Source organism: Hyperolius riggenbachi, chromosome 2, assembly GCF_040937935.1.
Source record: "Hyperolius riggenbachi isolate aHypRig1 chromosome 2, aHypRig1.pri, whole genome shotgun sequence".
Classification (NCBI taxonomy): domain Eukaryota; kingdom Metazoa; phylum Chordata; class Amphibia; order Anura; family Hyperoliidae; genus Hyperolius; species Hyperolius riggenbachi.
The window spans coordinates 347516901-347805258 of record NC_090647.1 but is presented as its reverse complement, the minus strand read 5'-3'; the positions used below and the strand labels follow the sequence as shown (position 1 = coordinate 347805258).

General features: G+C 45.5%; 2 protein-coding genes and 1 long non-coding RNA gene across 6 annotated transcripts; 1 reads left to right on the top strand and 2 right to left on the bottom strand.

Moving 5' to 3' along the window:
• Window positions 1–11746: 11746 nt before the first annotated feature.
• Window positions 11747–15138, bottom strand: RBM15 (RNA binding motif protein 15). The gene has a single exon (XM_068265540.1). It carries the CDS (start codon window positions 15090–15092, stop codon window positions 12585–12587), a length of 2508 nt encoding a protein of 835 aa, XP_068121641.1. The 5' UTR covers window positions 15093–15138; the 3' UTR covers window positions 11747–12584.
• Window positions 15139–55971: 40833 nt separating this feature from the next.
• On the top strand, window positions 55972–230853 carry LOC137546754 (uncharacterized). 4 transcript variants are annotated; one of them, XR_011026348.1, is made up of 4 exons: window positions 55972–56059; window positions 215716–215813; window positions 223330–223425; window positions 230708–230853. It is a non-coding gene; the product is annotated as an uncharacterized lncRNA (long non-coding RNA). The 4 variants fall into 4 exon arrangements; XR_011026347.1 differs by having other exon boundaries at window positions 215716–215845; XR_011026349.1 differs by lacking the exon at window positions 55972–56059 and adding an exon at window positions 64326–64528 and having other exon boundaries at window positions 215716–215845.
• KCNC4 (potassium voltage-gated channel subfamily C member 4) lies at window positions 195676–271562 on the bottom strand. Its single transcript, XM_068269544.1, has 3 exons — window positions 269884–271562; window positions 253123–254053; window positions 195676–195941 (listed from the first exon to the last, which is right to left on the bottom strand). Exons 1-3 carry the CDS (start codon window positions 270490–270492, stop codon window positions 195691–195693), a joined length of 1791 nt encoding a protein of 596 aa, XP_068125645.1. The 5' UTR covers window positions 270493–271562; the 3' UTR covers window positions 195676–195690.
• Window positions 271563–288358: the final 16796 nt, after the last annotated feature.

Sequence of the window (288358 nt, the reverse complement as noted above, 5' to 3'; positions counted from 1 at the left end):
TTAGCACTAAACCTGCAACAGAGTTAACATATTTTGTGAAGTTTAAACAGACTTTACAATATAAAAAGCAGATTTATTTAGGGTGACTGGGGTTTGGGTATAGAGGCCCTGGATTTGTGAGGAAATAAAAAATCCTGGTTACTTTAACTCCTCCTCCAGGCTCCTAGAGTGCCATATTTGGAAACATTCAGTAGGGCATGTCAGACTATCAAATATCATGTTGTACATAGTTTCTTAGAGACAGTCACAGTTAATTCCTCATTCACAACATAAAATGGCACTGTACACAAACAGATATTAGAAAGGCTGAATTCTCTCTGTTATCAATCATATATAGCTGGGTTGTAATGCTTTCAACACAGTGAAGCAAGGAATGTGTATAAAATACATCTCTTCATTTCAAATCTCCAAGGGGATTAGAAAGGATTTTTGCAAATCCATTATATAACCTGTGTTTTCTATTGTATGCACACAATATTTCAGATTTTTTTTTTAAACATTTAACCACTCACTATTACAAACCTGGACTCTATTATTATGGGATACAGTCAAAGTTGAAATAATTACAGGACAGCTGCAGCATCTACAATGGCATTCATGCTATTCACTGCCAACTCCACTAAAAACTGATATTTTAACATGAAAATAGGTCGACACCATCTAGTTTGACCTCTACAATTCCAGAGAAATAATAATTCCCATCACAAAGCTATATCTTCTCAGTTTTTTGGAAGACCTCAGAAAAGTCATCAATCTTTTACTCCCCAGTTACAAAGCTTTCTTTGTAGGATATTACAGCAACCATGTCAGAGGATAGTGACACCTGTCACTTTGCTCTGCAACAGCTGAGGAAATAAGTGATCTGACCCTGGGATGTCTAACATAGGTCCCTTGTAAGTGTCCCCAAATGACTTGAGCTCAAGCTATAGATGCAACTTTTCAGTAACCTGGCAAAGCTGATGAACCAGTTTTGTGTAGAGTTGGCAAGTGAACACTAACAAGGCAATAAATACATTACAATTCTTAAGTAGGTGCGAGTTAAAATGAGAGGTAGGAGATAGCCATTGTACAAGCAACGTGATTAACATATTCTTCTTGCAATAGAGAGAGAGGAAAAAAAACACTTATAAGCACTGGCTATAACTGGACTCTTGCAACAAACAAATTTCATTTTAAATGTGAAATGCTTTTCAAGTTACAAAAATAAAAGTCATACATTACTTTCAGAAAGTGACTTGGAGGTGGTATATTACTTTCCATTTTGTAAAGTATTGGACATTTATTAAAAAAAAAAAAAAAAAAAATCACCACCAGGTATGCCCCATATAATTGTGTAGTAGGTAAAAGTGAAAGATCATTTGTGCCATCAGAGGATTCTAGCCCAACCTAGAGAACACTGGACAGCAGTTGACATAACTCACCAAAAACAGTATAGTAAAGCCAGCCCCCAGTCTTGTTAGAAATTCAGCAAAACTACCATTACATGCAAAAAAAAGCCAACATTTTGGGGCCACTAAGGGCTCGTTTCCACTATAGCAAATGCGCATGCAGGCACTGAATGCGGATTCGCATAGGCAATACAAGTGAATGGGATTGTTTCCACTTGTGCGTCGTGCAGGTGCGTTTTGGTGTGCAGGGAAAATCTGCACGGCAAAGCCGTCCGATTTCGCGTGCGGCAGGAATGCGGGCGGATCGCCCGCATTGCTTTTAATAGGGAAATCGCATGCGGCTTTGTCATGCGGTTTTCCCTGCGATTTCGCATGTAAGGCTATGGAACTTTACACAGGCAGTGACATGGTTACATTTGCCTGCTTCCTAGCCATGCGAAATCACGGGGAAAACAGCATGCGTAAACGCATCCGCATGCGATTTCGTCCGCGGTGGAATCCAGGCGATTCCGCAACGCAACAGTGGAAACGAGCCCTTAGACCGCTTTGTCAAGGTATGCAGCAGTGGACAATCTAGTCTGCAATGTTGGACTTTTTTCTTCTATGGAATTATGTTTTTGCTGAATTGTAAAAAAAAAAAAAAAAAAGCCTGTGTTACCATACTTGCAGTTAAAGGTACAACAACCTAACCCAGGGTGTCCTCTACCATAAATCTAGGTTGAAATGGATTTATGAAAGGTCTCCCTGCAACTGCTTACCCAATTACTGGAGGCTAGATTCACTTTTCATCAACCCTCAATGCAGTGAAGCCTGTAAACTATTGCCAAAATATATAATTATATTTTTTAAACAGATCAGGATCAATTATTTTCTTCAATAATCAGGACCCAGCATCTCTGCCAGGAACTCAAGAGTTGGGTACAAGCTGTAATGATGAAAGGACAACTGGAGTAAGAGTGATATGGAGGTTGCCATATTTATTTCCTTTTAAACAATACCAGTTGCCTGGCTGCCCTGCTGATCTATCTGGCTGCAGTACAGTCTGAATTACAACCCAGAACCAAGCATGTAACTAATCTCGTCAGATCTGACAATGTCAGAAACACCTGATCTGCATATGCTTGTTCAGGGTCTATGGCTAAAAGTATTATGCTAGGTACACAGATTTTCTGGCAGATTTACGGTCAGATCGATTATTTTCAACATGTCCGATCTGATTTCGAACGATTTCTGATCAATTTCCGACTGTTTTCCGTTCTGATTTCCGATCAATTTTTGATGGAATTGATCGGACATGTTGGAAATCCATCTGACAGTAAATCTGCCAGAAAATCTCAGTGTGTACCTAGCATTAGAGTGAGGATCCACAGAACAACCAGGCAAGGAAATAAATATGTCAGCCTCTGTAGCGCTCTCCCTTCAGTTGTCCTTTAAAGACCCTCCTGGAAGCTTGGCCAGCCTTGGTATACAGATATGTGTTAGGGTACACAGCAAAGACAATCAGGTAACAAATCGCACATTCATACTAACATTTTACAACTAAGCTACAAATGTACAATTGTGATTATACAATCACAAACTGAACCTCATTAGAATTTGGTCTATAAAGGAATGTACAATCTGATCAGGTCATGCACAGTAAGGTCTGACTGTTGTATTTCGTCTGCCCAGCATCCCTGTAATAATTTCGAGTTGGTGCATTATGCAAATTTTGTATGCAGCTTGAACATAAACCAATCAAATCCTGCTGAGGTAAAATTTGATTGGCCCATTTTCAATCTGCATCAACTTAAAATTATTTGCATCTCGACCATCCCTAGTGTACACCTAACTCTGCCAAATACTATGTGCTGTTCTATGGGTGTGAGGAGAAGAGTTCTCCTAAAACCTATGGGCAACAAGTGTGATGTCTGCAAAATGCTTAAAGGACACCCGAGGTGACATGATGAGATAGCCATGTGTATGTACAGTGCATAGCACAAAAATAACTATGCTGTGTTCCTTTTTTTCCTTTCTCTGAGAGAGTTTAAGAGAGCCTGAGGTGGGCTAAAGGGCAAAAAAATAAAATAAAAAAAAAAGTAGGCTACCTGATCCGCAGGGCTGAGCGAATCAGGTAGTCGCAGTAGCCCCCTTTCACTTTTGTGAGCTATAGGTCAGGATGCTGCAACGAGAAACAGTGTGTCTCTTGCAGCGAGCAGGGAGGTGGGGGCGCTCTGGCATACTTCAATGACTGTGTCATGGAGCAAAAACATAAAAAAAAAAAAAAAAAAAGAGTAAAAACTTGAAAAGTAGATTTAAATATAAAACAGGAATATCTTGAAGTCCTTTTTAGCTTTTAGGCGCTCCAAGCTCTGCACCTCGGCTACCCAGACACTGCTTTATTTGATCTGGGGAAGCAGACTGTGCTCTGTGAAACGCGTTATCGTTTTTGTGTCCGATTATTAAAATGTCTTATATTGGCGTTGCCCCTTCTTAGAGGTAAGCCATTTTATGTTAATTACATCTATGATTATTTTTTGGGGCACCTTCTCTCTCCCAGTAATAGCTTAAAAAAGTCATTTTAGGCGAAGGAAGATAGATGCAATTATTTCATTAGCTTATTTTCACCTCGGGTGACCTTTAAGATCACAGAAACTGTTCTTAGAGTGCTGTCAACATTACGCAGATAGGAGCTTAAAGGATATAGCCGAGCTCTAAAAAGGAAAACAAAAGAACTAATGTGCCTGTGCAGAAAACGCCACACCACGTGAATACAATGGCGAGCAGCGCTCACACGGGCGCAGTAGATACCAACCTGGCGAGGTCAGCCTCTGCATCGGAGAGGATCCCCAGACACCGGAGCTGCGGCGAAGGACAGATAGGCTGCCAGGGGCTGGAGGAAGTCCCAGGTAAGCAGATTTTATTTTAGAGCTTGGTTGTATCATTTAAGTAATGCTGCAACTATATAAACCAACTAGTCAAATATGCCAACAGAAGAACATGGAAGAACACGTGTCCCCCAGTGTTTCCGAAGAATGGCGGCTTCAACTGCTCATACGTGAGCGACCCTTCTTCAGCAGCACTCGGAGGGACATGAGTGCTTCCGAGGAATCCCAAAAGGTGTATTCCACCAGTTGGTTGAACTGTGCAAAGGGGCGAAAGCGCTGAAACAAGGACACACAGAGGACTGGGAAGGCTCAATAGGATACGGAAGCCTTCCCTCTTCATAGAGGAGTATGACTTTTTTGCTTCAGTTTTACTTTAAAGCTTTGGCCTTACACAAAAGAATAACTGCTCAGCTTGCCCACGCACATCATGAAGCAGATTTACAAAATATAGTGCAACTCAGTTTTTCTTACTGCAAATCAGGTACATTTAGGAACACACTGCAAGTGGGACAATCGCCTGATTTTTTTTCTTTATCACATTTACTATTTTATATTAGCATATTCAAAATCATTCTGCGTTAGGGAGTAGAGTCCCAAGCTTGCCCAGTACAAAGCAGTGGTAAATACGGCTGAGAGGTAATGTGAATATACCAAAGTCCTGCCTTCATTAGTGAAACCAATATGGTCTTTTCATGTTCAACAGGGGTCAAAGAGATGCAAATAATTCCAAGTTGATGTGGGATATTGCTCATTTCATATGTAAATTTATACATCTTAAAAATGCAGTATTCAACTAATTTTTTTTTTTTAAGATGAACAAATTTGCATAATCCTGCATCAACCCGGAATTACTTGCACCTCACTGGCCATCCATATTGATTAAGAGACAATTTTAGATTAAAGATACTGTAACCTATAGTAGCTGAAAATGTGAACTTGCATGTAAGGGTGCATTAACTACAGTGATACAAACAGTTCATAAAACAAGCCCCACCAGGTACCTATAAATCACAGGACTTTGAAGTATGGATTATTCCCCAGATTAGCACATCCTTTGCACAGGTCAGATCATCATGCGAGACAACTGTGCCAAACAGTAAAGTAAACTACTCTGGGACTTGCTCAAGCCATGTTTTTAAAAACTAAAGCTACATGCACACTAACCTATACTGTCACCGAGCGGGATCAGTTATTGATCCCTTGTACAACAGTACAGGGCCCAATGCTGTACAGACATCGCTAGCCCTGGTACATGACATGCTCCATCTTCATCTGACCTTTAGCTTCTGCCGACATTTATAATTACAGGTGGGGTCACATGCCAGGATCATACACTGCATGCACATGGGAAGCCCTGCCGGGAATTACAAATGCTGGCAGAGGCAAACAGTCGGGTCAAGGTGACGGTGCATGTCATACGGCGCGGGGCCAGTGGAGCAGTACCCTGTAAATAAGTAATGCACCCCCCCAACACAAAATTATGAACCTACCTTAAGGGGGTTCTCTTGCACTTTTAAAAAACAAAATCTGCCACTTACCTGGGGCTTCTATAGGCCCCCTGCAGCTGGAATGTCCCACGCTAACCTCCTCCAATCACCCGTTCCCCGCCGCCGATGTAATTATTTGTCTAACTAGACGAATAGAAGTGCGGCTGCGCGCGTCAGCGTGGGCTTACTGCACAGGCGCAGTACAGGAAAGCTCTGTACTGCACCTGTGCAGTAAGCTCCGCTGATGCGTGAGGCCACTGCAGCGCAGCCAACTTCTATTTGTCTAGTTAGACAATTACACCGGTGCTGGGGAACGGGTGATCGGAGGACGACATCATGGGACATTCCAGCTGCAGGTGGCCGATAGAAGCCCCAGGTAAGTGGCAGATTTTGTTTTTTTTAAAAGTGCAAGAGAACCTCTTTATTGTGGCCACTAAGGATACAATTTTACAAGTGATTGTTTACAAACGATTCTTGTTATGAACAATCTGAAAAGATCGTTTGAACAAAAAATTTCCTAACCAATCTGATCAGATTGACTGGATCGATACAAAAAGTGGATCAATTTCAGTAATCTGATTGGATTGGTTAAGAGAGATTTTTCCCATTAGTGGCCACAAACGATAATTGCCGATAGTTTATACAAAGAATCATTCAGGGCTGTGGAGTCGGTCCAAAAATCCACCGACTCCGGCTCATCAGTTTAGGATTCCACCGACTCCGACTCCACAACTCCGACTCCTCTAATTTGCATATTACAATTTTGTTGATTAAAAGTATGTAACATGAAATTCGTCTCTTAACTGCCAACGCTTAGGAATTTTACAAGACAACTGAAGTGAGAAGGATATGTAGACTACTATATTTATTCCCTTTAGACTAAAACTAGTCCTTGGTAAGAGTACTTATAAAAGGTACAAACCGGAACAAAGAACATCTATCAGGCCCTAGGCAATGTAACTGTGGGTACATGTAAGAATGATGTGCAGGTACTCTGCAGGGGAATGAGGAGATTGTAAACAGACAACACCTCTGTGTTCAATGTGCACAGCATTCTCGGTGGATTCCCTGTAGCTCTGTGGGGAGTGCATATGTACAGTACTACTGTGTAACAAAGTAAACCTGAGACAGATGAAATTAAAGTTTTATACACACCTGGGGCTTCCTCCAGCCGCCTTCAGGATAATCAGTCCCTCGTTGTCCTCCTCCACCACCTGGATCTTCTGCTATGAGTCCAGGTACTTGAGCCAGTCAGGCGTAGTGCGCATGCACACACTCCGCCGCCAGGAGCATACTACACCTGTGCAGCACTATTGCGCAGGTGCAGAATGTTCCTGGCTGTGGGAGCGGCATGCGGCCGGACAGCGCTGACTGGCTGAATTACCAGGACTCATAGCAGAAGATCCGGGTGGTGGAGGACAGCGAGGGACTGATTAGCCTGAAGGGGGCTGGAGGAAGCCCCAGGTATGTATAAAACTTTACTTTTCATCCGTCTCAGTTACCTTTTCATTTGTAGTCACCAAACCAAATTTTAATAACATATCAAATTATTTGATTTCATCAGCAAAGGGAGTGCATACATTTGCATAAATCAGCATCAATGCAGAATTATTTCCATCTTGTTGACCATCTCTATTAGTGACATAGCTACACATCAGGCTTTATTCTTACAGCATAGATGTTATTTAGTATATATAAGAGATTCCTGTGTACACATCATATATACAGTCACAATCAGATATGTATATCTGACCTTAAAAATACGTGGACTGCTTTATTTAAGCAGCACAAGTAACTAATTTTGATTGGTTTATTTCATTTTTGTATACTAAGCACAGCTATTACTGTATATATACTGTATATATACATTATTTTTAATGACTATTATCTGAGAAATAGAACATTTTATCATATTTTCTATTTTAATTACAGTTACAAATTCATTAGGAGTCGGAGTCGGTGCATTTTTTCCCGACTCCGACTCCAGGCACCCAAAATTGCCCGACTCCACGACTCCGACTCCACAGCCCTAGAATCATTTGTAAATGATTGTTAAGCAAATTGTATCATTAATGCAGGGCTGTGGAGTCGGAGTCGTGGAGTCGGAGTTGGGCAATTTTGGGTGCCTGGAGTCGGAGTCGGTAAAAAATGCACCGACTCTGACTCCTAATGAATTTGTAACTGTAATTAAAATAGAAAATATGATAAAATGTTCTATTTCTCAGATAATAGTCATTAAAAATAATATATATATATACAGTATATATACAGTAATAGCTGTGCTTAGTATACAAAAATGAAATAAACCAATCAAAATTAGTTACTTGTGCTGCTTCAATAAAGCAGTCCACGTATTTTTAAGGTCAGATATACATATCTGATTGTGACTGTATATATGATGTGTACACAGGAATCTCATATATACTAAATAACATCTATGCTATAAGAATAAAGCCTGATGTGTAGCTATGTCACTAATAGAGATGGTCAACAAGATGGAAATAATTCTGCATTGATGCTGATTTATGCAAATGTATGCACTCCCTTTACTGATGAAATAAAATAATTTGATAGGTTATTAAAATTTGGTTTGGTGACTACAAATTAAAGGGTAACTGAGACGGATGAAAAGTAAAGTTTTATACATACCTGGGGCTTCCTCCAGCCCCCTTCAGGCTAATCAGTCCCTCACTGTCCTCCACCACCCGGATCTTCTGCTATGAGTCCCGGTAATTCAGTCAGTCAGCGCTGTCCGGCCGCATGCCGCTCCCACAGCCAGGAACATTCTGCACCTGCGCAATAGTGCTGCACAGGTGTAGTATGCTCCTGGCGGCGGAGTGTGTGCATGCGCACTACGCCTGACTGGCTCAAGTACCTGGACTCATAGCAGAAGATCCAGGTGGTGGATGAGGACAACGAGGGACTGATTAGCCTGAAGGGGGCTGGAGGTTACCCCAGGTATGTATAAAACTTTAATTTCATCTGTCTCAGGTTTACTTTGTTACACAGTAGTACTATACTCTACATATGCACTCCCCACAGAGCTGCAGGGAATCCACTGAGAATGCTGTGCACATTGAACACAGAGGTGTTGTCTGTCACCCATAAACCTTGTTCAGATTGTGCATGAAGAATGTGTAATAGAGGAAGAATCTCCTCATTCCCCTGCAGAGTACCTGCACATCATTCTTACATGTACCCACACTTACATTGCCTAGGGCCTGATAGATGTTCTTTGTTCCGGTTTGTACCTTTTACAAGTACTCTTACCAAGGACTAGTTTTAGTCTAAAGGGAATAAATATAGTAGTCTACATATCCTTCTCACTTCAGTTGTCTTGTAAAATTCCTAAGCGTTGGCAGTTATGAGACGAATTTCATGTTACATACTTTTAATCAACAAAATTGTAATATGCAAATTAGAGGAGTCGGAGTCGTGGAGTCGGTGGAATCCTAAACTGAGGAGTCGGAGTCGGTGGATTTTTGGACCGACTCCACAGCCCTGCATTAATGGCCACCTATAGTGACTTATTTTTCAAAGGGGGGTGGGTATAGAGGACACCACACTGCTCAGGTCATGTAAATGATCTCCAATGATTGCTTTGGGTGACAGTAAATAAAAGTATATGTATAGCTTTAGGCTGCAAAATACATTAGCTTACACTTTGTTCTGCGAACAGAGCTCCCAAGCTTTAGTGGAAACACAAAGATAAGAGACTGCACAATCTGAGAAATGTTTGACACACAAGCCTTATACAGCCACATTGTACTCTGCTTTGGTGCCAAAGCTTAAGTATGATGTAGGTGGGGGAAACATGCTTACATTTCCTACACCAAAAAGCATTTTCAGGGATGCACCAGGACTCAGTGGAGGCCTGTACAAATGCTAGATTAAAGTCACCTAAGGTTGCCAATAACCTCCACTCACAATAATCTGGCGTGTGTACAGCAGACCCCGACCGCTGCCTGACCAGCAATCCCAGCCATGCAACGGCCAATAACCTTGAACCCGCTGCTCGACATCATGTCTGCGCCGTATTGTTGGTCCTTCATCCCCAAGCATTGCAACAGAACAGTGTCAGCCTGTAGGCTGACTACACATCCGTGAAACCTCGGCCAAGCTCCTGATACCCGCCAGGTGACATTAATCCAGTGTGTGAATGGGCCTTTATCTTTTACACCAACCTGGTTTAACGTTTACCTAAACTGATGAAGAAAAAGTTTGACTTACCTGGGGCTTCTACCGGCCCCCTGCAGTTGCCCTGTGCCCACAGTAATCTTCCGGTCCCCCACCACGGCTGAGTTTCAATTCTGCCAGTCGATGGCCACTGCGCCTGCGGGGCACTGGTTGAGTGCGTTCTCATTCCAGTCACTGGGAGCATCCTGTAGAGATTTTCTCGTATTGTGCGTTTTCAGGAAGCTCCCAGTGACGGGAGGGCGAATGAGAACGCACGTGGCCAAGGCAACGCAGTGGTCACCGACTGTTCAGTCGGCAGAATCGAAACAGCCACAGCGGGGGACCGGCGGATTGTTGAATACCGGAGCGGACACAGGGCGACTACAGGGGGCCGGTAGAATCCCCAGGCAAGTCAAACTTTTTTTTCATCAGTTTAGGTACACTTAAAACCAGGCTTGTAACAACAGAAATAAATGTACTGTGACAATACTTAAAGGAAACCTTAACAGAGGGATATGGATGTTCCCTTTTAAACAATACCAGTTGCTTGTCAGTCCTGCTGATCTCTCTGGCTGCAGTAGTAGCTGAATCACACACCTGAAACAAGCATGCAGCTAATCCAGTCTGACTTCAGAGCACCTGATCTGCATGCTTGTTGAGGGGCTGAGGTCAAAAGTGGTTCAGACAAAAGATCAGCAGGAGAGTCAAGCAACTGGTATTTTAAAAGGAAAAATACATAACCTCAGTTTAGGTTCCCTTTACAGGGAATGCAAAGCAAGATACATATGGAGGCTGCCATATTTGTTTTTTTTCTTCTTTTTTCAATACCAGCTGCCTGGCAGATCTGCTGATCCTTAACACACCAGAAACAAGCATGCAGTTAATTGTCAAACATTTGACCAGCATGCTTCTTCAAGGTCTATGGCTTAAAGTATTAGAAGCAGTTGATGCGCAGAACAGCCAGGCAATGTGCATTGTTGAAATATGACAGCCTCCATAAAGCTCTCACTTCAGGTTCCTTATAAAGGGAACCTAAAACAAGAGGTATATGGAGGCTGCCATATTTATTTCCTTTTAAGAAATGCCGGTTCCCTGGCTATGCTGCTGATCCTCTACCTCTAATACTTTTAGCCATAGACCCCAAACAAGCATGCAGCACATCAGGTGTTCCACACAACTGTCAGATCTGACAAGATAAGCTGCATGCTTGTTTCTGGTGTAATTCTGGTTCTATCAAACTACTGCTTCTTAATTGACTTTACACTAGTATGCATTACACTCCAGTGAGTTTTGCATGTTTTAGAGCAGAGGTTAGTTCCATTGTAAAGCTATATATTAGGTACTTCTGTCATTACTCGTTGACTTTAAAAGAACCAAAGCAGATTTTGTGGAGAGAAAGAAAAAAAAAAAAAAAAAAACATACATACACACACATATATATATATATATATTATTACCACTTCCAATGTGTATTTTTTGTAAGACGGCAATGGATTACCTTCCCATCTTATTTTAAACAAGGACCAGTCACCACTGTTTGTACAAGGCTAGCCAGACACTTTATACTTTGACAGTATGATCATCTAGCTAAAAAGCAATTTAAATTACTTTTAAGCTGATGCCATTCACGCTTGACAGCCAGTAAAGCCCAATCTACACGATACGATTGCGATTCTATTTACGATCTGATTAAATCCAACATGTCCGATCGGGATTTGATTCAATTTGTTTTGCCATTGCAAAACAATGGCAAATCGAATTGAATCCCGATCGGACATGTTGGATTTAATCGGATCGTAAATAGAATCGTAATAGAATCGTATCGTGTAGATTGGTCTTAAGACTGAAAACTCATATTACTAGCTGTATGGTCAGCTTATGCTTGCCACATATTGGCAGACCTGATCTGAGAGATATCTGCCAGATAAAGAGTATTTTACCACAACAGTGCAGGTTACTGAAGGAACTGTGCAGAGAAGACATGCGATATGTCACTGCGGCAGGTGTAAACATGCAGTCATGGGCAGCAAACGCCCTATTTTTTTTTTGTCTCAGCATCTGATTGGTTGTTTGAAATCACAGTGAAGCTTCATTACATTGTTCCTTCAATAAACCTCCGACACATCTCAGATATAATCTCCCATGTGTGACCAGCATTAACACGGACATCTTCCTTAGGGTACAGAAAACAATCTTATAATACCTGGTAATTTAGCTGTAAATTAAGCCAGAAGAGATAGTCACATACAGCGACAATTAGTGTGCTACCTTTTACTGTATGGACTACTTGGGAGAGCATAAAGCATCCACACCTAAAGCAGGCTTTTATGCTGACTTTGACTCAAGGTGGTATGTAAATGCATTACAAATATCTACACCAAATTCACAAATCTGCATAATAACTGTAGATCCCATTAGTTGGCATGTAGAGCCCAGTTTAAGCAGTTGGTTAGAAACTATTTTGATATGGCAAAGAGAAATAAAGAAAAAATTTTTTACACAAATGTAGCATGTGCTCTATTAGGGATAGCATATCTATTCAAACTATGGTTAGGAATGGCACAATAGCACTTTACATAGACTGGATAAGCAATAACATAACTAAATGCTGTACTGTATCCTATAATATAATAATGAGGACAGTATATGTGAATACAAACACTAATTTAGGATGCCCCGCGTACTATTATCATGACAAGGTAGTCATCTTCTGATTTGGCAAGGGCTTTAGCTGCAGAATCTAGGAACTGCTGAGAAAATTCACAGGGAGGAAAAGCATGAAGGACACCTGCGTTTTCCTTATCCTTAGTGCCTCCTACAGGAAGGCTAATAACCCCTGCAGCTTGTTTTTGCTTTAAATAGGAAACAAGGTTTCTCAAAGGACGCTGAGTGGAACTTGATTGATCTCCAGTAAAATTCCCCTCAGCTGTACCAGGGACTGCAAGAAGAATGGCATATCCATTGGGACCAGCTACTTTGATGCGACGTGTCACTTCATCCAACTTGGGCTGATCCAAGCGTAGTCTCTGTGTAATTTTCAGCTGTGCAACCTTTCCTCCTGTAGATCCTTCAATCAATAAACCAGTTGCTACTGCAATGTCACCTTGCAGCAAATGCATATTGGATGGAAAATTACTGTTTTTCAGCAGTAACATTCCTTGCCAAGCCAGACAGAGGTTTTGATTTGCTTCTAGTTTTTGCGGTGATTTAACTTTACTGATAGAGTCTGACCGCTCATCTTTTCTTACTGGACTTTTATTTTCATTAATGCGATGTTTTCTCTCTCTTTCAACAGAGTTAGAATTCTTCCTATCACGTTTATTTTCAAGTCCTCTTTCAAGGCTTCCCCGCCAATCCCTGGAAGGTGAAGACTGCTCCAGTCTGCTGTTTGTGCGATCAGGATCATTGTAACGGCTCTCACGGCCACCACTACCCTCAGGGCTTCTGTCAGGACTAGTACAAAGTCTTTTTCTGGAACGGTCACTTTCAGGTGATCTATCCACATGACGACTTTCATCCATTATTCTCCTTTTTCGTGGCTGCTCTTTATTTACTCCATCTCTTTCTCGATCTCTGTCCAGGGGCCAGCTATCCATACGGCGGTCTAAATTGTCCAAGGAATCATAGGCAATTCTGTTTCTCTCTCGCATAGAAAGTGGTACCCAGTCTGACTCTCCGTACAAATCTCTTGGTCGTTCCCTGTACAGCAATGGTGGTGTACGATCTCTGGCTCTAAGAGAATCTGGAGCTCTGTGAGTAAAGGCATCTCCTACCAAGTCATAATGGGGCAAAGGTAAGGGCTGAAGATAAGGGGCCTGATAAATGTGATCTGTGTCAGCAAAGTCCACTCTCAGCTTTCTATGCTCACCCCCTAATGGAAATCCTCTCATTTGTGCACAGGCTGCTTGGGCCGCATCTAAACTCTCATACTGTATGTAAGCCCAGCTGTCCCCTTTATGGTAATCAATAGATCTGATGGTGCCAAATCTATCAAACTCCTGTGCTAGAGATGCCACTGGCACCCAAGGTCCGAGTCCACCCACCCACAGCCGGTTGGTAGGTGTAACTTTGCCATAGCCAATTTTGATGCAGTTGCCCAGTATAGGTTTCCCAGACATTGCCATCTTTGCTCTGTTCGCCATGTCCAAATTTTCGAACTTAATAAATCCATAGGTAGAGGTCTGCCCACGACCAGCTCGTTTGATATCAACTTCAGTAATTGTCCCAAAGCGCTCAAAGGCTCTGCGCAGCTCACTCTCAGTCACATTAACATCCAGGTTACCCAGGAAGAGCGTCCTGTTAGCCCGTATATCATTCTCGGGGGGATGGTCGTCCTCTCGGATACTCAGTCGTGGATCCAGAGGATAGCTAGGCCGCACACGGCTCTCGTAGAAGTTGTAGTCTCTGTCTCTGTCCAGATCCCGAGGGAGCGGGGGAGGAGGCGGTGGAGGTAAGCGGCCTAGAGCCAGCTGCTGCAGCCGATAGTCCCTGTAGCCCAGGCCGCCTGGAGAGAGGCCGCGCTGGCCGTGTGGATGGCGGTGCGAGGCTAATGGGGTTACGCCAGTAGCCAGGCTGCTGTAAGGCTCCTTGTCCCCGGGGGAGCGGCTCCGCCGTCGGTTGTTGCCCGTCGCATACACAGCCTCGATCTTCAGAGGCCGGTCATACAGCACAAGGCGGCCCCGGGCATGCTTAGCAGCGCGGGCGTCCTCCGGGCGCCTGAAATTCACCAGCGCCACACGCTCGTCTCCGGAGCGGGAGATCTTCACGCTGACGTCCCCGAACTTCTTGAACTCGTGGAAGAGGCCATCTTCTACCGCCTCATCGCTGAGAGACGAGCCCAGCTCACTGATCCGCAGCGACTTGTACTCCGCTTCACCGCGGGCCTCTGTGCCCCGGGCTGCAGCTCCGCCCCGGCTGTCCGCCCCTTTGCCGCTCCCAGCCCCCGGGGAGCCGTAACTGTGCAGCCCCGGGGCCCGACCGGACGGCTCATACTCCCGAGTGCTGGATAGTCCCTTATCGAGGTGCAGGCCGCGCCGCCCGCTCTCCGAGCTCTTCCCTGCTGAGCCATTACTGCCGCTTGTGGAGCTCAGCTTCTTGCTGCACCGTTCCCGGGAGGTTTCCTCCGCCCCGCGAGACCGCTTGGTCTTTACCGGGGATCGTTCTTTTCCTTTCATTGCAAATGTGGGATAAATCGCTCTCTCACACACGGCTTTGCGGCGCCATCTTGCAACTTTTGCTCTACGGGATCCGCCCTGCCCACTGATACGTGAAGAGAAACATTCCCAGCATGGTCATTGGTCAGCTCGGCTGCCCATCTTGCACAGTGCCGCGGCATACGCCCTACATGTCCATACGTCACGTCCGTTATACTTTTGCTTGGCGCTCGTAGGGAATCGGTGTTTTTATGTGCTGCTCAGCGTGGTTTGACGTGGGAAGGTTTTCGTTGTATCTCCGGCGTAAGGGCTGGTTCACACTTGCTTTAACCACTTGAGGACCCACCCTTTACCCCCCCCTTAAGGGCCAGCGCTGTTTGTTTGGATCTGTGCTGGGTGGGCTCTGCAGCCCCCAGCACAGATCCGCGGCCACACAGAGCGATCAGATCGCCCCCCTTTTTTACCCCCTATGGGGATGATGTGCAGGGGGGGTCTGATCGCTCCTACCTGCAGGCATGTTGCGGGGGGGGCACCTCAAAGCCCCCCTCCGCGGCGACATTCTCCCCCCTCCCTCTCCTACCTGCTCCCCCGGGAGATCTGGGCTGCACAGGACGCTATCCGTCCTGTGCAGCCAGTGACAGGTCGTCCCCTGTCACATGGCGGCGATCCCCGGCCGCTGATTGGCCGGGGATCGCCGATCTGCCTTACGGCGCTGCTGCGCAGCAGCGCCGTACAAATGTAAACAAAGCGGATTATTTCCGCTTGTGTTTACATTTAGCCTGCGAGCCGCCATTGGCGGCCCGCAGGCTATTCACGGAGCCCCCCGCCGTGAATTGACAGGAAGCAGCCGCTCGCACGAGCGGCTGCTTCCTGATTAATCAGCCTGCAGCTGGCGACGCAGTACTGCGTCGCTGGTCCTGCAGCTGCCACTTTGCCGACGCACGGTATAAGCGTGCGGTCGGCAAGTGGTTAAAAACGTATCTGTAGCTACGTTTTTTGTCCCGGACGAAAAACTGAGCCACGGATACCAATGTTAAAGAGAGTCTGAAGCGAGAATAAATCTCGCTTCAGACCTCATAAATAGCAGGGGCACGTGTGCCCCTGCTAAAACGCCGCTATAGCGCGGCTTAACGGGGTCCCTTCACCCCCAAATCCCCCTCGATACAGCCGGGGAGCGCTTCCTGGTTGGGGCAGGGCTAGCCGCCGCAGCCCTGCCCCACGCGCGTCTGTCAGTGCGTATCTCCGCCTCTCCCCCGCCCCTCTCAGTCTTCCTTTACTGAGAGGGGCGGGGGAGAGGCGGCGATGCGCCGCTGACAGACGCGACTGGAGGCAGGGCTGCAGCCGTTAGCCCTGCCTCCAGGAAGCAATAAATCACGACCAAATCTGCGACCAAGTGTTGCAGTGGTCGTTTTGGGGGTGAAGGGACCCCCATTAAGCCGCGCTATAGCGGCGGTTTAGCAGGGGCACCCCTGCTATTTATGAGCTCTGAAGCGAGATTTATTCTCGCTTCAGAGTCTCTTTAAAAATAGGAACAGTACACACTCAAGTTAAAAACTAATCCGCGGAATACGTTTTTAAACCCGGAATGCAGAGTCCGGACTTGCAGCATTTTTCACGGACCCGTATACACGTACGGGTAGTGAAAATCAATGGGGAAACGGGCCTCCCTCTTCACTGACATTTTGGGACACTGGAAACGGATCAGTTTCCAGTGTCCCTTGGTGAAGGATGGGGCCGGGCAAAGTGGCGGCCAGGGGGGTCACCTCCCCCCTCTGGCTCACCTGGGTGTCCCCGCTCCCCCTCCAGCTCACACATAATGTAATAAATTGTACCTAAGAAAGTTTGGCGAGCCAGACTCTTCCGCCCACACCGCTCAAGTCACTTCCTGCGATGACGCCCACTGAAATACAGAGGGCGGCATTGCAGGAAGTGATGGCGAGTGGTGTGGGCGTAAAAGCCTAGCTCGCTGAACTTAGGTACAATTTATTACATTATGTGCGAGCTGGAGGGGGACCAGGAGCACCCAGGTGAGCCAGAGGGGGGAGGCGACCCCCCTGGCCGCCACTTTGCCCGCAGCCCCCCATTGTGGCTACTACCCCCTCTAGCAAACCCCCCCCCCCCCAAAAAAAAAAACCCCGCAAACGGATCCAGAACGTGTGCTGCAAAAAAGGCAGCACAGATCCGTTTGCGTTCTGGTTTTTGAAAATCGGAGCCCGGACCGCGGATGCGTCCCGCACCCGGACCTAGTGTGGCCCTAGCCTAAGATGTGAGAGGTGTAAACTGGTTAGGTAAATCTGAAGGAGACGGATGTTTCATGGTCGCATTTAAAAGACAGTCGCTGCAAACTGGTAGGGTTGGTCAATGAGATGCAGATAAATTCGAGTTGATGCAGGTCCAGGATTATGCACATTTTGCACGTAGATTCATGCAGTTGTAAAATGGACCAGACGAATGTTTCATATGGTGTAAATAAAGACAGCACAAATGACTACTGTGCAGGAGCCATGTTATTAGAAGAAGGAACGGTAACATAAATAACAGTAATTACTGGAAACTGGAAGTAAACCCCACAGTCATATATCATAGAGTTGTACTTGCACAAACATAATATCCATACCAACGAATTTTACCTCAGCACATTTTGATTAGCTCATTTTCAAGCTGCATAAATTTGGATGCAAAATTTGCATCTCATTGACCATCCCTACTAACCAAACCAGTATGTGTGAGGTACAATTTTATTGGATTTATATGAAAACCTTATTGCACTGTAGAATACACAGTTTACAAATGAGGCGTTTGCGTTCAAGATTCCATTATTTCAATTATTCATTAATGTTAATGCACCAGTTTACATAAGATCACTTACAGAGAGCCTGAGGTGGGCTCCTAGATTTAAAGGGACTCCGAGCACATCACATGGGCATGCCTTTAAAGAGACTCTGTAACAAAAATTTCATCCTGTTTTCTACTATCCTACAAGTTCCTAAACCAATTCTAATGTGCTCTGGCTTACTGCAGCACTTTCTACTATCACAGTCTCTGTAATAAATCAATGTATCTTTCCCCTGTCGGACTTGTCACCCAGTGTCTGGAAGGCTGCCAACTCTTCCGTGCTGATCTGTTATGCACACCCCTCTCCAGTCCCCTCTATGCACACTCCAGTGTGTGTGTTATTTACATAAGCCAGCAGTGTCTCTGCTTTCTTATCAGTGAGAGAGAGTTGGATAAAAATTCTCCTCTGTTGGCTGTGAAAGGAGCTGGCTGACACATACTGAGGAATTACAGACAGGGCAGAGCTGTCTGCAGGAAGAAACGATCAGCCTGTCACTAGTATTCAGTGGATGAAAGCTGCCGGGGGACAGAAGGTAAACACACAAATGATCTCTTGAGATTCAAAAGGAAGGCTGTATACAGCCTGCATGTGTATGGATGTATTTTCTATGTGTGGACATACTGTACATCAACCTACTTCCTGTTTTGGTGGCCATTTTGTTTGTTTATAAACAAACTTTTTAAAACTGTTTTTGACTACTTTTAATGCGGCGGGGAGCAGCGAAATTGCGACAGAGGGGAATAGGAGATGTACCCTAACGCACTGGTATGTTTACTTTTGTTCGATTTTAACAATACAGATTCTCTTTAAGCCAGACTACTTCCAACAAAGTCGTGCTATGACCCTTCTAGAGGAGCCTCTTGCAATGTCCATGTGTGTCACTTCCTCTTCCTGCTTCATTCAGTGATGCACTTCTCTAACAGAGAAGACAAGGGTTACCCGGAAGTTATAATATAGAAAAGATGGCAGCCACGATATTTAAATCGAACTAAAACTATTTGGTGTAGAATGGTGATTCAGGCATCAAATGAAAGAGGAGAGCTCAAGCTACAGAAAGGTATGCATCTTTAGAGACTCCGTAACAAAAATTGCATCCTGTTTTTTATCATCCTACAAGTTCCAAAAGCTATTCTAATGTGTTCTGGCTTACTGCAGCACTTTGTACTATCACAGTCTCTGTAATAAATCAACTTATCTCTCTCTTGTCAGACTTGTCAGCCTGTGTCTGGAAGGCTGCCAAGTTCTTCAGTGTTGTGGTTCTGCTATGAACTCCCCCTTCCAGGCCCCTCTATGCACACTGCCTGTGTGTTATTTAGATTAGAGCAGCTTCTCTCTTCTCTCTTATCTTTTACAAGCTGGATAAATCGTCCTCTGAGCTGGCTTGGCTTTCACATACTGAAGAATTACAGACAAGGGCAAAGCTGTTTGCAGGAAGAAAAGAGCAGCCTGAAACTTCAGTGCATGAGAGATGCAGGGGGAAAGAAACACACAATGATCTCTTGAGATTCAAAAGGAAAGCTGTATACAGCCTGCTTGTGTATGGATGTATTTTCTATGTGTGGACATACTGTACATCAACCTACTTCCTGTTTTGGTGGCCATTTTGTTTTGTTTATAAACAAACTTTTTAAAACTGTTTTTAATCACTTTTAATGTGGCGGGGAGCGGCGAAATTGTGACAGAGGGGAATAGGAGATGTCCCCTAACGCACTGGTATGTTTACTTTTGTGCGATTTTAACAATACAGATTCTCTTTAAGTACTTTGAAGTACTGGTCGGAGTCTTAAAGGCATGCCCATGAAAGGTGCTCAGAGTCCCTTAAAAAAAAATGTAGGCTACCTGATCTAGGGGGCTGAACAGATCAAGTGGCCGCAAAAAACGCCGCTCGTGTCGGCCCTCTTTCTGGACTTTTTTCTGGACTTTAGGACCACCAAAAAGACCACTCACCTACCGCTAATGATCAATGCAGAGGCTGTGGAGAGAGTTTCCAGCTTCAAATTTTTGGGAGTCACCATCGCAGAGAACCTGTCCTGGGCTGACAATGCTTTAGCTCTAACTGGCAAAGCACAACAACGCCTCTACTTTCTGAGAAAACTAAGGAGCGCTAACCTCCCACAGAAGCTGCTGGTTAATTTCTACAGATGCACTATAGAAAGCGTTCTGACCATTTGCATGACGACCTGGTACAACAGCTGCACGAAGGCTACTAGAGAAGCCCTGCAGTGAGTTGTTAAAACAGCAGAAGCCATTATTGGCACTGAACTACCATCACTGGAACTTTTGTATAATACTCGCAGCGTGAGAAGGGCCAAAAACATTATTAAGGACAACACTCACCCTGGAAATGCCTTGTTTGAGCTCCTTCCATCAGGTAAACGTTTTAGATCAATCCGCACACACACAAACAGACTGAAAGACAGCTTTTTCCCATCCGCCATAAACTTGATGAACTCTGAATCCTCTCTGAAATAATTAACTGTGTACAAATTGTTTAAACATCTGTAATACCTGGCATACTTGTATAATTTCTTCTCTTCCTTGTTACTATCACTATGTTCCCTATATGCACCATGGGGTTGTCATGAAAAGTAATTTTGTTGTGTTACACAATGACAATGAATTGAATTGAATTGAATTTCACTTTTGTGACTTCTGGGTCATGATGCTGGAATGACAGATTCATTCTCTCATTCACAGAATGCATGGAGGTGGGGGTGTGGCCAGCCCTAGAAACCCTGCAGGAACGCCCCTGGTGGGCGTTTTAAAAAGGGAATCCCTCTCCCCATGTTTACCTCTAAGATGGGGGATATAGTGGGGGGGGGGAGACACTGAGGCATGTCATGAGGTAGAGAACATGCCTCTGTGACCCATCTGCCCCCCCCCCCCCCCCCACGAACCTCCTCAAGTTCTCTTTAATGTGCTGAATTGGGTACTATTTTGGCAAAAGATGCAAAGTATTAAGTGCAAAAGGGTCCTTATAGGTTTTAAATGTTTAACTGTCAAAGGTAAATAAACCCTTCAGTCGGTAATGAATGCAGCAGCCAGACTGATCAACTCCTCCCATAGTAGCGCCTTTCTTTTACTTACTTTTATTCAACCGGCAAGTAATTTTTTGATGGGAAATGCATAGATGTCTCCCAAAAGATATTGAGTCGATGTACAAGAGGCATTTTTATGGAGAAAAAAAAAACATTTCTTAGCTTTTATTTACATTTGAGCAAAAAGTGTCCAGTCCAAAATTATTCATACCCTTCTCAATAATCAATAGAAAAGCCTTTATTGGCTATTACAGCAATCAAATGCTTCCTATAATTGCAGACCAGCTTTTTGCATTTCTCCACAGGTATTTTTGCCCATTCATCTTTAGCAATGAGCTCCAAATCTTTCAGGTTGGAGTGTCTTCTTGCCATCACCCTGATCTTTAGCTCCCTCCACAGATTCTCAATTGGATTCAAGTCAGGACTCTGGCTGGGCCACTCCAAAATGTTAATATTGTCTGATAACCATTTCCTCACCACTTTTGCTGTGTATTTGGGGTCATTGTCATGCTGAAATGTCTCTTTTTTTCATGGTGCCATTTACTATGATTAGGTTTCCTGGTCCATTGGCTAAAAAAAACCCGCTAAGGGTCCATTCACACTTGCAAAATGCTAGCGCTTTTGCTAGTGCTTTGCTCTGGCGATTTTTGGTGACTAACGCAAAAAAAAAAAATCGCCATTCACACTTGGTGAGTTTTTCGTGATCGCGTTTAGCGCTTCTATAGCACTAAACTCGATTGCCGGGAAATCGCCTCAAATGGTGCAGGATACAAATTTGCATTTGGCGATTTGCGTTAATTGCCCGCGATTAATGCAAATCACCCAAGTGAGAATGGGCCCATAGGGTATTATGGCACTAGCGCTTTAAAAGGCCTCTTTTCCACGGACTGTTGATAGGCAGTGAAATGCCTCTCAAACTCTCACAACTGCTCACTGCTGCCTCGTAACTGCTGCCTGACAACTGCTTGCTGAGCACACAGCTCAACAGTCCGTGGAAAAGAGGCCTAAAGAATTAGGTTCCCACTACCATGTTTGACAGTGGGGATGGTGTTCTTTGGGCTGAACGATTCTCTTTTTTTATGTCAAATGAAGGAAAGATTATTGAGACCAAATAATTCCATTTCTGTTTCATCTGACCATAACACAAGACCGGAAAAGACAGAGCCCAAATTACAACAAAAACTATGCAATGTGGCTGCCAGCAAAAATTGGTAGCCAAATTGCATCTTTCCCGAGTCCATGGTGGCTTCGAGGGGGAATAGTAATTAAGGACTTTTTCAGGAGCAGGGTGAGACTTTTTTTTTTAAGCTTCACCCTGCGCCCAAATTTCCCGGTGCCATTTTTGCATCTATGCTAAAGCCTGGTGTGTAGTTGTGTCACTGGTAGGGATGGTCAATAAGATACGGATAATTCTACATTGAAGCAGGCTTATGTGCATTTTGTATGCAAATGTATAAGTTGCTTAGTAAATCGGTGAATTTGATATCGTGTTAAATTACTACATATGCACTTCCCGCAGAGCTGTAGTGAATCCGCTGAGAATGTTGTGCACATTGAACACAGAGGTGTTGTCTATCACCCATAATCCTGGTTCAAATTGTGTATGTAGAATGTGTAATAGAGGAAGAATGCCCTCATTCTCCTGCGGAATACCTGCACATCACTCTTGTGTCCCAGGCCTAACCAGTCTGGGACATACTAGAAATCGTAAAACGCTATGGCAATCGTTAGCGCTTTGTGTAAGTGCTTTGCAGGCGATTACAGCTGCATTTTCCAGCGATTAAGCCATCTCATATATTTTGTATACAAGTACATAAGCTCACAAAATGCGGCATGTCCTGTGATTGAGATTTCTAAAATCGCAATCGCTCTAGTGGGTTCAACAACATAGCCTTGCATTAGCAAAGTTTTTTAACAAGTGCCTGTGATTCTCAAAAGTCCAAAATCGCTCCAAAAAGCAATCTAGTGTGCCCCAGGCCTTAGATTGCCTAGGGCCCAATTGATGTTCCTTGTTCCTGTCTGTACCTTCTACAAGTACACTTACCAAGGGCTATTCTGATTTCTATTTAACAGCTGCTCCACAGTTATATCCTAGGTTTAGTTAAAATGCATCTCTGGTGAACATAACACAGAGGTACACTGATGCTTAAATGTTAGAATGTCTCAACACATTGTTTAATAAGATTCACTGGAACCCCGTATCAGCTGGGTTTCAGTGCATAGATCTGCCCCTTGCAGAAAATGGCCCTGGCCTTTTCTATATCAGATAAAGAAAAAAGCAGATGCCTACATACTGGAACCTGGCTGACATGGGGCTCCGGTGAATCTTATCCAGACAACATGTTGGGGCATTCACGTTGGCAATGATAGGCCTAGATGGCTCACGGGGTAGTGTCAGCTTCCTGGCCAGGTGCTTTTTGTTCCCAAAAGCAGATGCCATCTTAATATAGCTTTATTCCTAAGCTTTTGCAGTGATGAAATGTGTTTTATGTTGCATACTTTCAATCAATAAGATTGTTATATGCAAATTAGAGGAGAGTTTGAGTCGGTGGACTCATAAACTGGGGTGTTGGAGTCCTCAACTCTGCAGTGTTTGCGTATCAATAATAATGATAAGGCATCCATCACACAGGCAGCTACAGATGGGCGCTAGCCGCTTGCTGCCATTAGGCACAGGCATTGGAGAGGTATCTGCTGCATTGAGGCAAATCTGAGCGTGGCCGCCTCCACACTCATATGCATAAGTCCAAAGTAGTTTAGCACACCAGGTTGCATAGGCTTGCTTTTATTCCTTCAGTTTGCCAATACTGTAAAAACTGACAATTGCTCCGGGGCTGCACTTGGTCCCCTTTATCAAAGCACAGTAAAAGATAGATCTCCACACTCAGCCATGACATAAGACAGGAATCTCAATGGAAAAAGATAATAGGTTGAGCACTATCTTCCACTTCCAAGCTTTTCAGTAGGATCAGCAGCAGTAAACTGGATTTTAATATTCTCTATAATAATATTCAAGTGTCTCTGCGTCCTTGTGCCTAATTTCTTGTGTGTGTGTGTGTCCGTGCAGGCAGGGACGCAGAGACTGTGTAGAGCGGAGGGAGGACGGGGCCAGAAGGGGCGGGCATGTGCGTGCATGAGCGGCGGGGGTGTGCACGACCCGCGCGCGCATGCGCACCTGGAGGAGTGCAGGCAGACCTCCAGGTCTGCCTGCACTAAGGTTACTAGTGTTTGAATAAAGAGCTATGTTTTAGGCTGAGCTCCTCTGTGTACTCTATCTTCCTCAAATGACAAAGGTTTGCTATTTGCTGTCTGGTAACTGCACCACATGTCAAGCACTGGTATCTGTGGGGCTGCAAATACTACAGTAAATTGCAGCCAGTAGGGTCTCGGTAGCTGGCAGATCTGGGGCTAAACTGCCCACCAAGCACGTAGTTTGACCTCTCTTATGAGAGAGGCCTTAAAGGACAACTGAAGTGAGAAGAATATGGGGGCTGCCATTTATTTTTAAATAATACCAGTTGCCTGGCTAGCCTGCCGATGTATTTGGCTTCAGTAGTGTCTGAATAACACCAAAAACAAGCATGCTGCTAATTTTATCAGATCTGGTAATATTGTCAGAAACGCCTGATCTGCTGCATGCTTGTTCCGGGTCTCTGGCTCAAAGTATTCGAGGCAGTGCCGAATCTCTGGCAAGGCCACATAGGCCATGGCCTAGGGTGCCAGAAATCCAGCATTGTTTGGGGCGGCTGAGGGTAGTAAGTGTGTGCAGCAGGGCAGAAAGTAATTACAATGACGTCCCTCCGTCTCATTCATTCATACCGGCCGTGGCCACCAGCTGCAGCCTGCACTCTCCCCCTAAGTGAATCCTCTCTGCTTGCTTCTCCTCCTCCCTTTAACCACTTTGCCACCCCCATACAGTACAGGGAGTCCTCGGTTAACGAACGAGATAGGGACTGTAGGTTTGTTCTCAACCTGAATCTTTTCTTAAGTCGGAACAATGTGCTATTTATGTCTCCTGTACCTCCTCTGTGTCCCCCTGTGCCTCCAGTGTCCCCCTCTGTGTCACCTCTGCCCTCTGTGCCTGCTTATACAAGTTTAAAAGCCATTTTTTCTTTGAATTTTTTAAAATCGATTTTCTCAAAAACTACAAGTCCAATTTGAAAAAAAAATGTTTTGGCTTGTTCCCATGGACACACTGAATCTGTGCCGTTCGTATCAGCGGGTCGTTCGTAAGTTGGGGACTACCTGTATATCTACGCCTCTTTACACTTTCCTTCCGAGCCTGAGGAGTAGATATACGTGCCACCGCCGCTGTCTGTGCTCTCGCTTGCTCGTGCCCGCGCTCGTTTACGTCGCCGACCACTCGCCTGGAGATCAATGAACATCGTTCCCATTCATTGATCTAAGTCCCCGTAGCAATGATCGGTGGCTTCTATGAGAAGCTGAGCGATCATTCTGAGAAAAAAAAAAGTTTCCCATCCACAGTACACTTCCTGTAAGCGTACATAGTAAAAATACATAAATAATTACTTTAGGGACAGAACTTTTTTAATATGTATGTCAAGAGGGTATACTACTGTTATTTTTTAAATGATGGGCTTGTAAATAGTGATGGACGCAAAACTGATAAAATGCACCTTTATCTCCAAATAAAATATTGGCGCCAGACGTTGTGATAGGGACATAATTTAAATGGTGTAATAACCGGTACAAATGAACAAATAAATAATGTGGATTTTAATTACGGTAGCATGCATTATTTAAAAACTATCAGGGCCGGTTTTATACTTTTTCCCACCTAAGGCAAAGTAAGTAGCCTGGAGGAGATAGCATCCAGGAATGGGGAGTAGCGGGCAAAGAGGTGGGGAGGGGGGTTGGACCTCACCTGGGGCTCCCACTTTCTTGCCCCCCCCCCCCCCCTCCAGCCAGTTTTGCTATATTTAAATTAATCAGCAGCGAGCGAGGAAGCAATGACCTACTTCCTTACTTGCGTTCCACCACTACTCGCCGTATCACTTCCTGCAATGCAGCCCTTTGTACTTCAGTGGGCAGCATTGCAGAAAGTGACGTGGCGAGCAGTGGAGCGCAAGGAAGTAGGTAATTGCTTCCCCGCTCGCTCGGGATTAATTTAAATATAGCTAAACTAGCTGGAGGGGGAGCACGGACAGGAGAGCCCCAGGTGTGCCCGCTGCTCCCCCTTCCTGGCTGCTACCCCCTCCAGCTCGGTGGCCCCCGCCTCGGCCAGGTGCCCCCCCACTTCCGCTGCCTGAGGAACCTGCCTCACCCTGCCTCATGGGCGGCCTGGGGCTTACTATAATGGCTGAAAACTGAAAAATGTGGTTTTTTTTTTCTTATATTCCTGTTAAAAAACATTTCGAATAAAATAATTCTTGGCATAATGTACCACCCTGTAACGATCGGTGTCAGCACACAGAGAGAATCTGATTATTGGTGATATGCAGTATCACCAAGAATACAGATATATACCCGATTATTGATGATCTGCAGAATCACCAATAATACAAGTATAACTAACCTCTGATCACCTAAATAGTGTGAGTGTTTGGTGCAACAGTAATGACTTTGAGTGGGACCACCCGAGGAGCAGGTGGTCCTTGGCAGTATGGGAAATACCTCCCCCTGGGAAGTGCAAAGACCTTTCAGCAGCCTGAGACATCCAAAGGGGTGGAGCCCCAGGCTGAATAGCAGGAAGGCCCTGTGGCTGAGTGACACCTGGAAGGTGGGAATCACAAGCAGGTCTGGAGACTAATCTCTCAATGGAGAGGGATAGCTCTCAAGGTCGGGCAGGCCAGGTCGGCAACACACAGGCAGATAAGGTACAAAGACAGAAGGCTGATTCGGTAACCAGGGGCAGGCAGGGTTGGCAACAGGTAATCAGATATGCGTAGGTACCGAATCAGAAAACAGAGGGATAGTCAGGAATGCAATAGGTCATAACAGGTATCAAACAATGCCTAGTCTTGGGTGTGAGGTTAATGTTCTCAACACCCTGGAACTAGTCTGAAGTATAATACGATGGTACACAGTATCCCTAGTCTTGGGTGTGAGGTCCGTGGTCTCAACACCCTGGAACTAGTCTGAAGTATAACACAATAATAACACAGTTTCTCTAGTCTTGGGTGTGAGGTCCGTGGTCTCAACACCCTGGAACTAGTCTGAAGTATAACACAATAGTAATACAGAAGTAATCTGGCTCAGTGTGAATTCCCAGGTCCTCCTGGTTCTAACACACTGTGGGATCTGACTATGGTCTGAGTGCTTTCACGTAAGTGTTCGCAACGGCAGACAACCTGAGACTGACCAGCAATAACTATATATAGAGCGGCGCAGCCCGGCGCCACCCATCGCTGAACAACCAATGGCCACTAGCTCTGAGATCAGCTGACCAACCTGGTCATAAAGGTTCTGCCTCTCAGCGCGCGCGCACGTATTCCTCAATCTGTGTGCACTAACAGGCCCAGCCACATCAGACGCACGCTGCTGCGTGCAAACCGCCGAGCTGGACGCGGAACCAGCCGCCTCGCCGTCAGTCCGCGCGGCAGCTTTTCCGCAATCCCAAAGAAAGCCTAATTGGTGGTGAAAAAACAAGATATAGTTAATTTTATTGTGATAAGTAGTGATAAAGTTATTGGCGAACGAAGGGAAGGAGCGCTGAAAGGTAAAAATTACTCTAACTGCAGCTGGAGTCCGTTCTGTCCGTGCATTAAAGGGAACCTAAACTGAGAAGGAAATGGATTTTTCATTTCAAAATAATACCAGTTGCCTGACTCTCCTGCTGATCCTGTGTCTCTAATATGTTTTGCCACAGCCCCTCAACAAGCATGCAGATCAGGTGCTCTGACTGAAGTCAGACTGGATTAGCTGAATGCTTGTTTCAGGTGTGTGATTCAGCTACTACTGCAACCAAAGAGATCAGCAGGACTGACAATCAACTGGTATTGTTTGAAATGAAACATCCATATACCTCTGTTATGCTGGGCATACACGGGAGTTGTGCAGCCTTATCAATCGAGCCTGATGGCTCGATTGACAATATCCGACAGGTCCGATGACCTGCCGGATAGATTTCCTGCTCGATCCCTGCCGCGGGGGTCGATCCGGCGGCTTATCGACCCGTGTATGCCCAGCATTAGGGCTTGTTCACACTAAAAGCGATTTCGCTCCTTTTTTTTAGCGCTGGCGATTTTAAATATTGTCTTAAAAGCGCTAGTGCAGTGGTCGCTTATGTGGGTGTTCTCACCTAAGCGATGAGCTTTCTATCCAATCGCAAATGTGGCTCCTGCATCAGTTTCTGAGCATTTTAAATAGAAAGTATAGGGAAATCGCAAAGCGGTTGAAAAAGCACCACCACGCACTTCCTCCTTCCGGCTTGAAGAAGGAAGTGCGCGTAGTGAGTCCAATAGGACGCGTGCAAGACGTTTGGAATGCATAGAGGTCCGCAGACTTATAGGTAAGTAACCCCCTCTCTCACAGCCGCACAGCTGAGGCAGTTAAGCCTCATTTTAATCATGAATTAGAGTAGTTCACTACTCGTGAGCTCATCCCTGATCGCCGGCGATCAGCAAAGCGTTGCTGCTAATGTATCCCTATACATTCACACTTCAGCGTTTGCGATTTAGATCAAACGCGCTGCATGCAGCGTTTTAGGGGCGATCGCAGGGTGAATTGCGTTCTATTGAAAGGGAATCGCAAGCGCAAATCGCAAGATTTTGGCCGCAAAAATTGCGATCGTGGAGCCTAACGCAATCGTGGGCTAGCATCGCTCCAAGTACCGAGTGTGAACTAGCCCTGTAAACCGCTCAGTGCTTGCGATAGCGGTGGCGATTTAGAATGTGAAAAAGGCCTGAAGGTTCCCTTTAAAAGTTAGCATAGGTATTATGGCTAGCAGCCGGTGGCCGTGGGCAGGCTGGATGTGCTCTCACACACCTGGAGGAACTAGTTGGTGTTATAGATCTGACACCCCCCCCCCCCCCCCCCCCCCCCCATTGCTCCACTGCGCGCTATGATTTAGTGCAAATCTCCTTTGCAAGCGCTTTTGCAAGCTCTTTTGCAGAGCGATTCTGTTTTGTCACTTCCTGACGTCAGACCCGGAAAATATTAAATACAATGTATTTATTCTTAAAACCGCAAACGCCACATAAACCGATTTTGTTAGCGTTTAGCGCTCTTCCTATATCTTCCATTAGAGCAAAATCGCCTCAAAAATGGTACAGGCAACGCTTTGCGGAGCACAAAGCGGACGAAACGCACTGATATGAACCTTCTCATAGAGAATCATAGCACAAGCGTTTCGTGGGCGATTTTGAAAATCGCCTGCGCTTGAAAAAAGGCCAAAAATGCCCCTAGTGTGAACGGGCCCTCACAGCTGCTCAGCTCTCCTCTCTCCAGCCAAGTGTTACAAGTGCTCTCTGCCCCCTCCCCTTTATGTTTGCAGGCAGTGGCAGTGAGGCATGGGCTGCTCAAGGAGAAGAGACAGCCAGCCAGCTGACACGGAACCTGAGTGGTAATCCTCTGATGCCAGCCCTGAAGAGAGGTAGTAGCTCTGAATATGCGCCCAGTATGAGAGCACCCTCTGCTGGATAGTCAGCCATAGTGGGAATCTGCCTAGCTCTGCCCGGCAAGCTGAGTTCGAAGCACTTCGAATTCAGCTTGCGGGCAGAGCTAGGCAGATTCCCACTATGGCTGACTACCTCAGCCAAGACCACCAACACAGGCTGACAAAAGCCCAAATAAAAGGGACGATAGAAAGCTGCAAGGACCAATACCTGGAGGAATGGAGAAGTGACATAAAGAAATCCCAGAAACTCACCGTCTACCAATCACTGCAGAGAGAGTATACAATGGCCCCGTATCTGGAGAGGCTACATCACCTCAAAGACAGACAGACCTTGAGCCTGTATCGTCTGAGCGCCCACAACCTGGAGACAGGGCGACACAGACAGACATGGAAGCCCCTGGAGGAGAGACTGTGCAGGCAATGTGTCCAAGGGGTCCTGGAAGATGAGGCCTACTTCCTGCTACACTATAGCAAATATACATATATATGTTGAGGACTGCCCACTTCCAGAGACTCCGCCCACAACTTAGATTTCACCTCCACAGATGAGGAGAGGAAACTACATCCTACTGGGGGAAGAGGAAAAAACTGCAAATAGCAGCCCGATATATCACTGCCTGCAGGGCCGGTTTAAGCAACAATGCGATTTGGTATCTGGTCTGCTGGAATGTGGTGACACTCACAGGCTGCCTGGCTGAATGATCCTCGGCCTCTCCCTCCATGTACAGACTGCAATCTGAGCTGACGTCCATTCCCTCATCAAAGAACACAAGGGGTGAGAAGGGAGACGCAGTGCATGGTGTCTGCTTTTCTTAATTGTGTAGTTAGTGTGTGGCAGAATTATAATAATGGCCAGCTTAAAGGGAAGGTTCAGGGAAACCTGTAAAAAAATAAAAATCCCTATCCACTTACCTGGGGCTTCCTCCAGCCCGTGGCAGGCAGGAGGTGCCCTCGCCGCCGCTCCAGAGGCTTCCGGTCGTCTTCGGTGGCCGACCCGACCTGGCCAGGCCGGCTGCCAGGTCGGGCTCTTCTGCGCTCCAAGGACGGGCTCTTCTGCGTCCCACGCGGGCGCGCTGACGTCATCGGACGTCCTCCGGGCTGTACTGCGCATGCGCAGAACTCCCTTTAATAGTGTATTTGCACTGTTTAACAGTATATATGCATATAAAACCATCTCTTGCTCTGTCTCCATGCTCTTTTTCTAACTTTCTCTGCACCCCCTGCCCTCTTTCTGTTTATCCTCTCTATCTTAATTGCTCTGTGTCCACCCTTATCTTTGACCCGCTGCCCACTCTTGTACTCTGTACTCTCTTTCTTCTCACTGTCTCTCTCTTTCTGCCCAGTTTCAGGCCTGGAACCTACTAGAAAGTGCCAAACGCAATCGCTAGCGATTTGTGATAGCGTATTTGCAAGCGATTTTGGGAGCGATTTCCCTGCTCCTATACAATTCATTAGAATGGAAATGCTCCCAAAATGCTGCATGTCCTGCGATTGCGATTTGCTTAATCGCAATCGCTGTAGTGGAATCTGTCCCATCCATTTATATTGGCATAGCTTTTAGGGAAATCTATCCCTAAACACTCAAAAAACGCTGTAGTGGGTTCCAGGCCTCACTCTTTGTGCCAACCTTCTCTCTCTGCACACAATGCCATCCTCCCTCTTGCTCTCACAGCCCTCTTGCCTACTGTGATCCTCTACCTCTCAAAGGGTCAACATAGTTGAAGAGGAGCTCACTTGCAGGGGAGCACTACAAGGAAAATATTATTGCTGGTGACACTATAAGGAGGGCTACATCTGGGGGAACTACAGTATAAGGGTAGAAATGCAAATGTGGACCCTACAGGGGTACTATTATTATTACTGTAATTACCGTATGTATTTATACTGTGTATAGCACTATTTTCAGTTTACCGAGTACATAGTCATGTCACTGACTGTCGTCATAGGAGCTCACAATCTAGTCCCTACCATAGTCCTAGTCTAATGTCCTACCATATTATTATTATGTACAGTGGGTTGCAAAAGTATTCAGCCCCCTTGAAGTTTTCCACATTTTGTCACATTACTGCCACAAACGTGAAACAATTTTATTGGAATTCCATGTGAAAGACCAATACAAAGTGGTGTACATGTGAGAAGTGGATCGAAAATCACACATCATTCTAAACATTTTTTACAAATAAATAACTGCAAAGTGGTGTGTGCGTAATTATTTGGCCCCCTGAGTCAATACTTTGTAGAACCACCTTTTGCTGCAATTACAGCTGCCGGTCTTTTAGGGTATGTCTCTACACTCTTTGCACATCTAGAGACTGAAATCATTGCCCATTCTTCTTTGCAAAACAGCTCCAGCTCAGTCAGATTAGATGGGCAGCGTTTGTGAACAGTAGTTTTCAGATCTTGCCACAGATTCTTGATTGGATTTAGATCTGGACTTTGACTGGGCCATTCTAACACATAGATATGTTTTGTTTTAAACCATTCCATTGTTGCCCTGGCTTTATGTTTAGGGTCATTGTCCTGCTGGAAGGTGAACCTCTGCCCCAGTCTCAAGTCTTTTGCAGTCTCCAAGAGGTTTTCTTCCAAGTTTGCCCTGTATCCATCCATCTTCCCATCAACTCTGACCAGCTTCCCTGTCCCTGCTGAAGAGATGCACCCCCGAGCATGATGCTGCCACCACTATATTTGACAGTGGGGATGGTGTATTCAGAGTGATGTGCAGTGTTAGTTTTCCGTCACACATAGCATTTTGCATTTTGGCCAAAAAGTTCCATTTTGGTCTCATCTGACCAGAGCACCTTCCTCTACATGGTTGCAGTGTCCCCCACATGGCTTGTGGCAAACTGCAAACGGGACTTCTTATGGCCCATACTCACGGGCAACTTTTTGTGCCTGTCGCCAGCACACGTGAGCGTGTGGGCGACAGGCCGGCGACAGCTCCTCGCCAGGTCCCTCCGCGTACACACGCGGAAGAGGGACCAGCGGCGCGACGGAAGCTGTCGCCGACGTTCCTCCTCTCCCCCGCCGGAAGCTCCGTATACCTCAATGGAGGTTGCTGTCGCTAGTCCGCGTACTCACGCGGACTAGCGACAGTTGCGGCGGAGTTGCGGCAGCGACTGTCGCCAGGCCATTGACCGCGCCAATCGCCTGTCGACATCAGCGACGGGCGACAGTTCGGGGTGCGCGCCCGTGCGACGGCGCATACTCACGGGTGACCTGTCCCTGCAACACGCGCGCGTCGCGTGTTGCGGTGACAATTGTAGCCCGTGAGTATGGGCCATTATGCTTTCTGTTAACAATGCCTTTCTTCTTGCCACTCTTCCATAAAGGCCAACTTTGTACAGTGCATGACTAATAGTTGTCCTATGGACAGAGTCTCCCACCTGAGCTGTAGATCTCTGCAGATCGTCCAGAGTCACCATGGGACTCTTGACTGCATTTCTGATCAACACTCTACTTGTTCGGCCTGTGAGTTTAGATGGATGGCCTTGTCTTGGTAGGTTTACAGTTGTGCCATACTCCTTCCATCTCTGAATGATCGCTTGAACAGTGCTCCGTGGGATGGTCAAGGCTTTGGAAATCTTTTTGTAGCCTAAGCCTGCTTTAAATTTCTCAATACCTTGATCCCTGACATGTCTTGTGTGTTCTTTGGACTTCACGGTGTTGTTGCTCCCAATATTCTCTTAGACAACCTCTGAGGCCCTCACAGAGCAGCTGTATTTGTACTGACATTAGATTACACACAGGTGCACTCTATTTAGTCATTAGCACTCATCAGGCAATGTCTATAGGCAACTGACTGCACTTAGATCAAAGGGGGCCGAATAATTATGCACACACCACTTTGCAGTTATTTATTTGTAAAAAATGTTTGGAATCATGTATGATTTTCGTTCCACTTCTCATGTGTACACCACTTTGTGTTGGTCTTTCATGTGGAATTCCAATAAAATTGATTCATGTTTGTGGCAGTAATATGACAAAATGTGGAAAACTTCAAGGGGACCGAATACTTTTGCAACCCACTGTATTTATATAGCACTGACATCATCTGTAGCACTTTACAGAGTACATAGTTATGACACTGACTGTCCTCAGAGGAGCTCATAATCTAATCCCTACCATATCTAGATGAAAATAGAGTGCTCCATAGTGCACTCTACGCAGGGACACGGCTACGCAGGCGCAGTGGTTTTCAGACTTTAAAGTCTGAAATTCCAGAAGTGAACCGGAGGCGGGGCCGGAGCATTGGGGAGTGGCTGCGCGGGCACAGCATGTCTGTGGGGGACCATTAGAAGCCCCGGGTAAGTGTAACTCATTTTCCCCTGACCCCCCTACAGTGTCCCTTTAAGGAGAGTCCCCAGGGTGCATGCCAGGAGGTGGGTGGTATACGGACACCAGCATGGCAGAGGACGGTGTCCTCGATTGATTTCACTGGCTCTGCCAGCTTCTTCAGGAGTCGTGTTCTACTAGCCTACATCGCCTCCCATATGTCCTCCTCCACCAATCACAATACCCCATCCAGCCACACCCGCCCCACCTGCGGGGTGTCTGCCAAACCCCGCCCCCCCGCACACCGGCTCGTGGGAGGGGGCGGGAAAGGCCAGAGGATACAGAGAGCACCCGATTTTAATAAAAAGACATACAATTACATCTATAAATTAACTGTTTACCTCCCACACTCTCCACAAAATACCCAAATAAAATTATTAATAAAAAAAAGCAATTACAATTAAAAAAAAAGGGTCTGAACGTTTTTAACATGCATGTCAAGAGGGTATATTTAAATGTATATTTTAAATTGTAAGCTTGTACATAGTGATGGACGCAAAACGGAAAAACTGCATCTTTATTTCCAAATAAAATATTGGCGCCATACATTGTGATAGGGACATCATTTATATGGTGTAATAACCGGGACACATGGGCAAATAAATACATGGGTTTCAATTATGGTAGCATGTATTATTTTAAAGGTATACTGGCCGAAAACTGAGAAATAATGATTTTTTTTCAATTGTCTCTTAACCACTTGAGGACCGTGGGCTTTACCCACCTTAAGGACCAGGCACTTTTTTTCCATTCAGACCACTGCAGCTTTCACGGTTTATTGCTCGCTCATACAACCTACCACCTAAATGAATTTTGGCTCCTTTTCTTGTCACTAATAAAGCTTTCTTTTGGTGCTATTTGATTGCTGCTGCGATTTTTACTTTTTTATTATATTCATCAAAAAAGACATGAATTTTGTCAAAAAATGTTTTTTTTAACTCTCTGTGCTGACATTTTTCAAATAAAGTAAAATTTCTGTATACATGCAGCGCGAAAAATGTGGACAAACATGTTTTTGATTAAAAAAACCCCATTCAGCCTATATTTATTGGTTTGGGTAAAAGTTATAGCGTTTACAAACTATGGTGCAAAAAGTGAATTTTCCCATTGTCCAGCATCTCTGCCTTTTCTGACCATCTGACATGTTTCATGAGGGGCTAGAATTCCAGGATAGTATAAATACCCCCCAAATGACCCCATTTTGGAAAGAAGACATCCCAAAGTATTCACTGAGAGGCATGGTGAGTTCATAGAAGATTTTATTTTTTGTCACAAGTTAGCGGAAAATGACACTTTGTGACAAAAAAGAAGAAAAAAAAGTTTCCATTTCTGCTAACTTGCGACAAAAAAAAATGAAATCTGCCACGGACTCACTATGCTCCTCTCTGAATACCTTGAAGTGTCTACTTTCCAAAATGGGGTAGTTTGTGGGGTGTGTTTACTGTCCTGGCATTTTGGGGGTGCCTAATTGTAAGCACCCCTGTAAAGCCTAAAGGTGCTCATTGGACTTTGGGCCCCTTAGCGCAGTTAGGCTGCAAAAAAGTGTCACACATGTGGTATTGCCGTACTCAGGAGAAGTAGTATAATGTGTTTTGGGGTGTATTTTTACACATACCCATGCTGGGTGGGAGAAATATCTCTGTAAATGACAATTGTTTGATTTTTTTTTACACACAATTGTCCATTTACAGAGATATTTCTCCCACTCAGCATGGGTATGTGTAAAAATACACCCCAAAACACATTATACTACCTCTCCTGAGTACGGCGATACCACATGTGTGGCATGTTTTTGAAGCCTAACTGCGCTAAGAGGCCCAAAGTCCAATGAGTACCTTTAGGATTTCACAGGTCATTTTTGTTTCAAGACTACTCACGGTTTAGGGCCCCTAAAATGCCAGGGCAGTATAGGAACCCCACTAATGACCCCATTTTAGAAAGAAGACACCCCAAGGTATTCCGTTACGAGTATGGTGAGTTCATAGAAGATTTTATTTTCTGTCACAAGTTAGCGGAAATTGATTTTAATTGTTTTTTTTTTCACAAAGTGTCATTTTCCGCTAACTTGTGACAAAAAATAAAATCTTCTATGAACTCACCATACTCCTAACGGAATACCTTTGGGTGTTTTCTTTCTAGAATGGGGTCATTTGTGGGGTTCCTATACTGCCCTGGCATTTTAGGGGCCCTAAACCGTGAGGAGTAGTCTTGAAACCAAATGTCGCAAAATGACCTGTGAAATCCTAAAGGTACTCATTGGACTTTGGGCCCCTTAGCGCACTTAGGGTGTAAAAAAGTGCCACACATGTGGTACCACCATACTCAGGAGAAGTAGTATAATGTGTTTTGGGGTGTATTTTTACACATACCCATGCTGGGTGGGAGAAACAGGAAAATTGAATACTTACCTTCCGGTAATTTTCCTTTCCTGGAACAGAAGATGGCGGCATACTGATGGGTTAGCCCTGCCCCTGACCCCAATTGGACAGTTCATATTATAAATTAAAAGAGCCCGCCCCCCCGCCATTCTCATGAATAATCAGTCCTCGAATGGACGAGAGGGTGGGTTCGTATGCCGCCATCTTCTGTTCCAGGAAAGGAAAATTACCGGAAGGTAAGTATTCAATTTTCCTGTTTCCTGGAAAGAGATGGCGGCATACTGATGGGATATACAAAATCAGACAGAGAGGGAGGGAAAATGCATAAACAAACACTTTATTTCTTAACTGTAGACAAAACTGCTTCACCAAATTTTAATGAGGTTAGAGATGCGGGATTAACATGATAGTGTCTCAAAAAAGTATGCTGTGAAGACCAGCTTGCTGCCTTACAAATGGTGTCCATAGAGACTTTAGCAAAGGATGCCCAGGAAGCTGCCATGCCCCTTGTAGAGTGAGCATGGATCTCTGAAGGAACCTGTAAACCTTTCAATTTATACGAGAGTTGAATAACTTTCACTAGCCAGTTGGCCAAAGTCCTAGATGTAACAGGTTTGCCCTTATTAGGGCCCAGAATGTTCACAAACAGACGGTCTGATGACCTGAAGGAACTTGTAGCGTCTAAATAAGCTTTAATACTTCTGCCGACGTCTAAAGGATGATATTCCTGTTCTGACAAGAATGTTGGCAAAGTTAGCTCCTGATTTATATGAAATGCAGATGACACCTTTGGAATGTGTTGGAGTACCGGTCTGATCACCACTCTATCAGGAAAGAATTGCAGGAAGTTTTCCGCACAACTTAGAGCCTGCAGATCAGATACCCTTTTTGCAGAGGCAATTGCGATCAAGAAGACAGTCTTCAATGTCATATCTAAGAGGGAAGCACTTTCTATTGGATGAAATGGTTCTTTCGATAACACCTCCAGAACCACACACAGATCCCACTGGGGGGAGAATGGTTTTCTAGGCGGCCTCAATTTCTGTACAGCCTGCACAAACTGGATAACCAGAGGGTTTTCCGCCCACTTGTGATTGGTTAATGCTGACAGAGCTGAAACCTGAACTTTTATGGCCGAAAGGCTTAAATGCAAATCTACGCCTGTTTGAAGAAATGCCAGAATATTCTGAACTCTTGGTTTCATAAAGTCAAAATTATTAATCTTTGCAAAGTTTTCAAACTTCTCCCAAATTCTATGATAGGTTGAATTTGTAGAGATTTTCCTGGCTTTCAGTAATGTCGACGTCACTTTATCCGAACATACCAACGCTAAGAACTTTTGCCTTTCAACTTCCAGGCCGTTAAATTGAGACTTTTGACATTCGGGTATAGTAGAGGACCCTGGCAGAGAAGATCCGGAATTTGAGTCTCTGTAGTAGCTTCAGGATTAGCGGAAACGGAGGGAACGCATAACCCAGTCTGAAGTTCCATTGTGTTGTCAGACAGTCCGTCCCCTCTGCTGTCGGATGGAAATAACGGGAGAAGAATCTCGGCAACTTCGTATTCCCTGCTGAAGCACATAGGTCTATCTGGGGAACACCCCATTTTTGCACGATCATGCTGAATACCTCGTTGCTCAGTGTCCATTCGTGGGGATTGGCAAATTGTCTGCTCAGCTGATCTGCTAACTGATTCTGAGGACCCGGAAGATGAATAGCCGTGAGATGATCCAGGTATCTTTGAGCCCACAACATTATATGAGAGGATTCCTGGAGTAGAGATTGACTCCTTGTCCCCCCCTGCCTCCTTATGTAAGCGACTGCTGAAACATTGTCTATTTGAAGCAATACTGATTTCCCCACTATCAGGTGCTGAAAAGCTTTTAACGCCAAAAAGGCTGCCCTGAGTTCCAAGATATTGGAGGGCTCCTGGACACACGGTAGTTTCCATCTCTGCTGTACATGAGAGTCTTGACAATGAGCTCCCCACCCTGCTAGACTTGTGTCTGTCGTAATCACCACCGGAAGAGGAGACTGAATCTGATGACAGGATCTTAGGTTCTTCTCCTGCCTCCACCACTGAAGAGAAGCTTTTACCTTGAAAGGAATCCAGAACCTCTGTGATAGATTCCTTTTGTTCCAGTGTCTGAGGAAAAATATTTGCAGGGTTCGCAAATTCCAGTGTGCCCATTTGACCATTGGGATTGTTGAGGAGAAGGTTCCCAGCAGACTCAGACATGTTCTTGCCGATATGTGACTGTTGCGAATCACTACTGACACTCTCTGTTGTATTGACATAATTTTCTGATCCGGAAGACAAACTTTGTTTTGATTCGTTATAAATCTGGCCCCGAGGAAGATCATGTCCTGTGATGGTACTAACTGACTCTTTGGAAAGTTTATTAGCCACCCTAGTCTCTGAAGTTCCGACAGTAACAGTCTTTGATGAGTCAATAGGACTGATCGATCTTGATTGACTAACAGTATGTCGTCCAAATAGTGGAAGACTCTTAGGCCTTTCCTCCTCAGAGAGGCAACTATCGGAAGAAGAACCTTCGTGAAAGTTCTGGGAGCGGTTGAGAGGCCAAATGGTAGACTCTGAAACTGCCAATGAATCCCGTTGACCGAGAACCTGAGATATTTCTGGAAGCTCTGTCTGATTGGAATATGTAGATAGGCGTCCGAGAGGTCCAGTGTTGTCATTCAATCGTTTTGCCTGACCACCTTTATTATCGTCTGTAAAGATTCCATCCTGAAATGACGAAGCTTTATGTGGCTGTTCAGAAACTTTAGGTCTAAGACCGGGCGCCATCCTCCTGACGACTTCTTGACCAAGAATAAGGGAGAATAAATTCCTGTAAATTCTTTTTCATGAGGCACTGGAATTACCGCATTGCTTTCGGCTAGAGACTTCACATATTCCAACAGGAACTGCCTCTTGCGTCTGCCTTGGGGTAGATTTGTCTGTATAAATCTTGTCTTGGGCATAGGCCTGCTGAACTTCCATGAATGTCCCTTGTGAATGGTTCTGTGTGTGGACCCAAGAATCTTCGATTGATTCCACCCAGACGGTCCAGAAGGAGCGCAATCTTGCCCCTACCTGAGCCGTCTGAGTGGGCGCACCTTCAGAACGACCTTGTGTTTTGAGACGTCCCGGTAGTTGATTTAGGCTTTCCGGACCTAAGAAAGGACGCCTGAGTACCTTTCCAGTTCTTGTTAAACTGTCTGCCTGGCTTATAGGAACGGGCCTGCTGAAATCTGGAGGAAGATTGCCTTCTATTTGACTGCTGTCGAGACGGCTTTGACTTCCTATCTTGTGGTAAAAGACCCGATCTTCCTCCTGTCACCTTGGCAATTGCACTATCCATTTCTGGACCAAAGAGATGTTTTCCATCAAACGGAATTCTGCACCAGTTGTTCCTGGAGGCCTGGTCGGCTGACCAAGGCTTTAGCCAAAGAGCTCTTTTTGCTGTCACATTACATAGCATGGCTCTGGAAGCAGATCTTATTGTATCTATTGCCGCCTCTCCCACAAAATCGCTTGCCAGCTTAAGTTCATCCAGAGCTTTAATTATCTCATTTCTATCAGTACCCGAACTGAGGGCGGTCTCAATGTTATCTACCCAAACCTTTATGGCCTTTGCAAGGGAGGTGAGGGCTACAGCCGGCCTACATGATGCCCCTGAATGTAAGAAAGCCTTCTTGATATCAGTATCTATTTTTCTATCAAGCGGATTACTAAAGGAGACTGCGTCATCCATTGGCAGAGTCACGTGACGGGCCAATCTCATGATTGAAGCATCTATTATTGGTGCAGTTTCCATAATATCATGATGTAGGAGTGCAAGAAATACCTTTGCTCCACCAAAGAAGACCTCCGCACGGCTCCGCTGCACACAGTTGGCTGACCGGAGAGAAGCAGAGCGATACCGCAGCTTGCTAAGCTGCACCCGCTCTGAATGGACTCGATTGTCCGCCTCCCTAGCTGACTTCCGCGTCCTCCTTTTAACCAATGCGGAGCGGCCCCGAAATCTCGCGAGACCTCGCTACACTGTAGGACCGGAATCAGGAAGCCGGAAATACATCAGAAGAGCGGCGGCTAGCGAACTCCGTACTAGCCGCCGCTACCAGCACAGAGACAGCCACCAGGGAGGGATTACTGGCGCATTTGTAAGCCACATTTAGAGGCCGCAATGTCCGCTGTCTGTACGGGTGAGTGTGAACCCATCATATGCCCAGAAAAAGGTTAGTACACAAATAAAAAACGGGCAACTGCAAAAAAATAATGACAAAAGAAAAAAAAAAAAAGATGGCGGCATACGAACCCACCCTCTCGTCCATTCGAGGACTGATTATTCATGAGAATGGCGGGGGGGCGGGCTCTTTTAATTTATAATATGAACTGTCCAATTGGGGTCAGGGGCGGGGCTAACCCATCAGTATGCCGCCATCTCTTTCCAGGAAATATCTCTGTAAATGACAATTGTTTGATTTTTTTTACACACAATTGTCCATTTACAGAGAGATTTCTCCCACTCAGCATGGGTATGTGTAAAAATACACCACAAAACACATTATACTAATTCTCCTGAGTACGGCGATACCACATGTGTGACACTTTTTTGCAGCCTAGGTGCGCTAAGAGGCCCAACATCCTATTCACAGGTCATTTTAGGCATTTGTTTTCTAGACTACTCCTCACGGTTTAGGGCCCCTAAAATGCCAGGGCAGTATAGGAACCCCACAAGTGACCCCATTTTAGAAAGAAGACACCCCAAGGTATTCCGTTAGGTGCATGACGAGTTCATATAAGATTTTATTTTTTGTCACAAGTTAGTGAAAAATGACACTTTGTGAAAAAAAAAATCAATTTTCGCTAACTTTTGACAAAAAATAAAATCTTCTATGAACTCGTCATACACCTAACAGAATACCTTGGGGTGTCTTTTTTCTAAAATGGGGTCACTTGTGTGGTTCCTATACCGCCCTGGCATTTTACGGGCCCAAAACCGTGAGTAGTCTGGAAACCAAATGTATCAAAATGACTGTTCAGGGGTATAAGCATCTGCAAATTTTTATGACCGGTGGTCTATGAGGGGGCGAATTTTGTGGAACCGGTCATAAGCAGGGTGGTCTTTTAGATGACAGGTTGTATTGGGCCTGATCTGATGGATAGGAGTGCTAGGGGGGTGACAGGAGGTGATTGATGGGTGTCTCAGGGGGTGGTTAGAGGGGAAAATAGATGCAATCAATGCACTGGGGAGGTGATCGGAAGGGGGTCTGAGGGGGATCTGAGGGTTTGGCCCAGTGATCAGGAGCCCACACGGGGCAAATTAGGGCCTGATCTGATGGGTAGGTGTGCTAAGGGGTGACAGGAGGTGATTGATGGGTGTCTCAAGGTGTGATTAGAGGGGGGAATAGATGCAAGCAATGCACTGGAGAGGTGATTAGGGCTGGGGTCTGAGGGCGTTCTGAGGGTGTGGGCGGGTGATTGAGTGCCCTAGGGGCAGATAGGGGTCTAATCTGATGGGTAGCAGTGACAGGGGGTGATTGATGGGTAATTAGTTGGTGTTTAGGGTAGAGAACAGATGTAAACAATGCACTTGGGAGGTGATCTGCGGGCGATCTATTGGTGTGGGTGGGTGATCAGATTGCCCGCAAGGGGCAGGTTAGGGGCTGATTGATGGGTGGCAGTGACAGGGGGTGATTGATGGGTGGCAGTGACAGGGGGTGATTGATGGGTGATTGACAGGTGATCAGTGGGTTATTACAGGGAAGAACAAATGTAAATAATGCACTGGCGAATTGATAAGGGGGGGTCTGAGGGCAATCTGAGCGTGTAGGCGGGTGATTGGGTGCGGGCAAGGGGCAGATTGGGGTCTGATCTGATGGATAACAGTGACAGGTGGTGATAGGGGGTGATTGATGGGTAATTAGTGGGTGTTTAGGGTAGAGAACAGATGTAAACACTGCACTTGGGAGGTGATCTGACGTCTGATCTTCGGGCGATCTATTGGTGTGGGTGGGTGATCAGATTGCCCGCAAGGGGCAGGTTAGGGGCTGATTGATGGGTGGCAGTGACAGGGGGTGATTGATGGGTGGCAGTGACAGGGGGTGATTGATGGGTGATTGACAGGTGATCAGTGGGTTATTACAGGGAAGAACAGATGTAAATAATGCACTGGCGAATTGATAAGGGGGGGGGGTCTGAGGGCAATCTGAGCGTGTAGGCGGGTGATTGGGTGCGGGCAAGGGGCAGATTAGAGTCTGATCTGATGGGTAACAGTGACAGGTGGTGATAGGGGGTGATTGATGGGTGATTGATGGGTAATTAGTGGGTGTTTAGGGTAGAGAACAGATGTAAACAATGCACTTGGGAGGTGATCTGACGTCGGCTCTGCGGGCGATCTATTGGTGTGGGTGGGTGATCAGATTGCCCGCAAGGGGCAGGTTAGGGGCTGATTGATGGGTGGCAGTGACAGGGGGTGATTGATGGGTGATTGAAAGGTGATTGACAGGTGATCAGTGGGTTATTACAGGGGGGATAGAGGAATACAGTACACGGGGGGGGGGGGTCTGGGGAGAATCTGAGGGGTGGGGGGTGATCAGGAGGGAGCGGGGGGCAGTTTAGGGAATTAAAAAAATATATATAGTGTAGACAGATAGTGACAGGGAGTGATTGATGGGTGATTAGGGGGGTGATTGGGTGCAAACATGGGTCTGGGGGGTGGGCAGGGGGGTCTGAGGGGTGCTGTGGGCGATCAGGGGGCAGGGGGAGGGGAAATCAGTGTGCTTGGGTGCAGACTAGGGTGGCTGCAGCCTGCCCTGGTGGTCCCTCGGACACTGGGACCACCAGGGCAGGAGGCAGCCTGTATAATAGGCTTTGTATACATTACAAAGCCTATTATACTCAAGGATCGGCGGAGATTTCTATTCCTCCGCCCGCCGGCGCTGCTAAGTGGCCGGCGAGCTGGAGGCTAAATCCCCGGCCATCGATCCACGGCGGAGGATCGCGTCACGGATGACGCGATCGCTCCACCCATGCCCATACAAGGACCGCCGCCTCTGTGCATGCGGTGGTCCTTGCGGGATCCACTTTCCGGCCGCCCCTGTGCAGTGGGCGGTCGGCAAGTGGTTAATCAGGCAGTATTTGATGTTTCTGGACATTGCAGGGAGAGGAGAGCGTCTCTGCACTGTAGTAGCTGGGGGAGATCGGGTGACTCACCAAAAGGAGAGCAATAGAGCCGCACATTCTATTCTGTGCCTGGACTGCAGCTGAAAGCTCCCGCGGTCTGACTGGCTCATCTCTTCTCTGTACTAGGAGCTTTCCCCCGCCCCTCCACGCTGCTGATAGGAAGGAGCTGAGGAGGGCGGTGATGTCTCTGCATTTCTGAGCTGCCTAGTGATTCAAAACTCTGCACAGAGTTTTGAATCATTCCTCTGCACAGAGTTTTGAATCATTCCTCTGCACAGAGTTTTGAATCATTCCTCTGCACAGAGGAATGATTCAAAACCCCGTGCAGAGGAATGATTCACAACTTCGTGCAGAGGAATGAGTCTCTGCTGTAGATGGAGCCTAATCACAGCAGCCGGGTGGGAACAGAGACCCAGGTGGGCGCTCCGCCCGGCTAATAGGCTCTGGGGAGAACACTGTATAGGTATCCTGGAATAGTTGCCCGCAGTATAGGCAGCCTGGAATACTTGCCCTCAGTAAAGTGATTTGCAAAAGTATTCAGCCTCCTTGGAAGTTTTCCACATTTTGTCACATTACTGCCACAAACATGAATCAATGTTATTGGAATTCCACGTGAAAGACCAATACAAAGTGTTGTACACGTGAGAAGTGGAACGAAAATCATACATGACTCCAAACATTTAAAAAAAAAAATAACTGCAAAGTGGGGTGTGTGTAATTATTCAGCCCCTTTGGTCTGAGTGCAGTCAGTTGCCCATAGACATTGCCTGATGAATGCTAATGACTAAATAGAGTGCACCTGTGTGTAATCTAATGTCAGTACAAATACAGCTGCTCTGTGACGGCCTCAGAGGATGTCTAAAAGAATATTGGGAGCAACAACACCATGAAGTCCAAAGAACACACCAGGCAGGTCAGGGATAAAGTTATTGAGAAATTTAAAGCAGGCTTACGCTACAAAAAGAATTCCAAAGCCTTGAACATCCCAGGGAGCACTGTTCAAACGATTATTCAGAAATGGAAGGAGTATGGCACAACTGTAAACCTACCAAGACGAGGCCGTCCACCTAAACTCACAGGCCGAACAAGGAGAGCGCTGATTAGAAATGCAGTCAAGAGGCCCATGGTGACTCTAGACGAGCTGTAGAGATCTACAGCTCATTTGGGGAATCTGTCCATAGGACAACTATTAGTCATGCACTGCACAAAGTTGGCCTTTATGGAAGAAAAGAATGGCAAGAAGAAAGCCATTGTTAAAGAGTACCTGTCAGGCTGCAGAAGCTAATTTAAACCTCTATTCTCCTGTGTTAAACAGTTTAGAAGGAAGCCAGAAAGCCATTAGTGAAGATAAAAATCTCTCTTACCTTTGATGTGTGCTTATCAGAAAAGCTAATTAGACCCAAGAGGACGCTAGCCGCATACTATACTGCAAAGCATTCTGGGGCCCTCCCCTCGGCTGCTAATGAGACGTTACAGCAGCTTGTAATCAGTCCAGCGCGTAGCACTGATAAATCTCCGGGCAGAGTACACTGCAGGAGTCAGCTATTGTTCCTAGCCACATGGCTCATTAATATTCACTGCACACTGTGTTATTCAGTAGGAGCTTTTCTGTGATCAGGAAGCAGGCAGGACATGACGACACATTTGACAGAAAAACATGGAGCCTGCCATGAGCTGTCAGGAGCATCTATCTCTGCATATACTATATACAAATTCTGTGAAATCCAAACGTGGACAGTGAAATGCATATGTAATGTAAGTACAGCCAATATTTAGCTACTGATATATGTGTTTATTTTCTCTGAGACCTTATACCTAACAGCTCCTCTTTAACAGAAAAGCATAAGAAGTCCTGTTTGGATTTAACCACAAGCCATGTGGGGGACACAGCAAACATGTGGAAGAAGGTGCTCTGGTCAGCTGAGACCAAAATGGAACTTTTTGGCCAAAATGCACAACGCTATATATTTAACCTCCCTGGCGGTTTATTTATTTTGCCAGGGAGGCTGCAATGTGGGTTTTTTTAAATTAAAAAAAAAATATTTCATGCAGCCAACTGAAAGTTGGCTGCATGAAAGCCCACTAGAGGGCGCTCCGGAAGCGTACTTTCGATCGCCTCCGGCAATCGAAAGTAACAAGATAGGCCGCAATGAGCGGCCTATCTTGTTTCGCTTTCCTCGTCGCCATGGCGACGAGCGGAGTGACGTCATGGACGTCAGGCGACGTCCTGACGTCAGAGCCGCCCGATCCAGCCCCTAGTGCCGGCCGGAACTGTTTGTTCCGGCTGCGCTGGGCTCGGGCGGCTGGGGGGACCCTCTTTCGCCGCTGCACGCGGCGGATCGCCGCGGAGCGGCGGCGATCGGGCAGCACACGCGGCTGGCAAAGTGCCGGCTGCGTGTGCTGCTTTTTTCAGAATGGAAATCGGCCCAGCAGGGCCTGAGCGGTGACCTCCGGCGGCATACCCTGAGCTCAGCTCGGGATTACCGCCAAGGAGGTTAAAACAAAACATATCTATGTGTTAGAATGGCCCAGTCAAAGTCCAGATCTAAATCCAATCGAGAATCTGTGTCAAGATCTGAAAACTGCTGTTCACAAACGCTGTCCATCTAATCTGACTAAGCTGGAGCTGTTTTGCAAAGAGGAATGGGCAAGTATTTCAGTCTCTAGATGTGCAAAGCTGGTAGAGACATACCCTAAAAGACTGGCAGCTGTAATTGCAGCAAAAGGTGGTTCTACAAAGTATTGACTCAGGGGGCTGAATAATTACGCACACCCCACTTTGCGGTTATTTAAAAAAAAATGTTTGGAATTGTGTATGATTTTCGTTCCACTTCTCACATGTACACCACTTTGTATTGGTCTTTCACATGGAATTCCAATAATTGTTTGTGGCAGTAATATAACAAAATGTGGAAAACTTCAATGGGGCCGAATACTTTTGCAAACTACTGTATAGGTAGCCTGGAATAGCTGCCCGCAGTTTGGGTAGCGTGGGAATGGTTGCTCACATTATAGGAATCCTGGAATAGTTGCCCGCAGTGAAGGAATCCTGGAATAGTTGCCCGCAGTAAAGGAAGCCTGGAATAGTTGCGCACAGTATGCAGAGTATAGTGCATCTGGAAGACGCGCTGTTCTTACCTGCTTCCTGGAGTCCACCATTAGACTTCCTGTAATTGCTCAGCTCTCCCCCCCGGCCTGGCACCACTTCCTGCATCACGTTATAACAGGAAGCGATGCCAGCATTAGGGGGTAAGCTTAGCGATGACAGGAAGTCGGACTCCAGGATTCAAGTGAGTTCGCGGCAAGGGGGTAGCATGAGGGTGCAAGGCGGCCGCCTGCCAGGACACAGACTGCAGGGGGGCCAGTTCTCACCCCCTGTACGTTAAGACCCTGGGCCGGCCGCTCCTTGCGCTTCCACCTTTGGACGCTACTGCTTGTTTGCTTTTCATCCTATATCAGACGTGTCCAATCGTGGGTACGCTCATTGGCCTCAATTCACTAAGCTTTATCAAACACTTTATCAAACATTTGATAATTTACCTCATGGGTAAAATCTAATTTTGAATTCACTCAGGTGTTATAGATTTACTGAATGTGTTATCGATAAAACATTCGATAAATATATAACACCTTAGTAATTTCAAAATTAGATTTTACCCATGAGGTAAAAAGCTTAGTGAATTGAGGCCATTGTATATGTAAGATGCAAATACATCCGCCGTTAGCGCAGCGACCCCTCTAGGAGATTGGTCTTAATGCCGGCAGAGGAGCTTAACCCACATGCCGGTTTGTGGCACCAACAATCTCATTTATTTTGGGATGTTGTGTTAGCCGCTGGTGATCTGGGAGTTTTGAGCCCAGGTCCCTTTGAAATTTAACTTTTCAGCACCTAAAAAGAAAAAAAGTTGGTAAAAAACTATCATCAACCTTAATTTTTTTAAACAAAATTAATAAACAAACAGCGCTCTCTTAAGTGTGTCTGGAATAAATGATGCTCCCGCCCGAATCTATAAGTCCCCTTTGTAAATTTGTTGCAATTATTGAAAATCTGCGGAGATGTAATCTAACCGCCTCATACTCTAATATAACGTGCACCTTAACACACGTAAACAATAAAGGCTTAACAGCCATTGCCAACCCAAATTATAAGGTTGCAGCAATCGTTCTGTGTGTGGATCAATCCTCTCCAGGAAGGCTCCAGAAACCAAATGAGTACAGCATCAATGGGGTGCGCTTCAATAGCTCTCTCTAGGTATCTCTGTGTGAACTAACAAATTCATAGGAAAGCATCCATCTCATAAGTGAACTATAGGATGTTTGGATGATTTTATTATAGCTGCATTAAAATCATCCAAACTTCCAATAAAATCAGTAAATGAAAACCCGTCTCTGGCCAGTTTAAAAGGATTAGAAGAAATTGTACACAGTCTACGGACTTTGAGGAACAATCAGAGATTTTAAAGAAAAGATTCCTTCACAAAAGGTACCCGAACAAAATAATCAACGACGCTTGGTTAAAAGCAATGAGCCTTACACAAGAGGATTGTTTATTACCTAAACAAAAATGTGATGAAAGTAACCCTAACAGTAACAATAAAAATCTCAACATCATAATTAACTTTTCGAGCCAACACAAGGAATGCAGATACATACTGGAGAAACATTGGAATCTTTTACTCAATGACTCAATTTTAAAAACTATTTTACCATCCAAACCCAAGATCACTTTTAGAAGAGGAAAGACAATTCGTAACATTTTAGCACCCAGCAGACTCAAAAATATGCAAGTACCACACCTCACCAAAAACACTTCCCAAAGTCTACTCGGAAACTTTCCATGCAACCAAAGGAAATGCTTATGTTGCAAAAGCATACAAAAAGACCAAAAAAGTTTTAACTGCAGAGTGAATAACAAAACTTGGTCCATTTACCAATACCTTACATGTAAAAGCGACTATGTAGTTTACCTGTTAGAGTGTCCGTGCGGCGTACAATATATAGGCCGCACCAAAAAAACCATTTCACAAGCGCATAAATAAGCATAGAGAGAACATTAAAAAAGGATACGCAAAACATAGTGTCTCAAAGCATTTCGACCAAGTACACAACAGAGACTTTGGACAAATAAGGATTTTACAAATGGAAACTTTTAGTCCTAATGGTCTAAATATAGCCTTGGAAACCATGGCGAACTAAAACAGAAAGAACTATGATTAAAATTGCACCTTAGAGCATTGTTTATTGAACTGCACAATGTATTTTTTACATATATATAATAATATATTCATCTGTCCTCTTGAAATATACATACAATATTAATTTTTTAATGGTTATTAATATCTGTATATTTATGTCACGGTATTATTACCTTTTATACATATTATATGTTATAGCCAATTGATATGGCATTATCCCCATATTTATAGTTGTTGATTTTTATTAATACAATGGAAACTGCATTTGTTTTTATAGGAAGGGGAACATTTTTTTTTGCATATTTTATGCTTTTGGCTTTCAGGGTCATTAATTCCTAGTATAAAACATAATAGAGGTTTGATCCAATCGGAAAAAAATCTCCAAATTCAAACAGCTTAATAAGATCTAGAGATTATTAAATTATGAAAAATAAAAATAAAAATTTCTCACCATAAGTTGAAATCCAGATACTCTAAGTATACCCCTTTGAATAGCTAGCTAACAAATCTTTTGTGCGCCTTTTGGCGTGCAATGCCATATAATTGAAGCAAACTCAAATTGCTCTTTATTTTAACATCCTCAATTGATAATTTACAATAGAGATGCGAAGTTCGGATCTTTTCAATGATCCGGATGATTCGAATCGGATCATTGAAAAGATCCGGATCTTTGATCCGAATCTCGGATCATTTTACTACGGAAGCATTCGGGGGTGAAATGACTAGCAGGACAGGAGAAGGGGAGGGGGGTGGACACACAGAGAAGGGGAGAAGATGGACAGAGGGCAGGGAGTGGACAGAGAAGGGAGGAGGGACGAGCAGAGAGCAGAAATGTTTGTTTGCACACAATACCCACATGCTGCAATCATTTCACCTATATGTGCATCTGTATACTCTGAATGCAAACGTCGCACAGTGAAAGAAAGCATTCCCCAAAGCATTCCCAGAAGTAAAGTGCAGCTGTTTAGAGCAGTGCATGAGGATCATATTGCACAGCAATTACAGTGCCTGCCCTGTCCTAGCCCAGCATGCTGCCTGTAACGTTAAGCCAAAAGTTTCCAATGTGTTCACTGTGCACAACTACGGAACAGACAGCCTATAATGAGCAGCACATTGCGGCCAGTATGTGTGCTCTACACATATCTGGCAGTGGTACCAATGTCCCCTCTCTCTCATCTACCTGTGGCTGTGCAAGGCTGCCTCCCCTTCAACAGAGCGATCCATCTCTGCTCTGCTTCCAGGACCTCGCTGCCCGCTGAGACGGGGGGGGGGGGGGGGGGGGGCGTGTTGCTCCTGGCCCCGCCCCTTTTGCGATCCGAATCACTCATTTTGATGATTCGGATGATTCGACTCACAAAAGAGATTCGGATCAAAGATCCGAATCGTTCATGATCCGGACAACACTAATTTACAATGTTAGTCTTGTGTCCTAAATATTTATATCAAACAGCCTCAAATTCAATCAAAAACAACAAAAAAACAACAAAAAAAAATCCTTAATGAGCTTTTTAAATAAATGTATCAAATTTGCATATGATTATGGAAACTATTAACCATGCAATCATCACTCCCCCAATAGAGGAGTGTGCTATAGTACCCTCTATTGTTCGGAAATTAATTTACAATGTAAAATAACCTGTTGAGCTGAAATGATATTACACCTACAGATAGAAAATAGTGTGGTGCCACCTGTTGGTTTGAGGTGGTACTGCAGCCTCCTGATCTGAATATCAGCACAGAGGCTGCCCCCTAGTGGCAGTCTTATATTATGTTTGCTTTCAATCCTTTTATAGCCTAATACTAACTTTCTTAACCCACTTAGGGAGAGAAAACCATGACCTACAGCAGAGGCTCATGGTCTCTGGTTACATTTACATACACACACTGATTGGGTCGCCTTTAACTAATTGATTTTTGAATTTCAATTAAATTGGATCATCACAATGTAGCAACTGTTTGCCTGAAGAAAGGAGGAATGGCCCCCTGAAACTAGTTGTATTTGTTACATTAATTAAACAATCAGTTACTTCCAGCACCGGTCTCCTGTGCTTTCTTTCAGCCACTTCCGTGCTACTGCTCACCACCCAGCCACTGCTGTGGTGTGTATGAACAGAGCAGTGTGTGGATTGCTAACTTTTCAGGAAGGAGACTCTCCCTGCTAAGGGATTGAGTCTCATACAGCCCACAGTTGCCTGCAGCTCTGGTGTTATAGCCAGTGCTGGGACACCAACGGCTACAAACCAGACAGCTGCTCCTGATATCCTGCTTCAAGCCACAGGATCCCTTTGGACAAAGAGCCCGCTTCTGACCTGGTCCCTGGTCTGAGAGGGACAAAAGCCTGCAAGCTGATAATACCCATAAGGGCATATCAGCCATCACATCAGGTGAGATCTGTCTACGACCGGCTGGTCTCCCCTTTATCATCAGTTTTCTGAGTGCGCTCTTTTTGTGTTTTTTCCCCTACCCCATGTCCTTTATAGATGAATCTGAGAGCGACTCTCCAACAGCTGCCAGTTCCACGAGCAAATTAGCCCTCCTAGTATTGCTAGCACCTCGAAAGGGGATTTTTAACAAATGGATATCTCCTAGTCCCCCTTAAGTTTGGGACGTAATGGCTCATACACACGGGGCACAACTGTCGCCACAAACACGTGGCACGCGCATGTTGCGGCGACAGGTCCTCCGTGTGTATGAGGCGTGCGCCACGAACCGTCGCCAGTCAGAGCTGTCGCCAGGCGATTGTCGTGTCCAATCGCCGGCAACAGCTGTCGCCGCAACTTCGCCGCAACTGTCGCTAGTCCACCACGCATACTGCGTGTGTATGCGGACTAGCGACAGCAACCCACACACTATGCACGGAGCTTCCGGGCGGAGGAGGAACCTTCAGCGACAGCTTCCGCCGCATCTCTGTCCCTCTGTGCAACGTGTGTACAGCTGTCTCTTGTCTGCTGGCAACTGCAGACATTTGTGCCTCGTGTGTATGAGGCTTTAAGGAGGAACTCACCCATCTGTTTCGTCTGGATAAGCTTGATGCAATTAGCCATAAGGATAAAGGAACTAAGACTTTTTTTGTTTAATCAAACTTTTAAGGGCCCGTTTCCACTAGACCGAATCTGCATGCGTTTCCTGCATGCAGATTCGCATAGACAATACAAGTGGATGGGCCTGTTTCCACTTGTCAGGATTTCTGAGCGTTTTTCTGTGCAGAAAAAATCACCACGGTAGACCCCGCAGAATTTGCATACCGCACACCGCTATGCGAATCGCCGCTAATGTATTTAATAAGGAAATCGCATACGGTTTTGGCATGCATATTTTACCGCGATTTCGCATAGAAAGTAATGTTAAATCACACAGACAGTGACATGGTTAAAATTGCATTAATACTAACCTATGCGAAATCGCGGTGAAATACGCATGCGGAATCGCACCTGCATACGATTTCGTCAGCAGGGAATCAGCGACGATTCCGCACCGCACAAGTGAAAACGGGCCCTTATACTTGCAACTCACTCTCAGCAAGAGATCAAAAGTTTGATGGAACACTTTAAAGGACCTCCGTCGCGAAAATCGTACAATTTTAAATACATGTAAGCATATACAAACAAGAAGTACGTTTCTTCCAGAGTAAAATGAGCCATAAATTACTTTTCTCCTATGTTGCTGTCACTTACAGTAAGTAGTAGAAAGCGGACATTACCGACAGATTTTGGACTAGCCCATCTTCAAATGGGGAGGTTCTCAGGGTTTTCTTTATTTTTAAAAGCACTTAGTGGATCGCAGTTGCTACGTCCAACTGCCAAAATAGTGTGCAGCGAGCTGCATCTTTGCATAAATCTTTTTCAGGGAGTGTCTTTATAAAGAATAAAGGCCATGCTGAGAATCCCCTATGGGGTGATGGACTACCCCAAAATCCGTCGGTAATGTCAGATTTCTAATACTTACTGTAATTGACAACAACATAGGAGAAAGGTAATTTATGGCTCATTTTACTCTGGAAGAAATGAACTACTTATTTGTATGTGTTTTAAATTTTAAGATTTTCACGACAGTTTCTCTTTAAGTATACTAAGTGGAATATCATGGAACATCTTCAAGGTACACTGGGGAATCTTGATATATCATAAGCTTCATCATTATTCTAGGGGCCAGGGATGGGAAAGGGGGGGGAGGGGGGAGTTTATGGGTAGGGTTTTTTCAAGGTTTACTTTTTGGCTGGTTTCACAGTGGGACGTTAAAGTCCCACGTTACAGCAGCCAGTAACGCAGCCTAACTCACAGCAAGGATAAATCAATGGGCTGTTCACAGTGCCCACGTTGCGTTACATAGTAACGCAGCACGTTTAAACAAAGTGCTGCATGCTGTACGTTATACTGGGCTAAGCCACGTTAGACTGTTTGCACATGCTTAGTAATGTTGGAGGAGGAGGTCTCCCCTCCTCCTCCAAGGCCAGCCACATGGCTAATTAATATTCACTGCACTGTGGTGACTCGTAGCAGGACTGTAGTGTTGTCCGGATCATGAACGAATCGTTCATTTGATCCGGATCTTTTTTGTGAGTCGAATCATACGGATCATCACAATGAAAGATTCGGGTTACAGTGGATGTCTGTCTGGAACAGCCTTTCTCAACCTTTTTTGGCCCGAGGAACCCTTCTGAAAATTTTCAAATCTCGGGGAACCCCTGTGTTTGCGAGCGAGATATAATATATATATATAATCTATATACCCTGTATTAAAATGCGATCCATGTCCTGTGCCCCCCTATTTTGTGCTCAGAGCCGGCCTTTGACCTAAGCGACCGGTGCGATCGCTCAGGGCGCCGGCTTCCAGGGGGTGCTCCTGTCCCCTGGCCGCATGTTTTGATATGGAGGCTGCGGCTGCGGGCCCCGGCTGGTCCTCTCGCTCCGCCCCCTGGTGCCGCTGCTGGGGGTGATGGGGGCAAACATGTCCGTGATGGAGGGGGAGCCGCAGCGCGGGGAGGGCAGTCCGACCTCTCCCTCCCTTCCTCTCCGGGCCACCCTCCGTGCTCCCCCCTCCGATCCGATGCAGACTGCAGCAGAGATAACAACTCACCTCCCTGGTTCCGATCGCCGGCGCCTCTCACTTGCCGCTGGTCTCTTCTACATACATAGTCACTGATACACACTAAACTTCCTGCTTAACAGGAAGTTTAGTGTGTATCAGTAACTATGTAGAAGAGAGTAGACCAGCGGCAAATGAGAGGCGCCGGCGATCGGAACCAGGGGGGTGAGTTCAGTGTTCTCCCTAGGATCAAATAGGTGGGCGGGCCGCCCGGGTAAGATACGCCCCCGCCCGGCTGCGTCACACGCTGGGCTCTCTCCTCTGTGTAGATCTGCTTTCCTGCGGGCTCGTACAGTCATTGGCTCGGCAGTAGGCGGGACCATTTCTACTACTGACTGCAGAGTGTTCTTCAGGAACGAGGCATATTACATGCAGTCTGTGACAGAGAAAGGATTCTGGTGCCTGTGTGGCAAAGGCAGGGCTGGGCAAACTATAATCGTTTGGTTTTGTAATTCGGAGCCTCCTTTCCTCCTCACAGTTGCGTCACTAGGTCAATTGTCTCTCTTTCTCTCACCCTCCCCACTAAATACCTTGCGTACTAACTTGCCCGTCTCTGTAAAATACTGCACTTGTGTTTAGAGGAGTGTAGAGAGGAGTTTGGAAGTGCCGGTGTGGTGAAATTTTTTGCAACTTTATCAGATTTTGCAACCGGTTGCACTTATTTATACGTATAGCTATCAGAAAGTGCAACCTAGCCATTGACTTTAACCTATCTGTATCAGAAAATGCAACCCAACCAAACCCTATTCTCACACAGAACCCTCCCCTCTTGCTCAACTAATAACCCCCCCTGGAGGGAACAATCCCCCCTCTTGCTCAACTAATAACCCCCCCCTGGAGGGAACAATCCCCCCTCTTGCTCAACTAATAACCCCCCCCAGGGATCAATCCCCCCTCTTGCTCAACTAATAACCCCCCCTGGAGGGAACAATACCCCCTGTTGCTCAACTAATAACCCCCCCTGGAGGGAACAATCCCCCCTCTTCCTCAACTAATAACCCCCCCCCCCCCCCCCGAGGAAACAATCCCCCCTCTTGCTCAACTAATAACCCCCCCTGGAGGGAACAATCCCCCTTCTAACTCAATGGGATCTGTGGTTGCAAAAAATTACAGGCGTGTTAACAGAGAGGAGCCACGCCTACACAGTCATACACTGTCCTCTATGGCAAGTTGCAAAATATGATAGGTAGCAAAAATTTTCACTACACCGGCAATCACTCGCCTCCTCCCCCGGCTGTCACAAGACGCACGGAGCAGCTCCGGGGCTAGTTGCAGAGAGCGAGATGTTTTAAGTGCCTGGAGAACGGAGTTCACGGACAGCAGCACTGAAGGGGAAAAAAAACCTTCTGATCTGAAAAGTACAGGCAAAAGGCATGTAGCTGGCAGCCCAGCAGTGACCTCAGTGAGTAAGGTTAGTTTGCACTCATAAAGCTCTGTCCTGACGTTTATTCTCCCCTCCCCCCACCTATTTTAACCCTTACACTAATAAACCTCTGAAATCACAAGGGCTAGCATGTCCTTTCAGACCATGCTGTGCTTTGCATTTTCACAAAAAAACAAAAACGGTTCAGATCTGTGTGGGAATTTGCAGCTTCTCAGTGTAATCTGATCTGTAGGACACACTGAACCTTGTAGTTCCACAATGATTCTTGATCTAATTAATGCATTCAGCCGGAAACAATGGGGTCCACAAACAGCAAGGAAAACTTTACCATCAGATAATTGGTAGCGGAGTTGACCCCAAAAACATTAACTGAATGATTGTGGTCAATCAGTACCATTAACAATGCCCAATACATATAACTCTGGACATGTGTTGACTACATGAGGTCTTTCACCTGCACTGTCAGCGGGATTTATGTAGCTGCAAATAAAATAAAAAGCACTGTAATACCACTCTGAAAACAACCACAAAACCGTTTTTATTCTATAATGTCCAAATACCAAGTTGTCCGAAAGGATTATTCACATTTCACTAAGTTCAACACACGACGCAACTTACAAATTCAACATACAGCACAGTCCCCGTTATCTGGAATTCAGGCAACCAAAAGTCTCATCTAACCGGCCTGCCTGAGTGATAACAGGGACCTCTGTTGGGGGGCTTTTTGTGAGTGCAGGCAGGCTTTGAAAGACTTACCAAGGCCCCAGTGATGTCTGGCAGTCTCCCTTTATCTCCCTGCTGGCTCTAATCAGCTTCCAACATTGTGTAGGGAAGCCAGCCTGTCACATGACCTGATGCAGGTCAGCTGACACTCCAGCTTCCGTGCACAGAGAAAGCCACGGAAACCGGAAGCTGCTCTGAGCCTGCGGGGAGATAGAGGGAGATCGCCAGAGATCGCTGGAGGCTTGGTAAGTACTTGCAGGGGGAGGTTTGTGCCATTTCGACCGGTTGCTCAAGCAACCAGCAAGCACATGTAACCAGCATCAGGTGATCCCCGCCGGTTACTAGGGACTTTGCTGTACAATCTCCCCACCCTGTTTTGTACACAGGGAACCACCAGTAATCTGTTGAGGATCATGCCTCGTCAGTGGACTACTTCAGTTTTTATAATGATGGAAAGTGCCATGCTCCTCTGTTTAGATCTAACGCCAATTTTTTAACAGTCTTATGCCAGATCTAGCATTTGTTGTACACAGCAATGGATTGAGTGGAGGTTTGCCACCTCAAAGTGAAGTACATTTTCCAGGTTTTGATTTGTCACGTTTCCTCCTCATTCTCCTCCTATGCTGTAAGCAGAGTTGGCCCTGCATTCCCTCGGTTATGCCCCACCCGGCTACTTTTTCATGCCACCCGGCTGGAAAAAATTTCTGGGGAGAACACTGGAGTTGTTATCTCTGCTGCAGTCTGCATCGGATCGGAGGGGGGAGCACGGAGGGTGGCCCGGAGAGGAAGGGAGGGAGAGGTCGGGCTGCCCTCCCCGCGGCTCCCCCTCCACTATGAGGGGAGAGGGGGAGGGCACCTACCTACCTACCTACCTACTCTATACTGGGGGCAGCTACCTATCTAGCCAATACTGGGGGCACCTACCTACTGTATCTAACCTATACTGGGGGGCAGCTACCTATCTAACCTATACTGGGGGCGGCTACCTATCTAGCCAATACTAGGGGCACCTACCTATACTGGGGGGCAGCTACCTATCTAACCTATACTGGGGGCACCTATCTAAGTATACTGGGGGTAGCTATCTATCTAATCTATACTGGGGGCAGCTATCCATCAAATCTATACTGGGCCACCTACCTATCTAATCTATACTGGGGGCACCTACCTACCTACTCTATACTGGGGGCAGCTACCTATCTAGCCAATACTGGGGGCACCTACCTATCTAACCTATACTGGGGGGCAGCTACCTATCTAACCTATACTGGGGGGGCAACCTATCTAGCCAATACTGGGGGCACCTACCTATGCTGGGGGCAGCTACCTATCTAATCTATACTGGGGGCAGCTACCTATCTAACCTATACTGGGGGCACCTACCTATCTAACGTATACTGGGGACAGCTACCTATCTAGCCTATACTGGGGGCAGCTACCTATCTAACCTATACTGGGGGGGCAGCTACCTATTTAACCTATACTGGGGGGCAGCTACCTATCTAATCTACACTGGGGGCAGCTACCTATCTAATCTATACTGGGGGCAGCTACCTATCTAATCTATAATGGGGGCACCTACCTACCTAACCTATACTGGGGGCACCTACCTATCTAATCTATACTGGGGCAGCTACCTATCTACCCTATACTGGGGCAGCTACCTATCTAACGTATACTGGGGGCAGCTACCTATCTAACCTATACTGGGGGCAGCTACCTATCTAATCTATACTGGGGGCACTTACCTATCTATTCTATACTGGGGGCACCTACCTATCTAATCTATACTGGGGGGCACCTACCTATCTAATCTATACTGGGTGGCACCTACCTATCTAACCTATACTGGGGGCACCTACCTATCTAACCTGTACTGGGGGCACCTACCTATCTAACCTATAGCTGGGACAAATGCCTACCTAACCTATACTGGGGCAAGTATACTGGCTACCTATACTGGGGGCACCTACCTGGCTAACCTATACTGGGGGGTGGGGATCTATAGCTGGCTACCTTTACTGGGTCACCTATGCCTGGCTACCTATACTGGGGGGACTTATAGCTATATGTCAGGAATCAGGATGGACGGAGGCACGCTGAGCCTCAGGCTGCTGCAGAGAAGCGCGCAGCACGTGTGCCACTCAGCCCTGTGACAATATCCTGAGTGACGACGAGTCCATCTCTCCTGATCCCAGAATCCTGGCACCTACACTGGCACTAAGCCCCCCCCCCCCCTCCCATTTGTGTATATGTGTGGTGCCCTCACACGCGAAGAGGATGAATGGGGGGGGGGGCACCAAAATCTGGTTACGCTCAGGGCGCTGTGAAACCTAAGGCCGGCCCTGTCTGTGCTGCTATGTCCCATTTGTGTGGCTGCTTTGTCCCCCATTTCTGTGCTGCTATGTCCCATTTGTGTGGCTGCAATGTCTACCCTTTTCTGTGCTGCTTTGTCCCATTAGTGTGGCTGCTTTGTCTCCCCATTTCTGTGCTGCTATGTCTCGTTTGTTTGGCTGCTTTTTCCCCCACTTCTGTGGCTGCATGTCTCATAATTTCTGTGCTGTCATGTTTGTGCAGCGGCTGCTGCTATGTTCTCCTGTTTGTGTGGCTGAAATGTCCCCCTTTTGCTCGTTTGTCTGGCCATATGTGCAGTAAATTCATTGGTGTCTGTGTGGAAAAAAAACAAAAACAAACCCATACTTACCCAACAGATGTTCTTCTTTGAAGCTGGGATTCTGCTTGAACTCCCGCGCGTGCCGGGACCTGGCTTCGGGTGATGTGGCTGTTTCTCAAATCCATCCGCCTCTCGCTCACAGCAGCATGAAGGAATTCCTTCGCCGCTGCTGTAGATGGATGCAGAAGCGGGACTATATTGTCCCCACGGAAGTGTCAAATTGACATGGAACCCCTGGAGGGTTCTCGCGGAACCTCAGGGTTCCGCGGAACCCTGGTTGAAAATAGCTGGTCTGGAAGAAACAGAAACATACAGAATGTACAGTGCAGGGAATGTCCTGTCCTGCTAATCATTTCACCCAGTCTGCGTCCCTAGTAAAATGATTCAAATGATTCGGTTCAAAGATCCGGATCTTTTCAATGATCCAATTCAAATGATCCGAATCCTTAAAAATATCCGGACTTCCTATCACTAACCTGGAGCGGCTGCTTTGAGAGCTGCATAACGTGGCTCAATCTGACGTCCAACTTCAACACCACCATGCGTTACGTTAGGGGAACGTTAATAGACCAAAACGTCCCATAAAACGCAACATCTTGGTGGGAAAGTAGCCTTTAAGTATGTACAGTTCCCGATGTTGAATTTGGTCAACTCAAGGTTCTAGTACTGTACTTAAAGGACCTTTGATGGTATAATCCTTGCTGTAGAAAAATGTTTGCTTTTTTTCTTTTTCACTGGAAACTGAAAAATACCAATAACGTTTGTTCTAAAAAAAAAAAAAAAATCAGTAAAAGGTTGAATGTAAGTTGTACTTTACAATGTAAAGTAGTCAGTGTACAGCTTGTCAAAACACAGCCATTAATGTCTAAACTGCTGGCAACAAAAGTGAGTACACCCCTAAGTGAAGGAGGGGTGGCACAACACGGAGGTCTGGGGCGGGGGTTGTATTTTTAATTAAATATTTGTATTAAATGGTTTGCAAATCATTACATTATGTTTTAGTCAGTTTATACACAGCGTCCTAGCTTTTTTTTTAAAGCAGGTTTGTACATATACAGTACCTACCAAATTTGTGAGATGAGGAAGAAGGACTTTTCAGCATGAACATATGTGGGCAAAAGACTCTCTATTCCACCTTCATTACGCATCTAGTGAGGAGCACCAAAAACAATTCATGAACAAAGACAGGTTTTATTTTTTAATACATACTAGTCTTTTTTTGTTTTCACTAATATTCATTCATATCAGCAGTTGGAGGTAGCCAATATTATAGTTTAGCTATTGCACATATATTTATATATTTAATTTAGTATAATGAAACTACTTTTGTAGCACCTTAATGCTATGTGCACATACGGTGGTTTGCAAAAGTATTCAGCCCCCTTGAAGTTTCCACATTTTGTCACATTACTGCCACAAACATGAATCAATTCTATTGGAATTCCACGTGAAAGACCAATAGAAAGTGGTGTACACGTGAGAAGTGGAGCGAAAATCATACATGATTCCAAACATTAAAAAAAAAAAAATAACTGCAAAGTGGGGTGTGCGTAATTATTCAGCCCCCTTAGTCAAGACTTTGTAGAACCACCTTTTGCTGCAATTACAGCTGCTAGTCTTTTAGGGTATTTCTCTACCCGCTTTGCACATCTAGAGACTGAAATCCTTGCCCATTCTTCTTTGCAAAACCGCTCCAGCTCACTCAGATTAGATGGACAGCGTTTGTTAACATGGCACATGGCAAACTGCAAACGGGACTTCTTATGCTTTTCTGTTAACAATGGCTTTCTTCTTGTCACTCTTCCATAAGAGCCAACTTTGTGCAGTGCACGACTAAAAGTTGTCCTATGGACAGATTCCCCCACCTGAGCTGTAGATCTCTGCAGCTCGTCCAGAGTCACCATGGGCCTCTTGACTGCATTTCTGATCAGCGCTCTCCTTGTTCGGCCTGTGAATTTAGGTACACGGCCTTGTCTTGGTAGGTTTACAGTTGTGCCATACTCCTTCCATTTCTGAATGATCGCTTGAACAGTGCTCCGTGGGATGTTCAAGGCTTTGAAAATCTTTTTGTAGCTTAAACCTGCTTTAAATTTCTCAATAACTTTATCCCTGACCTGTCTGGTGTGTTCTTTGGACTTCATGGTGTTGTTGCTCCCAAGATTCTCTTAGACAACCTAAGGCCGTCACAGAGCAGCTGTATTTGTACTGACATTAGATTACACACAGGTGCACTCTATTTAGTCATTAGCACTTATTAGGCAATGTCTATGGGAAACTGACTGCACTCAGACCAAAGAGGGCTGAATAATTACGCACACCCCACTTTGCAGTTATTGATTTGTAAAACATGTTTGGAATCATGTATGATTTTCGTTCCACTTCTCACGTGTACACCACTTTGTATTGGTCTTTCACGTGGAATTCCAATAAAATTGATTCATGTTTGTGGCAGTAATGTGACAAAATGTGGAAAACTTCAAGGGGGCCGAATACTTTTGCAAGCCACTGTATTACAATAGTCTAAGTGAGATATAGTAAGAACAGGTACTAACATTTTAGTTATGTCCTAAGTAAGAAAAGGTTGGATGCGTGCTATGTTTTTGAGTTGGAGATGACAGGAGCTGGTAAGGGAGTTAATGTGAGGAATAAATGAGAGAGAAGAATGAAATATTACCCCTAAGCGCCGTGCTTTAGGAACTGAAGTTATAGGGATGTTATTAACAATTTTTGTAATATCAGGCGGAGAGGTGGACAGAGATGGTGGAAAGACGATTAGTTCTGTTTTATTCAGGGCTGTGGAGTCAGTACAAAAATCTTCCGACTCCGAGTTTATGAAAACTCCAACTCCGGGTACCCAAAATAGCTCCGACTCCTCGACTCCGACTCCCTAGTCTAATACTTACCAGGGCTGTGGATTTTGTACAAAATCATCCAACGCCGACTCCTCAGTTTATGAAATCTCCGACTCCGGGTACCCAAAATTACTCCGACTCCACAGCCCTGGTTTTATTCATATTAAGTTTTAATAAGCGAGAGGGCATGAAAAAGGATATAGCGAACAGACAGACGGGAACCCGTGTGAGGAGGGGGTTAGGTATGGGGCCAAGAGGTACAGTTGTGTATCATCTGCATATAGGTGGTATTGAAAGCCAAATGAGTTGATTAAGTTACCAAGGCTGTGCATGTAGATGGAAAAGAGGCGGGGACCGAGGACAGAGCCTTCAGGTACCCTCACAGACAAAGGATGTGGAGAGGAGGTCTGATCTGAGTAAGAAATGGTGAAAGACCTTCCAGGGAGAAAGGAAGATATCCAGGAGAGAGAGAGGCCCTTTATGCCTATAGATTAAAGGATCTGTAGGAGTAAAGTGTGGTCGACATTATCAAATGCTGGCAAGTGCAGTGGGATCTAGAGATGTTTTTTTTAAGTAGTGGTGTTACAACAGCCTTCTTGAGTGAGGATGGAAAAATACCAGTGGAGGGGGGATAGATTAAACAGCAATGTTAGGGCAGGGATCAGGGATGTGGATAGCTGCAGAATGAGATGGGAGGGGATAGGTTCCAAAAAACAGGTGGTTAGATGAGATTTGGAGAATAGAGAGGAGAGATAATGTTCGGAAAGTGGTGAGAAGGCAGAAAGAGAGCAATCTACAGGAGGGGTGGAGATGGAGTCTGGATGGAATAACCACTTTGGATTTTGGCAATTTTATCAGTGAAATATGTTGCAAATTCTTCAGCTGATAAGCACGAAGAAGAAGGAGGAGGGGTGGACGGAGAAGGGAGTTGAAAGTGCTGGATTATGCGCTTTGGATTATGCGAGTTGGAGGATATGAGGGAGGAAAATATGACTGTTTTGCATAGAGAGTATTTCTAAAATTGTTCAAGGCTTTTTTTATATGAAATGAAGTCCTCATTAGTATTGTTTTTTCTGCAATGCCAGTCAGCTACCCTAGAGCACCCTTTTAGCTGTTTAGTAGCTTTGGTCAGCAACTCAAATGGTGTTGGCAGACATTGGTAAGAGGTGCAACTGCATCCATGACTTGCGTGATTGAGCTGTGGTAGTGTGTAGCTGCGTCAGTAAATGATTGTGTGAGGAGAGGTGCCAGGGCATCAGAGACAGAATGCATGTCTATATTGCAGTAGTTTCTGCATATGTGTGAGCGTGCATGTGGAAGTGTAGTAGGAAGGGAGGGGGAGAGAGAGAAGTTTAGTAAGTTATGATCAGAGAGCGGGAGTGGAGCATTAGTGAAACCAGTGATAGAACAGAGATGAGTGAATATGATGTCGATTGTATGACCATTAGAGTGAGTTACAGCTGTGGACCACAGAGGCAGGCCATAGGAGGGAGTAAGTGAAAGAAGTTTGCTGGCGACAGAATTCTTGGTGTCGACATGAATGTTAAAGTCACGCATAATGATGGTAGTGATTTCAGAGGACAGGAACTGGAGGAGCCATACAGAGAAGTGATCGAGGAAGACATAAGCAGGACCAGGAGGGTGATAGACAATTGCGATCTGGAGGTTAGAGGGAGAGGGATAGATATAGACCCTTACAAAATAACTATGTAACTATGCATCATAATGAGATAAACGTGTACATATGTAACCCAACCTACTTACACCATGACTGGGTTCAGCTTATTTATTTATTTTATTTATTAAGCGCCAAAATATTACGCAGCGCTGTACCTTAGTTAAGGTTACAGACAATATTTAGGGGTGACATACAGCAATAAGACAATACAGGAATACATGCAAACCAGATCATGCAGCACAGTATGAGTACAAGGTAATGCTTAGTCAGTCACTGGATGGGAGCATGGACATTAGGCAAGATGGTTTCACAGTAATGGAGGTGCATGATCAGGTAGGAGACACAAGGAGGAGGACTCTGCCCGAGGACTTACAATCTAGAGTTCTACTTTTTTTCCATTGTAAGCCTAAGGTTTTTTAAAAATATTACAGATATAGACCCTTACTCAGTTTAAACTAAGGAGAAAAAGTGAATTGAACAAGGGCCATAGATCCACAATCTTTCTATCTTTTTGCAGTGGCATGGTTCTACGAGCCAGCAAATTCTACTGATAACTAGACATATGCCCAGCCTTGACCATTTGTGTATGGTTTACATACTGATCTAATGGTTGGTAGAGTAGTTTATACCTACTAGCATTTAGATTTTCATGATCTCACAGAAGATTGTCAGTATAGATCAGGCATGTCCAAAGTCCAGCCCAGGGGCCTAATGTGGTCCTCTGAGCCTTTTCTGGTGACCCCCAAAGCTCTCTATAGTTGTTAATTCCATGCAGCCCGCAGGCTGTAGCTGCGGTGCAGCATGCAGGGGCCACCTTGCGTAACCACTCTGCCTCCCCCTTTGCTTGCTTGTAGGTTATCAGACACCACTGTAGCAGTAGCAGCCACTGATTAGCAGCCTGCACTATGCCAGCAGCAGTAACAGCCACTGATTAGCTTGGCTGCAGCAGTGGCTGGATCACACACCTGAAACAAGCATGCATAGTAATCCATGCTTGCAATGATTCATTGCAAGCAGGCAGAGAACCGGCAACGATTCATATGAATCATTGCAAGCAGGCAGAGAACCCGCGATTCAATGGACGGGGAGTGTGGCTCCAGCTTGTCATTACGCAGCAGTGTCCGTGCTGCGTTGAGAGCTGCCTCCCCGGATGCCTGCAGGGCACAGGGAGAGTGCGGGGACCTTTCTCTAGTATTGTCGCCATAGGAATAGCGGTTAGGCGGCGTGAGCTTTCTCTGGGATATGGCAGTTGGGGGACACGTTAAAAAAAGACTATACCATCTGTTGTTTACAACACCTGACCAGGCTATAAGTAAAAAGCAGAAAATTACTGCTCTCTGTACAATGGAGAGACAGTGCTGGAACACAGGCGGCCAAGCCCGACTGGAAATGTACAGAAGAGGAGGATGATCCACACAGATGCAGGGGCGTTTCTAGGGTCCTTGGAGATCGGGGGCACCAGGTGGGGAGGTATATGCGCGCCGCGACAAAAAATGGGCATGGCCATGAGGTGAGTGGGCGTGACCATGGGTGGGGCCAAATGTACATGAACTTAGCAGCCGTGTAAGCTAAAGATAACGGGCCTGCCCATCGAAATATTGGATGGAGCCCCCTGTCCTTTATTTAGATAATTTACAATCAGTATAGGCATAGATCAAAGATGTATACGCACATACAATTTTGATTGGTCAATCACTGACCCCCAATTTTACCACCCCCGTGCAGTAAGTGGGCCAACAGACAATGAATTTTATGAACAGAGCTAAAATTAACTAATCAAAATTGTATGTGTGTACCAGGCTTTACAGCTAATACTGTAAATACTGAAAGTAGCAGGGATCAGCATACAATATAGCTGGTTTACAATCAGTAAAGGCACAGAGTAACACCTTACATTGTACACACTGGAGGTAAATCAGCACACAGTGCAGGCACTAGAGAACAGCGTATACTGTACATACTGTAGGCAGCAGAATTCAGCACACTGCAGCTAGCGTGCCAAAAATATGAGGATCACGTTGTGCGGCGTGCTTATCGCGCCGCACCGAAAAATGGGTGGGCCATGGACCAGAATATAGGTGTGGTAACGGGTGGAGATAATTTACATGAACCTAGAAATGGTGGGACATTAGATTATGCTAATTACAACAGAGAGAAAATGTGTGCATCAACCAAGTGAACCTGACAAATCTGGCTTTGCAAATTTGGCCTATTGGCTAATCACGAGACATTGCTCATGCAAATATGCATTTGCTTTCGCATGCCTAAATATGCAGGGTCAAAAACCAAAAACCGCAAAACAATCGCCCTGCGGGAATTAGTTCATGCTACATAGCACTATCCAGGGGCGCCACGAGGAGGCTTCCCATTGCCCCCGTTAAGGTAAGTGCCTGTTTTTAATCTTGGGAGGTGTGTGCGGGCGGCTCTTCCCGGCGCTGGCCACGCTGGGGAGATCGCCTGCACCCCCCAGCCTCCACCTCCGGGGTGCCGCTGTGTGGGTTCCAGGCGGTGAGAGAGCCTGGGACCCCCGCGGCCCCCCGGTTGTATGGGGGCAATGGGAAGCCTCCTCGTGGCGCCCCTGGATAGTGCTATGTAGCATGAACTAATTCCCGCAGGGCGATTGTTTTGCGGTTTTTGACCCTGCATATTTAGGCATGCGAAAGCAAATGCATATTTGCATGAGCAATGTCTCGTGATTAGCCAATAGGCCAAATTTGCAAAGCCAGACTTGTCAGGTTCACTTGGTTGATGCACACATTTTCTCTCTGTTGTAATTAGTAATGGACATTAGATTATGACAGTGGTGGCGAACCTTTTGGAGGCCGAGTGCCCAAACTGCAACCCAAAAGTCACTTATCTAAGTGGCAACAGCAATTTAAACTAAATACTGTACAAACGTTTTAACTCATACATGAACATTATGGAAAATCCAAGTTGAAAATAAACTGTGAAGATAAACAATTTCATCCATCCTACTCCTAAAAAATGTATTCAATTTTTTAGAACCTCCCAGTTTTATTTTCTGTTTTAAAAAGCTAAAAAAGTAGGTTTAATGCTCTTGTCTCATATGATAAGGATTCAGCTTTTCCTATAGTCTCGCAGTTAGCAATCATGTGACCCCCAACAAGACAAATTCAGCAATCATGAGGCCCCCAACAAATCATGAGGCCCCCAACAAGACAAATTCAGCAATCATGAGGCCTCCAACAAATCATGAGGCCCCCAACAAGACAAATTCAGCAATCATGAGGCCTCCAACAAATCATGAGGCCCCCAACAAGACAAATTCAGCACTCTTGAGGCCCCCAACAAATCATAAGGCTCCCAACAAGACAAATTCAGCAGTCATGAGGCACATAAATAGACAGCATTTCACATAAATAGGCAGAATGCCCCCTTAATATGGTAGCCCCCCAAGTTAGGTAGTGAGTGACAGGGACCCCCAGGTTAGCTAGTGAGTGACAGGCGCCTCCAGTTAGGTAGTGAGTGACAGGGACCCCGATAGTGAGTGACAGGGAGCACCTTTAGGTAGTGAGTGAGTGCCAGGGAGCCCCTTTAGGTAGTGAGTGAGTGCCAGGGAGCCCCTTCAGGCAGTGAGTGAGTGCCAGGGAGCCCCTTCAGGCAGTGAGTGAGTGCCAGGGAGCCCCTTTAGGCAGTGAGTGAGTGACAGGGAGGCCCTTTAGGTAGTGTGAGTGCCAGGGAGCCCCTTTAGGTAGTGAGTGAGTGCCAGGGAGCCCCTTTAGGCAGTGAATGAGTGCCAGGGAGCCCCTTTAGGCAGTGAGTGAGTGACAGGGAGGCCCTTTAGGTAGTGAGTGAGTGACAGGGAGGCCCTTTAGGTAGTGAGTGAGTGACAGGGAGGCCCTTTAGGCAGTGAGTGAGTGACAGGGAGCCCCTTTAGGCAGTGAGTGAGTGCCAGGGAGCCCCTTTAGGCAGTGAGTGAGTGCCAGGGAGCCCCTTTAGGTAGTGAGTGAGTGCCAGGGAGCCCCTTTAGGCAGTGAGTGAGTGACAGGGAGCCCCTTTAGGCAGTGAGTGAGTGACAGGGAGCACCTTTAGGTAGTGAGTGAGTGCCAGGGAGCCCCTTTAGGAAGTGAGTGGGTGAGTGACAGGGAGCCCATTAGGTAGTGAGTGAGTGATAGGGAGCCGCCGCCGCTCCCCCCCTTACCTCGCAGTCACCAGACCTCAGGATCAGCGGCGACCCGACCAGTAGTACGAGCGGGCGCCAGGCGCACCCGCTCTATATGCGGAAGTGATGTCACTTCCGCATATCAGTGCGGGCGCTGGGTCCTAGCGCCCGCACGATTGGTCGCCGCCTGATCGAGGTCTGAGTGACGCGGCGGCTGGAGGGAGCCGCTGACAGAGGGGGTGGGCGGCGGCCGGGCGGAGATCCGTGGCACCCCAGGACAGATTGGGGGCACGTGCCCCCCCAAAATAGGGCTAGCGACGCCCCTGCACAGATGTCTCCAAAAATTCAACATTAACCTGACCAGGCTACCCCTATAAAGGCATTACAGTTACAGAAGTCCGTCAGCGCAAGTGTGGGCACTGACGTATAAAGCATACAGTGACATTTGAATGTTTAAAGGACCATACTAGAAATTAAAATAAATGACACAGGGGGTGTTCTTTATGCTTGATGTAACTACTGTGGGGGTGTTGAAAATTAAATGTTTCACAATAGTGGTCCTTTAACCACTTAAGTCTATCTGGACGGATATATCCGTCCAGATAGACTGTGCAGCCCCTGCTGCCTGAGGCGCGCGCTCCCGCTAGCCCCCCAATCAGTGAATGGGAATATACAGTAGTTCCCATTCACCGGTCTAAGTCCCCCGCAAAAAAACGACGGTCTCTTATCAGAGACCGCGGTCTTTCTGCAAAAAAAAAGTTTCCCGTCCTTTTTATAGTTCCTGGAAGCGTGATTGTACACTTCCAGGACTTTTTTGACTGTGGCCAAATAGTAAACTGCACCCACATACATTTTTTTAATTCAATAATTGCATTACTTTACATTTAAAATTAGCTGTTTAGCTCTCACACCAAAAATTAAAAATAATTAAAAAAAATTGCAATTTAAAAAAAAAACAAATAGTTACCTAAGGGTCTGAACTTTTTAAATATGCATGTCAAGAGAGTATATTATTATATTTTTTTAAACACTTGCCGACCGCCCACTACCTACGGGCGTAGGCAAAGTGGCACCCCCAGGATCGCGTAATGCCGATCGGTGGCAGTACCTGGGGAACTGAACAGCCGGGGATGGCGCGCATCCGCCGGCATTATGCTCCGCCCACCCGTGACGTCAACCTGCCAGCCATTTAGAAGCGCCGGCGGGTTGTTAACCCCCGATCTGCCGCATAGTAAGTGTATAAAACACTTTGTAATGTATACAAAGTGTATTATACAGGCTGCCTCCTGCCCTGGTGGTCCCAGAGATCGAGGAACCACCAGGGCAGGAGGCAGTCCCCCTAGTAAACGCACACACACACTGATCCTCCCCCCCTGATCGCCCACAGCACCCCTCAGACCCCCCTTGATCACCCCCTCAGACCACTGTTTGCACCCAATCACCCCCCTAATCACCCATCAATCACCCCCTGTCACTATCTGTCCACGCAGTATTTTAAATTAGGTCCTAAACTGATCCCTGGGGGCTCCTGATCACCCCCTCCACACCCTCAGATCCTCCCCAGACCCCCCCCCCCCCCGTGCACTGTATACATCTATTCTCCCCTGTAATCACCCACTGATCACCTGCCAATCACTCATCAATCAACCCCTGTCACCACCTGGCACTGCCACCCATCAGATCAGACCCTAACCTGCCCCTTGCGGGCACCTGATCACCCGCCTACACCCTCAGATCGCCCCTGCAGACCCGCCCTCAGATCACCTTCCAAGTGCATTGTTTACATCTGTTTTCCCCTCTAATCACCCACCAATCACCCCCTGTCACCACCTGTCACTGCTACCCATCAGATCAGAACCTCATCTGCCCCTTGCAGGCACCCAATTACCCTCCCACACCCTCAGATCGCCCTCAGACCCCGCCCTGATCACCTCGCCAGTGCATTGCTTGCATCTATTCTCCCCTCTAATCACACCCTGAGATACCCATCAATCACTTCCTGTCACCACCTGTCACCCCCTAACACCTAGGTTCTCAACGTGTGGTACGCGTACCCCAGGGGGTACTTCTGATGGTTTCAGGGGGTACTCGGGCTTTATATACTTAACCAAGAATAACAAATTTAGAGTTTTAGAAAATTATAAATCTTATTTAAACAACACCAAACTAGTGTTTTAGCTAATTAAGAGCAATAAGAAATGCTTGGAAATTGTTTAGAACCAATTATAATGTACTACAATTAAATATATATTTGTCAAGGGGTACTTGTGATAATGTTTACTATGCTAGGGGGTACTTGGTGAGTACAGGGTTTTAAAAGGGGTACATACCAATAAAATGTTGAGAAACACTATCAGGCCCTAATTTGCCCCGTGTGGGCTCCTGATCACTCGGCCAAACCCTCAGTTCCCCCTAAAACCTCCTTCCGACCACCTCCCCAGTGCATTGATTGCATTTATTCTCCCCTCTAATCACCCCCTGAGACACCCATCAATCTCCTTCTGTCACCACCTGTCACCGCCTAGCACTCTTATCCATCAGATCAGGCCCTAATCTGCCCCCTGCAGGCTTCTGATCACCCAGCCAAACCCTCACCAGCCCCACCGCAGTGACAGAATTTTTTTCCTGATCACTGCTGGTCTCTACGACTTAATTGTGGCTGAGACCAACCGTTATGCCACACAATACGCAACCGCCAATCCAAGAGGCCCAGCCTTTTCAGTGGAAACCACTCCAAGTTTCTGAACGTAACATTTTTTTGGGGCCTTCTCCTTAACATGGGTCTAGTCAAAAAGAATGTAATGCGGTCTTATTGGTCTACGCACCCATTACATCACATGCCCATGTTCTCTGCTGCCATGTCCAGCTCACGATTTGAGAACATCCTGCGCTTCCTGCACTTCAGTGCCAATACAACCTGTCATCTAAGAGGCCACCCTGCTTATGACCAGTTCCACAAAATTCAGCCCCTCATAGACCACCTGTCATCAAAATTTGCTTTCAAGACTACGCCTCACGGTTTAGGGCCCCTAAAATGCCAGGGCAGTATAGAAACCCCACAAATGACCCCATTTTAGAAAGAAGACACTCCAAGGTATTCTGTTAGTAGTATGGTGAGTTCATCGAAGATTTTATTTTTTGTCACAAGGAAGCCGAATTTGATTTTTATTGTTTTTTTTACAAAGTGTCATCTTCCACTAACTTGTGACAAAAAAATAAAATCTTTTATGAACTCACCATACTACTAACGGAATATCTTGGGGTGTCTTCTTTCTAAAATGGGGTCACTTGTGGGGTTCCTATACTGCCCTGGCATTTTAGGGGCCCTAAACCGTGAGGAGTAGTCTAGAAACCAAATGCCTCAAAATGACCTGTGAAATCCTAAAGGTACTCATAGGACTTTGGGCCCAAGGGGCCCAAAGTCCTATGAGCGCCCTATGAGCACCTTTAGGCTTTACAGGGGTGCTTACAATTTAGCACCCCCGAAAATGCCAGGACAGTAAACACACCCCACAAATGACACCATTTTGGAAAGTAGACACCCCAAAGTATTCAGAGAGGGGCATGGTGAGTCCATGGCAGATTTCATTTTTTTTTTGGTCACAAGTTAGCAGAAATGGAAACTTTTTTTATTTTATTTTTTTGTCACAAAGTGTCATTTTCCGCTAACTTGTGACAAAAAATAAAATCTTCTATGAACTCACCATGCCTCTTAGTGAATACTTTGGGATGTGTTCTTTCCAAATTGGGGTCATTTGGGGGGTATTTATACTATCCTGGAATTCTAGCACCTCATGAAACAGGACAGGTGCTCAGAAAAGTCAGAGATGCTTCAAAATGGGAAAATTCACTTTTTGCACCATAGTTTGTAAACACTATAACTTTTACCCAAACCAATAAATATACACTTATTGGATTTTTATCAAAGACATGTAGCACAATAACTTTGGACAAAAATGTATATAGAAATTTTACTTTATTTGAAAAATGTCAGCACAGAAAGTTAAAAAAATATTTTTTTTGACAAAATTCATGTATTTTTTGATGAATATAATAAAAACTAAAAATCACAGCAGCAATCAAATAGCACCAAAAGAAAGCTGTATTAATGAGAAGAAAAGGAGGTAAAATTCATTTAGGTTGTAGGTTGTATGACCGAGCAATAAACCACTAAAGCTGCAGTGGTCTGAATGGAAAAAAAGTGTCTGGTCCTTAAAGAGACACTGAAGCGAAAAAAAAATATATGATATAATGAATTGGTTGTGTACTATGAATAATTACTAGAAGATTAGCAGCAAAGAAAATATTCTCATATTTTTATTTTCAGGTATATAGTGTTTTTTCTAACATTGCATCACTCTATAATATGTGCAGATTACACAACACTCAGCATTCAAAATGAGTCTTTCAGACCAGTCTGTGAACTAATGAACTCTCCTCTAGCAGAGGAAAAGTAAACAGTTCAATTACAGTTGAGATAATAAAAGTCAGATAACAGCCCTCTCCACGACTAAGTTAGTCGGAGAGCTTAAAGAGAACCCGAGGTGGGTTTGAAGAATATTATCTGCATACAGAGGCTGCATCTGCCTATACAGCCCAGCCTCTGTTGCTATCCCAAACCCCCCTAAGGTCCCCCTGCACTCTGTAATCCCTCATAAATCACAGCCACGCTGCTGACAAACAGCTTGTCAGAGCTGGCTGTGTTTATCTCTATAGTGTCAGTCTGCTGCTCTCCCCGCCTCCTGCAGAACTCCAGTCCCCGCCTGCATCCCTTCCCTCCCTGCTGATTGGAGGGAAGGGACGGGGGCATGGACCGGAGCTATGCAGGAGGAGGGGGAGCAGCTGAGACTGACACTACAGATGTAAACACAGCCTCACAGCATGGCTGTGATTTATGAGCGATTGCAGAGTGCAGGGGGACCTTAGTGGGGTTTGGGATACCAACAGAGGCTGGGCTGTATAGGCAGATCCAGCCTCTGTATGCAGATAACATTCTTTAAACACACCTCGGGTTCTCTTTAATAGCTTTTTTGCATAGAGATAACAACTGGAGTTTCTCAACTCTTCCTGTACTGGAAACTATTAGACTGATGTATCTGATCTTAATGTTTTTTTTCTTAGCTGTACTACACATACAAATCATAATATCATCATTTTTTTTTCGCTTCAGTGTCTCTTTAAGGGGTTTTAAGACTGCAGTCCTTAAGTGGTTAAAAACTTTAAAAGTAGATTTAAATATAAAATAAAACTGTGGGATACCTACAAAAGGCATTTCTAGGAGTAGGAGGATAGATACAATTGTTTATCTCATCCGTTTTTTGTTTTTTTCCACCTGGTGTCCTTTAAATGGTTGCTTTATATGCTGGTGTGGTGTTTCACAGATTGGTGTACCTACATTATAAATTACAATTTGCTTTGAACCTAATAAGTTGCCAAGATATATAAAATCACCCATGATAAAGTGTGATTTTCTCACCCCCAGGGTCTGTATTCCACATATAATCTTGTATAATCTTGAAATCCTGCCCCCAGTGTGAAATTAGGCCTGAGGCAGTTTTTTTCTTTCCAAACTATAGGTGCAAGGGATGCTGGGAGATTGATGTCATAACTCCACCCCTCATGTCCATGTGATCTAATCTAGGCAGACAGACAGACATCCGAAATAATAATTATAGCAAACAGACATGATAAGTTAGGCTCCTGCAGTTTCCCTGTCTTTTCTCTCTGCTACAGTTTGTGAAAAGAGAAGTAGTTTGATCCAGGCAGGCATAGAGCAGGGGAGGGAGGGGCAGGGGAATTAACCAGGCTGAAGAGGTGGGCACAATGCTTTTAGCTTCAGGAGGAATGAGGAAGTGCTACATACAGATATAAATGTGAGTCTGTTCTATCAAATATGGCTAATTGAATTGTGGCTAGAGGTGTAGCGAACGGTTCACCAGCGAACGGTTCCAGGCGAACATTGGGGGTTCGCGTTCGCCTGCACCAGGCGAACTTTTGTGGAAGTTCGATTCGCCCCATAATGCACTATGAGGGTCAACTTTGACCCTCTGCATCACAGTCAGCAGGCACATTGTAGCCATTCAGGCTACACTAAGCCCTGGAGCCCCACCCCCCCCTTATATAAGGCAGCCTCCGGCGGCCATTACAGTCACTTGTCTGCCTGCTATTAGACAGACTAGGGAGAGCTGCTGCAGACTTGTTCTTCTAGGGACAGATTAGTTAGGTTCTTGGCTGCTTAGCTTGCTCCTGGCTGATTGTTATTGCTTTTATAGCACCCAGCAACAGCTCTTGTCAGAGCTCATCCTGTACTTTTTTTCTTCTTCTGTGTGTCAAACTGACACTTTTGTTGCATTCACAGCATTGCTAATTGATAGTGTGTGTGCCACTGCCAGCAGCCCAGTACATTCAGTGACTACCTGTGTGTGTGACAGGGAGCTGCACATTGTACTACCCAGTACTGCATATACCCCAGTACCTGTTGTGTATACTTAACCCACCTCATCACTGCATATACCTAGCTTTGTGTTGAGTGAACCCAGCTCACTGTGAAGTACCTTCACTGTTCAGTGAACCCAGCTCACTGCATCTAACTACCCAGTACCTGTTGTGTATACTTAACCCACCTCATCACTGCATATACCTAGCTTTGTGTTGAGTGAACCCAGCTCACTGCATCTAAATACCTGTTGTGTTGGGTGAGAACCCACCTGGCCACCTCACTGCATCTAACTACCGGTTGTGTTGAGTAAGAACCCACCTCACTGCATCTTAAGTACCTTCACTGTTCAGTGAACCCAGCTCACTGCATCTAACTACCCAGTACCTGTTGTGTATACTTAACCCACCTCATCACTGCATATACCTAGCGTTGTGTTGAGTGAACCCAGCTCACTGCATCTAAATACCTGTTGTGTTGAGTGAGAACCCACCTGGCCACCTCACTGCATCTAACTACCGGTTGTGTTGAGTGAGAACCCACCTCACTGCATCTTAAGTACCTTCACTGTTCAGTGAACCCAGCTCACTGCATCTAACTACCCAGTACCTGTTGTGTATACTTAACCCACCTCATCACTGCATATACCTAGCGTTGTGTTGAGTGAACCCAGCTCACTGCATCTAAATACCTGTTGTGTTGAGTGAGAACCCACCTGGCCACCTCACTGCATCTAACTACCGGTTGTGTTGAGTGAGAACCCACCTCACTGCATCTTAAGTACCTTTACTGTTCAGTGGACCCAGCTCACTGCATCTAACTACCCAGTACCTGTTGTGTATACTTAACCCACCTCATCACTGCATATACCTAGCATTGTGTTGAGTGAACCCAGCTCACTGCATCTAAATACCTATTGTGTTGAGTGAGAACCCACCTGGCCACCTCACTGCATCTAACTACCGGTTGTGTTGAGTGAGAACCCACCTCACTGCATCTTAAGTACCTTCACTGTTCAGTGAACCCAGCTCACTGCATCTAACTACCCAGTACCTGTTGTGTATACTTAACCCACCTCATTACTGCATATACTTAGCGTTGTGTTGAGTGAACCCAGCTCACTGCATCTAAATACCTGTTGTGTTGGGTGAGAACCCACCTTGCCACCTCACTGCATCTAACTACCGGTTGTGTTGAGTGAGAACCCACCTCACTGCATATAGCTAGCATCCCCCCGAGATGGAAAAAATGGACAAACCAGGTAGAGGAAGAGGTAGAGGCAGGCCCAGAGGAAGACCACCAGGCACCGGCAGGTCTGTGCGAGGTGGTGTTTCTCTGATTTCGTGCGGACCTGCCCCAAAATACAGTGCTCAGAAGAAGGCACGTGCCATCACTTCCCAAAATCGTGAGGAGGTGATTGAGTTTTTAACACAGAACACCTCATCTCCCGCAGCCACCAGCACTACAACAAGCACCACATCCGCTGCCACTTCGCAGGAGTTATTTGGTGGTGGTGGTGAAATCACTGATTCCCAGCCACTACTGCCACAACAACAAGAAGGCGCAGGTACACCACCTCATACGTCTGAGTTAGGTGGCGATAATATGGACGTAACGTGTGTGGATGGGGATGATGGTGGACCGCCTGAAGTTGGTGCACTTGAGGAGGTGTCTGAAGAAAGCACAGCTGGCCAGGAGGATTATGATGACGATTATACGGATACCACATATGTTCCCGGTAGAGGAGATGACCAGGGGGACAGTTCAGAGGAGGAGTCAGAGAGGAGTAGGAGGAGACGGCTCCATGATAGAAGCAGAGGGAGCTCGTCCTCAGAAACAGCTGGGTGCAGTGTCCGGCGCCATGTATCGCCAGCTATGGCCAGCCAGCACACATGCCCTTCAACGTCAGCTGCTGATGCCACCGTAGCGCCATCAGCCCAGGGGGGCTCAGCGGTTTGGAAATTTTTTCACGTGTGTGTCTCAGATCGGAGCAAAGCCATCTGTTGTCTCTGCCAGCAAGTGGAAAGGCCAACTCTCACGTAGGGACAAGTGCCTTACGAAGGCACCTGGAGAGAAGGCACAAACAGCTATGGCAAGAACACCTGAGGAAAAGCAGCACCCCTCAAAAGACATGCCACCCTCCCTCTCCTCTTCCTCCTTCAGGTGCATCGTCTTCATTCACTTTCTCCCTTGCACCTTCACAGCCACCCTCCTCCACACCGCCTCTTCCCTTGAGCGGTTCCTTCTCCTCTGCCCACAGCAGTACCCAGCTGTCCGTGAAGGAAGTATTTGAGCGGAAGAAGCAAATGTCTGCCAGTCACCCTCTTGCCCGGCGTCTGACAGCTGGCGTGGCGGAACTATTAGCTCGCCAGCTATTACCATACAAGCTGGTGGAGTCGGAGGCTTTCCGTAAGTTTGTGGCCATTGGTACACCGCAGTGGAAGATACCAGGCCGCAATTATTTTTCACAAAAGGCCATACCCAAACTCTACCGTGCAGTTGAGAGGCAAGTGGTGTCATCTCTGGCACACAGCGTTGGGTCAAGGGTCCGCCTGACCACGGATGCCTGGTCTGCCAAGCATGGGCAGGGCCACTGCATTACATACACAGCCCATTGGGTCAACCTGGTGACCGATGGCAGCAAGCAGGGAGTACATGGCTGCGCAGCAGACCGACTTGTCACACCTCCACGGCTTGCAGGCAGGCCTCCAGCCACCTCCTCTCCACCTGCTACCACCGCTTCGTTGTCGTCATCCTCCTCCTCCTCCTTGGCTGGTGCTACGATCTCCTCTCCAGCTACACAGCCCCAGCACCCCAGGGCCTATGCTGCATGCCAGGTACGACGGTGTCACGCAGTGTTAGACATGTCTTGCCTGAAAGCGGAGAGTCACACTGGAGCAGCTCTCCTGGCTGCTCTTAACAAACAGGTGGAGCAATGGCTGACCACGCACAAGCTTGAGATCGGCAACGTGGTGTGTGACAACGGCAGCAATCTGATTGCTGTGTTGAATTTGGGAAAGCTGACACACATACCCTGCATGGCACATGTGCTGAATCTGGTCGTGCAAAGATTTGTGTCCAAGTACCCAGGCTTAGAGGACGTCCTGAAGCAGGCCAGGAAGTTGTGTGGGCATTTCAGGCGCTCTTACAAGGCCATGGCACGCTTTGCGGAGATTCAGCGTAGAAACAACTTGCCGGTGAGACGCCTGATTTGCGATAGCCCGACTCGCTGGAATTCCACCCTGCTGATGTTCTCTCCCCTGCTAGACCAGGAGAAAGCCGTCACCCACTACCTGTATCATTACAGTACAAGGACACAATCTGGGAGGATGGGGATGTTGTGGCCCAACAACTGGACACTGATGCGAAATGCATGCAGGGTCATGGAGCCCTTTGAGGAGGTGACCAAACTGGTGAGTCGCGATGAGGGCACCATCAGCGACTTGATCCCCTACGCCTACTTCCTGGAGCGTGCTGTGCGTAGAGTGGTGGATACAGCTGTGGAGGAGCGTGAACGAGAAGAGTTACGGCAGCAGGGGTCGTGGGAGCCATTTACACACGAACCCGATGTTCCCACAACACCTGCGGCAGCACAGAGGGGGGAGGAGGAGGAGGAGGAGGAAGAAGAGGAGTCGTGTGGGGAAGGAGAGGAGTCAGACTCTGATGATGGTGATGATGAGGAAGGTGTTTCTGTGGAGGAGGAAGAGGCGGCGGAAGAAGAACAACCGTGGCAGCTGTCACAGGGGGCTTCTGCTGCTCCACGTTCCCGTGGTATTGTTCGTGGCTGGGGGGAGGAAGAGGAGTTGCGTCCCGTCACTGAGGAAGAGCAAGAGGAGATGGAGAGTACGTCTGCATCCAGCTTTGTGCAGATGTCCTCTTTCATGTTGTCCAGCCTGTTGAGGGACCCCCGTATCAAAAAACTCAAGATGAATGACCTGTACTGGGTGGCCACACTACTAGACCCTCGGTACAGGCACAAAGTGGCGGACCTCTTAGCAACTCAACAAAAGGCGGAAAGGATGCAGCACTTGCAGAACAAGCTGTCGCGGATGCTTTACAATGCATTTAAGGGTGATGTGGCTGCAAAACGCAATCAAGGTACCACTGGCAGTAAACCTCCTCCTCCCAAGTCCACGCAGGCAAGGACAGGACGTTCCAACGATCTCAGGGTGATGTCGGACATGCGGACGTTCTTTAGTCCAACTCCTCGCCATAATCCTTCTGGATCCACCCTCCAACAACGCCTGGAGCGGCAGGTAGCCGACTACCTGGCCTTGAGTGTGGATGTAGACTCTGCGAAAAGCGACGATGAACCCTTGGACTACTGGTTGCGCGGGCTTGACCTGTGGCCAGAGCTGTCCCAATTTGCCATACAACTTCTCTCTTGCCCTGCCGCAAGCGTCCTGTCAGAAAGGACCTTCAGTGCAGCTGGAGGCATAGTTACTGAGAAGAGAAGTCGCCTAAGTCACGACAGTGTTCAGTACCTGACCTTTATCAAGATGAATGAGGAATGGATCCCGGAGGGCTACTGCACGACCGAAGACTAAGTCAGTCCCCACACACAGCATCTCTGCCTGCAGGACGCTTGACTGCCTTCTCCGCCACCACCAACAGGGTCCAGGACTCTAGGCGGATTCCTGAATTTTTAAGGCCACTGCTAGCCGCGGCCGCTACACTAATTTTTCTGGTGCGTGTACATGCCTGCCTAATTTTTCTGGCTGCACTGCGGGCGGCTGCAACAACAAAACAAAAGGCATGTACATGTGCCCTTCCCCCTTCATGATCATTACCTTGCCGCGGTGAAGGGGCTTGCACATCACAATGAAGCAATGAACGCCAGCTATATGAGTGTCTCGGGGGGGGGGGGCACACCAAAGATAATGAGGTCGTTGCTTCATTGTGGACAGACCAAATTTGATCAGCTGGACAGTCACTGTTGTTCTATCATTGAGCTACCACAGCCCGGCGACCATATGGGCTTGAAAACCGCGACGGCCTACACTTTGGCCATGGTGAGCACCAGTCCAGCACGCCCGTCACTATGCAAACAGATGTTTGCGGTGCGTTACACAGTGAGTTTGGTGTGTCAGTGTGAAGCAGTACTCTAATTACACTCCCTGATTGATGTATACACATGCAAGATGTTTTAAAGCACTTTAGGCCTGCAATTTAGCATTCAATGTGATTTCTGCCCTTAAAATGCTGCTTTGCGTCAAATCCAGATTTTTCCCCGGGACTTTGGGCATGTATCCCACTCTGCTATGCCCCCCTCCAGGTGTTAGACCCCTTGAAACATCTTTTCCATCACTTTTGTGGCCAGCATAATTTTTTCTATTTTTGAAAGTTCGCATCCCCATTGAAGTCTATTGCGGTTCGCGAACATTTCCACGAACCGAACCTTCCGCGGAAGTTCGCGAACCCGGTTCGCGAACCGAAAATCGGAGGTTCGCGACATCTCTAATTGTGGCTAGACACGTATGCCTCACAACCAATGACCACTTTCACCCATAAATTGCACTATCAAATATGATGTACCAGATGTAAATTTTATAGGTTCATCTAACTGTACACAGTGCCAAGACTACATACCATATATATTCGAGTATATGCTGACCCGAGTATAAGCCGACCCCCCAACTTTTACATAAAAAAACCACCTTTTTTTTTTAGGAAAAAATGATTGACCCGAGTATAAGCTGAGGGTAGGAAATGCAGAACTTGCTGAGGACCCCCTAGGGCTCTCTAATCCCTAATCCAGGACTCTAACCCAAGTACTTTTAGTTGAAAATATGCTGTATGTGACCAGGTGATTCCAAAGGCAGCTATGATAAACTATATTGTAAGAAGGACAATGGAAACATGCCTCTTACGCCAGACTGTTCCCCTTCCTTTTCACCCATCATTTAGAAGCACATTGGGAGTTGTCACACTATTAGGTGGTGGTTTTAATGTTTTGGCCGACAAGTGAAACCACTGAATATCTGCAGTGTTATATTGTATGATCTGTCTGGTCTGCTCTTGCTTGCACTTTGTAGAGTAGGGACCCTTCACAGACTACTTTACAGTACAATGTGCTGATTGTTTCCACCAGTTTAGTTGTGCCCAGCCCCCCCCATGCCAGAGTGTGCTCTGTATTTATGCATGCCGTCCCCCTCCAGGTGTTATTGTATTTGTAGTGCAATGCAGGCCGTTTAGTAGTCAGTTGGAGCAGTATCTGCAGATTGTTCCCCTGTTCAGTTATGCCATTTCCCCCTCTCCCCGCCGGAGTGGTATTCTGTATTTTGCCGTCTCCCTTTGGGTGTTTCCATGCATATACAGTGAAGTGTGCTCCCCTCCGCAGCAGTGTTCTGTCCCCCTTTCAAGTGATTCCCCCGGTAAATGCAGAGTGGATGGGAGCTCAGTGGAGCATTTACTTTACCGGTTCCCGCTGCCAGGATTCGGATTCTCCGGCTTGTCTGACGCTCTCTAGCGGCGCCTCACATTGTATGTTTACCACTGCAGGAGGTCATAGAGACAGGACTGAGATAAACGAGCTGGAGAATCCGAATTCTGGCGGGAGAAACCGGTAAAGTAAACTCTTCACTGTGCTCCCATCCACTCTGCATTTACCGGGGGAAACACTTAAAAATGGGACAGAACACTGCTGCGGAGGGGAGCACACTCCACTGCATATGCGTGCAAACACCCTAAGGGAGACGGCTAAGTACAGAACACCGCTTCAGCAGGGAGACGGCATAACTAAATGTGCGGAGGGGAGCACACTCAGAACACACTACACTGAATTTGCAAACACCCAGAAGGAGAGGGCAAAATACAGAACACCGCTTCAGCGGGGGGATGGCATAACTAAACAGGGGAACAGTCTGCACATACCGCTCTGCATACTGGCACATACCAGGCTGACATACCGGGGGGGAGGGAGGAAACTGCATACCGCAGACAGCACGTCAGGTGGACATAATCCAGGCACTCTGGCAGACAGCACAAGCTGGGGGAGATGCACACTCAGTAAAAATACATGGCACATACCTATTTGGTGGAGGGGCATAAGTAACTGACTCGAGTATAAGCCGGGAGCCCCATTTTTGGGCCACTTTTTTTGGCTCAAAAACTCGGCTTATTCTCGAGTATATACGGTATATGTATTGCCATTCAGATCTTTTTTGGCTGCAGGTAGTCTTTAAGTGGTTAAATTATAAGCTTGTAAATAGTGATGGACGCCATATATTGTGATAGGGACATAATTTAAATGGTGTAAAAACTGGGACAAATCGGCAAATAAAATACATGGGTTTTAATTACGGTAGCATGTATTAATTTCAAACTATAATGGCCAAAATCTGAAAAGTGAATTTTTTCCATTCCTTTCTTAATCTTCCCATGAAAATGGATTTAGAAAAAAATAATTCTTAGCAGAATGTACCACCCAAAGAGAGCCTAATTAGTGGCAGAAAAAACAAGATATAGATCAAGTAATTGTGATAATTAGTGATAAAGTTATTGGCGAATGAATGGGAGGTGAAAGTTGCTCGGATGCATAAGGTGAACAACACTGTAGGCTGAAGTGGTTAAGGGAACCTAAACTGAGAAGGCTATGGATTTTTCCTTTTAAAATAATTCCAGTTTCCTGACTCTCCTGCTGATAACTGTGTCTCTAATAATTTTAGCCACAGTCCCTCAACAAGCATGCAGATCAGGTGCTCTGACTGAAGTCAGACTGCATTAGCTGCATGCTTGTTTCAAGTGTGTGATTCAGCTACTACTGCAGCCAAGCTAATCAGTAGAGATGGCCCGAACCTCCGATTTTAGGTTCGCAAACCTCCTGCGAAAGTTCGGTTCGCGCAAACTTTCGCGAACCGAAATAGACTTCAATGGGGAGGCGAACTTTGAAAACTAGAAAAATGTATGCTAGCCACAAAAGTGATGAAAAAGATGTTTCAAGGGGTCTAACACCTGGAGGGGGGCATGACGGAGTGGGATACACGCCAAAAGTCCCGGGGAAAAATCTGGATTGGACGCAAAGCATCGTTTTAAGGGCAGAAATCACATTGAATGTTAAATTGCAGGCCTAAAGTGCTTTAAAACATCTTGCATGTGTATACATCAATCAGGGAGTGTAATTAGAGTACTGCTTCACACTGACACACCAAACTCACTGTGTAACGCACCGCAAACAGCTGTTTGCATAGTGACGGGCGTGCTGGACTGGTGCTCACCATGGCCAAAGTGTAGGCCGTCGCGGTTTTCAAGCCCATATGGTCGCCGGGCTGTGGTAGCTCAATGATAGAACAACAGTGACTGTCCAGCTGATCAAATTTGGTCTGTCCACAATGAAGCAACGACCTCATTATCTTTGGTGTGCCCCCCCCCCCCCCCCGAGACACTCATATAGCTGGCGGTCATTGCTTCATTGTGATACGCAAGCCCCTTCACCGTGGCAAGGTAATGATCACGAAGGGGAATGGGCACATGTACATGCCTTTTGTTTTGTTGTTGCAGTCACGGTGCAGCCAGAAAGATTAGGCAGGCATTTACACGCACCAGAAAAATTATTATAGCGGCCGCTGCTAGCAGCGGCCTAAAAAATTCAGGAATCCGCCTAGAGTCCTGGACCCTGTTGGTGGTGGCGGAGAAGGCAGTCAAGTGGCCTGCAGGCAGAGGTGCTGTGTGAGGAGCAACTTGGTCTTGGGGCAGGCAGCCAGTCAAACGGCGTGCAGGCAGAAATGCTGTGTGTCGGTACTGACTTAGTCTTCGGCGGGCAGTAGCCCTCCCAGATCCATGTCTCATTCATTTTGATAAAGGTGAGGTACTGAACACTTTTGTGACTTAGGCGACTTCTCTTCTCAGTGACAATGCCTCCAGCTGTGCTGAAGGTCCTTTCTGACAGGACGCTTGAGGCAGGGCAAGACAGAAGTTGGATGGCAAATTGGGACAGCTCTGGCCACAGGTCAAGCCTGAGCCCCCAGTAGTCCAAGGGTTCATCGCTGCTCACAGTGTCTACATCCACACTTAAGGCCAGGTAGTCGGCTACCTGCCAGTCCAGGCGTTGGTGGAGGGTGGATCCGGAAGCGCTAAGGACTAAAGAATGTCCGCATGTCCAACATCACCATGAGATCGCTGGAGCGTCCTGTCCTTGCCTGCGTGGACACGGGAGGAGGATTACTGGCAGTGGTACCTTTATTGCATTGTGCTGTGACATCACCCTTAATCACATTGTAAAGCATAGTTGCCAGCTTGTTCTGCTTGTGCTGCATCCTTTCTGCCTTCTGGTGAGTTGGTAACATGTCCACCACTTTGTGTCTATACCGAGGGTCTAGTAGCGTGGCCACCCAGTACAGCTCATTTACCTTGAGTTTTTTTATACGGGGGTCCCTCAACAGGCTGGGCAGCATGAAAGACGCCATCTGCACAAAGTTGGATCCAGACATACTATCCATCTCCTCTTGCTCTTCCTCAGTGACGTCAGGTAAGTTCTCCTCCCCCCCAGCCACGAACAATACCACGGGAACATCGAGCAGCCTGTCCCCTGAGACGCCTGCTGCGGTTGTTCTTCTGCCGCCACCTCCTCCTCCTCCAAAGAAACACCTTCCTCATTATCCGAGTCTGACTCCTCTTCCTCACACGACTCTTCCTCCTCCTTCCCCCTCTGTGCTGCCGCAGGTGTTGAGGAAACATCTGATTTTGATGAAAATTGCTCCCACAACTGTTCCTGCCGTAACTGTTCCTGTTCACGCTACTCCACAGCTTTATCCACCACTCTACGCAGTCACTGATGGTGCCTTTACTGCGACTCACCAGGTTGGTCACCTCCTCAAACGGCCGCATGAGCCTGCATGCATTTCGCATCAGTGTCCAGTTCGGGGGCCAGAACATCCCCATCTCCCCAGATTGTGTCCTTCTACTGAAATTGTAGAGGTACTGGGTGACGGCTTTCTCCTGTTTTAGCAGGCGAGAGAACATGACCAGGGTCGAATTCCAGCGAGTTGGGCTATCACATATCAAGCGTCTCACCGGCAAGTTGTTTCTCCGCTGAATGTCCGCAAAGCGTGCCATGGCCGTGTAAGACCGCCTGAAATGCCCACACAACTTCCTGGCCTGCTTCAGGATTTCCTTTAACCTCCTTGCTTGCCTGCGCAGGAGGATTTCTCAGGCCCCGCTGGGCCGATTTGCATAATTTTTTTTCCCTACATGCAGCTAGCACTTTGCTAGCTGCGTGTAGTACGCGGTCGCCGCCGATTTGCCGCTACCCGCCGCGCCGAACCGCCCCCCCCCCGCCCCAGACCCCTGCGCAGCCTGGCCAATCAGTGCCAGGCAGCGCTGAGGGGCGGATCGGAATTCCCTGTGACGTCCCGACATCCATCACGTCGGTGACGTCATCCCGCCCCGTCGCCATGCCGACCGGGGAAGCCCTGCAGGAAATCCCGTTCTCAACGGCATTTCCTGCATACTCTGATCGCCGAAGGCGATCGGAGTGGGTGGGGGGATGCCGCCGCTCAGCGGCTATCATGTAGCAAGCCCTGGGCTCGCTACATGATTTAAAAAAAAAAAAAAGTGCGGCGCTGCCTCATTGCCGGATTTTTTAGACCGGCAAGGAGGTTAAAGCAGTAGGATCAGCCATACTCTTCCAGGGAAAAAAACACATATATCAGTAGATAAATACTTGATCTACTTACATAACACATGTATTGTACTGTCCACGTTTTGATTTCAGTGAATGTTATATAGTAAATGATGAGAATTCTGTTCCTGGTGGGGGCCAGTGTGACTCTCCGCTTTGAGGCAAGACATGTCTAAGATGGCGTGACACTGTCGTACCTGGCATGCAGCATAGGCCCTGGGGAGCTGGGGCTGTGTAGCTGGAGAGGAGATCGCAGCACCAGTAGAGTTGAACTGCCACTCAGCCAAGGAGAAGGAGGAGGACGACAGCAAAGAGGATGTAGCAGGAGGAGAGGAGGTGGCAGGAGGCCTACCTGCAAGCTGTGGAGGTGTCACAAGTTGGTCCGCTGCACAGCCATGTACTCCCTGCTTGCCATCGGTCACCAGGTTGACCCAATGGGCTGTGTAAGTAATGTACCTGCCCTGACCGTGCTTGGCAGACCAGGCATCCGTGGACAGGTGGACCCTTGACAAAACGCTGTGTGCCAGAGATGACACCACTTGCCTCTCAACTTCACGGTACAGTTTGGGTATCGCCTTTTTAGAGAAATAATTGCGGCCTGGTATCTTCCACTGCGGTGTCCCAATGGCCACAAATTTATAGAAGGCCTCAGTCTACCAGCTTGTATGGTAACAGCTGGCGAGCTAACAGTTCCGCCATGCCAGCTGTCAGACGCCGGGCAAGGGGGTGACTGGCAGAAATTGGCTTCTTCCGCTCAGATTTCCTTCACAAACACCTGGCTGCTGTGGGCAGAGGAGCAGGAACCGCTCAACAGCAGAGGCGGAGTGGAGGAGGGTGGGTGTGAAGGGAGAAAGCGGCTGAAGATGCTGCACCTGAAGGAGGAAGAGGAGAAAGAGGGTGGCTTTTCTTTTGTGTGCTGCTTTTGCTCAGGTGCTCTTCCCATTGCAATTTGTGCCTTTTCTCCATGTGCCTTCGTAAGTGCACTTGTCCCTACGTGAGTGTGGGCCTTTCCACAGCTCAATTTTTGGAGGCAGACACATTAAAACATTTCCAAACCGCTTAGCCCCCCTGGGGTGATGGCACCATGGTGGCATCAGCAGCTGACATGTTGGCTGGCTGTACATAGGTGGCGATACATGCCGCTGGACACTGCCACCAGCTGTTTCTGACGACGAGCTCCCCCTGCTTCTTTCAGCAACTCGTCTCCTCCTACTCCTCTCTGACCCCCCCCCCCCTCTGAACTGTCCCCCTGTTCATCTCCTCTATTGGGAACATACGTGGGATCCGTATCATCGTCATCATCCTAATCAACCTGCCCTGCTTCGCTTGCCTCAGACACCTCATAAACTGCACCAACAGCCGGTACTTAATCATCTTCACACATTACGTCCATAGTGTTGCCGCCTAACTCAGACATATAAGGTGGTGTAACTTGCTTAGAGCCTTCATCTGGTTGTAACAATAATGGCTGTGAATCAGTTAATTCCCCACCAATTAACTCCTGCGAAGTGTCAAATGCAACGGATATGGTGCTTGTAGTAGCGCTGGTGGCTGCGGAAGATGAGGTGTTCTGTGTTAGTCAACCACGTCCTGACAATCTTGGGAGTTGATGGCACGTGCCTTCTTCTGAGCACTGTACTTTGGTCGAGGGCCACACGAAATCACATCAACACGACCTCGCACAGACCTGCCGCGTGGCCTTCCTGTTGGTCTGCCTCTACCTCTGCCTGTTTTGTCCGTTGTGTCTATATCGGGGGAATGAAGTGAAAGGTATGCATTGACTTGACTAATACAATGTACAGTCACACAGGTGCAGTTAACAGGTATGCACGGAGTGGTATATCACACTGCGTGTACTCACGTAGGTAAGTGAGACACTGTGAACAACAGGTAGGTAGGTATATGCAGTAATGGGTATTACAATGTGCACCTGTCACACACAGACAGGTAGCGGACAGGCACAGTGACACTGTGTGCGCTCATGTAGGTAGGTGGGTGCACTGTAAACAACAAGTAGGTAGGTATTTGCAGTACTGGGTATTACAATGTGCACCTGTCACACACAGACAGGTAGCGGACAGGCACAGTGACACTGCGTGCGCTCAACTCACGTAGGTAGGTGGGTGCACTGTGAACAACAGGTAGGTAGGTATATGCAGTACTGGGTATTACAATGTGCAGCTGCCTATCACACACAGTATGAATGATCAAGGCTGTCTATGCAACACAAGTGTCAGTGGGACACACGGAAAAAAAAATAGATCACAAGAACAAGATAAGCTCTCAAAAGAGCTGTTGTGGGGTGCTATTTTAGCAATAAGAATCAGCAAGGAGCAAGCTAACAAGCCTACAAGAGCCTAACTAATCTTTCCCTATGAGAGAGTCTGCAGCAGCTGTCCCTTCTCTATTTACTGCAGGCACACGAGTGAGTCAAATGGCCGGCGGTGCCTGCCTTTTATAAGGGGGGAGTTGCTCCAGGAAGGAGTGTAGCCTGATTGGCTACAATGTGTCTGCTGACTGTGATGTAGAGGGTCAAAGTTGACCCTAATGGTGCATTATGGGGGTGAACCGAACTTCCGGAAAAGCTTGCGGTTCTCCGCGATCGCGAACGCCGGAAGTTCGCCGGGAACTGTTCGCCGCCGAACCATTCGGGCCATCTCTACTAATCAGTGGCTGTTACTGCTGCTGGCATAGTGCAGGCTGCTAATCAGTGGCTGCTACTGCTACAGTGGTGTCTGATAACCTACAAGCAAGCAAAGGGGGAGGCAGAGTGGTTACGCAAGGTGGCCCCTGCATGCTGCACCGCTGCTACAGCCTGCGGGCTGCATGAAATTAACAACTATAGAGCGCTTTGGGGGCCACCAGAAAGGGCTCAGAGGACCACATTAGGCCCCTGGGCTGGACTTTGGACATGCCTGATCTATACCGACAATCTTCTGTGAGATAATGAAAATCTAATTGCTAGTAGGTATAAACTACTCTACCAACCATTAGATCAGTATGTAAACCATACACAAATGGTCAAGGCTGGGCATATGTTATCAGTAGAATTTGCTGGCTCGTAGAACCATGCCACTGCAAAAAGATAGAAAGATTGTGGATCTGTGGCCCTTGTTCAATTCACTTTTTCTCCTTAGTTTAAACTGAGTAAGGGTCTATATCTATAATTTTTTTTATTTTAGGAAAATGTTTATTTAGAAATATACAGTGGCTTGCAAAAGTATTCGGCCCCCTTGAAGTTTTCCACATTTTGTCTCATTACTGCCACAAACATGAATCAATTTTATTGGAATTCCACGTGAAAGACCAATACAAAGTGGTGTACACGTGAGAAGTGAAATGAAAATCATACATGATTCCAAACATTTTTTACAAATTAATAACTGCAAAGTGGGGTGTGCGTAATTATTCAGCCCCCTGAGTCAATACTTTGTAGAACCACCTTTTGCTGCAATTACAGCTGCCAGTCTTTTAGGGTATGTATCTACCAGCTTTGCACATCTAGAGACTGAAACCCTTGCCCATTTTTCTGTGCAAAACAGCTCCAGCTCAGTCAGATTAGATGGACAGCGTTTGTGAACAGCAGTTTTCAGATCTTGCCACAGATTCTCGATTGGATTTAGATCTGGACTTTGGCTGGGCCATTCTAACACATGGATATGTTTTGTTTTAAACCACTCCATTGTTGCCCTGGCTTTATGTTTAAAGTGAACCTTAAGCCTGTTAAAAAAATGAGATTAACTCACCTGGGGCTTCCCTCAGCCCCCTGCAGCCGATCGGTGCCCTCGCAGCTCCGTTCCGATGCCTCATGTTTGTGGCAGTAATGTGACAAAATGTGGAAAACTTTAAGGGGGCCGAATACTTTTGCAAGCCACTGTATTTATAGATGCATTCGCTGATCATTTGATGACTAGTTTTGGATAGTACAGTGTAAAGAAAATTGCTGTATTTGGACTGTATTGCATGTGGAGTGGTCTCATGTGACTGGCAGCTTCAGTACTGCAACTACAGAACTGAAACTAACAGCTTAGCTTAAACATTCTAAACTAGGCTACATTTTTTTCAGCTTTAAATTTCTTTTTTTGCTGTTATTCCAAAGAAGCACACTTGTAAGCGGTTTTCATTGCTGCCACTAGAGAGAGCTGGAGATCTAAAACAGGGATTATGGAGAAAGGAAATAACAGTTCCTGCTCTTCCCTCATGCTTCCACTATCTGGTTTTCTGCAAGGCATTTCTTGTAGGCTTACATTTGTCCTTATCCAAGGTCACATCTTTTTCTATCTTTTGACTCATGTTCTCTCTACAATTGTAGACAGTTTATTCTCTATTTTTGAGACTCAGACAATACAGTAATAGATGCTGGATTACTGTTGTCTGGAACAATGGAATCATTGCTGGTAATTGTTCTGGATAACTGCTTTTGGAATTATTGCTGTACAGATGTGCTGCCTGGCTACAGATGAGCATCCTACCTAGGGCAGCAAGAACATTGCGAGATGATAGCATTTTAGTGTCCATCCTGATGGATAGCTGCACAATGTCATTGCACAGCTGTACTGACCCTAGATTTTCACACAAGTGTGTACATTACAAATGTGGGCTTGATGCACTGAGCAACGGTAAGGGGGAGCACTGCCCATTAACCATTAGTGTCACACGCGTTATTGGGTTAACACGCGCAGATTGCTATTGCAATGTGCAACGCTTATTACCATAGCAACACACACGTTACTGCGGCTTATCTGGTGTGGCCCTAATTGGTTAACAAGTGGTGTTCCCTTTGCATTAGTAACAGTAAAATTGGCGTGCACTGCAGGCATATGGCAACTTTACCTTTTTATAATGCACCAGGCCCAACAATAGACTTGAGTATGCTAGGTTGCACATGCTCATTGAAACTAGTTTGCTCATTTCAGCATTTTTGTTATTCTTTAGTCCAATTCATTTGTTGAGGAAATACATTTTTGTACAGTGTGGAATATGCACAGAAATTAGTCATTTCAACTAATATACAAATTCATGAATTTTTGATGAACTGCAACTGGCGTGTACTTTTAAAAAAGCGAGAACATTTGCCAATAGTAAACTATTGGTAATGATACCAATATTCTTTCGCCTTCCCTTTTACTACCTATACCTAAAAGTGGCCACAAACGATACAATAAAATGATCCAATTTTACAGCAATTCGATAAAAGTGATTGTTTCTACAGAAAAATCGAAAGCTTTGTATTTTAATGGAGTGAAAATTCCAGTCGTATTTCCTTTGATTTTTAACCTCGATTGGGAGTGGCAGAAGTTTCTTTTTTGCAAGATTGTATGGTGTGTGTGGTAGATTTTTTTGTAATGTAGAGATGCAAGCAATTATTTCAAAGTTTTCAATATTTTTTTTCGTTTATTTTTTAAATGTTACGTTCAATCAGAAAAATTGGTTGTAAATCTTGAATTGAAAAGAAATGTAAACAATTGTGTGGTGTGTGGCCACCTTAACACTAACCTCTCCCCTGCTTACCCCTAACAAGAACCTACCCCCCACCTACTCCTAACATGAACCTTCCCCTACCTACGCCTAACTTTTACCTACCTGTTACTTATGGCTAACACTAATGGAGCTAGTAGCCACACCACATATGATCCAAGCTCTAGTCTCTGATTCTCCACCCCCGCAGGCTGTGTTTACCTTTTTATAGTAGCAAAACCCCATGTGCTGCTTACACATCCTGCCGCTGCCTCCATCAGTATCTGGGGTTTGGCTACATATTAGCAGCCGAATCCTGATCGCCTACCTGAAATTTCAGCTATAGTATAGCTGACCTACAGGTGCTTCCTGCCACTGTCTTTGCTGATCCAGGCGGCGCTGCTATCTGTTCCGCTAGCCAGAGTTTGGCTATACTGTGCCCATCTCCTCTATATACGTCATCAGATTACACTCTGTCCTACACTACTACATGTTTTGCAGCCTGTTCAGAGTGTTCGGGGAGGCAGTGAGCTATTGAGCACAGGCAGGGAACCTTGTGTCATCAATATGCAAACATTAGACTGCTTTGGATGGAAACCTGTCAATGTACTGCTCTGCACATGGAGATGACAGAAAAGAGTGTAAATTAATATAGAAAAAATGGTATTTGACAGAGTAATGAGTGGCTTAGAATTTATTTTACATTTTTTTATTAACCAAGTTGTGAGTTTTTTGGGAACATGTTTTATGCATAACAACATTTTGTACAAAACATATTTTTTGCAAAAATAAAACAACGATGTTTCTCCTCAGTTGTAAGATCCTCTGTGACCTATGCTGCCCGCTCTCACCTAGTCAAATGTATTTTTTCTACTTTGTTGACTTTTTTTCCTTTGTACTGTACCAATGACAAAAATATTTTTAGTTCCCTTTTAGTGCCCCCTATTATAGTTTCCCCATTTAAAATCCCCTTAAAGTGCCCCCCTTCCCATGATAGCAGCCCCCTATGGTGAGCCTCTCATTGTACCTTTATTTTGTGCTTCCATATAGTGCCTTTAATTTATAGTGCTCCCCATTTTAGCACCTTTACTTTAATGCCTAATACACACGGTACGATTTTCAGTGCGATAGATGGATCCGATAGATAAAATCCGTCATGTCCGATACTGCTCCAGATCGTTTCTGCGCTCGCTTTCTCATAGCGGTGAATGGAAAAAGATAAGAAAAATGAATGAAAATAAGAGAATCGAGCGCAGAATCAAGTGCGGAATCATGTGGGAAAAACCATCGGGTCGCAAAATTGCACGGAAAATCTTACCGTGTGTACCCAGCATAATTCAATGTAGTTTAACTTGTACCTGTCAGGTTAACCTCTTCTCTGCCTCCACTGCTTGTCATATAACTGCAGAATGCCAGTAACTGCTTGTTCAACAGCAATAACCTGCTCCTCAATTCCTCTAACCCATAGGTGAGGAGTGTGATGCTACTACGACAAAAGGATTGGATACCTTGTAAAAAGATATGATTAGTGCTTAAAGAGACTCTGTAACAAAAATGTCATCCTTATTTCTTCTATCCTATAAGTTCCTATACCTGTTCTAATGTGGTCTGGCTTACTGCAGCCTTTTCTAGTTTCGCAGTGACTGTATTATATCTGTTATGATCTAATCTTCTCTCCTCTGTCGGGTCTGTCGGGCTGAGGCAGTCAAGCTGGAATGTGCTGTGCTGCTTGTGATTGGATAGAAGCTATACACACCCTTTCCAAGCCCCCTGCACACTCTGTATGACTCACACTCTGAGCTACTCTCAGCGTATCACTTGCTATGTCTTTTGTTTGTAAACACTGCATAAAAATGGCAATTACAAGCCAGGATTGCAGCAGGGAGTGGTAGAAACAGCACAGAGGGGCCCAGGAGAACATAATGAATAGAATGGTATGCTTTTTATTGTAAGAATTTTAGAGTACAGATTCTCTTTAAAGGGGTTCTGTGGGGGTTTCGTAAGGATAAAAACCGCCACTTACCTGGGGCTTCTATCAGCCCCCTGTAGCAGTAATGTCCCACGCTGTCCTTCGATCCGCCTTCTCCGCTGCCGCCGTCTCTTCACAGCACGCCGTCCAACTGTGACTACGCAGCCATGCTCGCTCCCGCCCACATCATCAGAAGCTTACTGAGCAGGCGCAGTACAAGAAAACTTCTTACTGCGCCTGCGCAGTAAGCTTCTGATGATGCGAACGGCAGCTCGCATTATTCGGCGATGCCAGACAAATAATGCCCGGTGCCAGCAGCGGAGAATGGCAGATCGGAGGACAACGGCGTGGGACATTTCTGCTACAGGGGGCTGATAGAAGCCCCAGGTAAGTGGTGGTTTTTATCCTTAGCAAACCCCCACAGAACCCCTTTAAAGGAATTGTCAGGGGAAAAAAATGAGTTTTACTTACCTGGGGCTTCTCCCAGCCCCATGCAGCCATCCTGTGCCCTCATAGTCACTTACTGCTGCTCCAATCCCCCGCTGCCAGCTAGTTTCGTTTTTGCCGACCTTGAGGTCGACGGGCCGCATTGCGTACATTTTTACGCAGGACCCCGAGGCCGGCAAAAATAAAACTAGCTGGCAGCAGGGGACGGGAGCAGCAGTAAGTGACTATGAGGGCACAGGATGGCTGCATGTAGCTGGTAGAAGCCCCAGGTAAGTGAAACTTTTTTTTGCCTGACAATTCCTTTAAAGAGAACCTGAGGCGGTGCGGCAGGGGGCAGATGGAACACAGATGCATGTTCCTTGCCTCATGTCATGCCTCTGTGTCCCCCCCCCCCCCCCCACGCAGTTCTCTTCCCACCCCACCGCCGCACTATAGCCCCCAAAATTAGCGACAATGATTGTTGCTATCCGAAGGGTAAGGGAAGAGAGAGGTATTGCTTGCTCAAAACGCCCACTGGGGGCGTTATTGCAGGCTTTCCCAGGCTGTCTCTCCCTGGCTGCGCCCCCTGCCTCTCCCCGCCTCTCTGCATGCTGGGAGAGATTCTATCTCTCCTTCCAGCATCATGACCCCAGAGCTCACGAAAGTGAAAGAAAGGACATGTGGGCCAATGGAGCGGAGGGGATGGCAGCTACTTAATCCGCCCAGCCCCCCGGATCACGTAGCCTAATTTTGCTTTTCATTCTATAACCCCTCGGGCTCTCTATAAATAAAGGAGTGGGTTGTGTAGAGAAATAATCAGAAGATACAATGAGCCCGATCCAATTCACTTTTTCTCTTGAGGTTTCTCCTAGGTGACATTTTCACATCTTATCAATAAAATGCCCTTTAAACCATCAGCAAGCCGGAAGATACTCAGAATAATAATTGATAGTAGAAGGGCCTCGGTGTGGGCGCAACCTCTGCATCCCGTATTGCTACACTGCTGCTCCTAGTTATAGTGCTTCCAAAATACAGTGCATATGTAGCCCCCACTGTGTAGATAAGTAATCTTCTTAAAGAAATAGCATTAGAAATAGCTTCTAAAAAAACTTCTTGCTAACATCTTAACAAAACCTAATGCTGAAAAATTAATAAAGTAAATCACCAGAATATTAAGCATATTACCCCTTCTCTGTCATCTCTTCAGCATCTAGAACCATGTGTGGGAAGGTAGCTTCTGCCTCATGTGTCTTCTCAGGAGATTGTTCGGCTTCTGTAAACTCTGAGCTTTCAGCTCCTACTTTTATAGGGATAGGAAGCAATATGGCTGCCTAATCTGGAATTTCCCTGAATCCCAGGTTCTGATTGGCTAAAGCTTCCATGCGTAGCTCGCTATCTTTGACATTTAAAATACCCATAACACTTTTTTGTTTTGAATACCTTAATTATCTTAACTACATATCTGCAGGGGAAGAATCACCTTCGGCAGGAGCTAATGATCGGGCAGTTAAACCCAAGATCTTCCGGCACATCAGAAAAGTATGAATACTGCGCCGGGGGTGGGGTTAATAATTGAGATGCGGGGCAAAAACGAGCAGCTGCAGAAAGGCATTTGCATTTAGTACCAGGGGGATGCAGACAGGGGAAATCTCCCCCGAGCTCCCCCTGAGCCAGTCCGCCAAACTTGTTCAGGCTCCAGCATCCCTGCTCTCTCTTTTTATTGACAAGAGAGAAGTTCCATCTTATCATAGATCTACTACTACTACTTATTTGAGGGCAGGAGGGAGAATCGGAGTAGGAGTCCCGCCCCTTACAACCGGCCCAGCCAATCCCTGTCTCGCCAGAACGCTTGAGGTGACAGGCAGAGGAGTGCTCCTGTAGTGTATAGCGTCAGCCTTTGCTATTGTGCGAGGCTGGCACTGATTGAAAGCAGGCAATGGAGCGCTCCTATGTGAAGTTTAATAAGGTTTACAGGGCTGGATTTTAGAAGCCCCAGGCGAGCACGTGACAACAGGCGGGCAGGGTTTCAAATCAGCCGGGCGGCCCGCCCACCTAATTAGCCCTGGGGAGAACACTGCACTCTTAAGAACAGAGGTTCATTCAAGTGTTTTCCAGGGTATTGAAAACACCTGTGGATGTTAACGAGCAGCAATCAAGCATAATAAGCACCAATTAGGCAGATTTAAAATGACTGTGATACTCAGCTCCTTCTAGACATTTACTGGTGTGTTTACAAACATGGTGAAGTCAAGAGAATGGTCCAGGAAGACAAGAGAAGAGATGATTTCTCTTCACAGGAAGGGCAATGGCTATAAGAAGATTGCAAAAATGTTAAACATACCAAGAGACACCATATGAAGCATCATTCACAAATTCAAGGCAAAGGGCACTGTTGAAACGCTACCTGGTTGTGGCAGAAAGAAGATGCTGACTTCGACTGCTGAGCGCTACCTGAAGTGCAAAGTGATGAAAAGTCCCCGTGTGACTGCTGAGGAACTGAAAAAAGATTTGTCAGATGCGGGTACTGAAGTTTCAGCTCAGACAATAAGGCGCACACTGTGCAATGAAGGCATCCATTCCAGAACTCCCAGGCACACCCCCTTGCTGTCTCCAAAGAATTAGAAGAGTTGACTGCAGTGTGCCAAAAGTCATGTGGACAAACCACAAAAGTTTTGGGATAGTGTTCTGTGGACTGTTGAAACAAAATTAGAACTGTTTGGGCCCATGGATCAACGCTCTATTTGGAGGAGGAAGAACAAGGCCTATGAAGAAAAGAACTCCTTGCCTTCTGTGAAGCATGGCGGGGAGGGGGGGGGGGGTCAATCATGCTTTGGTTCTGTTTTGCTTCTGCAGGTACAGGGATGCTTCAACTTGTGCAAGGTACCATGAATGCTGTTCAGTACCAGGAGATATTGGATGAAAATGTGACAAAATGTGATGCAGCCCATCACAAACCTGAGGCTTGGGAGACATTGGACCTTTCAACAGGACTTCTAACTCACATGGATGTTATTCCTGCAGGGGGAGGGGGCCTGTCGCAGGGTATTGACGCAGGGTCTGACAACACAACCTAAAGAACTCTAATTAGAGAGTGAGCAGTTTCTGTGATGTAGAAAATGTTTCATCACTGGATTCGTAATGCTTTCAGCTTGCACTTACAGAAATCTATCGTAACGGAAACCAGCATTTTTCCACTTAGATCCGACACAACCTCATCAACCACTGACGTGGCTTATGATCCATATGTGTGTTTTTAATAATATTAATTAAAGTGTAACAATTGCAAGCAAAGCAACAATGCATGCACTTGTTTTCCAATTAGGGTTTGAGAAATGCTATATGCTGTCTAATCTTTGTTATAAACACTTTTTCTTTCATGAATCACAGAAATTAATTCTGAGTATTCTTTTTTCTTTATCTTTTAGCCACTGTGCTCTCTTAATAAGTAATGAGGGTAGTTATGAGCCCATTAGTACGTTTTATGCCAGCAGATAATGGAAAATGGAAAACAAAGGAACAAGTTACCAAGGGAATGCAATCTACCCCTCCATTATTGAATCAATGCTAGGTTATGTAGGATGTGAACTGCTACAAAGCTCAGATTATTTCCTCCTGCACTCTCCCTTTATTGAGCGTAGTGTCTGTAGAGCAGTGATAATACTTCCAGAGATTCCATCAAATCTTGAGTAGTAAGAAAAGCTTTTATTAATTAGATCACCTCTAAGCTGTTCTTTCTTCTAAACCACATAAATCCAATATATCTAACCTTCAGTGTAAGTGACATGGCCTGTCCCTTATATTAATGTAATTACCCACCTTTGTACCCATTCAAAATGTCATGTTTGCTCTGAGATAAACACATCCCCTTACTTACTATGTGTCCTTACAAGCTATTATACAAGGGCAGTAATGTACTTTTACAGACTTTTGCAGCTGCTGCTTGGCATTTATTGCTGCTGCTTAAGGTGGCCATACACTACTTGATTTTATTTGAATAGATTAAACATCAAATCTAAAGAAATCTATTGATACTATGGCATTTATTTTTGATCAGTATATACTGATATTATGATCAAAGTATTGTGTATAGATTGGAAATGTCAGGTCTTTGCAGGATTGTTCCCTCTGGGAAGCTTTGTACTACGTTGGGGAGAACAAAGCTTGCAGCTTCCATGATGCGATTGACTGATGCGAGGTCCTGCAATAATGGCCTAATGTATGGGCTAATGTGTTGCATGAACTGTGACTTCACTATTTGTGCACCTTTAGGACGTTTATATAAGTCCACGTGCACATGCATTTGTTCCCTACAGCCCAAGGCATGAAGTGAGTAATGCACATATAATGCCTTCTGTTTTATTCGTGTACCTAAGGTTATCTTTTTACCCCTTGCGTACCAGCAGTCTCTGGTCCTTCAAGGAAGCAGTCTGGTCCCTCGAGGACCAAAGACTGCTGGTACAGCAAAACGGTACCTCCCGACGAATTGCCGCACATACCCGCCGGCCACGCCGCTCCTCCATCCCCGCATGCCCCTCTTTTTGCCATTGCTATGACAGCAGAGCTCTGTGCCCCAGGCAGGAGCTGCTTTCATTGACTCCTGACCCTGTCAATCAATGTAAGCCAACGCAATTTGATCGCAGTGATCACATAGTCAGGAGCCAATTAAGTTGCTCCTGACCGCCTTGCAGAGCTGGCCTGGAAGCAGTTAATTATACTTCTGTTGTCTTACAAAACCAAGGAGTAGCTATAAGTCATCTTTAAATTATGCAATCACATTAGGTGCCCAAAGTGTCACCATTAGCATCCAGACTCTGTTTTGGCAAACTACTGCATGACAGTAGAGTATCCGTGGGTTTTGCTTTGCATTATCTTTCATTTTCTTCTCATTGGTTTTCTGCAGTCTAAATGTATTACAAATTTGAGTCTTTTTTTCCTCGTCCTGGTGGTTCAGTTCCAAACTCACGTCACCATGCCATTGAACGCCACACACATTTTCAGAATTACAGTACCACTTCAAAATGATCTTGCACTGCTGGAAAGTCAAGCGTAACATTTTCTTTTGTTTCCTCCTCACACCTGTCACATGATAACATAACCAGTGCAGTTGCCACTTCCCTCTTTAGAGGAAGCATTATACTAAATATATTTTCCATAATTTAATTTGGATGTTTTGTTAATTGTGAGCATGCGGTTTTTGGCCCACTCTATGTGTAAATATATATACAAAGAGTGTGTGTATATATGTGTGTGTGTGTATACACACACACACACACACACACACACACACACACACACACACACACACACACACACACACACACACACACACACACACACACACACACACACACACACACACACACACACAATACAGACCAAAAGTTTGGAAACACCTTCTCATTCAGAGTTTTCTACTTTATTTTCATGACTATGAACATTGTAGATTCACACTGAAAGCATCCAAACTATTAATTAATAGTACATAACCAAAAAGTGTGAAACAACTGAAAATATGTCATATTCTAGGTTTTTCAAAGTAGCCACCTTTTGCTTTGATTACTGCTTTGCACACTCTTGGCATTCTGTTGTTGAGCTTCAAGAGGTAGTCACCTGAAATGGTCTTCCAACAGTGTTGAAGGAGTTCCTAGAGATGCTTAGCACTTGTTGGCCCCTCTGCCTTCACTCTGTGGTCCGGCTCACCCCAAACCATCTCGATTGGGTTCAGGTCTGGTGACCGTGGAGGCCAGGTCATCTGGCGCAGCACCCCATTACTCTCCTTCCTGGTCAAATAGCCCTTACAAAGCCTGGAAGTGTGTTTGGGGTCATTGTCCTGTTTAAAAATAAATGATGGTCCAACTAAACGCAAATCGGATGGAATAGCATGCCGCTCCAAGATGCTGTGGTAGCCATGCTGGTTCAGTATGCCTTCAATTTGGAATAAATCTCCAACAGTGTCACCAGCAAAGCACCCCTACACCATCACACCTTCTCTCCATGCTTCACGGTGGGAACCAGGCATGTAGAGACCATACGTTCACCTTTTCTGCGTCGCACAAAGACATGGTAGGTGGAACCAAAAATCTCAAATTTGGACTCGTCAGACCAAAGCACAGATTTCCACTGGTCTAATGTCCATTCCTTGTGCTCTTTAGGCCAAACAAGTCTCTTCTGCTTGTTGCCTGTACTTAGCAGTTTTTTCCTAGCAGATATTCTACCATGAAGGCCTGATTCACACAGTCTCCTCTTAACAGTTGTTCTAGAGATGTGTCTGCTGCTAGAAGTCTGTGTGGCATTGACCTGGTCTCTAATCTGAGCTGCTGTTAACCTGCGATTTCTGAGGCTGGTGACTCGGATGAACTTTTCCTCTGCAGCAGAGGTGACTCTTGGTCTTCCTTTCCTGAGGCGGTCCGCATGTGAGCCAGTTTCTTTGTAGCGTTTGATGGTTTTTGAGACTGCACTTGGGGACTAGGGATGCTCATCGGATTCTGCGGAATGGATGGAGATTTCCGCGATTCCGGTCGGAAATTGGCAATTCCGTTCCGTTGAGCCGGAACGGAAAAGCTATAGCGGTAAACGGCAATAGCGGAATTTCTATGCGGAATTCCGTCGGAATTTAAACAGAAGCGTGTAAAAGCTGCATTAGCCAATCAGAAGGAATAGACCCATCACAGAAGCTTAAAACTTGATGATTTCTGCATTAAAAACGGAATTTCTGCACCAATTAGAGTCTTAACGAAAACCAAACAATCCTACTTTAGCAACCAGCTCCTAGCTACCTATCATCAGCTATCCCACCCATTTTGTATATTAGAGAGGTGTGACAGTCACGAAGCTTGTGGGTTTCAGTCTGGTGTTGGAGAGAGGAGAGACAGATCCATATTAGTTTTTTCAACATAAAACAATAGTCTTTTTAAAGACTGTATATAAACCAAAATTCTTTTTAAAGACTGTCAGAGAATTAGATTGAGTGTGAGCTATATTAGTAGTAGCTAGCTAGGTGCATTTGTGAGAGAGTGACAGTAGATTGTTAGTTTGAGTGATAGATTGTAGTGTAGTGTACTAGTAGTTGCTGTGTGGAGAGGGTTAGACAGAGCCAGCCAGGCCGCAGGCTTAGTGTTTGACAGAGGGAGAGAGGTGATTGATTAGTTGAGTGTAGTGCAAGTTTTTTTTTTTTTTCTAAGTTCATTTTTTTGTTTTGTTTTGTTTATTTTGTTTTTGATTTATTTTCTTTATTTATTTTACTTAGTTCTGTCGCTAATACCCCTTCCCCAATAAAGTTTTTGGCTCCAAAGCAATGGAGCGAGAGCAGCAGCAATTTCCTGCCACTCCTAAAAGAAAATGGAGTGATGGTGGTGTTGGTGGATCACGTGAAGTACGTGATCAGGTTGAGGGTGGCAGCAGCAGCTGGAAACGTTCCCCCTGGTCAGAGATGTCTTCCCTCTGTTCGGACACAGGAAAATTTTGACAGAGCAGCATGCGAACAGAGTTGTTGATTATTTAGATCAGGAACCCTCTACCCAGTTTGAGGAACTTGAAGCTAGTTGCAGCAGCACCAGTAGTGGCCAGGTTCCACATGACCAGAACCCGACTGCAGCTGCTTCTCTTGACGAGGTTGCTTCCTCCCAGTACTCTCCTCCAGAAGTAAAGCACACCTACGTCAATGAGAGAGATGTGGAGAAGGATTGGGAGGAGGCATTGGAGGAGACCATGGGACCAAGGTCCCAAGAAATGGTGGGTTCTGTGGTGACAGAAATGGCCCCTATGTTTTCTTCATCTAGTAGTAATCCATCTCAACTGGGAGCTTGTGTCACCACTAATCTACATTACCACCAGTCAAATACAGAGGTGTTTCGTGGCCAGGTGAAGGGTCCAGAAGAGTCACTTATGGGTTCCAGTGATTTGGTTGAACTGGATGATGTTTTGGATGATGAGGCGGCTGATCCAACATGGTCGCTATCTGGTGGGTTAGGCACTAGCAGGCGCGAGCAGCATGGAGAAACAGAGCAGATGGTTGGCCAGCAGCCTGCAAGTGCTTCCCGTCTGTTAGTACCCACCAGTCTAATGCTGAGCATGGACGTGCTACAACAGGTCCCACCACTCACACCACTGCTCCACGTGCATGCACTTCCCCTGCATGGAATTATTTTACTGTTCTGGAAGAGGATGAATCCAGGGCAGTCTGTTCTGTGTGCCGTAAATCGGTGAGCAGAGGCAAATATTGCACCGGGTTCGGCACTTCAGGGCTGATAAGCCATCTGCGCAACCACCACAGACAGGAGTTCGAATATGTAAACAATTACAATAAGATGGGTGGAGGAAAAGCAGCAGCAACAGGCCCCTCCTCTTCTTTTTCTACTCGTCCTGCCCCTATCCAACCTGCTTAGTCCCATTCTAGTTCAAATCCCTCTGCATGCCAGGCTGGAAGAGGACTCCAGACCTCGGCAAGCACCTCATCATCACCCTTGTTGGTTTCCTCTGAATCACCAGTGTTCCAGCGTCAGGCCTCTGTGCCAGAAATGTTACAGAGGAAGCGGATGCTCCCTGCAACTGATCCATTTGTTGTGAAAAATAATGCACTCCTGGCAAGGCGGTTGGGCCAACAGCTGCTGCCCTACTAGTTTGTGGACTGTGCCCCCTTCCACAGACTGATGAACAAGGTTGCTCCACAATGGCGGATCCCCAGCCGCCTTTATTTTGCCAGGAATGCTATCCCTGCCCTTCACCAGCACATTGTGGAGTGTGTCGGGCGGTCTATGGATCACGGTGTCGGTGGCAAGGTGCACTTCACTTTGGATGGCGGGAGCAGCAGGCATGGGCAGGGAAAGTATCCAACTTTTACCGCCCATTGGGTCACCCTCCATGGTGCTGCTGAGGAGGGTGCAAGATCTGGGGCATCTCAGCTGGTGGTGCCGCCATGTGGGTTGAAGGGGAGGCCTGTTCTACTTCCCTTTGCTACCTGTTCTGTCCAAGGTCAGTCCGCCGTTGCTGAGACTCCCAGCAAGTGGTCCCACTCCTACACTGGTCTGCAGCACCATCGATGCCAAGCAGTGCTGAAACTCGAATCCATGGACGAGAACATGCAAACCGGATCTGTAATCCTTGCAGCCTTACAGGATCAGATTCGGCAGTGGCTTTTCCCCCCGAAAACTGGACACAGGTGTAGTGGTGTCTGATAATGGTGCCAACATGCTGGTCGCCATTTCGGAAGGTGGCTACACTCACTTACCTTGCTTGGCCCACGTCTTCAACCTTGTAGTCCAGAAATTTCTACGCACTTTTGATGGGTTGAAGGACGCTGTGGCCTTAGCATGAAAAGTGTCAGCCCACATCCGTCACTCCGCAACCGCCACCGTGACCTTGAAACTGCTGCAGTGCCGCCGATTGTCCGACGTGGTGGAACTCCACCCTCCACATGCTGGAGAGGTTGTGGGCGATCAGGCTATACCTGTCTCAGACATCTTCCTCCAGAACAGGGCCACTAGACTACATTAAAAGTGTTGGAGCCATTTGAGCAGGCAACAAAATTGGTCAGTGAGGAGCAATGCAGCATACCAGAAGTGCTCCCTATTATCTTCATGCTGGACAAGGCTCTTGACAATGTGCTCGGACAGGGGGAGGAAGCACTACTGAACAGTGGTCAGTCAAGTGGGGGAGTGAGTGAGCATGCTTAAGTCCTGGATGAGAAGTCAGAGCTTGTGGAAACGGAAGAGCCCATTGCCCACGGGTGGGAAGAAGATTCTGATGATGTGGAGCTGGAGCATGATGACAGTTCTGACAGCCAGGAAGAGGTAATTAATGGCAGACATCTCTCCCCTATGGCTGCGCATATGAACCAGTGCCTCCATAAGGACCCCCGGATTAAAACTTTAAAATCAAGGCTCGACATGTGGGTGGCCACCATCTTAGATCCCCGGTGCAAAGGGAAAATGCGGCAGTTTATACCCCCCTCCCAAGCAGATGCCAGGATGAGCCAAATCCGGGATGCCCTTCTTCGTTGGGTAGAAGATGCGTTTCCTGAACCTGTATCCCGGGCCCAAGCTACCAAGCCTCATCATACTCAGCAAAGGTCTGGTGGTCCCACTCCCAGCAGCAGCACTAATAGCCAATCTGTGAACCTGCTGACTATGTTGAAGGAATTTTATCAGCCAATGCCAGATACTCCTTCTAGCAGCAGCACCTCCAGCTAGCAAAGTAGTCACCGCCATCGGCTGGCCTGTATGGTGAATGATTACTTGGGGTCGGCCAGTGCTCCAGACAATATGGAGAGTAATGATGACCCCATGGAGTATTGGACAAAACAACTGGATACTTGGCCTGAACTCGCTCAGTATGCACTGGAGGTTCTTGCATGCCCCGCCGCCAGTGTACTTTCTGAGCGAGTATTTAGTGCTGCAGGTGGGATGGTCACCGACCAACGGACCCCTCTGTCCACAGACAATGTGGACATGCTGACCTGCTCAGCTTCTGCTTGATTAATCACTGCAGACTAGGTGTAACGTGTGTGTGCACTTCTTATTGGCTTATAAGCAGCCTGCAGGCTTTATAAAGCAGCAGAGGACTGTTTGGGAGTGAGTATTTCCCTCTTTGTGTGTTTGGTAAGTTTCAGAGCAGTTGGGGACAGGCTCTTGGGGGTGGCAGCTCCAGGGCTTGACTGCGCTCACATATGGTGTTACGTGCTGGTTCTGGGGCCCTGGGCAGTGAGAGTTCCCGGGGCCCCAGGCAGGCTTGTGCACCATTGTTTTTAATTTTATTGTAGATTCCCATGCAGTTTAGTTAGGAGGGGGGCAGATTAGAGGGAATATCCTGCACGCTGGTGCCCCCTGCTGGTCATATAGCCATTGTCTATATGCAACTAAAGCCCTCTCCAACGATTGGCTGACCTGCTCAGCTTCTGCTTGATTAATCACTGGAGACTAGGTGTAACGTGTGTGTGCACTTCTTATTGGCTTATAAGCAGCCTGCAGGCTTTATAAAGCAGCAGAGGACTGTTTGGGAGTGAGTATTTCCCTCTTTGTGTGTTTGGTAAGTTTCAGAGCAGTTGGGGACAGGCTCTTGGGGGTGGCAGCTCCAGGGCTTGACTGCGCTCACATATGGTGTTACGTGCTGGTTCTGGGGCCCCGGGCAGTGATAGTTCCCGGGGCCCCAGGCTGGCTTGTGCACCATTGTTTTTAATTTTTCAAAAAAATGATTGAGTCATGGATCAGTGATAATTACAAGGCCCCTCTCACTGATTCACGATGAAGATTGGACAGACTACATTAAAATTTTGCTGTAATGACTGCCATGGAACCACCTCTAGGTCCCCTGGCCTACGACAACTCCTGCTGCTCCCCCCAAAAAATTATAATGACTGCTGTGAAACTGCCTCTAGGTCCCATGGCCTACGACAACTCCTGCTGCTCCCCCCAAAAAATTATGACTGCTGTGGAGCCACCTCTAGGTCCCATGGCCTACGACAACTCCTGCTGCTCCAAATAAAAATTGTGATGACCGCAGTGGAACCACCTCTAGGTCCCATGGCCTACGACAACTCCTGCTGCTCCAAACAAAAATTATAATGACTGTTGTGAAACCACCTCTAGGTCCCATGGCCTACGACAACTCCTGCTGCTCCAAACAAAAATTATAATGACTGTTGTGAAACCACCTCTAGGTCCCATGGCCTATGACAACTCCTGCTGTTCCCCCCAAAAAAATATAATGACTGCTGTGAACCTACCTCTAGGTCCCATGGCCTACGACAACTCCTGCTGCTCCCCCAAAAAAATTATAATGACTGCCGTTGAACCACCTCTAGGTCCCATGGCCTACGACAACTCCTGCTGCTCCCAAACAAAAATTGTGATGTCCGCCGTGGAACCACCTCTAGGTCCCATGGCCTACGACAAAACTCCTGCTGCTCCAAACAAAAATTGTAATGACCGCCATGGAACCACATCTAGGTCCTATGGCCTACAACACTCCTGCTGCTCCCCAAAAAAAATTGTGATGACCGCCGTGAAACCACCTCTAGGTCCCATGGCCTACGACAACTCCTGCTGCTCCAAAAAAGAAATTGTAATCAGGATTGTGATTCAGCCACCACTAAAGCCAAAGTTATCAGCAGGACTGCCAGGGAACTGGTATTTGTTTAAAAGGAAACATCCATTATGTTCCCTTTAACATTGTGGTAATGGTTCCGCCGGAATGCGGAATACCGCGGGGATCCGCCGGAATGTAGCGGTTACGGAACTTCGTTACCGCGGAATCTGGAATTTCCGATATCGGAAATCGCCTGTACCGATCATCCCTATTGGGGACACTTTCAAAGTTTTCCCAATTTTTCGGACTGACTGACCTTCATTTCTTAAAGTAATGATGGCCACTTATTTTTCTTTACTTAGCTGCTTTTTTCTTGCCATAATACACATTCTAACAGTCTATTCAGTAGGACTATCAGCTGTGTATCCACCTGACTTCTCCACAACGCAACTGATGGTCCCAACCCCATTTATAAGGCAAGAAATCCCACTTATTAAACCTGACAGGGCACATCTGTGAAGTGAAAACCATTTCAGGTGACTACCTCTTGAAGCTCATCAAGAGAATGCCAAGAGTGTGCAAAGCAGTAATCAAAGCAAAAGGTGGCTACTTTGAAGAACCTAGAATATGACATATTTTCAGTTGTTTCACACTTTTTGGTTATGTACTATACTTCCACATATGTTAATTCATAGTTTGGAAGCCTTCAGTGTGAATCTACAATGTTCATAGTGATGAAAATAAAGAAAACTCTTTGAATGAGAAGGTGTGTCCAAACTTTTGGTCTGTGCTGTATATACAGTGGGTTGCAAAAGTATTCGCCCCCTTGAAGTTTTCCACATTTTGTCACATTACTGCCACAAACATGCATCAATTTTATTGGAATTCCACATGAAAGACCAATACAAAGTGGTGTACATGTGAGAAGTGGATCAAAAATCGTACATCATTCCAAACATTTTTTACGAATAAATAACTGCAAAGTGGGGTGTGCGTAATTATATTTGGCCCCCTGAGCCAATACTTTGTAGAACCACCTTTTGCTGCAATTACAGCTGCCTGTCTTTTAGGGTATGTCTCTACCAGCTTTGCACATCTAGAGACTGAAATCCTTGCCCATTCTTCTTTGCAAAACAGCTCCAGCTCAGTCAGATCAGATGGACAGCGTTTGTGAACAGCAGTTTTCAGATCTTGCCACAGATTCTCGATTGGATTTAGATCTGGACTTTGGATGGGCCATTCTAACACATGGATATGTTTTGTTTTAAGCCATTCCATGGTTGCCATGGCTTTATGTTTAGGGTCGTTGTCCTGCTGGAAGGTGAACCTCCACCCCAGTCTCAAGTCTTTTGTAGACTCCAAGAGGTTTTCTTCCAAGATTGCCCTGTATTTGGCTCCATCCATCTTCCCATCAACTCTGACCAGCTTCCCTGTCCCTGCTGAAGAGAAGCACCCCCAGAGCATGATGTTGCCACCACCATATTTGACAGTGGGGATCGTGTGTTCAGAGTGATGTGCAGTGTTAGTTTTCCGCCACACATAGCTTTTGCATTTTAGCCAAAAAGTTCTATTTTGGTCTCATCTGACCAGAGAGCCTTCTTCCACATGTTTGCTGTGTCCCCCACATGGCTTGTGGCAAACTGCAAACGGGACTCTCTTATGCTTTTCTGTTATCAATGGCTTTCTTCTTGCCACTCTTCCATAAAGGCCAACTTTGTGCAGTGCACGACTAATACTTGTCCTATGGACAGATTCCCACACCTGAGCTGTAGATCTCTGCAGCTCGTCCAGAGTCCCCATGGGCCTCTTGATAGTATTTCTGATCAGCGCTCTCCTTGTTTGGCCTGTGAGTTTAGGTGGATGGCCTTGTCTTGGTAGATTTACAGTTGTGCCATACTCCTTCCATTTCTGAATGATCGCTTGAACAGTGCTCCTTGGGATGTTCAAGGCTTTGGAAATCTTTTTGTAGCCCAAGCCTGCTTTAAATTTCTCAATAACTTGACCTGTCTTGGACCTGTCTTGTGTGTTCTTTGGACTTCACGGTGTTGTTGCTCCCAATATTCTCTTAGACAACCTCTGAGGCCCTCACAGAGCAGCTGTATTTGTACTGACATTAGATTACACACAGGTGCACTCTGTTTAGTCATTAGCACTCATCAGGCAATGTCTATGGGCAACTGACTGCACTCAGATCAAAGGGGGCCGAATAATTACGCACACCCCACTTTGCAGTTATTTAATTGTAAACAATGTTTGGAATCATGTATGATTTTCGTTCCACTTCTCATGTGTACAACACTTTGTGTGTGTGTGTGTGTGTATATATATATATATATATACACACATATATATATATATATATATATACATATATATATATATATATATATATATATAGTACAGGCAGGAGAGCCAGGGGCAGGACAATCGCACCTCACCATTTCCCCACGCATATTACCCTGCAGCATAGTGCACTGACAGGGTAATATGCATAGCTCCACCCCCTGCTTAGTGACATACTCCCTGGTTGACTATACCCCATGCTATATACATACCATAAACTCTGGGTTCATTGTTAAAATACAGCAACTGAAAATATATTAACCTGCGGGAACCATGGAACCCGGTCTTTAACCACTTAAGGACCTTAATGATTGAAATCTACGCCCTGTTTTGATGGCTACCTGGCTGCCAGGGCGTAGATTTGAATCCACCAGTGCCGCACGTTCTCACCACTTTTGTCGCTCCCGACGATCTCACTGCTGTCTCCCCAAAGCAGCTCACTCGCTCTGAGGACTCTATAATAGCAGAGCCCTGTGAGCGGGTCAGGAGCCAATTTCATTGGCTCCTGGCCCTGTCTATCAACGTAAGCGGCTCCTATTAGCTTACATTGGTAGGCAGGGTCAGGAGCCAATGAAAGTGGCTCACAGGAACTCTGCCATCATAGAGATGGCAGAGTAGGTGGCCCAAGTTCCCGACATGTGGCGGTGATGGTGATTGCGGCCGGTATGTGTGGCGATTCGTCGTTATTCTGCCGTTTCTTGTACCAGTGGTCTCTGGTCCTTAAGAGGGCAGAGACCGCTGGTACTTAAGTGGTTAACCTGCTGGGCGGTCTGGACGAGCTCAGCTCGTCCAGTACCGCCGGAGCCTGCCGCTCAGGCCCTGCTGGGCCGATTTGGCTCAAATAAAAAGCAGCACACGCAGCCGGCACTTTGCCAGCCGCGTGTGCTGCCTGATCGCCGCCGCTCTGCGGCGATCCGCCACGAGCAGCGGCGAAAGAGGGTCCCCCCAGCCGCCTGAGCCCAGCGTAGCCGGAACAAAAAGTTCCGGCCAGCGCTAAGGGCTGGATCGGAGGCGGCTGACGTCAGGACGTCGCCTGACGTCGATGACGTCACTCCGCTCGTCGCTATGGCGACGATGTAAGCAAAACAAGGAAGGCTGCTCATTGCGGCCTTCCTTGTTTATTCTGGGCGCCGGAGGCGATCGGAAGAACGCCTCCGGAGCGCCCTCTAGTGGGCTTTCATGCAGCCAACTTTCAGTTGGCTGCATGAAATAGTTTTTTTTTTATTAAAAAAAAACCCTCCCGCAGCCTCCCTGGCGATCTTAATAGAACGCCAGGCAGGTTAAGCACTGCCCACACAAACAGAATTTGGCATTTACCACTGTGAGTAATGCTGGCAATTTGTGGTGGTTTACACACACACACACACACACACACACACACACACACACACACACACACAATTGTAGTAAATTGGTTACAGTAATCCCTTTTAGGATCCGTTTAATCATAGTTTATAGTTTAATAGTGTTAAAATTATTTTATTAAACTAAAGCGTCTATAGATGAACTTAACGCAAACCTGAACTGAAAATTAAAAGTCAAAATAAACATACACACGTCATACTTACCTCCCATATAGTCTACTCATCAATCTTCTTTTCCTCTCCTGTATCCTGGTTGTCCACTGTGATCAATGGAATTCTCCATCCTCCATTTTGAAAATATAAGTGGCTAGATGGCACAGTGATAGGAAAGAAAAAGGAGGTAAAGGGAGAGATATGAAACGAGAAAGAGAGGACAGGAAAGTAACCCCTAATCCTAAGAGACAGAACAGCAAAACATTGTTATTTATGATGCATTGCATCGAGAACATAACCCAAATAGTATAGAACAACATGCAAAATGCTCGCAGAGTAGAGTTGAACATAACAACAAGGGTAATAGAATCCCTTGTTTGAATACGCCCCACTGCGCATCCTTGAGGGGGAGACATACTGGCACCTCTTGGCCAGATAACCTGAGACTCACACCAGACAGGCTGTGTCATGTTAAACCAAACCTGTGCCCAATGAAGACACAGGCAACATCAAATTCTTAACCTGAGCATGCAGTAAAATAAACAAGAACAGTGTCCTCCTTTTTAAGATAAGGGAGCCACTGGGGAGAGGCAAGGAGGTGGGGTGCTTTGATAGCGGTGTTTAGGTGAGGAACGGGTGGATTTGGGAGTTCCCCAGCATGTGGAGTCCAAGTCCCTTAACCCCTTTCGGACCAGAGCAATGTTCTCATATCAGCAGCGCACTGCTGATATTCGCCAATAACTTTATTACTCCTTATCACTGCTAAATGATCTATATACTGTTTTTTTTTCAGGACAAATAAGGCTTTTGGTGTGTGAAAATTTTGTTTGGTAAATACCTTATTTTCTATGCATTTTAAAGCGAAATTAAGGTAAAAAAAATAGGAAAAAACAGACTATTTCTCCATGTACATCTATTATAGCTTTACAATAAACAGTGTTAAGTATATGTTAAACCCACAAATTTCATTTGCTTATCCATCCTGTTATTACAACATTTAGATTATGTTCCTAGCACAATGTATGATGACAATATTGTATTTGGAAATAAAGGTGTCTTTTTCTGTCTTTTGGTTTCTCATTGTACACTATCAATGATTACGAGACCTTATTTGCAAAAATAACAGTAATATATCCTCATGGTATACTTATACTGGTTGAACTCGATGGACGTATGTCTTTTTTCAACCAAAATAACTATGTAACTATATATTTAAAAGCTAAGTTCCTAAGGTAACAATACATGTTTTTTCTCTTATATTCTGTCACTTTGTTTTCATTTTACAAGTCTTTTATTTTGGTACAGAATATGCAACAATTTAATTGTGTACGCACCCGTAGAGGGAAGTTCCTGTCGGCAGATGGCGCTGGGGAGTGCAGAGGAACCAATCCTCTGTACCTCCACAAATGCCAGACAGGAATTGTACGAAGCGCAGAACGCAATCGCAAGAGAAGCGATTGCGAGTGAGAACGAGCAAAGGGACAGATTGTATGTGTGTGCGCCAATCTAGTCGCCACTCCGCGACCGCACACACAACAGCAGATACGAAACAGAAATGCAACCGCGAGAAAGGCAATTGCCAGAAGTGACACAAAGCAGATCAGAACAGAATACGAGGATAGCAAAGGCACAGCAAATCATACAATGAGGAGATGCGGAAAATAACAAACGCTAGCTAACCGCGAACACCGCACTCATTCGCAACAGTGCACGCGGTTATGCGCGGTCTCCACGTGATAAGCACAATAGAGACAAGCACGCCTAACTAACCATCGACAGACAAACATGAAACAGAGGACGCGAACGCCTGCTCAACGGCTACCTCACCGAGCCTCCAGCAAGCGGTCGTAGCAGACAAGACAGACATACGAAAACAGGGACAAGCGAGAGATAGGATCCACAGCACTAGCGAAAGTGGCTAGCGCGATCCAGGAAGACAGAACAGAAGGATCCACAGCACTAGCGCGAAGCGAGTGCGATCCAGGTACAGAGGAGCAGAACAGAAGGATCCACAGCACTAGCGGAAAGTGGCTAGCACGATCCAAGGAGACAGAACAGAAGGATCCACAGCACTAGCGCGAAGCGAGTGCGATCCAGGTACAGAGTAGCAGAACAGAAGGATCCACAGCACTAGCGGAAAGTGGCTAGCGCGATCCAAGGAGACAGAACAGAAGGATCCACAGCGCTAGCGCAAGATGCTAGTGCGATACCAGTGAGACCGATCAGAAGAGATAGCTGGTAGCAACCGCTGCACCAGCTATACTCCAAGAACAGAGATCAGAACGATTTCCTGTCGACCACCATTGGGACAGGACAATCGCAACAGACAAACAAAACAGATAAACAATCCTAACTGCACTAGGGAACCTGCCTAGCACAGTTTCCAGGAATACTCTAAGCTGATCTTCAAACAAAGAGCATGGCTGACACTCTCCAGAGTGTTTCACAGGAAGACTCCTTATGAACAGCGAAGCATTGTGGGAAACCCATAGTACTTATAGTACACGTCTCCTATGAATGTGGCCAGGCAATTTGCATGACAACGTATGCAAATTCCTCAGCAATCACAAGCTGCAAAACTGACAGAAGCTCTTCTTTCCAGAGTCCTGCAGCATGCAAACCTACACATGGGTCAAAAAGCTGCCTGCCTGCACAGGCAGCTGAGCAAATCATCACAGTACCCCCCCCCCCCCCCCCTCCAGGGTCGAATTCCAGACGACCCTCAACAGTGCTATTAGCAAAAGACTCCGACCGAAGACTCATGAAGGTCGGGACAGCCCGACAAGGTCCAATTCCAGAGTCAGTCCACCCGAAACCGACCTCATCGGAAACAGAAGCCACCGAAACATGCCCATCAGCACTACAAGTCTCAGCGTAACACCCATGAGGACTGTGGATACCAGAGAAGAAGCCATCGACACCCTCCAGACAATACCCACCATCTTCCAAGGAGCGTCCGAAAATACCGAATCTGCCACAAAACCTGTTTTCGAAGTGTCCCTTACAACACAAAAGCCACCGTTGATCTTATCCAGGGTACCAAGCAAAATTTCTCCCGGAATCTCCCAGAACCTTTTGAAGCTCCACAGAGATTCCAAGAGGGCAGAACAATCACCAGGCTCACATGGAGAACTATCAAGAACCCCTATGGAACCAATGACAATTCCAGACTCAGAATTACGAGGACACCCATCAAGATCAAGACTTTCAGGGACCACTTCTGGGCATGCAAGCAGGCAGGCTAAATCAGAACATGTCTCCACCGAGGAAGCATCTGAGTACGCTGGTAACCGAGGCACACTTGGGCTTTCTGGGTCACAGAGCACACTGGGGTACACCAGCACAGGAGAAACCTCAGGACATGTCGGGGAACTGCCAACCTCAGAGTCCGGCACGACCAGACCAAAACCAGGACCGGGCAGAAAATCATCACGAGTAGAGGTCACAGGTACTGGTATTTCAAAAGAAAACTCGGTCTCAGGCTTAGAGATGACTGTAATGGTATCTGACAGAAATTCATCATTGACTACCCATGACTGAAGCTCCACCAGAGCTGAAAAGGTAGCCAGCAAGGCAGCAATGCCCACGGAAGAGGGTAACACCTCAGAAGGACTTGGGGGGCAGGAGACATCTCCAACAAGTTCTGCACCCTTTGGGAGGAACTCGGAGACGTCCAGAACATCAAACAAGACCTCAGGAACATCATTTTCCAGGTTTTCTAAGAAGGATTCTGAACTATCCATGTTACAGGGCAAAACTGGAACTTTATTTTGTGGACAGGGCAGATGTCCCAGGGAAGGTTCCACCTCAAACTGAGACTGGATCTCATCATCATGAGGGGAATGTACAGGTTTATTTACTGGAACACACACTGACTCCCTAACTTCATTCTCACTGTACCCAGAATTCTGCGTAGCAGTCAAACTAGCTTGCAACTCCAAAACTGCAGAAAAACAGGTGAGTATAGTGGCAATACCCAGACGAGCCTCTAGGGACACTGCAGGGGATTCTAAGCAAGGCCACATTGACTCATCCAGAGTACAGGGTGCAGAATCAGCACTTCCCTCAGAGCAAGAAAGGGACTCACAAATGTCAGTGTGATTGGACATCATATTGTTATTCATGGTACAGGGCAGGCTCAGAGAAAGCGTCTCTGAATAAGGCAAAGAGGGTTCAGCATCAGATTTGCAAAACCGAAGCGCTGTCTCACTCTTAGATTCGGCTAACAATGTCGAATCCGAGGAATCAGAACGCAAAACCTGTGAATCAAAATTCACTTTAGGTTGTGAAACTGACGCTTCTATAGCGCAAACCTCCGCGATCTGCGGAGCAGACTGCAAGGCATCTAGGACCGAAACGCTGGAGCAACTGTCCCCAGGCAACGGGCCCTTACAGGTGTGAACAGGGTGAGACAGAGACTCATTTGCAGAAGAAATAGTGACATCAACAGGATAAACTTTATTAGGCATATTAATTTTACTTTTGACGCTGCATAGTCGAGAAATTTTCCCCATAGCAGGGTCACAGACGGAAGATCTCAAAGATCTGTTTCTAAATGAAAAAGGATCCCACACATCCTTGAGGAAACCGGCAAACTCATGCCGATCACAATCTGCAGGAACATCCGAGAAACAGGCATCAGATAGCACAGATTCAAACTGCACACTGTCAGGAGTGAATCCCCCAGGATTCGCACAGGAATCAACCACAGCGACACACTCATTCATTTCAGATTGCACAAAGTCAAGACTCTCATGCTTTACCCCAGAAAGGCAGGAACAATCATCCGACAACGATGTCTCTTTATTGGAATCAATTGGTTGGTGTGTGTGCAACTCATCCAAAATCGTTTGCCATACATAGATCACCAGATCCACATCATCCTTGTCACATTCATCGGAATCAATCAGAAGGTACATAAAATCGAGACAAGCATTCAAGACATCTTCGCTTTTTGAGATGTAAAAATCACAAAAGGCTTTCCAATCAAAATCGAATTCCTCCAATAAGGCCCTGACATCCCATGAGGCAAATGGAGGTTCAAACAAGCCAGTATCTAGATACCCTCCATATGGGTGGAGTTCAGGAACAAGAACAGATTTTTTTAACTGCTTTAATATAGTGTGCGATCCTACCTATAGCAGGATCCACATAAGCTTTGGATTGGGGCAAAAAACCTGGAGATTGAGCAACATCATCATACACATCATTAGGCAGTGTTTTATTCAGATGCTTGCGCTTTTTAATTTTTCCCTTTTTTGCAACTTTGCATGTCTGCTGTTTAAAACCTGAAGTGGCAACAGACACATTGAACTGATTGTCATACTGATAGGTTTTGCATGGAAGGGAAAGATTAGCTGACCTATCAGCAGCTACACACTCAATCAGAGCAGGTGGCAAGCCAGGCAGTTTAAACCAGTGAGAGAATATCACTGCAAGAAACTGATACAGATTATCATTCCAGGAATTGATTTTTAACAGATCATACGCCCAGGTGAACAAATCGTCTTTTAAGAGCACATAGGCAAACAGAAGAGCCAACGTGGACGGATCAGAAATCTGAAAGGTGGGATTCAGACAAAACCTCACACATTCAGAAAGAAATTCCGCCTTGGTCTCTGAATTTAGCCTTTTAAAGCTCTTAAAGACACAGGACCCAAACTCGACAAGATCGTACAAATCAGAAATTCCGTCTACACTGGGGTTTTGGGTTGGGCTGGTCATACTGTAGCGATTGTGGAACTTTCTCTGTGAGCAGCGCACAACGCGTGCGCTGATACGGCTGAAATCCTCCACAAGCGTATAATTGCAGGCACCCAGCAAAAGGTGCTACGCACCCGTAGAGGGAAATTCCTGTCGGCAGATGGCGCTGGGGAGTGCAGAGGAATCAATCCTCTGTACCTCCACAAATGCCAGACAGGAATTGTACGAAGCGCAGAACGCAATCGCAAGAGAAGCGATTGCGAGTGAGAACGAGCAAAGGGACAGATTGTATGTGTGTGCGCCAATCTAGTCGCCACCCCGCGACCACGCACACACAACAGCAGATACGAAACAGAAACGCAACCGCAAGAAAGGCGATTGCCAGAAGTGACACAAAGCAGATCAGAACAGAATACGAGGATAGCAAAGGCACAGCAAATCATACAATGAGGAGATGCGGAAAATAACAAACGCTAGCTAACCGCGAACACCGCACTCATTCGCAACAGTGCACGCGGTTATGCACGGTCTCCACGTGATAAGCACAATAGAGACAAGCACGCCTAACTAACCATCGACAGACAAACATGAAACAGAGGACGCGAACGCCTACTCAACAGCTACCTCACCGAGCCTCCAGCAAGCGGTCATAGCAGACAAGACAGACATACGAAAACAGGGACAAGCGAGAGATAGGATCCACAGCACTAGCGAAAGTGGCTAGCGCGATCCAGGAAGACAGAACAGAAGGATCCACAGCACTAGCGCGAAGCGAGTGCGATCCAGGTACAGAGTAGCAGAACAGAAGGATCCACAGCACTAGCGGAAAGTGGCTAGCACGATCCAAGGAGACAGAACAGAAGGATCCACAGCACTAGCGCGAAGCGAGTGCGATCCAGGTACAGAGTAGCAGAACAGAAGGATCCACAGCTCTAGCGGATAGTGGCTAGCGCGATCCAAGGAGACAGAACAGAAGGATCCACAGCGCTAGCGCAAGATGCTAGTGCAATCTCAGTGAGACCGATCAGAAGAGATAGCTGGTAGCAACCGCTGCACCAGCTATACTCCAAGAACAGAGATCAGAACGATTTCCTGTCGACCACCATTGGGACAGGACAATCGCAACAGACAAACAAAACAGATAAACAATCCTAACTGCACTAGGGAACCTGCCTAGCACAGTTTCCAGGAATACTCTAAGCTGATCTTCAAACAAAGAGCATGGCTAACACTCTCCAGAGTGTTTCACAGGAAGACTCCTTATGAACAGCGAAGCATTGTGGGAAACACATAGTACTTTTAGTACACGCCTCCAATGAATGTGGCCAGGCAATTTGCATGACAACGTATGCAAATTCCTCAGCAAGCACAAGCTGCAAAACTGACAGAAGCTCTTCTTTCCCGAGTCCTGCAGCATGCAAACCTACACAATGGTCAAAAAGCTGCCTGCCTGCACAGGCAGCTGAGCAAATCATCACAGTACCCCCCCCCCCCCCCTCCAGGGTCGAATTCCAGACGACCCTCAACAGTGCTATTAGCAAAAGACTCCAACCGAAGACTCATGAAGGTCGGGACAGCCCGACAAGGTCCAATTCCAGAGTCAGTCCACCCGAAACCGACCTCATCGGAAACAGAAGCCACCAAAACATGCCCATCAGCACTACAAGTCTCAGCGTAACACCCATCAGGACTGTGGATACCAGAGAAGAAGCCATCGACACCCTCCAGACAATACCCACCACCTTCCAAGGAGCGTCCGAAAATACCGAATCTGCCACAAAACCTGTTCGAAGTGTCCCTTACAACACAAAAGCCACCGTTGATCTTATCCAGGGTACCAAGCAAAATTTCTCCCGGAATCTCCCAGAACCTTTTGAAGCTCCACAGAGATTCCAAGAGGGCAGAACAATCACCAGGCTCACATGGAGAACTATCAAGAACCCCCATGGAACCAATGACAATTCCAGACTCAGAATTACGAGGACACCCATCAAGATCAAGACTTTCAGGAAACACTTCTGGGCATGCAAGCAGGCAGGCTAAATCAGAACATGTCTCCACCGAGGAAGCATCTGAGTACACTGGTAACCGAGGCACACTTGGGCTTTCTGGGTCACAGAGCACACTGGGGTACACCAGCACAGGAGAAACCTCAGGACATGTCGGGGAACTGCCAACCTCAGAGTCCGGCACGACCAGACCAAAACCAAGACCGGGCAGAAAATCATCACGAGTAGAGGTCACAGGTACTGGTATTTCAAAAGAAAACTCGGTCTCAGGCTTAGAGATGACTGTAATGGTATCTGACAGAAATTCATCATTGACTACCCATGACTGAAGCTCCACCAGAGCTGAAAAGGTAGCCAGCAAGGCAGCAATGCCCACGGAAGAGGGTAACACCTCAGAAGGACTTGGGGGGCAGGAGACATCTCCCACAAGTTCTGCACCCTTTGGGAGGAACTCGGAGACCTTCAGAACATCAAACAAGACCTCAGGAACATCATTTTCCAGGTTTTCTAAGAAGGATTCTGAACTATCCATGTTACAGGGCAAAACTGGAACTTTATTTTTGTGGACAGGGCAGATGTCCCAGGGAAGGTTCCACCTCAAACTGAGACTGGATCTCATCATCATGAGGGGAATGTACAGGTATATTTACTGGAACACACACTGACTCCCTAACTTCATTCTCACTGTACCCAGAATTCTGCGTAGCAGTCAAACTAGCTTGCAACTCCAAAACTGCAGAAAAACAGGTGAGTATAGTGGCAATACCCAGACGAGCCTCTAGGGACACTGCAGGGGATTCTAAGCAAGGCCACATTGACTCATCCAGAGTACAGGGTGCAGAATCAGCACTTCCCTCAGAGCAAGAAAGGGACTCACAAATGTCAGTGTGATTGGACATCATATTGTTATTCATGGTACAGGGCAGGCTCAGAGAAAGCGTCTCTGAATAAGGCAAAGAGGGTTCAGCATCAGATTCGCAAAACCGAAGCGCTGTCTCACTCTTAGATTCGGCTAACAATGTCGAATCCGAGGAATCAGAACGCAAAACCTGTGAATCAAAATTCACTTTAGGTTGTGAAACTGACGCTTCTATAGCGCAAACCTCCGCGATCTGCGGAGCAGACTGCAAGGCATCTAGGACCGAAACGCTGGAGCAACTGTCCCCAGGCAATGGGCCCTTACAGGTGTGAACAGGGTGAGACAGAGACTCATTTGCAGAAGAAATAGTGACATCAACAGGATAAACTTTATTAGGCATATTAATTTTACTTTTGATGCTGCATAGTCGAGAAATTTTCCCCATAGCAGGGTCACAGACGGAAGATCTCAAAGATCTGTTTCTAAATGAAAAAGGATCCCACACATCCTTGAGGAAACCGGCAAACTCATGCCGATCACAATCTGCAGGAACATCCGAGAAACAGGCATCAGATCGCACAGATTCAAACTGCACACTGTCAGGAGAGAATCCCCCAGGATTCGCACAGGAATCAACCACAGCGGCACACTCATTAATTTCAGATTGCACAAAGTCAAGACTCTCATGCTTTACCCCAGAAAGGCAGGTACAATCATCCGACAACGATGTCTCTTTATTGGAATCAATTGGTTGGTGTGTGTGCAACTCATCCAAAATCGTTTGCCATACATAGATCACCAGATCCACATCATCCTTGTCACATTCATCAGAATCAATCAGAAGGTACATAGAATCGAGACAAGCATTCAAGACATCTTCGCTTTTTGAGATGTAAAAATCGCAAAAGGCTTTCCAATCAAAATCGAATTCCTCCAATAAGGCCCTGACATCCCATGAGGCAAATGGAGGTTCAAACAAGCCAGTATCTAGATAATCTCCATATGGGTGGAGTTCAGGAACAAGAACAGATTTTTTTAACTGCTTTAATATAGTGTGCGATCCTACCTATAGCAGGATCCACATAAGCTTTGGATTGGGGCAAAAAACCTGGAGATTGAGCAACATCATCATACACATCATTAGGGAGTGTTTTATTCAGATGCTTGCGCTTTTTAATATTTCCCTTTTTTGCAGCTTTGCATGTCTGCTGTTTAAAACCTGAAGTGGCAACAGACACATTGAACTGATTGTCATACTGAAAGGTTTTGCATGGAAGGGAAAGATCAGCTGGCCTATCAGCAGCTACACACTCAATCAGAGCAGGTGGCAAGCCAGGCAGTTTAAACCAGTGAGAGAATATCACTGCAAGAAACTGATACAGATTATCATTCCAGGAATTGATTTTTAACAGATCATACGCCCAGGTGAACAAATCGTCTTTTGAGAGCACATAGGCAAACAGAAGAGCCGACGTGGACGGATCAGAAATCTGAAAGGTGGGATTCAGACAAAACCTCACACATTCAGAAAGAAATTCCGCCTTGGTCTCTGAATTTAGCCCTTTAAAGCTCTTAAAGACACAGGACCCAAACTCGACAAAATCGTACAAATCAGAAATTCCGTCTACACTGGGGTTTTGGGTTGGGCTGGTCATACTGTAACGATTGTGGAACTTTCTCTGTGAGCAGCGCACAACGCGTGCGCTGATACGGCTGAAATCCTCCACAAGCGTATAATTGCAGGCACCCAGCAAAAGGTGCTACGCACCCGTAGAGGGAAATTCCTGTCGGCAGATGGCGCTGGGGAGTGCAGAGGAACCAATCCTCTGTACCTCCACAAATGCCAGACAGGAATTGTACGAAGCGCAGAACGCAATCGCAAGAGAAGCGATTGCGAGTGAGAACGAGCAAAGGGACAGATTGTATGTGTGTGCGCCAATCTAGTCGCCACCCCGCGACCACGCACACACAACAGCAGATACGAAACAGAAACGCAACCGCAAGAAAGGCGATTGCCAGAAGTGACACAAAGCAGATCAGAACAGAATACGAGGATAGCAAAGGCACAGCAAATCATACAATGAGGAGATGCGGAAAATAACAAACGCTAGCTAACCGCGAACACCGCACTCATTCGCAACAGTGCACGCGGTTATGCGCGGTCTCCACGTGATAAGCACAATAGAGACAAGCACGCCTAACTAACCATCGACAGACAAACATGAAACAGAGGACGCGAATGCCTGCTCAACGGCTACCTCACCGAGCCTCCAGCAAGCGGTCGTAGCAGACAAGACAGACATACGAAAACAGGGACAAGCGAGAGATAGGATCCACAGCACTAGCGAAAGTGGCTAGCGCGATCCAGGAAGACAGAACAGAAGGATCCACAGCACTAGCGCGAAGCGAGTGCGATCCAGGTACAGAGGAGCAGAACAGAAGGATCCACAGCACTAGCGGAAAGTGGCTAGCACGATCCAAGGAGACAGAACAGAAGGATCCACAGCACTAGCGCGAAGCGAGTGCGATCCAGGTACAGAGTAGCAGAACAGAAGGATCCACAGCACTAGCGGAAAGTGGCTAGCGCGATCCAAGGAGACAGAACAGAAGGATCCACAGCGCTAGCGCAAGATGCTAGTGCAATCCCAGTGAGACCGATCAGAAGAGATAGCTGGTAGCAACCGCTGCACCAGCTATACTCCAAGAACAGAGATCAGAACGATTTCCTGTCGACCACCATTGGGACAGGACAATCGCAACAGACAAACAAAACAGATAAACAATCCTAACTGCACTAGGGAACCTGCCTAGCACAGTTTCCAGGAATACTCTAAGCTGATCTTCAAACAAAGAGCATGGCTAACACTCTCCAGAGTATTTCACAGGAAGACTCCTTATGAACAGCGAAGCATTGTGGGAAACACATAGTACTTATAGTACACGCCTCCAATGAATGTGGCCAGGCAATTTGCATGACAACGTATGCAAATTCCTCAGCAATCACAAGCTGCAAAACTGACAGAAGCTCTTCTTTCCCGAGTCCTGCAGCATGCAAACCTACACAATGGTCAAAAAGCTGCCTGCCTGCACAGGCAGCTGAGCAAATCATCACAGTACCCCCCCCCCTCCAGGGTTGAATTCCAGACGACCCTCAATAGTGCTATTAGCAAAAGACTCCAACCGAAGACTCATGAAGGTCGGGACAGCCCGACAAGGTCCAATTCCAGAGTCAGTCCACCCGAAACCGACCTCATCGGAAACAGAAGCCACTGAAACATGCCCATCAGCACTACAAGTCTCAGCGTAACACCCATCAGGACTGTGGATACCAGAGAAGAAGCCATCGACACCCTCCAGACAATACCCACCACCTTCCAAGGAGCGTCCGAAAATACCGAATCTGCCACAAAACCTGTTCGAAGTGTCCCTTACAACACAAAAGCCACCGTTGATCTTATCCAGGGTACCAAGCAAAATTTCTCCCGGAATCTCCCAGAACCTTTTGAAGCTCCACAGAGATTCCAAGAGGGCAGAACAATCACCAGGCTCACATGGAGAACTATCAAGAACCCCCATAGAACCAATGACAATTCCAGACTCAGAATTACGAGGACACCCATCAAGATCAAGACTTTCAGGTACCACTTCTGGGCATGCAAGCAGGCAGGCTAAATCAGAACATGTCTCCACCGAGGAAGCATCTGAGTACGCGGGTAACCGAGGCACACTTGGGCTTTCTGGGTCACAGAGCACACTGGGGTACACCAGCACAGGAGAAACCTCAGGACATGACGGGGAACTGCCAACCTCAGAGTCCGGCACGACCAGACCAAAACCAAGACCGGGCAGAAAATCATCACGAGTAGAGGTCACAGGTACTGGTATTTCAAAAGAAAACTCGGTCTCAGGCTTAGAGATGACTGTAATGGTATCTGACAGAAATTCATCATTGACTACCCATGACTGAAGCTCCACCAGAGCTGAAAAGGTAGCCAGCAAGGCAGCAATGCCCACGGAAGAGGGTAACACCTCAGAAGGACTTGGGGGGCAGGAGACCTCTCCCACAAGTTCTGCACCCTTTGGGAGGAACTCGGAGACCTCCAGAACATCAAACAAGACCTCAGGAACATCATTTTCCAGGTTTTCTAAGAAGGATTCTGAACTATCCATGTTACAGGGCAAAACTGGAACTTTATTTTTGTGGACAGGGCAGATGTCCCAGGGAAGGTTCCACCTCAAACTGAGACTGGATCTCATCATCATGAGGGGAATGTACAGGTATATTTACTGGAACACACACTGACTCCCTAACTTCATTCTCACTGTACCCAGAATTCTGCGTAGCAGTCAAACTAGCTTGCAACTCCAAAACTGCAGAAAAACAGGTGAGTATAGTGGCAATACCCAGACGAGCCTCTAGGGACACTGCAGGGGATTCTAAGCAAGGCCACATTGACTCATCCAGAGTACAGGGTGCAGAATCAGCACTTCCCTCAGAGCAAGAAAGGGACTCACAAATGTCAGTGTGATTGGACATCATATTGTTATTCAGCTTACAGGGCAGGCTCAGAGAAAGCGTCTCTGAATAAGGCAAAGAGGGTTCAGCATCAGATTCGCAAAACCGAAGCGCTGTCTCACTCTTAGATTCGGCTAACAATGTCGAATCCGAGGAATCAGAACGCAAAACCTGCGAATCAAAATTCACTTTAGGTTGTGAAACTGACGCTTCTATAGCGCAAAACTCCACGATCTGCGGAGCAGACTGCAAGGCATCTAGGACCGAAACGCTGGAGCAACTGTCCCCAGGCAACGGGCCCTTACAGGTGTGAACAGGGTGAGACAGAGACTCATTTGCAGAAGAAATAGTGACATCAACAGGATAAACTTTATTAGGCATATTAATTTTACTTTTGACGCTGCATAGTCGAGAAATTTTCCCCATAGCAGGGTCACAGACGGAAGATCTCAAAGATCTGTTTCTAAATGAAAAAGGATCCCACACATCCTTGAGGAAACCGGCAAACTCATGCCGATCACAATCTGCAGGAACATCCGAGAAACAGGCATCAGATCGCACAGATTCAAACTGCACACTGTCAGGAGAGAATCCCCCAGGATCCGCACAGGAATCAACCACAGCGGCACACTCATTTATTTCAGATTGCACAAAGTCAAGACTCTCATGCTTTACCCCAGAAAGGCAGGAACAATCATCCGACAACGATGTCTCTTTATTGGAATCAATTGGTTGGTGTGCGTGCAACTCATCCAAAATCGTTTGCCATACATAGATCACCAGATCCACATCATCCTTGTCACATTCATCGGAATCAATCAGAAGGTACATAGAATCGAGACAAGCATTCAAGACATCTTCGCTTTTTGAGATGTAAAAATCGCAAAAGGCTTTCCAATCAAAATCGAATTCCTCCAATAAGGCCCTGACATCCCATGAGGCAAATGGAGGTTCAAACAAGCCAGTATCTAGATAATCTCCATATGGGTGGAGTTCAGGAACAAGAACAGATTTTTTTAACTGCTTTAATATAGTGTGCGATCCTACCTATAGCAGGATCCACATAAGCTTTGGATTGGGGCAAAAAACCTGGAGATTGAGCAACATCATCATACACATCATTAGGGAGTGTTTTATTCAGATGCTTGCGCTTTTTAATTTTTCCCTTTTTTGCAACTTTGCATGTCTGCTGTTTAAAACCTGAAGTGGCAACAGACACATTGAACTGATTGTCATACTGAAAGGTTTTGCATGGAAGGGAAAGATCAGCTGACCTATCAGCAGCTACACACTCAATCAGAGCAGGTGGCAAGCCAGGCAGTTTAAACCAGTGAGAGAATATCACTGCAAGAAACTGATACAGATTATCATTCCAGGAATTGATTTTTAACAGATCATACGCCCAGGTGAACAAATCGTCTTTTAAGAGCACATAGGCAAACAGAAGAGCCGACGTGGACGGATCAGAAATCTGAAAGGTGGGATTCAGACAAAACCTCACACATTCAGAAAGAAATTGCGCCTTGGTCTCTGAATTTAGCCTTTTAAAGCTCTTAAAGACACAGGACCCAAACTCGACAAAATCGTACAAATCAGAAATTCCGTCTACACTGGGGTTTTGGGTTGGGCTGGTCATACTGTAACGATTGTGGAACTTTCTCTGTGAGCAGCGCACAACGCGTGCGCTGATACGGCTGAAATCCTCCACAAGCGTATAATTGCAGGCACCCAGCAAAAGGTGCTACGCACCCGTAGAGGGAAATTCCTGTCGGCAGATGGCGCTGGGGAGTACAGAGGAACCAATCCTCTGTACCTCCACAAATGCCAGACAGGCATTGTACGAAGCGCAGAACGCAATCGCAAGAGAAGCGATTGCGAGTGAGAACGAGCAAAGGGACAGATTGTATGTGTGTGCGCCAATCTAGTCGCCACCCCGCGACCACGCACACACAACAGCAGATACGAAACAGAAATGCAACCGCAAGAAAGGCGATTGCCAGAAGTGACACAAAGCAGATCAGAACAGAATACGAGGATAGCAAAGGCACAGCAAATCATACAATGAGGAGATGCGGAAAATAACAAACGCTAGCTAACCGCGAACACCGCACTCATTCGCAACAGTGCACGCGGTTATGCGCGGTCTCCACGTGATAAGCACAATAGAGACAAGCACGCCTAACTAACCATCGACAGACAAACATGAAACAGAGGATGCGAACGCCTGCTCAACGGCTACCTCACCGAGCCTCCAGCAAGCGGTCGTAGCAGACAAGACAGACATACGAAAACAGGGACAAGCGAGAGATAGGATCCACAGCACTAGCGAAAGTGGCTAGCGCGATCCAGGAAGACAGAACAGAAGGATCGACAGCACTAGCGCGAAGCGAGTGCGATCCAGGTACAGAGGAGCAGAACAGAAGGATCCACAGCACTAGCGGAAAGTGGCTAGCGCGATCCAAGGAGACAGAACAGAAGGATCCACAGCACTAGCGCGAAGCGAGTGCGATCCAGGTACAGAGTAGCAGAACAGAAGGATCCACAGCACTAGCGGAAAGTAGCTAGCGCGATCTAAGGAGACAGAACAGAAGGATCCACAGCGCTAGCGCAAGATGCTAGTGCGATCCCAGTGAGACAGATCAGAAGAGATAGCTGGTAGCAACCGCTGCACCAGCTATACTCCAAGAACAGAGATCAGAACGATTTCCTGTCGACCACCATTGGGACAGGACAATCGCAACAGACAAACAAAACAGATAAACAATCCTAACTGCACTAGGGAACCTGCCTAGCACAGTTTCCAGGAATACTCTAAGCTGATCTTCAAACAAAGAGCATGGCTGACACTCTCCAGAGTGTTTCACAGGAAGACTCCTTATGAACAGCGAAGCATTGTGGGAAACACATAGTACTTATAGTACACGCCTCCAATGAATGTGGCCAGGCAATTTGCATGACAACGTATGCAAATTCCTCAGCAATCACAAGCTGCAAAACTGACAGAAGCTCTTCTTTCCAGAGTCCTGCAGCATGCAAACCTACACAATGGTCAAAAAGCTGCCTGCCTGCACAGGCAGCTGAGCAAATCATCACAAATTGCTTTTGATTCAGTTTGTGACTAAAAAGAATACACGAGACATGGGCCTCAACCCTAAAACTTTCTAAACTCCATTCTACAACTTATCAGGGTTAAAATGTTACCACATATGTCTCTTGTAGTTTTTCTAAGACTTTCCCAAGTTTGATCATAATTTTGAAAATTACTTTATGTTGGATTGAGTTTGTCCCTACCCGTTTTTTATTTGACGTGTGTCCAAGCTTTAAGACACACCAAAATGTATTCTACAACTTGTCACAATTAAAATGATATCACATGTGCCTCATTTAGTAACAAACCGGTGGTGCAGTCTCCACAACTACACTGGACATACTGTATATATCCATCCAGATAGGCTTAAAGTGGAACTCCAGTGAAAATAATGTATTCAAAAAGCGCTTCATTTTTACAATAATTATGTATAAATGATTTAGTCAGTGTTTTCCCATTGTAAAATCTTTTAAATCCCTGATTTGCATTCTGACATTTATTACATGGTGACATTTTACTGTTGGCAGGTGATGTAGCTGCTGCATGCTTTCTTTGGCAGTTGGAAACCGCTGTAAACAGCTATTTCCCACAATGCAACAAGGTTCACAGACAGGAAACTGCCAGGAGTACCATGGTCCTCAGAGTTTCTTGTGGGAGGGGTTTTACCACAATATCAGTCATACAGTGCCCCCCTGATGGTTGGTTTGTGAAAAGGAATAGATTTCTCATGTAAAAGGGGGTATCAGCTACTGAGTAGGATAAAGTTCAATTCTTGATCGGAGTTTCTCTTTAAGTGGTTAAAGTGGATCCGAAATAAACTTTTACTCATTGCATAATTGTGTTCCTTTCATATAGTTTATAGGGCATTCCTCAAGCCAAATACTTTTTTTGTTTTGTTTTCATACTCTAATTCTCTATAAACTAAACAAGCCTCGCCCACAGCTCCTTTTGTGCCTTGGCACTGAAGCAAGGGCTTATGGGAGCTCAGTCTGTGCAGGAGGAGGAGGAGGTTACTAGCCATTGATTTCAAAGGCAGAGGTGAGGAGGGAGGAGGAGAGGGGACTGAATTTACACACAGGCAAGCTGATAGCATCTCCAGCCCTCAGCCTGTGACAATGTGACAAACAGAACATGGCTGCCCTCATTGTATCACAGGAATAAATAATCATAAACTTTTGAAGCTTTTTGCAGCTAGATATGCTGTGTAAACTATCTAAACTTTAGATAAGATATATAGACAAGTTACTTGTTATAGTTAGTTTTTCATCTCGGACCTGCTTTAAGCAATTCTGGAGCAACATCTGGACCTGAGATAGCATGATAGGCCCCATCTTTTACTGCAATAAGTTTGAAAGGGTATCCCCATCTGTATTGAATGCCATGTTCACTGAGTAAAGCAGTAATAGGCTGAAGCTTTAGCCAGTGTGACAGGAGAGATATCATTAAAGATTTGCACTTCATGATCCTGAAACTTGTGAAAAGTAATGTTCCGAACTGCGGTGGCCAACTCTTCTACTGCCTCGTAATAGTGGATACCGACAATAATGTCACGTAGCAAAGGAGCTCCCACAGGGCGCGGCCCTATTGCTCGGTGGGCCCGATCAAAGTGCCACATATATTGCGGGGTATTAGGGGAGATGTCGGCAAATAGATCAGTCAAATATTGCTTTATATCAGGGGACCTAACCGTGTCCGGCACCCCCCTTACCCTTATGTTTAATTGTCGGTCACAATTCTCGTGGTCTTACATGGAGCGAAGGAGCTCAGCACCAGTGTCTGACAGCCTGTTATTCTCCTCCTCCAGGTGTGCACAACACTGCTCTAGAGTTTCCACCGATTGCTCAATCGCTGTGGTGAGGGAGAGTGTTGCCTCTATGTCAGCTTGTAAACCTAACAGAGGAGACCGCCTCCTTCACAGAGCTGGAGATCTTCTTATGGAGGTCGGAGAGACAAGACTCCAGAAGCTGCCTGGTAACGAAGTCTGATGTTCCCGCTTGCTCTCCACCACGCTGTGGCTTAGGTGTCGACATCTTGGGAGTTGGTGGAGATTGAGTAGGCCTGGAAAAGTAAGCCTCAAAGTTGCATCTAGCTGCAGATTTTTCTCTCCTCTTCAGTCCCATAAAGATCAGCAAGCATTTCGGGGACACGTTCATGCAAATAGTGCTCAGGTTAGCCGGTCAGAAGCTGTATACATTGCCATAGTAGCCAGCCGAGTGACGGAGTTCCCAGGCTAAGCGGCCACCTTGCTCAGTGCCGCGCATGCACCCCTAAATATTTGGAGTTTTATTTCTACTCTTCTTTTCTATTACAGTCTGAATAGGAATTCCACTAAAACAGCAATAGAAATTCCAATAAATACTGCAAAATGCATACAAATTGACTTTGCCTCCAAGCACAGGCAGGTCACTGATTGGTAAAATATGTAGTAGCATGCCCCCTAATTTCCATAAGATTAGCTATTTTCTGTAAAATTAATGCAAATTACCTCACAAATTATCTAATTATTTACCTCATGAGGTAAAACATGACTAAAACCTACCAGAATTGCTAAATGTCATTACCTCATAAATTACCGTACATGAGGTCATTTGTTTGAAAACTCTTATCAGAACTGAGGCCATTGTATTTATTTTAAATAATTTTATTCAGTTCAGGTTCACTTTAAATATAGATTACAATGTACTGTAGTTAAAGATATAGGAAAACACTTTTCTTTTTTTAAATTCAATCATAACGTCTGAGTTGTTTTCCATAATAACGGATGAAAACTGAACACTTTCAGTCCATTCAGGGTGTAACAAAGCTACACACATCCCAGATCAGCGCCTGTATGGAGCAGATAACCGCACACAAAGGACAGAATCATCAATGGTCATGCTAATCAGTGCTAAGCATGCTAAGCAGTTCACTCCTGAAAGGTAAAAATGAAATTAAAATAAAAGCTGGTCAAACATTCTATGACTAATGCAGATCCCTTTCAGACCTGTATTATAATTCATTGACAAGATGCAGGAACCTATAGTGTGGAAATGTAGAAGCTGTCGTTACTATTCTATTTAGAAAAATGCTACTTCCCTGACTGTCACCTTGATTTTCCGACTTCAATACTCTCCGTGTCATTGATCTCGAGCAAGTCAAAGAGGTTGATTTCTCAATCTTCCCACACACAAGGCAGGGGCACTGCAGGGTACATGTGTGTTTGGTGTCAGTAAAGCATCTGGTGCGCTCCCAGTACATCCAGTCACCCATTTTCAATTTTGGGTTCTTTCATTAATTTTTTTGTCCATTCACTGATGAGGTGGTCATGTGGATAGACTGGGCCCTCATTATTCCTTATCCCCTTGTCTCCGAGCTAAGTATATATTTCTGGTGTGGCTTAAAGAAGATCTATTCCACAAAGAACAACCATACTCCATATCACAGCCTCTGATAAAGCAGTCCCGTGAATTACATAACATAGGCAGTGTTAGACAGTGTTGGCATTATTTTTATACTCTTTCTTTGTCATGTACATTTTGATGACTGTATACATTACTGGTATGTGGTGATATGCGTGAATCAAAAAGGCAATTTAAAGTACTGTATAGTAAATTGGACAGACACTCTTTCTACACAAGTACCTTTATATTCTTTTAACATAAGTTAAAAGCTATTGACTGTAATGATTAATAATAATCAACTACATCACTTGTCTCTAAAAAATACTGTGAAGTGAGTAACGTATAAATGAATAGAGTCTTACTGGCCTCCTTTCCCACAACATGTTTTGTACCCATTTCATCTTCTTTGAAGAGGCCAACTGTAATCCTTAGTGCAGTGAGCCTATGCTCTGAATATACTATGAACATTTGGGACAAATGGCTTTCATTTCTACTTGTGTCCTAGACAAAAATAACATTTTATTGTGTTTCCCAAGAGAAACTGCACAGCCTTTATGGTACCAGAAATCTTACAATGGAAATGATCTTCTGACAGCCATAATACACTTTTTAGCATGTGGCTATGCTATGCTGCCAGAAAACTGGCTGAGGGAATATCCTTGTCCAAGAACATTGGAAACTACACAAAAGTGACTTCTTTTATAAAATGGCAATGTGGGAATAGGGATGCTTCCCTGGGGTGCATGCAGGCAATTCCTATAAGGCAGCTCTGGGATCCACAAAAAAGGACTGCAAAACAACAAAAAAAGAGCACTCTGAGAGACTAGATAGTATATAAATAGAGATGTGGCGAACGGTTCCCGAACCGTTCGCCGGCGAACATCTCCAAATCCCTGGGGCTTTTACTACTTCCGGGTCACACTGACCCAGAGTAGTACGCCTGCACTCCCCGGCGGAGCGCGTCCTAGATCGCGCTTCTGTTGCCAGGCACTTTCTGAGCGTGTGCGTGACGTCATGAACGACATCACGCTCATGCGCAGAGTGCCCGACAACAGGAGCGCGATCGAGGACGCGCTCCGCCGGGCATCGCAGGTGTACTACTCTGGGTCAGTGCAACCCGGAAGTAGTAAAAGCCCCAGAGATGTTCGCCAGGCGAACAGTTTGCTGCTTCTCTAAATAGCCAATATTATTCAGGTGAGACCTGTCCTGTATAGGACAGTGACTTTTTTATACTATCTAGTCACTCGGAGCGCTCTTTTTTGTTGTTTTGCAGTTCTTTTATAAAATGGTGTGTGTTTTTTATAGAACAGGGCAGCTGTAACCAACACCTCCAATCTCATCTTATTGATTGGCTGACACCTCACTCCAATTAGCTCTTAGAGATGTCATTAGTCCAGGGGTTAAAAAATTTAAAACAATGGTGCATGAGCCAGCCTGGGGCCCCGGGAACTCTCACTGCCCGGGGCCCCAGAACCAGCATCTGACACCATATGTGAGCGCAGCCAAGACCTTGGAGCTGCCACATCCAAGGCCTGTCTCCTACTGCTCTAAAACTTACCAAACACACAATTGGAGAACCTCACTCCCAAACAGTTCTCTGCTGCTTTATAAAGCCTGCAGGCTGCTTATAAGCCAATGAGAAGTGCACACATAATACACCTAGCTTGCAGTGATAATCAAGCAAAAGCTGAGCAAGTCAGCCAATTAGTAGGAGAGGGCTTCAGTTGCATATAGACAATGGCTATATGACCAGCAGGGGGCACCAGCGTGCAGGATATTCCCTCTCATCTGCCCCCCTCCTAACTAAACTGCATGGGATACTACAATAATTAAAAACAATGGTGCATGAGCCAGCCTGGGGCCCCGGGAACTCTCACTGCCCGGGGCCCCAGAACCAGCATCTGACACCATATGTGAGCGCAGCCAAGACCTTGGAGCTGCCACATCCAAGGCCTGTCTCCTACTGCTCTAAAACTTACCAAACACACAATTGGAGAACCTCACTCCCAAACAGTTCTCTGCTGCTTTATAAAGCCTGCAGGCTGCTTATAAGCCAATGAGAAGTGCACACATAATACACCTAGCTTGCAGTGATAATCAAGCAAAAGCTGAGCAAGTCAGCCAATTAGTAGGAGAGGGCTTCAGTTGCATATAGACAATGGCTATATGACCAGCAGGGGGCACCAGCGTGCAGGATATTCCCTCTCATCTGCCCCCCTCCTAACTAAACTGCATGGGATACTACAATAATTAAAAACAATGGTGCATGAGCCAGCCTGGGGCCCCGGGAACTCTCACTGCCCGGGGCCCCAGAACCAGCATCTAACACCATATGTGAGCGCAGCCAAAACCTTGGAGCTGCCACCTCCAAGGCCTGTCTCCTACTGCTCTAAAACTTACCAAACACACAATTGGAGAACCCCACTCCCAAACAGTTCTCTGCTGCTTTATAAAGCCTGCAGGCTGCTTATAAGCCAATGAGAAGTGCACACATAATACACCTAGCTTGCAGTGATAATCAAGCAAAAGCTGAGCAAGTCAGCCAATTAGTAGGAGAGGGCTTCAGTTGCATATAGACAATGGCTATATGACCAGCAGGGGGCACCAGCGTGCAGGATATTCCCTCTCATCTGCCCCCCTCCTAACTAAACTGCATGGGATACTACAATAATTAAAAACAATGGTGCATGAGCCAGCCTGGGGCCCCGGGAACTCTCACTGCCCGGGGCCCCAGAACCAGCATCTGACACCATATGTGAGCGCAGCCAAGACCTTGGAGCTGCCACCTCCAAGGCCTGTCTCCTACTGCTCTAAAACTTACCAAACACACAATTGGAGAACCTCACTCCCAAACAGTTCTCTGCTGCTTTATAAAGCCTGCAGGCTGCTTATAAGCCAATGAGAAATGCACACATAATACACCTAGCTTGCAGTGATAATCAAGCAAAAGCTGAGCAAGTCAGCCAATTAGTAGGAGAGGGCTTCAGTTGCATATAGACAATGGCTATATGACCAGCAGGGGGCATTAGTCCAGGGGTTCACATACCTTTTCCACCTGCACTGTGAATGTTTATATGGTGTGTTCAATAGAAACATGGAAATATTGAAGTGGTTGTGTGGCTCGATTAGCCGCCGGATCGACTCCCACCACGTCCCCGCGTGCGCCCGGATCGATTCCCGCTTGTCCCCGCGGGCGCTCCTTATCTTCCGCTCGTTTTCTTCCCATTGTCCGCCCGCGGGGATCGAGTGCAAAATCGATCAGGCGGGGTATCGGACACATCGGAAATTATCAAACGAGCCATCAGCAGCTCGATTGATAAGCTGGAAACGTACCGTCTATGCCCAGCATTAGTTTAAGCAGACTGTAATTGTCTATTGTTGTGACTTAGATGGAGATCAGATCACATTTTATGACCAATTTGTGCAGCAATCCAAATAATTCCAAAGGGTTCACGTACCTTTTATTGCTACTGTAATATGGGTGCTACTGTTTATCATTAGTTGCTAATGGTGAGGTTATAATGTGTGACCTTCATCAACCACTGAGAGCCTGAGCCCACTTGTGCTTCTGTCCACTTTTCAGCATCTGTAATATTGATTGGTTGCTGAAAGGCGGATACAACTGAGTTAGTGGGCTTAGGTCCTGAGAACCTGTAGTTCCATTGCTGCAGGCCAATAAAAAAACTAGTAAGTGTAGAATGTGTTGACTCCTAGCACATCTCCCATTTTGCTGAAATACAGAGCATACTGAGTAGGATTTCCCTTGGACACCACTCCCAGGATTTAAAGGAAAGATCTGAGGTATTAAAAAAAAAATTCTACTTACCACTGGTAGCCGATATGTCCCTCGCCGCAGCTCTGCTCCCAGCCGGTGGCCCGGGGTTCCCTCCGTTGGAGATGCCGCGCTCACGTGGTCTGGAGCATGGTTTGGAGGGTTTGTGGAGCGTATTTCTACCTTGATCTTCCCTTTAAACAGTTGGCAAATGTTACCTTTTAACGGGAATCAGAAATCTCAACCTTCTAGTTTCAGTTAAAAAGCCACATGGGTTTGGAAATAAGACAAATTTTATATTAATATATTGTATTTTAAAAATCTTAGCTCATTTCCACAAAATAAGAATTTCCAGCATGCCAGAATGCTTATATACAGCTTCTGTGGTACATATTACCTTAACTAGGCAGCATCAAAGAACATTTGCTTCAGTTAGCAGCATCTCTGTGCCCACATATGGATGAAGCCACAAGACAAGTAAAGTGACCACAACATTGATTTAATTTTGCTTAATAATCATCCATGTCTAATGTAATTTAGGTTTGTTATTCGCATTATATATTTATGGAAATCAATAAACTATAATGATAAGTAAGTAAATATACTTGTAATAGTTAGATCCACTGTTCTTTGTCGTGTTTCATGTAATTAAAACATCGAGGTAGATATGCAACAGTACAATCAAGCACAGCATTAACCCTTTCCAATCCAATTTCGCGATCACCTATGTACCCCCCAGCATTTAATTTTTTTTGGGGGGTGTGCTGGGGGGACGTAGGAGATTGCAAAATTGTGGTGGTGGTTGTGATCCAGAGGGTCTTTACCTCCTTTCCCTAGAGCAAGGAGGCAACCTGTCATCAGGGGGAGGGGCCGGCTGCAGCTTACACGTGTAGATCAGCCCCCTTTTACACACTAGCATAATTTCATTATTGTTCAGGGCTAGGTGGTGCTAGAGAAGGTCAAAGTGTTGGACTTTTTCTGACACTTTGATTTGCAAAAGGGGAATGCCATGCCAGACTAGATCTGTCAACAGTGGCCCAACTGTCAGGCTAAAGTTTGCCCATGTAATATATATTACGTGGCACAGCGGCAGAGGATTGGATCGAGAGCAATCAAATGTTGGACTTTTATCCAGCACCAGTGCCATGTAGCAACAGCCAGTCGACAGTGGACCTATGGAGGAAAAAGGCCAAAGTTGGACATAGGATTGGAAAGAGTTAAACTCCATTTACCGGATTTTTTTAATATCTTGAAATCCGTCCTACTCCTGCTTAACCTAAACAGAGGCTTCTCAAACTTTAAAACTTCCCTCATGCTTACCTACAGGAATTCTCACCCTCAAGGCACCCTATGACATCTCCCCCTCCCCAGTAGATGCTCCTTACACCAGGGCTGACTTCCAGCTGTCTGAACATTGTCCCTATCCTGGGTCACTCCTTTCCTACACAGGATAAATGAATTTCAGCCTGGTCTTGCTTCCTAACATACCCCTGTGTCTTATACTGGAAACCTCCATGCCACTTACTACAGTGTCACTCCCCCAAGCGATGTCTCTTGTGCTCAGGTCATAACCCCTCACAGAGAACAAAGGAAAGGTGGCCAAATGGCAGCATGCACCAGCCACCTCAAGGCACACCTCAGGGAGAACAAGCTTCTGCATCCCTTCAATGTAATCTTAATTTCGGTGCCCGGTGCCACTCCAAACACAATTTGCAATTTTTGCCTATGTGATATTTGCCTTTGTGTGTCCCGACACCCGAGGTGCTCTCCTCTGTCGCCTGTGCTCCAAGCGTGTGCTGGTTATGTCCCTCAGTTTTTCTTTTGTTGGCCCATTAGGTTTCATCTTGCCTGGATGCATTGGTGCATTCAGGGTAGGATGCAACTTGATACTTTTCCTAGTATAATGTTTTTAGGAACGTTTTCCCTTAGCTCCCCATTAGAACAAAACATTTTTGGGGTGCGGACTTATATTATATTACCAGGGAGTGGAGAAAAAAAGTGGGTTGGCACTATGGTGATGGCTGGAGTGCTTAGGTATACTTATAGGTGCCCTTACATCAGCATAGAAATGCGTGCTCTGGTGTAAACAGGTTATACAGAATGGCAGGAGAGGGAATAAACAGGAGAAACCGGCACTGCAAAATGGCTGATGATTTAATCTTCAGTATAGAAAAAGCACATACAAAAAGGTAAAAAACATTGCTGGCTGGCACAGTGAAAGTTTGTCATTTGAAGATAGGGTACCTGGTGGTGCGGTGGGTGCTGGTGGTTTAAGCCTGACGGCCGTTTCGCGCACGTCTGCGCATCTACGGAGGCTGCATAACGGGGTGGCTCAGGCTGCTGGCTTTTGTAGCCTAATGCGTGCGACGGAAGTTCTCCGCCTGTCTGCTCCACCCCTCTGCGGACTTCCTCATCGTAACAGACGGCTGACGCGCACAGCGTGTCAGCTACGTCTGTTGTCATGGCGGCAGAATGCGCTGAACCTATTGGTCAGCGTAGCGTACCATACGCTTACTTGCACGCCAGTGACTCAAGATGGGCCGAACTAGCGCCATCTTGTGTCACGTTAGGAGAAGACATCCTCCGATTAGCATCAGGGAAGAAAAAGTGGGGAAAAAAAGTGTGGAAAAAAGTGTGGAGTGAAAGGTAAGGATGAAAAAAACAAAACAAAAGAAAAAAAGGACAAAAAAAATCTAAGTATAAGAGGAAAAGTGAGGTGCCTGTTGCAAATCTGTGAAATGCTGTCTCAGCAGCAGAAATAATAGCAGTGAGTATCACATTGTGGATACATAAATATATGCTAAGGGTAAGTGAGGGAAGTGCTGCATATTAAAATCAAAATATGCTCAGCCTTCTCGTCGGTCGACCCCCGTGGAATAATATCCACTATTGGGGTCGGACAGACGGAATGGCTGAGCCTACTAGTTGGGCCTAAGCAAAAAAGGAGGGCAAAATGGACTGCATACTATCATACCTTACAAAAGACATCATTCATAGTATTCAAAGGGAGAGATATAAAGATATGAAAAGATCAGGTATAGTCCATATACTTAATGCAATATACAGAGTTTCAACTTAAGGGTCCAGGAAGCAAGAGAGATCGGTGTAGTCCTTGAGGCCTAGAGGACCCATGGCATTGGTCCTCAAAATCAATAAGACCTCTTCTCGTTTCAATTTCTTTTCCCGGTCGCCTCCCCTGGTGGGGGGCGGGACGTGAAGTATACCTGCATAGGTGAGTTTCCTGGGGTCTCCCCTATGATTCTTCCTTATATGTTCAATAACTCTAGGGGAGCCCTTTCCAGAACCTATTGAATTGTAATGTTCCCTAAACCTTTCCCCCAATGTTCTAGTGGTTTCACCAATGTAGAATCTGCCGCATGGGCACCACAGGGCATACACCACAAATTTGGTCTTGCAAGTAATGAACGTACGTACGCTCCGTCGGACCGGGCTAATTTGAATACTGGAACCCACGGCCATTTGCTTACACGACTTGCAACGACCGCATCTGTGGTTGCCCTGTGGTTGGTAGCCCCGCAGCCAGTTACTTCCTTCAGGGGAGCAAAATTCACTTCTACTAATGGAGGACCCTATAGTTGGACATCTCCTAAATGAGAACAGTGGTCCTTCTTCCACTAAAGGTTTCAAACTTGCGTCTTTCATCAAAATGTCCCAATGCCTAGTTATAGATTTTTTAATAGTATCCGACATTGTATTGAATTCAAACGTGAAGGGAGTTCTTCCATTGTTAGTGTTTTTAATATTTTTGGATATGTGGACGACATCCTTGTGTTCTGGTCCGGGACTTGTGGATCTTTTTCCTTGTTTTTGGAATATATCAACCAAAACAATTGTAATATGGCCTTCACAGCCCTGTCCAGTGATAATAAGGTTGCCTTCCTGGATTTAGAATTGGAAATAATAGAAAACAGCAAATTGATATCCAAGGGATATAGGAAACCCACAGCATCTAACTCCCTACTAGCGTTATTTCTGCGGAGTCTGAGGAACTGGCTATAGGGCAGCGCCCTGGCCACATGTTCAGGATGAAAACTCTGCTTGTGGAGTAGGGAGTTAGATGCTGTGGGTTTCCTATATCCCTTGGATATCAATTTGCTGTTTTCTATTATTTCCAATTCTAAATCCAGGAAGGCAACCTTATTATCACTGGACAGGGCTGTGAAGGCCATATTACAATTGTTTTGGTTGATATATTCCAAAAACAAGGAAAAAGATCCACAAGTCCCGGACCAGAACACAAGGATGTCGTCCACATATCCAAAAATATTAAAAACACTAACAATGGAAGAACTCCCTTCACGTTTGAATTCAATACAATGTCGGATACTATTAAAAAATCTATAACTAGGCATTGGGACATTTTGATGAAAGACGCAAGTTTGAAACCTTTAGTGGAAGAAGGACCACTGTTCTCATTTAGGAGATGTCCAACTATAGGGTCCTCCATTAGTAGAAGTGAATTTTGCTCCCCTGAAGGAAGTAACTGGCTGCGGGGCTACCAACCACAGGGCAACCACAGATGCGGTCGTTGCAAGTCGTGTAAGCAAATGGCCGTGGGTTCCAGTATTCAAATTGGCCCGGTCCGACGGAGCGTACGTACGTTCATTACTTGCAAGACCAAATTTGTGGTGTATGCCCTGTGGTGCCCATGCGGCAGATTCTACATTGGTGAAACCACTAGAACATTGGGGGAAAGGTTTAGGGAACATTACAATTCAATAGGTTCTGGAAAGGGCTCCCCTAGAGTTATTGAACATATAAGGAAGAATCATAGGGGAGACCCCAGGAAACTCACCTATGCAGGTATACTTCACGTCCCGCCCCCCACCAGGGGAGGCGACCGGGAACAGAAATTGAAACGAGAAGAGGTCTTATTGATTTTGAGGACCAATGCCATGGGTCCTCTAGGCCTCAATGACTACACCGATCTCTCTTGCTTCCTGGACCCTTAAGTTGAAACCCTGTATATTGCATTAAGTATATGGACTATACCTGATCTTTTCATATCTTTATATCTCTCCCTTTGAATACTATGAATGATGTCTTTTGTAAGGTATGATAGTATGCAGTCCATTTTGCCCTCCTTTTTCGCTTAGGCCCAACTAGTAGGCTCAGCCATTCCATCTGTCCGACCCCAATAGTGGATATTATTCCACGGGGGTCGACCGACGAGAAGGCTGAGCATATTTTGATTTTAATATGCAGCACTTCCCTCACTTACCCTTAGCATATATTTATGTATCCACAATGTGATACTCACTGCTATTATTTCTGCTGCTGAGACAGCATTTCACAGATTTGCAACAGGCACCTCACTTTTCCTCTTATACTTAGATTTTTTTTGTCCTTTTTTTCTTTTGTTTTGTTTTTTTCATCCTTACCTTTCACTCCACACTTTTTTCCACACTTTTTTCCCCACTTTTTCTTCCCTGATGCTAATCTGAGGATGTCTTCTCCTAACGTGACACAAGATGGCGCTAGTTCGGCCCATCTTGAGTCACTGGCGTGCAAGTAAGCGTATGGTACGCTACGCTGACCAATAGGTTCAGCGCATTCTGCCGCCATGACAACAGACGTAGCTGACACGCTGTGCGCGTCAGCCGTCTGTTACGATGAGGAAGTCCGCAGAGGGGTGGAGCAGACAGGCGGAGAACTTCCGTCGCACGCATTAGGCTACAAAAGCCAGCAGCCTGAGCCACCCCGTTATGCAGCCTCCGTAGATGCGCAGACGTGCGCGAAACGGCCGTCAGGCTTAAACCACCAGCACCCACCGCACCACCAGGTACCCTATCTTCAAATGACAAACTTTCACTGTGCCAGCCAGCAATGTTTTTTACCTTTTTGTATGTGCTTTTTCTATACTGAAGATTAAATCATCAGCCATTTTGCAGTGCCGGTTTCTCCTGTTTATTCCCTCTCCTGCCATTCTGTATAACCTGTTTACACCAGAGCACGCATTTCTATGCTGATGTAAGGGCACCTATAAGTATACCTAAGCACTCCAGCCATCACCATAGTGCCAACCCACTTTTTTTCTCCACTCCCTGTTGATATCTGTGTTGTTTTTGGGTTAGAGCACATGGATATGACGACTATATCCGGACAGGATTATGATGTACTAACGGAGTCTGATGACAGTGCAGCAAGCGAAGATGAGCAAGAAGGTGCTGCGGTAGCCAGTGGGCGATGTGATGTATCCAGTTTCTTTAAGAACACATCAACATCTACAGCATCGAATAAAACGGTGGGTGCTCGGGTGGCGGAAATCAATCTAGAAAGGCTGAGCGAAAAGGAGGTCAAATTATTTTGGACAGCAACCACCTTGCAGCAATACAAGGAGGACAAATTGGTGGCACGTGGCTTTAGACGGTATGTCGAGCCGTCCGAGTATCAGGACGACGAAATATTCGTCATGAAATGGAAGAATGCGTATTTAACACACGCCGCCAACCTACAAGACATTGTTTTGGAGCAAACGAAGGAGGAACATATTAAAACTTTAAAGGAAATCGATACCATCAAAGGTCAATATCAGAATATGGTGGAAAAGAAACAATACTCTAAAACCCTTAAAAAGATCGACCTTAAACTTACGGCTGTGCAGGACACAATTAAGGAAAGGAAATTGAAAAAATTCCAGAGGGACAAAGAAGATTACCTTTTGAAAAGATACTTCTCTTGGCAAAGAGGAGGGAAAGCTAAACCTCTAAGAAAAAAGAAAAGCTACTGGACCACAGATAGTGAATCCAGTGATGATGAGACGCAAGTAGGTACGAAAAAACCGGCCCCACAAGGACAGCAGAATGGCAGTAGCCCCAAAACTCCAGCACGCCCTTTAGGAGGAGCACACGGAACAGGAGAGGAAAAAGTAAAACAACACCAAAAAAAGAAAAACAAGCGACTGTCATGGGAGGACAAGAAGGATCGCAAACGGAGGAGGAGTTAGTGCTTGAGGGAGAAACACCCCAACCCTTGGAGATTCTAAATTTATCTGGCCAGGATCTACCAGAGGGAACGGAATCATTACTCCAAAAAGGTTTAAATTTTTCCTTGGTCACGGACTTTGATTATGCCAAATTTAAAATAGAGATGTACAAGAACATTAGACGCTTGAACATTAGATGGCATTTTTCCAAAAAAGAAGAATATGTAAAAAAACCTGATGGAATATGGGGAAGTGCAAGAGTAAGCCCTCTGGGATTCAGTCCCAGCATACAATGGAATGACCAGGATTTCATCAATCTGGAGCTTTTAAAGGAGTTAGACACTATAGAGAACAGTGCCCAGTGCATCCCAGAATGCGCAGCAACACTAACATGTGGTGAAACTTCCACCTTTAGACCATGTAAATCTATTTCTCCATTCCCTGTTCAACCAGGAACATGTTTAGACGTTTTTCAAAAAATGGTCGAAAGAGATCTTAAGGCCGAAGTCTACCCACAGACCATTAAAAATCTATCTAACAATGAGGAGCGAGCATTGAAATGGCTACGTAAAAGATCTGACTTGCAAATTAAAAGAGCGGATAAGGGAGGGACAATTGTAGTGATGTCTGCAGAGCAATATAAAAATGAAGCCCTCAGACAGCTACAGGATAAGAACACTTATCAACTTTTAGCGGGTGATCCCACCATTCGTTATTTAAATTCACTAAGATCTCTTTTGAAAAAAGGAGTGGAAGAGGGAGTATTAACTCCCACAATGGCCAGTGGACTGCTGCCCACATGTCCAACTAAACCAATATGGTATCACATCCCAAAGATCCACAAGTCCCGGACCAGCCCTCCGGGTCGGCCCATTGTCTCTGGCATTGGGTCGACGACGGAGCGGTTGTCCAGGTACTTGGACCACATCCTTAGACCCCTCTTGGAGGGAGTCCATTCACATCTTGCTGATACAGTAGATGTGTTAAGAGGTCTTGAAGACCTGGAATGGCATGAAGGTGATCTCCTAGCGACGATTGACGTCGAGAGTTTATACAGCCGCATACCCCACGATTTGGGGGTGCAAGCTGTCAAACTTTTTCTGGATAGGACAGATAAGAGTGAAACGTACAAGTCCTTTATCTGTGAGTGCCTTATGTTCATGCTTACACACAATGCTTTTGTTTTTGACAAAAAATGGTACTGGCAGGTATCTGGAACTGCTATGGGCACTGCAGTGTCTTGTACTTACGCCAATCTTTTTTTGGCGTGGTGGGAGGAATTGTATATTCACTCCACCACAAATCCTTTTAAGCAGCAACTGAGGATGTGGTCCAGATATGTGGACGACATCCTTGTGTTCTGGTCCGGGACTTGTGGATCTTTTTCCTTGTTTTTGGAATATATCAACCAAAACAATTGTAATATGGCCTTCACAGCCCTGTCCAGTGATAATAAGGTTGCCCTCCTGGATTTAGAATTGGAAATAATAGAAAACAGCAAATTGATATCCAAGGGATATAGGAAACCCACAGCATCTAACTCCCTACTCCACAAGCAGAGTTTTCATCCTGAACATGTGGCCAGGGCGCTGCCCTATAGCCAGTTCCTCAGACTCCGCAGAAATAACGCTAGCGACACGGATTTTCGCCGCCAGTCTGAGGGGCTGGGTTGCAGGCTAGTTGCCAGAGGCTACGATAAACAGTCAATTCAGGAAGCCTTCAAGAAGGCTCTCTCTCAGGATAGGAAAGCTCTCCTCCAAAGAAAGACGACCAAAAATATTAAAAACACTAACAATGGAAGAACTCCCTTTACGTTTGAATTCAATACAATGTCGGATACTATTAAAAAATCTATAACTAGGCATTGGGACATTTTGATGAAAGACGCAAGTTTGAAACCTTTAGTGGAAGAAGGACCACTGTTCTCATTTAGGAGATGTCCAACTATAGGGTCCTCCATTAGTAGAAGTGAATTTTGCTCCCCTGAAGGAAGTAACTGTCTGCGGGGCTACCAACCACAGGGCAACCACAGATGCGGTCGTTGCAAGTCGTGTAAGCAAATGGCCGTGGGTTCCAGTATTCAAATTAGCCCGGTCCGACGGAGCGTACGTACGTTCATTACTTGCAAGACCAAATTTGTGGTGTATGCCCTGTGGTGCCCATGCGGCAGATTCTACATTGGTGAAACCACTAGAACATTGGGGGAAAGGTTTAGGGAACATTACAATTCAATAGGTTCTGGAAAGGGCTCCCCTAGAGTTATTGAACATATAAGGAAGAATCATAGGGGAGACCCCAGGAAACTCACCTATGCAGGTATACTTCACGTCCCGCCCCCCACCAGGGGAGGCGACCGGGAAAAGAAATTGAAACGAGAAGAGGTCTTATTGATTTTGAGGACCAATGCCATGGGTCCTCTAGGCCTCAATGACTACACCGATCTCTCTTGCTTCCTGGACCCTTAAGTTGAAACTCTGTATATTGCATTAAGTATATGGACTATACCTGATCTTTTCATATCTTTATATCTCTCCCTTTGAATACTATGAATGATGTCTTTTGTAAGGTATGATAGTATGCAGTCCATTTTGCCCTCCTTTTTCGCTTAGGCCCAACTAGTAGGCTCAGCCATTCCGTCTGTCCGACCCCAATAGTGGATATTATTCCACGGGGGTCGACCGACGAGAAGGCTGAGCATATTTTGATTTTAATATGCAGCACTTCCCTCACTTACCCTTAGCATATATTTATGTATCCACAATGTGATACTCACTGCTATTATTTCTGCTGCTGAGACAGCATTTCACAGATTTGCAACAGGCACCTCACTTTTCCTCTTATACTTAGATTTTTTTTGTCCTTTTTTTCTTTTGTTTTGTTTTTTTCATCCTTACCTTTCACTCCACACTTTTTTCCACACTTTTTTTCCACACTTTTTCTTCCCTGATGCTAATCTGAGGATGTCTTCTCCTAAAGTGACACAAGATGGCGCTAGTTCGGCCCATCTTGAGTCACTGGCGTGCAAGTAAGCGTATGGTACGCTACGCTGACCAATAGGTTCAGCGCATTCTGCTGCCATGACAACAGACGTAGCTGACACGCTGTGCGCGTCAGCCGTCTGTTACGATGAGGAAGTCCGCAGAGGGGTGGAGCAGACAGGCGGAGAACTTCCGTCGCACGCATTAGGCTACAAAAGCCAGCAGCCTGAGCCACCCCGTTATGCAGCCTCCGTAGATGCGCAGACGTGCGCGAAACGGCCGTCAGGCTTAAACCACCAGCACCCACCGCACCACCAGGTACCCTATCTTCAAATGACAAACTTTCACTGTGCCAGCCAGCAATGTTTTTTACCTTTTTGTATGTGCTTTTTCTATACTGAAGATTAAATCATCAGCCATTTTGCAGTGCCGGTTTCTCCTGTTTATTCCCTCTCCTGCCATTTTATATTATATTACTTTGGGCAATCCTTACAATCCATCGTTTTTATATTATTTTTCTTTTTGCTTTTGCATTATTTTTCTTTTGGATGATAAGGGACTTAGCAGTGTCTGCGTGCGGGGTTGGGGTTCGGTATACTGGTTGTTTGATGGGCGTTGTGTATTGGCTGATGGGACTGGATTGCCGCACACTGTTTAACAGTATATTTGTTTTTTTAATATACGGCGGCTTGCTGCATGGGTAACATACTTGGTATGTGCCCGTTGTTGGATGTTGTGGTACTCCTCTGTTCCCTCTTGGCTTGTCCCCACCACCCTTCTGCATCCTGGTTAAGCCTCTGCCCGGGTCCCCTCTCCGCACACTGACACATGTGCTATATTTGTTATTAGGTGGTGACTGTGTGTTTTGATTGGTTGCTGTGAAGGTAAAGGGCAGGAAGTGACACGTCACGACAGCCACACTCCTTGAGAAAGCCAAAAGCCGGCGAAACGTCGAGGTAGCTGCCGTCTGCCGCATGGGACGCCATGCCATCCTGACCTCCGCTTCAACCCTCTGGGGCTCACTCCAACGGCCCGCGACTCCACTACTCACGCTGACTATCCACAATGGCGAGTCTGGCAGCTCCTAGCCAATGGACTACTAGCTAGCTCTGGACTTTCATACAAGGATCTTGCCATACTGTGCCCGCTGAGGGGATTCAGCGTGGCTATCCAACATTGACAGGGGGAACGCTACACAGGAGATGGTGAGACAAGCTATGCAATTTATATATATTTCTGAAGCAACAGCATCTTGCAGTGGTAATCTTTAATGAAGACTGTCCACAGTATGCACCTGATGACTGATGATGGTCACTAGTTTGCAGGCCGCTGTGCTGCACTTGTGCTGCATGGATTAACACTGTTGGCTTTCTGCTCTAACACTGCTATACTAACATTGCTTTGCCAGCAAGAAGTGCCTCATGAAATCATTGCTTGATTTGACCTGTTGGACATTTTTGCATGCCTTTCGCATGTAGCCTTGATCTTCGCTCTCTATGTCTATCTCTGGATTGAAGTTGACACTATTATATTAAGGACAGGCAGTGAGAGCACCTGGGACCCCGCGGTACCCATGGTTGTATGGGGGCATTGGGAAACCTCCCCGTGGCGCTCCTGGATAGTGCTAATGTAGCGTGAACTAATTCTTTGCAGTATTGTTTTTTTGACCCTGAATAGTTTGGCATGCGAAAGCAAATGCATATTTGCATGAGCATTGCCTCATGAATAGCCAATTAGGCCAGATTTGCAAAGCCAGACTTGCTAGGGTTAAACTTGGTGTTTGAGCACGCATACATTTTCTCATGGAAAGCATTTTTTGTAGTTGTATCCTTTGGAGGCAGGTGGCTGATGGCTTGCTCTGGTGGTGTGAGCCCTGGAGGGAGTTGTCTGCGCCTGTCCTCCCCCCCCCCTGGACCCTGGAATGTTGTATGTGAGCCAGCCCTGAGCTCCAAAGCTTGGGGTGACCCATGCTTCACTCCTTTCTCATGTGGTGCCCCCAAGTTAATGTGCATGTAGCAGAACGCAATGGACGTTAAGGTAAGTGCCTGTTTTTAATATTGGGAGGTGGGTGCGGATGGCTCTCTCCAGCGCTGGCCATGCTTGGGGGGGGGTCGCCTGCGCCACCCAGCCTCACCCTCTGGGGTGCCGCTGTGGTTCCCAGGCAGTGAGAGCGCCTGGGATCCCACGGTCCCCCCGGTTGTATGGGGGCATTGGGAAGCCTCCCCGTGGCGCTCGTGGATAGTGCTAATCTAGCATGAACTAATTCCCGCAGGGCGACCGCTTTGCGGTATTGGTTTTTTGATCCTGCATAGTTTGGCATGCAAAGGAAATGCATATTTGCATGAGCATTGCTTCATGAATAGCCAATTAGGCCAGATTTGCAAAACCAGACTTGCTAGGGTTAAACTTGGTGTTTGAGCACGCATACATTTTCTCATGGAAAGCATTTTTTGTAGTTGTATCCTTTGGAGGCAGGTGGCTGATGGCTTGCTCTGGTGGTGTGAGCCCTGGAGTGAATTGTCTGCACCTGTCCTTCCTCCCCCCTCCCCCTCTGGAGTGTTGTATGTGAGCCAGCCCTGAGCTCCAAAGCTTGGGGTGATCCATGCTTCACTCCTTTCTCATGTGGTGCCCCCAAGTTAATGCGCATGTAGCAGAACGCAATGGACGTTAAGGTAAGTGCCTGTTTTTAATATTGGGAGGTGGGTGCGGGCGGCTCTCCCCGGCGCTAGCCACGCTGGGGGGTCGCCTGCGCCACCCAGCCTCCCCCTCCGGGGTGCTGCTGTGGTTCCCAGGCAGTGAGAGCGCCTGGGACCCCGCGGTCTCCCCGGTTGTATGGGGGAATTGGGAAGCCTCCCTGTGGCGCTCCTGGATAGTGCTAATGTAGCATGAACTAATTCCCGCAGGGCGACCGCTTTGCGGTATTGGTTTTTTGACCCTGCATAGTTTGGCATGCGAAAGCAAATGCATATTTGCATGAGCATTGCCTCATGAATAGCCAATTAGGCCAGACTTGCAAAGCCAGACTTGCTAGGGTTAAACTTGGTGTTTGAGCATGCAACATTTTCTCATGGAAAGCACTATTATATTAAGGCAGTTTCCAGTTGCTGCTGCTATTTATATCCCTATCGTTAGATGCCGGCGTGTGATTGTGGTGTAAGGAGATGCGTGATGCGGTTGTGTTGTGACGGGGTGGCCATCCCATGTGTTTTTTAATGGTTTTACACTATTTTTTTGTCTTCTAAGGAATAATACATTTTGATATATTTTCTAATTAAAAGGTGTTTTTTTGTGCTGCTTGATCTAGGAGTACATGCCCCACCATTAGTATTTACACTGCCACAATTGTGATTATTACAATTTGCAATGGAGGTGTCTGGACTCAGCTATTATATTGTTGAGCTCGGGATATCAGGGCTGTATGCGGCAGGGGTGCTGGTGTTTGGATATTGTATAGCCAAGCTCCAGATGACATAGGATACCATGGTTGTGGATGGTCATTCCATCAAGATATAGTAGGGTGCTTGATGCTGAGGTAAAGGCAATGCCTCCTCTGTAGTAAGTAGTCCAATGTATCAGCACACCAATCTGAATCAAACACTCTCTTTATTGAGCCATATGTTTACACAAGAGTTAGCCGACAATTGTTTTGGGGGTTCCTATACAGCGAAGTGGTTAGCTTTCTGCCTGACAACAGCACCATAACATCCAGGAATGGACTTTGTGTACTTGACATCTCAGGGTTAAACACAATCCCGTTATAAATGATATTCCAGAAAGTTGTAAATGTTTTAAGTTCTTCTACCGTTCCCCACCACAGCACGAAGATATCGATGAATCTTGTCCACCATAAAACTTGGTCCTTGTACAGATCTGATGTATAAACGAATTTCTCCTCTATTGCTCCCATAAATAGGTTTGCCAGGGCCGGTGTGGCCGAACTGCCCATGGCAGTCCCCCTGCACTGTTGATACCATTGTTTTTCGAATTTGAAGCAATTTGATGGTCATATCAATTCAAGGCCATTCAGGATGGGACGGAGCGCAGTGGAATGTGCGGCTACACCGTCCAAGGGGCTGTCATTTTGTGACAGCAACAGCTAATGAATTGTATACATTTGAATTGAAAGATCAATTAGCCACTGTCACACAGCGGGACAGGAGGACGCGGGGACAAGCAGGTAAATATATATACAGTAGTAGCGCTGGGGGCACTGTTATGATTCATAAGTGAAATACAACTATTGATTGTGAGTATTAAAGCGATAGCATGCATGATTGTTATTTAAACATTGGAGATGACATCATTGTTTCATCACGTTTTGGGGGTTGAATATTTGGGATTATGTAAGTATATATCACTGGTTGACTGTACATGTTTGTAACCACAGGCCTTGATAAAGGGGGACCCTGCGCGGCTCCCAAAACAATTGTTGGCTGACTCTTGGCTCAATAAAGAGCGTGTTTGATTAAGATTGGTGTGCTGATACATTGAACTACAAGCTTCAGATGACAGCACTGGGACTTAGCTATTGTATAGCTGAACTTTGGCTATTGTTTTCAGGGTTAGGCTATTCTATAGCTCAGCTCCAAATATCAGTAATAGATGTATTAATAGGAGCCAGGGCTATATACTGTGATAGTGCGATAGTTATAGGTTAGTATGAGTGTTAAGATGTTTAGTGTTAGGGAATAGGGTAAGGGAAGGACACAGTTAATAGGGAAAGGAGTACATAAGTTGTATAATGCCCAATAACATTTGCATACGCTGTTTGTGCACATACATGTTACCAATATTTAGTAAATACACCCCTTTATTTCTTAATAACATAACATCTCATAATTGTCTGCAACTGTTATATATCGGTACTAAATACCTTAAACTCCTTACATTTTTGTAATTCTTTTGTTGAAGCTGAATATCTGTTCATCAGCCTACTAATTGCTCTACCTGCCTAGTGAGTCAACTACTCAGAGCAATCATACAGAGCAGGAGTTCAGATTTTCTCTTCAGGAGAGTTTTCTAAAAGTTTTTTCCATGTCTCGGAAATTATTGTTAAAGAGCAAAACATTAGTGTGGATTTGAGACAATTTTTCCACACTGAATCTCAGAACAAATTAAATCTTCAGACAGGCAGTATTAGAAATGATATTACAGTACTTACAGAGGAATGAGAAATACAGTGATAATAAACAGAAAAAAAATTATTTAATGGGTATATACATATATACTGTACGTACATATTTTTACATATGGAAGAGAGTGTTTCTGGTCAATGTTGGTGAAAGGAAGGGCTGTTCTGTTCCCTGGGCCACTCCTGTTCTGTTTTAATGTCTTTGCAGAGATGCGCACACACTGTTTATTTGTGAGTATCTGATCCAAAATCCACCACACGCGTCAATGCTGACTGTATTTCATTTAAAAGCTGAAACTGTAATAACTCAACTCATGTTATTTTTGTGCTTTACAATTCTGTCCTGACCTTTTCTTTCCCAGATTACCCTCATATTGCAACTAAGTTGAAACAGGAGACAGATACAGTGTTGTCCTCACCAGAAAAGGACAAAATTATTCAACTTACCCTCTCTTCTATAAACTATAATTGTAATGATCTGTAACAGCTCTTAACAGCACGAAAGTCAGTACTTTATTCAGAGTGTGATCACACGTGTTTTTAGTGCACAGTAACACAGGAGTACTCCTATGTGATAGCCCTTGGCTGTAGGGACTATCACTAGGTAGAGTGGTCGTACAGGCAATATCGGTAACAGGTCGATCAGGAGGCAGTACAGAGTCGTCAGGCAAAGGCATAGTGAGAACCAGGCAAAAGGTCGGTAACAGGTCAGATGAGCAAAGGTACAAAATCAGGAGGCAATATCAGAGTCGAGGTCGGGCCGGGGTCGGCAACAATCAGATAGGCAGAGGACAGAATCAAGAGGCAGTGGGCGGAGTCAAGAGTTTCAGGCAAAGAGTCATACACAGATAATCAATACAATAATGAATATTACTTTTACAACTATCAATAATATTCCTAGCTATGTGTGAATCCCCGGGGTCCTGCCGGATCAAACACACTGGGAACTGACTAAGGTCTGAGAGCTTAACCGCAAAGTATCAGCAACAGCAGACAATGAGCTACTGACAGCTCGGGTCTTAAATACAGACAAGTAATTCTGCAGTTCCGCCCAGCGCACTTCAGCCAATCAGGAGCGGTGAACGGTCCTGCCATGTCAGCTGGTCAGCTGACCCGCCTCCTCAAAGCATAAAGGTCCTGTCTCCTGGCGCGCGCGTGCGCTGCTCTACTGAGATGTAACCTGGAGAGACCTGTCCTGCCTGACGGAAATGACTGAGAAGACGCGGCGAGATCCGCGGTCGCGTCAGACGCGGAAGCGGCGGTCTCACCTCTTCCTTCTGCGGAGGTAACTACCAAACTCCTAACAATAATATTGAGGAAGCTTGCTACAAACTGGTGGTCAGATGGCACAGAACCTCTTTTTTGCTGTCCAATTTTTCCTCCCAAGATTTTGGGGTGCTGCTGGAAGGAATGTGGAGGAGTTGGTACTCGCCTACACATTTGGTGGAGTTGCCCTAAACTTTCTTTGTTCTGAGACTCAGTGATTAGTATCCAAGTATTTATTTATATAAAGTATTTATTGGTATAAGGTCTAATCCCTAGGTATTGGAAGACTGACCACATCCCCACCACTAAAGAATGGTTCCAAACTATTAATGATGTTATGAACCATGAAGAGATCACTTTCATGCAAAAAGGTCTGTTTGACCAATACTATTTAACATGGGCACTTTGTATAGACTATCAACCCTATACTAATAGCCTTAATTCCCTTTGATTTGTTAAGTTTAGTTATTAATGGCCCTTTTCATGGATCACTGATATTCAAATCATCTCCGAAGCAACAGATGGCCCTGTACAAAGTTGTTCTTTTATTTATTTGATTGTTTTTCTTCTAATAACTGATCAGCATGGCAAGTCACAGTTTCCTGTTCTGTCGTCTCATAACGCAGTTGCTGTGAGACCTTTTATTGTGTATTTTAAGGATCTCCTCTGAGCTTGACTCACACAATGTCTTATTTGATGCCATCTTTTGTTTTGTTTTGAGTTCTCATATTGCACGTACTTGTTTCATGTAACAGATTTTGGGGATTTACCTGTACTATGTGATTAAAAGCTTGTTATAAGAAAAAGAAAAACAACAAACATCAAGACCAGTGTGCAATGCAAGGAAGATTGGATACCTCCCTTTGCAATGTACCCCTCTCCAAATGTTAAAAGCCATACAGGTTTCTGACCATCCAACCTGCATGTTGGATCAGAAGTTAATATATCTTTGAAAGGGAATATATGCTATTTTTTTCTAAAAAAAAAAAAAAAAAAAAAAAAAAAAAGGGAATATAATTGACAAATAAATATCATTTTATTTCAACTCACATATGTTAAAACACTATTTTGCCTGAAAAAAAGGCTTTTTTTTTACCTGAATAAAACACATATATCTAGGCACATCTCCTCTACTTAGGACATTTAACCACTTGAGGACCCACCCTTTACCCCCCCTTAACGACCAGCGCTGTTGTAGCTGATCTGTGCTGGGTGGGCTCTGCAGCCCCCAGCACAGATCAGCGTGCAGGCAGAGCGACCAGATCACCCCCCTTTTTTCCCCACTAGGGGGATGATGTGCTGGGGGGGTCTGATCGCTCCTGCCTGCGGGTGTTGCGGGGGGGGGGCACCTCAAAGCCCCCCTCCGCGGTGAAATCCTCCCCCTCCCTCTCCTACCTGGCCCCCCCTGGTAAGCCGGGCTGCACAGGACGCTATCCGTCCTGTGCAGCCAGTGACAGGCTGTCTCCGGTCACATGGCGGCGATCCCCGGCCGCTGATTGGCCGGGGATCGCCGATCTGCCTTACGGCGCTGCTGCGCAGCAGCGCCGTACAAATGTAAACAAAGCGGATTATTTCCGCTTGTGTTTACATTTAGCCTGCGAGCCGCCATCGGCGGCCCGCAGGCTATTCACGGAGCCCCCCGCCGTGAATTGACAGGAAGCAGCCGCTCGCACGAGCGGCTGCTTCCTGATTAATCAGCCTGCAGCTGGCGACGCAATACTGCGTCGCTGGTCCTGCAGCTGCCACTTTCCCGACGCGCGTTATGAGTGCGCGGTCGGCAAGTGGTTAAATAAGTTAAAAACAACAACTCTTTGCACACTCGCATGCAAATGTTCAAACAAATGTATTCACAGATTCACTCATTCAGGCACCACTGTTATCCTTACAGCGAAGTTAAAAGTAGGCGGTTCGCCGGCGAACGGTTCCAGGCGAACTTAGGGGGTTTGCGTTCGCCTGCACCAGGCGAACTTTTGCGGAAGTTTGATTCACCCCATAATGCACTATGAGGGTCAACTTTGACCCTCTGCATCACAGTCAGCAAGCACATTGTAGCCATTCAGGCTACACTAAGCCCTGGATCCCCACCCCCCTTATATAAGGCAGGGTCCGGCGGCCATTACACTCACTCGTGTGCCTGCTAGAGAGAGGAAAGGGACAGCTGCTGCAGACTTTTTCTCCAAGGGACAGATTAGTTAGGTTCTAGGCTGCTTTGCTTGCTCCTGACTGATTATTATTGCTTTTAAAGCACCCATCAACAGCAACAGCTCTTTTCAGAGCTCATCCTGTACATATTTTTTTTTTCTGTGTGTCAAACTGACACTTTTGTTGCATGCACAGCCTTGCTAATTGATAGTGTGTGTGCCATTGCCAGCAGCCCAGCACATTCAGTGACTACCTGTGTGTGTGACAGGGAGCTGCACATTGTACTACCCAGTACTGCATATACCCCAGTACCTGTTGTGTTTACTTAACCCACCTCATCACTGCATATACCTAGCTTTGTGTTGAGTGAACCCAGCTCACTGCATCTAACTACCTGTTGTGTTGAGTGAGAACCCACCTCACTGCATCTTAAGTACCTTTACTGTTCAGTGAACCCAGCTCACTGCATCTAACTACCTGTTGTGTTGAGTGAGAACCCACCTCACTGCATCTTAAGTACCTTTACTGTTCAGTGAACCCAGCTCACTGCATCTAACTACCCAGTACCTGTTGTGTTTACTTAACCCACCTCATCACTGCATATACCTAGCTTTGTGTTGAGTGAACCCAGCTCACTGCATCTAACTACCTGTTGTGTTGACTGAACCCACCTGGCCACCTCACTGCATCTAACTACCTGTTGTGTTGAGTGAGAACCCACCTCACTGCATCTTAAGTACCTTTACTGTTCAGTGAACCCAGCTCACTGCATCTTACTACCTGTTGTGTTGAGTGAGAACCCACCTCACTGCATCTTAAGTACCTTTACTGTTCAGTGAACCCAGCTCACTGCATCTATGTAACAATCGGTGTAACACAGAGAGGGTCTGATCACCGGTGAACTGCAGTATCACCGACAATGCAGAATATACCCGATTATAGATGATCTGCAGTATTACCGATAATCAGATATATACACTAACCTCTGGACACCTGAGAAACGAGTGAGTGTTATGCAACAGAAATACTTAGAGAACACACAGGGGAATGTTCCTTCCGTAGGCCTAGACTCTCCCGAGGGAGGAGCTAGGCTGAGAGTAGGAAGGACAGAGTGTGAGTGACACCAGAGGGGGTGTCACTAACAGGTCTGGGAACTGCCTCTAATAGCAAGGCCAGTTCTCGAGGTCGGGAAAGCCAGGTCGTTAACACACAGACAGATGAGGTACAGATTCAGGAGGCAAATACAGAGTCCAGGAACGAGCAGAGTTTGGCAACAGGATATCAGAAATAGCAAGGTACAGAATCAGAGTTCAGAGGAATAGTCAGGCAGGCAGAAGGTCATAACAAATAATACAGTTCAATATTCCTGACGCTAAGGTGTGAGATCCTTGGCCGTCAACACCTTTGGAAACTATGCTAGTACACAGATACAGACAAGGTCTGAGTGCTACCACGTAGTGATCGCAACGGCAGACAACCAGTGAATGACCAGCACCCAGTATATATACTTTAGTGCTCTCCAGCACCTCCCTTAATTGCTGGACCAATGAAAGATGCTGCAAATGTCAGCTGACCGGCCTGGTCAGCTGACCTTCCTCTGACTGCCATAAAAGCCCTGCCTCTCTGCGCGCGCACGCGTCCTCCTAAACCAGTGTGGACTATCAGTCCCAGCCACACCAGTCATGTGTTGTAATGTAGTTGCCGTATGGGATGCGGAATCCGCCGCCACGCTGTCCGAGCGTGCGGCGTTTCCTCCGCGTCCCACCTTACTGAGTGAGGCAGGCCTATGCGTACAAAGTTTCTCTGCGTTCCTCTATGCCAGCCGCGGAAACAGCCGCCTCATCTTGCGTCCATGCAGCGGCTTTTCCGCGTTTCCTCACAGTACCCCCCCCCCGAGGAGTGGACTCCGGACAGCTCCTTCCAGGCTTTTCAGGATGTAAAGCGTGGAATTCACTTTTCAGTTTGTCGGCATGCATGTGACCCTCAGGTACCCATGATCTCTCCTCCATACCATACCCCTTCCAGTGCACCAGATACTGTAGTGAATTCTGCACTACCCGTGAGTCTAAAATCCTTTCTACTTCATATTCAGGTTGGTCGTCTACCATCACAGGAGGAGGAGGAGTGGAACCCACGTGGACAGCTGGTTTAAGTAGTGACACGTGAAAAGATCTTACGCCACGCATGCTGGCAGGAAGATCGATGGCATACGTGACGTTGTTGATCTTCCTAGACACAACAAAAGGACCCACAAACCTGGGACCTAGCTTAGCCGAGGGCTGTTTCAGGGCTAAATGGCGTGTGGACACCCAGACCAGGTCTCCTGGTTGGAACTTCCACTCAACAGATCGTCTTTTGTCAGCCTGGCCTTTCTGACTTTGAAAAGCCTTTTCCAAATTATTTTTTACGATTCCCCAAGTGGTTCTGAATGACTCTTGCCAAGCCTGCAAAGCTGGAAACGGAGTGGAGGCTACTGGTAATGGGAAAATTTGGGCAACCTTCCAGTTACCACCTGAAACGGAGCGAATCCGGAGGAAGAGCTCTTCAAATTATTGTGTGCAAATTCTGCATATGGCAGAAATTTGACCCAATCATCTTGTGCCTCTGCCACATAGCACCTCAAGAACTGTTCCAATGATTGATTCGTCCTTTCTGTCTGACCATTGGTCTGTGGGTGGTAGCCCGACGAAAATGACAGTTCCATGCCCATTTGCTGGCAAAATGCCCTCCAAAATCTGGAAATGAATTGGACTCCCCGATCTGACTCTATGTTTTCCGGAATGCCATGGAGTCGGAAAACGTGGGTGACAAAGAGATCGGCCAACTCCTGGGCAGAGGGGAGTCCTTTTAAGGGCACGAAATGGGCCATTTTGCTGAAATGGTCGACTACCACCCAGATGACCGACATGCCTTCAGACCTAGGAAGCTCGCCTACAAAATCCATGGACAAATGGGTCCACGGCTCACTTGGGGTGGGCAAAGGCTGCAACGTTCCCACAGATGCCAGACGGGAGGGCTTGCTTCTCGCACACACAGCACACTCTCTAACATACTCCTTGCAGTCTGTTGCTCGGGAAGGCCACCAAGCACAACTAGCCACCAAGTCTTGCGTTCTGGAGGCCCCTGGATGCCCGGCATTTTTGTGCGAGTGAAACATCCGCAAAATGTGGAGACGAAATGGCAGAGGCACAAACATGACCCCTTCAGGCTTTCCCTCAGGGACATCCTGCTGAAAGGGACTTAAAGTCTCTGTCCAGTCTCCCCAAGTCTCTGTGGCTCTCAGCACCACCCTCGGTGGAACAATGGGCTCTGGTTCAGGGGGCTGTGCTGTCTCTGGCTTGAAACATCTGGACAGGGCATCTGCCTTAATGTTTTTACTGCCCGGAGTGTACGTAATTATAAACCTAAATCTTGAGAAGAACAGTGACCACCGAGCCTGACGGGGACTCAATCTCTTAGCCCCCTCAATGTATTCCAAATTTTTGTGGTCAGTGTAAACTGTAATCGTATGTTCTGCCCCTTCTAGCCAATGACGCCATTCTTCAAAGGCCAACTTAATGGCTAGAAGCTCCCTGTTACCTATATCGTAGTTTCTCTCCGCAGGTGAAAACCTCAGAGAGAAATAGGCACACGGGGGCAACTTCCCCTGCAGCCCAGAACGTTGAGACAGCACAGCCCCTACTTAGTGTTGGGCGAACACCTGGATGTTCGGGTTCGGGAAAGTTCGCCGAACATGGCCGCAATGTTCGGCATGTTTGGGCCGAATCCCTAACTCCCCGAACATCCCGCTTTTGGGGGCCCTATGGGGTCGCAGGCATAAGTGGAGGAGGAGGAGTCCGGAGAGTGATGCGTTGAGGGAGGCCGGGCAGCAGGCGGTTCAGCACCTCAGTCACTCACTTCACAGTGCCGCCCACTGCCAGCCACCCACTACCACCGGACCGGTACTTCCTGAAACTTTTGTATGGGGTAGCGGGCAGAGGGGGGAGCGCTAGCGGAGGGGGTGGGGGGAATTTCCGACCCCCCCCCCCCCGTGATCGGGGCATGCTCCCCCCTTATGCCTGCGACCCCATAGGGGGGCAGTATTCGGCCGAACAGGGCGAACCCGAACTTAAAAGGCCAAACACCATCAGGTGTTCGGCCGAACTCGAACATCACCCGAACAGGGTGATGTTCTGCAGAACCCGAACAGTGGCGAACACTGTTCGCCCAACACTACCCCTACTCCAACTTCTGAGGCGTCAACCTCCACAATGAATGGGTAAGAGGTGTCTACGTGTCTCAATATGGGTGCAGAGCAAAACAGTTCCTTCAGAGTGGAGAAGGCGGCCAGAGCCTCGGGGGACCAGTGATTGGTATCTGCCCCTTTCTTAGTGAGACTGGTAAGGGGTGCTATGACTGTAGAGTATCCCTTTATGAACCTTCTATAGTAATTTGCAAACCCTAAAAATCTCTGAAGAGACTTGAGTCCCACTGGCTGAGGCCACTCCAGCACCGCAGAGACTTTGGCGGGATCCATAGACAGGCCAGAAGTGGAAATTATGTATCCCAGGAAAGCAACAGATGTCACCTCAAAAATGCATTTTTCTAGTTTAGCATAAAGCCTGTTCTGTCTAAGTTTGTGCAGCACAAATTTAACATGAGCTCTGTGCTCAGAGAGGTTGTTTGAGAAGATCAAAATGTCATCTAGGTAAATTAGGACAAATTTACCCAACACCTCCCTAAAAACCTCGTTAAAGAGTTCTTGGAAGACGGCTGGGGCGTTACACAACCCAAAGGGCATCACCAGATACTCGTAATGCCCGTCGGGTGTGTTGAAGGCCATCTTCCACTCATAGCCCTCTCTGATCCGCACCAGGTTGTATGCACCCCGCAAATCCAGTTTAGAAAAGATCTTGGCATTAGTGACCTGAGTGAACAAATCGTCTATCAAGGGTAATGGATAGCGATTTTTAACTGTAATTTTATTCAGCGCTCGGTAATCAATGCATGGACGAAGGCCTCCGTCTTTTTTATTAACAAAAAAGAAACCTGCTCCGGCAGGCGACCGGGAAGGGCGAATGAACCCTTTGGCTAAGTTTTCACGGATGTATTCCTGCATGGCCACTTTTTCTGGCCCAGACAAATTGTATAGGTGGCCTCTAGGGGGCATACAACCTGATCCGAGATCAATCGGACAGTCGAACGGGCGATGGGGCGGAAGCTTATAAGCAGCTTTGGGACAGAATACGTCTGAGAACTCAACGTAAGACTCTGGGACACCCTCCACCTGAATCCTGGTATGCCTAGTTTCACCCTCCCTAAACAATGCTGAACACAATGGGGGGACCAGCTCGTTAACTGACCAGTGGCCCAGTCTATCTGTGGCGAATGGATGTGTAGCCACGGCATACCAAGGATGATAGTGGAGGTAGTCATGTGTAAAACAAAAAACTGCAGCCTCTCTTTATGTAATACCCCAGGGGCAAATCCAGGATTTCCAAGGGGGGGATTCCTGAAAGCGGTGTGTGGGCGTGGCCAAAACATGGTGTGGGTGGAGCCAAATACGAGCAGTTTCTAGGCTAAATTTCACCCAGGGCGAGGGCGTAAAATGCGCCCCCAACGTGGAGACAGATATAGGTGCCCGCAGTATAGGTAGCCAGCTATAGGTCCCCCCCCCCAGTATAAGTAGCCCATATAGTTGCCCCCAGTATAGGTTAGATAGGTATATGCCCCCAGTATAGATTAGATAAGTATATGTCCCCAGTATAGATTAGATAGGTATATGTCCCTCAGTATAGATTAGATAGGTATATGTCCCCAGTATAGATTAGATAGGTATATGTCCCTCAGTATAGATTAGATAGGTATATGTCCCCAGTATAGATTAGATAGGTATATGTCCCCAGTATATGTAGGCAGGGGTATATGTGCCCAGTATATGTAGCCAGGGATATATGTGCCCAGCATATGTAGCAAGAGGTATATGTCCCCAGTATATGTAGCCAGGGGGTATATGTCCCCAGTATATGTAGTCAGGGGGTATATGTCCCAGTATATGTAGCCAGGGGTATATGCCCCCAGTATATGTAGCCAGGGGTATATGCCCCCAGTATATGTAGGCAGGGGTATATGTGCCCAGTATATGTAGCCAGGGGTATATGTGCCCAGTATATGCAACCAGGGGTATAATATGTCCCAGTATATGTAGGCAGGGGTATATGTGCCCAGCATGTTGTCGGTATAATATGTCCCAGTATATGAAGCAGGGGTATATGTGCCCAGTATATGAAGCAGGGGTATATGTGCCCAGTATATGAAGCAGGGGTATATGTGCCCAGTATATGAAGCAGGGGTATATGTGCCCAGTATATGAAGCAGGGGTATATGTGCCCAGTATATGAAGCAGGGGTATATGTGCCCAGTATATGAAGCAGGGGTATATGTGCCCAGTATATGAAGCAGGGGTATATGTGCCCAGTATATGAAGCAGAGGTATATGTCCCCAGTATATGAAGCAGGGGTATATATGCCCAGTTATGAAGCAGGGGTATATTATGTGCCCAGATATGAAGCAGGGGTATATGTGCTCAGTTGAAGCAGACGTATATGTGCCCAGTATATGAAGCAGAGGTATATGTCCCCAGTATATGAAGCAGAGGTATATGTCCCCAGTATATGAAGCAGAGGTATATGTCCCCAGTATATGAAGCAGGGGTATATGTGCCCAGTTATGAAGCAGGGGTATATTATGTGCCCAGATATGAAGCAGGGGTATATGTGCCCAGTTGAAGCAGACGTATATGTGCCCAGTTGAAGCAGACGTATATGTGCCCAGTATATGAAGCAGAGGTATATGTCCCCAGTATATGAAGCAGAGGTATATGTCCCCAGTATATGAAGCAGAGGTATATGTCCCAGTATATGTAGCCAGGGGTATATGCCCCCAGTATATGTAGCCAGGGGTATATGCCCCCAGTATATGTAGGCAGGGGTATATGTGCCCAGTATATGTAGCCAGGGGTATATGTGCCCAGTATATGCAACCAGGGGTATAATATGTCCCAGTATATGTAGGCAGGGGTATATGTGCCCAGCATGTTGTTGGTATAATATGTCCCAGTATATGAAGCAGGGGTATATGTGCCCAGTATATGAAGCAGGGGTATATGTGCCCAGTATATGAAGCAGGGGTATATGTGCCCAGTATATGAAGCAGGGGTATATGTGCCCAGTATATGAAGCAGGGGTATATGTGCCCAGTATATGAAGCAGGGGTATATGTGCCCAGTATATGAAGCAGGGGTATATGTGCCCAGTATATGAAGCAGGGGTATATGTGCCCAGTATATGAAGCAGAGGTATATGTCCCCAGTATATGAAGCAGGGGTATATATGCCCAGTTATGAAGCAGGGGTATATTATGTGCCCAGATATGAAGCAGGGGTATATGTGCTCAGTTGAAGCAGACGTATATGTGCCCAGTATATGAAGCAGAGGTATATGTCCCCAGTATATGAAGCAGAGGTATATGTCCCCAGTATATGAAGCAGAGGTATATGTCCCCAGTATATGAAGCAGGGGTATATGTGCCCAGTTATGAAGCAGGGGTATATTATGTGCCCAGATATGAAGCAGGGGTATATGTGCCCAGTTGAAGCAGACGTATATGTGCCCAGTTGAAGCAGACGTATATGTGCCCAGTATATGAAGCAGAGGTATATGTCCCCAGTATATGAAGCAGAGGTATATGTCCCCAGTATATGAAGCAGAGGTATATGTCCCCAGTATATGAAGCAGAGGTATATGTCCCCAGTATATGAAGCAGAGGTATATGTCCCCAGTATATAAAGCAGGGGTATATTATGTGCCCAGATATGAAGCAGGGGTATATGTGCCCAGTTGAAGCAGACGTATATGTCCCCAGTATATGAAGCAGAGGTATATGTCCCCAGTATATGAAGCAGAGGTATATGTCCCCAGTATATGAAGCAGAGGTATATGTCCCCAGTATATGAAGCAGAGGTATATGTCCCCAGTATATGAAGCAGGGGTATATGTGCTCAGTATATGAAGCAGGGGTATATGTGCTCAGTATATGAAGCAGGGGTATATGTGCCCAGTTATGAAGCAGGGGTATATGACCAGTATATGTTGCCAGAATGGCTGGCTTCCAAACATCCCCCCCGGCGCCGGCCCTGCCTCCTAAGTATTCCCTGGCTGCACTTGCCTGAGGGGAGAGACCGCCCGAGCTCATCCAGCATCACTACGGAAGACTAGTCAGTCCAATCAGGGGAAGGAGTGCGCCCGCTGCGGCTGGATGCGTGGCGCGGTGACGTCACGTCTTCAGAGTCATACCGTAGCCATGGAGATCAGTGGGACGCCATTACCGCCGGCCGCCGCCGAGACAGGTAATGTATTCTGCGCCGCGGTCCGGGGCCCCTCTCCGCTCATCAGAGAGAGCGACCTCCTCGCCGCACACACGAGCAGGCGGCAGCTGCGCCATACCATCTGCAGCTGCCGCTGCTCGGATTCAGAGGAGGTCGCCAATGGGAAATACCACTTCCGGTCTCGGTGCAGGGGGGTATTCCGTACACCCGGAATACCCCCTTCCGTGCGCCAGTGTACCCCTATGGTGACTTCTACCTCAGGAGTCTAGGACAGTGGATGATTGTGCTGCAGAGGGGAGTCATCCACTGCCGTAACCTGCAGGGGTGGTTTAACCAGGATGAGCGGAACACCTAATTTCTTAGCAAACTCGTAATCCATAAAATTTGCTGCTGAGCCCGAATCAACGAAAGCCTCAGAGACTTCAGATTTACCCTCCCATGTGACACTACAAGGGAGAAGTAATCATTTATCTTCTAGGGGTAAAAGTCGTGCGCCTAGGGTGTTACCCCCTACAACTCCTAGGCGGTAGCGTTTCCCGACTTATTAGGACAATTGCGTACTCTATTGCCCCCCTCTGCACAGTAAAGACACAGCTGCTCAGATATCCTACGTCTTCGCTCCACTTGGGATAGTTTTGACCGACCAATTTGCATAGGTTCGGGTGGAGGCTAGACGGAAGGTGGTGGAGTGACTGGAGGCGCAGCGTAGGACACCAATCTGACCTGACCACCACCCCGGGTCTGCTTCTGATAGCGTAGTCTGCGGTCAACTCGAATGGCTGATGAAATGGCCTCATCGACAGTTTTAGGTTCTGGCAGACTTAACAGGAGATTTGATACCTCATCTGATAATCCTTATAAGAAGCAGTCTAGCTGGGCATAAGTGTCCCACCTGGCTGAGACTGACCACCTCCTAAACTCTGCTGCGTAATCCTCGACCGGACCTTTGCCTTGACGCAAAAGCTTGAGTTTCCGCTCAGAAGTCGCAGCAAGGTCTGGGTCGTCGTAAATTACAGCCATAGCTTTAAAGAATTCCTTCACTGAGGTCAACGCTAAATCTCCGGGGGCCAAACTGTATGCCCAGGTCTGAGAGTCGCCTGATAACAAGGTCTTAATAAATGTGACCCTTTGAGCCACAGTTCCCGAAGATCGGGGTCTCAACTCAAAGTAGGATAACACTCTACTCCTAAAATTTCGGAAGTCTGATCTGTGACCAGAAAATTTCTCAGGTACCGGCATACGTATGTCGGAACTAGGAGGGGATCGCACCTCCACCACGGCCGTCTGGAGGGTTTGCAAAGAGCCAGACAAGGCGTCAATCATCGTCTTGTGGCTACCCAGCACTTGGTTGATGTGATCCACCGAAGTGGCAAGTGCGCCCAGACGGTCAGGATGTGCGTCCATAGTATTTTATGGTCTGCCATTCTGTAACGATCGGTGTAACACAGAGAGGGTCTGATCACCGGTGAACTGCAGTATCACCGACAATGCAGAATATACCCGATTATAGATGATCTGCAGTATCACCGATAATCAGATATATACACTAACCTCTGGACACCTGAGAAACGAGTGAGTGTTATGCAACAGAAATACTTAGAGAACACACAGGGGAATGTTCCTTCCGTAGGCCTAGACTCTCCCAAGGGAGGAGCTAGGCTGAGAGTAGGAAGGACAGAGTGTGAGTGACACCAGAGGGGGTGTCACTACCAGGTCTGGGAACTGCCTCTAATAGCAAGGCCAGTTCTCGAGGTCGGGAAAGCCAGGTCGTTAACACACAGACAGATGAGGTACAGATTCAGGAGACAAATACGGAATCCAATGGACAGGCAGAGTTTGGCAACGGAGTATCAGAAGTAGTAAGGTACAGAATCAGGAGGCAAATACAGAGTCCAGGAACGAGCAGAGTTTGGCAACAGGATATCAGAAATAGCAAGGTACAGAATCAGAGTTCAGAGGAATAGTCAGGCAGGCAGAAGGTCATAACAAATAATACAGTTCAATATTCCTGACGCTAAGGTGTGAGATCCTTGGCCGTCAACACCTTTGGAAACTATGCTAGTACACAGATACAGACAAGGTCTGAGTGCTACCACGTAGTGATCGCAACGGCAGACAACCAGTGAATGACCAGCACCCAGTATATATACTTTAGTGCTCTCCAGCACCTCCCTTAATTGCTGGACCAATGAAAGATGCTGCAAATGTCAGCTGACCGGCCTGGTCAGCTGACCTTCCTCTGACTGCCATAAAAGCCCTGCCTCTCTGCGCGCGCACGCGTCCTCCTAAACCAGTGTGGACTATCAGTCCCAGCCACACCAGTCATGTGTTGTAATGTAGTTGCCGTATGGGATGCGGAATCCGCCGCCACGCTGTCCGAGCATGCGGCGTTTCCTCCGTGTCCCACCTTACTGAGCGAGGCAGGCCTATGCGTACAAACCGCCGCGTCAGACGCGGTGGTTTCTCCGCGTTCCTCTATGCCAGACGCGGAAACAGCCGCCTCATCTTGCGTCCATGCGGCGGCTTTTCCGCGTTTCCTCACAATCTAACTACCTGTTGTGTTGAGTAAGAACCCACCTCACTGCATCTTAAGTACCTTTACTGTTCAGTGAACCCAGCTCACTGCATCTAACTACCTGTTGTGTTGAGTGAGAACCCACCTCACTGCATCTTAAGTACCTTTACTGTTCAGTGAACCCAGCTCACTGCATCTAACTACCCAGTACCTGTTGTGTTTACTTAACCCACCTCATCACTGCATATACCTAGTTTTGTGTTGAGTGAACCCAGCTCACTGCATCTAACTACCTGTTGTGTTGAGTGAACCCACCTGGCCACCTCACTGCATCTAACTACCTGTTGTGTTGAGTGAACCCACCTGGCCACCTCACTGCATCTAACTACCTGTTGTGTTGAGTGAACCCACCTCACTGCATATACCTAGCATCCCCCCGAGATGGACAAAATGGACAAACCAGGTAGAGGAAGAGGTAGAGGCAGACCCAGAGGAAGGCCACCAGGCACAGGCAGGTCTGTGCGAGGTGGTGTTGCTGTGATTTCGTGCGGACCTGCTCAGAAGAAGGCACGTGCTATCACTTCCCAAAATCGTGAGGAGGTGCTTGAGTATTTAACACAGAACACCTCATCTCCCGCAGCCACCAGCGCTACAACAAGCACCACATCCGCTGCATTTGACACTTCGCAGGAGTTATTTGGTGGTGGTGGTGAAATCACTGATTACCAGCCACTACTGCAACAACAACAAGAAGGCGCAGGTACACCACCTCATACGTCTGAGTTAGGTGGCGATAGTATGGAGGAGGGGGATGATGAACCACCTAAAGTTGGTGCAGTTGAGGTGTCTGAGGAAAGCGAAGCTGGCCAGGAGGATTATGATGACGATTATATGGATACCACATATGTTCCCGGTAGAGGAGATGACCAGGGGGACAGTTCAGAGGAGGAGTCAGAGAGGAGTAGGAGGAGACGACTCCATGATAGAAGCAGAGGGAGATCGTTCTCAGAAAAAGCTGGGGGCAGTGTCCGACGCCATGTATCGCCAGCTATGGCCAGCCAGCCAACATGCCCTTCAACGTCAGCTGCTGATGCCACCGTAGCGCCATCACCCCAGGGGGGCTCAGCGGTTTGGAAATTTTTTCACGTGTGTGTCTCAGATCGGAGCAAAGCCATCTGTTGTCTCTGCCAGCAAAAATTGAGCCGTGGAAAGGCCAACTCTCACGTAGGGACAAGTGCCTTACGAAGGCACCTGGAGAGAAGGCACAAACAGCTATGGCAAGAACACCTGAGGAAAAGCAGCACCCCTCAAAAGACAAGCCAGCCTCCTTCTCCTCTTCCTCCTTCAGGTGTATCGTCTTCATCCACTTTCTCCCTTGCACCTTCACAGCCACCCTCCTCCACACCGCCTCTTCCCTTCAGCGGTTTTTTCTCCTCTGCCCACAGCAGTACCCAGCTGTCCGTGAAGGAAGTATTTGAGCGTAAGAAGCAAATGTCTGCCAGTCACCCTCTTGCCCGGCGTCTGACAGCTGGCGTGGCGGAACTATTAGCTCGCCAGCTATTACCATACAAGCTGGTGGAGTCGAAAGCTTTCCCTAAGTTTGTGGCCATTGGTACACCGCAGTGGAAGACACCAGCCGCAATTATTTTTCACAAAAGGCCATACCCAAACTGTACCGTGCAAGTTGAGAGTCAAGTGGTGTCATCTCTGGCACACAGCGTTGGGTCAAGGGTCCACCTGACCACGGATGCCTGGTCTGCCAAGCACGGGCAGGGCCACTACATTACATACACAGCCCATTGGGTCAACCTGGTGACCGATGGCAGCAAGCAGGGAGTACGTGGCTGCGCAGCGGACCGACTTGTCACACCTCCACGGCTTGCAGGCAGGCCTCCAGCCACCTCCTCTCCACCTGCTACCCCCGCTTCGCTGTCGTCATCCTCCTCCTCCTCCTTGGCTGGTGCCGCGATTTCCTCTCCAGCTACACAGCCCCAGCACCCCAGGACCTATGCTGCATGCCAGGTACGACGGTGTCACGCAGTGTTAGACATGTCTTGCCTGAAAGCGGAGAGTCACACTGGAGCAGCTCTCCTGGCTGCTCTTAACAAACAGGTGGAGCAATGGCTGACCCCGCACAAGCTTGAGATCGGCAACGTGGTGTGTGACAACGGCAGCAATCTCATTGCTGCGTTGAATTTGGGAAAGCTGACACACATACCCTGCATGGCACATGTGCTGAATCTGGTCGTGCAAAGATTTGTGTCCAAGTACCCAGGCTTAGAGGACGTCCTGAAGCAGGCCAGGAAGTTGTGTGGGCATTTCAGGCGCTCTTACAAGGCCATGGCACGCTTTGCGGACATTCAGCGTAGAAACAACTTGCCGGTGAGACGCCTGATTTGCGATAGCCCGACTTGCTGGAATTCCACCCTGCTGATGTTCTCTCGCCTGCTAGACCAGGAGAAAGCTGTCACCCAGTACCTGTATCATTACAGTACAAGGACACAATCTGGGAGGATGGGGATGTTGTGGCCCAACAACTGGACACTGATGCGAAATGCATGCAGGGTCATGGAGCCCTTTGAGGAGGTGACCAAACTGGTGAGTCGCGATGAGGGCACCATCAGCGACTTGATCCCCTACGCCTACTTCCTGGAGCGTGCCGTGCGTAGAGTGGTGGATATAGCTGTGGAGGAGCGTGAACGAGAAGAGTTACGGCAGCAGGAGTCCTGGGAGCCATTTACACCCGAACCCGATGTTCCCACAACACCTGCGGCAGCACAGAGGGGGGAGGAGGAGGAGGAAGAAGAGGAGTCGTGTGGGGAAGGAGAGGAGTCAGACTCTGATGATGGTGATGATGAGGAAGGTGTTTCTGTGGAGGAGGAAGAGGCGGCGGAATAAGAACAACCGCGGCAGCTGTCACAGGGGGCTTCTGCTGCTCCACGTTCCCATGGTATTGTTCGTGGCTGGGGGGAGGAAGAGAAGTTGCGTCCCGTCACTGAGGAAGAGCAAGAGGAGATGGAGAGTACGTCTGCATCCAGCTTTGTGCAGATGTCCTCTTTCATGTTATCCAGCCTGTTGAGGGACCCCTGTATCAAAAAACTCAAGGCCAAGGACCTGTACTGGGTGGCCACGCTACTAGACCCTCGGTACAGGCACAAAGTGGCGGACCTGTTAACAACTCAACAGAAGGCGGAAAGGATGCAGCACTTGCAGAACAAGCTGTCGATGATGCTTTACAATGCGTTTAAGGGTGATGTGACTGCACAACGCAATCAAGGTACCACTGGCAGTAACCCTCCTCCTCCCAAGTCCACGCAGGCAAGGACAGGACGCTCCAGCGATCTCAGGGTGATGTCGGACATGTGGACATTCTTTAGTCCAACTCCTCGCCATAGTCCTTCCGGATCCACCCTCCACCAACGCCTGGACCAGCAGGTAGCCGACTACCTGGCCTTGAGTGTGGATGTAGACACTGCGAAAAGCGACGATGAACCTTTGGACTACTGGTTGCACAGGCTTGACCTGTGGCCAGAGCTGTCCCAATTTGCCATACAACTTCTCTCTTGCCCTGCCGCAAGCGTCCTGTCAGAAAGGACCTTCAGTGCAGCTGGAGGCATAGTTACTGAGAAGAGAAGTCGCCTGAGTCACGACAGTGTTCAGTACCTGACCTTTATCAAAATGAATGAGGAATGGATCCCGGAGGGCTACTGCACGACCGAAGACTAAGTCAGTCCCCACACACAGCATCTCTGCCTGCAGGCCGCTTGCCTTCTCCGCCACCACCAACAAGGTCCAGGACTCTAGGCGGATTCCTGAATTTTTAAGGCCGCTGCCGCTACACTAATTTTTCTGGTGCGTGTACATGCCTGCCTAATTTTTCTGGCTGCACTGTGGGCGGCTGCAACAAAAAAACAAAAGGCATGTTCATGTGCCCATCCCCCTTCGTGATCATTACCTTGCCACGGTGAAGGGGCTTGCGTATCACAATGAAGCAATGACCGCCGGCTATTTGAGTGTCTCGGGTGGGGGTGGCACACAAAAGATAATAAGGTCGTTGCTTCATTGTGGTCAGACCAAATTTGATCAGCTGGACAGTCACTGTTGTTCTATCATTGAGCTACCACAGCCCGGCGACCACATGGGCTTGAAAAACGCCACGGCCTACACTCTGGCCACGGTGCGCACCAGTCCAGCACGGTGGTCACTACGCAAACAGCTGTTTGCGGTGCGTTACACAGTGAGTTTGGTGTGTCAGTGTGAAGCAGAACTCTAATTACACTCCCTGATTGATGTATACCCATGCAAGATGTTTGAAAGCACGTTAAGCCTGCAATTTAGCATTCAATGTGATTTCTGCCCTTAAAACGCTGCCTTGCGTCAAATCCAAATTTTTTCCCCGGGACTTTGGGCATGTATCCCACTCCGCCATGCCCCCCTCCAGGTGTTAGACCCCTTGAAACATCTTTTCCATCACTTTTGTGGCCAGCATACTTTTTTCTATTTTTCAAAGTTCGCCTCCCCATTGAAGTCTATTGTGGTTCGCGAACTTTTACGCGAACCGAACCTTCCGCGACGGTTCGCGAACGGGGTTCGCGAACCGAAAATCGGAGGTTTGCGACATCTCTAAGTTTACAAAATAATGCATTCTCTTGTATAGTGACCTATACTACGTAGAAGTACCCAAATAATCTTAGGTGTCCTAACTCTGGCCCTGTAACATGCATAGTGCAGACAGGCAAACATTCATGGCATCAAACCTATCTAGGGATTAGGAGCACACATCCTGACGTCCTCTCCTGGGACAGATAGCTCATCATACCATCATATTTTGCTTTATCTGCCTGTCCATGGTATTCTCCCAGCTTCAACTATCGATTTTCTATCTGATTGCATTATCTGCCTGTCTGTGGTACGCTCCCAGCTTCAACTATCGATTTTCTATCTGATTGCATTATTATATGTCTGTTTATAACTTACCATGCCCTGCTATCTGACTATGGGATATTTATGGTTTTAAATTTGTGTCAACCTCTGATCTCTAGTTCCATTCCACTAGTTCCTAGCTTTTGGCCTTATCTAGATCTTGGCCTTAATTTAACATACAATTTATTGCCTTGCCAGCTGTTAGGGCTTGCTTGTTTATCCAGTGTTGTATGCTGTGTTTGATCTGTGAGTTACAAATCTGTCCAGCCACATGCAGATCTCCTTTAAATCCAGCCTTCAAGGCTGAGACTTCCATTCAACCACTCCACCATCTTACCTGCATGCAGTCTGCTAATTAAGATGCTGGCAGCCTGTTTGCATATAGCTAGGATAGGAGGTCATTTTTGATCACTGGTCAGTTTTGAGCATCTGAACCCAAAGTGCATCTGCAACCCAAAGTGTAATAAAAATACAAAGACCAGAATTAGACCACAACTGAACCAGAAGGAACTGACACAAAACTCTGCTCCTCTGGTTAGTTGCAAAAATGTTTTATCTGGTGCCTGCAGGGCCGGAGCTACCATAGGAAAAAATAGGCAATTGCCCCAGGGCCCCAGAGCCTGTAGGGCCCCCTAAGGTGTCCCTCCCCATCTTAGCTGTTGCTCCTCAGGGACTCTGCAGAGTCTGTTAAGTTGGGAGGTGATTGGGGGAGGGTCAGCAGCCAGCTCAGGGGCCTAGGAGGGACATTTGGCTGCAACGCAGGACCTCTAATGACGATTTTTGGTCGGGGGGGGGGTGTCTGTTTTGGGGCCCCCAGGCTAATATTGCCCTAGGGCCCCATTGTTACTTGAACCGGCCCTGGGTGCCTGCTCTCCCCAGCCATCCTCAAATCTCTTCACACACTACATCCTTCTGCTGTCAGCAATATGCTGTACATTTCACCATCCCTCCTATCCACTCCACAGCTCGCCTCTCGTGAGATTTTCTTATACTTACAGCCTCACCTTCCTTGTCACACTATTGTGCCCTGTCTGCCTACTCCTTCTTGCTGCTGGGGACATTTCACCTAACCCTGGACCCCCACTCCCCCCTGCTAATAACACTGTTTGCAACAAATCAAATTTCCCTTCCTCTTACTGTAACCTTATTAATATTCCACTCCTTCCCCCTACTCCCCCTCCTATCTCAGTTGCCCTCTGTAATGCCCGCTCAGTCTGCAACAAACTGCCCTTCATCCATGATCTTTTCATTTCCAATGCTTTCACATTCTTTGGGATCATTGAATCCTGGCTGACCCCTTCTGACACAGTCTCCACTGCTGCCCTCTCTTATGGAGGTTTCAACGTTAGCCACACTCCTAGAAGTGGGAATAAACGTGGTGGTGTGGGCATTCTCCTCTCAGATAAATGCTCCTTCAAGACTCTCACTCCTATTCCTTCTCTCTCCCTGCCATCCTTTGAAGTCCATGCAGTCCGACTATACTCTCCATCTAACCTCCAAATTGCAGTTATTTACCGCCCTTCAGGCCATGCTTCTGTTTTCTTAGATCATTTCTCTGCCTGGCTTCTCCAGTTCCTGTCCTCTGACATCCCTATCATCATCATGGGTGATTTTAACATTCCTATTGACACCAATAACACTCTCTCCAACAAACTTCTATCACTCACTTCCTCCTATGGCTTGTCTCAGTGGTCCTCTACCTCAACCCACACTGATGGCCATACACTTGACCTTGTATTCACTCGTCTCTGTTCTGTCACTGACTTTACTAATGATCCACTACCACTCTCTGACCATAACATACTTAGCTTCTCTCTCTCCTCCTCTTTTCCTACCACCCTGGCACAAGCACGCTCACATACTCGCAGAAACTATCGCAATCTAGACATGCAAACTGTCTCTGATGCCCTGGCACCTCTCTTTACACAATCCTTCACTGACCCAGACTCAGCTGCTATACACTACAACATCTCCATTACAAAAGTCATGGATGACTTCGCCCCCCTCGTCAATGTCCGCCCTCACCGTGTCAGTCGCCAACCCTGGATGACCAAAGCCACTAAACAGTTAAAAAGATGCTCTAGAGCAGCTGAACGGTGTTGGGGGAAAAGTAACACAAGTGAGGACTTCATCTCATATAAAATAACCTTGAACAACTTCAGAAACGCACTCTGTGGCAAAACAGGCCTATTTTTCTTCTCTAATATCTGCCCAGTTACACAATCCAAAACGCATGTTCAGCACCTTCAACTCTGTTCTCCATCCCCCTCCTCCTCCTCCTTCATCTTGCTTATCAGCTGAAGAATTTGCAACATACTTCACTGATAAAATTGACAAAATCAGAAGTGAATTCTCCATGCAGCCCTTAAATCCCACCTCCACACCTCTCATTGACTGCTCTCTAACTGCCTTCTCTCCACTCTCTGAACATTCTCTCTCCTCTATAATATCCAAAGCTCATCTAACCACCTGTTCTTTGGATCCTATTCCCTCCCATTTCATTCCGCAGCTATCCTCATCTCTTATGCCTGCACTAACATCGCTATTTAACCTGTCCCTCTCCACTGGCATCTTTCCATCCCCACTCAAAAAGGCTGTTGTTACACCACTACTTAAAAATCATATCTAGATCCTACCCCACTTGCCAACTACCGCCCAGTGTCACTTCTCCCATATGCATCCAAACTACTTGAACGTCATATACAGTGGGTTGCAAAAGTATTCGGCCCCCTTGAAGTTTTCTACATTTTGTCATATTACTGCCACAAACATGAATCAATTTTATTGGAATTCCACATGAAAGACCAACACAAAGTGGTGTACACATGAGAAGTGGAACGAAAATCATACATGATTCCAAACATTTTTTACAAATAAATAACTACAAAGTGGTGTGTGCATAATTATTCGGCCCCCTTTGATCTGAGTGCAGTCAGTTGCCTATAGACATTGCCTGATGAGTGCTAATGACTAAATAGAGTGCACCTGTGTGTAATCTAATGTCAGTACAAATACAGCTGCTCTGTGAGGGCCTCAGAGGTTGTCTAAGAGAATATTGGGAGCAACAACACAGTGAAGTCCAAAGAACACACAAGACAGGTCAAAGACAGGTCAAGGATCAAGTTATTGAGAAATTTAAAGCAGGCTTAGGCTACAAAAAGATTTCCAAAGCCTTGAACATCCCAAGGAGCACTGTTCAAGCGATCATTCAGAAATGGAAGGAGTATGGTACAACTGTAAACCTACCAAGACAAGGCCATCCACCTAAACTCACAGGCCGAACAAGGAGAGCGCTGATCAGAAATGCAGTCAAGAGGCCCATGGTGACTCTGGACGAGCTGCAGAGATCTACAGCTCAGGTGGGAGACTCTGTCCATAGGACAACTATTAGTCATGCACTGTACAAAGTTGGCCTTTATGGAAGAGTGGCAAGAAGAAAGGCATTGTTAACAGAAAGCATAAGAAGTCCCGTTTGCAGTTTGCCACAAGCCATGTGGGGGACACAGCAACCATGTGGAAGAAGGTGCTCTGGTCAGATGAGACCAAAATGGAACTTTTTGGCCAAAATGCAAAACGCTATGTGTGGCAGAAAACTAACACTGCACATCACTCTGAACACACCATCCCCACTGTCAAATATGGTGGTGGCAACATCATGCTCAGGGGGTGCATCTCTTCAGCAGGGACAGGGAAGCTGGTCAGAGTTGATGGGAAGATGGATGGAGCCAAATACAGGGCAAACTTGAAAGAAAACCTCTTGGAGACTGCAAAAGACTTGAGACTGGGGCGGAGGTTCACCTTCCAGCAGGACAATGACCCTAAACATAAAGCCAGGGCAACAATGGAATGGTTTGAAACAAAACATATCTATGTGTTAGAATGGCCCAGTCAAAGTCCAGATCTAAATCCAATCGAGAATCTGTGGCAAGATCTGAAAACTGCTGTTCACAAACGCTGTCCATCTAATCTGACTGAGCTGGAGCTGTTTTGCAAAAAAGAATGGGCAAGGATTTTAGTCTCTAGACGTGCAAAGCTGGTAGAGACATACCCTAAAAGACTGGCAGCTGTAATTGCAGCAAAAGGTGGTTCTACAAAGTATTGACTCAGGGGGCCGAATAATTACGCACACCCCACTTTGCAGTTATTTATTTGTAAAAAATGTTTGGAATGATGTATGATTTTTGATCCACTTCTCACATGTAAACCACTTTGTATTGGTCTTTCATGTGGAATTCCAATAAAATTGATTCAGGTTTGTGGCAGTAATGTGACAAAATGTGGAAAACTTTTAAGGGGGCCGAATACTTTTGCAACCCACTGTACATGCAGAATTAAGCCATTATTTATCTGCTAACTCCCTACTTGATCAGTTCCAGTCTGGCTTTCGTTCTAACCACTCCACGGAAAAGGCCCATACCAAAGTGGCCAATGACCTTCTTACAGCTAAATCCAAAGGTCAATTTTCCATACTCATCCTTCTTGACCTGTCATCAGCATTTGATACTGTCGACCACACCTTACTCTTACAAATACTTTCAAATGTAGGAATAACATGGTTATCTTCCTACTTCTCTGGAAGGTTCTTCACAGTCTCCTACTCAGATCATATCTCTTCTCATTCTTTGTCTGTTGGGGTTCCTCAAGGCTCTGTCCTTGGTCCTCTCCTCTTTTCCATCTACATGCATGGTCTTGGTGACTTAATCATCTCATTCTGGTTTCAGTACCACCTGTATGTAGACGATACTCAACTGTACCTCTCGGCCCCAGACCTTAACTCCCTCCTCAAACGTTTTCCTGACTGTTTGTCTGCTATATCCTCCTTCATGTCCTCTCGTTTCCTAAAACTTAATATGAGTAAAACAGAACTAATAATTTTTCCACCGTCTCTGTTCACCTCTCTTCCTGAAGTAACAATAAATGTTAATAACACTCCCATAACTTCAGTTCCCAAAGCACCGTGCTTGGGGGTAATATTCGGCTCATCTCTCTCTCTTTTATTCCTCATGTTCACAACATAACCAGCTCCTGCCATCTCCAGCTCAAAAACATATCTCTCATCCGTCCTTTTCTCACTCAAGACACAACTAAAATGTTAATACATGCTCTTATACCGGTAATTTCTCGTCTGGACTACTGCAACATACTACTTTGTGGGCTACCTTCTAACAGACTGGCCCCGCTCCAGTCGGTACTGAACTCAGTTGGCGCTTTATAAATCAATAATAATACCAATCGCACAAACCTACGATTACCTGGGTACTTCTCCGTAATGTAGGTGACTATGCAAGAGACTGTATTTGTTATGATCATGTCTGCAGCGTTTACTGCTGGCTGCAGTGGTATTGTAACCCAAGCAGTTCTGATGTCATTACATGCATTTTCTTGCATAGTTTGGTTTGCACTTAAACTAGTTGCTGATTCCATCTGCAGTCACTCTGAAATTAATGACAGTTTAACATGCTCTTGTGTAAACAAACATTGTCTGCTGCAGTGGAGGGGCAGTCCCTTTCCTGCAGGCTGCATATCATTGTCTGCCTTTTCCTGCTATCAGCCTGTGATTAATTACCATTCACTTGTGTGGGAATCTGCAGGTCTGCTCCCATTGGATGACCTCAGTATAAAGAACTGCTTCCTGCAATGTCTCATGGGCTACCATAGTCTCAGATTCTATCTGTTACTCTGCTCGTGCCCCACCTCGTTCCTGGTCCGTGTGGACTGCGCTGACTCCTGCAAAGGGGTCAGCGAGTCCTCCTAGTTCTGCTCTTGTTCTAGAAGTTGTTACTTGCTTGTCTTGTGTCATATATTGGTTCATCGCCAATATATACGCATACTTGCGCATTTTGTTATTTTCCTTGACTTCGTGTTACGTTCATACATCAGTGTCGCTGATATATACGTACACGAACTGTTTATATCCTGTGTTCCGTTAGTCAGCGTTCCAGCACGCTGAGCTAGTTATCCTGTTCCTGGTCCTGTTTGTGGATTGCGTTCATCTCTGCGAAGAGATAGCGAATCCTTCTGAGTCCTGTTCCCTGTATTACTCCAGTCTTAGTCAGAGTTCCTGCTTATGTCATATATCGGTTCATTGCCGATATATACATATGTTAGTCAGACGTTACGAATAGTTTCATTGATAGCTGTAATTGTAATACGCTAGGAAATCATACTTATTGTATATTTATCTGTGTTACGTTCATCTATCTTGATCCTGCTAATTTCTGACTATCCTGTCCTGTCTTTGTGAGGCACGCCATCGCCGCAACGCATTGGCTGCCTCATTCCAGTCTGTCTGGTTTTGGACGCTTGCTGTCGCTAAGTAGCCGCTAGCTAGCAAGCGTTCATTCTGTCTACTTGTTCTGATCTCCTCAGTCCTGGTTTATGCGCTCAGCGCTACTTTGCGCTGAGACGTTATTACGAAAGTGTTGTTTGTGGCTGTTCGGATCTGCACCGGCTCTGTGCACCACAATCTCCTATTGGAGTCAGTCCTCTCCTCCACTAAACTGGGGATATCCTGATCCCTTGTGCTGGTGTGTGTACCTCCTTCACGTCAGCTTATGTGTTGTATGCTGACTGTGGAGATTACACCTCCAAGCTTAACATTATGGTAGCCCCATTACCAATCCCCATTGTGGGGGGGGTTCCCAGCAAAAATGACACTGTTTGTTATGGTTCCTGTTCCTTTAAGAAATTTGAGAAGCTCAATTCTGAAACAGTAAATGAGTTTTTTTCTGAATGTACCAGGTTCCTGGCCAATCCCGAGCTCCAGGCTACTCCTGTTTCAACGTGGGCCCCCCAGCTAGTTTATGTTTTATTTAAGGGAAGATTGTTTCAGTGGGCCTACGATGTCTTGGATCATACCAATTTAAAAGAGAGACCACTGGAATTTCTAGCGTTTGTGATCCAAAACTGGCTGCGCAAAATCGATTTGCCTAGCCCTTTTGATAAGCTCCTGGCATCTTGTCAATCAGCTGCTCCTTCTACTGCCTGCAAAAATAATCAGCAAGCAGATCATTGTTCTGATAACTTTCCTTCTGCTAAGGCAGCAGGGTCTAAAGCCAAACGTAAACGCTCCAAAAGAAAAGCGTTACAATCAGCGGAGTCGTTGCCCTTGGCGACTGCGCATCAGATCTGTAATGAGACTCCGCCAGTAGCAGATAATGAAATTCAGTCACCATTCAGGGGAGTCAAATGGACCTATGAAACTACTAATGAACTTTCATTGCTAGCCAGGGAAAATAAAAGTTCTTGTTTAAATGAATTATCTGAATATGATTATGAAGATATATTACAGAGTATTGAACAGATCAATTTATTCGTGCAGCAAGGGAAGTTTGCATACACTACAGTTCAACACTTGCTACAGGTATTGGAGATCCTTAGGAATAAGAAATCGGCCAATCACCTGCTAAATAACCCAATGTATGTTTCTGCCACTAACACATTTGCAAACTATGATCAGCCGGAATGCTCAGCTGTTAAATATGCATGGGATCCTCCATTTGAGAAAGGAGAGATGGAAGCCCTGGTCTATGAATGGAAGAAAGATGCAAGTTCATTTTGTCAGTTTTACAGTGCAAAAAGTGAATTAGTATTGAATGCATGCATTAAGTCTGCCTATAACCTAATAAAAACTGGTGTGTGTGGGTATGACTTTGTGGCTCCATTGATCGATGTGTGGAGAATGATTCTGGACGATTTTTATGCGATTCAATCAGTTGATACCAGGGAAGACACACTGTCAAGTGGAGATTGTTCCACTTCCTCAGTTCCTGAGGACTCGCCTGCTTCAGCACCTTTGGCTGATTCAGCGAGTGATTCAGAGCTCTTTTTGTGTGAAATTGAAGTTCCTGTAATTCCACCCTGTACCATGGATAACTCAGTGTTACTTCCCAGTAAGACAGAAATTACTAATACTTCCTTAATCTTGCCCTGCACAAATTTCTCAGCAGAGGACCCAGAGGTCCTGCTGACTTCTGAGTCCAGCCTAGCCAGTACTCATGAGTCTTTGTTCAGTGAAACAGACACCAGAAAAATCTTGCCTGTCTCTGCAAACACTTATGCAGAAATTACCTGTGTTAATAAAGTTCAACTCCTGTCTGATCCAGCAGATGCCAATAGATGCACTACATCAGTTTCTGAGTCCCAGCAATCCTGTCCAGAAATCTCAGAACCCCAGCATCTGAATTTTCCAATTTCACAATTGAATGGTGATTTAGATGCGCAAACATTGTGTTTTGATCTTCCTGTTTCTACACCTCACTCTAGTTTCATGAATAACTCAGAGGGTCTGCTATGTGAGTCCGAAATCGCAGAATTATTACCGTGTTCAGAAAATGTTCCAGTGAACTTGCCCTGTACCATGAATTGTGCAGTAGATCTCTCCAATGAAACTCAGGTCACAGAATCATTATGCTGTCCAGCAGGTGCTTCCATGGTTTTGCCCTGCAGTGTGGACTGTTCGGTGATCCTGTCCAGTGAAGCTGTGGTCACAGAGTCTTATGCTTCACCCAGTACTTTGGATACTTCAAACCCTCTAGCAGAACAGTCTGAGGCACTGCTTACCTCAGTTGGTGTTGCAGTAATATTCACTTGTCTAGCAGCTGTTTTGGAATTACAGTCTGCTCTAATAAAACTTGATGAATTTCTGCCCAGCGAAGCAGAAGCCATTGAAATATTGTCCTCGTCAGCAAGTGTGTTAGATACCTTGCCCTGTACACAGTCTGATTTAACCAATGTTGTTGAGTCCCTCTCCAGTGTTGTAACAGCCGAGGAACTCCAGCCCTGTCCTCTGAATGTTTCAAAAGTCTTACCCTGTAACATGGATAATTCTGACTCGCTGGGAAAAATAATAGAAATCTCAGAATTTCAGTCCGGGTTAATGAGTGTTTCTGAAACCCAGCCCTGTATCCTGGAAAATTCTGGTTCTCTGGCCGGTGTGGCAGAAGTTCCTGAGTCCCCTTCCTGTCCAGTGAGTTACTCAGTTTTGCCTAGTTCAGTGGGGATTGCTGCACTACTGACTTGTTTTGCAGCCCTTCATGAGCTCCAATCCAGTGTATTTGATGAGTCTCTGTCTAGTCCAGAAGAAGTTATGGGAACCCTGTCTAGTTCGGTGCATACATCAGAAGATTTGTCCTGTCTTGTAAATGCCCCTGAACATGATTTGTTAATAACTTTGCTGGAATCAGAGACATCTAAGTCTGATCCTGCATTTTTTAGTGAGAATCCAGTAACTGTGAAGTCTAGTCATGATGATTTTTTTTTGCCCAGTCCTGGTTTCGGTCCTACCTTGACTGACTTTGAGGTTTGCAGTTCCTTGACATGCCCAGAAGTCTCTCTTGTGCCGGTGTGCCCAGATGTGCTTCGTATGCCAGAGTGCCCAAGTGTGTCTGTGTTGGCGTGCTCACACGCTTCCCTAGTGGAGACCTGTTCTGATGTTGCCGGTTGGCCTGCATGCCCGGAGATGGTTCTGGTCCCTAAAAACCCTGATCTTGATGTTTGTCCTTGTGACCCTGACTCTAGAGTTGCCCTGGGTTCCATAGGGGTTCTTGATGGTTCTCCATGTGAGCCTAAGGGGCGTTCTGACCTGTGGGGATCTCTTTGGAGCTTCCAAGTGTTCTGGGAGATCTCTGAGGAAACTTGTCCTGGTACCTTGGACTGGTTCAACGGTGGGTTTTGTGTTGGTGGGGACAGTTCCGGTGGGCATTGCAAAGGCTTTGGCGTTTTTGGACAGTCCCGGGAAGGCGGTGGGTATCGCTCAGAGAGTTTCTGGGGGCTTTTCTCTGGAAGTCGTGGTTCTGATGGGTATCACACTGAGGCTTGTGGTGCTGACGGGCATGGTTCTGTAGGTTCTGGTTCTGATGGGTCCAGTCTTGTGGGGACTGATTCTGGAATTTGGTCTTGCCGGGCTGTCCCGGTCATCATGAATTATCAGTCAGATTGTTTTGTTGGGAATTTCAGTTTCGAAAAGCGTCTGGTATCCGCTTTTAAGGGGGGGGGGGGGGGGGGGTAATGTTATGATCATGTCTGCAGCGTTTACTGCTGGCTGCAGTGGTATTGTAACCCAAGCAGTTCTGATGTCATTACATGCATTTTCTTGCATAGTTTGGTTTGCACTTAAACTAGTTGCTAATTCCATCTGCAGTCACTCTGAAATTAATGACAGTTTAACATGCTCTTGTGTAAACAAACATTGTCTGCTGCAGTGGAGGGGCAGTCCCTTTCCTGCAGGCTGCATATCATTGTCTGCCTTTTCCTGCTATCAGCCTGTGATTAATTACCATTCACTTGTGTGGGAATCTGCAGGTCTGCTCCCATTGGATGACCTCAGTATAAAGAACTGCTTCCTGCAATGTCTCATGGGCTACCATAGTCTCAGATTCTATCTGTTACTCTGCTCGTGCCCCACCTCGTTCCTGGTCCGTGTGGACTGCGCTGACTCCTGCGAAGGGGTCAGCGAGTCCTCCTAGTTCTGCTCTTGTTCTAGAAGTTGTTACTTGCTTGTCTTGTGTCATATATTGGTTCATCGCCAATATATACGCATACTTGCGCATTTTGTTATTTTCCTTGAATTCGTGTTACGTTCATACATCAGTGTCGCTGATATATACGTACACGAACTGTTTATATCCTGTGTTCCGTTAGTCAGCGTTCCAGCACGCTGAGCTAGTTATCCTGTTCCTGGTCCTGTTTGTGGATTGCGTTCATCTCTGCGAAGAGATAGCGAATCCTTCTGAGTCCTGTTCCCTGTATTACTCCAGTCTTAGTCAGAGTTCCTGCTTATGTCATATATCGGTTCATTGCCGATATATACATATGTTAGTCAGACGTTACGAATAGTTTCATTGATAGCTGTAATTGTAATACGCTAGGAAATCATACTTATTGTATATTTATCTGTGTTACGTTCATCTATCTTGATCCTGCTAATTTCTGACTATCCTGTCCTGTCTTTGTGAGGCACGCCATCGCCGCAACGCATTGGCTGCCTCATTCCAGTCTGTCTGGTTTTGGACGCTTGCTGTCGCTAAGTAGCCGCTAGCTAGCAAGCGTTCATTCTGTCTACTTGTTCTGATCTCCTCAGTCCTGGTTTATGCGCTCAGCGCTACGTTATTACGAAAGTGTTGTTTGTGGCTGTTCGGATCTGCACCGGCTCTGTGCACCACAATCTCCTATTGGAGTCAGTCCTCTCCTCCACTAAACTGGGGATATCCTGATCCCTTGTGCTGGTGTGTGTACCTCCTTCACGTCAGCTTATGTGTTGTATGCTGACTGTGGAGATTACACCTCCAAGCTTAACAGTATTCTTTTATAAACTAAGACCCCAGCTTTTAAGTTAGCTGTAGGGATAATACGAACACTGCTATTCCAGCGCAGGACACTTGGGCGCAGCCGGCGCCACCATAGGCCGTAATAGGAATTACGGCTATAGCGGCGCACAGGGAGTAACTTCAGCACCGGCAGAAGACGGAGCTGAAGTTACTATTACAACACTATAATTCGACCTCCATCAATTGCTGGAAGCCAAATTATTTTATTCCCCACTATCCATGGTGGCCTGGAGGGGGAATAGTATTTAACGCGGCTGGGAACTTGTGCAGCATCAGCCATATACCGGCTGTATCCTGCGCCCAATTCTCCCGCTCCGATTCCTCTCCTACGCGGTATAACAGTGGTGCCAGGATGAGTGAATCTGTGAATGTATTTGTTTGAACATTTGCATGCAGGTGTGCAAGGGTTAATTGTTTTTTAATGTGAACCTGAGAGAAGTGTCCGGATGCTGCAGAGGCTTCCCACATCCCCCTGGCTCCCACCATTGCTGCACACAGACTCCCAGAGCATATCCAACAGGAGCTTGTCAGATATGTTACATGACTGCGCTTCTCTTCATCACAAATGTGAATAAGAGCACAGTCGTGATTTACGAGAAGATCTTGGCAATGGTGGTAGTTTCCAGGAGGACGCAGAAAGCCTCTGGAGAATCCATTTTTATACAGTAGGTATCACATTTTTCAGACTATAAGATACACTTTTTCTCCCCCAAAAGTATGGAGAAAAAGACATTGCGGCTTATATTCCGACTATAGGGAGTCCTAGATTTATGAACGCCCGCTTATACAAACCGACGACCTGTCGTAATATTGGGGACTCCCTGTTCTGTCCCTGTGTCCTCGTTCACTACCACATGTCCTCCTCCGCTCCTCTCTTCCCCCCTCCTCCCCCATGCAGAGTAATTAGCAGCAGGCACGTGTCTCACCTGATCTGAAAGCATCCTCATCAACCAGCAGCTTTTCCTCAACCTCACTGTCCCCCTAGTGCTGGTCGTGTGTAATGACACGATCAGCAGAAGATTGGACTAGAGGGGCAGTGAGGGAGAGGAGAAGCTGCTAATAACCCTGGAGCCCTCTGATCAGGTGAGACGCGCCCACTGCTAATTACGCTGCATGGGGGGTGTAAAGGAGTACACAGGGAGACAAACAACCACAGAGGAAGACACGGGGACAATGGAGGACACATTGGAGAACAATAGACAACAATGGAGGGCACATTGCGAGACAATGGAGGACACATGGAGACAATGGAGGACACGGGGACACAATGGGGCATGAAAGAGGACACAGGACAATGGAGAGCACATGGAGGACAATGTAGGACACAGGGAGACAATGGAGGACACAGGGATACGTGGACAATGGAGGACACAGAAGGACGCAAAAGGGCATGGAGGAGGACACAAGGGGAGCAGAGAAGGACATTGGGACACAAGAGGTACAAGTTTGACATAATAATTGGGGGAAGAACATCCACGAGATGCCCCTGCACCATGGACACTCCAGGTTCAGCATGTTTTTCTTCCCTTGATTTTTGTCCTATAAACCTAGGTGCATCTTATATCTGTTTTTTTTTTGTTTTGTTTTGTCTTTTCACCCCGGGTTTGCTTTAAATTTGAAAAAAAAACCAAACAAAATAGCAACCCACTATTCATTATCATTAGTACATTTAATAGGTATAAAGTGGTATGAAACTCAAAATGTTAGCTCTGCTCTAATACTTTAAACAGCACACAAACTTTTCAAAAATAAAAAGACTGGTATAAAGATACCAGACAGGTTAATCACTCAAAGCTCCACCCCACTTAATTGATAACAGCGCAGTTGCCCAACATTTTTAAGGTTCATACACGCGTGCAGACAATCTGCCCAACTATCATTGTCTGTTGGGTGCTAAGTTAGGCGTATGTATGGGCAATAAACTACTAGATGACCACCTGATAATGGGCGGTTTGCCCGATCCAACCAGCGGATCTGCTGACCAACTATTGGGGAGGTTGGCCACGTGTGTACATGTCATTTGAACTACTTGTTTTATACATTGCAAATGTTATTCTTATTGAATTCCAGTGCCACTTCCTGGAGTCCTTCTGCATTGTGCTGTTTGCTGTGTAGACCAGCAGCGCTGCGGAGCGCACAGTACAGTTCAGAACCTGCTGTAGATTTCACATCTGTACGCACCTTCTGAAAAATGACTTCCATCAACAAAGACCATACGCCATGAGCTCACATTAGAAGAATTCTCTCAAGAACTTATTGCAGTGTATGTATTCTAATGACTTATGTCCCGACCGTAGCTCTGGAGTTCTTTCAAGTTACATACATTTGCTACTTTATTGATAATGGCAAAGCAGATTCAAATAAAATAAACATGCTCAGCTTAAGTAGTAGGTGCTTCCGCTCTCCTATTGCAATGGAAATGCAGCTCATACTTGCGCACTGTTATTCCATTAGGCGTTGTTTAGCAACAGATAAATGCCCAATAGACCATTAACTGAGAATATTTTGTAGGATAATAGCACTTAGTAAATATTTTCCTGAATATCAGAACGCATCATCACTAATTATCAGGTCTATCTGGTACTCCCTTACACAATTAGTGCATAATGTTATATGAATTAAATATGAAAACCAAACCCCCAACCTAAAGAGCCACTTGATCTCTTAGTAATACACAGTTATGGTTGCGGACTTAATAACCGAAAACACAGGAAAAGGAAGTTTTACTTTAAAGCACCTGATGACTGTCACAAATACAGCTCAAAGTCAAGTCATATTAGGAAGCTGGCCAGCATGACAGCTATGAAAAAGGGTTGTCGTAACTAATTTGATATGAAAGTGTTCAAAGCTGTTAGCTACAGTATTTCCAAAGTAGCCATGTACTTTGTGCCTGAAATAGTTACTTCATTAGAAAAATATCATCAGAATTGCATGTCTCAAAGGACCGATACATTTCCTCCTACTAGACTAACCGGATCAGTTAAGATACACGCCGGCTTCAGCAGATGTGTTATATACTGCAATGTTAAATTGCAGATATAGGACACCAAGCTGGTGAGTTGGGCCCCCGATACTAGCCGATTAGCTATCAGAAGCTGATCGGCTAGTAGTTCAGGTCGGTTTTACACTGTAAACTGGCAGCAGCGATGCGGTGTGTAGCTTTCACCGCACCGCCAGAAACAGGCCTTCGGGGAATACCGTATTACTACGCGGTATTCCCCATCTGCCATTGGGCCAAGCAGGAAGTGACATGCGCTTGCGGTCACTTCCTACTTCGGGAAGTGCATGGAAGCGTATTGTAAAAATACGCTTCCGCGCATGAGTGGTGCGACGCAGCGTCTGTAACTTTTTAAAAAATCCCCGCATCGCCATAGACTTGCATGTCTTCCGGGCTGACGCAGATCACCGCAGAAGACGCGCGGTAAAGAGAGCACCCTCTCTCGCGTGCGCAACACAGAGCCACCCGTCTTCGGGAGTACCCGGGCTCCCGAAGACTTCCGAAGCCTCCCGCAGTGGGAGATTTAAACGGAGGAACCTGCGGAGGAATGAGGGCATGAGGAGAGGAACAGAAAAGGCTCAGCGGGACCCAGAGACTTCCCTCCCCTTAGGTCAGAATCTGGGTTTTTTTTTTTTTTTTTTTTTTAAATAAGGCTTCAGATTCTCTTTAATGCAATAAAGCAAAGTGGACTGCCACTGGACATTTAATGTCCTTTTTAACTATATTTCCTACATGTTCAGCTATCCAAATCGTCCATTGTCTATTAATTTTTGCAACTTATGATATCACATGGGCAATTCAGCATGTAAACCACATAACCTGTGTAGCAAGAGAGAAATTCCACCTTAAAAATTGCAACCTTTGCCTGGGGTTGCTGACAGAGAATAAAAGTTATGTGAGTGTGAATTAATGCAGAAACCCACAGTGATTATTATTTTTTTGTTTAATGAATGCTGTTTTGGATTTTTGGGATAAATGGCAGCAATCAGGTGGTTCCACAACAGCAGAATAGACACTATCTAACACAAGGGAGGTACAGATGAAAAAAGAAGAAAGAAGCACTCACATTGGTTTCATACAAAGGGGGGATTTTTGGCCCCTTTGACAGGTCCTACCTTGGGATGTATGTTGGATAGGCAACAATACAAAGGTTTCCCATCACTTCAGGTGCCACCTAGGACCAAAGTCAAACTCATGCACCTCTGTATGCCTTGTGCTGGGATTAGCACAGAGTAGCCATGAATCAGCTGTAGAGTCGTGTTGGAAGGGGGATTGTTTGTGCTGGGTGGTGTTTGTGCATCACTCAAGACTACTTCCAGTGTAAATCTTAAGGTGCGTACACACCCCTTGACTTTATGTTGCCCATCGCAGCTCAGGATCTGAGATTGGCACAGCCAATGCAATTGGCCGTCGCAGGGGTGAGTTGATCCGTTGAGCGGTTCTCTTGTGGGTTGGGGGCCGGCAGCCGCTCTACACACGCCTGGCCATTGGCTGAGGAGGTCTTTATCATCCGTTTTAGGCGTTCAGGCGTCTGTACGGGCCTTAAGACCACTTTGAAAATCTAGATTGTGGAATATTATTAGTATTATGTTTATTATGTACATCATCATTTATGTGTAATACCTTTACCCCCAAGAATCAGAGCATAGCTCTTTGAACTTGCCATCACAGCCTATTTTAATAAATGGTGTGAGTGTGAGAGTTTGCTGCTCCCAGGAAAAATTGGCATGAAACATGGAGTGCGTTCCCTTCAAAGACTTAGTAAAAGCAGTAGAGTATCATGTCATAACACAAACACAGTAACCAAGCACCTTGGGGTGACCCAAAACAACAAGGAAAGTATAGGGGACTAAAGAGACCATGCATGTGGGGTTGATGTTGCTCTGTAACATTTAAAGCTATAGGCTTGCTAGACACCAGTTCTGGATGTAGGCCTGGCTTCAGGGGCATAAAGAGATAATTTACATTTTCAGTAGCGGTGCATTGTGGGTAACCATAGATGTTCACTTAAAGCTGAATTATTGTAAATGCCTTCTGTTTTAAGAAGGCAAACCAACCTAGTCATACAGAATAATGCAGTTTTTTGGTGATGGCTTCATTGATGGCTTTTAACACTGTCTGTGTTACAGGTGTACAGGAATTTTGAGTGCAAAGAGTTAACACTGGCATGTGTTTAGTAGTCGCTACTACACCCCTTTTACCACTGCCCTTTCCTTATTTGGAATTTCTGCAAACTACTTGATTTATTTAGATTACCTCTTAGTTATTCAACTTAGCTGTTGCTACAGGATCCAATGAATTTTATCATTCATACTCATTATTTACAGTATGCCAAGTGTGCAACATTACGTGGTTTGTTTAAGGCCCAGTAAAATGTACATGTGCTGTGTGCACACATAAACATTACCACGATTTATTGAATATACCCCAGAGTGTGTAAGAGTCTTTAGGGCCAGTCCACATATACGTATTGTGATAATTCATGTGTAGTATGTATTGAATAAGCACTAAAATAGCCCACAGGTGCTACATGTACAGTGCATCTAGAAAGTATTTACAGTGCATCACTTTTTCCATATTTTGTTACGTTACAACCTTATTCCATTGCATAATGACAACGTGAACAAAGTTTACTTGAGGTTTTGGCAAATGTATTAAAAATAAAAAAAATAGAAATCACATTAACATAAGTATTCACAGCCTTTGCTCAATACTTTGTCGGCAGCAATTACAGCCTCATGTCTTTTTTGAGTATGATGCCACAAGCTTGGCACACCTATCCTTGGCCAGTTTTGCCCATTCCTCTTTGCAACACCTCTGAGTTTTCCCGAATCCACTCCTTTGATATCTTGGTTGTGTGCGTAGGGTCCTTGTGCTGCTGAAAGATAAACCGTTGCCTCAGTATGAGTTCAAGAGCTCTTTGGAGCAGGTTTTCATCCAGGATGTCTCTGTATATTGCTGCAGTAATCTTTCCCTTTATCCTGACTAGTCTCCCAGTACCTGCCACTGAAAAACATCCCCACAGCATGATGCTGCCACCACCATGCTTCACTGTAGGGATGGTAATGGCCTGGTGATGAGTGGTGCTCGGTTTTCTCCAAACGTGACGTCTGGCATTCACACCAAGGAGTTCAATCTTTGTCTCATCAGACCAGAGAAATTTGTTTCTCATGGTCTGAGAGTCCTTCAGGCACCTTTTGGCTAACTCCAGGCGAGCTGCCTTGTGCCATTCAACTCAATTTACCAAAGGTGGACTCTAATTAAGCCACAGAAACATCTCAAGGATGTTCAGGGGAAACAGGATGCGCCTGAGCTCAATTTTGAGCTTCATGGCAAAGGCTGTGAATACTTATGTACATATGCTTTCTCATTTATTTTTTATTTTTAATACATTTGCAAAAATCTCAAGTAAACTTTTTTTCATGTGTTGCGGGTTTCTCAGCATGCCACTTTTAACCACTTGCTGACCGCACGCTTATACCGTGCGTCGGCAAAGTGGCAGCTGCAGGACCAGCGACGCAGTACTGCGTCGCCAGCTGCAGGCTGATTAATCAGGAAGCAGCCGCTCGTGCGAGCGGCTGCTTCCTGTCAATTCACGGCGGGGGGCTCCGTGAATAGCCTGCGGGCCGCCGATGGCAGCTCTCAGGCTAAATGTAAACACAAGCGGAAATAATCCGCTTTGTTTACATTGTACGGCGCTGCTGCGCAGCAGCGCCGTAAGGCAGATCGGCGATCCCCGGCCAATCAGCGGCCGGGGATCGCCGCCATGTGACAGGGGACGTCCTGTCACTGGCTGCACAGGACGGATAGCGTCCTGTGCAGCCCCGATCACCGGGGGGACAGGTAGGAGAGGGAGGGGGGTGAATGTCGCCGCGGAGGGGGGCTTTGAGGTGCCCCCCCCCCCGCAACTAGCCTGCCCACCAGAGGGATCAGACCCCCCCTGCACACCATTCCCATAGGGGGGAAAAAAGGGGGGCGATCTGATCGCTCTGCATGAAACCTGATCTGTGCTGGGGGCTGCAGAGCCCACCCAGCACAGATCACAAAAAATAACGCTGGTCCTTAAGGGGGGGTAAAGGGTGGGTCCTCAAGTGGTTAAAAATGGGCATGGTCACATCAGATCATGGTCGGGGCCAAATAATGACTATCACATAAAAGTATGTGAACTGGCTGTTGGCTGTTTTAGGCACTGTATTAATGTGGCATACTTGTTTTACTCATATTTTATGTGTAATGCATGAGTCAGGCACAATAAAGGAAATATTACCATGACAAGTGGATAATATCAATCACAGGCAAATAATACTAGTAGCAGGTAGTGATTGTTACATTCTAGTGGCAGGTAGGTAATTATGGTTGGATTCTAGTGGCAGGTAGTGATTGTTAGATTCTAGTGGCAGGTAAGGAGTGATTGTTAGATTCTAGTGGCAGATAGAGAGTGACTGTTTCATTCTAGTGGCAATTAGTGATTGTTAGATTCTAGTGGTAGGCGGCAGTGATTGCTAGATTCTAGTGGCAGGTAGCAGTGATTGTTAGATTCTAATGGCAAGAAGTGATTGATATGTTTTAATGCCAGGTAGTGATTGGTAGATTATAGTGGCAAATAGGGAGTGATTGGTAGTCTAGTGGCAGGTAGGTAGCGATTGTTAGATTCTAGTGGCAGGTAGGCAGTGATTGGTAGATTCTAGTGGCAGATAGGCAGTGATTGTTAGATTCTAGTGGCAGGTAGGCAGTGATTGTTAGATTCTAGTGGCAGGTAGCAGTGATTGTTAGATTCTAGTGGCAGGTAGGCAGTGATTGTTAGATTCTAGTGGCAGGTAGGCAGTGATTGTTAGATTCTAGTGGCAGGTAGGCAGTGATTGTTAGATTCTAGTGGCAGGTAGGCAGTGATTGTTAGATTCTAGTGGCAGGTAGGCAGTGATTGTTAGATTCTAGTGGTCGGTAGTGATTGTCATATTCTAGTAGCAGGTAGTGATTGTTAGATTCTAGTGGTAGGAGGGGGGTTATTGTTAGATTCTGGTGGATGGTAGGCAGAGTTTGTTACATTCTATGGGCGGTTAGATAGTGATTGGTAGATTTTAGTGGCAGGTAGGGAGTGATTGTTAGAGTCTAGTGCAAGGTAATGAGTGACTGTTACATTCTAGTGGCATGTAGTGATTGTTAAATTCTACTGGAAGGTAGTGAGTGACTGTTACATTTTAGTGGCAGGTAGTGGTTGTAAGCTTCTAGTGGCAGGTATTGATTGGCAGATTCTAGAGGCAGGTAAGGAGTGGTTGTTAGATTCTTGTGGCAGGTAGTGATTGCTAAATTCTAGTGGCAGTTAGGCAGTGATTGGTAGATTCTAATGCCAGGTAGGCAGTGATTGCTAGATTTGTGTGGCTGGTTGGCAGTGATTGTTACATTCTAGTGGCAGGTAGAGATTGTTAGATTCTAGTGACAGGTAGGCAGTGAATGTTACATTCTAGTGGTAGGTAGGCAGAGATTGGTAGAGTCCAACGGCAGGAAGGCAAAGATTGGTAGATTGTAGTGATGAACAGATAGTAATGTGTAGATTCTAGTGACAGGAGATACAGGACAAGCTGTGGGGATTGGAGGCTGATCTGGTCCTGCATATAAGCAGAATCTTAACCTTTACTGATGAATAAGCTGCCCCCCCCCAAAAAAAAAAATGTTATCCCACATTTAGTATGAAAATGCCAGCTTATGAGCTAATATGCACAGCAGGTAATTTTTGTATTTGTGTGCTGATTTGATTCCATTTGTATGTTTTCCATATTGGAGTTTTCTTTGTCTTCCTAGTGTTTATCCCAGCATTTCACAATTATGGTGTTGCAGTGCCTCTTGTTTTTATCACTGGGAATCAATCTGTGTCTGAATAGTATACCGGCACCTTAATCAAGTTGTTGATGTCTGCTACTTCCCAATATGGAGCCAAGCACTAACTGGTAGACCATTACAGCTGTCTTTAAAGCGGGAGTGTCACCATAAAAATGAAGTTTCAACAGCAACTGGTCTGAGTGTATTAAGTGATAAAGATGCCAATCCTGCATTCAAAACTTTTTCTGCTATTATGATTTAGAGTTATCACATACTTAAGGAGCACTGGCCCTTTAGTAGTCAGTGCCAAACAGTTGCATGCTGGGGGATTCTTTTTATCTATAATATATTCCTCCTCTTCCCTTTATATCTCTGCCTAGCTGCTTATCTGCTCACTTGTGTTTACAAGCAAGGCTGAGGTGACTCTGCGATTGGAGGAGAAAGAAAAAAGTAAAAGGCAGAATTTACATCAGGATTTAGCCTAAACTGTGAGCAAAAGACATGGTTCCCACCAGGAACAGAATTCTCTCTATTTACTATATAACATTCACTGAATTTTTTTTCCCTGGTATAGTATAGGTAATCCTACTGCTTTAAGAAAAGTGTAAACTGATTTTTTGTTAATTAGCTGTGGATGACCTCACATCACATGAACACTATCAGTTTCTCATCTAACTACAAAGTGTATTGGTAACAAGATTCCACTAATTCTGAGTGAGTATTGTAAAGAAAATATTGCAACTTATTTTGAGCTTCTGTGCTATATAAAATCTTTCTTATGCCGGGCATACACGGCTCAATTTTGCCACTCGATTCCGCGCCCGACCGTTTTCCGTGCAATTCTGCAGGCGATTCTCTTATCTTCCGCTCATTTTTCATGCAGAATCGAGCATGGAAACGATTGGGCGGGAGATCGGACATGTCGGAAATTATCTATCGAGCCATCTAAAGAGCTCAGAACTGAGGCCGTGTATTCCCAGCATTAGGTTTGCTTGCTTACTAAGTCTAGTGTCTCACATTAAATGCAAAAAATGAGATAACAAGCACAGAGGATTTGAAAGAAGACATGTTTCTTTATTGCTGCTTGTAAACATTGGCAATCAGTACAGACAATGAGGTTAACAGGTTCCTTGCTCTAATGCTGGGAATACAAGATGCGCGTTTTTGCAGCAGATAAATGGGTTCGATAGATAATAAATAAAATGTTTTGCCGCTCGATTTCTGATAGAAGTGAATGGAAAAAGATAAGAAAAACTAGTGGAAGATAAGAGAATTGAGTGGAGGATTGAGCGGCAAAAAGATTGAGCAGAGAATCGAGCAGCAGAAACGCATTGCGTATTCCTAGCATAAGGATTCCTTGCATATACACAATGTATAAAGAAAAAAAATCAAAACCACTTTGACTTATAGCTCCAATTCACCCTGCTTACCTCAAGGGAACCACCAGCGTATCGCCGCATATTCAGCAGCCCCATACAATGGGCTATAGGAACACCAATATATACCACCTAATTGCAGTTACAGTGACTTACTACTGGATAAAATTCAGATTGTTGATGGTAATTGGGCTGACTGGACAATGAGAATGTGTGATTTTCAACAGAACAGAGGTGTCAAAAGAATACAATTATCTAAAATGGTTAAAAATCGAGGAGGTAGCAGTGGACTTACCTCCTCCACATAGAAACAAGATTTTCATTTAAATTTTATTTACGTACTCCAAGGTTCAGTGCAACACGTTTCGCAGGCGTGACCCTGCTTCATCAGGCAATTAGATGGAGCATGTAACAAATGCAGGTCTATTGCAAACCAAGCGCCTCTGTTGACAGTTGGTGGAGGGGTGTTACCCCTTTTTCTGATCTACGGCGAGTGACTTCTTAATCCTGAGTGGGGTCAGGTCTAATCTCCCCACCTGCTTTTAAAGTGGTTGCCTAAGAGGTGACCCTGGTTTGTGAGTATATTAATACTTGCTTTGCTATTCTTCATCCATTGCCAGTACTTATTACGCTATACTGGGCTTTTGGTGTCCCCCTTTTTGTGTTTGGATAACAACATGCGGAACATCTTTCGATGTGGCTGTACATTTTATTTTTTTCATCGTCGACTCACGAACTGTAAACCTACAGAATTATGCCACTGAATAAGCAACCACGTTATGGGTCGCGATTCGTGCATTAGATGATTTATTGGTGACAAACGTCGAGGATTTTTTTTACACTTAAAGATGTAAGAGCAGATGGGACACATAGGCATGTTCTCTGCCTTATAACATGCCTCTGTGTCCCCACACCGACGCTCTCTGACCCCCCCCCCCCCCCCCCGCCGTACTATTGCCCTCCAAGATTAGCAACAATATTTGTTGTAATCTCTAAGGTAAACACAGGGAGAGGGATTCCCTGTTCAAAACGTTCCTGCAGGGTTTCCAGAGCTGCCTTTGGCAAACACCCAGCCAGTGGGGGAAGCAGCCGTCAGGTGGTGCATTCACCGCCTTCTTCCTGCCGTATAAAAGAGGCCTAAAAGTTTTGCAAATCTATTAGCTGTGCACATCATTGTTTCTCATACCTCTCATAGAGGCAAGCATCCTTTCTTGTTGAGCAGTAAAATTAGGTTGATAAAATACTGCATTCTAAGGCCGGATTTACCATAAGGCACTGTAGGCGCGTGCCTACAGGCGCCTGATAGTGAAAAGGCGGCTCACACTGCTCTCTGAGCGCCTCCCTCTCTCCTTCCCTATGCAGAGTCTTGCTGAGAGTATAAATGAGAGGTTACTCGCCCTGCTCTTTCCACTGACCAGACCTCCCTTCAGTCAGGGACACCTCTAGCTACTTATTACTGAGGTTCCTCTAGCTACCTAATACTAAGGGATACCTGTAGCTACTCATGATGGGCAAGGGAAGTAGGGAATAGTGACAGCTGAGCCAGCTAGCACACTTGCGGTGCAGTGTGGTCGGGGTTTGTAGGTTCATGAAGGGTGAAGTCTAGGGTGCCAGAACACCTGGGCCTATAGGCTCCGGTGAGGTAAATCTGGGCCTGCTGCATTCTGTATTTTAGACATTTTTCCCCCAAATTCACTAAGATTTCCTCTCATACGATAATAATTTGGTAATATACCGAAAAATGCAGCTTCAAATCAATAAGCTGACCTGGTAATGTTTCACCAGCTGTGGAGTAGGTCTGACAGTAAGCTGTGATTCTTGTCTGCATGAGCCGTTCCTGCTTCAGTCTTGTGATGTAATATGCTTTCTTGGCATCCTTTTAGATTTTTATGCATGCCACTAGAGTGCACTCTTCTGTGTATCAGGTCACGGATCTGCAAATTTAAAGGAATACAGCAAAGTAATTTTGAATGTCTCCTTCTCCTGCACTCGTGTTTTGTTTTTTGAGATGTCGTGCCTGACAGTACATCGGATCAAATGGTGTGAGTAGCAGGACCAGGTAGCTCTTGCTGTCTCTCCCGTTTATCGATTTTACCACATGCTGATTGTTATTTACTGGCAGGTCCAGGCAGGTCTTAAGATACCAAACATTTTACGAATCCCGTAATCTATGTGAATTGACACTTATTGAGGTATAAGCAAGAAGTTTTAAACCAGGATGATACCATTTATTATTGAGGTATTTATCACACAAGTCGGTAATTAGCCTCCCTAGTCACTAATTTTACTTTTCAATGCAGAATTGAACCCATTTCTAGTGGTGAATATTGTTCTTCAGTAATATTAAAGCAGAGCAGGGCCGGATTACCGACCAGGCAACAAAAGCAGTCGCTTGGGGCCCCATTCAGAGTCAAAGGGGCTCCATCAGCACATAAACCAGCCCTTGCCATCCTGTCAGCGGTGGCTGGATGGTATAATGGTTAAAGGGACTCTGAGAAGTACAGTAACTATGGAAAGCTGCATATCATTTTAAAGCTCTCTTTCTCCTCTTTCCAATGATATATAAACCGTCGCCCTATGCCTTTTAGTTTTCGCTATTTTCGCAATCGAAATCGTGGTCACGGCAATTTCGATCGTGAAAATAGCAAACTAAAAGGCGTAGGGTGGCAGTTTATCTATCATTGGAAAGAGAAGAAATAGAGCTTCAAATTGATATGCATCTTTCCATAGTTACATTGTATTACACAGGACGACTTTTCTCCAAATTTGGCAGCTCGATTCAGTACAATGCAATGAAATATAAGGAACTTAGGGGGATATAATTATAAACATCATGCTGGTAGGTGTGAGGATGTAATTAGTTGTGGGTATGCTTGAAGGCATACCCACAGGCACTGCTCTGAGTTCCTTTAAGGGCTCTGCCTCTGACACAGGAGTCCAGGGTTCGAATCTCGGCTCTGCCTGTTCAGTAAGCCAGCTCCTATTCAGTAGGAGACCTTAGGCAAGTCCTTAGGCAAGTCTCTCTAGTCTCTAACACTGCTACTGCCTATAGGGCGCGTCCTAGTGGCTGCAGCTCTGGCGCTTTGAGTCCGCCAGGAGAAAAGCGCGATATAAATGTTATTTGTCTTGTCTTGTCAAATGATGCCGTGCGCTGCTGATTGTCTTCAGAGCCAGGCTCTCCTCCTAGGTCCCCCTCCTGCTACTGTGCACTCTGCCGCTGCCCACTCCTCCCTCCCTTCCCACAGAGAACCACAGCTGCAGCAAGAATGATAGCAGCAGATGGCAAACGCTCACTCACTTATCCATGATCCAAGCGATAGAGATCCCATCATCTGAAACCCATCTGTCTCTTCTACAGTGCAGCCGCTCGCTCTGAACTTCCTGATTCTCAGATCAGACAGGAAGTAGGAAGTAGTAATAGTAGTAGTAACAGAATAGTAGTAGTAACAGAGCGGCAGCACTCTAGAGGGGACAGATGGGCTCCGGATGACGGGACCTCTATTGCTTGGATCGCAATAGGTGAATGTGAGTCATCTGGTGCTGTCATTCTCCCCCGCTGTGGCTGCCTTCTCTGCTGGACTTCCGTATTCACTGGGATGGAGGCTGCATGGTGGCTGTCTAGTTTGGGAGGAAATCGGTTGTTCGGTGGTGGGGGTGGTTATGTAATTCTGTCTGGGGAACGGCTTCCGGTTTGGCGGTGTCCAGAGCTTTCTGCTATTGCCAGGCTGGAGATACAGGAGGAAAGTGCTGCTGCTGTGATATCTGGCGCCCTCTTCACAGGGGTGCCCCAGCCCCTGAGTGTAAATGTCCCAGCCATTCATCTTTCACTCTGCATTTTGCCGCTGCTATTCATTGTGCACTCACAGAGGAAAGCGGGCTGTTGCCCATAGCAACCAGTAGCTCGGCTGCCCCGGTGTGTGCAGCATGTTGCTGTGCAGCTGCATCTTCTGATTCTATTACGACATGATGGGGGGCCCAAATCAGTTACTTTGCTTAGGGCCCCATTTAGCCTTAATCCGACTCTGAAGCAGAGGCTTAAAGGTAAGGATGTTTCTATGTTGTATTCCAACTGGTAAATAGTAAAAAGTATGGACGAATCCTCTGGAAAAAAAAGTTTCTGCAGGAAGTCAACCAAATAAATCCCCTATGGACATAAAGTCCGACGTGCAAGTATTTGGGACTCGACTGAAATGCTATGTAAATACTGTCTTTTATTTTTTTGGTATATCATAGTTTAAGAGAACAAGCATGTGGGCCTATCAACATACCCAGCGAGGCACATTTTAAAGGGTACATTCTTAAAGATATAACAGCTTACCATAATATCAGATTAAGTCTGCATTCCTCGTTTAACCACTTCACAACTGAGGGGTTTTACCCCTTGAGCACCAGAGCAATTTTCACCTTTCAGCGCTCCTTCCATTCATTCGTCTATAACTTTGTCATTACTTATCACAATGAAATGAACTATATCTTGTTTTTTTCGCCACCAATTAGGCTTTCTTTAGGTGGGACATTATGCCAAGAATTATTTTATTCTAAATGTGTTTTAATGGGAAAATAGGAAAAAATGTGGGAAAAAATGTATTCTTTTTCAGATTTCGTCCTTTATAGTTTTTAAATAATGCATGCTACTGTAATTAAAACCCATGAAATTTATTTGCCCATTAGTCTCGGTTATAAAACCGTTTAAATTATGTCCCTATCACAATGTTTGGCGCCAATATTTTATTTGGAAATAAAGGTGCATTTATTTTCAGTTTTGCGTCCATCCCTAATTACAAGCCCATAGTTTATAAAGTAACAGTGTTATACCCTCTTGACATAAATATTTAAAAAGTTCAGTCCCTAAGGTAACTATTTATGTATTTTTTTTAATTGTAATTTTTTTTTTAATTACAAAAAAAATAAAAATTGGGGAGTGTGGGAGGTAATGAGTTAATTTTTTGTGTATAACTAATGTATTTCTATATGAAAAATGCTTTAGGGTGTAGTTTTACTATTTGGCCACAAGATGGCCACAGTAACTTTTTGTTTATGCGTCCTGCAAGCGTCCGGAAGGACGCTTGCAGGAAGTGTTATGAGGCTGGGTACCTTTTTTTTTTTTCACAATGATCGCGCTGCTTCTCGTAGAAGCAGCTGATCATTGCGGGGGCTTGGATCAACGAACGGGAAAGTTTTTTCCTGTTCATTGATCTCCGTGCAAGTGGGCGGCGGTGTGCACGAGCGCGGGGACACGCGGACGAGCGAGCGGGAGCGGCGTCAGGTGCGGGTTTCTCCGTCCCTTGGTGTTAACAGGGTGGAAAAAGGGACGGAGAAATCCGCACCGCTGGGGGTAAAGTGGTTAAACCAAGTTGTTTTTATGTGGATATTTACCGTATTCAATACTGTACAGTACAGTTCTTGTTGATGTAAAGTTCATTTTGGAACTACTCCTTCATGTATCATCCCTTTTTTAGGTGTACATCAACATAAATAGCTTATAATATCTTTAAATTCAGTGAAATGGCTACTCAGGATTCAGGAAAGCCTTGTATATTTGCACAATATTTGACCTGAAATTTGTAAAAGAACATTTATGTTCGTTCAATCATGCTTTACTGGCGTGTGAAGATTGGCCAATGTATCCCAACCCACCCGGACACTCAACATACCCCTGAATCGGGTCAAATCAAATTGAATGAAACTCATGGTGGGCCAGATTACCTCATCCATAGATTCCTGATGCTGCTCAGTGTCTTCTGTGGCCCTCCCATAACCCGTCCCCATCCTCTAAGCATTCTAATGGATGCCTCCATCTAACACTTCTGCAGAAGTTCCCTTGAGCAGCATTAAGTAATTCAGGCAAGCATGAGTTCCTAAAAGGCTGATAAGACTGATAAGAAGTCAATCCAACAGTTGAATTGACTTATTGCCAGTCTTATCAGCTGTTTGAACAATAGCAAAATACTTTTTTTTAGTTGTTTCAACTTGTTTCACAACAAAAGTTGTATGGGGCTTAACATACAAGTTTGGCTAGTTGGTAGGTGTGTATGAACCTTCAACTTTCCCACATGACCTTAATACCTTCCTGACAACTAACCTTAATTTTTAAACCCTAATCTCCCTCTAACCTAATTTCTAATCTGAGCCCTCCTAATTGCTGCCTAATTCTAATTGATAGCTCTAAACAATTATTTCTGTTATCTTTTTTTCCCATACCAAATCCAAGCATGGGACAGTGGGATGTGGGGGATGGGTGAAAAAACAAGGGGTGGGGAGAGAGCGCACTCAGGTTGTCATTTAATAAAAATGGCCAGGCGGGCGAGGAATATTCTCACCTGGATCTGTGGCTGACTGTCCCATACGGGGTGGCCAGCAGAAAGGCTTTGTCCCACTTGGGCCGATGACCAAGTCTTGGCAGAAGTCCTCCTCCACAAGGCGTGCAGATGATAGCCTCCTTCAGAGCTGTCCTGGCTGGCTTCTGCTCTGGTATATTTTCCACCTAGCCCGAGTGCTGTAATGCCGCTATAGGCGGCTGCACTGTCGGGCAATCATGGGTGGTAAGAGTGTGTATGATGGCTGAAGCTGCTGTTGGCTCCACGTCGCTCTGCCGAGGTGAGATAATCAGATCGCAGGCGGCTGGAGCGAGAGCGGAGACGCTCATTGGTGATGTAACTGTCAGAGGAGGCTCTGCACTAGTCTGTGGGACCTACACAAGCAGGACACAGCCAGCAAAAGCAAGTAGGAAAAAAACAGCGGCTGCCATATGAATCAAAAGTAAAACTTTTATTGTTTTACTTTCAATAAAAGTTATACAATTAAGTTTTATTTTTGATTCATACGGCAGCCGCCGTTTTTTTCCTACTTGCACACACTTGCACTGGCAAATTGCTTAACTGCTCTCGCTGGCTGTGTCCTGCTTGTGTATGTCCCACAGACTAGCACAGAGCCTCCTCTGACCGTTACATCACCAAGGAGCCTCTCAGCTTCTGCTCCAGCCGCCTGCGATCTGATTATCTCACCTAGGCAGAGTGGCGTGGAGCCAACAGCAGCTTCAGCCATTATACACACTCTTCCCACCCACGATTGCCTGACAGGGCAGCCGCCTATAGCGGCATCACAGCACTCGGGCTAGGTGTAAAATATTCCAGAGCAGTGGCCTGCTAGTACAGCTCTGAAGGAGGCTATCATCTGCACACCTTGTGGAGGAGGACTTCTGACATGACTTGGTCCCCAGTCCAAGTGGGACAAAGCCTTTCTGCTGGCCACCCCATATGGGACAGTCAGCCACAGATCTAGGTGAGAATATTCCTCGGCCGGCTGGCCATTATAGAATGACAACTTGAATGCGCTCTCCCCCCACCCCTTGTTTTTTCACCCATCCCCCACATCCCACTGCCTACTGCAGATTATATACCACCTAGAGTGGCATCCAAGAGAGCAGCACTATCTGACGACAACTACACAGACTTGCACAGCATTGTCAAGATCGCTCCCTCTGTCCAGCACAGGGGTTTAGGCTCCTTTCCTTTTCACTCAACTCCAAGCATGGAGGGCGATATATCTTCCAGTTGATAAAACTTCAGGGTGTCAGCTTTGGCAGTGTTACCATCCAGCTTTGGAATTAAAACCAAGCAGCCCCAACAATACATGTGTCCACTTATCAATAAAGGCATAGGGATGGGAGCTTTATTATTGTAAAATTTTGATATGGTCACCAAGTATAGGAAGCGAGATGAAATCTCTCCGACGAGGCATAGCCCTTTTGTGGCATGGAAAAAATGTTATGATTTCAGTAAGGTTTTTATTGCTGTCAGTATTTTAGTTGCAAAGAATTCCCCTGTTTCGTGTCATGGTGACAGGTAACTAAGATACTAGAAAGAGGCAATCTGCTAAAAACGAACACAGACATCATAAAAAAAAATCTATTAGTGTTTTTATCCCTTGCGTCCCTTTCTCCAAAGTTTGGGCTGAAGTTACACTTGAAATTTTGTTTACTTTTATTTTTAATAAAAGCAAAAGTAAGTTTTTGACTACTTAGCCTTCTTCAGACTCTAATCCTGTATGCGCACAGCATGCAGGATTGGATCTGAAGAAGGCTGAGCAGTCGAAAACGTACTCTTAGTCCTAAGTTAGCCAATAAATTGTATCATCATGATTCAAAACATGTTGCTTTTACTGAGGGCAAACATGGTACAAGATTCTACTTCTATTTTTAATAAAACCTATAATCATGAAATCATTATAAAATAAAATGAATATATAAAATGTACTTACACTTGCATGTCAACCGCTTAGTATCATTTCAACTGCAAAGTTATGATCTCCTAGCAACCAGCTTCCGGCTGTCAGTTTTCTTGCTATACTAAGAGGCCATTTCAATTGAGTTACTTTTTATTTCTGAGAATAGTTATTGATGATGGGCTACAAGGCTTACCAACAAATCCTTTATTATTTTCCAACATGTTAGCATGGAATGAAGTCCATTGAGAAATACATTTTTGACAAAGTTAAAATTTACTAATAATTACAATATCACTCACAGGTGAAAAGGAACACGCTGTAACACCTCACCTATGAAGTTTTCATTTTTTTTTTCTATGGGAAGACTATTGAATTATTTGAGAGAGAATTACATCCAGGTCACAATCACTATGGAATATTGATTTTATGAAGGACCTAGGAGTATGTGGGAGTCCATTTCTATATCCATGTCTCGCATATTTTTCTTTATCTCTCCATCTGCAGTGCAAGTGAATTCTCCAGAGTTCAGAAGTAAGTGTGACGCTTCTGACCTATCTTTATCTTTGGCACTGGATCGTCTTATTATTTTCTTCTCTTCATGTGGTTGAAACTGTGGAGGTTCTTCGTGGTTCTCATCCGAAGTTACTGTGTTGGCATCTCCATTCTGCTTAGCCTCTATATAAAAGAGAAGAACACCATTAGCACTTTTATCAACCATATCAACAGCACACAACTGCCCATATAGATATAGATAAGATAATCAAGATAATTTTTCATCTTCTCTTTAAAATAGATTTTCAACATTTCACAATTGAAAAAGTACCAAAATTAGAAGAGAAAGTAGTATCAAAAATATCTTGTGTCTTTTTCTTTCTTACTGGGGGTTTAAAAGGCATTTTATTGACAAGGTGTGAAAATATCAACTTGGTGAAAACTAAGAAAAAAGAGTTAATTGCATATAGGTCAATACCCCTTACCTAATTAATTTTTTTCCCAGGAGATAATTTTTCATCTTACCTAAAAATATATTTTTATCACCTGGAAATTGAAAAAGTACTAAAAATTTGGTAAAAAAAAATAAATACCAGCAAACTTATTTTGAGTATTTTGTTGCATGCTGGGAGCTTTAGAAGTATTTTATTGGTAAAGTTTGAACATATCTCCATGGAGAAAACCCATGGGAAAAAATAATAGGATATTGGCCAATTCAATTTGCCTTTTCTCCTAAGTTTTCTTCTAGGTGTTATTTTCACACCTTACCAACAAAATTCCCTTTGAGCCACCAGCAAGCAAAAAAATACTCTGAATAATTTTGACAGTACTTTTTCACCTACTTTTTGGTACTTTTTTCAATTGAAGGGTCCTGACACACTAAACAGAAGCTTACAAATCATCTCCTAGGAAAACCTAGAAGAAATGAATTGAATAAGGTTCAATAATGCTCATGCTCTTAGTGGCAGTAGCTAAGTGTACGGATTGAAAAGAAGGGCGGAGGGAGGTTGAGGAGCGTGGGGAGGGAATGCAGGATAGAGGACACGATTTTTGAAAGAAAAAAAGTTGTTTACACTTTGATGGATAAATATCTGTAAAAGCAATTTATCCAAGTAATGGTATATCTAAAAGAGAATAATTCTGTTTTACTGTGGGTAATATCATCTCAAGAACCCCTTGACAAATACATATTAAGAGTATTGAAGAAGAAATGCTTTCCATACATTCTCTTATGTTTAAAGTCATCAATTTTTTTCCTGTACTCTAAAAACCCACTAATACTATACTGTAGCAAGTACGAGTACCTCCTGAACCCAGCTCAACTATCCCTGGGGCAAGTATATCACGTGGCTCCAGAAAATAGATATTGTCCACCAGAAAATGCCTCAATTTTTCTGAAGACATTAGTTAAATAAAAAGGAAAATTGTAAAATATACCACTTTGGCTTGAGAGAGAGCATGAGAGAAATGAAAACAAGTTCAGAGCATTCCCAAAGCCTTGAAACCATAAAGCAGATAAAAGCTGTTTATCTGGGTACAGACTGCAGCTGTTCCATCCTAGTAAGTACCGTATAAATTTGAGTATGAGCCGACCCCTCACCCCCCCCCCCCCCCCCTTACTTTTACCTAAAAAAAACTGGGGAAAAAAGATTGGGAACCTTAACTGTAAAAAAAAATGAGTTTTACTTACCTGGGGCATCTACCAGCCCCCTGCAGCCATCCTGTGCCCTCATGGCTCCTCTGGTCCCCCGCTGCCAGCTAGTTTCGTTTCTGCCGACTGGGAGTCGGCCGGTCGCCATGCGTACGTTTTTACACATCCCTGCTGGTGCAGGAAGCTATTGCAGACATCAACAAGTACATTTTTACGCGTTACGGTTGTAATGCGTAAAATTTTAGGAAATGAAGCAGTAAGAGTGGTACAGGTGGAATTTCAAGGGGAATTTTAGTAATGGCTGTGTGTTTCCTTTAACAGTGACACTGTACCCCAAACTGCAATACTGTCCAACAAACTGCTTCTTCTGTACCCCAAACTGCCAATACTGCCCCCACGCAGCTTCTTCTGCATCTAAACTGTGTCTACCACTGTTACGCCTTCTATACTTGCTCCCCCCCCCCCCCCTTACGACCTTCACTGCTCCTCCTGTGCCCCCCACTGCCATTACTGTCATTTACACTGCCAAGTCAGTGCCACATCTGCCGTTTTGGGACAGTTTGAGAGCTGGGGGGGGGGGGGGGGGTGAAGGTCACATGTCACTGCAGAGCAAGGGGGCTGGGGGGGGGGGGAGGTCCCCCCCCCCACTTCTAAGTACTGCTGTGCATTTTTTATGGTGGGAGGCGCCTTTATTAATTTTGACCACCCACCACTTAAAGGATACCCGAGGTGACATGTGACATGATGAGATAGACATGGGTGGTGTGTACAGTGCCTAGCACACAAATAACTATGCTGTGAAGTGGCTGACTCAGTCCTGACTCAGACAGGAAGTGACTACAGTGTGACCCTCACTGATAAGAAATTCCAACTATAAAACACTTTCCTAGCAGAAAATGGCTTCTGAGAGCAGGAAAGAGATAAAAATGGTCAATAGTTCATAAATTTTAGCTCTGGCACACTTCAATGAATGTGTCACTCAGCAAAAACATGGAAAAGAGGCCTTAGCATCCTCTATAATAAAATCCTAATGTCTCTGCGTCCCATGTCCCTGTGTGTGTCCCATTTGTGCAGGGACGAAGAGACACTAAGGGAGAATGACGCGCGGCAAGGGATGACGGGCGAAGGGGTGCGCGCGGGTGGGCGGGCGTGGCGTGCGGGCACAGCGGAAATGTGCATACGTGGCGGGCGCATGTGCAGTGACAGACTTAGCCCGTTTTTAAACGGGCTTAGGTCCACTAGTACTATTAATAATAGTAACCAATACTTTTAACAAACTATTTATGACAGATATTGGATACCAGGTAAAAATAGCAGAAATGCAGTTTTGCTATTAATGAAGATAATAGAGAAGGTAATTATAGCTGTATGCCTGTATCTGCTAGCAGCCACAGGTAGGAATGAATGTAAATGGAAGAGCTATGCAGGGCGGTTCGCAGTATGTCGGCTACAGCTGATTATAGTAGTAGTAACTGAAGAGACGAGAAGAAATCCCATTGTACACTGCCGCTACATGAGCAGGACTAATGGCTCCACATCATGAGATTTAACTCCTTACTGTCACCTGCCTCATTTCAAATCAGTGCATTGCAAATCAAGCAAATGATTATCAAAAGTTAAATCTCGTGAACTCAAGCTAATAATGTGGCTTGTGTAGCCCAGGCAGGTTTTAAAATATAAGAATGTGGGAACTTTATGATGCTAACCTTATCAGTGTCAGGCTTTCCAACTATTAGTCAGTTTGGGAGAATCTTTTACTGTAGTAATGTTGGGGTGGGTGGAGATCTGGCAATTAGCATGATGGCAAATCTATCATCATGGGGAGGATTTGTCATTTATCAGAGGGAAATTTGTCAGTCACAGAGGGGGAGCCTGTCGGTCAGACTAGCGATCAGGTGGATGTTCTTTTATTCTAAATATAGTTGCAGTCTAAATGCAGTCTGATATATTGCATTTATGTAACCTGCAAAGCAGGATCTTCCTTGTCAATTATAAGTCAATTATAATATATAAGGAGACTACTGGAGAACATAAGCAACCCTGCAAATCTTGCAACACTACTCTAGTTGAGGGGACCCAGAGAGGAACCTCATAGACAAACAGATGCTTCCTGCTCATGGAAAACTGGGTGTGTCCCTAATTTGTAACAAATATGGGACCCAGTGGGAAACACTAATGCTAAAATTGCATACCAGGACCCTTAGGCTGCTTGGCTACATGCACGGTGCTCGCTTTGGCTACAACTTCTGCTCGCAAAACTTTACTAAACCAAATTCGGTTGCTGGCATGGATAGTATTTCTTGCTGTGTTGCCTAATTCTTACAAATTAGTGGTCAGGACCATATTTCCGTGAGTAGGAAGTGGCTGTGGGTCCCCTCAACTAGACTAGTGCCAGTTTTGGATTCATGTGATCTGTTAATAGGGGGCAAGAGTTTGCAACCCTTGTTCTGTGAATACTGTTAACAGATCATTAGTGGTTTGTGGTTGCCAGTCTACAGTGCCATTCAAGTTTCCCCACAGTTAGATCGCACTGACCTCTGCATTAGTGCAGAGGCTGGAGGATGACATTCCAGGGAGTGTCCCTTCACTTCCACTGTCTGGGTCTACATAAAAGTGGGATCTCCTCAGGCTCTCTGTGAGGATCTTGTGAAACTACTACTTATGCAGTGTTAAGGCTGCGATACACTAAAAATCACAAAGCCCAATTGCTAGCTCTTTGTATCAGCGTTTTGGTAGCGATATGAGCTGAGTTTTCCAGCAAATAAATTAACTCATATACTATGTATTGGAACCCAAATGCTCACAAAATGCTGCATGTCCTGCATTTGCGATTTCCAAAAAGTGGGCTCAACACCATAGACTTACACTAGCAAGAAAACACGCAGAATTCGATCTAGTGTGCCCCAGCCCTAACTGATTGTAAATGTGACCTAAAGATAGTTCAGGTCCACTTTTCAGCTGCCCCTTTATCTCATCCCATAAAGTTAGTGGGCATTACATGTAGTTCTACAGTGACATACAAACAGTGATGTGAGATCTCTCCTCAATGTGTGCAGACATATCAGATGTATAGGGGCTGCCAAGTAGCTGCTGCTTCAGTCTGATCTCTCTGTATATAACCAAAGCCTTTAGTGCATGTAAAGTGAAACAAAATGAAGATTTTTTTTCATTACAACTTTATTCCGTACTATTATCAATAAACAATGATTACATGCATTTTTAAATAGAAGAAGTACTTCTTTGTTGGCATTAGTTCATGCAATATATTCACAGTGTGCCACCACAATTGTGCCACTCGGAACACATCTGGTCATTTCAGAAGCCTTCAGTTCACAGATGCAAATATCCAAAAGGTTTGCCTATGACCTCTGACCCCTTGTCATGATGCTCAAGCTCTGCAATTTGTCATTTAGAGCATTTGGCTGAGGAAGGCCAGTCTGCACATTACCTGGCAGACAGTCCCTCCACGCCACTGGCACACTGCAGTAATATACTGAGATGATCTACCTCATGTGTTGTAGAATAAGAAATATCTTTCATCTTCAACATTACTAAATTCTATTTTTCTGATTTCAATATTTAGATTTTTTTCTAATTTCCCATACTGAAAACACAGGGTTCTTCAAAAACTATGACAAATTAAGCTGCATTAAAAAAAATCCTCATTCACAAGATATATCTCATAGCGAGATCATCAAGATCACAAATGTCTTGCTAAGCTATGCAAAGAAATATGGTAATTCAGTTTGCAGACCAAATGACCAGCCCTTTATGTAACTGGTACCGGTGTATATAACTAAGACATTAACATTAAACATTTAAAAAAGAAGCACCACCTAAAAATGTGCTTGTTTCTGCAAAAAAAAAAATAATTTAAAAAAAAATAAAAAATCCTTAATTCCTTGTTTTCCATCAATATTGTGATCAGTTTTTCAATTAATATTATAACCGATTATTTTATGACTGACTAAAAACCACATTGCGCATTTATCTTTCAAACAACTGTAGTTTAATTGATTGCAATTCAAATTATTAATATTGATTGTATCATCGATCAAACACAAAATCGATTGGTAATTGAATAGTGGACATTTTAACTTTGGGTCTGTCTGTCACTGGGAAAGTTTTCAGCTACTGGGGTTCTTTGCACATTAAAGAGGAACTTCAGCACTAACAAACATACTGTCATTAAGTTACATTAGTTATGTTAATTAAAATAGATAGGCAATATAATCTCTTACCCACCCTGTTTTAAAAGAACAGGCAAACGTTTGTGATTTCATGGGGGCAGACATCTTTTTGGTTGAAAGGATGTGACAGGAAGCATAAGAAACAGTTCCAACTGTCCTGTGTCCTGATCACCCCTCCCAGCTGCGCTCGCTAGGCAATGAGAACTACAACATCAGAAATTCCATCATGCTTTGCACAGCATCAATGGAAAATGCTGTGCAGATTTCTTTGATGGGGTGGAGATTAGCTTCTGTGCAGCTAAAAATGAGGCTTGGGTAAGAAAAACAAAGTTCTGATGCTGTGAAACTGTTAATGAAACACCAAGCCTTTTCAGTGCTGCTGAGTAGATTTTTAGTATGGAAGTTCACTTTAAGGTTGAGTGAGCTCACGAAACAAAGTACGGCCTCTTTCACATGGATGGCTGAACTGCACACTTAGGGCTGGTGCACACCGAGCGGCTTTTTGGGCGTTTTCAGATCCGCTTGCGGCTGCGGATCTGCTTGGTCAATGTATCTCAATGGGGTGGTGCACACCAGAGCGGCAGGCGTTTTGCAGAAACGAAAAATGCCTGGGTGAGGCATTTTTTGGATTTCGGATGCGTTTCTGCCTCAATGTTAAGTATAGGAAAAACGCAAACCGCTCTGAAAAACGCCTGTTCAGAGCGGTTTTGCAGGCGTTTTTGTTACAGAAGCTGTTCAGTAACAGCTTTACTGTAACAATATATGAAATCTACTATACTGAAAACCGCAGCAGCAATCCGCAAAACGCTAGCAAAACGCCTCATAAAAATAAAAAAAAGCGTTTAAAAATCTGCTAGCATTTTGCGGATCTGCTTGCGGTTTTTGGTGTGCACCAGCCCTCACTGAGCAGTTGAGCCTCCTGCCTGCCGACCACTGAGCGCCTTCTGGCTGAATTTGTAACCAAACGCATGTCAGTGTTTGACACGTGGTGCAGTTACCTGGAACCGAAATAAAAAGGCTGTGCTCAGATGTGACTCAGTATGATGGCTTGTCTTTTTGATGTATAGCTTCTATTTACATCCTAGGCAAATGTATTTTAGGTGGCTCATATAGATGGCTTGTCTTTTTGATGTATAGTCAGTATGATGGCTGCTTCTCCACTAACTAGTAGTGCATAGGGGGCAGCTGACAGTGAATTCACCACCTTCAGCCTCCCATATGAAAGAAGTCTAATGTTTCCAGAGCATGAGCAAAATACAGGGTTCTCTTTCTTTTCAAAACATTTTACTAAGTGAATGATGATTCTCGATTGGAACAAAGCTGCCATTATCTAACCTATGACACACCACGTCACAAATACACTAAGGGCTCGTCTCCACTAGTGCGGTGTGCGTCTCGCAGACGCACGCCGCACTGAGCCGGTGGGCGGGATCGCAGGTGAATCCCATGAGCCGTGCCATGCACGGCTATGGGATTCGCAGCCTCCGTGGCGAAATCTGCGGGGGGTTCCGGGCGAATCGCTCCCGCAAGCGATTCCGCCGCTGCGCCATCATCCCCTATGGCAGAGTTTCCCCGTGCGAATCATGTGCAGGATCTCTCTGCAGAATCGCCGGCGAAATCGCCGTAGTGGAAACGGGCCCTAAAACTCCTCAATATTCATGGGGTTGATTTACAACACTTATCTTAGGAACTAGCTCACCTAATTAAAGTGGATCTGAACTCTTGCACAGGACACAACGAAAACATATAGAAATACACCCATGTATTTAGAGAGTTTAGCCTGTCTAATTCCCCCTCATCTGTGACTAAGAACAAGTTGTAATTTGATCCCACAGCTGTGGCAGCTGACTGCTGACTGCCACGGCAGAGAGCTAAACACAGGTAAACACAGGGTGGTAACAAGATGTCTGCTTCCATAAAAGCAGGAAGTAGACAAACTGCAAATGACATTTGCTTATTTTTCTTTCCCTCCACTGTACACATGAATAGGAGTGCCGCACTTTTTTCCTTTTCTACCACAGCAACAAAACTGCAAATGTATTGCAGGATTTGTATCCGCTGTAACAAAATAAATATTTTTCTTAAATGGTTCTTATGCTGCTTTTAAAGCAGATCGGAAGTTTGGAATTCAGGTCCACTGTAAGTCACGATTTGTCTCTCCTTATCGGTCTTAGTCAGGCGTGTGTACAGTGGCCCCCCGATCGCCGTACCGCAAGTAAACCGCTAGGCGGATCAACTTGGCTGAGCAATGGCCAACTTCTTTATGCACGCTGCTCCCCTGCCCGCCATGTGATGTCTAGCATGCCCTGCTCCACCTTCCCTCTACCCCATAACCCCTAGCAGCAGAACATGTTGTCAGCTACACAGCTGGCACAAGTCTGTACAGGCCAACCCAGCGATGTCACCTAAAGGGATCAGGTCCCAATCCCCGACGGGCAACATGTGTCACAGGTGTGCACGCACCTCATAATTTATTCATTCTTAACTGACTTAACTCGTTATTTATTTATCTGACTTAACTCATGATTTATCTCTCTTTATCCGTTTATCTTATGAGTTGGCTCTCCTTATAGTTTCTGCAAAAAAATAAGTAAGGTGAGATCATTCCGGACAAAATCTATGTGAATCGCTCCCCATATTACCAGGATCATATTGTGGCACCCTATATAACTGGTGACTACTGGTGATTCAACTTTCTCTAGTGCTTATAGCCTAGAGGTGACACTATAAACCAACTACACTATGCTAAACAGCCTGGCTCTACATGGCGGACTCATCTCAGTTTTGTGCCATTTTGCAGAACAATACAGATGCCTGTGCCCAGGAGTGCCATACCTATCAACACATGCTTCCCAGTGGCCTCCATGTACAGAGACATATGACAGACCTGTGACAGAGGGAATTACTAACAGATAATGAGGAGTTTTCAGTGCTTCGTTTTTACTTTAACAAAATGATGAGCTATCTGCATAGCTGGACATTTTTTCCATTCATAAGTAAATGACGAATGTCAATGCAAATTTAAAATGCAAATCATGTGGAAATTCAGGATTTTAACCCTGGTAATACCTGCTTAGATGCATTTGATCAAGGCAAAGGTATTGCAATGTATTATTGTTAATAGTAGAAACAGTCGAGTAATTGTAGTACCTGCATGTCTATCACTACAAGTTTCCTTTATATCCTTTAAAATGAAGTGAAGTAATTGAGTTAATGATTGTAAATCCTGGCCATAAAAAGTATAAGATATTACAGAAAGAATGCTACCTGTACTCATACTACCTGTATGAAAGCCTATTATAAGCTACTATTTAAACACTATGGGCTTGATTCACAAAGCGGTGCTAACTGTTAGCACGCCTGTGAAAACCCCCTTAGCACGTCTTAAAAAGCTTTTCGCGCATAAAACTTTACGCGTGCAAAACTTTATGCGCGTAAAACTTTACGTGCGTACTGCACAGAGCGCAGGGCGCACCGCGCAAAGTGCCCATTAAAGCCTATGGGACTTAGCGCGCGTAAAACTTTGAGCGCGTAAAGTTTTACGCGCGCAAAGTTAGCGCACGATCTGATTGAGAAATCCGGTGCTAACCTACTTAGCACCCTGGTTAGCGCGTCTAAAGCCTTCAGTTCACAGATGCAAATATCCAAAAGGTTTGCCTATGACCTCTGACCCCTTGTCATGATGCTCAAGCTCTGCAATTTGTCATTTAGAGCATTTGGCTGAGGAAGGCCAGTCTGCACATTACCTGGCAGACAGTCCCTCCACGCCACTGGCACACTGCAGTAATATACTGAGTCTACCTCATGTGTTGTAGAATAAGAAATATCTTTCATCTTCAACATTACTAAATTCTATTTTTCTGATTTCAATATTTAGATTTTTTTCTAATTTCCCATACTGAAAACACAGGGTTCTTCAAAAACTATGACAAATTAAGCTGCATTAAAAAAAATCCTCATTCACAAGATATATCTCATAGCGAGATCATCAAGATCACAAATGTCTTGCTAAGCTATGCGGATCTGCTTGGTCAATGTATCTCAATGGGGTGGTGCACACCAGAGCGGCAGGCGTTTTGCAGAAACGAAAAATGCCTGGGTGAGGCATTTTTTGGATTTCGGATGCGTTTCTGCCTCAATGTTAAGTATAGGAAAAACGCAAACCGCTCTGAAAAACGCCTGTTCAGAGCGGTTTTGCAGGCGTTTTTGTTACAGAAGCTGTTCAGTAACAGCTTTACTGTAACAATATATGAAATCTACTATACTGAAAACCGCAGCAGCAATCCGCAAAACGCTAGCAAAACGCCTCATAAAAATAAAAAAAAGCGTTTAAAAATCTGCTAGCATTTTGCGGATCTGCTTGCGGTTTTTGGTGTGCACCAGCCCTCACTGAGCAGTTGAGCCTCCTGCCTGCCGACCACTGAGCGCCTTCTGGCTGAATTTGTAACCAAACGCATGTCAGTGTTTGACACGTGGTGCAGTTACCTGGAACCGAAATAAAAAGGCTGTGCTCAGATGTGACTCAGTATGATGGCTTGTCTTTTTGATGTATAGCTTCTATTTACATCCTAGGCAAATGTATTTTAGGTGGCTCATATAGATGGCTTGTCTTTTTGATGTATAGTCAGTATGATGGCTGCTTCTCCACTAACTAGTAGTGCATAGGGGGCAGCTGACAGTGAATTCACCACCTTCAGCCTCCCATATGAAAGAAGTCTAATGTTTCCAGAGCATGAGCAAAATACAGGGTTCTCTTTCTTTTCAAAACATTTTACTAAGTGAATGATGATTCTCGATTGGAACAAAGCTGCCATTATCTAACCTATGACACACCACGTCACAAATACACTAAGGGCTCGTCTCCACTAGTGCGGTGTGCGTCTCGCAGACGCACGCCGCACTGAGCCGGTGGGCGGGATCGCAGGTGAATCCCATGAGCCGTGCCATGCACGGCTATGGGATTCGCAGCCTCCGTGGCGAAATCTGCGGGGGGTTCCGGGCGAATCGCTCCCGCAAGCGATTCCGCCGCTGCGCCATCATCCCCTATGGCAGAGTTTCCCCGTGCGAATCATGTGCAGGATCTCTCTGCAGAATCGCCGGCGAAATCGCCGTAGTGGAAACGGGCCCTAAAACTCCTCAATATTCATGGGGTTGATTTACAACACTTATCTTAGGAACTAGCTCACCTAATTAAAGTGGATCTGAACTCTTGCACAGGACACAACGAAAACATATAGAAATACACCCATGTATTTAGAGAGTTTAGCCTGTCTAATTCCCCCTCATCTGTGACTAAGAACAAGTTGTAATTTGATCCCACAGCTGTGGCAGCTGACTGCTGACTGCCACGGCAGAGAGCTAAACACAGGTAAACACAGGGTGGTAACAAGATGTCTGCTTCCATAAAAGCAGGAAGTAGACAAACTGCAAATGACATTTGCTTATTTTTCTTTCCCTCCACTGTACACATGAATAGGAGTGCCGCACTTTTTTCCTTTTCTACCACAGCAACAAAACTGCAAATGTATTGCAGGATTTGTATCCGCTGTAACAAAATAAATATTTTTCTTAAATGGTTCTTATGCTGCTTTTAAAGCAGATCGGAAGTTTGGAATTCAGGTCCACTGTAAGTCACGATTTGTCTCTCCTTATCGGTCTTAGTCAGGCGTGTGTACAGTGGCCCCCCGATCGCCGTACCGCAAGTAAACCGCTAGGCGGATCAACTTGGCTGAGCAATGGCCAACTTCTTTATGCACGCTGCTCCCCTGCCCGCCATGTGATGTCTAGCATGCCCTGCTCCACCTTCCCTCTACCCCATAACCCCTAGCAGCAGAACATGTTGTCAGCTACACAGCTGGCACAAGTCTGTACAGGCCAACCCAGCGATGTCACCTAAAGGGATCAGGTCCCAATCCCCGACGGGCAACATGTGTCACAGGTGTGCACGCACCTCATAATTTATTCATTCTTAACTGACTTAACTCGTTATTTATTTATCTGACTTAACTCATGATTTATCTCTCTTTATCCGTTTATCTTATGAGTTGGCTCTCCTTATAGTTTCTGCAAAAAAATAAGTAAGGTGAGATCATTCCGGACAAAATCTATGTGAATCGCTCCCCATATTACCAGGATCATATTGTGGCACCCTATATAACTGGTGACTACTGGTGATTCAACTTTCTCTAGTGCTTATAGCCTAGAGGTGACACTATAAACCAACTACACTATGCTAAACAGCCTGGCTCTACATGGCGGACTCATCTCAGTTTTGTGCCATTTTGCAGAACAATACAGATGCCTGTGCCCAGGAGTGCCATACCTATCAACACATGCTTCCCAGTGGCCTCCATGTACAGAGACATATGACAGACCTGTGACAGAGGGAATTACTAACAGATAATGAGGAGTTTTCAGTGCTTCGTTTTTACTTTAACAAAATGATGAGCTATCTGCATAGCTGGACATTTTTTCCATTCATAAGTAAATGACGAATGTCAATGCAAATTTAAAATGCAAATCATGTGGAAATTCAGGATTTTAACCCTGGTAATACCTGCTTAGATGCATTTGATCAAGGCAAAGGTATTGCAATGTATTATTGTTAATAGTAGAAACAGTCGAGTAATTGTAGTACCTGCATGTCTATCACTACAAGTTTCCTTTATATCCTTTAAAATGAAGTGAAGTAATTGAGTTAATGATTGTAAATCCTGGCCATAAAAAGTATAAGATATTACAGAAAGAATGCTACCTGTACTCATACTACCTGTATGAAAGCCTATTATAAGCTACTATTTAAACACTATGGGCTTGATTCACAAAGCGGTGCTAACTGTTAGCACGCCTGTGAAAACCCCCTTAGCACGTCTTAAAAAGCTTTTCGCGCATAAAACTTTACGCGTGCAAAACTTTATGCGCGTAAAACTTTACGTGCGTACTGCACAGAGCGCAGGGCGCACCGCGCAAAGTGCCCATTAAAGCCTATGGGACTTAGCGCGCGTAAAACTTTGAGCGCGTAAAGTTTTACGCGCGCAAAGTTAGCGCACGATCTGATTGAGAAATCCGGTGCTAACCTACTTAGCACCCTGGTTAGCGCGTCTAAAGCCTTCAGTTCACAGATGCAAATATCCAAAAGGTTTGCCTATGACCTCTGACCCCTTGTCATGATGCTCAAGCTCTGCAATTTGTCATTTAGAGCATTTGGCTGAGGAAGGCCAGTCTGCACATTACCTGGCAGACAGTCCCTCCACGCCACTGGCACACTGCAGTAATATACTGAGTCTACCTCATGTGTTGTAGAATAAGAAATATCTTTCATCTTCAACATTACTAAATTCTATTTTTCTGATTTCAATATTTAGATTTTTTTCTAATTTCCCATACTGAAAACACAGGGTTCTTCAAAAACTATGACAAATTAAGCTGCATTAAAAAAAATCCTCATTCACAAGATATATCTCATAGCGAGATCATCAAGATCACAAATGTCTTGCTAAGCTATGCGGATCTGCTTGGTCAATGTATCTCAATGGGGTGGTGCACACCAGAGCGGCAGGCGTTTTGCAGAAACGAAAAATGCCTGGGTGAGGCATTTTTTGGATTTCGGATGCGTTTCTGCCTCAATGTTAAGTATAGGAAAAACGCAAACCGCTCTGAAAAACGCCTGTTCAGAGCGGTTTTGCAGGCGTTTTTGTTACAGAAGCTGTTCAGTAACAGCTTTACTGTAACAATATATGAAATCTACTATACTGAAAACCGCAGCAGCAATCCGCAAAACGCTAGCAAAACGCCTCATAAAAATAAAAAAAAGCGTTTAAAAATCTGCTAGCATTTTGCGGATCTGCTTGCGGTTTTTGGTGTGCACCAGCCCTCACTGAGCAGTTGAGCCTCCTGCCTGCCGACCACTGAGCGCCTTCTGGCTGAATTTGTAACCAAACGCATGTCAGTGTTTGACACGTGGTGCAGTTACCTGGAACCGAAATAAAAAGGCTGTGCTCAGATGTGACTCAGTATGATGGCTTGTCTTTTTGATGTATAGCTTCTATTTACATCCTAGGCAAATGTATTTTAGGTGGCTCATATAGATGGCTTGTCTTTTTGATGTATAGTCAGTATGATGGCTGCTTCTCCACTAACTAGTAGTGCATAGGGGGCAGCTGACAGTGAATTCACCACCTTCAGCCTCCCATATGAAAGAAGTCTAATGTTTCCAGAGCATGAGCAAAATACAGGGTTCTCTTTCTTTTCAAAACATTTTACTAAGTGAATGATGATTCTCGATTGGAACAAAGCTGCCATTATCTAACCTATGACACACCACGTCACAAATACACTAAGGGCTCGTCTCCACTAGTGCGGTGTGCGTCTCGCAGACGCACGCCGCACTGAGCCGGTGGGCGGGATCGCAGGTGAATCCCATGAGCCGTGCCATGCACGGCTATGGGATTCGCAGCCTCCGTGGCGAAATCTGCGGGGGGTTCCGGGCGAATCGCTCCCGCAAGCGATTCCGCCGCTGCGCCATCATCCCCTATGGCAGAGTTTCCCCGTGCGAATCATGTGCAGGATCTCTCTGCAGAATCGCCGGCGAAATCGCCGTAGTGGAAACGGGCCCTAAAACTCCTCAATATTCATGGGGTTGATTTACAACACTTATCTTAGGAACTAGCTCACCTAATTAAAGTGGATCTGAACTCTTGCACAGGACACAACGAAAACATATAGAAATACACCCATGTATTTAGAGAGTTTAGCCTGTCTAATTCCCCCTCATCTGTGACTAAGAACAAGTTGTAATTTGATCCCACAGCTGTGGCAGCTGACTGCTGACTGCCACGGCAGAGAGCTAAACACAGGTAAACACAGGGTGGTAACAAGATGTCTGCTTCCATAAAAGCAGGAAGTAGACAAACTGCAAATGACATTTGCTTATTTTTCTTTCCCTCCACTGTACACATGAATAGGAGTGCCGCACTTTTTTCCTTTTCTACCACAGCAACAAAACTGCAAATGTATTGCAGGATTTGTATCCGCTGTAACAAAATAAATATTTTTCTTAAATGGTTCTTATGCTGCTTTTAAAGCAGATCGGAAGTTTGGAATTCAGGTCCACTGTAAGTCACGATTTGTCTCTCCTTATCGGTCTTAGTCAGGCGTGTGTACAGTGGCCCCCCGATCGCCGTACCGCAAGTAAACCGCTAGGCGGATCAACTTGGCTGAGCAATGGCCAACTTCTTTATGCACGCTGCTCCCCTGCCCGCCATGTGATGTCTAGCATGCCCTGCTCCACCTTCCCTCTACCCCATAACCCCTAGCAGCAGAACATGTTGTCAGCTACACAGCTGGCACAAGTCTGTACAGGCCAACCCAGCGATGTCACCTAAAGGGATCAGGTCCCAATCCCCGACGGGCAACATGTGTCACAGGTGTGCACGCACCTCATAATTTATTCATTCTTAACTGACTTAACTCGTTATTTATTTATCTGACTTAACTCATGATTTATCTCTCTTTATCCGTTTATCTTATGAGTTGGCTCTCCTTATAGTTTCTGCAAAAAAATAAGTAAGGTGAGATCATTCCGGACAAAATCTATGTGAATCGCTCCCCATATTACCAGGATCATATTGTGGCACCCTATATAACTGGTGACTACTGGTGATTCAACTTTCTCTAGTGCTTATAGCCTAGAGGTGACACTATAAACCAACTACACTATGCTAAACAGCCTGGCTCTACATGGCGGACTCATCTCAGTTTTGTGCCATTTTGCAGAACAATACAGATGCCTGTGCCCAGGAGTGCCATACCTATCAACACATGCTTCCCAGTGGCCTCCATGTACAGAGACATATGACAGACCTGTGACAGAGGGAATTACTAACAGATAATGAGGAGTTTTCAGTGCTTCGTTTTTACTTTAACAAAATGATGAGCTATCTGCATAGCTGGACATTTTTTCCATTCATAAGTAAATGACGAATGTCAATGCAAATTTAAAATGCAAATCATGTGGAAATTCAGGATTTTAACCCTGGTAATACCTGCTTAGATGCATTTGATCAAGGCAAAGGTATTGCAATGTATTATTGTTAATAGTAGAAACAGTCGAGTAATTGTAGTACCTGCATGTCTATCACTACAAGTTTCCTTTATATCCTTTAAAATGAAGTGAAGTAATTGAGTTAATGATTGTAAATCCTGGCCATAAAAAGTATAAGATATTACAGAAAGAATGCTACCTGTACTCATACTACCTGTATGAAAGCCTATTATAAGCTACTATTTAAACACTATGGGCTTGATTCACAAAGCGGTGCTAACTGTTAGCACGCCTGTGAAAACCCCCTTAGCACGTCTTAAAAAGCTTTTCGCGCATAAAACTTTACGCGTGCAAAACTTTATGCGCGTAAAACTTTACGTGCGTACTGCACAGAGCGCAGGGCGCACCGCGCAAAGTGCCCATTAAAGCCTATGGGACTTAGCGCGCGTAAAACTTTGAGCGCGTAAAGTTTTACGCGCGCAAAGTTAGCGCACGATCTGATTGAGAAATCCGGTGCTAACCTACTTAGCACCCTGGTTAGCGCGTCTAAAGACTTTAGACATGCTAAGTAGGTTAGCACCGCTTTGGGAATCAAGCCCTATAATGGTAATAATAATAATTACAAAAAATATATTTGTGGAAGCAACCTGCAATGGCATGATGCCGTGGTCATGGTTATTTGAAATGCACATTATCACCAGCTGAACACTGAAAATGCCAAGGGGCTGTTTACACTGCATGCCTTGCTAAGCTGACTTCTACAGTTTGGCAACATAGCCAAATGCAAAGACATCTGAAATATCATTCACGCTGGCATTCATTTGTGGCTTTTCCATGCAGAGCAGCATGCGAAAAACAAAGCGCTGCCACCTGCAATTTGTATGCATTACCTCCCTCCTTTCATTGGAAGGCAATGAGTGCCTGGTGTGAAATACCTCTTAAGGTGCCCGCTAATGATACAATCTTGACTGTTCAATCTTACCACTTCTATGTAATATGAGGGATTACCTAACGTATCCGATCGCAGTATATTCTCTCAGTTTACCCTACATACCCTTTAGGTACCCTACATACATTTGGCATTTGGTAAGATTATACAAAGAAGATTGGGATTGATTCACAAACATAAATAGTGGGAGTAACCTGCTGTTACTCTCGCTATTTAACACTGCACATCTTCATGCACGCTATGCACACTATTGGCAGTATAGCCTGCATCATTCCGCCCGGGACCCCTTCGGGTCAAGTGATCCTGTCACTCTGATTGGCCCAATAGGCTGCCTGTCACATGACATCACTACACAGGCAGTCTACTGGGCCAATCAGAGTGCCAGGATCACTTACTTTAAAGTTACTGTACCCGAAGGGGTCCCGGGCAGGATGATCAGATCGCCCGTTACAGTTAATACACAGCCTTAGCTACAAGCGCTCGCTATGCAGGGCATAGTGAGCGTTATTCTGACAAGAGGGAATAATGCACGCTATGCTGCCAATAGTGCGCATAGCGTTCATTAAGGTGTGCAGTGTTAAATAGTGAGAGTAACAGCAGGTTACTCCTGCTATGTATATTAGTGAATCAAGCCCATTGTATAATTTATGGGCACCTTTATGGCTCTGATGCCTAATCTATGGCAATTTATTACCTCCTGTGCAGCCACCCTGTTTTCCCACTGATAAAAACTTCCAACATCAACTTATTACAGTATTATGGACATTACTACTTCCACTAACACCCCGGTATCCATAGCCAGAATTTGGCTATCCAGTAGCTAAACTCCAGCACTTTATGCCCCAAATTATGTTGTTGGCGCTGCCATAGACACTAATTACATTGTGGGATATATGTGGTGGCACCCAATCACAAACAAACAAACAAACACAGAACATTTATATCGCGCTTTTCTCCTGGCGGACTCAAAGCGCCAGAGCTGCAGCCACTAGGACGCACTCTATAGGCAGTAGCAGTGTAAGGGAGACTTGCCTAAGGTCTCCTACTGAATAGGTGCTGGCTTACTGAACAGGCAGAGCCGAGATTCGAACCCTGGTCTCCTGTGTCAGAGGCAGAGCCCTTAACCATTACACCAGGAGTGCAATGAGCCCAAATTCCCTGCTTCAGGACCCTAAGCCAGGAGGTAAGTAAAATAGTAGTTATGTTTGCAACAAAAGATAGAAAACACCACGGCACTCCATCAGGGTGGATGAAACGGAGCAAACAAACTGGCGCTCACCCTTCCAAATTGTATAAACTCTGCTGCAGTCTGGACATGGTCATGGCTAAGGAAGACAGCATACATAGAGACCACAAGAACGTCCAGGCACTGTCCTTGCAATTCAGGTTTATTTAGGTGATGGTCCGGAATGTTTACAATAAGTGCAGAACAAACTCACTGCATTAGCTGCCTGGAAAGCTCATTGGGTAGGAGCTGAACGAATAGACAACCCAGCACTACATAATGTATAGTTTATGGTTATTATTTGGTGCAGCTATCTGAGTCATAGCTGAGTCAAAAGGTCAGGACCAGTGATGGGCAGCTCAAAATAAGTGTGGCAGTCTGGAAATGCCAAGGGACTGCACTGAGGCTCTATGTATTCACTGAATTGACTAGAACTGCCTTACAGGATGACATCATAAATCTAATGGGGATGTATGTTATGCTCTTCAGTTGGTAACAATCTAACCCAGAATGCCTATGGACTAGAAGTGGAGGTTATAGGAGTTAAAAGTGATAAAGAAATCTATGGTTTAGAAATACATTACTCAAAGCAAAGATTACTTCCATTCAAGTTAACAAAGGAGCTTGAAATATGAATTCTCAAGGGATTCAGTAGCAACAATCCAATTAAATCTAGGATTACAGGACAAGGACGAAAGTTGCCTTTCTCTATTGTGCTCAGCTGCAGGTTAGCTGCTTGTCTTCTGAGAATCAGTTTAACCTTTCAGATTGTCAGACCTGGGAAAATCATAGAACACAACCTGAGGCCTGATTCAATTGCAGGACATAGAAGAGGCACTGCATGTGAGTCTTTCGTCACACTGCACTGCACACAAGTTACTGGCTAATTCAGTCACTCATTTAACCCTGCCAATGCCTGTGTGATAATTCAACTCAACTGGCACACCTCTGAAGCAATTTTAGAAATAAAAATTAGATACTCAGTAGTGGATATGCCATGCATGAGCAGCTTCATTCTACTGGGCGTGTGCTGACCTAATTAGCACATGCCCAGTCAGGATGCGCTCCTCCATGGCCGGCAATGTGGCTGAAAGCAGCTTACTCGACAGGCTCCAGTCAAAGAAGTTTAGGAGGACTCTTGAAAGGAATGGTCAGTTATAAGAAGATATGGGAAGCCTCTGGACTCTTCAGAGGCTTCCCACTACTGAGGTAAGTATCTCTAATAATAAACATCTAAAGGTGCTCACTAATGATACAATATTGATTGTACAATTTTACCAAGTCTTTGTAATAGAAGGGTAAACTGAGAGAATATACTGTGGTTGGATTTTAAATGTAGTCACTCATATTACAAAAACATGGTAAGATTGTACAATCAAGATTGTATCATTACCCCTTTCTACCACCTCCAACCCGCAAAGCAGAGACAACCAGCATTAGCCACATGGTCTTCTTTAACATGTTCAATCAAACGGGTAGCATCCACTCCGTTCTTAATAGACCTCTTGTGCCCGGAGCAAACACTCCTTCAGGGGATGGAACTTTTTACCGATATAGTAACGTACACAGACCCCATATACAGTTTACGACATACTTTGTACAGTAACTGATGGACTGTCTGACTTTCCAGGTGATCCCCCATTTTGGACACTACTTTCCTTCCTCATAGAGCGACATGTGCTACAACGTCCACAACTATAATTGCCCTCCCATTTTTTCCTTGTTAGCCAGTTACCTGATTCTGTATCCACCTTATTCCTGACATCACTATGTACAAACATTTTTCTGATCCATCCCAAATTCGTAGGGTGCATCCGAAAAATGAATCAATTCCATTAATGTGATCAAACTGGTTAGTAAGTTTTGGCTGTTTATTGACACACCTGATCATTTCCAATAGATTACAGTGATCTGAAATGATCGACCGTCCATCGGATTGTATCGTTAATGGCCACCATTAGACTGATGTCCCGAACACTGGAAAATCTTATGTGCAGGGTGAGAATGACAGGTTGACTGTTACATTAACGGTATGTTTTGGCTTGTGGAAGGAAACTCACACAGACACGGGGGAACATCCAATCTCCATGTGCATTCTAACCACATCTAGACCTCTAGCACTGCAAGCTGTCTTTTTGTCTGATCTCATATAGCGTCAAATACTTGTATTACTGGATGCAGGCCTAAAAGTCCACACCCAGGGCAAGATTTTTCAGGCAATTTTTTTTTTGTTTTAATGATAAATTATGTTATGCAATATCACGAAAACAAACTTAACAAAAACTTGTTAAATGATGTTTGGCAACATCCATCTACCCACAACAGTTGTTCTTTTTGAATGACTGTCATGAACGATCGTTCAGATCTTTGCTAAAGTCAATGGACTTTATATTAGAGCAATCATTTGAAAGATCATTTGCGTTTTGTTTGTCGGTGGAGATCTCCCATCCATCTTACTGTGTGTACCTAGCTTAAAAGACGTTGCTGTGGAAGATGAACACTGTTGTGCTGTTCCCTCTTATTACTCACCTAAGGAGAGGGACGGTTCTGGGTCCTATACAGCAGAACCCTATCCTCAAGGCCCACCAACAGTACATGTTTTGCAGGAAACCACTCACATTCACAGGTGAAGTAATTAGTGTCTCAGCAGAGCTAATTGACTACCTCTGTGGATTCAAAACATGCACTGTTGGTGGGCCCTGAGGACAGGTTTGGTGAACACAGCATAGTATAGAGCCTTCCCTCTCCTCTCCTGGTCCACTGGTTCCACCGCTGGCTACCCTGTTAGCAGTCTCAGATCTATGAGTTGGAGACTGCTCTCTGCCACTGTGGAAAGCTTCGGAAGTCGTTGGGAGCCTGAGTGCTCCTAAAGACAGGCCGCTCTGTTCTGCGCATGCGTGAACACGCTTTCTCACGCATGCGCAGTATAGAGCCTTCCATCTTTGGGAGCACTCGGGATACCAAAGACCTCCAAATCTTCCTGCAGTGGGAGATTTGAACGGAGGAGTCTGCGGTGGAACAAGGTGACTAGGAGAGGAACAAGAAAACTCTATAGGACCCAGAGAGTTCCCTCTCCTCAGGTATCTGTTATTTTATTTTTTAAATTGCTTCAGACTCATTTTAAAAAGGAACCTGAGGTGAGAGAGATATGGACGCTGCCATATTTATTTCCTTTTAAACAATACCAGTTGCCTGGCAGTCCTGCTCAAGTGCTCATCTTTCTGGTCAGTAGTGTCTGGATTACACACTGAAACAAGCATGCAGCTTATGTTGAGTCAGTGCACCTGATCTGCATGCATGTCCAGAGTTTATGGCTAAGTGTAATGCTGGGAATACACGGCTCGATTCTGAGTCATTTAAAGAGAAACTCCAACCTAGAATTGAACTTTATCCCAATCAGTAGCTGATACCCCCTTTTACATGAGAAATATGTTTTTCACAAACAGACCATCAGGGGGCGATGACTGATTTTGTGCTGAAATCCCTCCCACAAGAAGCTCTGGGACCACAGTACTCTGGGACAAACTGCCACAATGTAACAATGTTCACAGACAGGAAATTGCTGTTTACAGCTGTCTCTAATAGCCAAAACAGCTAGGAGCAGCTACATAACCTGCCCACAGTAAAAATGTCACCATGTAATAAATGTCAGAATGTGAATCTGGGAGAGGAAAGATTTTACAATGAGCAAACACTGACTAAATCATTTATACATAATTATGGTAAAAAATGAAGCTCTTTTTTTACTACATTATTTTCACTGGAGTTCCTCTTTAAATGGCTCGATAGATAATTTCCGACACGTCCGATCTCCCGCCCGATCGTTTCGCCGCTCGATTATGCATTGAGGGCAATGGAAAAAGATAAGAAAAACGAGCGGAAGATAAGAGAATCACCTGCAGAATCGAGCGGGGAATCAATCGAACGGAAGAATCAAGCGGCAAAATCGAGCCATGTATGCCCAGCATTAGAGGCAGTTGATCAGCAGGACAGCCTGGCAATGTGTATTACAGAGATGTTGAACTCCAGTCCTCAAGGGCTAAGGTCCTCACACATTTTTAGCACAGCTCAAATGTATTGATGGGACTGAATCAGGAAAGATGTGAAGCATGAAATAGACACATTTCTCCATTTCTAAATGCATCCTAAACAGTGGCATTAATATGCATTTAAAAGACTCGAGTTCAACACCTGTGGTTTAAAAAAAAATACATGTCCCCTTCCATATGTCTCGCACCTTGGGTCCGCTTTAAATACTCTCGTTATTAGGAATGAGCTCACAAAAAATATGTCAATGTACCCAGTTGTGTCCTTTCCAAATTAGTTGCATTGAAAGCTGTTCTGCTTATCCTGTTTGCCATCGCCTTGCACTAGTACAGTGATCTGCGAACTTGGCTCTCCAGCTGTTAATAAACTACAAGTCCCACAATGCATTTGCCTTTATGATTCATGGCTGGGGCTGTCAGACTCCTGCAATGCATTGTGGGACTTGTAGTTCCTTAACAGCTGGAGAGCCAAGTTTGCAGATCACTGGACTAGTACTACTGTACATGCTTTACTGTGTCCTCCACACCTGGTATACACTTTATCAAGACCTGCATTGCAGACAAGCTTATTTTAAAGCAAAACTTCTAGCATTTTTATTTTATTTTCAACTGCTACAGTGTTTGCATTGTTAAGGTGAACCCAAGCCAAAGCTCAGTTTCAAAATCAGACCTTACCCTGAAGAGAGGGAAGCCTCAGGATCCTATTGAGGCCTCCCTCGCTGGTCTGAAGCCCGCCGTTGCTGAGCAAGACCCCCTTCCACATCCGGACTGCACAGCTCCTCTTCCTGGATCGTGGCCACGCAGTAGCCACGCAAGCTGGTGCATGCATGCGCCGTAGCACTGAGCCCGCAGTGGCGGCTCGCGGCTATTGTGCGTCCACAATCCAGGAACAGTAGCTGCGCGGTCCCGATGTGATTAGTGACAATGCCTCGTCGCTAATCTTGCAGGGGGCCAGGCTTAGCAACGGGGGACTTCAGAGCAGGGAGGGAAGCCTCAATAGGATCTCTTTAGGTAAGTATCTAATTTTGTACCTGAGCTTTGGCTCGGGTACTCTTTAACAGATCAATCTTGCTTTTGTAGTCCTGTTAAATGCTTGCCTTGTATGCAGCTCTTAAAGCCTTGTGAAACTAAAGCTGAATACTCAACACATGACGGAGCAAGATGAATTCTGCGACGTCTCCCTGATGCCGAGAATTCCACAATCCATCTTCCGGCTGGCAGGTATACGCAAAGTTACACGACGGGTGAAAGCAGGAAGTCAAGAAATGCTCTAAACATCGTTTGCATGATCGTGCGCCAGTACCTACGTTGCAAGATGTATTGCCGCTCATCTGCAAAATTGTTGGTAAAATCGCGTCATGGGTAGACTAGAGATGAGCTGAAATTTTCGAAATTTCGCATTACTAAAATTACGCATGCGAAATTTGCGATTACGATGCGAAATTACAGTAGCGTAATTGCCATTAAAATCGTAATTAAAAATACCGTAAGCGTAATTTTCAACGCGTAATTTCGCGTTTTGTTCATGCCGTAATTTCGCATTAAACGCTACCGTAATTTCGCGTTAAACCGTAACGCTCCGTATAATATAAAAAAGCCGCCGACTTTAAGGGTTAATAGCAAAGCCCCCTTAAATGCTAAGACCCTCAAATTTGGAGAATATATTAAGGAGATCAGGAGGAATAAGAGGAAAAATTTTTTTTTTCAAAAAGACCTTATAGTTTTTGAGAAAATCGATGTTAAAGTTTCAAAGGAAAAATGTAAACATTTTAAAAACCCGCCGACTTAAACGGTTAATAGCAAAGCCTGCTTAAAGTTTAGGAACACCAAATTCCCAGGGTATATTAAGGGGATCAGTGGGAATAAGAGGAAAATTTTTTTTTCAAAAAGACCTTATAGTTTTTGAGAAAATCGATTTTTAAGTTTCAAGGGCGAAAATGTCTTTTAAATGCAGAAAACAATAGTGTATTATTTTCATAGATTCCCCCAAATGGGAAGAGTTTTACTTACTTCGTTCTGAGTGTGGGAAATATTAAAAAAAACGACGTGGGGTCCCCCCTCCCAGACCTCTTTAACCCCTTGTCCCCCATGCAGGCTGGGATAGCCAGAATGCGGAGCACCGGCCGTGTGGGGCTCCGCACCCTGACTATACCAGCCCGCATGGTCCATGGATTGGGGGGTCTCGGAAGGGGAGGGGCAGCCAAGCTTTCCCCTCCCCCTCCGAGCCCTTGTCCAATCCAAGGACAAGGGGCTCTTCTCCACCTCCGATGGGCGGTGGAGGTGGAGGCCGCGATTTCCTGGGGGGGAGGTTCATGGTGGAATCTGGACTAGTACTACTGTACATGCTTTACTGTGTCCTCCACACCTGGTATACACTTTATCAAGACCTGCATTGCAGACAAGCTTATTTTAAAGCAAAACTTCTAGCATTTTTATTTTTTTTTCAACTGCTACAGTGTTTGCACTGTTATGGTTATGTTTTTTGTTCAATTAAAATACTTTTTCTAAGTGTTTGTGTGTTTATTTACTTTTAACTCTTAAAGGAAATGGGTAAGGGGTACAAGTACCTCTATACTCATTTCTCCTGGGAGGGGGGGTGGGCATCTGGGGGACCCCTTTTTAAAGGGGACTCCCAGATTCCACCATGAACCTCCCCCCCAGGAAATCGCGGCCTCCACCTCCACCGCCCATCGGAGGTGGAGAAGAGCCCCTTGTCCTTGGATTGGACAAGGGCTCGGAGGGGGAGGGGAAAGCTTGGCTGCCCCTCCCCTACCGAGACCCCCCAATCCATGGACCATGCGGGCTGGTATAGTCAGGGTGCGGAGCCCCACGCGGCCGGTGCGGAGCATTCTGGCTATCCCAGCCTGCATGGGGGACAAGGGGTTAAAGAGGTCTGGGAGGGGGGACCCCACGTCGTTTTTTTTTAATATTTCCCACACTCAGAACGAAGTAAGTAAAACTCTTCCCACTTGGGGGAATCTATGAAAATAATACACTATTGTTACCTGTGCAAAAAAACCTGACATTTTCTGCATTTAAAAGACATTTTCGCCCTTGAAACTTAAAAATCGATTTTCTCAAAAACTATAAGGTCTTTTTGAAAAAAAAAAATTTCCTCTTATTCCCACTGATCCCCTTAATATACCCTGGGAATTTGGTGTTCCTAAACTTTAAGCAGGCTTTGCTATTAACCGTTAAAGTCGGCGGGTTTTTAAATGTTTACATTTTTCCTTTGAAACTTTAACATCGATTTTCTCAAAAACTATAAGGTTTTTTGAAAAAAAAAATGTTTTCTCTTATTCCTCCTGATCTCCTTAATATATTCTCCAAATTTGAGGCTCTTAGCATTTAAGGGGGCTTTGCTATTAACCCTTAAAGTCGGCGGCTACCTAACATTGATACATGCGTCAACTTTTCCGCTTCGGGAGCATGACCATACGCATTAATTTCATAATAACAGTTGCAATGCGAAAATTACGCGAAAATTACGGTTACGCGAAATTTCGCGAAATCCTTCTTTATTACGATTATGTACTTACGGCCATAAACGTAATTACACTAATTACGCGAAATTTCGCGAAATCGTAATTACTCCATTACGCTCATCTCTAGTCATGGGTACTGGCCTAAAGAAGAGTGCAATGGTGTCACAGTATCAGCCCTCCTCAGACCCACTGAAAAGGCCATCTGCATGCAAACACACTGCATCAGGGCAAGCTATCTGAAAGAGAATATGAAGTCAGAGGCATGTGGAGGCTGCCATATTAATTTGCTTTTAAAAAATACTAGTTGCCTGGCATCCTGCTGATCTTTCTGACTTCAGTAGTGCCTGAACCACTCAAACAAGCATGTGGCCAATCTAAATGTACAAATTCCAAAGTCAAAAAGCACTCTGGAGGGAAGAACCTGGGTTGTAAACCCTGTACAAGTCACCAGTCAGCAAGCTCCACGACTTATGGGAAGAAAAGTAAAGCACTTTACAAAAACGGGAGCACTGTATGGTGCGTTATGCCTTGTGGCCAGCAGTAAGGGCGTCCAGGTGGTAATCGGACAAATCCAGATGTAGTGCTATACGAAGGTCCTGTTTATCCAAGTGCCTGCAGTGTTATCATGACACAGCAGGCACTAGGATAAACAGGACCGTTGTACAGCACTCCACCTGGATTTGTCCGATTACCACCTGGATCCCTTGCTGCTGGCAACTCCCTGCAAGAAGGAGTTGAAAGAAGATGTTCCTGATAACCCACTAGTTGGGTGACATACTTGACCATCACTATATTTGTAAGTGCATTTTTATTTTTTTTAGAGTGATAAAATAAATGTTAATGCACCATAAAGCGCTCCTGTTTTTATCTATGTGGCCAATCTTGTCCGACTTCAGTCTCAGAACATCTGCTCTGCAAGCTTCTTCAGGATCAATTCAGGTTCTCTTTAAAGGGATCCTAATGCCAAGCAAAGCAAGAGTTTCAGTTACCTTCTACCAACCCCTTGCAGCTGTCCTGTGCCCACACCAGTCCTAAACGGTCCTCAGTTCCCCCGCTGTGGCTTAGTTCCACTGCACGGCCAGGGCCACGCGCATCCTTGTTCGCATTCCCATCCGCAAGAGCGTTCGGCGCAGTAAGACAGTATGAGAGAATCTCGTACTGCAGCTGCAGAGGGCTTGTAGAATACCCGGGTAAATGAAACTTTTTCTTTACTTGGCTTTAGTTTCCCTTTAAAGGATGGATGATCTTATAACATTTAAGACTCCCTCACATGGTTAGGGTTTTAGAGAAAGCTGCCGCCACTATTTAAGTGCTGCATAAGGCAGTACAAAGCTATGCAGCTCTGTCGACTGCACACCACTCACAACCCTGTGCCTCTCCTACCACACTTCTGCCAGATCTCAAATGATAATAGGACAGGCTGTTTCAACCAAGTTTTAATCAATTTTTCATAAAAATAAAATCAACGAGGAGAGTGGCATTTTTGGGATGGAATAGGTGGTGGTGGTGGGGGGGGTAGTTTTTAAACACCTACTTAATCTGAAAAATGTGCTATAAGGTACCGGTATTATATAGTCTTAAGAAAGGAAAATGGTTACTGTAACAGTGAACATCCACAACACTGCTGTATACAATGTAAGACAGCTGGCATACAGGACATGTTTGTCAAGAATTCACAGCTAGATGTCCTCAGATCCCTTCCTAGACTAAACCCAGAGACGCTTTATAATTATTATTGTGCAAGCAGAAACTAGGGATTTTTCAGCATATTTATAATTTAACTTACTGTATCATTTAAAGTGTTTTTGATGTAGTAGTTTTCCAATGTACAAGTGCATTGGTATATGACATCATTTTTTGATTTATCATTTTGTTGTTCTAGCTTTTCCTCACTGTTAATGATTCACCTTTGCATTTGTTTTGTGATGTTATGCCCATAATGTAAGACACACACACACAATTGTGAATAAATTATCTTATTAGGTATTACAAGCAGCACTTCTGCAGTACGTATGCCCAGAACGCTCCTGACCATGGCTGCTGCTGATGGACTGCACCCTCCTTTCCTATCTGCAGCAGGTAAGTATTTTAAATATACAAGCGAAACTTGACATATTAGAATATCGTGCAAAAAGTTCATTTATTTCAGTAATTTAACTTAAAAGATGAAACTAATATATGAAATGGACTCATTATATGCAAAGTAAGATTTTCAAGCTTATTTGTTATACTTCTTTTTTATTCAGCTTATGAAAACCCCCAAATCTAAAACTCATACCGTTAGAATAGTGTGAAAATGTTTAATATTCTAGGGTCAAAGTGTCAGACTCTAATCAGCTAATGAATCCAAAACCTCTGCAAAGGGTTCCTATTTCATATATTAGGTTCACCTTTTAAGTGGAATTACTGAAATAAATGGACTTTTGCACGATATTCTAATTTTTCGAGTTTCCCGTGTGTGTTTACTAGGTGTGCTTTGAGTTCAGGGGTGCAGTGGGCGGGGTGCGTGCGAAGAACTATGCTCTCAAGGTGGACACTAATGGTCCAGTTTCTAGCGAAAATTGTTCGAGCAACCGGAAATTCGGATCAGATTGTTTATAAATAATCTCAGTTGATGGGCACAATCGATTACGAACGATTATAAAAATAGTCGTCCGATTGGATTTTCGTCAAACCAAAATTTGGATTTTCTTGTTGGTTGTGATAGATAGGAAGCAAAGATTGGTTCGTTGATGGTGTAGTGAACGATTTTTCTTCCGATTAGAATTTCTGATCACTCAAACGATTTTTGCTAGAAATTGGACCGTTAGTGGCCACTTTAAGACACCGCTCAGCAGACTCTTGCCTTCAGGCTGATTGCTGGCCAAGGTGTCGGGGGACTTTGTACTCATGCTAATTTCCCAGCATAGGCGATTGAATATCATCTACTGTGTGTATGATGCTTACGGTAGATTGGGTGGATGCCAGTGGTTATATTGGAAATATGTCTACTCCCTGCATTCAAAAGCTGTTTGTGCCTTGGGGAATTAACAGCATGCAGATTTCAGAGTTCATAATGAGATGGTCAGCCAGGATGGAGTGATTGTAAACTCTTGACAGGGTTTCGTTTTGTTTGCTTTCTTCACAGGGCCTCTTTAGGATTCTCTTATCTAAGATTTTTTTAGCTCCTCAGAGCAGTGCTAATATAAAACAACACTTCAACAGGTTCTTTGGTTAACAATGCCATTAGCACAGTTTTGGAAATAACACTATTACACTTTAATCTGCACAGTTATTCTGCCACAGATTTCACTGCAGGCAGAGAACCAGCTATTAATAAAGATAACATGGAAAATTATGGTTTCATGAATTAAAGCTGTTAATAATCTTAATGTGGGTTAGCTTACCTCAGCAATTTGTACTCTAGTGTCAGATTCCAAGCACAGATGATCACCAAATTGCATGTTTTTCTAGTAGAAATTTGTGTTTAGGCCTGGAACCCACTAGGAGCGATTTACTGAGCGCTTTGTGATTTGAAAAGCTCTTGCTAATGTAATGCTATGGGTGTGATCCCACTTGAGCAATGTGATTTTATAAAAAAAACAACAACATAGCATTGCATTAGCAAGAGCTTTTTCAAATCACTAGGACTTAGAAAAGGCTGCTAGTGGATTTAAGCCCTTAGATCAGGGGTGTCAAACTCATATACAAAGTGGGCAGACATCGAACACTGGGACCAAATCAGGGGCCAATCTCAATGTCTAGTGGCTATTAGACACTAGGGCACCTTACAAAGTTCCCTGGTGTCTAATAATTTCCTTCCATCCTCTATAGAGTTTCCTGGTGTCTAACACCCCTGTACAGACTCCTGGTGCCTAGTGACCCCTCCCCATACTGTTCCCTGGTGTTTATTGGTCCTCCCTCCCCAATACAGTTCCCTGGTATCTAGTGGCCCCTTCCTTCCCCTATTCAGCTCCCAGGTATCTCATGACTCCCATATACACTGTGTCTAGGACTTTCTCCCTCCCCAATATGGCTTCCCCGGTGATCTAGGGATTCGCCTCCAGTATAGTTTTTCTAGGGTGGGCCAAACATAATGTAAAGTGGGAAAACCACCTGAGGGCCAAATTTGATGGCTCTGAGGGCCAGGTTTGGCCCACGGGCCGGAGTTTGACATGTATGCCTTAGAGCATGGGTCTCAAACTCGCGGCCCGCGGGCCATTTGCGGCCCTCGATACAATATTTTGTGGCCCGCGCCGGCAAAAGCTTCCTTATAGTTCGCTTCAGTGCTCCCAAGTAATCCGCCGCATCCCCGCCGCTAAACGAGGGCTGCAGAGCCCCCAAATCGCCCGGGAGGCAATCCACCGGCATTTCCTGGAAGGGGAAGAGTTTTCAGCTCTGCCCCTCCTGACGTCAATCGCCGCACGGATCGCCGCCTCTCCCCGCCCCTCTCTGTGAAGGAAGAGTGAGAGGGGCGGGCAGAGGCGGCAAAGCGCCACGATTGACGTCAGGAGGGGCAGAGCTGAAGTTGAAAGCTCTGCCCCTTCCAGGAAATGCCAGCGGATTGCCCCTTAGGTGATTTGCGGCTGGGACACGGCAGATTACTTGTAATGGGAGCACTGAAGCGAACTATAAGGTAAAATAGGCAAAATAGTTCGCTTCAGTGTGAATTTAATTTTGAAATAAAAATCAATGCAGGGGGGGGGGGGGGGTCGGGAGCTGCTGATTGTGAAATCCCTTATGCGGCCCAGCCTCATCCTGACTTTGCCTCCTGCGGCCCCCAGGTAAATTGAGTTTGAGACCCCTGCCTTAGAGGGACCAGTCAAATTCAGTTGTAGCTAATTTGGATGAGCCTAATTTCAATTTGCAATCAAATGTCAACTGAATTTGCATCTCATTGATCATCTCTAGTGCTAGTACACATAGATATGACTCTTGTTGGGCCCTGTGTGGAGTTCTGATATCAATCCACCCCTCGTGCTAGCAACAGTGTTTCTTCCCTTGGTAAGGGACTTCTAGTTTGCACTAATTCTGCCTGCAGGCAATCCAAAAACCACCCCAACAATTCAGTTTCCAGGAAAGTCACTTTTTGTCACCCAACACCCATCCTCTTCCCCAAAGTTGTTAATGGGAATATCTAAAGCCCGGTATACACTTGATTTAGGTCTGCTGAGGCAACCAATAACAACCGCCCACGTGATGTCACACCTGCGCCTCTCCATTGTCCCTCTAGCGCTCTACTTTGCAAAAGAATGTGTTGTCAGCCAACTCCGCATCTTTACAGTGTTGGCTCAGCAATGGCGCCTGAGGGATCATGTCCCGATCCCAGATGGGTAACCATCAATCCACCCCTGAGTACAGGCCTTAGGGCTCTTTCACATCAGAGCTTGCATTGGAGAACACTCAAAGCATACGTTTTGTTGTATGCGTTTTAATGCGTTTTGATATGCGTTGCACTGCAGTGAGTGTGCGTTTTTAATCCGTTTTCAATGCGTTACAGCACATAGAAAAACGCAGGTAATTTTTTTTTCTTTTAGTTTTCAACTTTCTACATTGTTCCTCTGTTGCATTCTGGGACTGATTGCCTGCGTTAACGGATTAAAAACGCGCATAGTGTGCCTTTTACATTGACTAACATTGTAACGCATAAAGCTAGCGTCGGCCGAAAAACTGCGCCTAGGTGCAGTGTAACGCAATGCACAAAAAGGCTGCGTTATATGTGAAAGCTAAAATGAAAGTCTATGGACTTTCATTTCACCCTGGGTAACGCAAACTTTACCCTTTGCGTTGAAACACAGAAAATCTGCCCTAATGTGAAAGAGCCCTTCAGCCTTATTTTAATGACATCACAAATAAATTGCTAGTTTATATACAGAAATGAAGCATTTGCACTGCAGCCATTGCACTCCACAGCAATAAACAATATAATTGTAACATGATGCAATTATATTTCAATAGTTTGTTAACATAGGCGCATAAGCAGTTTCCGTTGGAAAACTGCTGGAGGTGGGTGCGGGCACTAGACCACCATCTAGTGCCCGCACCCGTCTCCAGCATCGCTGAGCCTGCACCTATGGACATGTAAGAGTTGTTATACACCACGTTTTACACATTGGACTGTTACGATATTCTTATTCGATATCGTATTCTCTACGATATCTTACGATATTCAGTGTCATAGCTGTCTGTATCCTAAAGTACTGGCTGTCACTGTTGAGAATAAATCACTCACTTGACGGAAGGTGCATGCTTCATCCCCTTTTTTCTAGTCCTACTACTATCTGGTTGTTCTTTTCCCAAATTTCAAGCGGAGCACACGTCACTACGACATAGTCACAGGTTTTGCAGACCTGTGCAGGGCAGCGAGATAGATCTTGCGCTGTGCAGTTTTCTTTTTGGATAACAATTGTTCTGCATTGCCTATTGTGGAAATGAGCCCTAAGTGATATTGAGCCTGATTCACGTAGGTCCGGTAAAGCTGCTGTGTGCAGGGAGTGCACAGCAATTTTACCAGTACCAATGAAGGGTTATAGCGCCCGTTACACTATTACCATAACCTGTGTTGCTATGGTAATGTGCTTCATAATACAAGTAGCAGAGTAATGCACACTACTCCCTTGTCATTGTTGCCAATATAATTGCCCTGCACATGGCAGTTTTACCAGACCTACTTGAATCAGGCTCTTTGTGTGCATGGTACAGCACCAGCAGCCAGGTCAAGTCCTCCTAGATTCTTGCATGTCCCCAGGAGTACTTCCGCCTGCATCCCAATGAGCTATCCACATCTCCCTGCCTAGTACGATACCAATTTATTGGTGACTAAAGGAACGTTTAGATGACATCATTATATCTTTGCCGTCAGCTACTGAATCCAGGAAATAATGAAAGCATTATTTTGCTGACTGTACCCATTTTAGAGCAAGCCACATGCAGTAGTTTTGGACAACACGTGCTTTGTCAAATGCAGCCCCTGACTACGCCTCATCCACTCCAAAGAATGACTGTTAATTGCTTCAGAGAAGAAGAACTCCAGGAAGCACTATTATATCAAAAGAATGCTCTTAACAAAATCCCACTGCAATATTACAGAAACCACAACCCTCTCTGTGTGAAAATGCTTACTGCTTACTGGGATCCAAATAGCTCTAATAATCACTGAGCTGCAAAAGAATTCAAAAATACAGCATTGCTTTGTGGTTAACCCTCTCCCTCTTCGGGTCATAGCTGGCAAGGTTGTGTCATAAAAATACAAATAAAATCTGGCTTTCCTTGTATCCACTCTGAGAAGAATAGGCTATGTTCTCTATCTCTTCTGCCATGTGGTGCTATGCATGTAGAACATATAGGCCTCAATTCACTAAGCTTTATCAAACACTTTATCAAACGTTTGATAATTTACCTCATGGGTAAAAACGAATTTTGAATTCACTAAGGTGTTATATTATGTTATATATTTATTGAACGTTTTATCAATAAAACATTTGATAAATATTTAACACTTTAGTGAATTCAAAATTAGATTTTACGCATGAGGTAAATTATCAAACGTTTGATAAAGTGTTTGTTAAATCTTAGTGAATTGAGGCCATAATCTTCAGAACCAACATGGTAAGACTTTCAAACCAGAGATGCAGGGGGTACAGCAGTTTACAGAAAGCCATAGAATGGATTATTGTGAGCTATGGTAGATGACTTCAAGAGGCACCATAGTGACATATAGTAGAATGTAGTAAATTATTCAGGATACACACTTTTACGTTAATCATCCTGGCTTCAGCGTCAGAAACACTTCCTGTAGCTACATTTTGACACAAAGCCCGTCCAGGGCCAGTTCTAACCACAATTACATGGGGGCTATACTGACCCCCCCATAAGCACCATTAGATGGTCCCCGGGGGGGGGGGAGGGTGTTCTTCAGCCTGCTTGGGAATTGCCCAGTTTGCCCCTTTGGAAGTTCTGGCTCTGGCCTCATCTTGCCAGTAATTTTTAGTTAGCCAAGGCTGTTTATTATGCAGTCTTCTTTCCCCAGTGCATTCTGGGTAACCAGCTGTTGTTTCTGCTGTCTTCAGAACACACAACAAACAAACATTCCACAGTGATGCACCTTGCCAGCACAAAATATGTTGCAACCTGTGGTAAATTTAAGAATGTAAATGATGGTGAGAAATGATTTTACAACGGGCAATCCCAGACTAAATCATTTATACAGTAATGTTGTTAAAAGTAAACAATTTTAGCCATTACGCTATATTCAGTAAAGTTCCTCTTTAAGCCCCATGAAGACAAAGGAGTTTTGCCGGCCAAAAAGATAATCCTGGTAGTTTTAGGTAACATTGTGCCTGCATCTAGTGACACTTCATTTACATTTAGATTGGCTGAGAGGTGTATGCTGTCCTATGGAGATGGGAGAAGCAGAAAACTCTATGCAGTACCTGGGAAATAATCAGATGACCAAAATGATCTGACCTTGCTGACTACCTATTGCTCACATTCGGTTGGATGCTGAGGATGGGGGATGACTATACTGTATAGTCATCAGACTGAATGGCAAAACGTTCCTAAGCAATCCTCTCGCACAGTATTCCTGGACATACAGAAAAGCACCCCAGAAGTAATAGGAATATGGAGGCTGACATTTATTTCCTTTTAAACTATGCAAATTGTCTGACTGTCTTGCTGATCATCTAGCTCTAAAGGGCGAGTTTCCACTATCTGGTGTGCATCTTGCAGAAAACGTGTCGTCGCTTGAAGTGATGTGACACACATCCAGATGGGTTAGCCGTGCCATGCAGGGCTAAGGAATTTTAGTGCGTGCTGCAGATATTTGCAGCATACCGTCCAGGTTTGCAACGGCATGCGATCTGGACGGTAAGTCATTGGCCGCGTAGGCAGCGTTTCACCGTGCGACTCGCCTGCGAAGGAATGCTGCAGATTCCAGAAGAATTTTGCCCTAGTGTAAACAGAGCCTTTTACATAGACTCTAAACAAGTATGCACATTAGGTGACCGAAGTCTGATTAGATTAGCTGTATGCTTGTTTCAGGTGTATGATTCAGGCACTACTGCAGCCCTCCAGAGACCTGCAAGGTTTATTGTTTAAAAGGAAATAAATATGACAGCCATAGCCATATCCTTCTTAGGTCAGCTGTCTTTAAACCGTGGTGGTTGTCAGACCTGTTTAGGTTGGTCACATCTCCCCAGGTAGATGAGATATTTAGTTTAGTATATTTGCACACATTTATGACAGTTATGCAAATTAGTCTTACACTACAAAAGTTAACCTTTTATTTTTTCATAAAAGGAAGTCACCGTGTTTAGTTTCATTGTTACAATCTTTCCACACTTCTTGCTTATTGACTGTCTTTGTTTTCCTGTCTGAAAAGGTCACTTGTTTGTAGAAGAGGAAGAAGATGCACATTTTGGACAAAAGTAAACTGGTGATGAACAGAAATAAAAGAGACCAACTGTCAAGATAGAATAACCGTCCTTAAAGCACGCCTGACGTGCGGTAAAGCTACCTAAGATAAGCACAGAGGTATGATACTTGTAGCCCAGTCCAGCTTTGTGCAGGTTTACAATCTTGTCCCTGATATCCTTGGACAGCTATTTGGTTGTGGCCATGGAGGCCAGTTTTGATTCAAATTGATTGCTTCTGTGGATAGGTGTCCTTTTTCTTCTTTTCCACAGACAGCTGAACTGTGTGCTCAGCAGTGGGTAGGCTGGAGGTGCCCAATGTCTGTTCTATTTTGGTATTTTTAAATGCAAATAAAAAAATTATATAATAAAAAGCGAGGTAATTGATTACCTCTCCAGAAGATATAGACACCAGTTCAACTGGAAAAAAGCTTTTATTCAAAAAAGCAATCGGACAATGTGTTTCACGGGTCATGGCCCACTTCCTCAGGTCAATACAAAATGCCGAAAACAATAAATAGATATAGATAAGTGCATACAACGGAACAGGTACAGATAATCATATTTTACGTGCACTTTAGTTGCAACATTATGAATGCATGTAATTAAAAGTAGTAATAACTCCAAAATAAATAAATAAATCCATTTAAGTACCAAAAATTATCTCTGCTGAGAATCAGAATTAAAATATGATTATCTGTACATGTTCCGTTGTATACACATATTTATACCTATTTATTGTTTTAGGCATTTTGTATTGACCCGAGGAAGCGGGCCATGACCAGTGAAACACGTTGGCAGATTGCTTTTTGCATATAAACATTTTTCCAGTTGAACTGGTGTCTATATCTTCTGAAGAGGTAAGCAATTACCTCTCTTTTTATTATATAATTTTTTTATTTGCATTTAAAAATACCAAAATATAACATACATTGGGCACCTCCATCCTACCCACTGCCAGTCAGACCTCCTTTGGAGGTAATAGCTTTGCAGTCTTTCTGGAAAGTATATCGTACTACAGGAGAGCGACCATCCAGTATCCAGCAGGACCTGGAGTACTGAGCAGGGACGGTTAATTCCCTGCAGGCCTATACGGTGGTTGTAGGAACTGCAAAACACCTTTGTGAGTATATATTTATATGATTTTATCCTAACTATACCTAACAATACTGCACCATTGGGTTCCCGGTCTCTCCCTACTTCTCACCTAGGTATTCTTGGCACTTACAAGAATCACCAAAAATAAAAAAAGACCCTGTGTGCTCAGCAAGCAGTTACCAGGCAGCAGTTATCTGGCAGCAGTGAGCAGTTGCCAGGCAAAAGCAAGCAGTAGTGAGAGTTTGAGAGGCATTTCACTGCCTATCAACTGTCCGTAGAAAAGAGGCCTTAAGGTGGCCACACACCATACAATTGAAAGATAAAAATTTTCGCCAATTCGATAATTTCAATTGGCTGTCCCGAAAAATCTAGAGCTTTTCTTTGTTTTCGATCGATAAATCCGATCGAATTTCCCTTTTTTTTTTTCTATTTCTGGAGATTGGACATGTTGGAAAATTTAGACCAACTTTATCAAAAATTGTATTGTGTGTGATAGGTTGTCAATTACTTGATATACAGTTCCAATCAATTTTTTTCTGAGCTTTCCATTATTTTATTCATGATTAGGGAAATAATTAAACATAGATGTGTGGTACATTGATTAGATTTTTGAATTGTTAGAATCGGTCAGAAAAATTGATTGCTATTCTTGAATTGAACAGATATTTAAAAAATTGTATGGTGCGTTACCACCTTTAGGCCTATTTTCCATGTGCAGTTGATAGGCAGTAAAATGCCTCTCAAACTCTCACAATTGCTTGCTGCTGCCTGGTAACTGCTCACTACTGCCTGGTAACTGCTTGCCGAGCACACAGTTCAACTGTTCATGACAAAGAGGCCTTATACAGGTCCTGTAACAAGCTGGAATTAGGAGCACTCCCTTACAGAGGGTGCTCCTAATCTCAGCTCATTATCAGGATATGGTGAAGGCAGTCTGAAATCGTAATCTTTTCATAGGGGATCCAATACTTATATCACTTATTATTACAATGCACCCCAAGCTCTGACTTTGGGGTACTGGGTTTTTAAGGGCTCCTCTGATGTTATACTATCCCTCACAGCTACAATAAGCCAACCATTACAATTATAGACTGGTCATATCGTGGTCAAAGGGCAAACAATCAAAATCAGCAGGGGATCACATTTGTATTTCCCTTGTATGTCTGCATACTCCAAAAGAGCTCCAATTTTGCAGCATCCCGGTACACCTTTATGTGGTTCCAATATTTGCCATGCTGCTAGTCCAGTTTACTTTATCTCCTTGTCAACCATTCTTCCTTTGCTCCTTGAATGCCAAAGGGTGCTTACACGCATCCAATTCTGATTGGTCAATGACTGGCCAATTTTACATAGTATGAGTGCCACCAGATTTTGAATAACATGCACAGATAAAAGGAATAAAGTGTCAAAAAAGGTGATTATAAAGATGATCTTACAGCAGCCCAAAGCTTTGATTGTTCTGAAGTAAACCAACAAGCTGAAGTATAAGTAGAACTAAGTGGTTCTCACATCATTAGTGGTGCATCTGTAAGTTAATTGACAAACAGCAGAGAGCTCTTAATCCTTTCACAGGAAAGCAGCTGGACCCCAGCGAACGTGGAATCATTTAACACTCTTGTGCAAAAGGAAGGTAAAGCATAAACGGTACTAAATCAACTCTATCCCTGCTTAGACTATGCAATGGTAATGGATTACAGAGAGCCCCTGGTTGCTTACTGTTTGCATGGGCTCCAGTTTGCAGGAAGTCAGTATATGCACAAAAAACACTGCTGTGGTGTACTACTGACTGTTGGTGTGAACATTTTCCTATACCTCTCTATGCAAAGTCTTAGTGCTAACCATCACCGTTTATGATAGCATTGGAAAGGCTTCTATTGTAGTGGTGACCTTAGGAAACACTGCCTCTTACTGTCACTGTCAGCCCTTGCTCTGCACTTCCTCAATTTCAGGAGCTCTCTTCTTCTTCTCCTGTGTGCCCTGCAGCTTTCTTATACTGGACCTCTATTCTTTAACTCTCTGCTGCTCTCTACAGATAAGCAATCTATCCATTCTAAATCCATGCTTTTTCATGATGTTATAAGCGATTAGCATTTAATGTGAAACAGAGTTTATAGTAATGTTTAGGCTGGATTCATACTATACCAGAGAAAAAACTGATCCTGTAAAAACTGATCCATTTTTCGTTTTAGTGGATCAGTTTCTTACATTGTGCATCAATTTTCCTTCTGTTTTGTTCACTACCGACCTCACCATGTTTCTTTCCCAGCACTCCCAGCCCCTCACCTTCCCCGCTGACACCGTCCATTGAAATCCTCAGCTGCTGCTGTCAACATCCACTCGGCTCGCTGCATGCTGATCCCGAGGCCCCAGCAGATACATCAGTCCACAGTGAACCAATGAGAATCCTCCCAGGGAGGGTTAAGGTTCATTCAGATCATTCAGCGCAGATGGCTGTGCGATCGGAACGCAACGTGTACGATCGCACACCATCTGCTCTACAGTGCGCTGCAGATCCCATTCACTACAGTGAATGGGATCTGCGTTGCGATTCCCGAAAATGCATACAGCAGTGCAATAGTGCATTGCACTGCTGCGCAGCGCATATGATGGGAACGGTAGAAGAGCTGTCTATGCCCTTCTACCGTTCTTGCGTGTCGCACACTACATGCGCTGCCAAAATGTGCACGGCAGCACGTATAGTCTGAACTAGGTCTTAGGGGTGTTTGGGAGATGATGATTCCCATTGATCTATTGCAACCAATGAGGCACCTGAGATGCCAGCATTTGTTCCATGCAGGGACCTCAATGAATGGCAGGTGAGTATCTTGCAAAACACATGCGACAAGTAGCTTAGTGAGAACATACACCATCTGTTCTCATAGGCTAGCATTATTTCCATTGACCTCCATCTCCATCCATTGCGTCCATTGGGTCGATCTGGAAAAATTATGCAGAGCCCATCCTTGCACTCCACTTGCCGGGACGCAATGACTGGATCCTATAGCTTTTAGAGTATTTCTGTATTTTATAAGATTTTAATTTGAAATCCATGGTCACTTGTGTTGATAAACGGATATCCTCAAATATCAACTGATCCATGGAAATTAACCAAGCAGATTTTGTTCTTTACAGAATCATCAATGCTGGCACCTCTCTCCATTGCAATACCAGCTCATCACATCAAGCATATGGGCTGGGATAGCTCAGTGTTGGTCATTATTCGTACTATTTGTGCATCTAAAGGGAAAACACAGCCGACACCAGTTTAAGAACAAACTTTATTGTAAATGTTGTCCAGCAATTCCTTGTTCTCTGGGGGTACATGATAACATATACATGCATTGGCACAGACACTAAAGCACACAGAGGCATCCCAACATTGTGTGTGGCTTTCATACATTACATGTCACTAGCTACTAGGCCTTGGATATGAAATGTTCATCTGTTATTGTCAACATTGGCCTTGTTTACACTAGAAATGTGAAAAAGCAGATGTTCAGGTTCCTACACATTTGCATGCATTTGTACTCTTTATTTGTGTTCTGCAATGCATTCCTCCCTGTATTTTTGCATGCAGCAATGTGTGTTTACATGCATTATTGTATAGAAAAATGAGCATGTGCGCTAAAATGAATACATACGCATGCCCTTAAGCCCATTACCTATTGACCTTTCTTGCCATGCATTGCACTGACACTGCTGTGTCATAATAATACACTACAAAGCACAGGTGTGAAGTGTAATAAGAAATCTATGGACTCTCCTATATCCTTACAGATGGTAGCCATACACTGGTCGATTTGCCATCAGATTCGACCAACAGATAGATCCCTTTCTGATCGAATCTGATCAGAGAGGGATAGTATGGCTACCTTTACTGAAAACAGATTGTGAACCGATTTCAGCCTGAAACCGTTCCCAATGGCCTCAATTCACTAAGCTTATCTCCTGTCTTTAATAACTCTTCTGAGCTGTTTCTACAGTTAGCACCATGGTGATAACTGTAGAAACAGCTCAGAAAAGCTATTAAAGTTGGGGGGGAAACTTAGTGAATTGAGGCCAATCGGTTGTGGTGGTGCTGCTGCCGCTGCTCCCGCCCGCATGCCCGCATACATTACCTGCTCCGCCGGCATGACTGCCCCCGGTCACGGCTGCTCCGTCTCCGCTCTGGTCTCCAGGTCCAGCATGCTTTACTTCTTCCTACCCGGCAGGAAGTTTAAACAGTAGAGCGCCCTCTACTGTTTAAACTTCCTGCCGGGCAGGAGGAACTGAAGCATGCCGGAGACCAGAGCGGAGACAGAGCAGCGGTGACCAGGGGCAGTCGCGCCGGCGGAGCAGGTAATGTATTGCCGCTCTATAGCGTCGGTCATCGGGCACTCGAACGCCGCTAGCGACGCGCTCCCTACCCGCGGGCGATTTTCCGCACGAAGCGATCTACGGGATCGGACGAAATGGATCGAAATTCGGCGTGTAGCGCGAACGATTGGCAGCAGATTCGATCCCAGTGATCGAATCTGCTGTCGAAACGGCGGCAAATCTGGCCAGTGCATGGCCAGCTGTCCTAGTTTCACCAAACTGCGGTATGAGGCGTGGCACCAATAGGATAATGGGCGGTGCTCCCGGCAATCTTACCGTGGTTTAATAAATCAAGGCCTGTTTGTGGTGCGCTAAAACGCACATAGTGTGAACAAGCCCCAAGTGTCTTTTTTTTTCGGCTAATAAAGTTCTAAAGATAATTTTATCAAAGCTTACACAAATTCTCATCAGTTACCTGGTTAAAACCATCAAACTTCTGATACCTGATAGGCTGCTGACTTTACTACAGTGGTCTCTAATGTTATCATTTTAATGATTTGCTGTTGTTACATAGCAAAGTATGATGGGAGCTGAGTATTTGAAAAGCAGTGGGCAGTTCCTTATGAGCCAGAGCTCAGCAACTTCTCTTAGAAACCAATGTTGTGACTGGAAGTGTGCACAAACCTAGAAAACCCCACCCTACCCTCAGTGTGATGCAGCGCCTATAGGCCACACACAGACGTGGACGTCAGCCTTACAGCAGTAATACACCCACCAGTAATCCTTCCACCAGGCAACCTAGGCAGATGGCTGGGGCCTACTGGATGTCAAGGGGCCCACCAACCACCCTCTCTGATCTCTCTCCACTTCCGCTTACCAAAAAGACCACGAGGGAGCCCCAAATCTACTACCTTCCTAGGGCCCCGTTACATCTTAATCCACCTCTGGCGTTACCCTGCGTCGTCTGGAAGTGCACCGGAAGTTGCTGTTTTTTTTCTTCTGAATCACACCACTACCGCAGCACATACTGTAGGTATAAAAGGACCTTAAAACCTCCCAGTGGTCTTTTAATGTGTACAGTCAGTTTGCCTGTATGGCTTTACTGACAACCAGGCATAGTTAGCTCAATGTTATTCTGCTATTACATCTTCTCCAATCTCTTGCTTTACTACTAAAAAAGTAGGCATGTCGTTTTTACTCTAGATAATGTCTGATGAGTCTATTACCAGGGGTTTTTCCAGGCTAGTGTTTGTCCTCAGCTTTACAGTACACCTGTATGAGAAAAACTCATCAGTGAAAGCAATATTGCTGGCCTCATCCTTAACCACTTCGGGACCACAGTCTTTTCGCCCCTTAAGGACCAGAGCCTTTTTCTCCATTCAGACCACTGCAGCTTTCACGGTTTATTGCTCGGTCATACAACCTACCACCTAAATGAATTTTACCTCCTTTTCTTGTCACTAATACAGCTTTCTTTTGATGCTATTTGATTGCTGCTGCGAGTTTTACTTTTTATTATATTCATCAAAAAAGACATGAATTTTGTCAAAAAAATGACTTTTTTAACTTTCTGTGCTGACATTTTTCAAATAAAGTAAAATTTCCTATACATTTGAGCGCGAAAGTTATTCTGCTACATGTCTTTGATAAAAAAAAAAACATTCAGTGTATATTTATTGGATTGGGTAAAAGTTATAGCGTTTACAAACTATGGTGCCAAAAGTGAATTTTCCCATTTTCAAGCATCTCTGACTTTTCTGCGCACCTGTCATGTTTCATGAGGGGCTAAAATTCCAGGATAGTACAAATACCCCCCAAATGACCCCATTTTGGAAAGAAGACATCCCAAAGTATTCAGTGAGAGGCATGGTGAGTTCATAGAAGATTTTATTTTTTGTCACAAGTTAGCGGAAAATGACAGTTTGTGACAAAAAAAAAAAAAAAAAAAGTTTCCATTTCTTCTAACTTGCGACAAAAAAAAATGAAATCTGCCACGGACTCACTATGCTCCTCTCTGAATACCTTGAAGTGTCTACTTTCCAGAATGGGGTCATTTGTGGGGTGTGTTTACTGTCCTGGCATTTGGGGGGTGCCTAATTGTAAGCACCCCTGTAAAGCCTAAAGATGCTCATTGGACTTTGGGCCCCTTAGCGCAGTTAGGCCGCAAAAAAGTGCCACACATGTGGTATTGCCGTACTCAGGAAAAGTAGTATAATGTGTTTTGGGGTGTATTTTTACACATACACATGCTGGGTGGGAGAAATATCTCCGTAAATGACAATTTTTTTATTTTTTTTACACACAATTGTCTATTTATAGAGATATTTCTCCCACTCAGCATGGGTATGTGGAAAAATACACCCCAAAACACATTATACTACTTCTCCTGAGTACGGCGATACCACATGTGTGGCACTTTTTTGCACCCTAACTGCGCTAAGGGGCCCAAAGTCCAATGAGTACCTTTAGGATTTCACAGGTCATTTTGAGAAATTTCGTTTCAAGACTACTCCTCACGGTTTAGGGCCCCTAAAATGCCAGGACAGTATAGGAACCCCACAAATTACCCCATTTTAGAAAGAAGACACCCCAAGGTATTCCGTTAGATGTATGGTGAGTTCATAGAAGATTTTTTTTTTTTGTCACAAGTTAGCGGAAATTGATTGTAATTGTTTTTTTTCACAAAGTGTCATTTTCCGCTAACTTGTGACAAAAAATAAAATCTTCTATGAACTCGCCATTCTCCTAACGGAATACCTTGGGGTGTCTTCTTTCTAAAATGGAGTCATTTGTGGGGTTCCTATACTGCCCTGGCATTTTAGGGGCCCTAAACCGTGAGGAGTAGTCTTGAAACCAAATGTGGCAAAATGACCTGTGAAATCCTAAAGGTACTCATTGGACTTTGGGCCCCTTAGCGCACTTAGGGTGCAAAAAAGTGCCACACATGTGGTACCGCCGTACTCAGGAGAAGTAGTATAATGTGTTTTGGGGTGTATTTTTACACATACCCATGCTGGGTGGGAGAAATATCTCTGTAAATGACAATTATTTGATTTTTTTTACACACAATTGTCCATTTACAGAGAGATTTCTCCCACCCAGCATGGGTATGTATAAAAATACACCCCAAAACACATTATACTACTTCTTCTGAGTACGGCGATACCACATGTGTGACACTTTTTTGCAACCTAGGTGCGCTAAGGGGCCTAACGTCCTATTCACAGGTCATTTTGAGGCATTTGGATTCTAGACTACTCCTCACGGTTTAGGGCCCCTAAAATGCCAGGGCAGTATAGGAACCCCACAAGTGACCCCATTTTAGAAAGAAGACACCCCAAGGTATTCTGTTAGGAGTATGGTGAGTTCATAGAAGATTTTTTTTTTGTCACAAGTTAGCGGAAAATGACACTTTGTGAAAAAAAAAACAATACATATCAATTTCCGCTAACTTGTGACAAAAAATAAAATCTTCTATGAACTCATCATACACCTAAAAGAATACCTTGGGGTGTCTTCTTTCTAAAATGGGGTCACTTGTGGGGTTCCTATACTGCCCTGGCATTTTAGGGGCCCTAAACCGTGAGGAGTAGTCTTGAACCCAAATGTCTCAAAATGACCTGTGAAATCCTAAAGGTACTCATTGGACTTTGGGCCCCTTAGCACAGTTAGGCTGCAAAAAAGTGTCACACATGTGGTATCGCCGTACTCAGAAGAAGTAGTATAATGTGTTTTGTGGTGTATTTTTACATATAACCATGCTGGGTGGGAGAAATATCTCTGTAAATGACACATTTTTGATTTTTTTTTACACACAATTGTCCATTTACAGAGAGATTTCTCCCACCCAGCATGGGTATGTGTAAAAATACACCACAAAACACATTATACTACTTCTCCTGAGTATGGCGATACCACATGTGTGACACTTTTTTGCAGCCTAGGTGCGCTAAGGGGCCCAACGTCCTATTCACAGGTCATTTTGAGGCATTTGTTTTCTAGACTACTCCTCACGGTTTAGGGCCCCTAAAATGCCAGGGCAGTATAGGAACCCCACAAGTGACCCCATTTTAGAAAGAAGACACCCCAAGGTATTCCGTTAGGGGTATGGTGAGTTCATAGAAGATTTTATTTTTTCTCACAAGTTAGTGAAAAATGACACTTTGTGAAAAAAACAATAACAATCCAATTTCCGCTAACTTTTGACAAAAAATAAAATATTCTATGAACTCATCATACACCTAACAGAATACCTTGGGGTGTCTTCTTTCTAAAATGGGGTCACTTGTGGGGTTCCTATACTGCCCTGGCATTTTACGGGCCCAAAACTGTGAGTAGTCTGGAAACCAAATTTCTCAAAATGACTGTTCAGGGGTATAAGCATCTGCAAATTTTGATGACAGGTGGTCTATGAGGGGGCAAATTTTGTGGAATCGGTCATAAGCAGGGTGGCCTCTTAGATGACAGGATGTATTGGGCCTGATCTGATGGATAGGAGTGCTAGGGGGGTGACAGGAGGTGATTGATGGGTGTCTCAGGGGGCGGTTAGAGGGGAAAATAGATGCAATCAATGCACTGGGGAGGTGATCGGAAGGGGGTCTGAGGGGGATCTGAGGGTTTGGCCGAGTGATCAGGAGCCCACACGGGGCAAATTAGGGCCTGATCTGATGGGTAGGTGTGCTAGGGGGTGACAGGAGGTGATTGATGGGTGTCTCAAGGTGTGATTAGAGGGGGGAAATAGATGCAAGCAATGCACTGGCGAGGTGATCAGGGCTGGGGTCTGAGGGCGTTCTGAGGTGTGGGCGGGTGATTGGGTGCCCGCAAGGGGCAGATTAGGGTCTAATCTGATGGGTAACAGTGACAGGTGGTGATAGGGGGTGATTGATGGGTAATTAGTGGGTGTTTAGAGGAGAGAATAGATGTAAACAATGGATTTGGGAGGTGATCTGATGTCGGATCTGCGGGCGATCTATTGGTGTGGGTGGGTGATCAGATTGCCCGCAAGGGGCAGGTTAGGGGCTGATTGATGGGTGGCAGTGACAGGGGGTGATTGATGGGTGGCAGTGACAGGGGGTGATTGATGGGTGATTGACAGGTAATCAGTGGGTTATTACAGGGGAGAACAGATGTAAATATTGCACGGGCGAATTGATAAGGGGGGGGTCTGAGGGCAATCTGAGCGTGTGGGCAGGTGATTGGGTGCCCGCAAGGGGCAGATTAGGGTCTAATCTGATGGGTAACAGTGACAGGTGGTGATAGGGGGTGATTGATGGGTAATTAGTGGGTGTTTAGAGGAGAGAATAGATGTAAACAATGGATTTGGGAGGTGATCTGATGTCGGATCTGCGGGCGATCTATTGGTGTGGGTGGGTGATCAGATTGCCCGCAAGGGGCAGGTTAGGGGCTGATTGATGGGTGGCAGTGACAGGGGGTGATTGATGGGTGGCAGTGACAGGGGGTGATTGATGGGTGATTGACAGGTAATCAGTGGGTTATTACAGGGGAGAACAGATGTAAATATTGCACGGGCGAATTGATAAGGGGGGGGTCTGAGGGCAATCTGAGCGTGTGGGCAGGTGATTGGGTGCCCGCAAGGGGCAGATTAGGGTCTAATCTGATGGGTAACAGTGACAGGTGGTGATAGGGGGTGATTGATGGGTAATTAGTGGGTGTTTAGAGGAGAGAATAGATGTAAACAATGGATTTGGGAGGTGATCTGATGTCGGATCTGCGGGCGATCTATTGGTGTGGGGGGGTGATCAGATTGCCCGCAAGGGGCAGATCAGGGGCTGATTGATGGGTGGCAGTGACAGGGGGTGATTGACGGGTGATTGACAGGTTATTGACAGGTGATTGACAGGTGATTGACAGGTGATCAGGGGGGATAGATGCATACAGTACACGGGGGGGGGGGTCTGGGGGGGGTCTGGGGAGAATCTGAGGGGTGGGGGGGTGATCAGGAGGGAGTAGGGGGCAGATTAGGGACTTAAAAAAAAAATAGCGTTGACAGATAGTGACAGGGAGTGATTGATGGGTGATTAGGAGGGTGACTGGGTGCAAACAGTGGTCTGGGGGGTGGGCAGGGGGGGGTCTGAGGGGTGCTGTGGGCGATCAGGGGGCAGGGGGGGGGGGAAATCAGTGTGCTTGGGTGCAGACTAGGGTGGCTGCAGCCTGCCCTGGTGGTCCCTCGGACACTGGGACCACCAGGGCAGGAGGCAGCCAGTATAATAGGCTTTGTATACATTACAAAGCCTATTATACACTGTTGCAGCGGCGATCCGGATGCCAGTAACCCGCCGGCGCTTCCGAACGGCCGGCGGGTTACGGCGAACGGGGGGCGGAGCCAGTCCCCGGCGGCTGATCGCGTCACGAATGACGCGATCGCCGCATAGCCACTCCCGCAGCCGCCCCCGCCGATGGGCGTATTGCGGTCGTTTGGGCCCAGACTTTGCCGCCGCCCATCGGCTGGGGGCGGTCGTTATGTGGTTAAAGAGAACCCGAGCTGGATGTTCAGGGGGCAGATGGGACACAGAGGCATGTTGTCTGCTTAATGCCATGGCTCTGTGTCCCCCAACTGCCGCTCTCTGACCCCCACGCCCCGCTATAACCCCCAGAGTTTAGCTACAAGATTTGTCGCTAACTCGGAGGTAAACACAGGGGAGATGAATTCGGTGTTCAAAACGCCCGCCTGGCATTTCTGCAGGGTTTCCTGTGCTGCCATTGGGCAGCTCTCTCTTCCTGGCCACGCCTCCTGCCGCTCCCCTGCCTCCCTGCACGCTATGCAGTCACACAGTCTCTCAGTGCAGCATCGTGACCTACAGGTCACGAAAGTGAAAGTGGGCCATTGCGGCCCGCGGGAGAGGCGGTTTTTGCGGCTACCTGATCTGCTCAGCCCCGCAGATCAGGTAGCCTACTTTTTTTTCATTTTTTGAGCCCACCTTGGGCTCTCTTTAAAGGCAATTGAGAGGGATCTTGCTGATCCTCTGCCTTTAGTACATTAAGCCACAGATCCAAAACAAGTATGCAGATCAGGTGTTCCGACTGATGTCTGCCTATACTACCCGTATGTTTGTTTCATTTTACACTAAAGAAGCCAAAATGATCAACAGGATTGCCAGGCAAATAACCTTATTCAAAAGGTAATAAAGGTAGCATCCTCCATATCCCGCTCACTACAGGGTTACTTTAAAAATGGAATCTTTCTGGCTTCTGATCTGTCTTGCTGAAGTATTGATCATCTGGCTGCAGTCTTTTCTACATGACATATCTGGAACACATCTGCAGATGCTCCTCTGACACGCCTAACCTATACACTTTTCAAGTGGCTTGAAAGGTACAACCAAAGAATCTGAATTTTCAGTCTAATATTTCAAGAGTAAAGTCAGCAATTGCAGCCTCCCTACTTTTCTCCTGATGTGTTTCATTGATGTCTCAGGAGCACCTTGACGTCATACTGCACCTGATTTACTAAGGTGCTCTAAGGTTGGAGAAGATTCAACAATAGTGGAGAATCTAATCAATCCTGCACTACCTGGCCGCGGCTAATCACATGCTGTCTGCTACCACCATAAATACCATAAAAGCATCACGTGCAAGTTGACCTCCTAACCTTTGACCATTTAAGTTGGAAAATGTATAAACTCAAGTATAAATTACAATTATATCCATGTCTCCAAAAACGATTGCCCTGTCTACCAACAACAAGCAGTGCAATTGCCTCCAACAAGTATTATCTTGACCCCCAGTACTACATTTTCCCCAAAATATTACCTCCAGCATTGCCTCAAGTATTGCCATGTCCTTCAAACAATGCCATGTCCCACAAGTATTGCCACCAGAATTGCCATGCCCCTCCCTCTCCCCCCACACAATATTATCATGCTGTCCCCATGTACTGCCATTTGCTTCCAGGATTGCCATATAACCCAAGCCCTGCCAAATAGTACAAACAGGTAAGGGTAAACATCCAGAATATATCAGATGAACAGTACAATATAATAAGATGACTGTAATATAACAAGGTAAACATAAACAACAGTACAATGTTGCTCCCAGGTTAAAGGGTGTACAATACCGTAGATTTATAAGCAGACCATTCAGCCCAATGAGACTGGAATTTCTCATAGGTAGAGGAAATAATGCTAGCTAATCTATCAGTATCCATGATAATATCCATCCTTTGCTCAAATTGTGAAAGTGGAAGGGTGGGTTGCTTCCAATTACCGGAGATCACCGGGGCATCAGCAAATAAGAGGGCCTGAGTAACAGTCATAAAAATATTCCAAACTTCAGTCCAAAAGGACTGCGCAACCACACAGTCCCAGAAGACATGAAAAAGACTACCTGTCCCCCGCAACTCCTCAAACACAGAGGAGTGTGGGCAGGGAAAATCTTATGAAGCTTTACAGGGGTATTATACCACCTCATCAGCAATTTGAGAGCAGAGGGTGGGGAGGATTTCTGTACCCTATCATAGGTAAGGGACCATTGTTTATCAGTAAGAACAGCTCTGCCTCCCAATCCAGGACATATTTAATGTTTAGGGTCAACATTAGCCACTATCAAGTCCTCATAGATAGAGGAAATCAATCCTCTTTTTCGGAGTATCACCCCTACATAACCTATCATAAAGGGAGGGGGCATCCACCCTTCTGCCAAGGCTCCAAGACCACAAAAAGTGCCTGTAATGAAAAAACCCTGATCTAGGGATATCTGTAGTAAATCCTATTTGTTCAAAGGAGACAAACATATCAGAGATCAAGAATTTTTTTAGCAAAATGCATACCATTGACCACCCACCATTCAAACGAACCCGGATCATCAAAGGCAGGGGCAAAATCCTGGTTACCAATCAAACGTATAGAGGAGATTACATAAGGAAATTGCCCGAACCTACGCTTCCATAAGGATATAATAAGAGAGACAACCTTATTATACTTAGAAGGGGCCTGGCAAGATTTTTACTGGAGGACAATAAAGGTTGTAAGGGCCCAGGGAGTCCCTCTCAAAAGTTACTCAGAGTGGGTGATCAGTTGAAGAGTACCAACAAACCATCTGGGCAAAATGAGAAGCTAAATAATAAGACCAGAGGTCAGGGAGACCTGCCTCACCCATATGTCTAGGCCTTTGAAGAAACTTACTACTAACATGCGGGGGGCACCTGTCCCAGACAAACTTTAAAACCTGAATTTGGACGGAGGCTAAAAAAGGATCTGGAAACAGGTACAGGAAGTGCACGAAAAAAAATCGGAGCCTTGGCAAGAAGGGTCATTTTATAGGCCTCCATACAACCAGACCAAGAGATTTTGTAGGTAAACCATTCCCTCAAAGTCCCCAGGATTGAGGCAAACAAAGGAGGGAAATTATGTTTAAAGGGACTCCGAGCAGTGCAGAAACTATGGAGAAATGCATATCATTTTAAAGCTCTTTTTCTCCTCTTTCCAATGACATATAAACCGCCGCCCTACGCCTTTTAGTTTTCGCTATTTTCGCGATTGAAATTGCCGCGGCCGCAATTTCGATTGCGAAAATAGAGAAAACTAAAAGGCGTAGGGTGCCGATGATTTAGGGGTCGTTAGAAAGAGGAGAAAGAGAACTTTAAAATGATATCCATCTTTCCATAGTTACATTGTATTACACAGGGCGACTTTTTCTCAAAGTCAGCAGCTCCATTTAGCAGAAAAAGTGGCCCTGTGTAATACAATGTAACTATGGAAAGATGGATATCATTTTAAAGCTCTCTTTCTCCTCTTTCTGACGACCCCTAAATCGTTGCCCTATGCCTTTTAGTTTTCTCTATTTTCGCGATCGAAATCGCGGCCACGACAATTTCAATCGCGAAAATAGCGAAAACTAAAAGGCGTAGGGCAGCGGTTTATATATCATTGGAAAGAGGAGAAAGAGAGCTTTAAAATGATATGCATCTTCCCATAGTTTCTGCACTGCTCGGAGTCCCTTTAAATAGGGTCTCATATGTTGAGGTTAACTTAATTCCCAAATAGGGTATATAATCCAGAGACCAATCGAAGGGAAAGTTTGCCTGATAAACCTTATAAACTTATGGGGGAAAATTAATTGGCATCATTTTAGATTTATAGGGGCTAATTTTTAAACCAGAAAAATTGAAAAGTTATCCAGAAGACTTAACAGATTAGGCATACATGTAAGTGGTTGGGTAATAAACAAAAAAGCGTCATCAGCATACATAATTGTTTTATAGGTAATAGAACCTTTTTCATAACCTTTAATATTAGGATTAACTTTGATAGCCCATGCCAAAGGTTCCATCATAAGAAAGAAAATTAAGGTGGAAAGCGGGCACCCCTGACGAGTGCCCCTTTGCATTGTGGACCAATGAAGAGGCAGAGGATGGCGAAGAGGGAACTATAAGCCTGAAGGGGGCTGGAGGAAGCCCCAGCTATGTATATGTTCTTTTTAAATCCCCATCTCAGGTACTCTTAAAGGAGTTAGCAGCTAAAATAAGAAAAATGAGCTTTACTCACCTGGGGCTTTCTCCAGCCCCCAGCAGCCGACTGTCCCACGCCGACCTCTCCGCTCCCCATCCGCCGTCGCTGTCTCCGTACTCGGTGCAGAAGCCGACCCCGAGGTTGTCCGCACTGCACTTGTACGTGGCTTACTGCGCAGGCACAGCAGCTCTGTACAACGTGGGCTTAAATTGACAGCGGTGGTTCGCACAGCTAGGGGCTGCTAGGGGCTGGAGAAAGCCCCAGTTCAGTAAAGCTCATTTTTCTTATTTTAGCTGATAAATCCTTTAAGGCCACTTAAACTTTAAAGTGAACCTTAAGCCAGAAAAAAAAAGAGTATTACTCACCTGGGGCTTCTACCAGCCCCCTGCAGCAGTCCTGTGCCCTCGCAGCCACTCACTAATCCTCTGGTCCCCCGCTGCCAGCTAGTTTCGTTTTTGCCGACAGGCCCGTCAGGACTAGCCACGCGTATCTTTTTCCGCATTCCCGACTGTAATTAGCGCTATTGCAGACCGCAACGCGTACAACATTACGCGTAATTTTGTACGCGATGCGGTCCGCAATAGCGCTAATTACGGTCGGGAATGAGGAAAAGGATACGCTTGGCCAGTCCTGACGGGCCTGTCGGCAAAAATGAAACTAGCTGGCAGCGGGGGACCAGAGGATTAGTTAGTGGCTGCGAGGGCACAGGACTGCTACAGGGGGCTGGTAGAAGCCCCGGGTGAGTAATACTCATTTTTGTTTTCTGGCTTAGGGTTCACTTTAAACTATTAAAGCGGAATGTAACCCAGAATTTCTTCTTTGCTGTAAAAGATTATTTACAGCATATACAGGGAGTGCAGAATTATTAGCCAAATGAGTATTTTGACCACATCATCCTCTTTATGCATGTTGTCTTACTCCTAGCTGTATAGGCTCGAAAGCCTACTGCCAATTAAGCATATTAGGTGATGTGCATCTCTGTAATGAGAAGGGGTGTGGTCTAATGACATCAACACCCTATATCAGGTGTGCATAATTATTAGGCAACTTCCTTTCCTTTGGCAAAATGGGTCAAAAGAAGGACTTGACAGGCTCAGAAAAGTCAAAAATAGTGAGATATCTTGCAGAGGGATGCAGCACTCTTAAAATTGCAAAGCTTCTGAAGCGTGGTCATCGAACAATCAAGCGTTTCATTCAAAATAGTCAACAGGGTCGCAAGAAGCGTGTGGAAAAACCAAGGCGCAAAATAACTGCCCATGAACTAAGAAAAGTCAAGCGTGCAGCTGCCAAGATGCCACTTGCCACCAGTTTGGCCATATTTCAGAGCTGCAACATCACGGGAGTGCCCAAAAGCACAAGGTGTGCAATACTCAGAGACATGGCCAAGGTAAGAAAGGCTGAAAGACGACCACCAGTGAACAAGACACACAAGCTGAAACGTCAAGACTGGCCCAAGAAATATCTCAAGACTGATTTTTCTAAGGTTTTATGGACTGATGAAATGAGAGTGAGTCTTGATGGGCCAGATGGATGGGCCCGTGGCTAGATTGGTAAAGGGCAGAGAGCTCCAGTCTGAATCAGACGCCAGCAAGGTGGAGGTGGAGTACTGGTTTGGGCTGGTATCATCAAAGATGAGCTTGTGGGGCCTTTTAAAGTTGAGGATGGAGTCAAGCTCAACTCCCAGTCCTACTGGCTCAGTGACTTGCAGGAAACTTTAACTGAAAAAAATGGCCAATTACTTATCTGGAGCTTCTTCCAGCCCCCTGAAGTCTTCCTGGTCCACTGGTGTCCCCCTCTGAACACTGGATGCGTGACCTCATGGCACGTGCCTCCTTCAACTGTATACAGTGGAATGCAAAAGTTTGGGCAACCTTGTTAATCGCCATGATTTTCCTGTATAAATTGTTGGGTGTTACGATAAAAAATGTCAGTTAAATTTATCATATAGGAGACACACACACAGTGATATTTGAGAAGTGAAATTAAAAGTTTATTGAATTTACAGAAAGTGCTCAATAATAAAGTAATAATATTAAAGCTGCAGTGGCCATTTTAGTAAAAAATGGCCTGGTCACTAGGGGGGTATAACACTGCGGTCCTCAAGTGGTTAATTTTTTTCTCTGAAGAGTAGACACATGGGGGTCTCAAAACAACTCTCAAATGACCTGAAGACAAAGATTGTTCACCATTATTGTTTAGGGTAAGGATACAGAAGAAAGCTGTCTCAGAGATTTCAGCTGTCTGTTTCCACAGTTAGGAACATATTGAGGAAATGGAAGACCACAGGCTCAGTTCAAGTTAAAGCTCGAAGTGGCAGACCAAGAAAAATCTCAGATAAACAGAAGCAATGAATGGTGAGAACAGTCAGAGTCAACCCACAGACCAGCACCAAAGACCTACAACTTGCTGCAGATGGAGTCACTGTGCATCGTACAGCAATTCAGCGCACTTTACACAAGGAGATGCTGTATGCGAGAGTGATGCAGAGGAAGCCTTTTCTCCGCCCACAGCACAAACAGAGCCGCTTCAGGTATACTAAAGCACATTTGGACAAACCAGCTTGATTTTGAAATAAGGTGCTGTGGACTGATGAAACTAAAATTGAGTTATTTGGGCATAAGAAGGGTGTTATGCAAGGAGGAAAAACAGCACAGCAATCCAAGAAAAACACCTGCTACCTACAGTAAAATATGGTGGTGGTTCCATCATGCTGTGGGGCCAGTGCAGGGACAGGGAATCTTGAAAAGTTGAGGGATGCATGAATTCCACTCAGTATCAGCAGATTCTGGAGACCAATGTCCAGGAATCAGTGACAAAGCTGAAGCTGCGCCGGGGCTGGATCTTTCAACAAGATAACAACCCTAAACACTGCTCAAAATCCAAGGCGTTCATGTAGAGGAGCCAGTACAAAGTTCTGTAATGGCCATCTCAGACCTGAATATAATTGAAAATCTGTGGTGTGAGTTAAAGAGAGCTGTCCATGCTCGGAGCCATCAAACCTGAACAAACTAGAGATGTTTTGTAAAGAGGAATGGTCTAAAATACCTTCAACCGGAATCCAGACTCTCATTGGAACCTACAAGAAACTTTTAGAGGCTGTAAAGTCTGCAAAAGGAGGATCTACTAAATATTGATTTCATTTCTTTTTTGTGGTGCCCAAACATATGCACCTGCCTAATTTTGCGTAATCAATTATTGCACACTTTCTGTAAATCCAATAAACTTCATTTCACTTCTCAAACATCACTGTGTGTGTCTCCTATATGATATATTTAACTGACATTTTTTATCGTAACAACCTACGATTTATACAGGAAAATCATGACAATTAACAAGGTTGCCCAAACTTTCGCATCCCACTGTAGATTGCAAAAGGACCATAGATTACGTTGTAATTCTGTACAGTATTATGTGTATTTTTACAGTGTTGCTAGATATACCTGTATGTATTATATGAATATGCTTTCAATTTACAGAATAACTTTTAAAGTGCATTGTGGGTAAGCAACTTTCTTTTTTATTATTATTGATTGCTTTCAGTACATTTTGTAACACACCCCTACTTTTTACTTTCATATTTAAACATTGGCTGGTATGGTGTGCCTGTCCTTTTGATTGTATTCATTGAAGATCTGAAGCATCAGCAATTGTGGGTTTGATTACATACTCAAAACGGCCAGAAACAAAGAACTTTCTTCTGAAATTCATCAGTCTGTACTTGTTCTGAGAAATGAAGGCAATTCCATGGGAGGAATTGGCAAGAAACTGAAGAGCATGTTCAATGCTTTGTACTACTCCCCCCACAAAGCAGCACAAATTGGCTTTATCCATAACCGAAAGAGAAGCACAGCTAGGCAAGAGAAAAAATAAATTAGAGTGTAGAGTCTGAGAACATCTCAGAGAGCCTCAACTGGCAGCTTCATTAATTAAATAGTTCCTGCAAAAGACTAGTCTCAATGTCAACAGTGAAGTAGCGACTCTAGAATGCTGGTCTTATAGCCAGAGTAGCAGAGAAAGAGCAGAATGGCCAATAAAGTGGAACCACAGAGATAAGCAAAGGAACAGGGGAAGTCTGGGCAGGGGAAGTCTGTAATGCTGGGAAAACAATATGAGATTTTTTTGGCAGATAGATGGTTCGATAGATAATTTCCGACATGTCCGATCTGATTTTCCATAGTTTTTCTGATCGATTTCTTATAGAAGTGAATGGAAATCGATCGGAAAATCAACCGGACAGTAAATCTGCGGAACAATCTCATTGTGTTTTCCCAGCATAATACAGTGTTATGTACAGACAAATCTAAGCTTGAGAAGTCTGGATTACAAAGGAAGACATTACTGAGAAGCCAAAAAATGAAAAGATGCTGGAGGAGTGCTTGATGTCATCTGTGAAATGATGTGTAGGCAATGTACTGGTTACAGTTTCTTTGGTGGTACTAATGTGGGAGATTCGTACAGTGTAAAGGGATATTACGGAGGAAAAGCCATCACCTAACTTTGCAGCACCATGCCATGTGGATGGTGCTTGATTAAAAACAATTTTGTGTGACTCAAAGCTCAGCTCCAAACCATGCTGTTGATATTACCATGCTGATGATATTCTACCTGTAATAGAGTGGTGGCCAGCACAGTCACCGAAACTCAACCCTGCTGAGCTGTTTTGGGGGCAGCGTGACTGAATTATATGTACGAAGAGCCCAATGAGCCAATCCAACAGATGGGATGAGCTTCAAGAAGTTAAGTGTGAACTTGTGATTATGAGCTAATGCAACTCAAGGGAGGAGCTTCAGGAACCATAGTTTGAACTTCTTCTGATTACTTCAACAAACTGACAATTTGAATGGCCAAAGTCTGTAAGGCTGCAATTACTGAAAACGGCAGATTTGTTTTACCAAACCAGTTTGAAGGACACAATTTAGTATACCAAATTTTGTCAATTGCCATATTTCTTAGTATTTAATTTCTATGTGACCCCAGATTTTTGAATGGCGTCGTAGTTTTTTGGATGAGAAAAAATGTCCGTTTTACAAACCTGGATGCAATTCTTTGGAGCCGTTTCCTTTTACTGCTACATTACCAACAAAGACTGTTAGCAATGGAGTTAAAGAGGAACTGCAGTGAAAATAACCTAATGAATACAATTGCTTATTTGTTACAATATTCATTTATAGATTATTTTGTCCATGTTTGCCCATTGTAAAATCTTTCTTCTCCCTGATTTACATCCTGAAATGTATCACTGGTGGTGAACTTTTTAGTTCTGTCAGGTGATCTGTACGGAATGTTTGTTTACTGAGAGTTCTATGCACAGAGGGAGATAGTGGTTGCTTGGCAGTTGGAAAAAGCAGTTATTTTTCACAATGCTATGAGATTCACAGGCACAAAACTGTCAGGACCATGGTCCATGATTCTCCATTAATGTTCATTAGATGTGCAGCTTTCACACATTCGCAAAACACACAAATTTTAATAAGTGTGAACCATGCCTACCATGGTGTTGCTATACCTTACTACAAACAATGCACTTGTTTCTCACTCAGGACAATGGAAGTCACAGACCTGAGACCCAACATGACCAGGCAAAATCCAGAAAATGCATTCTAGATGCAAAGGCTGAAACAGTTCACTGGCTTTATATATATATATATATATATATATATATATATATATATATATATATATATATATATATATATATATATATATATATATACATTGCTTACAGTATAATGGAATATTGTATGAGTGTGATGACAATGGATACACATACAGTTAATAATTTCTTAGAAAACTCAAATACTATTAAAATCAGTCAAGTCCTTTGCATATCACTTAGTGATAAACAATCACATTATATAACAATCCTTAGCAAGCAACACTTTACTATTATCCCTGATTTACATAACAATGAGGAAAATTGCATATTTGGATCCCATGCTGGGTAGAGGATTGTTTTTCACATTTCTAGAACAATTCAATTACAATTAAAATGCAGTTAAACATAAATAAATGCTACAAGGAAGAGAGCACCGAAGATGTTTCTGTGAATATTTACAGGCATTTTTGGGAAAATACTGAAAATTAGGCATTTGTATGGCATATGTACAGCACAATGAGGCACAGCCAGATCTTTTGTCATGTAGGCACTTAACGCATGCTAAAATATGGCAGTATTGTGCTTGTAAACATCATTACAGACAGATATTGAATATAATTTTGAAAGTACTGAGAATGATAATAGTGCAAGGATTAGAGTAAAATATAATGGTTTCATTTCTCCATTCATTTTAGAGGTAGCTTCTATGCACAATAGAATACAGTTTGCATTCATTCTTTATGCTTACAACCTTGAATAATGGACTCTACATTTACTACAATAGGACTGGGATATGTAGTTATATTAACACTGAGGTATACCAGTAATTGTTTTTTTTTAGTCCAACAATTCTCTAGTGTCTCTGTTTAAGTGGCCATGATTGTAATGATCTGTCTATGTCACTGCACATTTCTGTTGTGCCCCTTACCTGCCCTCTTCTCTGTAAGGTCCTCTACAGCCAATGGACAGGACTCACTCTGTGTGCTGGTGCGATGTGACGTGTCTTCAGATTTAGCAGTGGTTGGGGAATCCAGCTGAGTCGGTTTAGGGACATGTTTCTTTTTCTTCTTTGGAAGCTTTTGTTTGGCCATGGCAAGAGAATAATACATTCCAAAATTATTCACAATTACTGGAACAGGCATAGCAATGGTAAGCACCCCAGCCAGGGCACACAAGGCACCCACAAGCATGCCGGACCAGGTTTTTGGGTACATGTCTCCATAGCCCAGTGTAGTCATAGTGACCACAGCCCACCAGAACCCAATTGGGATGTTCTTGAAGTCTGTGTGACTACTTCCAGTTGGGTCTGATGCTTTTGCTCCGATTCTCTCTGCATAATAGATCATAGTTGCAAAGATTAGCACCCCTAAAGCCAGAAAGATGATTAGAAGAAGAAACTCATTTGTGCTAGCCCGAAGGGTGTGTCCTAAAACCCGCAGCCCAACAAAGTGTCTGGTCAGTTTGAAGATACGAAGTATCCTGACAAAGCGGACCACACGCAAGAAGCCCAGGATGTCCCTCGCAGCTTTGGATGACAGCTTATTAAGAGCTACCTCCAGATAAAATGGTAAGATGGCCACAAAGTCTATAATGTTTAGCATGTTCTTGATGAAAATCAGTTTTTCTGGACAGCAGATGATTCGGACCAAGAACTCCAATGTGAACCAGAAAACACATACTCCTTCTATATATGTCAACACGGGCTCCGTCTCTACTTCTCTCACTACAAGGACCTCTGTGACATTTCCTACTATGACCAACTCTGTTACATTCACGTCCAAAATAAAAGCTTCGTGAGTCTCCAAACAGAAGGTGGTGATAGATAGCAGGATGAAGAAGAGTGAAGTAAAGGCCACGAGCTGCAAGATAAAGAATTCAAAAGGCAAATATCAGTTTTCCATGCTGATCATGAATCAGAGCAAAACATTTGCATTTGATGTCTGCGTGTGTAACATGAAACCTATAGCTAGTCTGCAAATGAATCCAGCTTATTTTCAAAGTGCTGTTCTAGATTGTAACTCTCCCTAAAAGGATCTTTTAGTTTTACGTGAGTGGTGTGTTGCTGAATTATGGAGTTCCACAGAGGACCGGAGGAGGGAAAAATAGTGGCATGTGGTCACCACATGCCTTCAACATGTAGTTAAGGCTTAAACTGCATGGCTAGACCAGGGATGTCACACTCCAGTATTCAAGGGCTGAAGTTCTCACACATTTTTGGCACAGCTAAAATTAATTGATGGGACTGAATCATAAAGGGTGTGGTTCATCAAGTAGAATGCATATTTCCATTTCTCAATGCATCCTAAATACTGGCAGAGATATGCCCTCCAGGACTGACGTTCCACACCTGTGGGGTAGACAGTGTATTGACATTTCTTTTATCGTCTACCATTAGAAGGTGCTACATTTAGTTGTAAAAAGGAAATATTAGTACTCTTCTCGCCAGTGGAGTTTTGCTAATTTATCAAGTAAGGGTAGGTTCACACTTGTATGTGTGGAAATCACACATGCATTTTTTTCAAACACCATGCACAGCTGTATGTGAAAATACATTCATAAGAGAACATGCACGTTGCCTAAAAAAATGCTGCAGGCTATCCTAATTTTACTTTGCACATACGCGAATGAAAAATCACACGTAATATGAAACACCCATTGATTAACATTGGTTGTGCTGCGATTTTAAAAAACAGATAAATGCGCATAAATTTACCAAGTTTGAACCCTGCCTTGGGAAGTTCCAGGAAGATTGGGGGACTTTGTAGTATGGCTGTTTCACACCAAAAAGCGCTAGCGATTTTGGAGAGATTATTGGCAATCAATTTTCCTGTTGTACACTTGTTACAGAGTCACAACCACTTCAAAAAGCTTTTGAAAAAACACTGTAAAGTCCTGGTAATCAGAAAAGCTCTCTGAGGGCTGGTTCACACTGGGGGCTTGTGATGCGCTTTTGCTTGTCTTGAGGGTACAGTGCCCTTGAGGGTACAGTGCCACACTCAAAAGAAAATGTGAATAGAGGCAGCCATTCTGTAGAGTCACATCTGAACACAACCGCCTATTGAGGCACATCTGAGCAGTTGTGCACATAGCACAACTTGCATTATATACACAACACGCACACGGCTTGTATAACGCATGTTAGCCTATTTGGGCAACACGTGTCATACAAGCTATGTGTATGTTGTGTACATAACACAAGATGCATTATCTGTGCAATGCCCATTAAATAGAGTAAATGTTACTGCTAGTTAGTGAATCTGCCCTGTAGCCAGGTAATTTCCAGTTTCCCTTTGCAATCCCAGATTTCGGGTAGGAACACACTAGGCAAAATCGCATATGCAGTTTCCATAGCACATAGTGGAAAACGCATATGCGATTCTGCCAGGGGAGGACTGGGACCTTTTGGCCTGGGGGGACAACACAAACTAGAGGCCCATTTCACGGCATCCCCAGCCCAAAGCCATATCTTTCTTGTGTGCAAATCTTCACATTGTGATAACAGACAGACAGACAGACAGACACACACACTATGTACCTGATGCCTAACCCCATTTCTCCGCACAATCTACCTGTCTGATGCCTAACCTTAAAGGAGTTATCAGGCTTTTTTTTTTTTTTTTTTTTTTTATGAAAATAAGTGCTACTTACCCAGGGCTTGTCCATGCCCCAAGCTCCCAGCATGTCTCTCGCCGCAGCTCTGCAGTCAGCTGTTCGCTGCCTCCCAGCCCCCGGCGATGACGTCAGGCCGACTGCGCCTGTGCGAATGGCGCTGTCAATCACCGCCACATGGACCAGAGCGTACTGTGCAGACGCAGAACTAATGCGCCTGTGCAGTACACTCCGGTCCACGTGGCGGTGATTGACAGTGCTGCTCGCACAGGCGCAGTACAGGCCGACATCCAGGTCGGACTGGTGCCATCACCGGGGACTGGGAGGCAACGGCAGCGAATGGCTGACTGCAGAGCTGCGGTGAGGGACATGCTGGGAGCGTGGGGCTGGAGGAAGCCCCGGGTAAGTAGCACTTATTTCATTAAAAATGCCTGATAACTCCTTTAAACAACCCCCCCCCCCCCCACACACACACACACACACACACACAAATCTACCTACCTGGCGATGCCCAACCCCACTCCTGCCCATCCACCATACAAACTACTTGTCTGACACCAACCCCCCCCCCCCCCCTCCAACTACCTGTTTGACAGTGCCTAACTGCCTGCCTCCCCCCTCCCCTGCCGCCAATCACACCACAAGAAGAAAAAACGTTCCCCCTCAGGCCAGGGTCAGAATGGGGATGATTATCACACACACAAAAACTCAGAGGGCACTGGCCTGGGTAGAGAATTGAATTTAACAGCAGTAGCAGGCAGGCAGCAAAGTGTGAGTAACTCAGTGACAAGAAGGGAGAAGAAGTACAGAAACAAACTTTATAAAAACCACCTTCTCCTCTGGCGACCTGGACCCGACCGCCTCTATCCTCCTGTCTCCTCAGTCCTACACCTCCTCCACAGCAGCAAGCAGCTGTAGGTGGCAGCCAGGACAGCCAGCCACTCGTAGCCGCAGCTCCAGGCCTCCAGCCCCCCCAGCACAGAAAGCTGAAGAGTGAGACAGCTCACTCCGATGACACCTCAGGCACAGTAGCACAGGGGAGGACTGTGTCCGACTCCTCCAGCCAGGCCAGCCAGCCACTCGTAGCCACAGCTCCAGGCCCCCAGCCCCCCCAGCACAGAAAGCTGAAGAGTGAGACAGCTCACTCCGATGACACCGCAGGCACAGCAGCACGTTGCGGGCAACAATGGCTCCAGGCGGGGGGCAGAGTCAAGCAGGGTCAACCCACCAGGCCGGAGAGGACCTAAGCTATTTGTGTCCTTGTGCCGCTCACATCCACCACAGGCGCAGCCACGCACAAGGGCACACCACGGCCGGCCGCCTCAGCCCCTTCTCTGATTGGATACTTCAACTTGCCGGGAAATATCGCGCAAGGTTGCGATCCCCACTGCGAACCTGTCACCTGTGGTATGTCTGCGGCCGCTGCATATAGCAGTGGCTGGCCCTAATTACTTAAGAGTCGGGCGGCCCGGGGGGCAATTGCCCCCCGTCCCCCTGGGCCAGTCCTCCCCTGGATTCTGCCTAGTGTGTTCCTTCCCTACCCTTCAATGGCTGGGACAAAGTAGAAATCCAGGTGGTTGAATACGGCAGGAAGACTGTAAGCTGTTCTAAGAGGTGCAAGGCAGATACGGGTGTGGCAGGAAATGTCATAAAACAATGATTATTTTACCATCAATGAAACAATCAATGCTTCATATCCATCACAACCTGTTTTTTTTCTGATCAGCTAAATCGTCATCGAACGATCACCATTAGGGTGCCCACTAATAGTACAAGTTTTTGTAAAGAATTGCCCGACCGATCAGATTAATGCAGTAATATTAGCAGTGAATAAACCTTGTCAGTGTCCCAAATCAACTATAACTGATTCTAAAGGTGATCATTCAATGGCTATTTAGGCAATCAGAAAAACGTTTTTTACAGTTGGTTGTGGGAAGTACAGATTAGTTTATTGATGATGAAATAATTAATGTATTACGACATTTTATTTCTGATTACATTAATCTGATCGCTTGGCGATACTTTGCTAATAATTATACCGTTAGAGGACACCCTCCCAAGCGGTATGGACAGATATAGCCATCCATAAAAACATGCTGTGAACAGTATAAACATGCATACACATCAATACTCTCCTGCACTGTATACTAGACCCTTGCTTGACACATTTTGGCAAGTTACAGGAAAAAAAAAGTTTTAAAAGTAAATGTTATGACTTTTTGCACAGAAATCCTGGGGAAATCGAACGCCAGGAAGATTAAAGAGAAACCATGACCAAGAATTGAACTTCAACCCAATCAGTAGCTAATGCCCCCTTTTACATGAGAAATCTTTACCTTTTCACAAACGGATCGTCAGGTGGCTCTGTATGGCTGATATAGTGGTGAAACCCCTCCCACAAGAAACGGTGAGGACCATGTTCCTGGCAATTTCCTGTCTGTGAACCTCATTGCATTGTGGGAAAAAACAGCTGTTTACAGCTGTTTCCAACTGCCAAAAAAGCAAGCGGCATATCCTGTCACTGACATTACCTATCAGCAGTAAAAATGTCACTGAGGCCCAGTGCACACCAAAACCGCTAGCAGATCGTCAAAACGCTAGCGGTTTTGGGAGCAGAGAGCAGATATTTGGCCGGGTGCACACCAAGCGGATTTTGTATGCGATCCACCAGCCGCATCAGCCAGTGAAAACGCTTGGCTATTGTATTTCAATGTGTGGAGCACACCGGCGGTTTGAGGTTTTTTAGCAAACCGCAAACGCGCAGCAGGAGGCGCGTTTGCGGCTTGGCAAAAACCTCAAACCGCCGGTGTGCACCATCCCATTGCAATACATTAGCCAAGCACTTTTCCAGGCGGATCGCTCCAAAAACCGCTCGGTGTGCACTGGGCCTATGTGATAAATGTCAGAATGTAAATCAGGGAGAGGAAAGCTTTTACAATGGGCAAACACTGACTAAATCATTTATACATAATTATTGTAAAAATGAGCCACTTTTTTATTACATTATTTTAACTGGAGTTCCTCTTTAACATCTAGAAAAACTGTCTCTACTGTCACTTTCTCAGTGAGAGCCACCCACTGCAGCTTTAGAGAGCAGGCTACAACTAGCTCGGGTGATTCTTCACTGAAAATTGTACTGTTAGCGGGCTTCTTTAGAACAATTTACAGTCGATTTGGGACATCAATGAGGTATATTTCCTGTCAATCTGATCTCATTTATCTGATCCCTCGGGTGGTTAGTCTATGAAAATTGTACTGTTAGTGGGCACCTTCAGTCCGACCAACTCAAACTCTGCCCACTCATGATGACATGTCCTCCTCCCAGAATTAGAGATGGCCCGAACGGTTAGCCGGCGAACGGTTAGCCGGCGAACGGTTCCCGGCGAACTTCCGTGGTTCGTGATCCTGGAGAACCGCATATTTTTGCGGAAGTTAGGTTGGCCCCCATAGTGCATCATTAGGGTCAACCTTGACCCTCTACATCACAGTCAGCAGGCACATTGTAGCCAATCAGGCTACATTCCCTCCTGGAGCCACTCCCCCCCTTATAAAAGGCATGCAGCGTCAGGCATTGGACTTACTCGTGTACCTGCAGTAATTAGAGAAGGGAGAGCTGCTGCAGACTCACATAGGGAAAGCTTAGTTAGGCTCTTGTAGGCTTGTTAGCTTGCTCCTTGCTGTTTCTTATTGCTAATCTTGTTCTTGTGATCTATTTTTTTTTTATGTGGCCCACTTGCATTATATACATCCCTGTCAGTCAGTCGCAGCTGGCCTTTGGCACCTTAATTCCTACTGTGCCACTGCCAGGCCCAGCACATTTAGTGACTACCTGTGTGTGTGACAGGCAGCTGCCCATTTGTAATCCCAATCACTGCACCTGTTCACTGTTCACTACCTATACCTACGTGAGCGCACGCATTGTTAATACCACCAGTCATTGCACCTGTTCAGGGTACCTGTGTGTGTGTGTGACAGGCAGCTGCACATTTGTAATACCAGTCACTGCATACCTGTTCACTGCACCTGTGTAACTGTACATTGTATTAGTCAAGTCAGTGCATACCTTTCACTTCATCCCCCGCAATATGGACAAAACAAAAGACAGAGCCAGAGGAAGGCCATGCGGCCCTCGAACAAAGTACAGTGTTCAGAAGAAGGCACGTGCCATCAACCCCCAATATTGTCAGGACGTAGTTGACTATTTAACACAGAACACCTCATCTTTCTCAGCTTCCGCACGGAAGCATGACATATCTTCCTCCTCCTGCTCTGATTCTGGCACCCCACTTAACACTCAGTCTGCCGCCACCACCAAAGTGCCATCACCCAGGGCTCAGCGGTGTGGCAATTTTTTTGTGTGTCTGCCTCAGAGGAGAGCAATGCCATCTGTACTCTCTGCCACCGAAAATTGAGCCTTGTAAAGACCAAGACCCACGTAGGGACAACTACGTTACGAAGGCACATGATTACAAAGCACAAACTGCAATGGGATGACCACCTGAGGAAAAGCAGCACACAAAAGCAAAGCCACACACCGCAGTGGAAGATACCAGGCCGCAATTTTTTCTCAAAAAAGGTGATACCTAAACTGTACCGTGATGTTGAAAGGCAAGTGGTGACATCTCTGGCACACAGCGTTGGGTGAAGGGTCCATCTGACCACGGATGCCTGGTCTGCAAAGCAGGCTCAGGCCTGTCTGAAGACTAAGTCAGTCCCCACACACAGCATCTCTGCCTGCCTGCCCCAAGACTGTCGGTCCCCACACAGCATCTCTGCCCGCAGGCCGCTTGACTGCCTTTTCCACCACCACCAACAGGGTCCACAAGGACTCCAGGCGTATTCCTGAATTAAGGCCGCTGCTAGCAGTGGCCGCTATAATAATTATTCTGGTGCATGTACATGCCTGCCTAATTTTTCTGGCTGCACTGCGGCTTCTGGCTGCACTGCGGCTGCAACAACAAAACATGTGTAAATTCCTCTTCATGATCGTTACCTTGCCGCGGTGAAGGGGCTTGCATATCACAATGAAGCAATGACCACCGGCTATATGAGTGTCTCGGTGGTACCCCCCCCCCTCACCTGGGTCCCCCATGTGCACTCCCCCTCCAGCTTAAGCTCAGCAGGAACCCCCCCCCCCCCCGGGTCCCCTGTGTGCGCTTCTCCTTCTGCTTAAGCACAGTAGCAGCTGCCACTATTAGTAAGAGGCAGCGGGCGGGGATGACTCACCTCTTCTGTGTTCCACTATCGTCACTTCCCGCAATGCCGCACACTGTATTGGTGTAATTTACCTTTTAAAAACAGAAGGAAATCTACAATAATTCATCTATAAGTGAACATTTGTGGTTACCCACATTGCACTGCTACTAAATATGCAAACTACCTCTTTTCCCCCCCTTGGTAAGCCAAGCAAGCATCCAGAGCCCCTAGTGTATAGCTACTAAAAAAATCAAAGCTTGGTGTAATTTGTCTTCTTAAAACAGAAGAAAATCTGCAATAATTCAGCTATAAGTGAACATTTGTGATTACCCACAATGCACCACTACTAAATATGCAAATTATTCCTTTTCACCCTTGGTAAGTCAAGCAAGCCTATAGCTTTAAGTTTTACACAGTCATTTCAACCCCACATGTGACAGCCTATTTCAGCAGTTTGGTCCTCATCAATACACAACAGGGATTGATAAGGCTGTATGAGATAGGGCTTGGACCAGTACAACAGAGTAACCAAGCAGCTCAGGGTGACCCAAACTACTAAGAATGTATAGGAGGATAAAAGAGACCAAAAAGCCCTCCTTCTAAAAAAAAGCAAAGCTTGGTGTAATTTTCCTTCTTAAAGCAGAAGCAAATCTGCAATAATTCAGCTATAAGTGAATATTTGTGGTTACCCACAATGCACTGCTACTGAATATGCAAATTATCCCTCTTTGCCCTTGGTTTGATATGACACTACTTCTTCTTCTTGCTTGGACCAGCCCTGGGGGCAGGGCGCTTCTTCTTGCTTGAAGGTTGAGGCACTTACTCTATTATATATATAGATACTCAATGTGACAGGTATCTCTGATATAAGTCTGCGGACTGCTACACTGCAGTTACATTTAAACTCAAATGGCATGAAGAAAAAATATGTTGACAGATGTTATAACCCCATTGAGATTTGTATTGATGTTTGTGGGAGAATATCCCGAACTTCCTCTTGTTACAGGAAATGGGTAAATACCTCTAACAGGAACAGTGACAGCAACAATATATTAGATGGTATTTTACCACTTTTCAACTGCATTCACGTGACACGAGGAATAAAATCAGTAATGATCTCTATTTAGGTAATTCAGTCAATAAGGGCCCTTTCACACTGACCAAGTTGTGTTCCGATAATCTGCAGCACAATGTAGCCATTGCGCAACAGCGGTGCGACCATACAGTGAGGCATACAGTACAATGAAAGTATGCCTTACTGCCACTGTAAACACATGCATTACCCAGTTACCACACAACAGTGCCGCTTCGGAACAGGGCTGTGGAGTCAGAGTCGTGGAGTCGGAGCAATTTTGGGTGCCTGGAGTCGGAGTCGGGAAAAAATGCACCGATTCCGACTCCTAATTGTAATCAAAATAGAAAATATGATAAAATGTTCTATTTCTCAGATAATAGTCATCATAAATAATTTATATATACAGTAATAGCTGTGCTTAGTCCACAAAAATGAAATAAACCAATCAAAATTAGTTACTTGTGTTGCTTCAATAAAGCAGTCCCCGTATTGATTGTGACTGTACAGTATATATGATGTGTACACAGGAATCTCTTATATGTACTGAATAACATCTATGCTGTAAGAATAAAGCCTGATGTGTAACCGTGTCACTAATAGAGATGGTCAATGAGATGGAAATAATTCTGCGTTGATGCTGATTTATGCAAATGTGTGCACTCTCTTTGCTCATGAAATCAAATAATTTGATATGTTAAAATTTGGTTTGGTGACTACTAATTAAAGGGTACCTGAGATGGATGAAAAGAAAAGTTTTATACATACCTGGGGCTTCCTCCAGCCCCCTTCAGGCCAATCATTCCATCGCTGTCCTCCTCCACCACCTGGATCTTCTGCTATGAGTCCCGGTAATTCAGCCAGTCAGCGCAGTCCGGCCACGTGCCGCTCCCACAGCCAGGAACATTCTGCACCTGGCCAATAGTGCTGTGCAGGTGTAGTATGCTCCCAGTGGCGGAGTGTGTGCATGCGCACTACGCCCGACTGGCTCAAGTATCTGGACTCATAGCAGAAGATCCAGGTGGCAGAGAAGGACAGCGAGGGACTGATTAGCCTGAAGGGGGTTGGAGGAAGCCCCAGGTATGTATAAAACTTTAATTTCATCTATCTCAGGTTTACTTTGTTACACAGTAGTACTATACTCTACATATGCATGCTCCACAGAGCTTCAGGGAATCCACTGAGAATGTTGTGCACATTGAACACAGAGGTGTTGTCTATCACCCATAAACCTGGTTCAGATTGTGCATGAAGACTGTGTAATAGAGGAAGAATCTCCTAATTCCCCTGCAGAGCACCTGCATATCACTCCTACATGTACCCACAGTTACATTGCCTAGGGCCTGATAGATGTTCTTTGTTCCGCTCTGTACCTTTTACAAGTACTCTTACCAAGGACTAGTTTTAGTCTAAGTCTAGGGAATAAATATAGCAGTCTACATATCCTTCACACTTCAGTTGACTTTTAAAATTCCTAAGCGTTTGCAGTTAAGAGACGAATTTCATGTTACATACTTTCAATCAACAAGATTGTAATATGCAAATTAGAGGAGTCGGAGGATCCTAAACTGAGGAGTCGGAGTCGGTGGAATTTTGTACCAACTCCACAGCCCTGCTTCGAAACCAGCAATCAATGTGAAAGGCCCATATGAAATATCATTGCATCACGTTGCGATGACATTGCCCATTGTGACACAACGCAATGGGTACACTGTGAAAGGGCCCTTACTTCAAGCACCATAACTAGGCCTAAACAGAGGTGTGTGAAATACTTACACAGGTACATGTGTGATAAGTTGTCTCCATTGTCATAACCTCCGCACTACAGTGCAATGAATGTGCACTGAGCGTGTTTTGCGATCTGATCGTGAACACGTTCACATCGCAAAATTTTGAACTACTATAAACTGTGTGGGGATGTTCCCATGCTACGCCCCCTCGCATCACACTGCAACGCCAAAAAATAGATTCATATGATGCTGCGTCAGAGTTTGCTGGCAGGGCTATGTTCATAGCACCGCCCCCGCATGCCCTTCGCTGCTCCTCACCCAGTGATGTACTCTCTGCTGGACAGGAAGTATGTCTTTGGGATTCTCAGCTTCCCTGTCTTATTTGCATCGATCTGCCCTTGCACGATGCACTGCCACCAATGTATTTAACGTTCCTGCGTCGCCCATTAACTGACATGCATTTGGTCGCTGCGGAAGTCTGACAGTAACGCTGTTGACTTTGCAGTGGGTTGCCGGCAAATCAGACCCTTCTGGCACAACTCGGCGATGTCAGTGTACTGGGCCCTATACACTTTCTTTGCTGTTGCGTTACCCTGCATGCAGAAAGGTTAACGCAACGCAAAGAAAGTGGCCAAGTGTAAAAGGGGCCTTAGTGCGCTGTTTGCAATGAGATTTTCCCCAATTGCATTTGTCGTGCCTGTTGCATTTTTCATGCTTCCTATATAAAGTTTAGAAGTGCAGGAAAATCACATACCAGTTGCGCCGCTATGCGATTTTTCCATAATTCAGCAATTTTAAATATTTTTCCCATTCAGTTTTATTTTTTCTCTTGTCACCAATAGCAAACGCATGACATAAACCCATGGATCCGATGAAAATCGCGGCGGTATCGCGATGCATTCGCAGAAAATGGGGGAAACGCAATACAATTGCAGCACAATTGTCAGTGGAAAACAGCCCTGAATGCAGATGTTATTTTTACAGGTTACATGACTGAAGGTGTGAGCTGTTATGAATTCAATTATATTTCAGCCTACAAGGATTGAAATTAAATTCTGTTCTTGTTAGTATGATTCCCTTATGCAAAGAAATTCTCAAGAGTTTGATGCACTTTTCGGTGTGTTTGTGTATAAAAAAAATGTAGCAATCGCAGGGTTCCAATCGTAAATGATCCTGTTATAGAAGCAGCACATGCCTCCCAAGCATTTCTTTTGAATCAGTCAATTCTTTTAGTACTTTTTCAGACTTTCAATTCATGTTTGCATGCATTTTCCACATGTTGGTGCACATTGGGAGTGTTTGTGTTTTTTCCTTGCTATATATGACATTAAAACACGTGCATGTTCCTAAAATAAGCAGCATGCTGTGTTTTTAAGTTCACAACCATGTGAAAAAAGCTAAAGTGTGGGGGTGACTTACCCTGTCACCTTTATGTGTAAATATTATATACAGTATATGGACAGGTAATTAGCAGTGATACACAGTAAGGTCTTGGAGGGGACAGTAACAAAATACATATTCTTTTATTCTTTCCTACCCTATGCTACAGCACTGTGTGCATGGAAATGGGGTGCAAGGAAAATGGGGGGCCCAATTTCAGCTAGTAGATTCCTGGTAAAATGTTACCAATATTCTATATTTTAAATGCGTAAATTAACATAGTAAAATATTGGTAAATAATACCGATATTTTACTACAAATTAAGCTAACACAATTCTACCACAGAACCCTCCCTTACTGATGTTTAACCTCAACTGCCCGCCCCCCCAAGCCTAACCCGTAAAAACACCCCCGCTCCTAACCCTTAAAAATGCCCCCCACGCTTAACCCTTAAACCCCTCACCCCCACCAACCACGCTTAACCTTAACCATTGCTTTCCAATGACTAACCCTAAAAACAACCCAACTTTAACCATCCCTCTGTGCCTAACCTTAACTGACCCCTGCCGCCAATCTGCCACAATTATGATAATATTAGGGCACCACCATAGGCGTTATAAATTGTGGCTATACTGTGAAATTTGGGCACCCGCTATTTATCAGGCAGTGTGGACACCCAAATTTCACAGTATAGCTGCAATTTATAATGGCGGCGCCCAAGTGTCTGTCGGCAGCAGGCACCCAAATTTTCTGCATTAACAGCACTACATGTATGTTGAAAGGTAACTTCTAGTTTTAAATTGCAAATGTATGACTGTCTCAGAACTGCATGTTAAAATGGTATAGAATGTGGGATATAAACCACTTTTGGTATTATAAATAATACAATTCATAATAAGCTTCCATAAAGGACATCTGCACATTTGCAGGTAAATAAGAAACATTTTGCACTGACCAAATCCGAGGCCTCAGTCCAGCACACCTCAGTGTGAGTTCTCTTCAAGCCCACGCCTCTACTGCTGAACCTGAAGTGCTTGAATGAGTCATGTACTCTTCATCATAGCTATACTCCGTCTGGGACATTATAACCATCTCAGGCTGTCTAGTAGGAAGTTTGAGCACTTAGCTGCACAGCTATGCTATGGACAAGACACATTGCTACAGTATACTTGCTACTGAAGAAAGTTACTTTTTATTTATTTTTTACTAATATGTAGAGACTAAGTGGATAATACATATCCAGTCAACAGGTTGGCTTTGCAATGCTAATATCAGCATAATTTTCCTGATATTCAGCTACCCCTGACAAATAACCGTAAAGAAATCACCTCTCTCAATGCCTAATCTTAAAGTGTACCTGAACTCTTGCACAGGACAGAAGGAAAACATAGAGAAATGCACACCGTATGTATTTAGAGAGTGTCGCTTATCTAATTCCCCCTTTATCTGTGTCTAATCAGATCTGGTTGTAATTTGATCTCTCCCCTGTGTTACATGACTGCCATGGCAGATAAGCTTATTTGAAAGCATAGGATGTTAATAACATGTCTGCTTCCATGAAAGCAGAAAGTAGAAATACTGCAGATTTATTGTAGGATTTGTATCAGCTGTAACAAAATGTTTTTTTTAAAGGTTATTATGCGGTTGTGTATCTTTTAGAGCAGAGAGGAATTTCTGAGTTCAGGTCCACTTTAAAGCAAACCTGAACTGTGAAAAAAAGTAGATTTTTACCTGGGGCTTCCTCCAGTCCTCCTGTAGTCTTTGAGGACCCTCAGTGTCCCCTGGCCCCTCCGTTTGTGCCACTGTCACCCCAGTTAAACTGTGCGACCCAGCTGAGTCATGCACTAAGGTGCATGCGCTATCAGAGCCGCCCGCTTTATTGATCATGCTCCCGCATACTGTTATGCTCCTGCATGTTCACAAATCTTTAAAAAACGGGCATGGGCAGGGGAGTTTAGGGTAAGGTGCCAGCCACCGTGTGTGTGTGTGTGTGGGGGGGGGGGGTAGGCACCACTGGGAGGGGTCTTAGGGTTAGGAAGCATGGGGAGGGTGTTAGGATTAGGAACCATCAGGATGAGGTCCTAGGCACCAGTGGGCGGTCTTAGGGTCAGGCACTACCGGGGGGGTCTTAGGGTTAGGCATCAGTAGAAGGAGGGTTCTGTGTGAAAGTAGGGTTAGGTTTATCCATAGTAAAATATCAATAAATATTCCTGATATTTTACTATCGGAATTCAGTAGTAGAATAGGGCTAATTTTAGCGAGATTCTGCTAAAACCCCTGAGCCCTTTTTTCCAAGTACCTTTTTTACATGTATGCCTCTTGAGACACTGCCATTGAAAAGAGACAATAAGACATTAAATAAAACATTCAATCTAATTTATAAATGTTTAAATATAAAATAAAACTGTGAGATATCTAAAACGTCATTTTTAGTAGTAGGAGCATAGACACAATTGTTTATCTCAACAGTTTATTTTCACTTTGGATTCACTTTTAAAGTGTACCAGAGCTGTAGCTAAAAGAAGATTTGATACTCACCCACAGCTTCCTCCTGCTGTATAAACACTTCTGTGTCCCACGCCGGTTTCCGCGGTCTGCCGTTCAGCTGCGATCAGCCCCAGTAACTTACTCAGTCGGGTCCAGTCTGGGTCTTCTGCGTATGCGTGGACTTCCCGTGCATGCGCAGTAGACCCAGACTGACGCATCTGAGAAAGTTACCGCGGCTGATTGCGGTTTAACGGCAGACCGCGGAGGACGGCGTGGGACACAGACGTGTTTATGCAGCAGGAGGAAGCTGCGGGTATCAAATCTTCTTTTACACAGGTGAAATTGCGATTGCGATTTGGGGGAAAACTAATCGCATTAGGGGAAAAACAGCACCGCGATTTACATGTTAATTACGGTGCTGTTGCGATCAGCAAAATGAGCGTGATCCAATTTTCAGATCTGATCACGGCAAGTGGTAAAGAGCTTTTAACAGGTGGAATGCATTTCTGTGGAGTGCAGCAGAATGAAAGTAAACTTGAAATGAAAATAACCTGATAAGATAAACAGTTACATCTATAGACCTAATCCCAAAAAGGAGTTTCCTGGAGTCTAATATTCCTATTTTTTTTTTAAACTTTTTGCTTATGCTGTTGCACGTGTCTATTAATCATATCATTTTAGTAAACTGTCTTATTTTCAATATGATGATTGAGATCACATTGCATAAAAATAGAGTAGCTGGTGGGACCAATCAATCCTGAACGATCACATTATCAATCATTTCCATAAAGAAATGGTTGATTGACATGACAGATTTTTCCTTCCATAGGATTGCAACTAGTTTTGATATTAGGAGTAGTTTGTTTTCTTCAATGCTGAGGATCAATCAATACAAAACATTTCTTTCCATTTGTATTATCTTTGCAAAAGCACAATAGTTCACAAATTGCACTGTTAATGTTTTGTTTATTTGTCCTTCAGACAGAGTAGTAATGGCCTAATGAACTTCTTACCTGTTTCCAGTTATGGGGGTGTTTGTTTCAACCAAACACGTTTTACGACCTCTAATTAGTTATCAAGGAATATTTTGCTCCTGTGGAGATACAGTACTGACTTATTTACCCTTATAGTAAAGAAATAAAAGGTAACACAATAACGTCCTAAGTCTTGATTGGTAATATTTACATGTTTATCTCATTGCGATACATGTCAGTTCAGGTACACTTTAAGTTCTATGTGCTGCACTTTCCAATGTTTTAACTTTCATGTAATCATAGGAGACCCCAAGTGCAACACATGACTAGGGATGGTTGGAAATACCAATTTCCAATTCCACGAAACATCCGATTCCTGCTAATTTAGCAATGTGTCTTTTTTGCATTCGCAGATTGGCTAAATACTTCTGAGTCTATTCATAAGTATTGGACCAATCAGAGAAAGCAGAATTTTACTGTAAAAATTAAAATACAATGGACATTTTAGGCCAATCACAAGACTCAGGAATACTTAGAAGTATCTGAATCTAGTCATTGGTCTAAATTTACTGCCATAATTCAATTTTCGTTGACAAATTCTGCATTCTCTGATTGGTCCAATGCTTCCGAGCTCTGTGATTGGCCTAAACTTAATGAGTTGTGGTAAATCGAATTTTCAAGGAAATGCGGAGATTTCCCTACAAGTGACAACATGGCACAATGCACAAGTTGGCATGAAAATGGGCCTTGAAACATGGGAAGTTTGATCTCCCAGCACAATTTAGATAGCATAGCTTCCTGCAGCTGAAGGACAGAGCTTCCATGACAAGAGGGCAGACCTAGGAACACTGTGACAGAACAATCAAAAGCAGTGCATAGCAATTTGGAGCTAAAGTGAACCAGAAGCATGAATCCATGATTCTGATAAGCCAACTTTTTCCTCCAATCATCGTTGTACTGTAGTGGCTTTGATAAATGTGCTCCATCCTCACTTGAGTCTCTGTGATTAATTACAGAAGAAGATTCAACACCCACAATATCAGCTTTCATTGGACTTCTCAACATAACAAATCAAAAGTCAACTTCTACAGCTAGGCATGTAGTGGTTGTGTACTGCTCTAGTGCTTCCTACCGCCTTTCTCCTCTGCAGCTATATGTCTTCTGAAATGTCAGTGACAAATCAAATATGGTGCCTACTGCTACCCGGCATGTTCCTAGCAGGATTAGGGGAAGCCACTCACCCGGGCAGCTTTAGATGAGTAAGGGTCCTCAAAGAGCATCCACATCCGAGACTGCCACCTCTTCCACCTCACTCCTGACCTGTCTGCCGTCTCTTCTAAGCTGAGTAACTCTGGAGTTGAATTCTTCTCCTCATCCCCATCCTCAGGCTCTACATTTTCAAAGATATCCAGAGCCTCCTCTGCGTCCCGATGCTGTCGGTATGTCATCCAGCAGCAAGGCTCCACATCTGTCTCATCTATGCCCCAAAATGCCAACTCCTCCTCAAACAGCGGTCCACAGATGTCCGCCGGGCAGTGCAGCTTCCCTGTGCGGTAGTAATTCAGCACATAGGAGAAGATGCCAGGATGCCTATCAAAGAAATATTCCTCCTGCTTGGAGTCCAAATCCAAATGACTGGACGTGTCCGGGTCTGCCAGCCATGCCAGGCGAGTGCCAGGCAGCGTCCTCAGGGTGCTCTTGTAGGTCTCATGCCTGGTGCCCCCTACATTGATGGTGATCTTGCCGGAGTCATCCCCCTTTGCCATCTCTTCCTTCAGACATGTTTTAGAAGGTGGTTTGTTCCCAGACTTTCGTCCACGGTAGGATGAGACACACACCGAACTAATCATAGATTTCTCCGGGTGAGACGCCTCTAGACAGTCTCAGGGTGCTCCTCGGAGACTGCAGGCGGTAGGAGACGGCAGAGACCCCCAGGCGCCCTTCCAACAGGTGACAGAGGGAAGGAGAGACGCGGCCAGACCTCGGCACTGTGGAGGGGAGTGACTCTGATGATGAGGACGAATTGTCTTCAGCAATTGGAGAATGGGCTCAGCAATCACGGCCACCTAGGAAAACAAACAGAGGAGCTGCAGAGGAGGACGCCTCCTGGTCCAGGTAGCGATCCTGAGCACCTGCTGCTCCTTAGCAGTCACTGTGGCCGGGGAAGTTGCGAGCTGCTCTCAGCATAGTAATCTGGCGCCCAGCAGCTGCACACTTCCTAATCTCCCCCGACAACTCTCAGCTGTCTGTCTGCCTTCTATGCAACAAGCGGTTGGGAACAAAGCAAAGGAAGCTCATTCTTCTTGTAGAAATACTTCCCACACAAGCATGGGGAGCTGTCCCCCCCTAGGCGGCGCGTAGGTAGGCCCCTCTATTCACACACAGGTGCTGCTGCTGCTGCTGGAGAATAAAGTTGCAGCGAGCTCGGGCACACGCGATGCTGGATCAACAAATGGCCTTCATCATCTCCAGAGAGAACAACTTGGGCTTCTGCACAGCACGGCGCGGATCACACAGTGATGATAAACTCTATGGACAGTGATCGCCCTGAAGATTGAGTTAGGAGCATTATTTGCCTTTTGCAAATGGATTCCTGTTGACAGGAGAGCCGCATCTGGCGAGCAGCATTCCTCAGTAGCGATGGCTTCTCCTGACTTGTCCTGTCAATGTCACCCTCCCTAGGTAATTTGAGCGGGTTGCTAATGGAGAGGCGTCACTTGCTGGATTAGCGAAGCTGCTCGATTCGTCCTTGTTCAGTTCCCAATTCAGCAGCAGGTGGAGGCAGAGTTGCTTTCCTCTCCTCTATTTGTGAATGCGTGCGAGGCTGTGACTGCTGCTATCATCTGCCGCATCTCTTCTCTGCCGCCGCCGATGCTGCTGCTGCTGCCTTCTCTGCTCTTGCCTGGCTTTTATAGCAACGGAGCTCGTTCCCTTGGCAATGGGAGGACCACAGCAGCAATAATGCAAGGGCAAGCTAAATGTGTGCTAATCGATACAATAATGTTATGACAGACTGACAGGTCTTCAGAAGTGAAGCTTTTAAAGAGCAACTGGTTAAAGAGATAAAATGCAAGACATTAAGTTGACATCTCTGATTGACTGGTAATAATTTGTATGTACAGATGGAATTGTCATCATTAGCTTTCTCCTTAGGAGAGAACTATTTGAATTCATTTCTGGGGGTTGGGGGATTAGCTGTTTTGTCATTGAAGTCACCCTGTGACATTTTTTATGTTGACCAAGATAAGACCCACTGGACTGCTCAACAATAGTTAATCCACAATACTAAACAATTAGCCCATTTTTGGAAACAACATGGGATCTCCAACCTACTTGCCAATCCTTATTAAGCGCTGGACTTCTATATTTATGTTAAACCCAAAGATTATATATATGGGTAAAATCCTGATTCAGCCCCAGCTGACCACCCTAGAAATTATAGTCCGATTTATCATACAGTAGTTAGAGACCACACACTTCTTTTTGCTTCACCTCAATTTCATACCTCGGTGTAGCAGTCTGCACACCAAGACACCTGTTGGGCAACCTTACAAGTTGCAAGGTATCCCGACCAGCACTGAAGAAATTTAAAGCAATTTATTTATCTTCATACCCATGCAGAGTAATTATAGATAGTGATGATTATAGCCAAAAAGTCAATCTAGTGGTTGTAGCTCTTGAATGCATGTGGTAACGTGCAAACTTGCAGTGTAATAATGGTGGACACAGCAGTAGCCATTGTACACTTCTCAGGGCTTTGCCAGAAAAGTGCGATAATTTTCACAAAAAATTGTCAGTTTTTAGATCACCATACTTATAAAGATAGCAAACATCTTAAATGATTAGGACCATCACTTTTCTGCAACTCTTATTTATTATATACACATTATTTAACCAGAGGTTACTGACAATTTCCACTTTTCAGGCCTATTTTCCACAGGCAGCTGAAGGTGTTTAATTCATCGCCTGTCAGCTGCTCCAGTACACCAGTCGGGCGCTTGCTAGGGCTGTCACGAGAGGTGGACAAGCAGCTCCCCTATGGAGTTGCATCTAAGCATGGCAGTTGCCAACCTGAGATGCGACAAGAAACTTTTTTGGTGCCTGGTAACGACACTGCGTGTGAAACGTGACATGTGTGGCATTACTAGCAACTCAGCTACATGTAATTTCAGCCGAATAGTGCTTTTGGCCAGCAGCTGGGAGGCTGAACTGCCTTGCAAGCGAGCAGTTCAGCCAACCGTCCTAGTACGCGCTGCGCAGACGCAGTACGAGAATATCTCTACTGTGCCTGCACAGTTTGCTTCTGGCACAAGGCGGCTGCAGGGGACTGGTAAGTAAAAGTTTTGGTTTTTATTGGAAGATAGAGATGGAAAGTCCGGATCTTTTCAAGGTTTCGGATGAATCGAATCGGATCATTGAAAAGATTCGGATCTTTGAACCGAATCTTCGAAACATTTTACTAGGGAAGCATTCTGGGGGTGAAATGACTAGCAGGTCAGGACTTTCCCTGCAGTGGACAGAGAAGGGGAGGGGGTGGACAGACAGAGAAGGGGCGAAGATGAACAGAGAAGGGCAGGGAGTGGACAGAGAAGGGAGGAGGTGGACAAAGAGGGGTGAGCAGAGAGCAGAAATGTTTTTTTGCACACATTACCCACATGTTGCAATCATATGCTTTAAATATATTTCACCTATATGTTCATCTGTATACTTTGAATGCAAATGTCTCAGTGAAAGAAAGCATTCCCTAATGTGTCCTTTTCTCACCTCGAACACTCATCATAAATTTAGGTAGAAGTTAAGTGCAGCTGTTTAGAGCAGAGTGCAGGAGGATCATATTGCACTGCAATCACAGTGCCTGCCCTGTCCTAGCCCAGCACGCTGTCTGCAAAGTTACTGAGCTGTGCTTCTGAGCCAAAAATTTCCCATTTGTTCACTATGCACAACTATGGAACAGACAGCCTAAAATGAGCAGCACATTACAGCCAGTACGTGTGCTCTACACATATCTGGCAGTGGCACCCATGTCCCCTCTCTCATCTACCTGTCTCTGTGCAAGGCTGGCTCCCCTCCAACTGAGTGATCCATCTCTGCTTCGCTTCCAGGACCTCCCTGACCGGTGAGAGGGGGCGTGCCGCTCCTGGCTCCACCCCCTTTGTGAACCGAATCGTTCATTTTGATGATCCGGAGGATTCGACTCACAAAAAAGATCCGGATCAAAGATCCGAATCGTTCATGATCCGGACAACACTATTGGAAGATTCTTCAGGTTTCATTTAAAGTGGAGAACACCATAGGCTACAGTGAAGAACAGTGATGTTTGTTTTTTGATTGAAGTGTTTACCAGTTCTCCATTTATGCAGCGCGTGCACCACTACTTTCCTACTTTACTATTTTCCATTAAGTATTATTAATTAATGCTTACCAGGTCTTCTTTATTTTGTGGTTTTCGTTACTGTCACTGCCATGCAAGTGGTAGTTTTTAAGTATGAATACGATACTTGGCCTCCTGAGGCAAAGTATCCTGTTATCAGGCACACACATGTTTTAAGTGTTGCTAAGCAACTTGCTGTAGCCAGTAGCACAAATAAGATCAGCAGTGAAGGGCACAAGAGGTGCATGTGCAAGTTCACTGAGTGACCAAAGTGCAAAGAGGAGGGGAAGATGGGGCTAGTTACTTCCCTCTTCACCACCTATTGAGAAGATAGCTGCTGCACTTGGGCATCAGACATCGGCAAGACATGGCCAATGTGTGCAGGAGGAAGAACATTAGAAAGAAAATAAAATGGGAAATATTTTTGAACAAGAAAACCAAATACCACTGCTAGGAAACCATTAGGCCTCTTGCACACTGCACACAATTCCGATTCAGATTCCGCTTTTTAATCAGTTTTTACATCCGATTCAGATTCCGATTTGCAGTGTGCAGGGAGCAAACTGCAAATCAGAATCAGAATCGGATGTAAAAACTGATTAAAAAGCGGAATCTGAATCGGAATCGCTTGCAGTGTGCAAGAGGCCTTAATGTGTACCAGAGGTGGCATGATAAGATAAACGTGTATGTACAGTGTCAAATATATTTATAACTAGGCTGTGTTTCCTTTTCTATATTTCTGCCTGAAAGTGTTAACCTTCAGGCATGCAAGTGATGCTTTCTCTCTTGTGGGAACCTTGTCAGATTATAACGCAACCCTCAAGGATAAGGAATTCTATACTAGAGGCTTCCTCACACTCAGATGGAGCAGGGCGGGAATTATTAAACCAATGAAGTCAGCATTACCTGAATAAACAGTGGTGTATAACAGTTTATGTAATAAAAAAAATGCAGGATACATTATTAGAAAATATTTAGAACACTAACTGGTTTGATGCTCATCCTGAATTATTTTGTGTATGGTGATATGCTGTAGAAGTACAGAGATACAGTCCATGAATGAGCGCTCCTTGTAGCCATATGCTGGCATCAATGACCACCTGAGGACCATTTACTGGTTTGAAAGGGGTACGGCTTCAGCCAGGCTCACCCGTAGCCCATGGGATAAAAATGCACCTTCACTCACTACTCTTTGCAGTGTCAATTTGGCTAAGCTTGATGTATATCTTGCTAATGGATTTTGTACCCTAGAGAATTATTCCAGACCACAGTTTGCTGTTACTGAAACATACCAGAAGAAATCCACACATCTGAATGTAACTCCTTGCAATAGTATAAAAATAAAACACCCAGCATCCAGCTAGCAGATAATGGCTGCTTCCGGGCATGGAGCTCCCTGATCATGCAGTGCTTCATACAGGATGTACCGTGCCTTGATGGAACTGGTGAGGAGAGAATGTAAGGCAAAACCTGTGACCGGACAAAGCAAAGGCACTGCTGTTAATAAGGGTCCTTTCACACTGAGCAAGTTGTACTGCGATTAAATCGCAATGCAAAAGTCACATCATGCAGTGGCGTTGCCATGCAAGCATACAATCAGCAATACAGTACAATAAAAATATGCCTCGCTGCCACTGCAAACACATGCGCTACCCAGCTTGCTTTGTGCAGCGCCATGGAATATGTTGGTGCTTTATAAATTAATAATAATAACATACAGCATGCTGTGCGTTAGAACCCGCCACATCGTAATCAGTGGGAAAACCCCATAGGGATATGATTGCCTCACAGTGCAATGTGATGATATTGTCCATTGCAACGCAACAGACACAGTGTGAAAGGGCCCTAATGGGTCCTTTACTTAACCGGTTCAGCACCGCAGTGCCGAAAATCTCATGCATCCGAGCAACGTTCACCTACCATTCACTCGCCTATAACTTTATTGCTACTTATCACAATGAATTGATCTATATCTTGTTTTTTCCGCCACTAATTAGGCTTTCTTTGGGTAGTACATTTTGCTAAGAATATATTTTTTCTAAATCCATTTTAACAGGAAGATAAGAAAGAAATGAAAAAAAATCATAATTTCTCAGTTTTTGCCCATTATAGTTTGAAATTAATATACGCTACCGTAATTAAAACTCATGTATTTTATTTGCCCATCTGTCCCGGTTATTACACCGTTTAAACGATGTCCCTATCACAATTTATGGTGCCGATATTTCATTTAGAAATAAAGGTGCATTTTTTTCAATTTGCGTCCATCGCTATTTATAAGCCTATAATTTTAAATAATATAATGACATACTCTCTTGACATGCATATTTAAAAAGTTCAGACCCTTGGGTAACTATTTATGTTGTTTTTGGTGTTTTTTTATTGTATTTTTTTTTTTAATAAAAAATGTATGTGGGTAATTTTTGGTATGGGAGGGAAACGGCTAATTTTAAATGTAAAGTAATATAATTGTTTGTTTAAAAATGTATGTGGGTGCAGTTTACTATTTGGCCACAAGATGGCCACAGTGAGAAAAGTCCTGGATGCGAACGATCTCCTGGTTTCTTGGGGGCAGAAATACCGCGCTCTCTGGAGAGAAAGCGTCGGTATTTCTGCGGGGAAGTTAGATCGGTGAATGGGAATTATATTCCCATTCACTGATCGGGGGGCTAGCGACGGGTGCGCCCGATCGCGCGCACCATGCGGCGGGAGCAGCAGTGCCTATCTGGACGAGGAAGCTCGTCCAGATAGGCCGAACTGGTTAATGAGGCACTGTAATGACCTATAGTAGAATGCAGTAAGTAATTCAGGATACCCAACTTTTATGGTAGTTTTCCAGATTTCCGCATCAGAAACACTTCCTATTGCTATATATTGCTGTATATTGGATGTAGCCCTGACCTCCCAGTGATGTTTAGCCTATGCTGATTAGCTATGGGGAAGTCTCCCCCTCTCCCCCTGGGTAGTCTGGGAGACTAGGTATATTTTGTACTGGCTTTAGAACTCTTAGACATTCCACAGAGATCACTTGGCAGGACCAAAGATGTTGCCATCTCTGTTATAAATATTAGAATGTAAATCAGGGAAAAGAAAAAAAACTACAGTGGGCAAACACTGCACATCATAAAGAAATTTTATTTATTACATTTTTTCACTACAGTTACTCTTTAAATATTATAATGCTTGTTGTTTAGAGCATAATAAACCACAAATACACTAATAAACTAACCCACGGGTTTGCCAGATCCCACTATACTTCCTTGCTGACTTCCCCCTTGCTAGAATCATTATATTTGCTATATAACATTATACAATATCTCACAAATGTGATTGCACTGCTTACAGTTTTGTAAATATTATATTACGGTATGTCTTTTCATGGCACAATACTAAAGATATGACACTTTGAGATGATGCTAAATAGTCAATGCACAGCTTTTATAACAGTGCAAATTTGCTGTCCCATCAAAAAAGTTCAACACATAGCCATTAAAGGGACACTGAGCTGTCAATAAAATTGAAATTGGTACTTACCTGGTGTCACACGCCCCTTTGTGGCCGGACCGCACAATGCCTTCCAATGAGTTTCAGCACACAGACCATCCAATCTTGTGAACGCAATCGATGAGCTGAAACAGCTGGAATTTTGGCAGCAGACAGACTAGAAGGAGGCGTGCGAACTATAAAACACAAAATACTAGGCTGCCACCATCTCTGTTTAAATGGGAAGAAAAGCCCAATCTGACTGATACTAATACCTGCGAATAAAACAGTTAAGACACCCTAATCTAACTATAATGAACCGTAGTAGCGACTCTTCCGAAAGCTAGGATTCATTCTGTGTGGCTGAATAGCAGGTGTAGCCGAAAAATAAATGACTTTTAGAAGTCTTTTATTTATAAATGCAATATAAATAATTAATATATACAGAAAATCATTAAAATCAACAATTAAAGAGAAAGTAAGCCAGTATAAAATAGGGAAGAAAATATGTATACTTAAGTTCAGGTGAAAATGTCCTTTTGGGAAAGCACTTTAAGTTCCATTGTTTCCGGATCAGAGTTCAGACAAAATGGCCACTAGCTCAGTCCTCAGGTCAGCAGCAGGTTTTCGTAACGATGGAATATGGAGGACTGGGGAGGAGCCTATGTTGAGTTCTTTTGAATGACCCACATTTTTGGGTGGGTGTAACGAACGGTGAAGCACAGAGAGGATCTGATTACCGGTGATCTGCAGTATCACGGGGAATACAGATGTATACCAGATTATAAGTGATCTGCAGTATCACCGATAATCTGATATACCAGCTAACCTCTGTTCACCTGAGTTGAGTGTAGTGTTTGGTGTAACAGTAACACTTAGAGGACTGGCCTCAGTGCAGTGAGGATTACTGCACGGCTTCCTTCCGAAGACTTGAACTCTCCAAGGCGGGAGGAGTCAGGCTGCGAGTAGGAAGGTCAGTCTGAGAGTGACACTCAGGGGGAAGTGTCACTAACAGGACGGGGAACCGCCTCCAATAGCAAGGTCGGTTCTCGAGGTCGGACAAGCCAGGTCGTAACACACGGACAGATAAAGTACAGATTCAGAAGGCAGAGGCGGAGTCTAGGTACAGGCAGTGATCGGCAACAGGGTATCAGAATTATCGAGGTACAAGATCAAGAGGCAGAAGCAGAGTCTAAGGATGAGCCGGGGTTCGGCAACAGAGTATCAGAAGGCAAGGTACAAGATCAGAATACAGGAGGATGGTCAGGCAGGCAAAGGGTCATAACAGATAATCACAATCAAACTAGTACTTTAAACTATCAACAGAATCTAGCTAAGTGTAGGATTACAGCTCCAGCTGGTCCCGGCACACTTAAGGATCTGACTACGGGTCTGAGTGCTCCCACGCATGTGTTCGCAACGCCAGACAGCCAACAACTGAACAGCCAGCAGTATATATACACAAGGACCTCTCCAGGACCTCCCTAATTGCTGGACCAATGAGAGTAGTGGAAAATGTCAGCTGACCCGCCTGGTCAGCTGACTCCCTTCTGACTGTTATTTAAGCTCTGCCTCTGTGCGCGCGCGCGTGTCACTCTGAATCTTGGTGGACTATCAGTCCCAGCCACACCAGTACTGTCTTGCAATGTATCTAATGAACCGAGTACGGGAGCCGCCGTTACCAATGCGGATTCCGCCGTTACCAATGCGGATTCCACCGTTCCCAATGCGGATTCCGCCGCTCTGCCTATGTGGCATGCGTCGTTTTTTCCGCGTTGTGACGCCATGCTGGATGCGGAAACAGCCGCCTCACCTTGAGAGACAGCGGCTTTTCCGTGTTTCATCACAGTACCCCCCCCCCCCCCCCCCCCGAGGACTGGACTCCGGACAACTCCTACCAGGTTTCTCGGGGTGTAAGGCATGAAACTCTTTCCTCAATTCATCCGCATGCATGCGAGTCCCCGGTACCCATTTTCTCTCCTCAATGCCATACCCCTTCCAGTGTACCAGATACTGTACCGAGTTCTGGACAATGCGTGAGTCCAAAATTTTCTCTATTTCGAACTCAGGTTGACTATCCACCAGGACAGGAGGAGGAGGAGTAGGGCCCATATGGACTGCTGGTTTGAGCAGGGATACGTGAAATGACCTAACCCCACGAATGCTGGCGGGAAGATCAACAGTATAAGTAACGTTGTTAATCTTTTTCACTATCGGAAACGGACCGACAAACCTGGGGCCCAATTTGTCTGAGGGTTGTTTCAGGGTCAAATGATGTGTGGATACCCACACCAAGTCTCCTGGCTGGAAGCTCCACTCCACCAAACGTCTTTTATCAGCTTGACCCTTCTGACTCAAAAACGCCTTTTGCAAACTATCTCTCACCGTGCGCCAAATGTTTTTAAAAGATTTTTGCCAGGCAGGGCCGGGCCGAGGCATAGGCTGGAGAGGCTCCAGCCTCAGGGCGCAGTGTAAGAGGGGGCGCAGAATTCATTCAGCTGTCATTCCTAATTGTGTTTGAAGCAGAAAGAAATAAGAAAAGGGGATACATGGCAGTGACTGAAAGCCAGGTAACTACATATTAAGGTGTTGGGGAGGTTGTGGGCCCTGTGGTGCCTCTTAGTCTAATAGCAATCAGTGTGTGACGGCTGGGGTGGGAGGGATGGAGGGGCGCACTTTGGTGTCTCAGCCTTGGGTGCTGGAGGACCTTGTCCCAGCTCTGTTGTCAGGCCTCCAGAGCTGGAAACGGGGTGGAGGCCACTGGCAATGGTGAGAATTTGGGCAATCTTCCAGACACTACCTGGAACGGAGAAAATCCGGTGGAAGGGCTTCTCAAATTATTTTGCGCGAACTCCGCGAAAGGCAGAAATTTGACCCAGTCGTTCTGCGCCTCTGCAACGTAACACCTCAAAAATTGCTCTAAAGACTGATTGGTTCTCTCCGTTTGCCCATTGGTCTGTGGGTGGTAGCCCAATGAAAACGACAGCTTCATGCCCATTTGTTGGCAGAATGCCCTCCAAAATCTAGAAATGAACTGGACTCTCTGATCTGACACTATGTTTTCCGGAATGCCGTGTAGCCGGAAAACATGTGTGATAAAAAAGTCGGCCAATTCCTGGGCCGAGGGGAGTCCTTTCAAGGGCACAAAATGGGCCATTTTACTGAAGCGGTCGACTACCACCCAAATGACCGACATACCTTCTGACCTGGGAAGCTCACCCACAAAATCCATGGACAAAGGAGTCCATGGCTCACTCGGGGTGGGTAAAGGCTGCAAGGTACCCACAGGTGCCAGCCGGGAGGGTTTACTTTTTGCGCACACTGCACACTCCCTAACGAATTCCCTGCAGTCTGCTGCCAGAGAAGGCCACCAAGCACACCTGGATACCAGATCCTGAGTTCTAGATGCCCCCGGGTGTCCCGCATTCTTGTGGGAATGAAACATCTGCAAAGTGCGGAGACGAAAGGGTAAGGGCACAAACATAACCCCTTCCGGTTTCCCTTCAGGGACATCCTGCTGGAAGGGACTCAGGGTCTCTGCCCAGTCCTCCCAAGTCTCAGTTGCCGCTAGCACTAACCTCTGTGGGATAATGGACTCTGGGTCAGAGGGCTGAGCTGTCTCTGGCTCAAAACATCTGGACAGGGCATCTGCCTTAATGTTCTTGCTGCCCGGGGTGTACGTAATAATGAACCTGAACCTTGAAAAGAACAATGACCATCGAGCCTGTCGGGGACTTAACCTCTTAGCCCCCTCGATGTACTCCAGGTTCTTGTGATCAGTGTACACTGTAATAGTATGCTCTGCTCCTTCCAGCCAGTGACGCCATTCTTCAAAGGCAAGTTTAATGGCCAGGAGCTCCCTGTTGCCGATATCATAGTTTCTCTCCGCCGGGGAGAACCTACGAGAGAAATAAGCACAGGGATGTAATCTTCCCTGTAACCCTGACCCAGAGCCGGGACAAGGTCCTCCAGCACCCAAGGCTGAGACACCAAAGTGCGCCCCTCTATCCCTCCCACCCCAGCCGTCACACACTGATTGCTATTAGACTAAGAGGCACCCCAGGGCCCCTAACACCTTAATCTCTAGTTATCTGGCTTGTAGTCACTTCCATGTATCTCCTTTTCTTATTTCTTTCTGCTTCAAACACAATTAGGAATAACAGCTGAATGAATTGTGCGCCCCCTCCTACACTGCGCCCTGAGGCTGGAGCCTCTCCAGCCTATGCCTCGGCCCGGCCCTGCCCTGACCGCTGAGACAGCACAGCCCCCACCCCGACCTCTGAGGCGTCCACCTCGACACTAAAGGGGTAAGAAGTGTCGACATGCCTCAGGATGGGTGCTGAACAAAACAAGTCTTTCAGGGTAGAGAACGCTTGTAGGGCTTCTGGGGTCCAGTGGTTAGTATCTGCCCCTTTTTTCGTGAGACTAGTAAGAGGTGAGATAACAGTGGAGTACCCCTTTATGAACCTCCGATAGTAGTTAGTAAAGCCTAAGAATCTCTGCAAAGACTTTAACCCCACGGGTTGGGGCCACTCCATCACAGCAGAGACCTTGGCAGGATCCATTGACAGACCCGTGGTGGAAATAATGTACCCCAAAAAAGCAACAGATGTCACCTCGAAAATACATTTTTCCAACTTTGCATAAAGCAAGTTTTGCCTCAGTTTGTCCAGTACAATTCGGACATGTGTTTTGTGCTCAGAGAGGTTGTTGGAAAAGATAAGTATATCGTCCAGGTATACTAACACGAACCTGCCCAACACCTCTCTGAATACCTCATTAATCAATTCCTGGAAGACGGCCGGGGCGTTACACAACCCGAAGGGCATCACCAAGTACTCATAGTGCCCGTCGGGTGTGTTAAAGGCCGTCTTCCATTCATCGCCCTTTCTGATCCTCACCAGGTTGTATGCGCCCCGTAAGTCTAATTTTGAAAAGACTTTAGCGTTGGTAACTTGAGTAAAAAAGGTCATCTATCAGGGGCAAGGGATAACGATTCTTTATCGTGATCTTATTCAGGCCCCGGTAATCTATGCACGGCCGCAGACTCCCGTCTTTCTTCTTAACAAAAAAGAACCCTGCACCGGCGGGCGACCGGGATGGTCGAATGAACCCCTTTGCCAAATTCTCACGAATATACTCTTGCATGGCCTGTTTCTCTGGCCCGGACAAATTGTAGAGATGACCCCTAGGAGGCATACAACCAGATTGGAGATCAATGGGGCAATCAAATGGGCGATGTGGCGGTAATTTGTCAGCGGCTTTGGGACAGAACACATCGGCATACTCAGAATACTGTACTGGCACCCCTTCCAACTGAACCCTGGTCTGGCCCAATGTCACCTTTCCTAAGCACTGCTGGTGACAATGATCAGACCAGCTGGTTAACTGACCCGTGGCCCAATCGATCTGGGGAGAGTGGAGGCGTAGCCATGGCATACGAAGTATAACGGTGGACGTAGCCATGTGTAACACAAAAAACTGTAATTTCTCCCAATGTAAAACCCCCACCGTGATCTCTATCTCTGGTGTCTGAGACAATGGATGGTTCCTCTGCAGAGGAGAATCGTCCACTGCCATAACCTGAATGGGTGGTTCCACCGCTGTGAGCGGTATACCCAATTTCTTAGCAAAATCAAAATTCATAAAATTAGCCGCGGAGCCTGAATCAATGAAGGCTTCCGTGGCCTCGGTCTTATCCTCCCATGTAACCGTACAGGGAAAAAGCAACCGGTTTTCTTCGTGGGGTATGCATCGAGCGCCTAGGGTGTCACCCCTTACAACTCCTAGGCGGTAGCGTTTCCCGGTTTGCTTGGTTTAGTAGGGCAATCTCGTACCCTATGCCCAGCCTCACCACAGTATAGACATAATTGCTCCGACATTCTCCGTCTTCTCTCCACCTGGGTCAACTTTGACCGACCGATCTGCATCGGCTCAGGTGGAGGCAAGACCGAAGAAGATGAGACAGCAGGAGATGGAGTGACTAGGGGTGCAGCGGGAGGCGCCGCGTATGATGTCACCCTGACACGATGACTGCCCCTAGTCTGTCTCTGATGGGGTAGTCTACGGTCAATTCGGATGGCTGATGAGATGGCCTCATCGACTGTTTTGGGCTCGGGTAAACTTAACATTAGGTCGGAGACCTCATCCGACAACCCGGACAGGAAGTAATCCAACAGGGCATAAGTGTCAAATCTGGCAGTAACTGACCACCTAAGGAATTTGGCCACGTAATCCTCGACACGACCCTTGCCTTGCCGTAAAAGTTTGAGCTTACGCTCAGAGGTCGCAGCAAGGTCTGGGTCGTCGTAAATTACCGCCATGGCTTTGAAGAACTCCTCTACCGAGGTTAGAGCTGTGTCTCTAGGTGGCAGATTATATGCCCAGGTCTGAGAGTCACCGGCCAGTAAAGTTTTGATGAACGTGACTCTATGGGCCTCAGTACCAGAGGATCGGGGTCTTAATTTAAAATATGATAACACTCTACTCCTAAAATTGCGGAAGTCAGATCTGTGGCCAGAGAACCATTCTGGAACGGGCATGCGTATGTCTGCGCTAGGAGGGGATCGCACTTCATCCACTGACGTCTAAGGGGGTTTGGACGGACCCTGTCAGAGCCTCAATCAATGCTTTGTGTTCACCCAGCACTCGATTGACATTATCCACTGAGGTGGCAAGTTCACCCAGAGGACCAGTGCGTGCGTCCATTTTGTTTTGGGTCTGGCGTTCTGTAACGAACGGTGAAGCACAGAGAGGATCTGATTACCGGTGATCTGCAGTATCACGGGGAATACAGATGTATACCAGATTATAAGTGATCTGCAGTATCACCGATAATCCGATATACCAGCTAACCTCTGTTCACCTGAGTTGAGTGTAGTGTTTGGTGTAACAGTAACACTTAGAGGACTGGCCTCAGTGCAGTGAGGATTACTGCACGGCTTCCTTCCGAAGACCTGAACTCTCCAAGGCGGGAGGAGTCAGGCTGCGAGTAGGAAGGTCAGTCTGAGAGTGACACTCAGGGGGAAGTGTCACTAACAGGACGGGGAACCGCCTCCAATAGTGAGGTCGGTTCTCGAGGTCGGACAAGCCAGGTCGTAACACACGGACAGATAAAGTACAGATTCAGAAGGCAGAGGCGGAGTCTAGGTACAGGCAGTGATCGGCAACAGGGTATCAGAATTATCGAGGTACAAGATCAAGAGGCAGAAGCAGAGTCTAAGGATGAGCCGGGGTTTGGCAACAGAGTATCAGAAGGCAAGGTACAAGATCAGAATACAGGAGGATGGTCAGGCAGTCAAAGGGTCATAACAGATAATCACAATCAAACTAGTACTTTAAACTATCAACAGAATCTAGCTAAGTGTAGGATTACAGCTCCAGCTGGTCCCGGCACACTTAAGGATCTGACTACGGGTCTGAGTGCTCCCACGTATGTGTTCGCCAACGCCAGACAACCAACAACTGAACAGCCAGCAGTATATATACACAAGGACCTCTCCAGGACCTCCCTAATTGCTGGACCAATGAGAGTAGTGGAAAATGTCAGCTGACCCGCCTGGTCAGCTGACTCCCTTCTGACTGTTATTTAAGCTCTGCCTCTGTGCGCGCGTGCGTGTCACTCTGAATCTTGGTGGACTATCAGTCCCAGCCACACCAGTACTGTCTTGCAATGTATCTAATGAACCGAGTACGGGAGCCGCCGTTACCAATGCGGATTCCGCCGTTACCAATGCGGATTCCGCCGTTCCCAATGCGGATTCCGCCGCTCTGCCTATGCGGCATGCGGCGTTTTTTCCCGCGTTGTGACGCCATGCTGGACGCGGAAACAGCCACCTCACCTTGAGAGACAGCGGCTTTTCCGCGTTTCATCACAGTAGGGTCAGCCTTCCAGGTTGGACATTTGTGTCCACCAAATATGACATTTTTAATATTTCAGCTTACGCTTCCTGCACACACATAACAGTCACAGATTCAGAATCCTCAGAATATGACAGTTCATATGACATCAGACTTGGTTGGTGTCGCATGTTCTGGCACAAAGTAGCTGAATACCTTGGGTTCTGGGGATGTCCGTGCCACCAATTTAATATTAAAATATTCACTAGACCAGGACCAGCAGAAGGCTGGTTTCACGGCTCCGCCGTGTCTACCGGAGACCAAATTCTCAATAGCCCCCTGCTGTGGGCTTCCTGCTTTCTAAAGTAGTTTAGGCCAAATTGTACAGAATCGTACTTAACTGAGAGATAAGTTTCTTTGAAACAGGTAATTGAATGCAAACCCTGACTTATCAGAGAGCAAATGTATCTCATGAAAAGAAGCTCTGCCAGCAGCTATGAAAGGGCAGGATCAGCAGTCTGCTATCCCTAAACATAAAATTTTGATCTAAGTTGGGAACGCCAATCAGTGCAGGAAACCGATTGCGATTGCGTTTTTTTGTCTCACGGCCCTTCCGTGACACCTGGGGCTTCCTCTAGCCCACCTTAGGCCGTGAGGTCCCCCGGCATCCTCGTCAATTCTCTCCCGGTCCAGCTGGCAGCTCCATTATCATGCTACGCATGCGTACTGTGCCTGTCCAGGAAGTGTACTGCCGACCTTCAGCCCGAAAGTCGCCAGTAACGGAGCCACCAGCGGGATCGGGAGAGGAGCCAGGAGGATGCCAGAGGGGCATTGAGTTCACTAGAGCTTTACAAGTTGCCACTGGAATCCTCTTAAATGATGAAACTGGTGGATGATAGAGACCTTGTGCTCCTCCACCTTCCATTTGAGGATGCCTCACAAATGCCTCATAGGGTTTAGGTCTGGAGATATTCTTGGTCAGTCCAGCACCTTTACCCTCAGTTTCCTTAGCAAGGCAGTGGTGTCTTGGAAGTGTACAGTATTTGGTGTCGTTTACATGTTGGAATACTGTCCTGCAGCCCAGTTTCCAAATGGAGGGGATCATGCTCTGCTTCAGTATGTCACTGTATATGTTGGCATTCATGGTTCATGGTTCCTTCAATGAACTGTAGCTTCCCAGTGCTGGCAGCACTCATGCAGCTCCAAACAATGACACTCCCACTACCATGCTTGACTGTAGGCAATACACACTTGGTTTTGTACTCTTCAACTGCTTCCCACCACACACACTTGACACCATCTGAACCAAGTAAGTCTATCTTGGTCTAATAAGACCACAGGACATGGTTCCAGTAATTCATGTCCTTAGCCTGCTTGTCTTCAGCAAACTGTTTGCAGGATTTCTTGTGCATAATCTTTAGAAGAAGCTTCCATCTTGGACAACAACCATGCAGACCAGTTTGTTGCCGTTTGTGGTGTATGGTCTGAGCACTGACAGGCTGTCCCCCCAACCCTTTAATCTCGACAGCAATGCTACAGGCACGCATACGTTTCTTTGCAAAAGACAACCTCTGGATATGACGCTGAGCATGTGCTCTCAACATCTTTGGTTGACCATGGCAAGGCCTGTTTTGAGTGTAACCTGTCTTCTTAAACCACTATATGGTCTTTGCCACTGTGCAGCAGCTCAGTTTCACTGTGTTGGTAATCTTCCTATGGCTTAGACCATCTGTATGTAGATCAAAAAAATTTTTATAAGATCCTCAGTGACAATACTAAATTGAACACACTTGCTCTCCTCTCCCTCATGAGACCATGTAACACTAATGAGTAACATAACACTGGGGAGGGGAAATGTGTAATTGGGCAGAATTTTGACATTCTTTACTTTGGACGCATTCACTTTTGTTTCCAGTGGTTTAGACGTTAATGGCTGTGTGTTGAGTTACTTTGATAGGGCAGCAAATTTATATTACTTCTGAGTGGCCGTAATGTGTAAAAACCTCAGACCGCCACCTGAGCTTCATGAGTGACATCTGAATCCATTGAAGTGAATAGGGAGAAGGGTTTCTTTGTTCATTGCCAGACATCACATTACTTGATGGCCAGAGAGCTGTCAGTAATTATCAAATAAATATGTGCAGCCTTGCCAGGTCCGGTCCGCCCATGATGCCAAGTGAAGCAACTTCCTCAGGCCGCAGAAGTCTGGGGCAGCACCAGGCAGAATCAGGAAGTGAAGGGAGTGCCTGGCCAACCTATACTGGGGGAAACTGTACCTGGCTAACCTATACTGGGGGCAACTGTATTTAGCTACCAATACTTGGAGCACCTATATCTGGCTACCTACCTATACAGAGGGTGTTGGGGGGCTCACTGCAGCTATAACGTGCAGTGCAAATTGTCGGGTGCAGGCAGCAAAAACTCTAGAACCGGCCCTGCAATGCAAGGACTGGCGATCTTCTACCTATTGACTACTAAGGGTTAAAGCGGACACTATAAACCAGACTCTTGTGTGGTATCTTATTTCCTCTTAATATTGATGGAAGACTTTGAGGTTTTTCTCTGTGACCCTGTCTTGATCTTCCTCTTCTTCTAAATTGTTGGAAGTGTTCCTCTAATGTCACTGGAAGAATCTCGTCAGCTATCTGGCAGCACTGTCGCCATATCGTTAGCAGTATTGTCAAAGTTGATGAAAAGACGCTGGCCCCCACATTTGTCTTCTTCAATCTCCCAAGCCCAACAGATGCACTGTCGCTGGCTTCACCTATATTTATAGACTTAGCCCGATGATGCAGCAGCTCACTTATATCAGTGTGGCAGCAAATTTATATAGGATCCGACAGTTTCTCATGAAAATGTATGAAATAAGCATAGAGCGGTGCCACACACAACCCTACTTGTGATTTAATGCTATTAAAAATCATCTTTGTATTTTTATTTTCACCGAACTGTGAATCTCCAGAATTGATAGTTTCTAGAATTGGCCTTGGCAACAGCACTCAGGTTGGGGGTCTTCATTAACT

Excerpts from the sequence above, each read along its gene's own strand:
- RBM15 (XM_068265540.1), bottom strand. The coding sequence starts at position 15,092 with ATGAAAGGAAAAGAACGATCCCCGGTAAAGACCAAGCGGTCTCGCGGG.
- KCNC4 (XM_068269544.1), bottom strand. The coding sequence starts at position 270,492 with ATGATTAGTTCGGTGTGTGTCTCATCCTACCGTGGACGAAAGTCTGGG. Across the intron at positions 254,054-269,883 it reads ACTCATCTAAAGCTGCCCGG|CTCGTGGCCTTTACTTCACT; the intron begins GTGAGTGGCTTC and ends TTTATCTTGCAG. Across the intron at positions 195,942-253,122 it reads CCTTACAGAGAAGAGGGCAG|AGGCTAAGCAGAATGGAGAT; the intron begins GTAAGGGGCACA and ends TCTTTTATATAG.